Source organism: Harpia harpyja, chromosome 14 (genome assembly GCF_026419915.1).
Source record: "Harpia harpyja isolate bHarHar1 chromosome 14, bHarHar1 primary haplotype, whole genome shotgun sequence".
Classification (NCBI taxonomy): domain Eukaryota; kingdom Metazoa; phylum Chordata; class Aves; order Accipitriformes; family Accipitridae; genus Harpia; species Harpia harpyja.
The window spans coordinates 39,444,205-39,722,878 of NC_068953.1; the positions used below are offsets into that span (position 1 = coordinate 39,444,205).

General features: G+C 49.8%; 13 protein-coding genes and 5 non-coding genes across 37 annotated transcripts; 7 read left to right on the forward strand and 11 right to left on the reverse strand.

Annotated features, from left to right (window-relative positions):
• Positions 1 to 2,129: 2,129 nt before the first annotated feature.
• On the reverse strand, positions 2,130 to 6,750 carry NMB (neuromedin B). 5 transcript variants are annotated; one of them, XM_052808592.1, is made up of 4 exons: positions 6,569 to 6,750; positions 5,863 to 6,065; positions 4,721 to 4,801; positions 2,130 to 2,411 (listed from the first exon to the last, which is right to left on the reverse strand). In XM_052808592.1, exons 1-4 carry the CDS (start codon positions 6,702 to 6,704, stop codon positions 2,364 to 2,366), a joined length of 468 nt encoding a protein of 155 aa, XP_052664552.1. In that variant the 5' UTR covers positions 6,705 to 6,750; the 3' UTR covers positions 2,130 to 2,363. The 5 variants fall into 5 exon arrangements, with proteins under 5 accessions (XP_052664552.1, XP_052664551.1, XP_052664553.1 ...); XM_052808591.1 differs by having other exon boundaries at positions 4,721 to 4,807; XM_052808593.1 differs by having other exon boundaries at positions 2,130 to 4,559; positions 4,721 to 4,807.
• Positions 6,751 to 19,081: 12,331 nt separating this feature from the next.
• On the reverse strand, positions 19,082 to 26,708 carry SEC11A (SEC11 homolog A, signal peptidase complex subunit). 3 transcript variants are annotated; one of them, XM_052808586.1, is made up of 7 exons: positions 26,575 to 26,708; positions 26,321 to 26,430; positions 24,202 to 24,351; positions 20,943 to 21,080; positions 20,317 to 20,436; positions 19,726 to 19,783; positions 19,082 to 19,560 (listed from the first exon to the last, which is right to left on the reverse strand). In XM_052808586.1, exons 1-7 carry the CDS (start codon positions 26,623 to 26,625, stop codon positions 19,510 to 19,512), a joined length of 678 nt encoding a protein of 225 aa, XP_052664546.1. In that variant the 5' UTR covers positions 26,626 to 26,708; the 3' UTR covers positions 19,082 to 19,509. The 3 variants fall into 3 exon arrangements, with proteins under 3 accessions (XP_052664546.1, XP_052664545.1, XP_052664547.1); XM_052808585.1 differs by having other exon boundaries at positions 20,943 to 21,095; XM_052808587.1 differs by lacking the exon at positions 20,943 to 21,080.
• A 965-nt stretch (positions 26,709 to 27,673) lies between these two features.
• Positions 27,674 to 66,336, reverse strand: ZNF592 (zinc finger protein 592). Of its 3 annotated transcripts, none has more exons than XM_052808575.1 (10): positions 66,204 to 66,336; positions 65,004 to 65,115; positions 59,621 to 61,944; positions 43,886 to 44,064; positions 39,295 to 39,471; positions 38,353 to 38,512; positions 35,203 to 35,481; positions 33,673 to 33,785; positions 30,187 to 30,322; positions 27,674 to 28,818 (listed from the first exon to the last, which is right to left on the reverse strand). In XM_052808575.1, the coding sequence occupies exons 3-10, from the start codon at positions 61,934 to 61,936 to the stop codon at positions 28,273 to 28,275; spliced, it is 3,906 nt and encodes a 1,301-aa protein (XP_052664535.1). In that variant the 5' UTR covers positions 61,937 to 61,944; positions 65,004 to 65,115; positions 66,204 to 66,336; the 3' UTR covers positions 27,674 to 28,272. The 3 variants fall into 3 exon arrangements, with proteins under 3 accessions (XP_052664535.1, XP_052664536.1, XP_052664537.1); XM_052808576.1 differs by lacking the exon at positions 66,204 to 66,336 and adding an exon at positions 65,697 to 65,768; XM_052808577.1 differs by lacking the exons at positions 27,674 to 28,818; positions 33,673 to 33,785.
• On the forward strand, positions 65,337 to 67,481 carry LOC128150665 (uncharacterized). The gene is made up of 4 exons (XM_052807026.1): positions 65,337 to 65,556; positions 66,442 to 66,779; positions 67,035 to 67,244; positions 67,366 to 67,481. The coding sequence occupies exons 1-4, from the start codon at positions 65,337 to 65,339 to the stop codon at positions 67,381 to 67,383; spliced, it is 786 nt and encodes a 261-aa protein (XP_052662986.1). The 3' UTR covers positions 67,384 to 67,481.
• Positions 67,482 to 85,609: 18,128 nt separating this feature from the next.
• Positions 85,610 to 115,345, reverse strand: LOC128150873 (mucosa-associated lymphoid tissue lymphoma translocation protein 1-like). 3 transcript variants are annotated; one of them, XM_052807579.1, is made up of 14 exons: positions 114,977 to 115,345; positions 114,556 to 114,674; positions 114,071 to 114,224; positions 113,225 to 113,403; positions 111,634 to 111,730; positions 109,500 to 109,526; positions 108,476 to 108,679; positions 102,715 to 102,892; positions 98,964 to 99,038; positions 98,222 to 98,349; positions 97,836 to 97,967; positions 97,539 to 97,690; positions 89,475 to 89,600; positions 85,610 to 87,953 (listed from the first exon to the last, which is right to left on the reverse strand). In XM_052807579.1, exons 1-14 carry the CDS (start codon positions 114,984 to 114,986, stop codon positions 87,591 to 87,593), a joined length of 1,944 nt encoding a protein of 647 aa, XP_052663539.1. In that variant the 5' UTR covers positions 114,987 to 115,345; the 3' UTR covers positions 85,610 to 87,590. The 3 variants fall into 3 exon arrangements, with proteins under 3 accessions (XP_052663539.1, XP_052663538.1, XP_052663540.1); XM_052807578.1 differs by having other exon boundaries at positions 113,183 to 113,403; XM_052807580.1 differs by lacking the exons at positions 113,225 to 113,403; positions 114,071 to 114,224; positions 114,556 to 114,674; positions 114,977 to 115,345 and adding an exon at positions 112,630 to 113,168.
• Positions 115,346 to 121,107: 5,762 nt separating this feature from the next.
• On the forward strand, positions 121,108 to 156,459 carry ALPK3 (alpha kinase 3). Of its 5 annotated transcripts, none has more exons than XM_052807825.1 (14): positions 121,108 to 121,332; positions 130,519 to 130,557; positions 133,814 to 133,935; positions 141,619 to 141,736; positions 143,053 to 144,085; positions 147,608 to 149,462; positions 150,287 to 150,434; positions 152,476 to 152,603; positions 152,876 to 152,911; positions 153,034 to 153,308; positions 153,659 to 153,747; positions 153,995 to 154,212; positions 154,412 to 154,460; positions 154,632 to 156,459. In XM_052807825.1, exons 1-14 carry the CDS (start codon positions 121,118 to 121,120, stop codon positions 154,951 to 154,953), a joined length of 4,647 nt encoding a protein of 1,548 aa, XP_052663785.1. In that variant the 5' UTR covers positions 121,108 to 121,117; the 3' UTR covers positions 154,954 to 156,459. The 5 variants fall into 5 exon arrangements, with proteins under 5 accessions (XP_052663785.1, XP_052663786.1, XP_052663787.1 ...); XM_052807827.1 differs by lacking the exon at positions 130,519 to 130,557 and adding an exon at positions 130,009 to 130,151 and having other exon boundaries at positions 121,206 to 121,332; XM_052807828.1 differs by lacking the exon at positions 121,108 to 121,332 and adding an exon at positions 130,140 to 130,245.
• A 303-nt stretch (positions 156,460 to 156,762) lies between these two features.
• SLC28A1 (solute carrier family 28 member 1) lies at positions 156,763 to 166,460 on the reverse strand. Its single transcript, XM_052807830.1, has 17 exons — positions 165,480 to 166,460; positions 165,310 to 165,407; positions 164,771 to 164,862; positions 164,135 to 164,324; positions 163,629 to 163,770; positions 162,704 to 162,817; positions 162,231 to 162,308; positions 161,775 to 161,855; positions 161,358 to 161,438; positions 161,093 to 161,218; positions 159,706 to 159,836; positions 159,328 to 159,496; positions 158,934 to 159,131; positions 158,388 to 158,469; positions 157,769 to 157,867; positions 157,197 to 157,308; positions 156,763 to 157,109 (listed from the first exon to the last, which is right to left on the reverse strand). Exons 1-17 carry the CDS (start codon positions 165,546 to 165,548, stop codon positions 156,986 to 156,988), a joined length of 1,986 nt encoding a protein of 661 aa, XP_052663790.1. The 5' UTR covers positions 165,549 to 166,460; the 3' UTR covers positions 156,763 to 156,985.
• Positions 166,461 to 167,959: 1,499 nt separating this feature from the next.
• TRNAH-GUG (transfer RNA histidin (anticodon GUG)) lies at positions 167,960 to 168,031 on the forward strand. Its single transcript has one exon. It is a non-coding gene; the product is annotated as a tRNA-His (tRNA).
• A 361-nt stretch (positions 168,032 to 168,392) lies between these two features.
• Positions 168,393 to 168,464, reverse strand: TRNAH-GUG (transfer RNA histidin (anticodon GUG)). Its single transcript has one exon. It is a non-coding gene; the product is annotated as a tRNA-His (tRNA).
• Positions 168,465 to 180,095: 11,631 nt separating this feature from the next.
• SHF (Src homology 2 domain containing F) lies at positions 180,096 to 201,670 on the forward strand. 2 transcript variants are annotated; one of them, XM_052807949.1, is made up of 7 exons: positions 180,097 to 180,744; positions 188,354 to 188,483; positions 189,557 to 189,775; positions 191,396 to 191,533; positions 194,621 to 194,792; positions 195,172 to 195,291; positions 198,858 to 201,670. In XM_052807949.1, exons 1-7 carry the CDS (start codon positions 180,250 to 180,252, stop codon positions 199,042 to 199,044), a joined length of 1,461 nt encoding a protein of 486 aa, XP_052663909.1. In that variant the 5' UTR covers positions 180,097 to 180,249; the 3' UTR covers positions 199,045 to 201,670. The 2 variants fall into 2 exon arrangements, with proteins under 2 accessions (XP_052663910.1, XP_052663909.1); XM_052807950.1 differs by lacking the exon at positions 191,396 to 191,533 and having other exon boundaries at positions 180,096 to 180,744.
• A 6,250-nt stretch (positions 201,671 to 207,920) lies between these two features.
• Positions 207,921 to 220,973, forward strand: LOC128150887 (mitotic-spindle organizing protein 2B-like). Of its 5 annotated transcripts, none has more exons than XR_008238220.1 (4): positions 207,921 to 208,084; positions 208,158 to 208,303; positions 212,459 to 212,619; positions 220,698 to 220,921. XR_008238220.1 is itself a non-coding variant. In XM_052807608.1 (4 exons), exons 1-4 carry the CDS (start codon positions 207,939 to 207,941, stop codon positions 213,223 to 213,225), a joined length of 510 nt encoding a protein of 169 aa, XP_052663568.1. In that variant the 5' UTR covers positions 207,921 to 207,938; the 3' UTR covers positions 213,226 to 220,973. The 5 variants fall into 5 exon arrangements, 4 of the variants coding, with proteins under 4 accessions (XP_052663568.1, XP_052663570.1, XP_052663569.1 ...); XM_052807608.1 differs by lacking the exon at positions 212,459 to 212,619 and adding an exon at positions 210,480 to 210,514 and having other exon boundaries at positions 213,043 to 220,973; XM_052807610.1 differs by lacking the exon at positions 212,459 to 212,619 and adding an exon at positions 210,480 to 210,514 and having other exon boundaries at positions 220,698 to 220,973.
• Positions 220,974 to 228,863: 7,890 nt separating this feature from the next.
• On the forward strand, positions 228,864 to 228,935 carry TRNAM-CAU (transfer RNA methionine (anticodon CAU)). Its single transcript has one exon. It is a non-coding gene; the product is annotated as a tRNA-Met (tRNA).
• Positions 228,936 to 229,140: 205 nt separating this feature from the next.
• TRNAI-AAU (transfer RNA isoleucine (anticodon AAU)) lies at positions 229,141 to 229,214 on the reverse strand. Its single transcript has one exon. It is a non-coding gene; the product is annotated as a tRNA-Ile (tRNA).
• On the reverse strand, positions 229,205 to 236,101 carry LOC128150666 (olfactory receptor 502-like). Its single transcript, XM_052807027.1, has 3 exons — positions 235,106 to 236,101; positions 234,350 to 234,730; positions 229,205 to 229,294 (listed from the first exon to the last, which is right to left on the reverse strand). The coding sequence occupies exons 1-3, from the start codon at positions 236,099 to 236,101 to the stop codon at positions 229,205 to 229,207; spliced, it is 1,467 nt and encodes a 488-aa protein (XP_052662987.1).
• On the reverse strand, positions 229,335 to 229,406 carry TRNAM-CAU (transfer RNA methionine (anticodon CAU)). Its single transcript has one exon. It is a non-coding gene; the product is annotated as a tRNA-Met (tRNA).
• Positions 236,102 to 239,582: 3,481 nt separating the features above from the next.
• Positions 239,583 to 247,237, forward strand: LOC128151204 (olfactory receptor 151-like). The gene is given in 6 exon segments (XM_052808404.1): positions 239,583 to 239,599; positions 245,167 to 245,596; positions 245,598 to 245,701; positions 245,703 to 245,752; positions 246,854 to 247,073; positions 247,075 to 247,237. Coding segments are annotated over 6 exon segments (984 nt in total).
• A 12,852-nt stretch (positions 247,238 to 260,089) lies between these two features.
• LOC128151116 (olfactory receptor 12D1-like) lies at positions 260,090 to 262,641 on the reverse strand. The gene is made up of 2 exons (XM_052808179.1): positions 262,555 to 262,641; positions 260,090 to 261,036 (listed from the first exon to the last, which is right to left on the reverse strand). The coding sequence occupies exon 2, from the start codon at positions 261,032 to 261,034 to the stop codon at positions 260,090 to 260,092; it is 945 nt and encodes a 314-aa protein (XP_052664139.1). The 5' UTR covers positions 261,035 to 261,036; positions 262,555 to 262,641.
• Positions 262,642 to 268,668: 6,027 nt separating this feature from the next.
• On the reverse strand, positions 268,669 to 269,652 carry LOC128150667 (olfactory receptor 10A7-like). The gene has a single exon (XM_052807028.1). The coding sequence runs from the start codon at positions 269,650 to 269,652 to the stop codon at positions 268,669 to 268,671; it is 984 nt and encodes a 327-aa protein (XP_052662988.1).
• Positions 269,653 to 278,674: the final 9,022 nt, after the last annotated feature.

Consider the following 278,674-nt stretch of genomic DNA (forward strand, 5'->3'; position numbering starts at 1 on the left):
AGAAGGACAGTGGGACACCTCTTGAGCAAAGCTGGTGGGTAGGAGACCGTGAAGGACACAAGAAGGGAATAGAGGTTGCTGTGCCACTACAGGTGGGTGGTTCACCAGCAGATTGGAGAACTTGGGAGGGCTCCAAGCAGTAGCAAGGGGATGCTCTCTCCAGGGGCTGCAGCCATGCAACTGGTCCAGTGAGGCAGGGGAGGCATGGCATGATCTGAACCATCATAACCTGCCTCCTGGAAAAATCCCTCCTAGCTTGGTCCCGCTCTCCTGAAGGATGACAGGCTCTAGCATTGGGGCATTTGATGGGAGCACCAGGTTTTGAAGGCAATGTTTGGGGCAAACTAGTTGTAGGATGTTTGGTTTTTACCCACCAAACCCAACCTTTGAATAGCGGAGAAAACGCCAACTCCGAAGGCTCAAAAGCTGGGCTGTAAGTGGAAAACAAATGCTCATTTATTGGTCTAAGATCTGTAAGCTTTGGAGGCAAGTGCATGGGTTTTGTGTTTGCTGCAAGGGGGATGCTGGGTCTCTATTACTGAAACACATCATTCCCAGCTGGCAACACCTGGGCAATTGCTGCCAGCAAACCCAGGATGGCATACAGGGGACAAGACGGGCGACAGGCGAGCAGTTGGGCAGACAGGCAACTCTGCAAATAACCTGCAGACTCATTTTTTTTGCAAACAGGAGCAGTGTGAAAGCTGGTTGTGCCCACAAACATGACCTGCACCCCAAGGATAAGCTCAGAGAAGGAATGGTGATCACATCACGCATTTCTGCAATACCTATCTCTTTTTCACCTTCCAGAGTTGCCAGCCTGCACCAAGCAGGACCTGGGGATCTCATGATGTCCCCAGCTGTCCCCTACACCGGTGGCTTCAGCTCTCACCTGGCTTGGGACATCCTGTGACATCGGCAGTGGGTTTGCAGCACCGTGCCATCTCCTGAGAAGCAACTCCAGGCCTGGGGCTGGGCAGGAGCCGGCGCTGTGCCATAATGCAAGTGGGCCAGGGCATCTGCATGCATGCCCCACATCTGCCCTGGGATGGAGACCAGATATTCCCTCCTGCAACTCCTCAGAAAAGGGTTTAGGGCTGCCACTGCTTTTCCTTTGCACATGAGTAAGTTCCTGTGGGAGCAGTACATTCATAAATGTCATCTGGGCTTCAAGCCATCCTTGAAGTGATAGGGAGCAAGGTGAGAAGGTCTGCTGCCATGGCTTTCTCCCCTCTACTGGTCATCAGAATGTTCAGATGCTGGATTGTCTCTTGGCTTGGCATGACATGGCTCTTGGCTCCTGTTGCTCTTGGGAGAAGGGCTCTCCTCCCTCCAGGAGCTCAAAGGTTCAGGTTGAATTTAGCATCAGAAGCATGGAGGGGAAAAGCTTATGGTTTCATTTACAGCATCACTCTGGAATCTGCTGCCAGGTTTAGCTCTGCCTAGGGACAGCCCCAGGGGTGGCTGGGGGACATAGGTTCTATCTATGAGCAGCACTTTCAGAAGGTGCAGAACCAGAGCCTGCTCATTGGGCTGTGCTCCATCACCCATTTTGGGCAGCCCCCTTTTGTGCCCTTCTACAGCTGCCCTGCGCAATGGAGGAGCCCAGGGCTGTACCTCTGCCCACGTGAGCGCTTAACTATGTGCACAAGGTGAAGGTACGCCAAGCAATCATCCCAAAGCAGGCACATAAACAGGCTCAGTGTTTAATGGTCAGCATCTGCACATGAGGGACAGCAGAAGAAGGTCCAGCCAAGGCCAATGAGCCTGTAGTAAACCCTGGGGTCCCACAAGGCAGAGACACTGCTTAAACCAGAAATCCCAGCAATGCCACGAGCAAGAGGCTTTTTGTTTTCAGGAGGTTTTGCTGATAATCTCTCCAGCAAAGAGGGTTATAAAGCTGCTCCAGTAGTGAGTGGTGCAATCAGCTCATCCAAGCTTGTAATTTTGTCATGCAGCAGTTTGGGTCTCCTTCAGTGAGCAGAGGCTGCAGGGACTGAATCCAATCCCCTCCCAGCTGCTGAGAGCCAGGAGCTTCCCTCCATCCCCCACCAAGCTGCTCCCACTCCCCATTCTTCCTGCAGAAGCCCTGGGGGTCTGCTTTCCCATCCTCACAGAAAAGTCTGAGCTAGTCCGTGCAAAGAGCCAGTTTTATTCACAGGGGCACATCAGACATCAAGGAAGCAGAAAACATACAGGAAATATACAGGGACGCTCTGCTTTTCATACAAGCAATCACTATTAACAATATTACAGAAAGAATAAATAAAAGTGATGTTGCTACAGTAACCCACAAGGACGATGCTCTCCGTTTGCCATGCATGGCCGAGCCTGCAGACCTCATCCTCCATGGCTGTGCTTCTTCAGTTTGAAAAATACTTCTCCAGCACCTTTGTTAAAAGCCCTGTCTCCTAAAACAAAAGGCACAACAGTGAGACACTGGGTCCCATACGCAGCCTCCACAAACATCACCTGCTGGGTACCACAAGGCAGATCAGACAAATGTCCCATGCTGGACCATGATGGCACTTTCAGGGGTGGTTTGGGATGGCACATGAAAAGGAAAGAGCCAGGAGACTGGCTCCTGCCTCTCATCCTGTGCTCCAACAGCTGGACCACAGATGACAGACATCAGAGGCAAACTTCACCAGCCCACTGAGATGGCAGCCACTCGGTTGGGCTTCAGGAACAAGAGCAGCCTCAGGGCCCAATTCAGCAGAGAGCTACGTGAGAAGGCAAAGAGAGACACAAAACACAGCAGGGAAGAGTTACAGAGGGATTTCGTGGGATTGCATACTGCCTAGAGTTCCCAGAGCTATGCAGGGCAGCATATGCCTTCATGCTCTCCCCACACCCCTGGAGCCATTCCACTCCATGTACATGGTCGCACCCTGTCTGTCTCCTAGAGAAACACTGCCACACACCCAAGAAGATGACAAGGGATAGGGACAATCCTCCTCTGCCAGCTAAACCCTTGTCACACACAGAAACAGGGTGGCACTGTGAAGCCCCAGCGTGCTGAAAGCCAAGCCCTGCCTGCCACATGTGGTTAAAAAGACAAAAGAGAAATCTGTTTGCAAGCCCCTTCTGCTCTGCGCAACTTCAGCCATCGCAAGCATGGAGCAGCACACGGGCTCTTGCTTTGCAAAGGGATGGGAAACATCTTGAGACAAAACCCAACAGCAGCAGGCAGGACTAACCCACGTGAAGGGACAGCAAGCAAAAGGACTAAGCCCTGGGATTTATTTAATGCTTAGAGGGGCCCCACAGAAAGGAAGAACACGTTCGGGAGTGATCAGTGACACCCTCAGAAAAGGAAAAGCCCATTGGGTTTTTCAATAAAAAAGTTCCCTCGATACTTATCCTGCCACAAAGCACAGCACGTGCTGGAGGAGAGCAACACTTACAGAGCATGTTAATTCCTGCCTTGCTGACTGGGGGCTCGCAAGGAAGGGAGAAGCATTCTTTGATTTTCTAAACTGAGTTAAGATGGAAGTGACAGAACCTGCGCAGGGGGAGGATAGAGAGTTTCACGGAGCAGAGCTATTAAACAGCTTGTTAGGCAGGTGACGAACACAGCACACAGATCAGTTCAAGCACAGGCTGAGTCCTGGCCCCAGCTGTCCAACAAGTCACTCCGAGGGAGAAAGCTGCCAGGGTGGCAGAAATTTGCATTGGCACCGTGTCACCCACAAGAGCAAGAAAAAATAAGGTCCCACAGAAAAGTATAACACAGACAGCACTCAAAGGCACCAGGGAGAAGTAGTCCTGTAATATCAACCGGCAGCTCAGAGGCAAGGACAGCCTGGGGGTCGGGTTGCGAAGAAAGGAGCAGGAAGGCAGGAGTTGAGTCTAGTGAGGTGCTCAGAGGTGCCTGAAGGGCAGAACCAGACCTACCACCCAGCAAGGTCTCCGCTGCCAAGGAGAGGATGGCTGGCGCACCAGGGCACTAGCAAAGGAGAGTCAAGAGGCTTTGGGAGGAGAAGGTGAGGGGTAGGAGCCAGCTGCACATCAGGCACCCAAGCTGGGATGCCACACAGCTGCAGGGCATCCCACCTCCCACCAGAGAGGCATCGGGGCAGTGAGGCAGGCAGCTGGCCAGCATCTGCTTGACCATGAGCCAAAACATCCTCCAGCAGCAGAGCTTTGGCACCCAGCACACAGGTGCCAAAGGCCGATGTCCAGTGCTGGGTGCTACCCCTGGCCAGGACCTGCCTTTGAGCACCGGCAATGAGCACCAACGGGGCTGGCAGGGCACCGGCACCCAGCTGGCAGCCTAAGACACAGCACCAGCACTTAGGGCAGCCTCTGCCCAGGCACATCTGCAGCGCGAGCAGTGACCATGCAACTTACTTACACAGAGGAGAGCCACAAGGATCACTTTTATCAAACTCACACCACACGCTCATGAACATCTTAGCGGATGAGGCAGGGCAGCACATCCACCACCTCTCCCATCATCTCAGGCAGTTAATGCAGCAAATACCCTCCTCCTCAAAGGCTCCCCAGGGAGGATGGAGAAGGGTCCAGGACCTTCACAGCCCTCTCCTCCCTTTCAGCTGCATCCAAGAAGCAAAAGCTGCAGCAGTGCAGCGGTCACAGAACACAGCATCTTAAGGGGAGGAGAGTGGTCTGGTGTCCTTAGCCATACCCAGGTGGCTTCACGGTGGAAAGCCCTCTATCCCGATGGGACCAGCTCTCTAGGAAAGCCTCAACTTACCTTAGTCTGCTGAAACTGAGTCAAGGCGGCGCTTGAACAATCAGTGCCACTCAGGCTCACATCCCTGCAACTCTGCTCCACCTGTGCCTTCCCCAAAAAAGCAAATAGGAGCAAGCACTGCCTAAACCTGGATAACAGAAGTAGCTTTACCTGTGTGCAGTGTTACTGGATAGCTCCTCAAGTACAGCAGCTCACTGGGACAGTACATGTAGGACTCACCTAAGAGGATTTCATCCCTTCTAGGCTCTCAGCTACCTCCTGCAGTGACTAGAAAGGGCAAGACACCAGGGAAGCATGCATGAGGCAACAGACAAGCAGAGCCACACGGACCGAGCAATTCCGTCTCCACATCCTGCGTGAGGATGTGTGCGTGTGCCTTGCTCCCAGGGGCAGGTTTTCCACTAGGAGTTGGGTGAGCTCTGAGGCAAAAGCCACACTGAGGACGCTGAGGATCTGCTGATGCACAGCGGGACTACTGGAGCTCCTGCCTGCTCCCCGAGACCCGCTGTGCAGCAGTACGACTAACGCACACCTCCCTTCTGCAAGGCAAGCTAGCAAAGCTATGTGCCCCTCAGTAATGAGGGATCCTGACCACAGAGACACAGACCCAGGATGAGGGCATTAGAAGCCCAAGACCTCTTTGCAGGACAGACTCCTTTCCCTTCACATACAGAGCTGTGTCCCTCCTGGCCTCTCTCTACAGAAATAGAGGGGAGAAAGGATTTCCCTATTCCTGCAGTGGCTGGAAAAGGGGACATTTCTTCACGGCAGCCACAGTGGCCAGCCATCCCCTTCCGCATCTGGCCGAGGAAGACCCAGATGCTTAACAGCCCCTGGACTGGAGATCACCACTGCCACAGTTCCACCACAGCACACCTTGCTCATCCTCACACCCTTCCCAAGCATTTGGGACTATTAGCCACTGCCCAGCTAGACACAAGCTTAGGGAGACTTCTCCTCTGCCCCTTTGTGGCTGGTCTTACGAAGTGGTTTAAGGAGGGTTAACAGGAGCAGAGAGGTGGGGAATACACCTCCAGCAGCTGTGCAGATGCTCCCAACTCCAGCAAGGCTGGCTGTTGCAGATTAACATCTCCACCACCTCCCTGCTCTGAGCATCTCTATCCATCTTAATCAATATTCACCTGGTCAGCGAGGTCATATTTTCCTTGGTTCTCATCCAAAAGTCTCTCTTGCAAGAGGATTTTCAGGAGCTCACGGGTAAGCAGTTCCATCATGTCCTCCAGCAAGGCTCTGAGAGAGGGACCGAAGACCATGGGCACTGCAGGCTCCTCCGGCGACTCCAGGCGTGGGGAGCCCGTGACGCTCTTCTTCCCCATGAAGTGACCTGCAATACAACGCACTTGTGTGTCCGCCCGCACAAGCGCCTGGGGGGAGAGAGAGGCAGGAGCTCTGGCTAAGCTGTCATCTGCTGCTTCACGCCAGCGCGAGTCAACGAGAAGCACCGAGCGAACCTAATGCCTAAATTAGCCAAGTACAGGAAAACAAGGAGAAACCCAGAAATCCCAAGCCCTCGTTCCGCACGGGACTTTGGGGGAACTTCCCCCTCCTGCTGACGGGGTCCCTGGGGTTAAAGCGGTGCCGGACCTGTCACCGGGAGATGTGGGAGGAGGTGGCCTCGTCCCTGCCCGGGTCTTCTCCTGCCCGCCACGGGTCCTGCCGAGCCCAAGCCTCTCAGCATTCCCCTCCGCCCCGCGGGGTACCGAGGGCGGCCCGTGGGGAGCCGAGCCGAGCCGAGCCGTGCCGTGCCCCGCACAGCCCGCCGTCCCACAGCTGCTCCACGACACGCGTGTCCGCGTCCCCCGTCCCGTCCCGTCCCCTCCCCGGTACCTGTGGCCCAGAGGTTGCCGCGGGGGTTGACCTTGATCTTGGCCGCCTGGCTGCGGTGCTCGGCGAAGTCGAGGTGGACGGCGGGCCCCAGCGCGGCGCCGCACAGGAGCAGCAGGAGGCAGCGCAGCGCCGCCATGGCCGCCCCGGCGGGACCCGCTCCCGCCCGCCGCCGCCCCGCCTTATACTCCGCGGGGGGGCGGGGCCGCCGCACGCCCCGCCCCCCGGCAGCCGTTGGGCTTCCCGCCCTGCCTCGGGCGTGCCTCAGCCCGCCCCGCTCCCCCTGAGGGAGAGGGTTTGGCGCCGCCCGCTGCCCGCGGCCGGGGGGTCGCCGCCCTCGGAGCCCCACGGGGTCCTCGCCCCCTCTGTCCCGAACCCTCTCATCCCACTGCCGGGAGGTGCTGCCAGATCTGCCTCTGAGGTGAATGGCGTCGGCGCTCTGCCCTCGCCCGCAAATCCCACGGTCCCGTCGCGGGAGTTGGTCGGGGTGGATCTACCCCTTCTCGGCCCGGGCTGCCTAACCCCACCACCTCCTGCTTCTCTGTCTGCCCGGGAACGTGCGCCGTGATGCTACAAGTGGCCTTGCGAGGACATCGGGCAGAACCCGTGGCCAGCTCTCAGCACCCTCGGACGCAGCCTCTCTGGGCTCCCAGATCTTTATGGGCCAAGCTCTCCAAGCAATAACCACCATGACCCTCATCCACCGCTGGTTATTCTCTTAGAATCCTGCCTCCAGGGACACGGCCTGGGAGACCTTGCTGGCGAAGACCAAGGCAAAGGCGGCCTGGAGTACCTCAGCTTTGTCCATGTCCACGACCATTTGCAGTGGTGCCTCTGTGAACGCCTTCCTTCTTCAGCCTTCTACAACTAAAGGAGTTTGTTGAGATACGTGAGGAACATCAGCTCTTCTATAACTAAAGTAGTACTTCTATAATATAGTTATATACTTCTGTAACTATAGTTATAGAAGAGCTGATGTTCCTCACGCATCGCAACAAACTGAGCTTTGGCTTTCCTAATATTGTTCCTACAAGCCCAGGTAACGCTTCCAGATTTCTCCTTCATGACCTGTCCATGCTTCCACCTCCTTCACACCGGAGCTCAGTCATGAGTTTCATTCCCAGTTTAGCCAAACCCATCTCCCAGTACATCTACTTGTGTACCTGATTATTGGGATGGACTTGGAAGATCTTGTCCTTAAAGACCTGCCAGCTCTGCTGAGCTCCTCTACTCTTCAGAGCTGCCTCCCACAGGACCCCACTTACCAACTGCCTGTAGAGGGTGAAGACCAGAGTCTGCATATCACTGCTCACCTTTTCCTTTCCCTTCACTATCTTGCAGACCACTGTTTCCTGATCACTACCCCCAAACCTGCCACTGGTTATCACATTCACCATCACTTCCTCCTCTTCCATTAATGGGATGGAGCTATGCACGCCCAGCAACAGCATGGATGGACCTGTGCCCAGCCATGCCAGGGACAGAGATAGTGGGGGCCTGAGACATGGACTGTTTATGCGCAGGGCTCAAGTGATGTGAAGTCCATGTAAAATTGGAAGCATTTCATCAGAGGGCCCCAAGACACAGGTTGTGGTCTGTTTCTTCTTGTCACCTGCCTGCAGCCTACAGGGGTGTTCAGGCTCCTCCAGGTTCCACATTTATACAGGGGTGCTCTCAGGGGCTGGACTGCTGCAGGAAATGCATCTGAAATGGTAAAGACAAGATGAGCATGAATGCTCAGAAATCTCACCTAGCATGCTGGGCTTTGCATTGTCTCCATTTTGTGTTGTATACCCAGACCACTATCAGGAAGCAGAAGGTCTGAAGGGTTGGGGGCTGACCAGGATCAGGTGGCCAGCAACACAGCTCTCTCAACAGCCACAGTACCTGAGAGGCAAGCAGAGCAGACTCAGCGATGGTCACCAAGTTCAGAGAGAGTCCAGATCATCAAGCATGTTCATGGTGATGAGACAGGTCCCAGGCCAAGCTGCAGGTCAGGATGAGGTCTGGTGGGGGTAACCAGGGTCAGACACAGTCCAGACAAGTCCATAGCGATGAGGCAGGTCTGAGATCAGGTCAAGTCAGTCCATAGCCAGGCAATGCTGAGCTGAAGACCAATGCTCCTACAACGTAGATCAATGAGAGATTAAAGGCCCAGGGCTGAGCTTAAATGGGTTCCTGGGCCCATGAGGGTGGAGGTCCCAGGTGAGACCCATTAAGGCCTCACCTCCTCAGGGCCCTGACAGCTTCTGCCAAATTTACAGCTCCATAATTTTACAAGGAGGTGCTGGTTGGTGGGGGAGGAGTGCCTGAGACGACCCAGTTCTCCTGGGAACTGTCACAGGGAGGATTTATTAGCAATGCCCTCGTCAGCATTTAATGCTGTTTAAATGAAAAGGACTAGAGGAGATTTGCTTCTCTTCAACAGCAGGGGGTTACAGTCTGAACTGCAAATGCAGTTCTAATGACGGGAGGAAAAAAAGTAAAAAGTACCCCTGCGTTAGACATGCATCCTTCCAAACTGTGTGCGCGTCCCCTTGGGTGGCCAGCTGGCTGGTCAGCATGTGCTCCCTTACCATCTGGGAGTTGTGCCATGATGACGGGCATGGCCGACTGGGAGATATTGCCTTCTAGTTGGTCCACCACCCATCAGGGAGGTGGCTGCCTCCACTAGCCTTGTATCTATGTGTGCTGAAAGGCCTGGGCTGCAACGGGGAACCTCGCTCCACTTTCTCACCACGTTCCTTCCCTGCCTATGTTCAGCAGGAGTATTGCTGAGCAGGGCAGTGCTGGGCCCACGTCTCTGCTCGCCTTTTGAGGAGATGGCCCTTTTGGGTGCTCCCCACGCACTGCGTGGGGTGTATGAATACGATGCCCACCACAGATGGGCATTTGCAGCACCGTGGCCCTGACCCTCATGCTTGCATCGTGGCAGCTTCATCTCCTCCATCGAGTCAGCTGAGAGACGTGGCTGTGACCACCACTTTGGCTCTGATGTCCCCTGTCAGTCGCCACAAGCCTTGGGGGAAGGTTTCACTAGAGTTTGATTGTGCTGCCTGGGATGATGCCCATAATCCCACCCTGATCTGATTTTGAACTAGACACAGAACCAGAACTGACACAGAGCTTTTCTCTTTTTCAGCTGGCAGCTGCAGGCTGCACGCATTACCTTGGTCAGGGTGTGAGAGGGGGAACACCAAGGCTGATCTGCACTGCCCCATCTGCACCACTACCTTCTGGAGAAGGCAGGAGTAATTTGCAGGGCAGCTGGTTCTCCAGCTGCACACATGCACGCGCACACACACATACACACTTTTTAATTTCCTCTTGCAGCCCGTGTCCCTCCTCCAATGTCCTGCACTGTCACTACATACTAATAAAACATGGCTTGAAATGGACTGACATGATCTCAAGCCTTTTTTTCAAAACAGTTTTAAATTCACTCACAGTGGCAAAAGCGCTGGAAATTTGGGGTGCCTGGAGAAGGCTTGGGATGTAGTCAGGGCAGGAGGAGGAGGTTTTGAGGTTCAGAGAGGGCCCAGAGCTGGCACAGATGAGTTGGGTTTCTCCTCACGCTGGGGAAGGGTGTTATCTGGAAAGCTGAGCTGCATTCCTCTGTGGGTGCTTTGGAGCTGCTGGCTCCACTTCACAAGCACACAACTTGTCTGCTGCTTTTCTCCCAGAAATGCCAGGGCTTCACTCAGGCAGCTGCAGCGTGCTGGCGGGGGAACCCCTCCCTGTGTCGGGGTCCAAACTCTCCCTGGAGGCCCAGCAGGACTCGGTCTGTCCTGGTGCTTGCTATAGCTGCTGTGTCCCTGCACACCAGCAGTGAGAGGCGGGGAAGAGCGAGATGAGGAGTTACCTGTAGGATTACAGAGGATGAAGCCAGGGATAAAGTGACACCAATTACAGAGAAGACAGAGAAAAGAGCCCCGGGCAATTACAGCACCTATCAAAGCGTGACGGGGTTAAGTCCTGCTCCTTCAGGGCAGCACAGTGCTCCTTGGAGATGGACTGGAGAGGGGCAGGCAGCCCCCAGGGACAGGGGACCAGCAGCAGGAACCAGTACAGCATTTCAAACAGGGCTAAGACTTTTGTGCTGATCTGATTTTAACTAGATACACAACCAAACTGACACACATCTTTCCTCTTTTTCAGCTGGTGGCTGCAGGCTGCACGAGTTACCTCGGTCAGGGTGGAAGGAGGAATAGAGGAGGAACAGGTATTTCTGATCCCAGTGGTACTGATGAGGGACTGCAAGACAGGCTTGGGAAAGGCTGGGAAAAGGAAATCAGGGAGTTCCTGCCCTCTTGCAGTATCATTATAAATGCTTGGAAACTGAGGGGACACTGGATTAATTGCTGAGTACCGAGGTTTGGCCAGATGGGGCATGTGTGGGAGATCAGAGCCCATAACCCTCATTTCAAGCCTGGGAAGGGCAATGGAATAGCTGCTCAGGGACTTGGTGGAGGCTGGAAGTGGGAGAACGATTCAGGGCAGCCAGTGGGGTTTTTATGGAAAACAACTCGTGAAAGGGACCCAAGCTCACCGCTCACTGAGCAGCAGCGTCGGTGCTAAAGGAAACTGCACAGCTGTAATCCAGGCAGGGCTTTGAGAACACTGATTTCATACTCTGCAGCAGTCTCGTTAAAAACTAGCCCCAGACACCAACAGACAGATCCTGAGCAGGAGGCTCTGCACAGCTCACCCTCTTCAGTGGCATAATTACAGCCATGTGAGTTTTCCGATGAACGTGGCATGGGTGCTGAGCAGCCCCTGGGCAGGCATGGGTGCTTCACAAGCAGGGTCCATCCAGAGGGTGTTTTACTGCACCTGGGAATAAGGGCTGCAACTCGGTCATATGGGGCCAGAGTGGGCTGATCACACTGCTGCCAAATTCCTCCATTCCTGGGAAGGCAAGAGAGCTGCCCCCTCCCTTGTCACCCTGAGCCTGAACAAACGCAGCCTTGAGAGGTGGCTGCAACAGAAGTGGCCTTGGTTACAAATGGAGACCAGGTTTTCTCTGGATTTTTTTATATCTTCTTCACAAAGAGGTGATGTTGTTCCTAATTTGGGAAAACTAACTGGCATCCGGGACCTGCCTGGGAGAGGCACCATAACCTGAACTCCAGTCCCCAGTCACTAGCCTGGCAGGGTTTGTGACAGATTTTCAGCCTCTGCCTTCCTCCAACTTTGGCGCGCAGAGCTGGGCCTCCCAGCACCTGCACACCCATCTGCCAAGCAGCGGGGGAGCCAGCACTCAGTAGCAGAGGAGGCTGGGGCCTGCTGATGTGACAGCTTTGGTCTGGAACCTGCTGAGACCTCCAGCATTCAGGGCAGGAATTGTCACTGCAGCGCTCCTCCACTGCTTGCTCTCTCCAGCTCAGCAGAGGTTCACTTTCACAACTGCTACAGCCACCAAAGGAATCTTCCCAGCTTATATATCAAAAAAGGCATTACAAATTCTATTTTAGAAATTGATTTTGCCGGCAAAGGTCATTGCACCAACTTCCACTGGTGGTGCAGGAGATTGGCCCGTCAGCCACCAGCTTCCTGCAAGGGCCTCGCAATGGAGCCAGGGAAGGACAGAGGTGACTCAGCAAATGCCAGGCTTCTGATAGATGGTTATGTCCTTGAGGCAGAGCATGCATCTGCACAGAGCTAACCCCGTCCCCTCTCCTGGTGGGATTAACCCTCTGGGGCTGGGTGAGAGCAGCCTGCAGCCACGGCTCCACAGCCATGCACAGATCCACGCCCTCCAGGAACGGTCCCTTCTCACCCAAAGCAGCCTCAAAGCTCCAGGGATCCTTAGCTTGCACCATTGGTTTCCCCAAGGCCTCCAGTTGGAGGAAACAGTGATTGTCTGTTTTGCTCTCTGTTTTCCCCTAGTAATTCTTGCACACAATTTATTTTCTCGATGGCTACTGACCACTGAACTGACATTTTCATAGCACAATCTGTTACGACCCCGACGTTCCAGATGGTAACACTTAACTCAGAACCCGTTGTTTTATAAATAGAGTTAAAATTGTTTTTCCCCCCTGTGCACCATTTTATATTTATGTACATTTGAATTTCATCTTTTTTATTGCCCAGTCTCTTTCCACAGTTTGCCTTCATCCACTCAATCCTTTGTATCAGCAGCAAGCTTCAGTACTTGCCTGCTTTTGCTGATCATTTTTGAATACGCTGAAGGCAGTCCCTGCACAGCTCCCTGGTGTTTTCTGCTACAGAGATTGTTGCCTCCTACTTTTTTTCCTTACCTTTTAGCAAATGATTTCTCCCTGTAAGGACCTCACCTCCTATTCCAGGGCTGATTCCTTCCTTTAGGAGCCTTTGCTGAGGGACCTTGCCAAATACCTTTGGGAAATCCAGGTGGATGATCCCAGTGGGCTCACCTTGCCCATACATCTCCTAACTCCTTCAGCAAGCTCCAACTCTACTCTTTAAAGCAGCCCTACTCCTTTCCAGTCCACAGATCTGGTTTATAGCCTACAGATCCCTGCATCTCCACCTCAGCCACCACTCTGTCCCTTGGTGCCATGGTGGGCTTGACAGAACGGGTGCTCACCCCAGCAAAAAGGTCAACGCTTTCAGGTTTGCATCCCTTCAGAGCCTGTGGGCAGCTCCACCCAGGCCTGGGGGTCCATTGCTATCTTCTCGGTCACTGATCTCTTCTGCAGGTTCTTCCGCTGCTGGTGTCCAGGAGCTGATGGCAGCACAGGACGCCTGGGGTGCCCTGTTCCTTATCAAAGAGCAACTCTTATCCGTGTAGGGCTAATAAGAGTAGTAACAGACCTGTGAAACTGGCACTATTAGCAAATCCTCCAAATGTACCTAAAGACGAAGCAAGATTTCACCAGGCAAAGAAAGGAGACCTTTCCATAACTATGCACAATAAATGTATCTAAAAACTGCACAGCTAAGAGGGCCTTGCTAACGCTGAGCTAATAATGAATGAACATAACAGACCAATCTGGAAATACCATGGTTCACAGTGTTTAAAGCAAGGTTAAAACAAGGTCCATTTTTTTTCTTCTCTGTTGAATTATGCTTTGATACCTTGGCATTGACTATTGCATCTCCCAGCGAGGTGGCCAGTCTGGCCTGGGAGAGACTCCAAATTGTAGAGCTCCCGAAACACAGTGCAGGAGCTCCCAGGCCCTGCAAATATCCACCTGGGCAGGCAAATGCATGCCCCAAACCAATGGCTCTAATAAAAACCAAATATAAAGAGCAAAGGCCTCAAATCCCCCTATTTGTCTCTTTCACAGAGCTCCCGCTGCCAATAAAACTTAGTAGTGGTTGTTTCAGCCTCTTCTTCACCATTTCTTCAAAGCCAGGTCAAATTTTAAGTCCTGCCATATGCCTGAGGGTCTATTTTGATGCATTTGTCTCTTGTTTACAAAGATTAAATTCCTCTGTTACATTCATTCGTCCACAGGCAACAACTGTTGTTCATAAAAGATAAAATTTGAAATCTCGCACATCTTGTTTTCAACTCTCTTTCAATTTTCATTTAAGCTGTAAATGAGTTGTGGTTTTCCCTGAGGTTTCCCACTCAATCCACGCCCGCTGGACATAGTACAAATAACTGCTCTGCAAGACGACTTAGAGAACAAAATCTTATTTTCTTGCAGGCAAATCCAGGGCTAGCTCAGAAGTGTCCCAACCAGAATTACATGGCAGAAATTTGACATCCCAGTTTCAGTGAATTGAGGTTCAGAGAAATTAAATTGAAGTTCATTTTCTCCACATTATTTTTACTTCTGTCTCTCTGGAAACTGAAACCCTTGCAAAGTTAGTTTCTACAGGGGAAGGAGAGATTGGAAAAGAAAGGTGGTATTAAGATGCTCGGCAGAGAGAGCTCTGGGAAGTGTTTTTAAATTATTAAACAGAAGGAGCAAAAAATTCAAGAGATGAGGAGCCAGGCAGAGGGAGCAAGAGACAGAGAACATGTCTGCTCTGTCCTGGATCACAGAGGGTGCATTTCTAGCCCATCCCTATTTAGACTGTCCTCTGTGGAGATATCCGATTTCCCCCAAGGTTTAGGGAACTCTGCTAGATCAAGCATTCAAAGGCCCTGCTGGAGTTGAACATGTGTATGAATTGCCCCATGAGCAGGAAAAGGTTTAAACATATGACGTGCTCAACCAGCAGGACCCAGCACCCAGGTGGGCCCTGCTCCACAGGGAAGCAGGACTATGTGTGAAGGAGTTCGTGTTTTTTTTACAGAAATTGATGGATAAGCAGGGATGAGCACACAGCAGCAGAAAAGCTGCTACCATGAAGATGGGCTCCTCATGGCTGGGCAGACTACCAACCAGCAGTGAAGCCACGCAATTATGGCTAAGTAGATCCAATAAAGCAGATTTGCCAGGAAAGCCATTGTGCCCCTTCTGAATCCAACATGCATCAGGCTGGTGGAGCTAGCTCTGCAGAGACCTGTGGCTTCCTGACGGGTGAGCAAGCTGAAGCGCCTGGGTGCAGATGATGAGGGGATGGAAGTATTGCAATGGAGGGGAGAAGGTAAAAGGGGCAGGAAGCTATTCAATTGGCTCAAAACGCAACGTAGGTGCTATTTCTCTTCTCCCAGCAGCCAGCAATGAGATGGTCAGATCAGTCACCTACTATGCATCAACTACCACCAGGAGCTGCTGACACTGACAGGAACTGCGATGGCTGTGCCTTTCTGGCATCACCCAGGCACACCTTGCAGTCTGAGGACTGGAACCAGGACACTCCTCATCCGATTTAGCCACTGAGTCACTGATACCGTGTGGGTCTTCAGCCTGGGATACATAAACATCTGCTTTGCAACCCCCTTGCTCCAGCACAGGAGCCATCCCCAAGTGGCACGCTCTGCCTAAGCCACCTCTCCTCTCCTCTTGGCCAACGAGCTTAGTCCGTTCTGGGAGCTGTGTGCTGGATTTGCATTCATGCATTTCTCCAGCAAGAAGTGGTCTTCTAACCACGCATGGGCAAGACTTCATCTTGCAGATTCTCCTCAGAAAAAATAAGGTGGATCTGTTCTGATTTTAAGGGCAGGAAAACTACCACGAGATGACCCAGTCTCATTAAAGAAAGCATGCAACCTATCATCTTACAAGCCCTAGAAACCCCTGCTAAGCAATATGCAGCGACAGATCTGGATGAAACAGTGTAATGCTTATTACTGTTTAACCGACAACTGTGCATTCAAGCATCATGAACATACAAAGACAGCCTTTGTCTCAAGGAGCTTCAACTTTCAGCACATTACTCCTCACAGCTCACCTCCCATCCATCATGCTTTTGCTTATGCATTTAGCTTTGATATGAAAAAAAGTCACCCAACAAAATTCTAGCAACAATCAGAAATAGCCCAGCATCACTTTGCTCTGTGAAAAAGCTCCTGCCCATGACAGAATCTGTGTCCTGAACTGCGGACGTGATTGAACAGTAATTAAGCAATGAAATTGCCTGCCAGAAAACCTGCTCTGTTTGGCTGTAACCACAACAGAGACAGAAGCAATCTTAGCCCTGGCAGATTTTTTTTCTTTTTTTTTTTTTCCTTTATAAACCAGACCTTTCAACACCCACATACTTTACAAACAAATCCCATTCCTGTTGTGACACAAAGATCTCCATCTTTCCTAAGCCGTAGGTCTCAAAGGCTTTGCTGGAGCTGGCCAGACAGCTTCACCTTTAAAAAAAAGAATAAAACCGGAATAAAAAACAAAGACACATCAAGTTCCAACAGCAAAACCCCTGGCTCTGCAGGAGCCTGGCAGCGCTCGCCAAACATTTCAGCATTAGCACCCAGCTGAACCAGAGATCCTGCACGCTCTGTAGCTTTTCTGCTCAGCAAAGCAGAATAAGTCTGGCGGGGACAGAGCCAGCAACAACTCTTTGTCATCCTACCCCCACATTCTCAGTTTCCAGTTTGCGCAGGCTCATCCCCAGCACCCCCTCTTCCCACTGTGGCAGGAAAAACGTTACAGGGATGTGGGAGGTGATGTGGGAGGCAGTGTGGGAGGTGGTGGGTGTTAGAGCTGTGAGTGGATTAACTGCTTATTTATCCTCACTCTAATTAGAGCCAACACCTCGTTTCACGACTGCAGATAACAAACACAGAACCACTGTTCTCGGCTACACTGAGCTGAAAATAGGCAGAACACAGGCCATAAAGATGAATTCCCAAATCTCACACCGCAGACCCTAATTTAGGGCAATTGTTTCTGTTCTTGACCTGCCTGCAAACCCAGAAGAGAGCAAGCCACTGAAGCTGGCCCGCAGCAGGCTTCATGCCAACCTTTACCCCAATGACCCTGCACTTTTTAGGCGCTTCCTGCTCAATCACTTCACATAGCATCATGCGAGAGCAAGGCTGGGAAAGGCACACCTTCCTGCAAAGTGCCCAAGCGTGGGTTTGCACCCGCACTGGCAACAAGCGGGTGTCCTCAGCTGCACTGACTGCTGACACCTGCTGCCAGTAACCAGTAATCCTGCCACAAGCAGGACGGGGACATTATTTCCTAACATCTCAAAACGACCATTACTTTTCTCTCAGAACTGGGGTTTCAGCAGATGCTCTTTAGGAGCTAATCCTTGCTCTATAATCACAAATACTTTGTATTTTAGCCTTTTTTGTCAAATTAACTCAGTGACAGCAACACAACTGCTTCTGCATGCTCAGATTTTTGCAAAGGGTGTGAAAGTGAGAAGACTCGGAGAACAGTAACAGCAGCACGTTCAGCGAGTTTTCACTGGGAGGTGTTGATTAGCAGATTTCAGAAGAGCTCGACTTTATGTGAGACCAAGTTAAAAACCAATTTATGCACAAAACCAGCTTTAGCTAAAGGCAGAGCAGGGAACAGAGACTCAGCCTCAGCATGACCTGCAAAGGCAGAAATGCTGCTTGAAGTCCTCAGGAAGGTGCTCCACGGTGATGGCAGCTCTCAAAGGTGATTTTGTGTTCCCTCACTGCTGCCTAGGTTTGGCTTTTGACAAAACATCCCATCCATGACTCAAGCACTCTGGAGAAACTCTGTATCCAAATTCTCTTCTCAAGGGCTCCAGCACCACCAGTGGGAGATATGGATTTTATCACCATTTTTATTACTAAGTTATGATTACTCAAAGAGCCACAGGCCCAATGCTCAGTGCTAGGGGCTGGACCCATTCATAGACTCTTTGCAGCGTCCCAAACGTAAGACAATTTTTTGCTTCATCCTACTCAGGGAACAAACCACCCAGTTAAACCAACTCACACTGGGATACCACAGGTCAGCCCAGCTACTGAGCATTAAGCAAAATGGTCCCACAGATGTAACTAACAGCACAATTCACCTCCATAGATGGGACAGGCCTGACAAGCCTAATGAGGTATGTATGTGAGGAACTGAAAATAGACCATAAACACCCCGTTGGGTTTTGTCCTTGCCTTTCCTGACTGCTTTTACCCTACACAAGCTGTGTGCATGGCAGCAGTAATCATCTTTAATGATCACTGTTGCTGCAGAATCTTGGAGCAGTCATGAGGAAGAGGGAAGAGGATGCGGTGAAATGCAACCAAAATAACACACAGTAGCTTTGAAGTGTCTGTAAATTCTGCAAGATTGAGAGGAGAGCTGTTAACCCAGGGGAGGAGACAGGCTCCCTCTGTCAGGGGGAAGCTGTCCTAGCCAGACAACCGGGAAGTAAACTGCAGAAGAGGGGTCAGGCAGCCTCGGACAGAGGTAGCAATGGCACTGTGCTCCCACTGCCTGCTCTTGAGAAGATCTGCCCTAGTGAAGGCAAAGCAGAATGTTTTCATGAGTCAGTATAGACACCATGGAGGCGAGTTATAATGGTCAGTCACTCAGTGCAGGTGGCACAAATTTATACCGAAGCTGATAACTAGAGTCTCTGCCTTGTACCTCTTTCCTCGGGCTCTCCTCTGACACCACATCTTCACAAGCAGGATCACCATCCTGAATGTGAAGCCTAGAAAAACAGCTGATGGCCATGGTGACAACCGGTTTCTTTTTTCAGACCTCAGGGCAGTGGGGGCTCAGCTTTTCCGTAGCTTTCAGGTGAGCTGTAAGACATGGCCAGCTGCAGAGATCATTAGAGACCTAAAACCCCTTTCCAAAACTACGAAAATTTTACTATTGCATCCTACTAAATCATCCCTGCCAAACAGCTATGGGTGTTGCCCATCTCCATTCTTCTGTTACCTAGTGGCGCAATGACAGCTTATGCATGAAGTAATCCTTTGACATCTTCTGCCCAAACCACCTCGCAGTCTTTAAGCAGATTATTTCAGTGTAATTTACAGAAACAGAAATATTGAACAGATCTACAGTTCAGGACTGCTTACTCTCCAAAAAGAAATGAGAGGAGCAGCTGCTATTTCTCTGTAAAGAGAGGACAAGTTAGTTTGCTAGGCCCTAGGAGTCAGTCTGCAACAGCAAAGCCCAGGTACCCCCCCAAGGACACGGGGCAACAAGGCTGCACTCAGCAGGCCAATAACGAAGAACGTGGCAGGGCTCATACTGGGCGAGATGCAAAAATCTTTATTCCAGTTCTCAGTTGGAAAAAACATCACCTCCACAGCTCACCGTTTCACAGACCAGTCAGCACAGGCAGAGGCCACGCTTGCCCAGCGGAGGCACAGACTTAGAGGACACAGTCCTGTAGGCACTTCGAGAGGAAGCTCAGCTTCAAAGTACAAACACTGAACAGTTTGGCTTAAATTTTTAATATAAAAACTCACTAAAAATGCTAAAATGTGACAAACCATTGGAAATACTGTGACAAACATTCGCCCTTACGCAGTAAAAAACAAAACAAACCCAAACTGGCAAGAAGCTTTGAAATGCATGTTTTCATCTTCCTCCCGGCACATCAGACCATCATCTACGTAAAACGTTCATCTAAAAAATCCATGGCACCTTCACCTCGTACTTCAGTGCAAAAGGCTACTCTCGATGGACCAGCACAAATAACCCCAGTAAAAAGAGGACTGCATACTGTAAGAGAAAGAAGAGAAGATGCAAGAGTGCACATTCGCATCTAAAGATGCAGTAACAGCAGCAAACATACAGGGCAAACAGTTCTGCCTGTGTGTATAAAGTTCTCATGAAGTCATTTTAGCTGGGGTGGGAGAAGCAGGCAGAAAATGAAAGAGCTCTTACCTTAAATTTTGGATAATCATTCATTAAGATAGTCACTATTCCAATATAGGGCACAAATCTACAAGAATAAAGGTTTTATTAAAACAAACAGTATTCAAGGGTGCATATGGGAGAAGCGCTGCGTTGGCACTTGTACAAAGGACGAGCCAATGAAGCATGCTGAGGGCTACAGTCAACAGGCTTGGGACTTCTTCCTCCCAAGCAGGGAAGCCACGGCAGTGGGGGCTGAGTGACAACCAGCCCCAGAGTGTGTTTTAGCATCTGCCTTGTTCAGATCTTGCTTGCCTGCAAAGACTGTGCCTTGCAGAATAATTTCGATGAAAATTCTGATCATGCCTGAGTATGCACTGCCTTTGCATCGGTGTCCATCCAGCATCAAAATCTCAGGATGCAGCTCACAGCTTGATACCTTCGCTTAGGCCAAGCTAAGAACTGAACTACCTTTGTTTTTTAACTCTCCACAGTACCTTGTGAAAAGCTTTCACGCAGGTCACAAAAACCCATCAGGGAGAGTTCAAGAAGAGGGGGGATTAACAGATGGGATTGGGGGAGGGCAGTGTAAAAAGCTGCCTCTTTTTCAACTTCACTTACCCTCTCGCTCGTCCTACTACGTCCTTTTTCTCCAACCAGTGCTGCCCTCGTTTGTACAGCCCTCTGTCATCAACAGCATTATTGTCTCCCTTTGTCAAAAATTTGATGTCACCGTTTTGCCTAGCAAAGACAAGACAGCCAGGTAAGTCAGAGAGAAAGAAATTATTAAAAGCTGTTCTAGAACAAGCGTGTAGAGGCTAACACAAAGATATTAGAAGCAATTGTGTCCTACATGTTCGAGCAGGATGAAAAAGGGAAACTCTGTCAAATGCAGTGGAAAGCAGACGGTTTGGAAAAAAACTGCCAATGAAAGAATGAATTCTAGCCCCAGCCAAGCTTTCCAGCAGAGTTTAAGAACAGAACTGGCAGGATGAGCCATTTCTAGCGAAGGTGCAGCTATCACCTCTTTGCTTTTGACCTCTCATGTTCATGCTTCTCTCGCTTGATATACAAATGTTGGGTTCTGGGCTCCGTACTACCACCCAAAATGAGACTTTGGGGTAAAGCATACAGTTCTACTCAGTAGTGGTCAGAAGCAAGCTGAAACTTAGAAATTATTAGGAAAGGGGGACAGAACAAAACAAACAATACCATTATGATACTGCATGAACTCACGATGTGCCTACATCTTGAATGCTCTGTGCAGTTCTGAACCCCCTACATCCTTTTTTGAAATGGAGAGAAGAACTGGCAAAGGTTCAGAAATGGATAACAAGGTCTGGAACCACTTCCATACAAGAAACAACAGACCAGGACTCTTCAGCCTGGAAAAGACAGAACTGATGGGAGATATGACGGTAGTCCAATACAAACGACACAGACAGCAACAAACAAACAGCTTTTCACTGCCTCTTCCAATACAAGACCTAGAGGGCATCAAATGAAACTCAGAGGTAACAGGTTAAAACAAGCCAGAGAAGGTGCTATGCAGAACTAACAACAGTGCAAAACTAAACCACGTTTCTCTGGAAGGATATTTTGGATGCCAAAAAATTATAACAGTTCAAACAGTGACCAGATACTCCATGTAAAAAAGAAAAGGAGGCTATTAATAAAGAACTGTGACTTTATGCTTGCGTAAAGCAGGGACATAACTTGCAGAAAGCAGGGAAATTGTCGCTAACATACTCTCTCTAGTCTTTCATTGGTCCTGAGATGAATTAGCTTGCCAGAAACAGGATCCTGGAGCAGATGAACCTTTGCTTTGACCTGGAAACAGCTGCTGTTATGCTCTAGCTTTATACACCATGTTATGCATCCTTCCCCAGTCATTTCCATTCAGCTTGCTGGCCAGCCAGCAATGCTTGCTTCTAAGCAGGAGTTTGTGCCACTACTCAGGGATCGGCCAGCGACTGTCATCTCCCTGTGGCATCTGAAGGCAGATGCTGAGCTGGAGCATTCTCATTGCTTGATTCTGTCGGCATACTCACAGAAATGACAGATCAAATGCAACACGGGAAAGCATGCAGAAGGTCTTCAGAGCTCATGCTGTTTTCATCATGCCTGAATACCAATGTATGTTACTTGACAGGAGAAGCTTGGAAGGAAAAAAAAAGGGGAAAAAAAGAACAGATCTTTCTTCAAAGCACATTTGGCTCACAGTGTGGGAACAACAAACACTCTAGGAGCTTAAGAGATACAGTCTGCAAAAAGATGAAGATACCCAAAGGTACAGATAATGTAGTTTCAGCTCTGAAGACTGATGGCATAGGAGCGCACCATCTTTTTGAGCAAATTCAATGCTCTATCACAAATCAGCGCGAAAAGCCCACAGTACAGTTGCTCTGCTCTCTGAAAGGTGAATGAAATCTTGTCTGGCTGTCCTGCACCAAAACCACTAAGTAAATTTTGACCGCAGACTCTGTGTTTAGTGATAAAGAATGAACTCGATTTCGCTCTGAACAAAGAAGAAAAGGCTAGCAAGTAAAAAAACATTTTCTCACTGAAACAATACTGATGTGAACTGGAGCCTGAGTTGCCACAAAATCACCAAGAACAGGGTTTCTGTTTTCCTTCATTTTGACACTCTCGTCAGCTTTGACGGAGACTTTTCAGTTTCATATTCAGTCCATAACTACAGGAAGAAATGGGAAACTCCAGCTATTCAGAGGACACTCCTGAATGGCAAACTGGCACCAGAAAAATATTCTTTAAATAGTGAAAGAAGCAACTGATATCTGAGTCCTTCCTTCAGCACCCAGCTTCAGGTCACAGTACAGATTTTTCAGTTTTATCTTTCCTAACATAAAGATCAGGTCTGTGTTTGGTTGTTTTATTTAAATGAAACCTAAAATACTGGACAATGGCTTTACTTCACGGAATCTAGGATTGGCACTATGGTCCTGTTAGATTTAAAACAACAACAACAAAGTGCAGGATACCTTCATACCTAGTGCTGAGATAGAGCCAGACAAAAAAAGAAGGGTAGGTGGTATCTGGAGATGAACTGCTGCACAGAATGCACATTTCTGCTTCTCCTTCCCATACACTGGCTGAGAGTGGAGAAAGAAGACCCTGACCTGTCTTGCCTCTTCAAAAATCAGCCCAAGCAGCAGCACCAGAGCCCAGCTGAGCCTTCAGCATGCAATAGGGGAGGAGGAAAGTAGCGTTTCACTTAGAATTGTTCCCAAGACACCACAAAAAGTGCACGTGCAACATTAGATATCAAATTTACCAAGTATACTGACCTTATTTTTAAATTAGTGGTATCAAAGAACAGTACTTTGAAAACTGACATTGTTAAAAGTTTTGGGTACAGAATAAATCTGAACAGCAAAGAATCTGCTCTGTCTACTGGGAGAAGTGCCACTCCCTCATCCAGCCAGTATTTCAGCTGGACTATTTATGTGCATGAAGCTGGTCGACCTTGATGTTGGGCCAGACAAATGGTCTAGAAGTCCCAACAGCTGTGGCTGCTACGAATGCTTGGGGGAAGGGACCCTCTCTATCCCATCAACCTCACTTGACTAGAGCAATCTTCATATCCCACCTTTACATACAATTCAAGTGATTCACTTAACCTAGGAACAGATCTCTGAGTGCTGGTATAGCTCCAGTTCATTCATATTGCAGCAGGCATTTGCTCAGCGGAAACAGATGCTGGGACCCCATCCAACTGTTGCCCTCTCAGAGATGGCTTGAAGAACCAGGGATCCAGTTCAAGATTTAGTTTTCACTCAAATGCCTCACGGGGCTGGCTCATATCCCCACAGACTGGCCTGCAGCAGTCACAGTTCCATCCAGCAAAATCGGAAGGCTCATGGCTGCAGAGGAAGCCTTGCTTGGAAAACTAAGCCCTGTTCAGCAATCAAACCAGAGTGACTGCGCTTCATTCCTTCAGACATGCAAGCTGCTAAATGTTTAGAGAACGAACAGTACACGGAGAGTGCAGCGCACATAGAGACTCCAAGTACAACGCAAAACTTCCTACAGAGTACACCACACCCTGCCTCTGCATGAGAGCAGGAACCAGGACCATAAAGACACACTTTAAAATAATGCATGCTACACACAAAATACCCTTCTTCCATAAGCTCTACCTCTACAGACAAGAGTCACTTCACACACACAAATGCAGCCATACCTACAGGAGACAACACAGCAACATTACGTAGCAGCTTGGGACGGAAATGATGGCACAGGAGACATGAAGTGGCACAGGGAGTCCAGGATATCGGCACAGACTCCCCAGCTTGTGCATTCTGCTGGATAATCTTTACAAGTAAACCAAGGAGGGCAGATTTTGTCTGTCTGAAATGTCTCTGTTACTTCCTACAGCACCTGGATATGTTACTGACATCCCACCCATTCCTTTACCCAAGGAGATGAGGAAACATACAATTTAGCTAAACGTCTGCAGTACAACCCCCCAGATTCTTGACATACTTCTCATGAATTTTCAGGACGCGATGGACTATAGGAATTTCCCTTCCTTCTATCCTAAAGACCACGATTTCTCCCACTCTGATTGGATCTTCAATTCGGTTCGTGAGGAACAGGAGATCTCCTCTGTGAAAAGCAGGCTCCATGCTTCCACTGAAAAAGAGAAGAGGAGCAATCAAACAATATTTAAACACTCAGAATCAGGTTTTGGCATTTATAGTCCTTTAAGAAACATCTCACAAGAACCTCAATGAAGAGCTCCAAAGAAAAACACTTTGGAGACCAGGTATGTGTCTAACCACTATTACAATCAGATTTTCAATCACCACACTACCAGCAGTTTAGATTTGCTGGGAAAAGAGCACTGCCAGCAGCCGGTGTTAAAAGCACACCAAACAGGAAAAGCCTTCTGCTTTCTTAATAACAACAAAGCTGATGACAAATGGTATCTTCTCGACTTCTGAGCTCTTCATTGGAAGGGCTACACTGGCAGCACTGCAGCGGTGGGAAGCTTTTTTTATTTCATTTATTTTTGGTTTTTGCAGGTAGATAGATCATGCTCATGAACAAAGCACTGAAAACATACGGGCTCTTGTATTCCCATCTGGAACAGACAGACGGGTGTGCTAAAAATTTGTTATTGTGATTCATCACTTTGCTTAACGATGTCATTTCAGGCAATGCTATTCAAGTTATTTTTCTTCTGTCTTGTAAATGGCAAGTGTTAGAAAATACTTAACCTTCTTAATTCCAGATAAATAATGCAGTACAAAACAAAATGATGAACTTTAAGTACCACATATATTCATGTTTTATCTCAAGAGAGTGCAGAAGCTGCTATTCAGAACAGAAGATCACATCGCTGAAGAAGGGACGTGACCTAATGGCCCCTGTCTTATTCACTGGGAGGAACAGCATGAAACATCTTCACAGTCCCATCAGGAGGGAGTTTTGTTAAATGGCATGTGGCAATTAACACCGACGTAGAAACACATAGAAAGGCCACCGTGGACACAGAACAAGCCCTGTGCAACGTCCACGCCAGCATCTGACGGCTGCCCAAGGACTTCAGCCACAGGAATTTGTCCCAGGCAGTAGGAGGGTGGAAGTAACGCTGGGGGTACCTACTGCATGGCACTTCTGTGAGGGCAACACCTGAAACATACCCAGTTACAGAGCGATAACCCCTATATAAAAGAGTACAGCTAAGGCTCCCCTTTTCCTGGCCATGTTACAGCTCACTAGAAGGCCAGGAAAAAAACCCAAGCAGCTGCGAAAGAAGAGTTAGCGGATACTTCTAAGAATGCAACGGAACACACAATAAAGCTCACTAGGCATTTCAGCAAGCCAGTTCCCATTTAAAAAACCCAACGACTCCTTTTCACTATACAAGTTTATTCCCTGGCACCTCAAAGGTTTCAACTCCCTTTTCATTAACCAAGACTTCAACTATTCACGTAGCAACAACAACACATGCGGATGGGCACAGCAGGAGGTACCCGTACACTGCGATGTTCTGCTACCGTAACTTCTACTACGGGAAGTGCCGTTAGCCTTGATGAGAAGAGGAGCTCTGCCACAAACACTGCTTTTATAGAGGGATGATCCCCCGCAAGCAATGGGTTCATAACCCCCTGCTTCGAGGCCTTCCTTCCTCACATCTCCTTCACCCACACCGCCGAGCGTTTCTCCCGCAGGTTTGGTACAACCCAGAACCGCCGGGGTTGCACTCTCGTCGTATTTCTTTAAAGTCCTTCCTCCTCTTTGCCCTTCCTCAGGACCACCTCTCTAACGCAGCATCCAGCCAGCTGACCGAGGTGGAAGGCTGAGATACTATTTTTACGTAAGGCTGCCAGCCTCGCTTACCTACTTCCTCCTCTCTCGCTTTTCCTCTGCGTTACGGGAGAGCACGAATTCTTGGAGAGCCTCTCGCCCGCCGGGGACGGGCCAGGACCCTCCAGCTGCCCCATCCCTCTGGAAAACCTCCTCCGGGATGGGGGGGCGGCTCCAGCACCGCCGGGGCCCGCGGCTCTCCAGCCCTTACCCACGCCCCGCGGGGTTTTACCCCTCACCCCGGAGCGCTACCGCGGAACCATTTCACCCCCCGCGGCGTGGGATGTACCTCAGCACCACCACGATGGGGCTCTCGCTGCCCGTCACCACCATCAGCCCCTTCCAGATCATGAGGGCGGACGAGACGATCATGCCGAAGTTCAGCACCTGGTAGTACAGCTTGGGGGGGGGGGGGAGAGAGGGGGTCGGTCAGGCTCCGCGGCCCGGGGCCGGGCAGGGCAGACCCGGCCCGATCCGACCCCCCGGGACCGGACCCGACCCGATTTCCACCCCACCCCCCCCCCCCCCGCCCCGGTTCGGCACCTGCCGCTTGTTCATGCGCCGCACATCGTCCAGAAAGTCCAGCGACAGCATCGCCGGCACCGACGGCGGCGGCCGCACCGCCCGCCCGGCCCCGCTTCCGCTTCCGTCCCCCCGCTTCCGCCCGCCGCACCGCCACTTCCGGCCCCGCCCCCTCAGGGAGGCGGCAAAGGGGCGGCCGTGGCGGCCCAGGCCAAGGACGACGCGCAGGCAGGCACCCTTGGATGCTTTTATTTGCAATACTTCGAAGTAAACATCATAGCAAGGCACGAACGCCGCTGCGGGTTAAATAGATACGTGATGGCTCGGGAGTGCCCCCTGCTATCCTTAACTCTACGTAGGCTACCTGGTAAAACATCCCCTAGGCTAACGTACACCGTATCAAAAAATACAAAGAGTCCAAACTGTTCGTATCAAAACACGTCGAGACGAGAAGGTGAGTGATCCAAATGCAATAAGATAAATAGTTCTTAAATTATTTAAACATCGTCATAGTAAACAATAACGAGCAGGGTTCTGGCTCAACATAATAAAAAAAATAATGGTATAGAAGATAATTATATTACACGAAGCGCGTGTGTGACGGGGGAGCGAGTGAGGAAAGAGAGAGTCAATATGACTACGCGGAAGGAAACGTCTCCCAGGTGACAGGTGACGCCGAGCTGTAGTGGGAGAAGAGCTACCGGCGGAGCGCCAGCCCCCGTGGCGCTGCAGGACGGTGGTTCCCGCTTCTGCCAACACCTCTGTGGGCCACGCTCCCCTCCGCCGCCGCAGCAGCTCAAAACGAGCCGGTCAGGGAACCCTGGCACAGAGCCGACGCCATCAGGAGTGCCGGGACGGTTTCACTCCGGCTGACGGCACGGACAGGGGCTGGGGATGATGCCAACCTGCCACCCGGCTCTGCCCGAGCTCCCCACCAGGACGAGCCACCGAGCACCGGGCCTGGCTGCACCCACCCCCGGGACAGCTCCCGGCAGCGCAACTCCACTGACACGCAGCCAGCGAGTCCCCGAGGGGCACCAGGCCCTCCTTAACGCGCCACGTGGCTTTGAGCTGTGCTCACTCGAGAGGACAGGGGCTACAAAATTCCCTTTCAGGACAATTCAGGTCCAAGACATTTCATTAAATTGCCTTTTGGAAAACAAGGTTGTTATTCGGGCAATTAAGGAAAAATCAGCACAACTTACAGCTTGAACCCGTCCCGTGTAACGCAGATCCCGGATCAGCCACCACGGTCCTAACAAGTGTGTTTTGCTGAGACAGTGTTATGAGTTAAAATGAGTAAAACAAAGGCAGGATGGGAAGAGAAAAAAAGAAGCCATAAATAGAAGGAGAAAGAAAGCTGGGGCTCCGGGCAGAGGCTGAGGCAGTGCACACTCAAAGGAAGAGAGCTCATCTTAAGGAAACTGCAGCTGCAGAAAGTGCTCCTTGATCCTCAGGAGTTGGACAAGCTCCAGCGAGGATTCTCGCCCTGCTTTCCCTTTTCACCTCTCTGGTCTTGCAGAGAGCTAGTGCTTAGGATGCAATGGCAGGGTTGTTTTCTTTTTTAAATTTCCCTTACAAATAGAAGTTAACGGAAAGCAATGTCCATCCCAAGAAATCAACAGAATATTTCAAAGATGTGCCCCATCCCCACCCTGTATTTTGAGTAAAAACCCCCCAACAAAAAACCCCCGACCAACCAAAAGGGTTATTTTGTTTTTAAGTCTTAAGAGACTTTGAATGATTGTTCTGCGAGGTGCTATTAGGACCCTCCATGCCACACGTCTGACTGTGTTCACAAAGAGCTGAGTCACTTTTGCACTCTTTGCATTTCAGGTTTTCTTCTTCCGCCGTAGTGTTCATCTCGCCATTATACCCCTCATGTCCGTTCTCACTCATCTCCCTTTGTAACTTCTGCCTTTCATCTTCCTCCTCCTCCTCCTCTTCCTCCTCCTCCTCCTCCTCCTCCTCCTCTTCCTCCTCTTCCTCCTCCTCCTCGTCTTTTACTTTATGAACAATGAAGAGGTGTCTGTTCAGAGAGATGTGAGAGGTGTAGCACAAGCCGCAGAACAAGCACTGGTAGGTGGAGCTGTCTGTCTTGTGCCGAGGTATGTGTTCCTGAAACTCAGTACTGATGTCTGTCGCAAATCCGCATTTAGCACATTTCCAATGTGCTTTCAGTTTTTTGGCTGGTGGCACGTCTGAACCCACGTCGGTCTCTGCCGGACCCAGCTCATCCGTTGCCATCCTCTTTGGAGATTTTGCCTTAAAAAAATAAGATTAAAAAGTTACTTTATTGTTCAAGCCCACAGAAGAATAAGTGCTAAATCCCTCACGCTTATCTGAAGACACCTGAGGGTGAATACACATAGGTATTTTGATACAAACTAAATGAAGCTATGCCTAGGGACTCCTGTTGCATTGCCTTTCCTACCAGTACCCAAACACCTCACCCCAACATGCAGGATCTCAACTGCTGTCTTGCAATGTGAGATGGGAGACCTGGGAGGGGTTAGCTGGGCAGAAATGTGATGGGGAAAGAGAATGTGAACTTGGTGTGGGAAGGAGAAGCCCACAGAGCAGGGACAGCTGAGGGACACAGCGATGGTCATTAGCCCAGACAATGCTTCTCAGATTTAACTCTGAACATTTTCCCCTCTACTCAGGCTTTTTCTTCATGGCATCTCTCATTAACTCATCTCCTCTGTCTTATAATCCCACAGCGTGCTTCTCCTCCCATGAGGATGGCTCACTTGCATATGTCCCTTCACGTGATTGTTATCTCCTTATCCAGCAGCACTGAGCAGTCTTTGTTTAGGATACAACTTATAGGCTTGTATTTGCAGACCCAGCTGGAGCCACGTGAAGCCACTGTCTGTCCCCGTTTAGCTGGGTGCCCTGGTACGTCGGCTCTGCTTGGGGGAAGCGGCCACCAGCTCATGGAAATGATTTCCTGAGTTACCCCAGGTTTCCTTACGACATAAATACAGAGGGGAGTCAGTCTTGGCTGCAATCCCTCAATGCTAGGGTGCAGTGATACAGAAAATGTATGTCTATTTTTAAAGTAAATGGAGCAAAGAAGCCCAATCAGTCAACCCTCCACTCCAAACCAACCCGAAATAAAATTGGTTGAACAGTTACATTTGCTGAAAAAAATTTCACAGTCCTACTTAGGAGGAATGCAGTTCTCATAGGTAATGATCTAATAAGTATTTTAAAACAGAAAAGAAATCTTTTCTAACTAGCAGAAAAAACAAGGGAGAAAGAGGAAAAACATACCAGGCTCATGAACAGAGTGGCAGGGGAAAACAAGGGTAATAACAAACCTAAATTACACCTCGTTACCAAGTAGACTGAAAAAAGGCCAGTAAAACACAGGGCCACGTGTTCAAGAATATCTTGAAAAATGCAAGATATGTTGCCCTGGTGCTGTGGCAGTTCAGCTGCACTTTCAGTTCTGGTCATGACAGTGCCAGAGAGAAGCAAACTGGATGGAGTTGAGAGGAGGGGAAGGAAATCTGCCACGTGGACGAGAGGGGTTGACTGCTGCAAGGCTGCAGCTTGACCTAACACCCCAAGTGAACAGCTACTCGCCAGGTACATTTATTTTTCAATGAAAATAATATCAGTTACTTCTGCTGTGTCTCTCTCTGGAGCTTTTGCTTTGGCCATCTGGGATAAGTCTGGGTTTTTGATGCCATGCATGAGGCTGATGTGATTCTCCAGCATGAACGGCTGAGGAAATGTCTGATTTTCATCTGTGCAGTACCTTAGAAATACAAAAGGAAGAAAATTTATTAGAAAAAATGCCCAGCTGTTCGTTTCCATCCAAACTGCTCTTTGTTATATGCCAAACCAATAGGTTTCATTGGAGACAGACACTGGTGAGTAATGTACTATTAGATTACCAAAATATGCAGCAAATCATCATTTTAATAATAAAACATTAGCCCTGAGAGAAATCTAGAGCAGAGGGACCTCATGACTTGTGTAACACCGACAAGGCCTGCAGCAGAACTGGGTTCTGCACCCAGTGTTCCCAAGCACCAGTGCAGCATCACATCCACGAGACTATGTGTATTGTCTTAATACACTTAAAATTCTTACAAAACTGCTGAACTTCCAACTTTAATAACAATAACCTAGGCAGAAGTACTCATGAATGCATCATTTCTATGTAACTATTCATGTTAAAACTTGGTAGGATTCACAAACTGCCAGAGAGCATGGTTGACATTTCAAAAGGAGATGTGAAGCGGATGTGCCATCTGTTAACCTTCACTCCCAGATGACCGAGGTCTACCGGAAATAAGTGCCAGGGCTTCAGACACATAAACCACCCCCCCTGCAGCATGGTGAAGTACACAGAGATCTCTGTTAGCAATTGGGAAACCCAAGATTGACTTTGTACTCTTTTGCTGCCTGCCAGCGTGACACAGGGAAGGTCCATCAGCTATGCATCGACCCTGAGGCAAGAAACGCCGGACTTCTCTGAAATGCACAAATTGCAGTTGAAATGTAGGCAGCAAGGGATGAAAAGCAATAGAGATGAAGTGTCTCTGGGCAACAAAGACGTCTTTTAAAAGCAGAGAAGAAGATTCCTACTGATCTTCCAGTAACTAGATGGAAATGAAACAACAGTCAGTAATGATGTGAAAATGCAGACGTGCTCATTGAATACTCCTGGTTTTTAGCAGGAACCGCTCAGATGATAAATCAATATTTAATAATGATGGAATTTTTCTCCCTCATGGAGGAAAGATGAAAGGTTATTAAGTGGTATTTATCAAAAATAAGCACGTTGAAAATCAAGTGTTCCAGACAGTTTGTACTTAAGGCTTGGAAAATAAGAGCAAGTTCTCATAACAATACCAAGTGAATCATTAAAGAAAATACACAAAACATCAGAATATTTTGCAGTTTGTCCTAATTTAGAATTCTTTTCACGTGAGCAGGGAAAGATGCTTTCCTAACCTGAATTACTCCAGTGACAAGCGTGGCAGGAGGGTGTTCAAGCAAGTCCTCCATCACTGGTTTCTCCCTACAAATTTAACAGAAGGCAGAGACCTAAGCAGGGCAGGGGGAGAAGGGGAAATCGCAGCTTGAAATGTTAGAAGCCAGAGGGAGGTCACCTACAAGACAGCATGCTGGAGTCGCAAAAATACTCAAATGTCGGATCAATGACAAATTTTACTCATGCTTCATGTGGAAATCCAGAAAAGGTTAACACAAAGTTAAGGTGTCAAAACCCCTGAAGAGAGTAACAGATGAGACTGATGCAAACTTCCTGGTGGGAAGAAGGAAAACAGACACCACCAACCAAAGGAAAAGAAAAGGAGCAGCAGAGATGTGATGCCTTACAGAGTGCAGAAAGGAGGTAAGGAGGAATTCAAAGAGATGGGAGGATTTGTGAGCAACAGTCACAGAGGAGATTTTCAGAACAGCGCTCTGGACAAACTAAGAGGGATCAAAGGGGAGACAGAACAGAACACCTTGGATCCAAACAAAAAGCAGCTGCGGGAGATGCTGGGACAAGTATTTCAAGGAAGAGGTTTCATTTGAGGAGTGCTGTGATTTCAGTAAGTCTCCCACTACAATGATTAAAGAGAGCACAACCACTGTCCAATTAAGACTTCATCAACAGATTTTGAGAAGGAGCAACTACAAGCTTGAGAATTAAACACAACCACAATTCACTTGAATTTCTAGCTGTGTCTTCTTTGCTGTAAATGTGGCATGACCATGGAGCCTTGGGTGAAGCTGTGGATCCACAACTGTGTGTCGTTCTGAAAAGTAATAGAAAAACTAGACTCCAGGGCCTGTACAAGCTAATGCATACAGTAGGTTGGCACATCCCAGGTTGTTAGGTGTTTCTGTACAAATAAGGATCCTTCTTCCCAGCTAGCCCTTATGTTCATTTTGATTCTGATACACTCCACTTCGAAAACAACTGATCCAGAGAGAACAGATTTATACAAATCAGGTGCACATAACTCCAAAGACCATCACCCACAAACTTAAAGCAGAATGAAACGTACTGGGAGCCAACATTTCATCTTCTCCAGAGGTTCCAAGTCAGAGCACAGTTACAAGAGATGGAAGTTTAGAAGTCCCAGCCGAAAAATGCATCACAAATGTATTCCTATCAGGCCCCAGTGGTGATGCCAATACTTCATCCATTTACTAAAAGCTATTGTGGCTCACTAGGCAGTCCAAAGAAATAAAGTACATGAGGGATATACTCTTCAAGACAGGCTTTTAGTAACTTAAGTGCAGTAAAGCGACAGCACACTCTTGCATTAAACCCAAATTTTAGTTAAATTAGAAAAATCCCCCAACCTACACTGCAAACTTCCCTTCTGACACAAATGTGCTTGAATTCTGTTTCAGAAGGATGTCTCAAAATGAGACAGGAAGCAAGTCTGCACGGTCGCTCAGTGTACAACTTATTCTGCAACAGTAGATGAGAATGCAGCAGTTGTAGAGGCAGTTTCATAAGCACTGGGCTTTGTCCTGAACTGAGACTGTATTCACAGTTAAAATATGTTCACCAGCAACGATTTTCATTCACTGCTGAATTACATAGCTCGTTTGAAGTCTCCAAATCCATTTTCCAACTTTGAGGTGTGTCTTCCCAAGCAAATCCAGCAGGCTTAAATCTCCATTGCCCTGCAGCTTATGCAGTCAGTTCTGCCCATGTAAAGTGGTGGCGAGATCCGAGTGCCCTGGTTCGTTATGATTTTACACACCTTTTGTACCATTTTTTTCATGGGGAAGGCACAAGAGTGATGCATGACTACACCAACCACGAAGCAGCAAAAGATCGGCCCAATATTTTATTGGCTGTTCCACAAGGGTGTGCAATATAATTCTCATTTTGCATCTGCTGATCTCAAATCAAACCTTACCCTGAGTTTGCAAAGGGCACTGTGCAGTCAAAAGCAAAGACTTATTTTAGCCACCAAGTCTCTCATGTTTAACATATTCTTCTCACTTTCCCTCAGTAACTTATAGCCTGGAGTAGATAGGAGCAGACACGATGTATTACAAAGGGCTTCCTAACTTGAAGGATTAGCCTGTCATTGAAAACAAATTTGAAAAGTGGTGTTCAGTACGTACCAGCAAGTATAAACTTTCTTTGCTGTGTCGTGATTATTGCGGATGTGTCTACGCAGACTGTTGGAGGCATTAAATGAGCGTTCACACTGTCGACAGGGATATCTCTTCATAGACTAGCAGAAGAACAGAAATATCTTTTAATAACAGGGAGATGGAAGGCACTGACTGGATTCTAACATTCCCACACTCTTTCATCTGGACCTTACCTCTCAGGTGCAAAAAAATCCCTCTTCCACTGATAAAGATCACTGAGATTTTGGTTTCCCACTTATACTCAGCCCAACAGTTGCCTAATACCAGCACTGGTCTTATAAAAACCAGGACTAGTTAAAGCACATGCTTTATTTTATTATTATTTTTTAATAGGAATTGCATTAGCTGCTTCTCCTGTGGGCTCATTTCACTACAGGACCCTCTGCAGAATTAGTTCAGTGGAAGGTCCTTTCTGCCCCAGAAGAAGGCAGGACCCCAGTGTGAAGTACAAGTTCACTTACCCTTCCCTCTCCTCATAATTCCACACAATAGAAGGGCAAGATGTTAAAGAGCATCACATAGTCCTGCTTGTTATCCATGTATGATATCCACATCCCCCTATGCAACTCTGCCCCGTAAGTAGCCTCTTCCTTTTTCTACAGTCCTTCGTATAACCTGCATGCATTCCATTTAAAATCTTCTTAGACTTGTTTAATGAATATATATATGTATTGAACTTAAATATTTGGCAGATTTCCTACTTCTGTAGAATTCAAATGGGAAAAATCCAGCATTCTCACCCTGCCCCCATCTTCTTCTCTTGATACTTATGAAGTGTGACAATCCCGCACTCCCCGAGTCAAGCTAGAAGGAATCAGAGGCCATGATCTAGATTTCCACAGCCTCTGCTCATGGGACTCCAGAAGGGTGACTCAGTATATCAAACAAGAAGTCCTGATGCCAAAGTACTAAGAAACCTGGCTGCACACAGCATCTTGGCCTATGTTCTGCCAGCGAGCAAGGATTAGCCTGACAGAAGTAGGTCAAGGCAACACAAGGCTTGAGCTGGATGAAACCAACAATATGGAGAGTTACAGTTCTTATAATGATAGCTCTGTGCACTGCATCAATCTGTTACTCTTCCCAGTTAGATGTAGTGATATCTACCAAACAATACATCATGTAGAGGAACTGTATGTCCTTCTGTAACTTTTGAGTGTAGATAGTTTAGATCAGACTGTTGAACCAGCAACTGGAGAAGACACGACTTTCCATCCACTTACCCAGATGAGTCGAAGAGGAAGCCTGACATTAGATGCAGTGGGAGAAGGAACAGCAAAGAGGATGAGGTATGCAGGTTTTAGAGTATACTTTCAAGGACAGAAAGTGTGCTTACAACAGGCTACATCACTTTTTTTGTTCTGGCCTTGAGTTTACTCCTCAGTGAGCTGGCAAACTGATTCTCAGTTTCTTTTAGCCCCAAATATTAACAATTATCAGACTTTTTTGCTAAAAATATCTTGTTACCTAGTTGAAGTGTTTCATCTGAGTCCTTACCCTTCCATGACTTCTCTTCATGTGGGACACATAGGTTTCCCGATCGGGGATCCACTGTGAACATTCCTTGCAAGTCCAACCAGTTCTTCTGAGTCTGGACTTGGATTCGGGATTGTGTCCTTCCACCCTCATGTCCTTCCTCGGCAGAGGGGAGTGGGAAGTCCCATTGGCTACCGACAGCTCCTTTGGTGAGGTATGAACCTGGTTCCTTGATGCCTTCTCAGATTTCTGTCGAAAGTTTGAGAGCTCCTCAGGATTTTGTGGGACTCCATGAACACCCTGGATAACAATAATAATGGAATCACACATAACATTTATATGTAATTCATATTATACACCTTTATTAATAAATAAATAACAGTTATTATTTAAATAAATAATTTAAGCCCCCCACCCCTGAAAACAATGTGTTGATGTCATGCTCCCGCATATCTTCCCATTTCCCCTTGAAGCTGGCTGCAGTGCTTTCCCCAGCAACAGATTTTCCCAAGAAACATGAAGCTTCTATTTATGTTTCCTGCATGACAACAGCAGTTCCTTGGTTCTGCCTGTTTAACATTTTGGATGAGCTCTGAGAACTCTGATTAAACAGGGAAGATGTAATGGAAGAGAAATGTTAATTGTCATTATTTCAAAAGCCTAAGCTCTAAAAACACAGAGCTCTGAATGAAATGTCTGCTGTTATCTTGGGGGCTCCAAAGCCACGTCATCTTTGCTCAAGGGACAGGAAGAGACAACCTCTCAGTTTCTCCAACCTTACTTTCTTCAATTCCACACCCTCTATTGCTATTTACATTTTCACGGTTCAAAACTTTGCTCGGGACAAATAAAAGCAAGCATAAAGCCAGAAACCAGCCTTATAAGGAATACATCTCCAGGCTCTTTGGTTGTTCAACAGGCCAAAATCCAAAGTCCCCCCAAAAGTTATTTTAACAAAGAAAATTGAACGCAAAGAAAATAATCCAGAAACAAAGAGCTGTGGGAAAGCAAAAGCAAGTAAAATAGCAACATACCAAAGAAACCTCAAGAAACTCCCCTAGGAACAACAACAGTTCATCCACACAAAAGGATAATTTAGAGGTTTAATTGTGCACAGTAATTAATAATGGGTAAAGTTTCAACACATGAAGGCCCCAGGCCTTTGGAAGTCTTTCTGTGGGTTAGACACCAAACAAACTTCAAAACACAAGGTCTCATCTGAGAAGCCTGTGTGCTTTGCACCTGATCCAGCTGATGTCTGCAGAAGCTCTTTCATGCAATGACAGCTGCTCCACAGCATTGCCCAGCTATTTAGGGTAACACCGAAGAGTTCACCTTTCTCCCTATCTGGAAATCTCAAGAGTGTTTTCTGAGCAAAGAGTACATTAGTACCCATTACTCCATTTCTCCTCTTATTACACCACTGGGGGGAAAGAAAAAGCAGTGCAGAAAAATGAACTGACTTCTCTGCAGAATCAATAACAGGAACCAGACCTTCTAACTCCTGCTCTTACGCTTTAACAACAGAAAGCCAGGAAAGATGAGAAGGCACACGGTTTCTTGATTTTGCATGTAGGCACAGATTAGACAGCACCTCCAATAAACTCTAAATTGCACGAAGGAGCAGGATCTGATAGGAGAGGAGATGGGTTGGTGCAATTACTACCCTGCCACAGCCAAAAAGCCTTCTTCAATTACCATCTCAAAGACCTGTTGATGGCCAAATACAGCTTCGCGGTTAAAAGACAAAAGTTTTGTAGTGGAGATGTCAGGGTGCTGGTGCACAAACTGCTGCAGGCAGGTCCCTGGGGGTGGGATTTGCAAATGAGCCACAACAAGTTGTGTACCTCAACTCAAGCCCGTCTTTCAGCACTGGGGCTGAATGCCTCTTTGAAGGTCCCAGCCTTAATCTCAACTCTATTTTCCTAGCTATAATACAGGAAGATTAGCAATCATCAACTTCACAGGAGGGCTTCAAATTTTAATTCATTACTGCATGCAAAGCATTTCCAGATTTGCAAGTTAAAGACATGGGGGAGAGAGCAAAGAAGTAGTTTTGAATGGGTTTTGCTTTTAGGAGTGAGCTAATGAATCTTCTTGCTTTTTAAGTGTAAGTATAAACAAAATAAAGTCACTGATGAAAAAAAGTGTCACTTTTTTCCCTAACCAAAGGGAAATAAGACTTTGCAAGCTCTTTCTTCAGAATGCCACCAAGAAATCTGAGAGGATTTCCACGGCAGTGTTGTTAGACACTGTACATAGAAATACACTAAGACAACAGAAAAATGCAGCGCTCGCATATTTATGGGGTAATCAGATCTGCAAGTCCTCACACGCTTATCCCGCTAGAAACCACCACCAAATGGACAATAACCGGCTTTTCATATGTATAAGAGTGATGAATGATTGTGAGATTATTGCAGTGCTTATTGCAGTATGAGCCATTACTGAGGGAGGGCAGGTTTGAAGCCCTCTCCAGACAACCACTTCCACCAAGTTTTGGGGTTGCACACGACTATCCATTTCAGACCATCTTCTGGAGCAGCCTGAGTGGTGCCAGCATGGAGGCACACAAGGCAGGGGTCCCACCTCCTGAAGGCTGGTACCTCCAGGGCAATTACTTCTGGCAATCACTCCCCTCTTGCAATCTAGTGCGGTTCTGCAGGGAAGTGGAGCAGCCAGGGAAGCCCGGCGTTAAATGCCATGCAGCCTCCCTCTGAGGCAGCAGCAAAGGGGCCAAAGCTCTCTTGGTGAGCACCCAGAAGAGGGAAATTCAGTTTTCATTATATAAATTGAGCAACACTGTGGGCAGAGAATACTTCTCCCTGTCTCCCAACCAAAGACAAAGCTCCCGCTCCGGTTTAATTGCTTCCTTGGGTTTAATATAGAACAGTTAAAAATCAAAAAGATTTACTTGTAGAAAACAAGCCTTTGTCATAAGGTTAAATTACATATAGATGAGAGTAACTGCCTGCCTTATTACCAACTAACACAAAAAGCTCCACTGATATTTCCAGATAATACTGTAAATCATTGTAGTCTATTTTTCCACTAATATATTCCTCAAGAACCTTCCACTTCTTCAACTGATTTTTGTCACACAGGTGATGTAAACTCTCTGTGAACTCAAAAAATAGGACCTTGTATCAGTAAGTGGTGGGAGTTACCTACCTTAACGTGCTGCATTAACTGCTGTTTCTGCATATACACCAGCTGACACTGTGGGCACTTAAACACTCCCACTAACAACTTGTTGGTGTTCTGCTGGAAGTGCTCTTGGAGCAGCTTCTTCTTGTTAAAGACTGTCTCGCAAGAGCATTTGTAGATCACCCTAGAACAATTAAAAAAAGCAAACTGAGTCTCTCTTCATTAGTTATCTTCAGAAGACAGTGGAAAAAGTTATCTCAGCAACTTCAGAAAGGCATGAGCTTCTGAGGAGGGCTGTGCTCTCAATGTATTGTCAACAGACACCCACGTGGACAACTGAACCATTAAGTCAACTGGGAAGAACAATAAAATGCCTCAGGCACATACCACAGCTTTCTAAAAATAAGTTTACTTCTATGCATATGCATAACTACCTACGTGTCTGTGTTGGTAAGTGCAGACAGATGGGAGCAAACTCAAAGTATACTAGCTAGCTACACATTACTTTCAATCCCACCTTTCCATAGTTCCTCCCTTATAGCACACATTTTCAGCACTAGCTCAAGCCTTGAAGGGGAAAGCTACAGAGTGGAAAAAATAGGAGGTTTCTCTGGTGATTTTTGGGGGCAACACTGCATGGAGTAACGTTCCTCTTCCTTTTGAGTGCCAGAGGCCCTGGAGCCATCTACCAAGAGGTGCCACTGGGGGTCCTGCCGGACAAAGAGGCGACAATTAAGTTTCTTTGATGGATGTTCAGCTCTTCCCTGCCCAAACTCCTCTCCTCCTACACAGAAGACCATGTTCCTACCAAGGAGAGCGCGCTGTGGCTAGGAATGGACCCCCTGCCAGCAGACAAAGCGGCAGATCTTCTCATATAGGGACAGAAAGCAAAAAAAGAAAAAAATTGGGAGGGAAAGGGGGAATCCTGGAGCAAAGGAGAAGAAGAGATAAACCCAAAATACTTACTGAGTAGTCTTGTGAGGCTCTGCTGGGTGCTGGCTGGTCATGTGAGCCGTGGTGCTGTCAGCTGACTTGAAGGCCATCGGGCAAAAAGAACACTTGTGGAAGACTTCGCAGTGTTTCTCGTGGATGTGCACTTTCAGCATGGCGAGGGTCATGAAGACAACTCCACAATGGATGCACCTGGGGGATGCACAAAGAAAGAGCCAAGTTACAGCCACAGTCTTGATTCCAACACACACACAAAGCGGTGCAGATGGAGGCAAGCACCAAGCTACGGCAGGTCGTCATTTAGTCTCTTCAACAGCAACATGGAAGAGTAAGGGAGGAACACAATACAGGAATTCACAAGCTGGGCAGGTATCACAACTAGATGTTAGCGACAAGCAAACAAGATCTGTAAAAGAAGCCTTCAGAGACTAAAACAACCCAGAAAGAATAAAGGTAGATGTGGTTCAGCAAAATGCCAGTCCTGTATCTGTGAAAGCCAATTGTGCCACAGATACAAGTGAAGAAAAAAGTAAAAGTGTCTGAGGAGATGTCCGGGTAGCAATAAGCAGCATAAATACCAGTTAGTCTCCAGTACAAAATAAAAATAAAAAGAATATGCAGCTAGGAAATCTTCAGTAACCCTGTACAATTGCTTCTCATACTCCACTAAGCACTAGAAAATAATGACAGCAACAGCAAAGATACTGAAAACAGCAACAGAAACACCTAAGGAACTGATTAAGCTCATTAAAATCATTAAGACACAGGTGTTGCCTGGAAAGTGCTTGTCTGGAAGTTGGGTGGATGCTCCAGGAGGAGAGAGAGGAAGAAGCAGAGGTTGTATGTGGAGCCAGAGGGTTCTTCTCAGCAGCTGAAAACACAGACCTGGGGCCAGGAGGAGAGCCAGGGCCACCCCGCTGCTCCCAGCCTGCCTCTCCTCCCAATGCACACCTGCAACGGGCCTTGCCTGATACTCCCCCAAGACGGCAACGACCAGCAGCCTTACTATATTTAATACTCCCTGTGAGAACCCACCTGCCTGCTGTCCTCCAAGAGAAGCCACACACCAACACTACAAGGGCACATGAGGATGCAGACACCTGCCCTCACCTGCCTCAGCCACACCAGCTGCGGGGATTACCATCCCCATAGGAGCACCTACGCTGATCCGGGACCAGAACAGCATCTCCTAAGAAGATTCAGTCAAAATGACTAATGGCGGATCTCCACTTAAGCCAGCGCTGCACGTACAGATCATTAGAGCGGAGAAGCTCAGCCGGGTGATCCACGGGGCCAGCGCTTGGGCTAGTAGGATGTGAGAGACACACAAAGGATAACTTCCTCCAGCAAGCCTGGAGTTAAGCTGCCTTATAAATATTTTTTTTTCCTTTGTTCTGAGGTCTGCTGTTTGCCTGTGGTGCTATTAGGGTTTGTGCGTTCAGCAGTGTTGCGGCACGGATGCTGCTGTTGCAGATGGACCCCAGCTATCGAGCAACTGGAAGAGCTCCAAGCCCGTATCAAAAACAAACAAGCCGCTAGATTATCCTTCCCTCCAAACGAGCCTCCCAACAGCATTTAGGAAACAAGCCTGCGCTTTGAAGTTACACTTCAAAAGATCATTAGGCAGAAGCCAGCCCGAAGGACCCAAACCCTCTCTCCCCAAAATATACACAGAAATGCTGTTTTCTTAAATTTAGAGAGGGAAGTGGTGACAACAGCTGGTGTCATCTTTGGGGAAGCATGAAAACACTCTGTTTGGGTAGGTCTGCCTTCAAGCCTGATCCTCACTCACATGAAATAGGGAGAGAGACTTTCTGGTATAGTAACACCAGGAACTGCGTTATTACGGAAGAATAAATTCCCCAAGTATAAATGGAAGAACAAACGCTAATCCTCACAGTGAGGTCTGGCTGGTACATCTAGGAATATCCAATGGGCTGCTTCTACAAACACTCCCTGAACTAACAAGATATGGTTCTGCATTACACTCAGTTTCAGCAAGTACTTCATTTAGAATTAGGGATGAAATAAGTACTAACTCAGGGTCAAATGATCACAAGTTAATTTAATTTACAGTAAATGGAAGTTTAAATAACAGCCACTTTGTAATCAAGAATCCTAGTGTCAGAAGGACAAAGTTTGATAAAGTAAACTAATTAGCAGAACAAAGTGGATGGAGGATGTCGGAAGCTTGCCATGTAATTTCTGCAAATTGCAAATTCTGCTATCATCTCCCCAGCACAGGGGAATAATTTGCAAGAGAAGACTCTCAGATAGCCTCAGGGCAAGGAGGGGTGGCGTAAAAGTCTTGGAAAGCATCCTGCAAGAGAAGATAAAGCTACAAGATGTTGTCTTAACCCTCTGAACACTTCCTATGCTGTCACCTTCCAGCCCCTCAACTCTCCCAATGACACCGAGCAGGAAGAGCAGGGAAACAAGTCCCACATCAGTGGGGACATCTGGAAGGTACTTGGAAAAGGTGGGGAGGTGACACTTGGAGCCAAGTGGAAAGGAGCATTTTAGACAGGCTTGTTGATTTCAATTTTTAACTGCAGAAGACCTTTCTCATTTTCAGTGCAATCACTAGCCATGACTAAAACCCAAATAAAACAACCTTACTCCAAACTTAATTGAAGGCATTGGGGTATTAGCAGAAAAGGAGACAGAATAAGGACTGATCACAAAACCAAAACCAAACTTATGCATCAGTAATTCAAGAAAAACAGGGCTATAGTGAGAAGCAGCAAAAGTTGAGCTAATCCTGGGAAGAATTTAAAAGAACTCCTTGGCTTTTCAGGTCTGCAAGTAACAAAAGTGAAAGAAAAAAAGTGAAGTTGCTACGTGACCACAGGGCAGATGCCATGGATTATCTAGATACAATTCTGCAACTAAAATTTATTTCTTCTGTTTTCAACAATGCCAATGACATCAACCCCACAGCAGAGACAGGCAGGACAACAAGGATGGCACAGCCAGAAGTTCACCTGTCTGGTGGACTCAGTTTTCACAGATGAGCTTGATCAGATGCGAATTAGAGGAGAAGTTAAAGAAATTTAGCTTCTAGAGAAGCTGGGTAAAGCTAAAAAATCCATAAGTATCATTCTTGAGCTCTGTCTTAGTTTAGATCTTCATTAATGGCCCTGGCACAGAAAGCAGATATTTGCTAATGAGATCTGTAGACGGATGGAAGCTCTTGTTGCTGACAAGGATTAAGGCATCATAAAGATATTACTGTAATACATCTGGAATTAATAATGTTTTTAAAAAATGCCAGGTCATACACTTAAGAGTCAGGACCAAGCTCTGCTGTACACTGCGAGCCCATCAGTTGGAAATAGAAGAGGAAGGACTTGCACTGGATCACTGCTAAAAGACTGAGCTTCCTATATAATGCAGCTCAGGCCAGCATAACCCTGTGACACATTATTGATCGAGGCATTGATGGGGATGGGGATGCTGCACAAGCAGCTCAGTGCAATGAAGTTGTGCCTGCATTTGGGATTCTCAGGTGCCAGTGAAGTCCAAAGAACTGCACGAAACCCGTGGTTAGTTTTCTGATGTCTACTCCATTCCCATTTTTCCATCTCAGGGAAAACATTTTATTCCAGCTTTCCTCCTCCTCTCAGATTAACTAATTTTCAAACAGCCTGGGTATCACAGCCATTTAATTTGCAATAGAATTAATTCTTTGTTGTGGGCTGTGCCCCCTCAAATCAGATCCCACATAAAAAACCCTTATCTGTATATAATTAAATTCAGAATCAGTTTGTTACGTGTCTCTTGTCTTCACAGTAGAAAGAAAAAGCCCTTGAAAACCTAAGTGTGACTTCAGAACAAACCACATAGTGGAGGCTTCCCAAATTTGCAGACATCTTAAAAGAACAGCTCTAAGAACAGAAATTGCCTTAGCCAATTTAAATTTCAAAGTATTTGATGGCAATTGGAGAAAAACCAGAACTTTAAGGAATCTTAAAAGTCACCAAGTTTCAACTCCCAAGCAAATCATCTGTGTCTCAAGAGCCGTGCTGCAGCTGAGGTGATCTAAACATGCCAAGGAGGAAAGGCTTGTATGGAAAAGTAATGTCTTCTATTAAAGCAATCATTTTGTTTGGAGAAAAGACCACGTACACACATACACACCACTGCATCCAGAACCTTGGGAGCCTTCCTCCATCTGTCTCAGTTCATGAGAAGTGTTTGGAGAGTTGTAGGAGCATACAAGAAAATAATCTATGCCCTTCTTGTGAAGACACACATCCCTCAGTCCATTATAACTGACATAAATGTAAGTTCAAACCTTAGAGATTTAGAGGATTAAGATCTGCAATCTTTTTGCTGTAAACAAACATCCTGCAACTTGAATTCAACACAAGTGTCTTTCAGCTTAAAGCTGCCTCAAAATCATTTCTGCTCTCAGAAACCTCCTCTTAAATCCATTTAGTAATTCCCCATTTCAAATGTGTTTTGTCATGCAGAAAACCACACCAGGCTGGGGCTACATCCTCTTTCGTTTCTGCTGTAAGGAAGACATATTTCCAAAGAACTAAATCCCAGTTTCCCATTCCCTTTTGCCATCTTGGCATGGATCCTCTGGAGCTGCACAAACCTGAATCCGACTTTGCGGGAGTAATGCAGGCAGTTCTCCTTGACGTGAGTCTGGAAATAGGCAGAGCGGCAGACGGCTCCGCACTCCGGGCAGCAGTACGGAGACTTGTGAGCGTGGATCCTCTGGTGAGCGCAGTAACTGCACTGGTTGGGCAGCATCATCTGGCACACTTGACATGTCTGATGAAAGAAAGGTTATATCAGTTAGTTATTTTCTATTTGCTTTTTCCCCCCCCTAATTCACCCTAGAAAACTTTCAGGTTTAGACAAAGCTCCAGCACATTCCTCTAGTATTAGCATTAACTCTACGAAGCTCTTTGGCTAGCCTCCTTATCCTCTTTTTCCACAACAAGCCTAACAACTTCCACAATTAGCCACTCCCGATGACAGTATCCATTCTTAAACCACATCCTCTGTGGTTTATTTCCTTTTCTCCCCCCAAAAAAGGAAAACAAAATCTTTCACCTCTTAGCTCTGAAGATGTTCTGCTTAGCCACTGCTTTCATTTCCGCATTAAGGCACTTGGGAAGGAAAGCATTTTTATCAAGAAGCCCCCGCCCTGCACCAAAATCACACCCGAAAAGCAGGAAAACTCCATTATACCCTGACTTGAAACCCTTACTGCTGAATGCAGTGCAGTCCTGATGTGCAGCAGCCTTCCTCACCAAAACCACAACCGTGTCTCTTGCAAAATTTCTTGGGACCAGATGAAATCTGAACTTTCAAAGACCACAAACCACGTGTGCTATGATACCCTTATAGAAACTTCTTGATAACTAGAAATGATGCAAAGGCTCTTTCTCTCCCCATTTCTGCAACCTTTATGAAATCCATTTTTTTTCCCTACCCTTAGAAGGGCCACACTTAGTATCAATACCACTTTGCAGAAGAAGCATCATTTACTTGACATATAAAGTTTTTTACGTGGACGTTAATGTCCCAGTTTCAACAGCTGTCAAACCTCTGCTCCCTTTCACAGGTGTCTTGACTCTTCTGTATTTCTTCAAAGCCCAGGAGCAGCTACTCGTCCTCTGTAGGATGCACATTACTTGATGCCTAAGCAGGAGTAGAGCTGGAGCAGATACCAGGCCTCCAGCCTAGAGCCCTGTAGGAGCTCAAACTCTCTTCTGTCATTAATAAACCCATGCAAAATTACTCCTCTGCTCCTAACTCTAGCTTACGAATGAACTACAGCAAGCAGCTCATTTTGGATTATCAAATCAGGTAATTTAACTACATCATTTCTTCCGCTACAGTTAAAGAAGGTTACAGAGCTCATTAGATGAAAGATGGTGAGAAGTTGTACCAGAGGCTATGTCTACATGGTCAAAGCTTTTAACGTTGCATGTGCCCACATAGACGGACCAAACCAAATCCTGCAGACTTCGCTGCTGGCAACCAGGGTAGAAACCTGCGACAGAAGCCCCTGAACCTGACAAAAAAATAAAATAAAATTAAGGGCCAACTCCATTTTCTACATCATTTCTATATCATGCAGCATCTCTGTGATGCTCCACTACATAACATCCATCACGGAACTGTCAAAAACACTGCAGGTAGTAGAAAGCATCATTTATAATAAAATGCAAAGCCATGATGAACCTGAAAAGGTTCATGGAGGGGAGAGGAATAAAAAATTAGGCTCTTGAAGGAGGAAACTGCAGAAATTGCCAAACACATCAAAAGTCATGGACACATGATCTGAGAAAAGGTTTCTCCAGGAAAGAGAGAAATGGGTGGAAGAAACCATATTGTAGGACCCCCATGCACACACCCAAATGCAATTCAAATAAACTCAAGAGTATTTCAGCCCTTCCCCAAATGCTGGAGAAGCCCCCTAATTTCAGCAAAGAAAAACAGCACTACTGAGCCATGGGAATGGGAAAATGGGAAATAGAAAAGTCCCCAGGACCTCTCTGCAAGGAGCTGAGCAGGACCTTAAATTCTCCAAAGCTCTCTCAAAATTCCAAATAAGAGCTACAAGAAGAAATTAATGTTCAGAGCAGTTTTATTGTGTTTTACAGCATTTTTTCTAACTGGGTTTCAATTTGCAATGGGAGATTTAACTTCCTGGCGTTGTTAAACCAGGACTCTTCTCACTTTGATCCCACCTAGCATTTAAGGCAGATTTAGCACAGCCACAAGTTGAAAGCACCTTTGCCCTTGCAGCTTAGTGAGAAACATTTTCTCTCCAGATTCTGCCTTGTCAAAGTCAATTTAGTTTCAATTTTAAGTCTGCAAAGGGACAATTTGGGGCACACCTCTTCCTCCCCAGCATGCCATACCCACTGCCTCCAAAGGCACCCTGGCAATCAGCACACGTTAAAAACCTGAATTTTCACTGCTGTGTGTGCTTGTGCTGGATCTAAAATATGCCAAAATCGCCTGATATTTAATAGGCTCCATGCCTGGGCACTGCTGCCTGGGGATGTGCAGGCTACAGCAGAGGAGCAGCAAGCTCCTGTCACCTCCCTCATTATGTGAAAGGCTCAGCAGGGACCAAAAATATGCTAACGTAGGGCAGGAAAGTTTGGGGGACAGCTAGCAAGAGGCATCAAAACTAGTGATTATCTTCTTCAGGCTCTGCAAGAGCAGGAAGCCTGCCAGAGAGTGCGTACACACGATATGGGAATAAAAAGCAAGACTCGGCGAGGATAAGGCTAAACGAATTTATTGCGTCTGCAGATGCCAGGGAAGAAGCTGGAAGGATTCCCACGCTGACACCGCACTCTGCAGGGGGGACAGAAAAACCAGCCCAAGCCTCCGAGTTCAGATCGTCTTGTGGAAGAGTCAAGAAGTTAGGGAGTAAACAGACAAAATGAAAAGCAATGAGTCACAAGGATAAATTAGTAAGAATAAGGAAAACTGTCATCTTTAACCAGCATTACTTCTGTACTTGGGAAAAGTCAATGCAGCTTCTCCCTTCCTGCTTCACAAACCCATCTGAGCTCTCCAGAGGAGTCAACCATGTGGATAAGAAAGATCTGACCTGCAGATGGGTCAGGCTACCTGGATTTCCAAAGTGGTTTTGCAACACCCTTCACTAAAGGATTTTAAGGAAACTAAGCTGCCACAGCATAAGAGAGGAAGGGTTTTGCTTGGATAAGTAAGTGGTTAGAAGAAAGTAATAAACAGTCGGTTCTTTGATGGAGGAAGGTCCCCAGGAAGTTCTGCTGGGATCTGGGCTCTTCAAAATAGTCTTAAAGTATCTGGGAAAGGGAAACAAGCAGTGAAACAGCAAAGATTGATGATCATAACCCAGTAACTCAGCATGTTACAGATAAGGGCTGACCACAAAGAACTGCAAAAGGACCATACAGGACTGAGTGACTGCGTAATAAAATGGCAGGTTGTATTTTTCCACTGAATCAACCAAGGAATATAGTAAAGCTGAAAGAGGTTCAGTGGAGGAAAAAAATTATAACCGGCATCTTTATGCTCATGCTCATCCTTTTCTTAACACCCGCAGAAGATGCGAGGCCAGAAATCTTGCACAGGTTTATTACAGGAGGGTCTGCTCATCCATTTTATGCCAGGAGCTGCTGCATTCGTCAGGAGCAAATGGGCAGCCGCGTTTGGGTTCCCCCACCAAAGGCTTCATCTTGGAGACGGAATGGCTTTTTCTTTTGCAACTCTTCTGCTTTGTATGAGAAATTGTAACTTGGTTCCAGATGTCGCATTTTTATCTCTCTCCTAGTTTTCCATGACTTTTCAAAGAAGTCTGGCAGCAATTTGAGACATTCATTAGTCAGTTATTTCTAAAGCATGTTACCAGGATATGATTTTGAGTTGTGTAATGTCTGTGTTTTTCATATACTCCCATAACCTACACTTTAATCAAGAGTTATTTATTACAAGTGTTCTTTAATTCCGGTTTGCCTGCCACATTTCATTTGGGCTTTTCTTCCAGAAGTCACATTCACACACACACACACACAAAAACGCTCAGAAGCTCAGCCGTTTCAGAATACTTGATTTTATTCCCATTTTTACTTATTAGCTTCTTCAGAAGGGGAAAAAAATTAAAATATTCACTGAAGTAGAGTAAAGGTTGAAAAAACATACTGCTCAAAAAAAGTTTGTCTATTAAACCCAACCCTGTGGCCACAGAGGTGTTTGCAAATCAGGAAATTTATAGTTAACACACAGTTTTGCTCTAGAAAGTGCCTGCGTAGAGGCGGCACTTTCTGTTAACCTTTCTGTTTCATTGAAAGGATTGACTACACAACTCCGTGTCATATTTGATCCATTCATGAGTGTGTTTTCTTCTAACCGCGGGCGGTGCAAAGCACCCCGGATCAGAGAGTCAGAGCAAGCTCCCATCTTCTCACATGCAGGCGTCACCACAAAATTCCTGCGGCCAATTTTCTCACCCAGATAAAGCCTGTGAGCAGCAAGGGCACGATCCCCATCAACGTACCACTGAAAGATGAACTCGAGGCACAAAACTCTTTGCTTTCACTTACTTGCAATGCGCAAGCGGAAAGGGAACCAGCTTCAGCACAAGCAAAGAAACTTTACATTGGTTTTAGAGTCTCTTTGCTATTATAGAGAGTCAAGTGATGTTGATGAAGTTCATGCCTATTTAAGAGATGCCCCCAGACTATAAGGGTCCTCCTTGATATGATCATCATGCAGCTTCAGCTTCAGCTAAAAACACAGGGCTGCACTGACCCTAAGGCATGGGATCAGGGCTACGAAAGAGGAAAAGATTCACAAGCCTAACAATCTCCAAATTAAAATAAATAAATACATAAATTACTAAGACTCAAAGTGAAACAGTTAGAGGGGAACAGAAATTATATTTTCGGAATGTAAATGTTTTAAAGAATGCTTGTCCTTTACATATTCAAACCAAAAATCCCCCATCAGCAGTGCCCAAAGCCCCTGTTCTTCCCAAATCCAGCCTTTTGCGAGCTTTAATTTTTCTACTTCAGGCAGAGCTGCAGGGGCTGCTGATACTTCTGCAGCCAAGGGATCACAGGCAGTTAGAGATTAGCAGGACGATTCTGCTATAAAAAAAACCAATAATGGTGAATTACTACTTAAAGTTAACCTTTAACTTCACATTAGCTTTCACTTGCTGCCTCACTGGGATAAATGCCAGCAACCTGCATTCTTCAGCATAGATGCTCCAGTGTGTAGCAGCACCATGTGCTGGCTCTGGCAGCACAGCTGGTCTCAACACCTTCATCTCTGCAACTCTGTGCTCCCCTTCCCCACCTCTCACTGGTACGACTGTTAGCTGGGCCACGCTACAGTCAAGATCCAGATGCTTGGAGGATTATTTTTGACTTGGTTTGTTTCAACCATCCAAGTTACAATGCTGCTACACAAAATTTTACTAATGTGAGGAGAAGTGGTGAGCAGAAAATGTCTTTTACTGTCATTGTGGTAACTAAACTATACTCCTGCCCAGGCTCTCTTTAAATGAATAGGCATCACTGCATTAGCATGTTCAATTTATAGATGAAAAAAACCCTACAACAGAAACTCAAGATTATTAATTTGAAGAAGAAAAATCTAGAACCCAACTGATACCCTAAAACCAGTGCATTCAAGTTTCAGTGACAGAACACATGTCAAGTCCAGTCCTAATGTAGATGTTTTATCCTAACTAACTCCTATACACTCTTACATTGTCATACCCAAGCACAGCAAAGATATTTTTATTTCCTTGGTTATAGTTGCCTATTTTAAGATGTCAGCCTAAGCAGCCAATGCCACTGAGGGAGTCTGCTTGGCCTTCAGCCTAAAGGACAGGACCACAAGATGCCCTTCAATCCAAAACTTCTCCCATCCATCCTCTCTTCTGCTATGTCCAGCTTATTCCCCCTCTCCCCTCACATCTATTCATCCTCAGCCTCACCACTGCATCCCACCTGCTCCTGTCGACCTTGTTCACTCTCATTTGTATTCCCACACCTCGCTCGCTACCCAACACTCCCAAACCTGAGCATCCTCCTCAGACCTTCACCAAGATGGACTCCTACACACACACCCACCCCTAAATCACCCCAAGATACCAGGGTGCTTAAGCCTCAATAAAATAAAGCATTCAACTAAAACCTTATTCCCTGGAAATAAAGGCTGTTCAATAAATGCAAAATACATTTTTGTGTATGTGGAAAAATCCCTGGTTAAAGTGTCAGTGTAGACCTAGAAACTTGAGTTTTAGGAAACAAAGTGGAATGGAAAAAACCACTAGCATCATGGATCTTAGACAATGTTGCATCAAATAAGCTTAATTCTGAATTTTGTCAGTCTGTAGCTCTTTTCTCTTTATGACCTCAGCTGTAATTTCAAGAATTTCAGTTTCCACATCTTTTCTTCTGACCCACTGTATTGGGTTTACGTGGCAAGGTTTTGGTAGCGGCGGTCTGCAGGGGTGGCCTCTGTGAGAAGACACCAGAAGCTGTCCCCACGTCAGACAGAGCCAGCTCCAGCCAGCTCCAAGACGGACCTGTTGCTGGCCAAAGCCGAGCCCATCAGTGATGAGGGTAGCGCCTCTGTGATAGCATATTTAAGAAAGGGTAAAAAATGCTGTGCAGCAGCTGCAATAGAGGAGTGAGAAGATGCAAGAAAAACAGCCCTGCAGACACCAAGGCTGGTGAAGAAGGAGGAGGTGCTCCAGGCACCAGAGCAGAGATTCCCCTGCAAACCATCATGAATACCATGGTGACGCAGGCTGTCCCCCTCTAACCCATGGAGGTCCACAGTGGATGTCCCCTGAAGGAAGCTGCAGCCCGTGGACATCCTGCACTGGAGCAGGCTCCTGGCAGGACCTGTGATCCCACGGGGGACCCACGCTGCAGCAGTCTGTTCCTGAAGGACTGCACCCCATGGAAAGGACCCACGCTGGAGCAGTTCATGAAGGACTGTCTCCCACAGGAGGGACCCCACGCTGGAGCAGGGGAAGAATGTGAGGAGGAAGGAGCAGCAGAGATGAAGCGTTATAAACTGACCACAACCCCCATTCCCCTGTACCACTCGGTGGGGAGGAGGTAGAAGAGTCGGGAGTGAAGTTGAGCCTGGGAAGAAGGGAGGGGTGGTGGGAAGGTATTTAAGGTGTTAGCTTTCTTTTTATTTCTCACTATCTACTCTGCTACAATTAATTGACAATAAATTAAATTAATTTCCCCAAGTCAAGTCTGTTTTGCCTGTGATGGTAATTGGTAAGTAATCTCCCTGTCCTTATCTCAACCCACAAGCTTTTTGTCGTATTTTCTCCCCTAGGCCTATTGAGAAGGGGGAGTGATAGAGCGGCTAGGTGGGCACCTGGTGGCCAGCCAAGGTCAACCCACCAACCAACCGCTCTGCCTCCTGCATTGTGACTTGAAATCTGAACTCCCATATGCTAAAATGATCACTTATTGGATTACACCGAGTTTTCACATCCCCACTTTCAAGTCACCAGCATAATCCCTAAGACTACACAGCACATGTCCCCTCTCCTTTCTCACGATGGCAACATTAAAGCCCTCTGCTCTTCCCTGCACCACTGATTTCAGGTGATGCCCATCTTGCAGCCTTCCAACTCTGCCTCTTTCTTCTCACCTTGTACTTCTTCGTGACTTGCATCCCATCGAAGACAGTAGCTGTTCAAATGCCATTTTTGCTATGATCTTCACCAATCACTCTGCTTTTTCACTGATTCCCTTCTTACTTGACCAATCATTTATTTGCTAATCCCAACTAAAAGATTTCAGCTCCTGCTCCAGAAGGAAGATACACAGTAAACTCCTCCACTCACCCCTTCCAACAGCCTCTCAGGCCTCACCATGACCAGTGGGTTCTTGCTTCCCAGTTTCATCACTGGTTTATGCCAATCCAATGAGGGGCAGTCACAGAATGGTTGAGCTTGGAAGGGACCTTCAGAGGTCATCTGGCCCAACCCCCCTGCTCAAGCAGGGCCACCTAGAGCCAGTTGCCCAGGAACATGACCAGATGGCTTTTGAACACCTCCAAGGAGGGAGACTCTGCAACCTCCCTGGGCAACCTGTGCCAGCGCTCAGTCAACCTTACAGTGAAAAAGTGTTTCCTTATGTTCAGAGAGAACCTCCTCTGTTTCAGCTTGTGCCCATTGCCTTTGGTCCTGGCACGGGGCACCACTGGAAAGAGGCTGGCTCCATCTGCTTTACTCTACCCATCAAGTGTTGATACACATTGATAAGATCCCCCTGAGCATTCTCTTCTCCAGGATGAACAGTCCCAGCTCTCTCAGCCTTTCCTCATATGTGAGGTGCTCCAGCTCCTTCACCATCTTTGTGGCCCTTTGCTAGACTCTTTTCAGTATGTCCATGTCCCTCTTGTACTGAGGAGCCCAGAACTGGACACGGCTCTCTGGCTGTGGCCTCACCAGTGCTGAGCAGAGGGGAAGGATCACCTCCCTTGACCTGCTGGCAACGCTCCCACTAATGCAGCCTGGACACCATTGGTCTTCCTTGCAGCAAGGGCATATTGCTGGCTTGTGGTCAGCTTGGTGTCTACCAGGACCCCCAGGGCCTTTTCTACAAATCTGCTTTCCAGCAGGGTGGCCCCCAGCATATTTTGGTGCATGGAAGAACTCTGCACTTCTTGTTAAAACTTTGAGGTTCCCATTGGCCCATTTCTCCAGCCTGCCAAGGTCACTCTGGGTGTCAGCATGCCCTGCCCATCACCCCCAGAGCTCTGTAGTCACTTTTGATATTCTCCAGTTTGCCCTTGGCAGCATCATTGGTACCCACATGGAAGAAGAGGGGAGCAAGAGCCGCCTTCTTGGTGCCAGAAGACACCAGCTTCCAGCCTCAGTTTCTGTCCTACCTGAGACAGACTCTGCCTTTGCCTCCAACTGACCCCACCTCCTTGTTCTCAGCCACGTCTTGGCCCCCAGTTTGCACCCGTGCTCATTCTCTTCTTCCCCCAAGCTGGTCTCAGGGGGCTGAAGGACCACAAGGGCCAGGCAAGCAAGCATGGGTGGGGAAGGAGGAGAGGGTGGGATTGTCGCCTTGTGTGGCAGTGGATCACACACTGATTTAAGCAGACCATGGAGCCACACCCTAGCTTTTCTTCCTCCCTAGCCTCTCCTCCTCCTCATCCCAATGCTCTGTTTTGGCCTCAGGGTGCAGGCTCTCACTCCTATCCTGCCACTCATCTCTTTGTCTGCAGTCCCAGCGATCCCTGCCTGGAGCTCCATTCCCGCAACATGCTTTCATCATAACATCCTCCATCCCTTTGCTTCTACAAAATCCAGAAGGAAAATTTCCATATAAAACAAAATCTACCCTCGCTAGTACCTAAGGACTGCATTAATCACCCTTGGTTTGGGAAAGGGAGAAAGCAGTGCTTTACGGGGCCAAGGGAATTTTTGTTGATTTTCAATCCCCTTGTTTTCTAAATTAAAATATGAACATGCAGGGGGGGTGGCAGGGGAGAAGGAAGAGAAAAATAGCAAAGATATGGCTGCTCTCTTTCTTGCTTGCTACTTTGCTGCTGGGAAATTACCAGTGCGACATGTGGTCCTACTAGCTTCTAGCAAGTTTTAGCCAATAAATTATAAAGCATTGATTTAAGAGGGGGAAGGAAGAAGAAAAAAAAAATGGCAGCAATAAAATTGCTTTTAAATAACTCCACTGTAGGTGGTGTGTAAACAGGATATGTCACGACTCATTGAAAAATTCTTATTGGACAAATAAAGGGTGACAGAAGAAGAAAAATAGGGGAGAACAAAAGTAGAAAGGTGCAAGAAAAGTCAGAGGTCCTTAGTTTACATTTTGTACTTTATTCAAGTTCCTAGCTACCTCGGTGGATTTTGGGTGGTCAAGTCAAAAAAGACACACACAGAAAAAAAGTGTGAAACATCTCTGGTTACCAGTAGATGGACAATTATGCCCAAGAGGGTAAGGAAGTACTTTGAATTCTTGCACATGTTATTGCGCACTGGTCTGCCTTTGCCAAAACAACAAACAAGCTCCGTCTCAAAACCAGTTTGTGTCTTTTATTCATTACTTCTGCTGCAAACCTCTTCCAGAATTCACTCCTCTGATGATTACAGACTGTCCTCTAATTTTCTGTATAAATCTATTTCAGTCTGTTCTTGCATCATTGTTGCCCCTAAATTTAAAAAGCTCTTTCCTATAAACATCACACCAGATAGTGTCCTCTGTATCCACTCTCACTCTTTAAGGAAAAGCACATCTAAAATGAAGGCACCAGGAGCTGCATGGGTTGCATTCATCTCCTGTAACTTGAGCCCAGCGCTGAAAAGGCTACAAAAAAACCTGTCTGATGCTGATGAACTACTCAGGGCAATCCCTGCAAGTACAGGAAGCGCTTCTTTTTTGCAGGTTTAGTTTCTGGTGGAAAAAAAAGTGCCACAACCCTCACCTTAATACTGTGTCTACTTCAGTACTGAAGGAGACCCACCCTAATCTACCAGGTCTTTGCCAAGCTAAACTGAAAAAGGTTTTTTAATTTTCCCTCAAGAGATCATCCTTCCATTTCTCTGGTCGTTCTTCCCTCATTTATTCCAGTTTATCCCTGATAAACAAAACAATACACTCTTCTCCAGCTAGGTTACTTCTAGCAGTGACAGGGAGTATTAACGCAACCCTGACTGGTACTGCAGCTTAACATAAACCCCCTGCACAACTGTGTCATCTTGGTCATTCAGTCTTCTCGCAACCAAACACAGGCATCCTGCTTTTCAGTTGCTTCAACCCATTCCTACTTGGTCTTCAAGATCATCTAGGTCCCTCTGTAAAATATTCCCAATTTTCCATGATTTCTTACTCTGTTGGTTCAGCAAATTTTATCTACACATTCATCCTCCAAGGTCCGTAATATAAACATTAACTGCAGAGGTATCCTAAAGCCATCCCTTGGGAGGTCTTACAAGCAACACATCCCCAGTTGCAGTTACCTCCCTTTTACCTGCTTGTCCTCCAACCTCATAATTCAACTTCTTCAGTACAGCCATTCCCCACATGGCACTCTAACAACCATCTCATTGAACATCAAGGGGATCAGGATCTACTCATTTCTCTACCCCAAAAATAAATTATAGATGATGTATATCAGATTAATTTGGCATAAACTCCTCCGATTTAATTATCCTCCCCCCCCAGTCTTGCTTTAGAACGTAACACCGCTGTAGTCAGACCAAACAGACCTGAAGTTACACAAAACATCTGCTACCACCTTTTGAACATCTGGACAAGCATAGTGCCTACATGCAGCACAGCTTCTAATTTGAATAAAGTCCAACCTACCAGATATTCAAATTCACATACTGCTTTCTTCTTGCAGTTCTGTGATCAAAAAGCAGTAAGCAGATTCCATCAAGCGACTCGACTCACAAGCTTGCAAAAACTGCAAAATTAGCCTCACTAGTCTCCAAAAAAAAAGGCAAAGTAACTGTGATCCGTTAAGACGATCCACTCAAAACATACATCCAGTAAATCCAGATCTTTGTATTTCTGAAGTGGATTAGCTCACAATTTGCAAAGCCTGTATCCTCACTGTAAGCCACAGAGATCCCACTGCGGTATTTAGCTGACATGAACTGCCTTCATCTTATGCATATTCTATATAAAAATAAGCCAGGTAGGATTTCCCTGCTGTACTTTGAACAACTGCAATCATGTAGCCACCACAAGTGTAAAATGTAATATTAAGGTCAAGCTCTCAATCATTTTTCTAAAGGTCTTTCCACTCCACTTTCTCAGCCACAGCATTGTCACCCCCCACCCCTTCCTCTCACTTGCTCCAAATCTCCTCCTTTCCCTGCTGTCCAGACCACATCCATATCTTTCTTCCTTCCTCCAAAACAACTATGACCCAGCCATGTCATTCTCATTTTGGCCACACCTTGGAAAGTCATTTACCCATTATCTGTCCTATTAATACGGGCTTTATCCAAGGCCATTCAGAAATATAAGACCAAGTATTTCCCAAGCCACTAACTGGAACAAACAGAAAACCCCACAATCACCTTTTAAACAGCTACGGGAAACAAGAAGATGTCAAAGTAATTCACAAAGTCATGGTAAGAAATTCCCATTAAAGTGAGAAGTCTTAAGGATCAACCCAGGATAAGTTTTCTTGTGGAGCAGAGCCAGCTTAGGCTGTTCCCCCTCTCCAATCCAATCATTCCTGCCTCTTACCGCAGCTTGCTCGCCCTTCAGCTTCTGGATAACTGGAAACATCATACTGAAATATAAGTCTTTTTCCTGCTAATTCTTTTCTTCATCAACCCTGTTGGATCAACCCTTCCTTCTTAACAAGGTGACATACCCATTCCATATCAGGCCTAAAAAGGTTTTTGAGTTAAAAGCACTATAACTGAGCACTTCAAAGTCTGCTCGGTTTCTCAAGTTACGGTCACATTAGATGTGCACATCACGGTTAATAATCCACATTTGGTGTCATTTAACAGAAGAGCTTCTAAGAACATCAATCAAAAATCCACCTAGCTTATTTTCAACAGGTCCGGGGTCTCCATCTTCTAGTACAAATCCAGGTGCTGCAGACACATCACTTTTACCCTTTGTCTTCAGCCAAAGATGCTCCTTCCCTCATACATCCATCTATCCTTCCCAAGAATCCTCTTTTTTGAGACAATCTGGTACCAGGTATCTGAATAGTCACAGCTTTAGCCTTAATACTGTGGGGACCTGCCCTGCTACTTCCTGAAGCTCTTTAAAAGGCATAAGTCAGGCCATAGCCTTACATAGAAAATATCAAGATACTCCATACTTTCTCAAGGAGGCATGGCAAAGAGTTTGTGTCTGAATTCTGGGACTAAGAAATTAAAAAAGTAAAAAAAAAAAAATCCAAAATACTAGAGCACAATTTTTTGTCAGGTTTAAGAAATTATGAAATCTCTCCCCCCAACCCCATACAGTTGTTTCTAAACCAACATTTCAATACAGTGAGAAAAATATCAGGTATGAAGAAAGAAATACACACTGTTTTTTGCTCAAATGCACAAAATTATGATAAATAAGTCTCTTGAGATCTGGGGATGTGGTTCATGTCTCAGCTTGCCCACAACTGTTAACACCACCTCTGCATCCTGGCAGATTTTTCCTGCAACAGCAGCGTGCTCTGGATCAAGCACAGGTACACTACTACCAGTCATGTACCTTTTTTTTTTTTTTAATTAGAAGTACCAGTATAAAAATCAACACTTTCTGCCAAGTGGACATAGTGGTTTTGATCCACTACTGGGGGCACTAAAAGATTTGTTATGTTGAATACAGGTGTTGCACTGCTGCCTTCCTCAGCAATACAATTTCTACTACTGCCCCAAGAAACAAGTGACCTTGCACAACTCTGGAGATGGAAACCAGAGTTTTCAACTGCTTCTACCACCTAAGAAAGTGTTTGTGAAATCAGTCACTTGATCATCTCCAGCTCCTACCAACATTCCTCTTTTTTTCTGACCAAAATAAAAAGAGCAACCCAAGAAATTACCTTCAATAATGCAGAGTCAGGGATATCCACAGCATCTTCTCAGAATGGGTTCGGCCAGTTCATGTTTTCCTATTTCAGGAGCTTATGACGCATACTCCAACAGCCTTACCTACGTCCTTCTCACACCATGTTTAATATCAGACTCGCTTATGTTCATTAACACCCCTGATATGCAAAATCTTCAGCTTCTCATGCCTCATTACTGATGGGCGCTACACAGTGTGCTACCCAAGTGAGACACATGATGTCAAGGCAATCCACACCTCCCCTGGACCACTCAGAGAAGCTGTGCACGGTACCCATCTACTGCAGGGACCCCTATGAGACCACCAAATTTCACCCACCCTTTTACCTCTCAGCACAGTGACACCAAATACCCTGGGTACTGCTAGAAGGCACAGGGATGGTTTTCATTAGCTACTGCTAAATCTGGAGGCACACAATTACAGGCATATGGGCACAAACTCTTATTTCCTTTAGAAATGTAATAGCTTTGCTGAAACAGATGTTCCGGGAACAGCATGGAGCACCACCGGGCAGTCTGGCGGACAGCAGATACAGTGGAAAAGGACTCCCAAAGCAATGCATACATCCCGTTGAGTATAAGCATGGGAAGATCAAACAGGGAGGAGATGGTTTTACAAGCTCTGACGTCACCTCTTTTTCCAGTTTTTCAACACTTCTATTCAGAAAAACACTACAAAAATGATCTCACATCTAGCAGACCTAACTTGAAGCAAGAAGCTTAAACTCTTTTCTTGGTTAAGTTACAGAATAAATTACTTGATTACAAGCTAAAAATACTTACTATCAGACATTCCTTCTCTCTTTAAAGAACTCTTGAATTGATAATCCCACAACAAAAATAGGAAATACATTTTTAATGCCACGGATTAACATTTTAGCTTGCTTTGGAGCACTCACTGTATCCCTTCACCTGAAGGTTTTAATTCCAGACTGCTGACATTTCCTAAAAATGCATGACAGTTGAAAAATAAGTTATGGTGTTGACAAAGCGCAGTGCTCACTGGTCTGCCTCGGGCAAAAAACCTGATTATGTGGCCACGCCAATCCCTTCTGGCCTCACCATTTTTCATGACATAAAAAACACTCAGCCATAATCTCTTTTTTTTTGCTGCTGATGAATTTAAGAGAAAGATAACAAAGCACCTAAACGGGACCACAGCGACCTCAATACTCCTGCAAGCCATTTAACAAGCAAAGGGAGGCTCTGGAACACGCAGGTACTATGACAGCCATGGCAGAGACTGGCGGTCATCTCCCCAAATGTCTCGTGTTGGCATAGAGTCCTTCTTCGTGGAGCTCGTGGAGGAGACTGCGCTGGGAGCCTGCCAACTCTGCTGGCAGCCAGACCGACATGGAAAGCTTTCACCTCATCTAAAGAGATAAGGAGAAAAGATTCCTCCTCCTGCTCAACTTCAGGCTGGTTTATACTGAAACAGGATTGACCGTATCTTCCAAAATAAAAAGCATAAACAAAGCGGATGGTCTTTGTACACAACGAAGAGCATCACCTCCTCTTAATCAATAGAAATCTAAGCTGGAGTTTCAAAGGGGATTCAGACTCCCCCCGTCAGCAGCTACAAGTGAGGTCCGCGAGGGCGGTGAGACCCGAGCAGGGCAGCACTGGAGCAAGGCAGGAAGCCACCAAGAAGGCTCTTGAGCCCTCCTATGGAAACATGGTACGGACTCATCCCTCTCCCACACAAAGGGCAAAAATAGCGAAAAGTAGCCTTCCACCCCACATACCGCACTGCTCACCTCTCAGCCAGTCCTGTCCCAATATACACTTTACCACACTAACAGTAAAAACAGCACCCGATGTTCAGAGTGTTACATGGAAGATTCTGGCACAAGTTCTAGGAAAGTTAAAATTAAATTGTGTCAGATCTCCTCTAGCCACGCTTAGAGCACAAAAACCTGTTTCAGGTAACGCTCCGCTGGTCCTCCCCTACAGCACTCTTGCACGCCTCATCCAAGTGATCTTTGATCCCCAACACCTTCCTTTGATGCTCAAGGATCTCCACAGTCTCCTTACTACCCTCTTTTGGCTGGCAAAGGGTAAGAAGAGGGCAAGCAAGCAACACTAAACATCTCTTCACACGCACACATCCGGGCTCATGCATATCCCAAATCCTCCCCGCAAGCACTTTTTTAGACAAAGCAACTCATTTGCCACTACGATGCCTATTTTTTCCCCCTAGAGGACAATCTCTAAACTCAGAGAGATTTAACTAATAACATTAAAATGATGACTTACCAGTCTCTCATTATCTTCTGAGGTTCTCTGGTAATGAGCCGCTAAAGCAACGTAATCCTGCGCCTGCTTGTTACACTCTAAACACTTAAGTCCATGACGGATTAGTCTCAATGGGTCTGTATAGAGAGGCAAGGCTGGCTGAGTGTTAGCAGAAATTCCTACCCCACCTCCTGAAGCAGCACTGGGCTTACGCGAAGGAGAGGGCGAGTGCAAAGTCTGAGGAGCCAGAGAGGCTGAAGAGCTTGTAGAGGAAGGTGAAAACATTTGGTCTAAGGAAATTGGTTTCATTAGCAGCTGAGAACACTGCATGATAAATCCTTTGCTCTTATGATCTCTTGCATGTTTAAGCAAGCTACACTTATTAAAAAAAAGTAGCATAGTTGAACACTGAGTGCACATGACTTCAATATGAACGCTTCGTCTACTATAGTGTTGAGTCAGGCTTTTCTCTAAGGCAAATGAGTCCCCGCATTCCAGGCAACAATACCCAGAGGCAGGTAAATTAATACTGGTGTCAGGCGGAGGGCTAAGGTTTGGAGTATATATTGGCACTGGATTGGCACTGTGTAGTACTTTATTAAATGCCTCCACAATGACAGGAGCAGCTTTCTTGACTTGGTGCACGAGCGGCACAGACATCTGTGTCACTTGAGGCTGATTTCGCCTCTGTGCAGATGACTTTGCCGTAACAGAAGCAGCAACACTATGCGGGACTAAGTTGAGATTTGCCAAATGCACGGCTTTGGGAAGAAGGCTGGAGGTGGTCACGTTGGATGGCTGCATCACAGTACCCTGCTGCTGCCTCTTAACACCTACTTTTATGGCACCGCCACCGCAGTTTGGCAGTGGAGATAAGGACACAGCACACGTGCTGTTTGCAGCAGTATCTGTTTTCATACCATCTGCGTAAGGACTCGTTACGTTTGACAGCTGGATAGCCACAGCAGTCCCATTTTTGGTTGAATTCTTGCTAGCCTCACTTTCCGTAACTGCACTAGTGTCAGGTGATGGGAAAGATTTGATAAACTCTTCGGCAGATGAGGTTTCCACAGGCGACTCTTCTGAAGATTTGCCCAACTCATCATTTTCTGGCAAAATTCTAGTTACAGTTCTTTTAATTTCACCAGAGGACGTCTTGATAGTCTTTATTCTAACTTTGGGAATAGCTGGCGGAGAGCCAGCTGCCATGGAAGGGGAGCCTTTCCCACTGCTGTCGCTGCACACGCTTCGAGGACTCTCGGGCTGCTTGCTGGCCTTCCTTACCACCTCTAAGGGGCTTCGAGGACTCTTTGGCGACTTAGGCATTTTTGGACTTCCCTTCGTCCCGTCTTTAAAAGGACCAGGTTCCTTGGTAAGATTTGGCTGATCGCCTTTTGGAATACATGCAACCTTTTTGGCCTGAAGAGCTACTAATGCCGCCACGCAGGATGACAACTTTGAATGAGTTGGCTTTAACCTCTGGCGAGGCGGTACCAACGAAGACACGTTCAGCTCAGGCACAGACCCCTTACTTTCTCCTAAATTATTGTGAGGGAGGTCTCCAAACACCAAGCCTTCTCCAAGAAAGCTACTGGTATCTACCAAGTCCTTGCTTGACTCCACAAACCTCTCTGCTGCTTTGTCTTGTTCTCTCCTGCTCATTTCCAGCCTATTCTCCGGCTGGCAGTGGATTTCCATCTTTTGTTCCTTTTTACAGTATTGATCAAACATGCTTAATTCGGGCTCTGGTACCTTCCTAAGATGATCTAGTACTGAAGCTCCTGTTGGTATATACATTGAAGGTGGTGGAAAATACGGAGTTTGGGCATGTTTGGGTTTATCACCAATACTGTTCTCTTTGAATGTGTCCTCTGGTTCAGGGCTGGAAATTGGGCTAAACTGACTAAATGTTGGCAAAGGCTCTGACTTGGACTGGTCCAGTTTATCAGAGTAACTTCTTGAGCTGTCGCCATTAATAAAAGTTGACTCAAACTTGCCATAATTATGCACTAAAGCATGAGCCTCTGATGGCAGATCGGACCCACGAAACCCGTTGTGTAGCAGACCAGTCCCAAGGTGATTGCCCTCCTTTTCTGCTTCAAAGGACTCCTGGCGACTCGTGTTCTTCACTATCACACTCACAACAGGAGCATCAGAGGGAGGCAAAGAATGGGATAAGGACACATTCTCATCTATGCAGATTCCTGACGACTTCAGGTGATTCTCATTCTCCTCCCCAGTTGATGGGATGGTCTCCTTGGCATCAAGGCTAGTCGGATCAGGGATGTCAAAAGCAGCCAAGAGGTCATCAAAGTCTGGGGTTTTCATGTCCCCCATGATGAAAGCTACAATTAAAAGCAAAAAAAATACTTTGTCAGGTACATTTGCCCCAAGGACAAACTTTGTAAGACTCATTTGCATAAACATCTTATGTGACAAAACCCACAACTTGCCAAAATGCTAATGCAGCACGGTACAAAGGCTAGAAACATCTGCGGCAGACACATCAGATTCCATTTTAACTATCCCAAGATTGACTATTTATACACAAAGATATTAGCCCAGCACACAACAGTGCCGTTTTGCAGGGCATCGTGGGGAAGGAACCTCTCCTGTCCTAGCTGCACCTGGAGGGTCAGCAAAAGCTCAGGTCCCACCCTACTCAAGCTGGCAGGGGCAGGTGACAAGTGACAGGAGCTGTTCACTCCTGTCATGCAACACAACTCGCCGTCTCTGGGTTGTGGGCAGAGCTGCTCCTGGTGCTTCAAGCAACGTGGTAGGAGACAGCAACCCCTTCTCCCAGGGTCCCCAAGAACAGAGCTGATTAAAACATGACCTTTTAAATGACACCAAGCTCATGCAGGGGACATCTTTTCAACCTGTCAGATGCATCACTACTCCAAAAACAGCCGTTGTCATGAGCCTCAACAGAAAATATTCAGAAGTACATTAGTACAGGGTTTCTTTTTTTTTTTGGTTGGGGGTTTTTTAGAGCTAATAGGCAACAATCACTGCCGATTTCTCAACAGATTGTCGCGCCTGAAGAATTCAGTCCTCCTTCAAGGAAAAAAGGCAGGAGCAAACAGGTGGCCCAAGAGAAATAGACCTGAAAAGTGAGATGACTCCCTACCCAGAGCAATTTAAATAATAGAAGTCTTCAGTAAATATTTCAAAACAGCAGCGCAAAGCACAGTAAACCAAGCAAGGTTTATCTGAAACAGGGGCAATCCTTAATTAGGTAATGATGCGAGGCAAAACTGCCTAAAGACAGAATAAAGGATTGTATCCAAATCATTACAAGAAATGGTGTTCCCAGACAGCTCTCTCTTTATAAGCCCTCCAGAAGGGAAGCGGGGACTCAGACGCTTGCCACAGAGACCTACGATAGCAACAATCAAGCTCTGATGAGATGCATAATGAAAACCGACAGCACAGAATTACTTGAACATTTGTGTTCACTACTGTCAGGGATACTGGTTTTCCAGTGTTTAATCAAAATATTTTCAAGTTGGTGCAACATATAGACTTCCCGAACATTTAATAAGCCATTCTTTTAATACATGTTCCATTTAAACCCCAAATTTATGTGAACTGATGTATGCTGTATGCAGGGGAGGGAAAAAACCCCAAAGAGCATCAACTGAACTAGCAGAACGCCAGTTCCTACTTGGCAAGGAGCACCCACATGCAAGGTAAGTCCTGCCACGCTCACTTGACTTGGGCTGCATCAGTGCTGCCAAAGCCAGTGGCAAGCGAGGGAGACGGAGGGGGTGGCAAGAGTCCAAGAGAAGCAGGAAAAGCTGGGAGCAGAGGTGCAGGCAGAGAGGAGGACCCTGGGACAAGGCGGAGGGAGAGAAAGAAGCCATCTGATACCTTCCCAAAAGGCCACTGATTTAAGGCTGCTTTCATTATTTACAATTGGGCTTAAAAGTTTGTCAGGCATCACATTAAAACCAAACAAAGCGCAACCCTTCCTGCCAGACTGCTAGTATGGGGAACAATTTACAGAGCTGGGCCAGGAGAAATCACTTCAGCGTGGAACAAGAGGACATACTGGTCTTTACGCTTTAGTTCAGCCGTGCCTACAGACAAGCCCCGGAGGTGTTGCTTTGCTTAAATCTACTGCAAAACACTCTGTGGAGATCTACTTGGCTTCAGAGTGGCTTGCTGTGGTTTAGCTTAAACTTGTTCTCATTCTTAAATTAAACCACAAAATATGAATGTCCACAGAGGGCTGTGCAATAATTTACAATCACATCCCTCAGCAAGGTAGGGCAGCTGTGCATCAAGTCCCTGGAAGCCCAGAAGATTATCCGTACGCTTCACATAACCTGCACTTGATAAGGACTTTTGAAACATCACAGATTACTGCAGTTGGCAAAGAGTGTGGACCCGAAACTTCCCCTTCCTTTGAGTGAGAAAACTTGTGCCAGCTGGGAGAGAGCTAGGCACCACTCAGCTCCCAAAATTTCTGGCACACAAATCCTTCTGCAAGGAAGACATTTCATCCATAAACTGGAACGCTCAAGTTTTATATAGAGAAAAATGAGCTTGCCAGTCACTCTTGACTTTTCCATTCTCACTCTCAAACACCCATCCACATCTTCGGACACGGCAGTGTTTTAAAATACAAGACAAAATAAATCTGAGGTATCTGCAGCGTTACAAAATATGCTTTTCTTGGAAGAAACCTCGCATTTTCAGAAGCTTTCGTGTACATCTTTGAGTCCTATAAAAGACTAGTTTATGCTCTTCGCTATTAGGAGAGCAAGAGTCTCCACAAAACTGCATCTTAAACTTGTTGTATACGAAGCTACAATTTCCCCAAATAAAGCAAAATTGGACCCAGATTCTAAAGAAGACCAAGTAAGTATCTTGCCGACAGAAGTGATTTTTAAATAACACAAATTTAAAATTTTGACTAAACGCCATTTATTTCTGTTCTCAGATAACAAACAGAAAAAGTATATTAAGAGAAATTACGTCAAAGCCTCCTGCAAACTAGCCTGTGAGGAAAGCTGAAAATAAAGACCTCCATCCTTCTTGTGCAAAGGACTTGCCTTAGAACCCAAGCTCGGAATCCAATTTTTTCTCTCTCTGCTTGCCTAGGAAAACACGGACGTTGAGATTTGCAAAGCAATAGAAGAGGTGAATAAAACGAGCGAAGAAGAAGGGCTTACGGAGTAGAACGCATGTATTTCAGTGTGCAAAACCAACCTCACTATAGCACGTTTCTCCAGGAGGCAGGGAACTTAGAAGCCTCCAAGCCATCCAAAAAATCCCTGCGAACTCGCTTGAGGCAGTATGTGAAACCCCAGGGCCTTCTGCTGCGGCCAAGCTTCAAAACTCTGCACTCGGGCAGAGGTGCTGCAGGACCAGCGTCCCACACGCGCACCATACAAACCTTTCGGTAGCGGTGCTATTGCTGGGGACTTCTGGAGATCTGCAGTAGCTCCTCTGCAGCTTTCAAACCAGCGCGTACCATGCTGTTCAAGGAGGAGGTTCAAGATTGCCACCTAATAGGAAAGCGTGAAAACGCAATTACACCAAGGTTAAACAATAAAGGAAAATAATAGTAATAAATATTGATAAATCTGCAAAACAACAGTGAGGTACGAGGGAAAACATCTGCCAAGGGCTGCTCTCAGGGGTCCAGAAGAGGCAGGCGCCTCCCGGGGTGGGGGGGAGGGAGGTAGACAGGGATTGCCTGCCAGGGGAACGCTTTGGGAAGGCAGCGATGTCAGGAGCAGGGGCCGAGGAAGCGCAGGGAGCGCACGCCAACTGGCAGCGGGCGACGCGGCCGAGCCTGCCGAGGGAAGCGCCCGCCCAAGGGACTGTCAGGACGGTGGGGAGGGGACGGGAACGGGGAAACCGCAGCTGGTGGAGGACCGAACCGGAGACTTCGAACGGCAGGCAGGACCCGCTGCTTCAACACCCGTTAAAGTTTCAGGAGCCCCGTACGGGAACGGAGAGCGCCCCGGATTAACGGTGCGAGCGAGGCCGGGGGGGACTAGGGGGTCGCCCGGCCCGTGGCAGCCCCGCCACCCCCTCCTGCCCCCCCCCCCCCCGGTCCACGCCGTCCCCACGCGCGACCCACCCGAGACAAAGGCCCGGGGGCCTCCCCGGCCCGCCGCCCCTCCGCTACCCGGGCCCTGCCGCCCGCCCCCGCGCTGACAGCCCGGCCCGGCCCGGCCCCGCCGCCCCTCGGCCGCACGTGGGCGAGCCCCGCTGAAGTTAGTTTGTCCCGGCGCCGCCGGGCCGGGCCAGGGCCGGGCCGGGCCGGGCCGCCGCGGGGGCCAAGGGTCGGCAGCCGGAGCCGTGCCCGGGGCCGCCGCCGGGGCTGAGGGTTGGTTAGCGGAGCGGGAGGGGGGGGGGGTTGGCGGCGGGCTCCCCGCGGGCCGGAAGAGCCGGTGCGGCGGGCGGGAGCGCAGGGCTCCGTCTGCCGGCGGCGGGGCCGCCCGCCCGCCCTGCCCGCGGGGCGGCAGCACCCGCCCGGCCGGCCGGCGGGAGGACGCGGGGGAGGGCGGAGGGCGAGCGGGAGGGGCGGGCCCCGGCGCGGCCGGGCCCGGCCGGGCGGCACTCGCTCGCTCGCTCGCTCACTCACCCACGCAGGCAGCTCCTCTGAGGGCCCCGCCGCCGCCGGGGCCCCGCGCAGGCCTCACCCCGCACCGGGCACCAACGGCCGCAACATGGCGGCGGCGGCGGCGGGCGGGGCCGGGGGCGGGGCGGGGCCGGGCCGGAGCACGGCGGACCGCCCCCCCCCCCCCCCGCTCCCGCCCTGCGCCGGGCCCGCGGCGGCGCCGGGAGCCTCCGCCTTGGCCGCCGCTTCCCCCGGCCCGCAGGGCCGCGGTCCGCGGCCTGCCGTCCTCCCCGGGCGGCGAGGGAGGCGGCGGAGCGTCGCCAGCGGCCCGGCCGGGCGTGTGTCCCGGTGGCCGGGCCGGCCCCGCGCCCGCCTCACCCCTCAGGGGTGGCTCCCGCCGCCCTGACAGGAGGCGGCCCGCGGGCCTGTCCCGGCCCGCGGCCCCGCGGGCTCCTCACGCCTTCCGGGGGGGGCCGCGCCGCGCCGCGCCGTTTATTCGCGTTTTCTCACCGAGCCCTGTCTGCTAGCGAGGCACCCGCTGCTCATCACTCCTCCTTGTCCTTTAACTCCTTCCTCGTCGTCTCCCGCGTCAACACTGAGGTGGTTTTGCATACGATTAGACTAATTGACCTGGAATTAATCACTTTCTTTTCACAGATGTGCGAACGGCGTTAGATTTTTAGCCCCCCCCCCCAGTCCTACGGAGCTGGCATAGGCTGTTAGTATTTATTGACTGTCGATGCTAATTGCTCTGTGTCTTCCTTAGCTGATAAAATTCCCAGGTACACACTATCAAGTTCTACAGTCAGAAAAAAAAAATTAATTGTAGTGGTTTGTGCTTAACATCTTCCACAGTTAGCGATGGATTTGGAAGCGGTGGTGTGGCCATCCCTGGAGAGCTGCGTCCTGCACTGGGCTCACCCCTACGAGAGAGACTGGAGAGTCCAACGAAGGGCCACCGAGGTGAAGAAGGGACTGGAGCATCTCACCTATAAGGCAAGGCTGTCAGCGCTGGGACTGTTCGTCCTGGGAAAGAGCAGGCTCAGGGGGATCTCATCGATGTCTGTAAATACCTGAAGGGAGGGTGGAAAGAGGACGGAGCCAGGCTCTTTCCAGTGGTGCCCAGAGCCAGCTCTGGAGGTAATGGGCACCAACCGAAACACAAGAGGTTCCCTCTAAACTCCAGGAAACACTGGAGGTGTGATGGAGCGCTGGCACAGGTTGCCCAGGAAGGATGTGGAGTCTCCATCCTTGGAGGTTTTCAAAAGCCGTCTGGTCACGTTCCTGGGCAGCCGGCTCCAGGTGGCCTCTGAAGGTTTCTTCCAACCTCAACCGCTCTGTGATGCTGTGAAGCATTTTGTGTTCAGGTGTGAATATGTCACCCTCACACCATAATAAAAGACCAGTATTTCTTGAGTTTGTCTTTCCTGTGACATGACATTTTTACCATCTACACCTGGTACTGGACGTACAGCATTGTTCATACCACATTTGTTTCTCATCTAGTTAAGTAATTATTTTTTTCCTTGTCATCAGTCCCATGGGCAAAATATTTCTTCTTTTTTTTACTGACACACATAGCTTCGCTTCCTTCATTTCTGAATTGGTGTCATCACCTTTCTCCTTTTGGAGGTGATAGCAGGTCCCTCAAGACCAACAAAAGGGCACAGGAAGTCAAGAAGAGGAAACACTTTCGATATCACAGCTGTTACCTGTATTTTTAGCACGTCTCTATGAAAAGCTGTTCAGGAGCTTCAAGTTGTATCTAGTAAGAGAGCTGACATTTCTTACACAATTTAGAAAGATCTGCCACAGTCCTGAACAAGTTGTGGCTTGCAGGAAAGCCACTACAATTTGAAGGATTGTGCTAATTAAGAAATATAATGCAAATGGGAATTTAGCTCCATCCCAGATGGCCAAGGAGGACAGGCAGCCTTACAGTGGCCAGGTGGGAAGCTACAATACCCTCCTCAAGACAGCAGAGACGTGAAGAGGGCTAAGGAGAATCTATATTCTTCTGTACGATCTAAAAATCACTTTTCTTTTTTTATTTTTAGTCCAATGTGGTAACTTGACAAATCTGGAAATAAATAATCTTCCTCCCTTTTTTTTCTGGGGGAGTGGTGGTGGTGGTTAAATTTGTCCGTTTAGGCTTGTTTCGTGATCTGAGCTAAAGGATTTGATGTGGAAGAGACAAAAGCCACGGATCTAAAGGAGGTGCTGTTACAAAGCAGCCCTCTGCACTTGGGACGTACCAAGGCTGGAGCGGGGAACAGCGTCGGTGGGAACCCCTGGGACCTGGTGGCACCTTGGTGAGGGAAGCCCCTGGATGAAATACTCTCAAGCGATGTCCAGATGCATCTGAGATCTTCACTTTTAATTCTTCCTCCTGCTTGCGTTTGTTGGTGCTTGCTTTTTAGCTGAAGGAAACTGGTTCTTCCCAGGTGCTAGCTATGTCGGAGGGTGTATGTAGGCAGGTGGGCTGGCAAGTACGGTGAGACCCATTTTATTTATACATCACAAACGTAATAAAGTCTTGAGTGCTCATGCCTAGGCAGCTGTCAGTTTTCAAATCAGCGATTAATTTGTTTCTGTCACAGCTCAGTGTTATAGAGAATTACCTTGAGCTGGTTGCAAAACTTGCACGTTACAAAACTATAATTAATGTTTCAGAAACTCCAGGGAAGGTTTATTACTGGCAAGGTGAGAATGAATCTCCAGACACAAACATTCCTCTAAGATAACAGCGTAGCCTTCGGCGTTATCTACACACAAAAAAATCGGTGTAACTTAAATCAGGGTAATTAATTACACAGATGTCATCTGTATACCTTTAAAACCATTTACAACTTTCACTCTGGCTTTTTGGTCTTCTTGACTCCCAGGGCATGCCCTCTGCATTCCCCCAAACAGATTTTTTTTTCCCCCTTTTTGCTTCTTGACACATATGCCGATGAGCTGATACACCTCTTCGACAAAGATCCCTCTGTACAATCACTGATCCACTATGAACACAGAAAAAAAATTGCCTTTACTCCACATCTGTGGTCAAGGCAGCTTGTAGTCAGTGGTCATGGTACTCGCTTGCAATGATGAGACCTGACCTTAAACCCCTGCATCAAATCAGAGAGAACAAAGCCATGTATCCCAGCAAGTTTGGGAACTGGATAAGAACCCTAATTTGGCAAAATCCTGTTAGAGGAGAACTGCTTCATGCCCTGCTGTGCTTCTGATTCCCATTTAGTGGATTGGAGACATGATGAGATAGACTGATTTCTTGTGGGGAGGTTGTAGTCAAAGCCTGCTGAAATGCAAGGATGCACATTTCCCGTATCGGCTTTCACTAGCGCAATAGCAAACCCGTTTTACTACTCGACTAGAAAACTGGGAGAATAACTTCCAGACAGCCAATTTTCTTCACCCACAAGAACTGCAGGCTCCGGTGCAGTACGGACATGCTCCGAGGTCTGGGCAAGCAAGGACCCTTTGCACAATCCTCTGTGCCGACAGCAGAGACGGCGCAAAGCCCTGGGCTTCGTATTGCTTTGCCTAAGTAGTGCTGATGCAAGCACTTGTGGGGCTCTGCACCTGATTGCTGAATGCGAGTGGGGTTCACAGTGACCCCCTTCTCAAGTTGGCTCCCGCTGGGCTCACTCCTGCGCTCCAGGCTATGGCAAGAGGACCTTCTCAAGATGGTTCTCCTGCTGAAGCAATGTTTCATGTAACTGCAGCCCCGGGCCTGGCCTCAGGACTGTGGTGGCTGGGGGACACCGTGGTTTCCCCATACATTTCCCAGGGTGACAAGACTGGCTTGAGCCGTTCTTGCCTTTGTGCCTCCAGTTGCCCCATGCGATGGCAGCAGGACCAGTCTGTGAACTGGAGAGAACTGATCCAGGCTTTATGAACCTCTTTGGGGAAAAAAATTAAACTTCATGACTTCCCTCATCAGCTTACACATAGTCCCACAAGCGGTTGTGTGGGCAAAAATGAAGACTGGGGTAGTTGGCTCCCAGGTGGGAGCCAGCCAGAGGGAGAGATGCTGGAGCAGAAAGGCCAGTGGCATCAAGCCGCAGCCCACTTTGATCCTGGAAACTCTCCTGAACTTTACTAGAAATTTAACCAAAGCTTGAGAAAACTGTGAGAAGAATAATTCTGTGAGGGTTCTCTGTCCTAAACTGCCTGTAGCACCCTCCAAGCAATTTCAGTGGAGTTGTATCTTGAAAAGCCTCACCAAGAAAGCTTGAGAGATTGGTTTGCCTGTTCAGAAAAAGAGAGAGAGTAACGTAGATGCTGGCACAAGGTCGGTCTGTGTTTCAGGCGTAGCTGAGGGGTAAGTGGGATGTTGTAGGCTTGGCGGTAGCCGTTGTGTAGTCGCATAGTTTGGCCAACACACTGAATTGCAACAGGGCGGTCCAGTGTGAGCAGGCTCAGTCCCAGACTGGGCTTTCTGCTTAAAGCCTTTTCTTCAATTAGTTTCTCCAATTAAACTTAATAGTAAAATGTTTCCATCAAACAGAGATACCCCAGAAACCCTAACAGTCTGCCCTTTCGCTCCATCCTTGCTCTCTCAGGATGGATCTGTTGGGGAAGCAGAGCTTGTGTCCATATGTTACAATAGCCTTTGGTTATAATAAACTACTTTTTTTTCCCAACAGAAGGAACGGGCAGTCAATACAACCATGTTTGAAGGTAAGGTAGGAAAGAAGACATGAGGAGATGAAATCGCACTGCATGCAAATTATCTCATATAGCTAGGAGGGGCGTTTAGGAGAATGTCTGAATGTGTTTCCAGGTGTCAAACAAGGATTGCCTGCAATGTAGGCCCAAAACGAGGTGTAGGATTTTTGCTTTCTGTGCAAATGCATTGATAATCCTAAAGTGAATCTGACACTTCTGGCGTCATCCAGTGGCCAGAGAGTTTGCATATTTAAAATGCTAAAACTGAAATCATGTACAGAAGCTAATTTCAGCGCTACGGTAAGAATAAAATAGCTCAGAAATGAGGGCTTCTGGTGCATAGCCCCACTGACCGTGCTATTTCTGCCCTGGCCCATACATACTTGAGCACCCATCTTCGTGCTTCTTGGCGTTGAAATGATCTCAGGCACTTTCCCAGTTGCTCACAGGAGACTTGCTGATCCTCCCCCGGGGCACAGTGGAAAGGTGGCCGGGGACTGTGAGGCATCTGAGCAATTTAACCTGCAGTTGGGCGGCACTCTGGGTGGTTCCAGCCCGAGGCAGTGGCACATGTTGAGGCTTTATCCCACAGCCTTCGCTGAGGAGCATGGCCAGGTTTTAAACTGTACCCGATCTGAGGAGGAGGCTTTTCTTCATAGCTAGGGACAAGAGGATAGCTAGCAACCGAAGGATTTTTCTTCTTGCTTTCCAAACATTTTAAGTTCCTAGGAATCCCACAGATGAGGCAAAAAAATCCTCCGTGTTTGATCTCCACCCTGTCATAGTTTGTTTCTTTTTTTTTCCTGGAAAGTGTTAGCAAAATCTTTTTACTCATTTGAAACTTAAAAACTCGGTGGATTTTTGTTTTCAGAATTGTATGTTAATATTTTCTCTCTCAGCACAATAGCAGGGAAATGCAGCTGAACCTTTACGCTGGAAAAGTTCATCACAGCGTAAGTCTCCAAGTATTTGTTATCACACCATTATTTAAGTTCACATGCCAGAATGGACTGTTTGCTTTGCCAGGATAGTCTCCATCATATCAGGAAATACTAAACTGCTGTGCAACTAGTTCAGCTCACTTCGTGCTTCTCCCAGGAAAACCCACAACTTGACCGCACAGCCACAATGACAGTGGGGTAAGGTGGCCAAAGCTCGGTGCTTGACTCCGCTTTCTGGGAAGCAGGCGAGCTCCACGTCACCTTTGCACAACACCAGAACGGCTGCACAGTGACGCCGCAACACAGAATGCGGTTTGGCTCGTGCATTTGCATTAGAGGATTTCACCTACGGGGTGCCCTGATGTGTCTCCCCTGAGCTCCCTGGAGGTGTGCTTCAGGGCGCTCTGCTGTCTCTCGCTCCCTGGTTAGTCCTTCCACCAAGCTCTCAAAGGAAAGATCAATGTCGCAGAAAAACTGCTAAATTTTCAATCATCTACTTTGGATTTTGGTAACGTAAATGTCTTGCCTTCATCTTTGTGTCTCACATTATTTCACACGTGAGGGCAGAGCCCCCCACATCTGCTCACTTACCCCATGTTTATGCAGCAGGGGGATAAATGTAGACAAGTCACTGCAGCTGCAGCGTATCTTGCTTTCTTCCTCACCCCTCTGCTTGTGCTGCCTGGCACGTGCATGCCTCTGCCTCCTACATCGCCTCTGTCTCTTGCATTTGCTTTGCCTCTTGCCTTACCTCTGCCTTCTGCATCACCTCTGCCTCCTCCATTGCCTCTCCCTCCTGCCTCTCCTCTGCCTCCCTGCACTGTCTCTCATTTCTGCATTGCCTCTAGCTCCTGTATCGCCTTTAGTTTCTGCATCATCTGCCTCACATGAGATGGCAAGGGCAGAGCCATTTCAGCTTGGGTCAGCCCATATTGGTACCACACAGGACACAGTTTGATGCCCCTCTGTAGGCCTTACTGAGAAAAATCTAGAGGAGCGGGCTGGTATTAAGCAGCAGTAATTAGTCCTCTGGAGAGGTCACAGCCTTGAGCAACATCTCTCAGTGCTGCAGCTCCCGAGAAGCAGTTTTAGATGCAAAAATCTATTTCCTAAAAGTTGATCTTTGCTTGCCAATGACTTCCTCTCCCTTCTTCTCCAGGCCTTTAATTTTTAATCCCTAGAGGGAGAAGGACCTTGGGAATTTATACACCGTATGTTTTCTTCCTCTCTCAGCTTGCTTAGTCCTTAAATTCAAACCTGGCTTGAACTGAGACAACTGGTGGGGTATCCCATGTGTCCTGGAGGCTTTTGCTGCATTATAAGATTAAGCAGGTAGAACTGGTCTCCACTCTGCCTTTGATAGTAAGTTGCCTTCACACTCATACGTCCCTGGAAAAAAGAGCTAGCTCCTGAACACAGAGTCAGGCTCTAACTGAGGAATTGCAGCCTGTATACTGACACGGGAACTGCAGTGCTGTCAGCAGGGTGTGCAACTGTCTGGGTCCCAAATCCTGTCTCCTTGGGAAGGGGCTGCAAAGCAGAGGTTTCTTAGGCTAGCGTCCTGTTGGCAAATTTGGGCTACAAGTCAACAAAATACGGGAGGGTTCTGGCACCAAAAGGCATTAACTTTTTTATTGTTTTGTTTAACAGTAGAAGCTATCTTATCCAATTACTTTTCTGTAAAGATGACTGGGGGGTGGAGAAAGGAAAAAAATAACACTGTGCATCAGGACACAGCATCTCATAAGAGGTGCAGGACGATGAATATTTTTGTTCAAGCTTTGGGAGAAAGACGAAGATAGGAAACTATAAGGGGCTGTGACAAACTAGGTTTTCAGAAAACAGTTGTAAGATTTGTTATAGTGAAAATTCTTTTTATACCTTAAAAACACTAGGGACTGTGATGATAAGCAAGCACTGTACTAGCACAGTCAAAAGTCATCTGAAAATGAAGTTTTCCATAGTGGGCCTCCTTTGACCCCATTAACTGTGGACATTAGAGTATTTTCATGTTCTTTTTTATCCTGTTAGACATTCATTGGGCCCTCAGTTACGCTATGCTGTCACTCAGGATGCTAAGCGATGGGCTGTGGTTTCTCTGATGTGTCAGTGAAAGACGTTTAAGTATAGGACAAACAAATGTCTCTGGCCTTCAAGAAACAATTTTCCAAAGGTTGAACTCATATTGACTCATACCAGCGCAGCAGAGAGATGTGCTAAGCGCTCTTATTGCAGCCTACTGGGAAGCAGAAGCGTTTCCTGTGAAAGAAAATAGTGGAGAGGAGCCAGGAATGAATAAGCAGCCTTACTGTGTTGCGGATTAGAACCCTTCTTCCTATGAAAGGGCTGAGTAGGGCTCGTTAAAGCATTGATGAAGACAAAGAGTAAAATTACAATGAGGTAGGCGGGGTAAAATTATAACCTACAGCTTTGAGGTGGGAAGGAAATGAGCAATAAAGGAATTGGCCTGTGTGGGAGGCAGCAGGTTTCTTGTCTTGTCCTGGAGCATCTTGCCATGCCACATTGCTAGAGGTAATGTACTGGGCTGAAGGGGTTTCTGGTGAATGTCCTTTCCATTCCTGTGTCCCCTTTCCCCAGGGCAATGCTGCCCAAGCTGGACAGACTCCTTTCCGAGCATCAGCACGTTGCTCTCTAATGCCACTGCTACTGCCATCACCTACAAACCCCAAACTTTAAGGTGCTTTTCAAAGAGAGGGTTTGATCTTGTAGATCCTATGTTCAGGATCAGCATGAAACATGCTTGCACTCAAAGGACAGTGTCATGGGCCTGGAGTGGATGGTGGTCTCTTTTCAGACCTAGGCTTCTGCATTTCTCCTCAGTGGCCACCAGCCTTCCCCAGCCAGAGAGCAGGAGTGATGCTTGCTCTACAGACAGGCTTAGACCCTGACTTTGGAGCTAGGCCCTGCGGAGTCAGGGCCAGCAGAGAAGGACGCACATCACACAAATACTTCAGGAAGAGCTGCTGCACTTCTGCCAACTGCACAGGGACCTTGTGTGTCTGAGATAGTCTTTTTGATCCAGCCACTTAAATTGCCTGAAGGAAACAGCTGGAGTTTGCTGATGTGCTGAGGGTTTGCGATGCATTTCCTATTTTCCTGCTGGAGGACTTGAGATGGGTTGACTGGGCTGATGTCAAAGGGAAGAGCATTAAATAGGCTCTTGCTTTGTCTCACTGAGTGATAAGCACCCATCACCTGAGGAACTTCAAAGCCTAATAGACACAGCATGCAGACCACTTAGAAGGATCAATCTTATGCTTTCCATAAATCTTCTCTTCCACCCAATATCCTTCCATTTTTCCTCCCAGATTGATTGTACTTTTCAGCATGCTTCTTGGTGTTCTCCACTGCATCCTTAGCAGGACTGTCCCAAATCTGTGCCAAGAGTGGACCCTCCAGATGAGAACTCACCTTTCATGTGAAGCTATTAGCTTTGACATTACCAGTTCACAAGCAGCAGACACTTTATTCTAGGGCTACATGCACAAAAGAGCTGAAGACTCAAGTGTATCCAAAATTCACTGAAATTTGAGCCCAGGCTGGGGCTGCCCTGCCCACAGTGCTGCTCCAGGCAGCTGGCTGGACCTTGGTCCATGGTTACAGCTTCGGGTCATCTTGCTTCTTCTTGTGATTTTAGTCACCACGGTGGGACCATGGTGTCTCCCAGGCTTGCAGGAGAGACAGACTGTGGGCACCTGACCCAGTGCAGCCAGCATCGTGGGGAGCCCCATCAGCAATGCCAACATGATGGGTGAGCACAGGTGGGCACCCACAAGACTGCAGCGGGTCTCAGCAGGCTCGGGAGGGAATCCAGTGGCTCTGTTATGCCAGCAGTGCACTGGGAAATATGATCCCCAAACTGGAAATGTTGTGTTAGTAATTAAATTTCAGATTTTCTCTAATTAACACAGATGCCAGGGAGACTCTTTTGAGAGACATATAGAAAGTGAAAGGATGAGAATAACTCAGCAGCAGTGGGACTTCAGAGAACAGCATTGTGAATGAAGGTATCAATTTAGCAGTAGCAATAGTGGTCTAAGGATATAACTTGGCAAGGGCTGTAGAGAGAGCGCATAAATCTCATTAGACCAGCTGATATTACTGGGGGGAAAAAAGACAAGCTCCCTGTTGAACCTCCACTGTTTGTCCCATAGCACCTTTGACTGGGAGCTCTCCAGAAAAATGTTACACAAATGCTACTTATATAGGAAAAGCAACCATCCTCTGAAGTTTTTTCCCTCTCCACCCTTCAAATGCTACCAAAGTGATCATCCAAAACAAGCTCGCAGGGAGCATGCCAAGCTAGACCACCACATGCGAATCCTGTCCTGCAGACATGGCCGAGATTACTGCCCCTCACAGTATGATTAAACTACGCTGTGTGCATCTCACACTGTGAAATCCTCTGGTCTGGGAGGATTCAAATGGTCTCACTGAAACTAGGTGAGAAAAACCAAACCTACTATATGAATTTGCATAGCCAACGTGCATGAGAAACCCTCCCCATCAGCAATGAGAGTACTGTCCTCCTAAAGCAGCTGCTCTGCGCCGTCTCTGACCTCTCAGGCATGATCCTCCAGGGAGACCTACAAAACAACTTCAAAAAAGAGAATTATAACTTTCAGTAACAGGATTTGTAATTCGTATCTCCACCAAACACCAGGGATGCACCACCTTTCTCTGCCCATGCTCTTTGCTAAATGCTTTTGCATTCAACAGGCAGTGACAACCGCCTTCTCTTTTTCTCTCTCCATTAGCTGTGAAAGATGTAATCCCAGCTAACGTGTCCCTCTGCTCTCCAGGAACCACCTCTTGTTCCTCTCACATTAATCTATTAACACAATCAAGCTATGCTTAGAAGAATCTTTCCCAATATACCATTTCCCTCCCCCAGGTTCATAAAAGAATTTTTTCAGGAAAACCATGAATCCCCATCCTACTACTCCGGGCAGCCCCCAGGGTATTTGCACACACCCCCATCCTCTGCCACCAATGGGGCGAATGACCCAGGAGAATGTGAAGCTTCAGCAAGGAGGAGTGTCCTTGTGTTGGCCATATTTCTGTTTTTATCTTTTCTTCATCAAAAACAAATTTTAGAAGAGCGTGAAAAGGCAGAAGACTGAAGCTAAACAGAATTTCACATCAATTTTTATAGACTCTAAGAAGGGCTTAGGGTGGAAGGACAACCCTGGAAGTCTCCAGACCAGCCTCCTGCTCAAAGCAAGACTGCTCACAGACCTGTAGTGACTAGACAAGGGGCAATGGTTTTAAACTGAAAGAGGGTAGATTGAGATTGGATATAAGGAAGAAATTTTTTACAGTGAGGGTGGTGAGACATGGGAAGAGCTTGCCCAGACAAGTTGTTGATGCCTTCTCCCTGGAAACGTTTCAGGCCAGGTTGGATGGGCCTTTGAGCAACCTGGTCTAGTGAAAGATGTCCCTGCCCATGGCAGGGGAGTTGGACTAGATGATCTTTAAAAGGTCCCTTCCAACCCAAACCATTCCATGATTCTGTGATTCTGATGCCTAGGATGTCTGTGACACCAACGCTCATGACAGTGCCAGTTGAAAAAAAAATGTATTTATCAGTTCACGTGGAGGGAGGGATGTCAGGGGGTTCCCCACTGAGAACCAATTCTTTACTGATGTTTCTGGTGTTAGAAATTATGACAGTCTACCTTGGTGCTCTGCTTTTCTCTGGAAAGTAGAGAGGTTATCAGGCCATCACAAGCCCCCTGCACAACACTGGGGCTGTTTTGGGACACAAGGGAATGGCTTAGTAAAAATCAAAGGCCTGGGCAAAAAAACAATAACCAAAAATTAGAGGAAAACATGCTTTTGGAAGCACCTTCCCAGAAAACAGAGCAAGTGGAGCATCATGGTTATTTCAGTAGCTTTCTCTGGCTCATGAACTACACTTCTTACTCAGCCTGTCACTTCTGCACGGTGCAGTGAAGGTCTGTCTAGACCGGAGGCTGCAAACAGGGACCACGCCACACAACTTGCTCATCACGAGAACGGCGTGTGCTCATGCATGCATCCTGGCACAGGCTCACAGACAGATGCCTCGAAGAAAGGAAACCAGAAGACTGAGCCCCAGCGGTGCACTGGTGCACACCAGTGCAGACACTGCTGTGCAGATGTGCCACAGCAGTATGTTGGACCCATGCGTGCACACTCCCCAACGCTCATACTGCAAAATGCAGAAGGGCACATACCTACAAGTATAAAGACATCCACACCAAATCCTTGCCAGACTCCCAGAGCTCTCCACTACACCAGCTCTCCTCCAGATCTCTATTATGACAGCACAGAGACATTTATATTCCCCAGGAAGTTTCCCCCGAAAAGCAGCCCAAGGACTCCACAAGTGAGCACCTGAGAAGATGCAGAGGCCTCAGATACCTGGAGAAAAAAGCTGTCATTAAAAAGGCATAAACAAAGGGCATCATGATTGTTTTGCCACGTCTCCAGACTTGAGAGGAGGCTGAAATAACCTTTACATAATCCCATTAGCATTTCCAGTGAAAACAACGGCATTTTAGGAGGCAGAACAATGTCTTTTCTTATCATCCAGAAAGGTCAAAGGTATTTATCTGATTTAATATTTTATAATTGATAGTAAACAACACAGAAGAATAAGGCAGGCAGGCAGGAGATGGCTGCAGTGACACAGCAGAAGCTGCCCTCTACTTTTCCAGCAGTGTATCGTCCAGCGGGCTGGGCAGGAGCCAGGTCTGGGAGCAACATCCCTTTTCTATCGACCCTACAGAAAAGAGGACTATCTGCCATGCCCTGCTGTGCTAAGGACCCCAGATGCAAAGGCAGGCTCCTCCACACTGCCCTGGTTTCAGCTGGGATAGAGTTAATTGTCTTCCTAGTAGCTGGTACAGTGTTATGTTTTTGAGTTAGGTATGAGAAGAATGTTGATAACACACTGATGTTTTCAGTTGTTGCTAAGTAGTGTTTAGACTAAGTCAAGGATTTTTCGGCTTCTCGGGCCCAGCCAGCAAGAAAGCTGGAGGGGCACAAGAAGTTGGGAGGGGACACAGCCAGGGCAGCTGACCCAAACTGGCCAACGGTGTATTCCATACCATGTGATGTCATGTCTAGTATATAAACTGGGGGGAGGGGGAGGGGGGGGATCGCCGCTCGGGGACTAACTGGGCGTCGATTGGCGGCTGGTGAGCAATTGCATTGTGCATCACTTGTATATTCCAATCCTTTTATTATTACTATTGTCATTTTATTAGTGTTATCATTATTAGTTTCTTCTTTTCTGTTCTATTAAACTGTTTTTATCTCAACCCATGAGTTTTACTTCTTTTCCCGATTTTCTCCCCCATCCCACTGGGGGGGGGGAGCAAGTGAGCGGCTGCGTGGTGCTTAGTTGCTGGCTGGGGTTAAACCACGACACACGCTCACAACATTGCCACTTAACACTATTTCACCATCACATCTCTGCCGGAGCTGACGTGCTAACCGTGGCAATCCCAGGGGACGAAACATCTTCAGCCTGCCTGTCATCTTCTGTCCTTCCCCTGGTCGGGCAGGGTGCTGGCACAGCCCTGGCCAAACTGCCGCATCCTCCACAGTGGGAAGGGGTGAGACAAAAAGAAAGCTGAGGAGAAAAGAACACTGTGGATGGGGGAAGGAGAGTGAGAAGAGAGGAAGGGTATAGAGGCTGGGGTCTCAAAAATAGGTCATGATGCCCAGCAGGAACGAAGGCAGTCAGCGCACACGTGGACATGCATCAATGCTCTCTATGATGATGACTTTGCATCCAGAGTAGCAGCAGGTCAAGACCAACACCCCTTCTCCAGGTCCACGAACTGCAGGGACAAGCTGTTGGCTCAAGGGACTTGCGATCCAGCATTACAGTGGGTGCCCCACTGGTGCACAGGATCTGTGATCATGCAACACACGGGTAAGTATCTCATATTTTTCATCTCTGGTAAGGAATGGAAATTAGGAGGTTATTCTTTGCTGAAACATTCTGGAAAGTCATAGCTGAAATCTCTCACTTGTCTCTTCCATCTGTTTATTTTTACCACTTAATAACATGTCTGTCTCATCAACTATTCCTGACACCATGACAAGAAAATCCAACTCAGTGAAAACAGTTTTACCAAAGACACATTAGCTCTTCGTTACTGTGTGACACCACGTCAGTTCTTCTTGTGCATATGAAGTCTGGTCTGTAATTTCAAAGAGTGTCTTCCTTCTCTTTGAGGAGGCGATATGACCAATATATTTGAAATTGTTGATTATTATGCAAAAGGTTATCCAAACTGTGAAGATAAGAAGCAACTTCAAGCACTTCAAGGATTCTCATTTGTTTGGTGATAGGCTTTTCTCTTCACTGCCACATGATGTCACAGACCTAATTTCAAGTGATTAGTAACAATGGCAAAACAGTCATTGAAATAATCTTTGATAGAGGAGAGAACTCTGGGACCATATGAAGAGGCTGTGCTATCAATAATTTCTCACCATTAATAAAGTCCTAGTCTGCAGGCTTCATCATGACACCAAACCTGCTTCTGCCTTTGCTTTCCAAAGAGGCATCCCAGCCCTCTGCAGAGGGGTAGCTTGCCTGAATGCAGGTCAGCGGTGTTTATCTCCTTTTTAATGTGAGTAATCTTGGGTTTATTGTCTTCGCAGTGGATGGCTTCACTCACCCCTTTTATTTAAAACTATCCTCCTGGTTTCATTACTGAACAATCCACTTGTTGGAGAGGCCTGGAAGAACTGACTCTGAACCATCTTGCATTTTCAAATGAACTGGTTTACCACCTTTCCCTTATTTTCTAGACCTGCCATAAGTTTTTGTTCTTAAAAGTTTTGGAACCAGCTGATCTGAACCAACGTCCTCATTTGCTTTTTGGACAGGGAGCAGGGATATTTCACTGAAATGGAGTCTTGCATCTCCCAGTTTGCTTGCTGTTCAGAATCACTCAGAACATGTATACTCTTTTGGGCATATATTCTGGTAGCAGAATCACAGAAGCGTTGGTTGGGAGGGACCTAGTCCAACCTCCTGTTCGAAGCAGGATGATTGCCAATGTTAGGAGAGAGGAGAGCACAGCCGTGGGTGTCTCCATGTGCAAAGCATGATGGATAAAGGCCATCTGTGACAAACCGCCTTTGATAGCACCACCTGGATTTAATGATTCAAGACCTCCTTACTAGTCCTGAGCCTGGTATCTTCAATTACTGTCTTGTGTTATGGGCCTGTTATGCTTATAGGAAGTAGACTGGCACTACCTGGTATTACAGAAGTGATCCTCAGCTAATGACCTAATGAGTGCTTTTAGAAAAAAAGCAATTCCTCTATTAGATCAGTTCAAGAGATCATCCTATTCAGTCCTCGTCTACAAGAAAAGTAGCATAACTGTTAAAGAACATGATAACCTGCCCTTTGGGTAGTTCCTTCCTTCCCTGGGACGGAATGGCCACTAAATGCCTTCAGGATCTCTCCTGCCTGTATGAGAAGCTATTTCAAAAAACTAGAGAAAGAGGACCAAAACAGCATTCTTGAGTCTTGCAGTTTCCCTATATGTCCCTCTATATGTTCTACTACACTGCATGCATCCTTTCCATAAGGGGCCATCCAGGCCTGATTAGGTTGCCTGCATATCAGGAGGCTCTTCAGACCCTGCTGTCCTGGGATAAAAGCAAGAAAATTCTCAAGGTTGCAAAGCTTCAAATGCTTCTATGGTTGGAAAGGCCAGAAAACAGCATGAGACTGGCACACGGCATAGAAAATTTCAGCTTGTCAGTTTGACAGCTACAAGCAACAGCAAACAGCATCTATAGTGGGAGGTGTCAAGCAAGTGTATCTAGTACACAGCACCACTAGCTGTGCCCTGAAATGCGAAGTAGGAAATGACCTGGCAGGTTCTGTAGTAGTTATTATGGAAAATCTCTATCAAGTGGAAAATAAAGAGAACCTACCAGTTTCTAAAGAGACAACTCCTTCAGTGAAATTTTGCTTTAGCCAGTGCCCCAGGTGTGCTGCCACACTGCTGCATTGCAGACATTTTGTGACCCCCATCTAGGACTTTCCCTAAGTTAGCTCAAGGAGAGGAGACACCTCTGGGATGTTCCTTCAGCTCCAACAGCAACCAGACCTGCACAGGAGGCAGCGTAACCCTGAGAAAGCAAATGATGAGCTGCTGCTTTGCAAGGAGGAGGCATTTTCGGCTCTGTTGAGGCCTCTTCACTAAAACCACACAGCATCCTTATCCATGTCTTATCCACACAACACTTACCACTCTATAAGCTACGTTCATTACCTTTGCTTTATGCTGACAGCATATGTGCCACCTATTTTTCTGTAACCTACCCAAGTTACAGCACAGCTTGCAAATCATCTTGGTCAGCTGGGCTAATCCAGCTATAAACATGTCACCAACCACCTGAATATCACTGTTTTTTACCAGATAAGCTGCACAACTCAATGGCTGGCTAATATGGTGTCATGGTTTAACCCCAGCCAGCAACTAAGCACCAGCCGCTCACTCACTCACTCACTCCCACCACCCAGTGTGATGGGGGAGAGAGTCGGGAAAAAGTAAAACTCATGGGCTGAGATAAGAATAGTTTAATAGAACAGAAAAGAAGAAACTAGTAATGATAATGGTAACACTAATAAAATGACAATAGTAATAATAAAAGGATTGGAATATACAAGTGATGCACAGTGCAATTGCTCACCAGCCGCCAATCGATGCCCAGTTAGTCCCCAAGCAGCGATCCCTCCACTCCCCCTCCCCCCAGTTCCTATACTAGATGGGACGTCGCATGGTATGGAATACACCGTTGGCCAGTTTGGGTCAGCTGCCCTGGCTGTGTCCCCTCCCAACTTCCTGTGCCCCTCCAGCTTTCTTGCTGGCTGGGCCCAAGAAGCCGAAAAATCCTTGACTTAGTCTAAACACTACTCGGCAATAACTGAAAACATCAGTGTGTTATCAACATTCTTCTCATACTGAACCCAAAACATAACGCTATACCAGCTACTAGGAAGACAATTAACTCTCTCCCAGCTGAAACCAGGACATACGGCTGGGATGAAAGTTGTTGTTTCTGTACTCACTAATACTACTATGGTGAGAGATGACCCAGGAGTTGGTGGAGGCACTTCTGTCCCTCTGTTGCACACTCTAGATGGGCAAGGAAGAAAACACGCCTTTGCACTACAGAGGATGGAAATATTCACAGGTACCCACAAGTAGGCCCCAGTCCTTTTCTATACCAGCACCTTTGTTGAACCTAATAGGAGACAGCTCTTGCCCAGAGCCAGCAGGGATGGCTCAGTGCCCAGCAAGAGGCTGTATGAACCAAGAAACATCCCATGTTCTGCACTGCCTCCATGCAGCTTCGTGGATACGTGGGAACAGCACATGGAAGTAATGCCCCAATGGTGTCTGAAACACCCCAGTGACATGCAGATGCCTCGGCTATCCAAAGGTGCCAGGAAGATCCTCTTGGCATGAGGACATGCTTTGGTGTCATCTGCCTCCATAGCTGTGTCCCTACCTGGCCTGAGACACGAACCCATTGCTTCTGCTGCCTTCTTATCCCTAACTTGCTGGTTTACTTCCGTGACCAATTCTTCAGGTGGAGAAAGACCTGCCTTATGCTTATCTCTCTCTTTTGTTTTTGAGAGTGGCTGATCCGGGACAAATCTACCCTTTCCTTGCTTTGGTCACAAAAAAGCCAACTGAGAACAAACCTTAAGGAATCTGCTGCCAACAGAAGGGTGCCAGACTCGGGTATATATGCCAATGGACATATAACACGCTTCTTGACTGTGTGCTGGGCCAGTGATTTTCCAGTAACTAAATAAAACAGACAGAAATGGCATTTCCCTGATTTTCACTGCCTTGTTTTCTCACTCCTTTTGGGCGCACTTGCCTTGTTTTGTCAGGAACTGCCAAACGTCAACAAACAAGCTGAGAACTGCATCCCAAATGAACTCTGTAGCAGAAGAGCACCTCAGGCTTTTGACCAAGGTCCTCCCCTTCAACACCTCTGCATCAGCAGAGAGGAAAAAAAGGGCATCAATCTAAAAATAAAATTATTGAACATTTAGGTGTTGCTATTTTCATCAGAGATTAATGAATGTTTTAAAGCTTTGGTTCGCTTGGTTCTTCTCAAAGAAAACAAAGCAGACTTGGGCAAAGGGAAAGCAGCTGTATTACCTACATAAGAGCTTCTAAATGCCGAGCAGCTCTTTGTAGCCTCTGGGCACAGACTGGCCCAGAAGCAGTGGGAAGCAGAGGGCAATGGCTGTGGTTATGAATGTGTAAGTGAAGGCGTGGAGGCAGAGGGGGAATGTACGTTGGAGCCGATTTCTTGGTCCCACTTTGCCTGCAGTTGTGCACCAATGAAGGAGTCCCAGCCTTTAATGGGTCTTGTAGTCCTTCTGGGAGAATCAAACTAAGTAATGGACTGGCTTTCTTACTAAAGGTAGTATGAAGACTAGGCACAGGGGAGTCCACCCATACTGCCCAGCTATAGGATCTGTCCAGGCTATGACCCTGCAAAGAAATGCAATGGGATAGCATCAAATTTCCAGGTTTTTAAGTTTGGAGATATCACCCGCTACTTCAGAAAATGTATGAAAAGGCATGGAAATCTACTCAAAATTGATGGGGATGGAGGGATAACCTGAAATGACACAGTGAGATGGATGGGCTACACGTTGTCAGGTGAGAAAGGGAAGTGGTAAGAAGAATGTCTGCTTGCTGCGGGGTCAGCGCCGTGCCAGAGGGCAAGCCAGAGAGATGTGTCAGCAAGAGGTGAGGTCAGGTCACACAGAGGTAGGGGAAAAGCAGCATTGTTCAGGAGCCAGGATGGACAGAAGGAGCAGCAATGAAGAAAGGAATTAAGTGTCAAGTGGGCAGAGGCTGTTGGGACTACTTAGCCATGGACATGCCATGAGCAGAGTATGAAATGTTGGTGCATTGCACAGAGATGGGTGCTCACTCCTTCCTACCCTTCAGGCTGGCCACAGGGAGCTTATGGAGACCAAGGACTATGGCTGCAGATTGGGAAGGATGTGGTCAAGAGAAGCAAGGGAAGCACAGTAATCTTGGATGAGTCATCTGTCCTCGATGCTGGGAGATGGCAACACAGCTTCAAGGGAAAATTCACTGGCACTAAACAGTTACACCACCACAGGAGAGTTTGGATTTCACGTGTAAGGTAGAGGGATGAAGGCAGACACAGCTTCACTCCCTCCTACAATGAACTCAGCTGGTGGCAGGGCAGCAGGCTGTTGTGGCCAGAGGCCCAGGACGCAATCAAATTCCACCGTTGCAATTCAGCTTTGCAAGTGCTTGCGTTCTCAGTTATAATACACCGTTGACTGAGGTGTATGGAAACGTGGTGGTAGCCCTGGGCTTGGCTGCAGGGTCTCCTTGAAGGAGCAGGCGAGCTGGTGCCAGGGACAAGATCTGTGGTTGGCACCGGGACCGGCCGCCTAAGCCTGACGCAGCCACCCGAGAGCCACACTTTACAAAGGAGATGGATAATTCACAACGAATCCTGACATTATTTTATCTACACATTTCACCTGACATTATTTCATCCTATCTAGTGTCATTTGATCCACCTTCTAAATCCAAATGTCAGTATGCAGTTGCCTAAAAAAAGACACAATCCTCACACATAAGACCCTAGAAGCTATAGTTCAAAGCATAAAAACCCAGGAAGTCAATAATAAGTCGCACTCTGGCAATTAGAGGGAAAAATGAACACAGTTAACTCAGAGCCACACGAAGCTTTATGCATTCCAAAAACACCAATAGTGTTTTATTCAGAAAATATAAACAGCCTCGCTTTGAATGACATTAACATTCACATGGGATGAAATCTGCCATGATTATGTGAGCCAGAAACACATTTTGCCCCAACAGTATAGGAGGGTGTGTATAATCCTCATAGAGGCAACGAGACTCCCAGCTCTTCCCAAGCGCCTGTATAGTCATTCCCACTGACCTGTCTTAAGTTTCTGCTGGTGTTGAGTTAAACTTTGGTTCTCCCTTCAATTAGTTTATTATTTTCTGGTTTAGCTTCTCTATCAGTCCACCTTATTTAAACTACATCCTGTAAATTTTTTTTTTTTTTTGAGCTTTACATTTTTTCCCAGGAGACTTTCTAGACTTCAGCCAGATGGGGCCTCTCTTCTTTCCCTTGGCTCTACGCACTGTGAGGAGAATAAAAGCCTCCTCTGTTCCCTTTGGACAGGTTTCCAGCACTTGTAGGATGGTTTATCTGAAAGGAACATTTCACATTTTTCCATGCTGCAACAGACACCATAGACAAGTATCTTCACTGCTGAAGGAGAACCAAAACTTAGAAAATGTTCTCTCCATCCCTTTTTTAGACCAAGACAGAAGACAGAGCTTGGGCACTCTCCCCACCCCACCATCCTTGACCTCTCAAGAAGTCTCTGAACTCCAAGTTCTTTCTTTCACAGGACCACAACAGCCAGAAGGGACCTCTGGCGGTCTCAGGTCCAGCACCCTGCCAGCTTGGATCAGTTCATCAGCACCTTCTCCAGTCCACAGTGAACTGTCCTCTAAGGATGGAGATCCCACAATTCATTGGGGTCATTGGCCCCTGTTAAAACTATTTGATCACCCTCCCAGGCCCTTGCTGAGCAATCACCTGGAGCTATGCTGAAACCTTTATCGAACAAATACTAGAGAAGCAGGCAGGGAGGGGACTGCGCCCACTCAGGTTGTCCTTTGGGCCCTGCTCACCTGTGGCTCTCTCTGGACAGCTGGTTCTCCAGGAAAGGTAGTGCTTGAGGTTGCCCACAGTGAATGCACAGACAGGCACCTAATTAAAAAAAAATTTGCACTAATAATAACTTTTTTGAGGTTCCTCCTCCTCCATCTTGGTCTTTTCCATCTCTCACATGTAGGAAATTCTGCATCTGAGAGGAACTCAAGACTGCACAGGACTTCACACCCTTTAATGCCCCCATGTACCATGCCAGAAGGGGCACATGTAAGTGTACCTGCCCAGTGGCAACTACTGATAGAAAACCAGCCTCCATTGTAAACACACACTTGACGGAACATCTGACCTTCCTTTTCCTGGCAAGCAATAGTCTTGCCCCAGGTATAAATACATTCTTTAGAAATACATAAATGCATAACTTAAAACCTGCTTTGACACAGGCAGGACTGGCAAGGAAAGAAAACCACCAGGGGAGAGCTTATACATTCACAGAGTTTCATTTGACTCCCTTGGTCAAGCCTTGTGTCCCTTGCACAAGTGCAGTGAGAGTCAGCAGCTGTAGTTGGGTTTTGAGGCTGTGTCGCTGCTGTAGCACAGGTCTGTAGTGTTTATGGGTTTCTCATCGCATTTAATGCCGTAACGTTTGCTTTCAGGCAAAGCCTAATTCTCAGAAAACATCAGCCGGTGCCCTTGACTTCAAGCGACTTTGGGTTTTGCCTGGCAATGTTATGACTTGTTGGGTGGCCCTGTCCTCCGCCAGACACAACGACAACTCCTTGCTGATCCCTACCGCTCCCACGGGACAGGGGTTATTTCCAGCGGGCTTCAGACCCCATGCGCCACAGGGTGCAGATGGGAGAAGTCTTTCCAAAAAAGCAGCCTTTGGCCTCATTTGGACAGTGCGATAGCCGAGGCTGGAAAGCAGCTGATGGATTCTGTTGTATTTAGCACTCAAATAACTGTTGCCTCTATTAAAAATAGCAGTTCCCAAGGCTCAGCATGCCAGCCCACGGGCTCAGGGGTAGTCCTGCCCTGGGCCAGCCCGGAGCAGAGCTGAGCACAGCTCGCTCAGGTCGCTCTCATCGTTCTCCTCCGGCTCACTACTGGAGTTGGAGGGGTTGTTGCTGGGCAAGCTGTGGCCAGAACCTGTCCTCAGAGATGCTTGCCCCTTCGGGTCCGTGCTCAGCACCAACGCATCCTGGAGGCACACGCTGCCTGAACAGGCAGGAGTTCTCTGGTAGTTTGGCTGGGAGTAATTCCTCTGGCTGAAAAACTGCCCTAGCAGAGATTTCTGGAGGGTTGTTTGCAGGCTTTCACAAGTCCTCTGCTTTGTGCTCAGCCGGGTGTAATGCAAATCCAACTGCAGGACCACGTCCGTCTGGAAGGGGAGAGCAAAGGATGCAAAGTGAATCGGAGTCAAAGACTTGAAGCAGACCTTTTTTGCTGTTGCCACCGTCAACAAACACGACAGACTTGGCTGGCTGTTCTGCAGGCTCACAGCCCCATGCTGTGGCATGATGGAGCAATGCTGCTGCCAGAGAAAATGAGCTGTTACATACTCTCATGACGTTTGTGGGCTTCAGCCATGGTTTCTGGATTTCAGGACTTCTCCTGAAATCAGACCACCTCACTTGAGATCTCATCAGCCTGCTCAGGGCACTGTGACTGAGAGCATCACCCCCAGGATGCTGGCACAGGGGAGCAGGAGGGGAGAGGAACTGCACTCACGCGAGGAAAGGCATGACATCCATCCTGGCCATGGCATAGGACTGCTGCACACGCAAGAGGAAAGCATGCAAGGGAAGGGATATGAACCACTTAAATAAAACACACATCACACAGTAAAAGCCAATAGTTTTAAACAGCAGCGCTCCACAGGGATCCATTCGCAGCCTAGCACTATTTTAGATTTTTAAAAAGATGGTGAAGAAATCAGAAAATAACCATATTCATGGCAGCCAAATCCCTGAACGTGAACCCCTAGCATGGGGCTGTGCCCGAGATGCCTGGCTGTACAAAGTAGGGAGATGTATAACGGAGCAAGAAGATTTTGGCAGGCAATGCAGGGTCCAGGTCTCATATCTACACTTAAAAGCGATGCTGAATGCTTGGGAAGGGTTCAGAAAAGAGCCCCAGGAACAATCAAGGACTGAAAGAGCTGCCATATGCTGAGACACGTCATGCACTTAGCAAACGGAGCTTCTTGTAGGCAGATCCAGGCAGCAGCTCGAGAGCAACGTTCCGTGTGAACCTGCATGGAGCAGAGCAGATAAGCAGCTGGCAAGATCCACTGGCTGGGTGTTAGAGGGGGAAAAAAAAAAAAATCAAATGAGAAACAAGGTGCACACTGCTATTTGGAGAGGCAGAATCTGCTGGAAGAGACAAGCCAGGGGACAAGCAATTCTGCCTCTCTCGTGGTCTTTGAATAGTTCGAGGGTCTTTTGAAGTGGGCCAAAGAGGCATAGCTTGGATCAGGCTTGGTAGTGTCACCCTGATGGCAGGGGATAAACCCTCCCACTGCTTGAGATCCTGGCCAGCCTGTGAGCCCATCTCTCAGGCAAGCACACAGCCTAGTGAGACATCCTTCATCTGAAATATTTGGGCTAGTCTGACCTCCCCTAGGCTGATACAGGCAAAGAACAGCCTCCCTGGCCAGGCAGCACAGAAAAACAGAGCAAACCAAGAGAAAGACGATAGCTTTTGTGCCTTGAAGATCAACAAGCTCCTCTAACATTGATCTGGATGTTACACTGACACAGGCATGCCAGGCATTGTCCGCATGGAGTCACGAGACACACAGTCAGAAGGGCACATCCAGCTTGAGCCAGTGGGGATGGGGAGTGCCAGTTACATGAGGGTGCAGGAAAACCATGGAGATTTGCACCTGGCAGCTCTCTACCTGAATTTTCTGTAGTCCACAGAGCTGGAATATGCAGTCCAGCTCCTCTCGCTTGTACACAGAGGCAAGCAGAGACTCCACTTGGTCCAGGCGGCTCTCTTTCAGGGTGGCCACATCGTCCATCTCCTGGGTCAGGAAAACAAGAGGAAATGCAAGGAAATTTCAACATCAGCCTGGGCATGGAGGTGCAACTGCCCATCAAACATGCTGCTTCTCTGCACACAGCAGTGCCCAGGGCTGGCCTGTGCCCTTCACACTTTGGCTGGTGGAAATGCTGCATACCCTAAGCGAAGTACTACAGAGTGCAAGCAACAGAAATACAGAGATTTTACATGCTAGCCTTGTGCATATCAATGAGAAGACCTAGCTAAACATCCCCTGAGTGCATCTACCAGGAAGACTGTGGTATAATGGGACTTGCAGCAGAGCAGATAGCAGCAACAGCCGGTATCACAACCACCTGTAGTGTAAGCAGTGTGCCAAGGAGGGAGCAAATTTTCCAAGGGCATAGCTGGAAGAAGCTTTGAGTTGCACCAGGTGCCCAGTTAGCCCCCCCACCATCTACAGAACTGTCAACTCTTGCTGAATCACCCAAATTTATCCAAAACAGCCCTGTCTCTAAGAGATCCTCTTCAGTAATGATTGTATCTTGGAGCCACTAATAGCACAAGAAGGGACAAGGGAATAAGGGCCTTATGAAATAGCATCTCGCTTTGGATTTTGGCCTCTAGGATGGGTGACAGCCCACAGTCCACCAGTCCCTTCCATGAGAAGGCACTTCCCTCTGCCAGCTGGCTCTAGCAACTACCACGGTGTGATCCTGCTGGCCTGGCTTGGCCAACACTAGGATGTCCTGGCCTGGCTTTGGCTGTGGGAGCTGAGCAGCCCGGGCAGGCTTACTGCAGCCACAGATAAAGCCGGTGGTATGTGAGGAGGGTTTGATCCTGGCAAAACTTTCTCACCATTAGCAAGAGAAGTGGCACTGGGCATGCTGATGAAGGAGGCTGTTAAGACACTGCAGGGAGGTAGAGATTAGAGAAGTCCTGGGAGCTCTTGCTAGCCTTTACAGACCTTTCCCAAACTGCTGCCTGCTAACAGCCAAAGCAACTTGTTTCTGGCCAGGAGAATATTGGGAGTAGAAGCTAGAATGTTGGATCCCAAATACTGGCTGGGATCTGCAGGCATCAGGGTCACCCCTGCTTGCAAGGCTGGCAGAACAGGAGTAAACACCATTGCTGATCCAGCAGGTCCACTGGAGGTAGGCTGAAGAAATACCGTTTATCTCCGTACAAAGCAAAGGCAAACCCCATCTCCATACTCGGCAACTCATTACTGGAAGGATAAACTGGAGGGAGCTTAGGGCAGTCAATGGAGCTGGCAGAAAGGGAGATGGGTGTGCCAACAAGGGAAGGACACAGTTCAAATGGGGATGGAGCAGCTCTCCTGCTCAGGGAGCGTTGTCGTGGTTCCTTCCACCAGCCTGAACTGTGCCTGAAACAGGAGACAGGCTGCAACACAGAGCACCTTCTGCAAATGAACACTGCCCTCTCCTGCTCTCTCCTTCCCTGCCTCTTTGCATCAGGTACCCGTCACTCCTACGCTAAGCCCAGCAGCCAGGTTAAACTAAACCTGGAGACCTAAGAGAGAGGCACAACGCAGATCAGCCTGGATGCCTCTAATGCAGGGCTTCAGCAGGAGGACTGCAAAAAGGAGCAGAGTGGCCCTACTGCGTCCAGCCAGGTCCATCCTCCAGCACATGCTTAAGGAGGGACAAGATGTGCGTGCTGCCAGCCCTGCCCAGGGTGAGCCTACCCTGCCAGCCTCCTGCGATAGGAAAATCAGCGACTTTTCGAGTCAAAGGTGGTGTCTGTGCTTTCAATAGCCTTTGTGGACTCTTATGAAGGTGTCAAAGTTATTTTTGAACCCTGCTAGACTTGTAATATCCATGACACCCTAGTCACTAGGAGGAAAATGGTCCATGGCCAGAAGTCCTCCTCATAGTCACCACACCACTAGTCCCCTCTTCCCCATATCTGAGGATGCCAGAGTGCTCTCCTCCAACCTTCTCTGTAGCCGCCTCATTGCTGTTTCTGCACGTGTCTTTTGACTTCTGCAGTCCTGCCTTCCCCTGGTGCATCCCCCCTCCTGTGACCTCTCCAAGACTGGCTCCTCTGGGGATCCATCAGCCTGTCAGAGCTGGGGTTGGGCCACATTCCCTTTTGTCTCCTTGCAGGCATGGATGTGCTCTGGATCGGATGACCTCTAAGTGCCTGCTTTTGCAATTGTGTTAGCAGCCTTTGCAGACACTGTGAATCTTCAGTGATTAACATCACAATTGGGTTTACGTTAGCAGGGCAGGGATGCTCAGATCTGTGCTAATGCGCTGGACTCTTCTCCCAAACTTCTGTTTATTGCTCTGCAATTTCGAGCCCCTTGAGGTTGGGCAGCCCTTTTTTTTCAGCCTAAGAAATACCCAGTGTAGTACAGGCGTGACTAGCACAAATATAACAATATCCCATCCCAAGTTAAATCACAGCTCATGAAAAGCCAAGAAGCATCAGGATGTTTGGATGGGGTGAACCACACAGCCTCCCTGAGTGGGATAAAGCCAGTCCTAAGCATTTAACATCCAAAATAGATGTGCTGTTTCTCTCTGGCACAGACCTGGGGCCATCCTGAAGCAAAGGAGCAAATGCTCAGCACTGTGGGGAAATGCCCAAAGTCCCTTCAGCATCCATGCAGGGACGATCTCCCAGCAGCCCAAGAGATTAACTGATTAAATGACTGCATCATTAAATGATTTGGAATTCGACAACCAGCCATGTACTGCTGACCTTCTGCATGCGAGGTTGAGCCTCCGTCCTATTCCTGAGGCTAGGACCCTCACCACCTGGATATGGACCCTAAAGGAGAAGGGACCAAAGGCATCATGTGGCCCAAACAACACAGATTTGGTCACACACGTCACGCCTGACAGATTCATGTCCACATAGAATCATAGAATCGCTTAGGTTGGAAAAGATCTTTAAGATCATCGAGTCCAACCGTCAATCCAACACCACCATGCCCACTAAACCATGTTCTGAAGTGCCACGTCTACGCGTTTTTTGAACACCTCCAGGGATGGTGACTCCACTACTTCCCTGGGCAGCCTGTTCCAATGCCTGACAACCCTGTCAGTACAGAAATTTTTTCTAATATCCGATCTAAACCTCCCCTGGAGCAACTTGAGGCCATTTCTTCTCGTCCTATCACTAGTTACCCGATAGAAGAGACCAGTACCCACCTCACTACAACCTCCTTTCAGGTAGTTGTAGAGAGCGATACGTGCTCTAAGGGGTCCACATGGGTGGTGATTCTGCAACACCCTTAGGCAAAACCCCTCCCAGACATTCACTCTTTTTACCATTAAAATGTCACGTCCACTGTGGATCTTCCTTACTGCAATTCAAACCATGACTTCCTTCCAAGTTGGCAACAACTTTTTATATATTTGAAGGCCCCCTATCCACCAATTTTTGCTTTTCCTGCCTAAACCACAATTCTCTTGCTCCTTCCTTTTATTACTTCAGATGCACTTTATTTGGCACACTTTTTTCCATGAAGCATGGACCCAAAATTGCACCCAGTGCTCCAGCCTCAGCAACAGCAAGGAGAGCCAGAGAGGATCTCACACAAATCTCAGAGCTCTTGTTTACAACCTTGGCAGTTTTCTGCCTTGCTTTTGTTGCACCAGCTGTTGTGGACTTTGACCAGAACCAGTATCCCACTTGTCTCCCATCCCATGCTTACGCTACTGCTTATTCCTGTCCACATGCAGGAATTTGCATCTGCTGAGTAACAGCCTTGGCCTCAGATTGCATCTCCATTTTATCTAAATCCTTCTAAAATCTAACCCTGCCTTTTACCACCTTGCAGACATGCCCAGTGCTATGGCATCTGTGTATTTAATAAGCACATACTGTGGCACATCACCGAGGTCATTAGTGAAAATAAAAAACAATCCCACAGCCCTGGTTTTCCAAAAGAAACAACATATTCCATCACCCTCAGGGAAGGAAAGTTTTCTCTTAGTTTTAAATGGAATTTCCTGTGTTTCAGTTTGTGCCCATTGCCTCTGCTCCTGGCACTGAGCACCACCGTGCCTGGCTCCATCCTCTTTGCACCCTCCCTACAAGGTACTTAGATACATTGATGAGATCCTCCTGAGCCTTCTCTTCTCCAGGATGAACAGTCCCAGCTCTCTCAGCCTTTCCTCATAGGAGAGATGCTTCAGCCCCTTTGTCATTTTCGTGGCCCTTTGCTGGACTCTCTCCAGTATGTCCATGTCTCTCTTTTACTGAGGAGCCCAGAACTGGACACGGCTCTCAAGATGTGGCCTCACCAGTGCTGAGTAGAGGGGAAGGATCACCTCTCTCAACTTGCTGGCAATGCTCCCCCTAATGCAGCCCAGGATCCCATTTGCCTTCTTTACTGTGCAGACACATCGCTGGCTCGTGGTCAGCTTGGTGTCTACCAGGACCCCGAGGACCTTTTCTGCCAAGTTGATTTCCAGTCTGTTGACTACCAGCTGTGCCTGTACATGGGGTTATTCCTTCTCAGATGCAGGACTTTGCACTTCCCCTTGCTGAACTTCATAAGATTCCTGTTGGCCCATTTCTCCAGCCTGTCCATGTCCCTCTGGACATCAGCACAACCCTCTGGTGCATCAGCCACTCCTCCCAGTTTTGTGTGAGCAGCAAGCTTGCTGAGGGTATGCTCTGCCCCATCATCCAGATCATTAATGAAGATGTAAACCAGTATTGGCCCCAGTACTGATGCCTGGGGCTCCCCATTAGTAGCCTCTAGCTGGACTTCATGCCATTGATCACAACCTTTTGAGCCTGGCAGTTGAGTCAGTTTTCAATCCACTTCACCATCCGCTTATCTAGACTGTTACCTCATCAGCTTGTCTATGAGGATGTTAGAGGAGAGAGTGTCAAAAGCCTTGCTAAATCAAGACAAACAATATTCACTGCTCTCCCCTCATCCACCAGGCTAGTCATTTCAATGCAGAAGGCTATCAGGTTATCAGGCATGGCTTCCCCTTTGTAATCTATGCTGACTGCTCCCAGCCATCTTCTTGTCCTTGCTGTGTTTGGAAATGGCTTCATGAATTATTGGTTCCATCACCTTCCCAGGGATCAAGGTGAGGTTGACCAGCCTGCAGTCCCCCAGATCTTCGCTCTTGCCCTTCTGGAAGGCAGGAGTGACACTGGCTTTGTTCCAGGCCTCAGGAAGACCACCATGAGCTGGTGGAGAGTGGCCTTGCAGTCTCATTGCCAGCTCCCTCAGCAGTCAGGGGTGCAACCTGTCAGGTCCCATCGATTTGTGAATGTCGAGTTTGTTTAAGTGCTCCCTGACCTGGTCCTCCTCACCGGATTTAAGTCTTCCTTGCTCCAGACCTTCCCCCTAGTCTCAGGGGTCTGGGAGTCCTGAAGGCTGGTCTGACCAGTAAAGACCAAGGTGAAGAAGGCATCAAGTACCTCAGCCTTTTCTATGCCCTGTGCCACCAGGCACCCTGCCCCATTAAGCAGTGGGCCCGTATTTCCTCTTGCTTTCCCTTTGCTGCTGATATACTTGTAGAAGCCCTTTCTGTTGCCACCAGATTCAGTTCCAGATGGGCTTTGGCTTTGCTAACCCCACGCCTACGTGCTTGAACCATGTCTCTATAGCCCTCCTATGTCACCTGCCCTTGCTTCCACCTCTTGCAAACCTCCTTTTCATGTATGAGCTCAGTTAGGAGCCCCCTGCATGTTCATGAAGGCCTCCTTCCACCTTTGCTTGACTCCCTGTTCATCAGGATCCTTGAAAATCCACCAGCTCTCCTGGACTGCTCATCTCTCCATGGCCATGCCCACAGGAACACAGCTCTCCAGCCTAGTGACCTTCAAGACATTCACCTGGGCAAGAAGTGATCTAATCTTGAGGGATCAACTGAAGCCCTGACACATGAGATTCAAAGCCCCTCGGCTGACAGCAACTCCTTACCCACAAGTATCTGCACTCTGCTAAATTCCCAGCCTCAATAGCCCCCTGTGCCAATGACTTCCACAATCTAATTACAGTGCATGCAGGCAAGTAGTTCCTTCCATTAGTCTCCTTTATCATTTCTGACCGTGTAGAAGTCAGGAAATGGAGAAAAGCATTTTCTAAATTATTTTTTTTAGCCAATTCATAATTATTTATAAATATTTCCCCAGGGTGGAATGCATTTTTAATGAAGATGATGCCCAGGAATAGGCAAGGCCAAAGTTTTGGCTGGCTCAGAGTTTCAGACATTCTAAATAAACTGGGGAAAGGGTGACTGCAGAGCCCATTAGGTCAAACAGCTCCAGATCCAGTGGCTTGAAAACAAGGAGATCCAACATAAAAGTTTAAAAAAAGTAAGCATTTAAACAGTACAGAGCAAAAAAATGGGAATGTCTTAGCTCTCAGCATCATTCCTTTCTACATACGTCCGAGCGCAGACTCTCTCTCTGAAGACAGTGCTTGTCAAGTAAAAATGCAAGCCTGTCAAGACACAGGATGGAAGAGAACACTACCACTGGACAACTAAAGAAAATGGATCAATGCTAGAAAATCCCATCATAATTATCTCTGGCAAGCCCTACAGCAAGCCCAGGCTCTTTGCTTAAGTCAGTTTGATAAGCAGAATGTGGCAAATGGTGGGAAAACTACCATTTCCTCAACCAAACGGCTCCCTGGGTTCATCCCCCAGGGCTTACAAAATGCACCCAAAATGTTTTTGTTGGATTTCAGCCTCCAGCTCCTGCATCTCAGCAATGCAAGTGTGGCTCAGATGGTCCCCCAGCTCCCCTCAGCATCCCTGAGGAGGGCTGGCACAGTGAGGACACAGCCAGCTTGGCCAGATCCTGAAAGAAGCCAGGTGCCTTCCTGCAGACACCCATGCATCTCTCTGTGGTCCCACAGGCGAGAGTGGGTGGCCTTGCTCTGGATGTCTAACGCGGGGGGGGGGGGGGGCAGATGAATTGCAATATGGTGGACGTGCTGCCACATCAGCAGACACCACTGGAGGTCAGTGTGAGCTAGCACTGCCGTGCAGTAGGATAGGGATGGGGATCCTACTACCCTGTCTATACTGGGGGTCCCTTTTTGGCCTCCCCAATCTCTCTTGAGACAGCTCCAGACACAGGAGCAAGAAGCTGAGTCCCCCTTTCCCCACAATTGCTGATGTTGGGTGGATGCACACAAACACATGCACACACACACACACACACAATTTTCATGCGTGCTTAGGGAGCTCACGAGGGGAAACGATGCTCTGGCTTGGTAATGGGCAGGATCAGACTCCAAACCTCTCGCTGGACGCACTGTGCTGCATCAGTGACCACAACGTACTTAGGGGCAGCGTCCCTCCACGAGCAACAAGGGCCGAAAAATCCGCCACAGGCACGCTATGCTTCAGCAAAAAGACTACAGAAAATGAGGAAGATGGTTAGCAAAAAGGAGCAGCAAATTAAATCCTTAGAGGTGGCATGGAGACCACCAGAAAAGACCACGCTGGGCATGTGGTCTGTTAGGAAAGGTGTGAGAAAGGGTGCAAGGAAGCTGGTACGGCTCAATAGGGAAGAACCATATTGTTGCATTAAGACATATTAGCACAGTGGGCTAAGAAGGCATGATTCAAAAAGCCAGATCTGCTTCCAAACACGGAAAACAGAAAGGCTCTTCACCTCAATCAGATTAGATGCAATAATTTAATCAGGCAGGCCAGAAATCAGTCTGAGGGGCAACTGGTTAAAGGCATTAAAACTGGCTTCAAATCCTTTTTGCAATACATTAGGAGCAAGGCACACAGTCTGCAGGGCACTGATCATGGAAGGAGCACTCAAAGAGGTGTTTGCAGAGAGGATTGCAGAGGAGGGGACCCTTCTGCACGTGGGTTCAGCCTTTCCCAGCCCTCAGGACCCCTTGGGCTCACCCCAACCACCCTCCCAACTCTGCCCTGGGGAAAGGAGCCCAGCAGGAATTCAGGGGAAGGGGACCAGCCAGAAGACTCACGGTGGACTGGCAAAGCAAGAGGCGGGCGTCAGTGATGTGGGCCGGGGGGGGCTGCAGCTTGGCGGACACATACATCACATTGGAGAAGAGCCGGTGGAAGCGGAGCTCCACCTGTGCCCCGCAGGGGAAGGTCACCATTTTGCTCAGAGGCTCTGGAAGGGAAAGCCAAGAGGGGTCAGCTCCTTGGAGGGTCCTGCTGACACCTTCTTGCAGACCAGTGTCCCTGAGGCGTGTGGGGACCCCCAGCCCTCTCCTCCCCCCCAACTGGTAGCCCTCCTCGCGCCCTGCATGGCTTACCATAGCCACGTCCCCAGTGCTCGGCAGCTGCTCCCAAGGGACAGATTGGGTCTGTCAGGGACCGGGCTTCCTTCAGAGTATGTTTGATCTCCATCACCTGCTTCCCAGTGACCAAGGGATCGCGGCCAATGTCTGGGGGAGAGAGTTTGGAGGCACAAGGGTCACTCCAGGTTCCGTATTTATTTCCCTGCCTTTCAGACCCTACAAGAACATCTCCATACTGCTGCCAGGTTACTAAAAGCTCACATGGGGCACAGCCTGTGATTTGGTTTTTAGGGAGGGATGGCTGGCTGGCTGGGATGGGGTAGCATGGAACCACTTGATTTCTGCTGCTATCTCTTCTCACCCCTGCTACTGAAGCAAGTGGTTTCTACCTCATCCCTTACCTTCTAACACATCCTCCAGCATGTGTGTAACCTTCTTCTCTTGCAGAATATGTTTCTTCAGGTACTTCATGAAGATCCCAGAGCTGAACTCCCCATCCTGCAACTCATAGGCTTCTGCATCTTCGCTCCTGCAAGAGTAAGGACTCATCTTTAACTTTCTGCAAAGGGCGTGAAGCCCTAGGGGTGAGTCAGGGCTTGCCGACCCCATCTAGACTCTGTTGGCTGAGTCCGAGTTAGGTCCTCAAGCAATGACACTAAGTGCTTGGTTTTGGCCCAAGAGGGGTTGGGAAGGGCACAGGATGGGAAAAAGCAGTGGAGGGGAATGGGAGAGGAGAGCACAGCCTCTTTTGCCAGCCTAGGTGGGTGACAGCAGTTGAAAAGCCAGCGGAACTGGCACTGGAGCAATAAGCAACATTCATCATCTCAGGAGGCTTCAGGTGACCTGCTCATATCACAGGGACCTTGGGAATCAGGCTCAGGCCTGGAAGGACAGATGACAGGAACTGATGCCACCTTCACGCATAACCTGTAACTGATGCACAGGCTGCCACTAGTGATGTTAGGAGGAAGAAAAGAAGTGCCTGAACAGCAAAGAGTAGAGATGGAGGGTGAGAGCCAGAGGAAACATGAGGAAAGCCCTCTCAAGCCTCCAAAGCCACCATGCATAAAGGGATGCAAGGAGATATGGCTGTGCCAGCATTTGGTCCTGTGTCATGGTGTGGGGACGGCAAAGTGCACTTACGTGGCGTAGCCATAAACGGTATTGCCCCAGGGCTCCAGTGGCTGTATCTGGGAGAGGGCACACTCCGGGTTGTACCTGGAAGAGGAGACGAAGGCACAAGTCAGTGTCAAGGACATCCATCAGCATGTGCCTGGAGGGGACAGAGCCCGTGTGCTCCACCAAGTCCATCTCCTATGGATGGCAATAAGATCAACCCTCACGTCAAATATAACCACCCATATTACTTGGGCAGCAAGAACACAAACCACAGGGAAATTAGTAGATAGGGCCAGCTTTGACCTATCTGCACTGGTGAGCTGCTCCCTGCCCTGCAAGCAAGCCTGGAGCTGTGGGCGCAACCATGCCTCCTCCCTTCTGAGGCTGGTTTTTAACAAATCCTGGCAGCAGCACAGTGCAGAGAGCATACGGGTTCACTGTGGCCCAAGGGACAACTGTCCCTAAAGAAGTTAGAGGTGCGCACATAGCATGGCTACGGCTCAACCGCCTGTCCCGGGGGTCTGAGGTACCCCACAGGTCCCTTCCATTCCATGCACACTCCTTCTGCCCCAGGAAACCAAAGCACACTATGGCTGATACATCTCCAGATCTCACTGAGAGGTGTGATCAGGACACACATCCAGGTCTCGAAGCCCAAGACTGGTCCCAGCACCTTGATCTAGATGCAGCTCAATGAGCACAGACCCTGTTATTTCCAAAATCAGGTAGATCTGCAGTGACAGTCCGAGCTTCCACTGAAAAAGATATCATGGTTGCACTTAATAGCCAAGCCTTGCCCATCTGACTGCAGCCAGACTGAACAGCATGGGGACCAGCAGTCTCCAGTTTACACCAGTGACTTGGAGCTGTTCCCCATTGCACAGGGATAAGAGCTAGGAACAGAGGCAGCGTTATTCCTTGTTAATCAATTCCAGCACAGTTTCCTGAGGCTGAAGTTGGCACGCTAAGAACAGAAGGGATGGTTGTATTGCCAGCAGCCAACATGTTACCTACTGCTGGTGGTGCAGTCTGGAGATGTTTAATGGCAGTATTCATCTGGCCTGTGTAAGTTTTCTAAAGATGATCAGAAGAGAAAATGTGGAGAAAGAGATATGCTTCTAAATACGAACACTGAGCAGAGAGATTTATCTGCTCCTCAGCTGCTCCTAAATGAATGCAGAAATCTGGGATTCCAGGTCCAAGGAGAAATGAGACATGGGATCCCAAAATAAACCATGGTCCTGTTGTCCCCATGCTGGGGACATCTACCCAATGCTGCACAGACACGAGTTGATGCAAACCTTTTGTGATGGCACCAGCAGGCATCCACAGCTCCAGCAAGGCCAGCTAGTGCCTGCAGTGGAAACGCTGGCTGTGATCCCCTGCCCCAGCAGAAGACAAACTTCAGCAGCGGCATTTCCAGACCGTGACCGAACACAGGGAGAAGCCTGACAGCGGAGAAGGTGGCAGCGCTCCCTCCTGCTCCAGACCCAAAAAAAGTCTCAGTTACACAGCACATCTCATGCGATCTGTTTCTGATCTGCATCCCAGATAGGAGATGGTGTCCTCCTTCTGTCCTAAGTGGCACATGCTAGAAACCCTCATAAATCAGGGAATTCCTGGAAGAGGCAATCGCATCCACCCAAAATCAGCACATAAATGTATGAGGCTACACACAGGCTCTGTGTTCCTGGTTCCTCCTCTGCTGAAGCTGAACATCTGCTACCACTTGGCAAAGGGGGATGTGTTTCTCATTGCCTTGGCATTTCTGATGCCAACATATGGGATGAAGAGATACTCTGGGTGAGATCCCTCTTAGCACAGACACAGCTCCTCCCGGTTCATGTACGGCTGAGCAAACTGTCGACAGACTTGCAGCATCAGTCCAACCAAAAGGACATTGGGAAAGGGGGCCCCAGGAGCCTTGTTTTACAGAGCAGTGTAAACACACACAACTATGAAATCCAGACGCTTTGCTGAGCTGAAACGATGACTTCTTAAGAAAAATGAGCTCAGGAGAGAGCTTCTACAGCAATCCCTCACGAGCCCGGGGATAACACCTACTGCACTAAGTGCTGTGGTTGCTGTGGGAAAGAGGAGGAAAGAAGTGTGACGTTTGGGGGAAGAGAGAGAAAAACAGCCGCACAACCATGCTTAAACATCACAGAAGATCTCACACTGCATCCTTTTGCCAAAGCACCGTTAAGACTCCACTGAGCACAGAAACTGCTGGCAACACCAAGAAAGGAGACATCAGCTCAAAAGCTATTTCATAGATTGTCACCATTTGCATTAGCGATCCCTGTGGAGCCTCCATGTTGCCACGCTACCTCCCCATCACACTCTGCCCTTAGATGGGCTACCAGCAGCCCAGAGGCATTCTAGCCCAGCTCCACCAGTGCATCCATGAGAGCCAGGTGCTCCTGCTGAGCTGCAAGCCATCCCCTGCCTGGTATCATGCTGGGGAGAGCAGCAAGGTGCTGCCACGTGTGCTGGGGGAGCATTTGACAGTGCAGGGAAGCAAAACGCTCTGCTCTCAGCAGCAATGGTGAGCAAGAAGGGAGGAAGGGGATGCTTCACTACGGGGCATTCAGGGCAGGTACCAAGGGACATCAAGCTCCAGCAATGCTGGCAACTCAGAGCTCTGGCAGCAGGGTAAGTCCCAGTGCAGCCAGCTTGTAAGCTATTCAAAGTGACTGTTCCCACCTCTGCAGCTAAAAGGCATCAAAGATTTAACATCTTTCCAGGGGCTGGCAGCTCTTTCAGGGCAGTGGTACCAAAATCCCTGTCGTCTTTCTGGTTCTTAGTGCATGAACCACAGAAAGAAGAAGGAGACTTTCCTGCATTTACCCTCCAGGTCTTTTCTGACCTGTAAATCTGCCTCAGGAGACTGAAATAAATGAACTAAGGACAGCTTCTACTGGAATAGTCTACGTACCTCTGCTGAAAATGGGCAAGTAGTAATTTTCTGCAGCCCACGAGCTGCAGGATAGAGATCTGCAGGCCAAGAGAGGATGATGGGCTTTCCACAGACAGAGGGAAAAAACTGATCTCTGACCTCAGCAGCAGCCTGGGTCCCACTTCAAGACATGACCGCTTCAGAAGCATTTAAGGCCAGTAAAAACCAAGCAGCACAGCTTAAAACATTTTCCCCATCGTGTTGCACTCTTCTGACTGAGATGTTAACAAAAACACAGCCAGAAGAGAGGTGAGCTAAACAGTCCCAGCCTGAGCACGTGGGCAACACATACCATGAAAGCCTGAGGTCAGCAAGATGCTGCTACGGCCTGCCAGGTTGGGTGGTTCAGTGCAGCAGGTTGAAACACAAAAAGACAAACCCTATGCTGAGTTTCAGCCAACAATTTATGCCAGGGCAGAGCCATCCCTCCGCAGCCTTTAGGCGACTTGCCTGTATTTGCCAGGCTTCTTCACCCTGAAAAATCAAGGGAGGGTCTCCAGCCCCTTCTCTCCAGCAGATCTCAGGCAGCATCTGATGCTCTCTGCATCAAATACGTGACCGACTGGTCTTCTCAGGACATCCTGCAAGACCTGACAGTCTTGCTGATTTTATGAAACAGGCCGATAAACTTTGACAGAGGCCTGGGCTCAGCAGCACAACAGGGGATGTGGCCCCGGCAATCCATGGAAACACCCCACGTGGTTGTGTAGAAGCTCACTGCTGAAGCAGGGGCTGAGGCTGGCAGCTGTTTCCCCCGACTCCTCGAAACACCACGCTCTGCCCATCCCGGGCAAGGAAGGGGAAAGAGCACCCTACCATTTCCTGCAGGTGTCCAGCAGGATGAGGTTCAGGGCCGTCTGCTGCTGCTGCATCTTCTGGAGGATCCTTTGCACGCTGATGCAGTTCTCAGGGGCGTAGGGTTGTGGAGCATCAACAGGGACCATGTAGTTCCTCCCCGAATGTTCGTACCCATGCCCAGCGTAGTAGAATATAGCTGAGAACCAGGAGAGGAGAGGATGAGTCACGATGCGAACCTGCAGGTCTGTAACCAACTACCATGGCCACGTCCCACCTCCTGTCCTGAAGGGATACTGGTGCAGGGCAGACCTAGACCAGTAGCACCTATGAAACTGGAGCTATGTCGACCTCACAATTTTGACTTTTTTCCAGTCCATTCCCTTCAGCAGAGTTGGAAGCAGCCCTGAACTGTTTGTCAGGAGATCCCAAAGTCACTGGGTTTACACGTTTCTGTAACCATCTGTGCTACAACACCCAAGGTCGGCATCTGCCAGGCTGAATACCACTTTTGCACAAAGTTTTGGTTAATCATCAGCTCTTTGCAAGAATATGACAACAGATAAAGTATTTTACCATGATGAAAAATAAAATAACAGCCTTTTAAATGAGAAGCTCCTCAGCTTCCTAGTTTTGGAGGAGAGACTAGCAATGGATTAGGTGATGGGAAACACTCTCCAGATTTTAAAGGTCTGCCTGTATTTACACATCTATAAGCTGGTGAAAAATGAGATAGAGACAGAGAGAGATGAGTTCTCCAGATGTCCAGAACATGTGGACCACATGCTTCAACAACCTCAGACCAGATACCCGCCCCATAAGGCAGGAGAGGAGTCAGACTCATCCAGGTGTTGGTGGGATGTCCAATACCCAACAAGAATTTTGGTTTTGAGTTTTACTCTTAAGCACATGAAAAAACTTGGTAATGGTTTCTGCTTTCACAAGAGACGGCAACATGGGGATATCCAGCTTGGAAAGCCAGTGCTGAGGAGCTCAGCATGGCCCAAGCCGGTGCTTCCCTCTGACCCCTGTGTTCGACAAAGGGCTTTCCTTCTGCACATGGATCCCCATGTGGGCTGTAGCCTCCTGAAAGGAAACTGTACAGTGGCTGGCTACCCCTTCCCAGCAGTGATGCAACTGCTTGGGGGATGCTGGCAAAAGCCAACTCGGGGAACTGAAATGGGTTAAAAATAGCTCTGCGAGGTGACGCAAACAGTTGCACTACCGCAATTGAGGGACAGTGAAGCACAAGAGGTCAGAAATGGGAACAAGTGGCTAAGAGGCAAAAGCAGGAGAAATTCTTCAGTCAGATTTGCTGCCAAAGCCCACACTTCATCGAATAACCTCTCGTCTATTTTCCCTCTACTGTTTCTGGCCCTGTAGTTCACAGGACGCTCGCTTTGATCTCTGATGCTGCAAGGGATGCAGTGAACAGGGCAGGAGCTGAAGGACTGAAAGCATGATCTCATCGTATGGAGGATGGAAAGCATGATCTCCTAGTAAAAAAAGGCTTCAAGTCACCTTTGGTTTCCATTCTCAGGGGATGACGGAAAGTTACTCAAATGGCTGTTTTCACAGGTGCCCACAAGGTTTGGGTTCCTCTTCTTGTGAACCGCCAGCCAAAGACAGTGGGCTCTGATTTGCAGAAGTTTTAAACTTTCATAACTTGCAAATCAAAGCCACAAAACCCTCCTGAGACTATAAAAGAGTATAAAACAGGAAGCCGCCTGGAAAAATCAGATGCAGACACTTCAGGTTTGGCCCCTCAAGTCATTGAGCACTGATGGCTTTCGTCCCTCTGCCTCTCCTCCTGTACGTGAAAGGGAGGTGATGACATCTGTTACCAGGCAGCATCACTGACACTTGGAAAAAACTGAAATATTACAGAAAAGCCCACAAAGAATGATTCAATCATTAAATCTTCTAAGTTTTGAGGTCTTTTTGTGCACCCTGAATGCATCGCCAAGTGCTCCCCACGCTATATAAATCACAAAGACTCGCGTTCAAATCAAAAAAGACATGAGTTTCACGTCAGCTGAGCAACTTTGCAAACCTCTCCTGGACTTAATCTCTCCTCCTGAACAGGAAAGTCAACAATTTGCCTAGAGAAGCAAAGGGGTTTTTTATTCTGAGCTAACATTTCAATGCTCTTCCCACATCTTGTGAGTCAAAACTGCTAATCAGAGACAAGCTTCCGAGTACCAAATTAAAAAGGGGAAGCTCCAGGCACTGTTTATAATAGAGGAAATGTCAGTATGTGTCTTAATTAAGGCATGACGGCATATTCCTAGTATTTCACTCGCAACTTTTTGCTCTCGTTGCATTTCTGACATTATTTTTTTGACTTGGGACTTTTTAGGACACTTGAAATAACATCCGGGGAGATTCCTCATTCGCCTGAGGGTTGCATAATTAGACCACTCAGGTGATGTTTGGGGCCTTCAAAAATTCTCTGCAGCTTTTCTAAGAGGAGATCTGGAGGAAAAGCAGCCAGATGAGGCACCACCTCCATACGGTGAATTAGAGAAGCCTTTGGATCACCTTGAATGCGCAACCATACAATGTTCCTGTGCCTGAAAACAAAGCCAGTTTTTGCTGTGGGCTTGAGAAATCTCAGAGAAGGTTCAATAATAAGGACAAAGTCCTGCACTGGGGCAGATAAACCCAGGCAGCATTTTGGCTGGGGCTGAGTATTGGTTGAGCAGTAAGCCTGGAGATAAAGGCCTAGGGTCACAGCAGGACACCATGCTGAAGATGAGCCAGAATTGACTGGTGGCAGAGCTACACTAGGAGATGCAGGATCACCAGGAAAGCTGTCACCACTCTCCTTGGACCCGAGGAGACCCCACTTAGATCCTGTGTCCAGTTTTATGGTCCTCAGTTCAGGAGGAAGGTGAAGAAGCTCGAAAAAGGCCAGCAGAGGCTACCAACATGTTGGGGCCCAGGGCCTGGGAGGAGAGGGGGAAGGAGCTGGGCTGGGATGGTCTGGAGACGTGGAGGTGGAGGAAGGTCTAATAACAGCCTACAGTTTCTGGAGGGGCAGTTACAGAGACAACAAAGCCCAACCCTCCTTGTTGGCATGGACCATACAACATGGGGCAACAAACACCAATCCATGGAGGGTCACGTTTGACAGGAGGAAAGACTTCCCTGGAGAGTGGTGCAGCTTGTGACAGACAGGTGGATAAGTCAGTGACTCCATGCCTGGAAGTCTTCAAGACCTGATAAGGAGAGCCACAGCCAACCCTGACCTCATGTTGATGACTCCAAAATCCCTTCCCACCAAACCCTGTAGGAGTGTAAATCACAGACAGGTCAGTAAGGACACGCAAGGGAGGGCCATCCATCCAGAGAGTCCCGCGATAAGAAAGAGGGCTAGGGAGGTCAGGCACATCTTCTTCAGCTCTTATCAGCATCCTGAAGCTAAATAAAACTCTAGAAGCAACAACAAGCACCGTGCTCAAACACTAACCCACATGGCTACGTCCTCTCTTCTGATCTGCACCAGCAGAAAGATGCACGAATGCCCCAGCATCTCTGCTGCTGGAGTTAAACTTCAGAAGACAGCCAGCCTCACTTCTCGGGCTTGCTGACAGGTGTGTCTGTGTTAGACCACAGCCTCTCACTTCAGCCCAGTGACAGTCTTTCACCAGTCAGCCCTCTCCTCCCAGCTCCCTGCTTCGCTCCATATGTCCACACAAAGCTCTCTTGACTTCAGCTGTGGTGGTTGCTACACAGGAGATGGCATCTCCAGGTTCCTCGAGCAAGAAAAACCAGGTAGAAGCACCAGGATGCCTCTGTGCAGGTGCATGTCTGACACACCCACATGGATGTACAGGACTGGCTATCACAAGCACCCCTGGAGTCTTTGTGGTTTTAACAGGCTGCCTACGTTGTTCCTGGAGCTGCTGTCTCACCACTATCTTCCCATGCATATGAGTTAAGTGAATCTTAAACCTCTCAGTCAGTTCTAGATGTTTATCCTGGAGCTAGTGCCTTGAAAAATTGATACATAAGGTTTAGGAGGAGTTGTTAGCTTCTTCTAAATGCGTTTTTATTAACAAGACAAGTTAATTTCAATGATTTGTACTCCACCTGGTTCTTTTAATTCTATGTAAGGAAAACAGTTGAAGAAATGCTGGAAGATAGATCACACCGAGAGGCACCACACTTCAGATGGGGCAATCAGCAGGCAGACTGACCCAACACCCCACCATTAAGTCTGGATGCCACCAATTATGGCAAGAGTCCTGAACTCAATCATGCTGCTGGGACCAGCCTGTGCTGGGGTTCACTGCCTCCAAATAATAGTAAACCACTCAGCTTAGAAAGCTGTAAAGAAAACCACCATCCGGAGCAGGCTATGCCTAGCAAACACTTGAAGCTTATCAAGGTTCAGTAACTCAGCTGTTAATGTTTTCCCTGCCAGTGCACAAAATCAATTTTGCCAGGAAGGATCAGCAGCCATGAATGCAGAAAAGCACTAGAAGTTTAAATAAGGCATGACAGCATTAAAGGTTTGCCATTTCCAAATCTTTTTTCTCTCCGATGCTTACAAAAACAAGGGACGTGCCATGGATAAAATGCCATTTGGTCCTCACGCGCCACAGACAGAGGGTAAAAATGGCAGCACTGTGGGAAAAGCATAGCAGCCCCCAGGGATGACTCTGGCCTGGGAAAGGAGGTAAAGCCTGAGATGCAAGGGGATTTCAGAGAGCAACCACAAAAGGAAGCTGCAAGTGAAGTCATAGGAATATGCTGTCATCATCTGACGCGCTTGGCTGGAGTGGCGACAACCATGTACTGCGCTCCCCTGCCAGCTCAGCCTCCCAGAGTGAGGCAGTGCTTCCTGGAACGAGGTGGCTTTGCAGCATTTCACTTGTGGCCATGTCCCTATCCATTGCACAAACTCCAAACCTCATGCTGAGTGCTGGGCTGGAATTGGCTCACACTGATTTTCACTGTCTGAGTGCCCTGGTATGCCACACAGCTGGGAGGGCAGTGAAGATAAGCCTCGTGCTGAGGTTTGGAAGCAAAAAAAAACATCTGCAAGGTGCTTTCAGGGTATCTGTTGGGCTGAGAGAATCTCAGAAACCCCAAAGAAGCTACTTTCACCAGCAAATCTGAACACCTGCTTTAAGACCCACAAGATCTGCTGGTTGATTTTGTGTTTGAGGAATGCTTCCTGCTGAGAACAGTGTGCGATAAGCTCAAAGCCCAACCTCAAAGCCATCTGCGCGTGGGAATGCTTTCTGCAAAAAGACTGTCAGAGGCCCAAATTAGACCATCAGGAAAGAGAAACAAGGACATCAAGGCCAGCTGTAGCCGTCACAGCTCAGAAGGAGCTCCCCTCCTCACAAAGGAGAGTGGTGGGGGCAATCAACAGTCAATCTCCTCAATTCTGTCATCTAAGGCAAAATCAAAACACCTTCTCCCATTCGCCATCAGAAGTGCTGGCTCCCCAAAACCTCAGCATGAAACCATGTTGTTGGAGTTGGAGTTGAGCCACGTGATGGAGAAACACCTACTTTGCCTGCCTGTAACCTGGCCAAAACTGAACGGCATTTATCTAGGAAATTCTGCCAAGCCTGGCACCACTGCAGACTGTACTGCAAGTCTCCCTTGTCCCCTCCAAAGGAAACTTCAGTTTCTTCTCTTTTAATTCAACAGCTGTTCAGAAAATTGCCAAATGCCTGCTCCTCCCTGGCATCGACCGCTGCTACCTGCACATTGGCTGCTGCCTGCTCAGCACTGGCAGGTAGCTGGGCTGGCTTTGCCTTACCATAGACTCCCTTCCCCAGGAGCTGCAGGAACCGCCTGACCGCTGTCACCATCTCAGCCTTGTTCAGATCCAGAAGGGAGACAACCTGGAAGCCCAGCTGCTCCAGAAGACGACTCAGCTCAAACACGTCCGTGATGGGAGCCATGAGGTTGGGGTGATGCTGGTAGCGGTTGTTGCCCACTAAAAGCGCTATCTTGCCTGTAGCTAAAAGAAACACCAAGTGACAAAGCTGTAAATGCTCAGCAGGAGGCAAGGTCTCACCTCCTTCTGTTGGAGTGAGGATACGGGAAATCTTTTCCTACATCTAGGCAGGAAGGACAGACCCTACACTGCTACAAGCCTGGAGTGCCCTCCAGAAAGCCCTTGGATTTCTGAACGCTTTGACAAAATACACAAACGATCATTTTGAAAGAAAGACTTCAAAAGTTTTCACTTGGCAGCCAAAAGCCCAGGAGTGCAGAAGGATCTGTGCTACTGAGGTTATTCACCACCTGCCCTACCACGACCACAGGTCTTGCATGCCAGCGGTGCCTGGGAGGAGGATGCACTGAGCCAGGCTAAGAGGTCCTTTCCCCCACAGGGCTGAAAGAGAGAAACGCCGGACTCCTGCTTTCATTTTATGCCCACCTTCCACTGTAGGAAAACCAGATTTATGGCACTCAGCAGAGGTGAGTGCAAGGAGCTTTGCCCTGTTCCGAGGAGGTATTTCAAGGAAGGGAAAAGGTGTCATGTGAACAACACTTTTAAACTCATTTGGCGGGCACAGAGGTCAAGAGTGGGTTACTCATTAGGAGTAATCTTACTCCACTTGCTGAGACTGATCAGGGCTTGGCAGGGGATGGGACTCATCCTGTGCCTTGCAGCTCCGATCCCAAAAGCCCAGAGCCTGTGACAATATGGGCATAAAGGCTTGAAGCGGTCTCTGCAGGAAAAGCACTCCTATGCACTGTCCTCCCATCCACCCTGGAGCTTGGCTTTTAATTAAGGAAGTAATTGCTCAAGAAGAAAAGATGACAGTACTCACCAAAATACTTTTCAGAGCAACTTGTACCTGGAAAAGAAAGAGGGAAATGATAAGTCTGTGCCCAGCACCCAGCGCCCCAGTGCCAGCTCCCATCGCAGGTCTGAAACCAGCTCCAACATCCCCCAGCAATGCAAAGCTGGGTCAAACACCGCAGAGCATTGGCACAAGCAACACTCCTCAGGCAAGTTCTTCACAGCCTGATTGCTAACCTTAAAGACACTGGTCTGGTGATTTTAGGAGGATTTATGAAAGCCTGCCTGATTTATGAAATCCTGAGCAGCTGGGAAGCAAAGCTTGGAGAAGGGGCAGGCCAGGGGAAGGAGCACCAGCGCAGAGGAGCTCGTACCCATCAGCAGGTCTGCACTACTCATACCAGCCCTGCCTGGGCTGCCGCGCTTCCCGAGGTGACTTGCCCACTCCCTTGCTGCAGCGGAAGCAAAGAAAACACAACGACTCAAGGTTAACATAAGCTCCAAAACAGAAAGCTTCTCCCCATGAGTTGTCAGTGCAGAGGAAGCCGCTTGTTTGCTTTTGATTGCGGTAATATTCCCACCACCCTGCTTTGCCTTTCCCCACCTTTTAGCACCCCAAATGTGACTCACTTTCGCGAGCTCCCCAAGCTCTCCTTCCCAAGAGCTCCCAGCCTTTTAAAATCATCACTACCCTAATAGCTCCAGCTTTTCCTATTTAAATTAAAAATAAAAAAAAGTCCAGCCCAGGAGAAAGCCCTAAAACCCTACAGGCTCTAAAAAAAGAAATTAAGAGCATATTTTTAATTGCATAAATCTCATGGGTCTGGAATTCCTTGAGCACCTGAACCAGTGTTGCTCATGCACCAGGGATGCCTGGAAAGCCATCAGAACAAGCCCATTCATCCTTTTCTGCCTGTGACAGAGCTGCCTGTTGCATGTTAAAGCTACTCAGCTGTAACATTTTGAACCCAACCCAATCCGGTGCCCCCTTCTCACTGCCTGTCCCCCCTGGATGCTGTTTTGCCAGCTGCAAGGAGGCAGGGAGAGCACTCTCTGGCTATACAGGACCAATCTGCACTCTGGAGCAATTTTAAAGCTAGCCTAAAAGGTGAGATGAGAAGCTTATGGCATAGAAAAATCTCTAGATGGAGTAAAGAGCCAGCAAAGCTAGCCTGTGCTACTCTTCTTCCACAGCAGGGCAAAGGCAGAAAGCCAAAGTGGCTATCACACCGAAGGTGGAGCATGCCCGAGCCTCTAGGGACCCATCTTCTCCCTGGGATCTGTCAGCTCACACAGCATCAGGCCTGGGCTGCCAGCCCGAGGGACCTGAACCTTCCCAAAATAAACACTCTCTCCAGCAATATGCATCTGAGCGCATCACTTCATCTCAGCAAGGCTGTAAACGAGTTTTAGCATGGGAGCTTGCTGCGATTTGGCTGAGGAGCTATTAAACCAGCACTTTGGCAAGGCAAGAAAGCCACAGCAAGCACCTGAGAACACTCAACCTGCCCTAAGGTGGCAGGTTTCTGACAGACTGCAGAACCCAGCAGCATCCCACGCCGCAATATAGTGGATCACTGGGTTTTGGGTTTTTTCTTTTACAGACACTGCTTCCCTCGCTACCTCTGAACCCCGTTATCAAGGAATCCTATTTATCACAGTCTGACAGACGCCTGTGCCCGCCGCTCAGCAGGGCTTGCGCAGCTCTGCTGAGATCATCGTATCCAGTATACCCAGGGTGTGAAATTGCGGTCTGCAGGCTGTTCCCGTGACAGCCGCCGCAGGACTGCCAGGACACTCCAGCTTCCCTGCAGAGCCCCATGCTACTTTTCTACTCTGAAGTCTCTTACCTTTGGCTCCCTGCAGAAGCAGTATTTAAAACTGGTGGCCTTTCTTTTTGTTAATAAAAGTGTGCAAGATCCGTCCAAGCCAGGGGAAGGTGCAAGTATCAGAGCCACACATCCTACTTCTCCTAATCCCAGGCCCCAGAGCCCAGCTTCCCCTGCACCGATTGAGCCGCAGGGTAACACACCAGCACTGGGCTCCTTGTTCACCAGCTCGGTGCTTCCAGGCAACAGCACTAAATTCATTTATGCCCTCTAATTAGTTTTCATGCTAGAAGGTGATTTGCAGCAAAGCAGACGTGGGTTGGCTCTGCTCACCTACGTGAATATCCACGGCGTTGGTCCAGTGCTCTCCATGGCTATTGGAGGCACAGCAGAGGTATGTGCCGGAGTCACTGATCTTTGCATGGGTGATCTAGACAGATCAAAAGTTAAATCACATTATTTATGGTGAAAGTGTGCAATCCCCTGCCAGTATCTGCCAAAGGCACCCGTGTTCCTGGAATAAAAAGTCTTTTTTCTTGCTGTTTGCCGAGTCCTCATTTCTTGCCTCACAAAGCCAAGATTTCCCATGACTTTTGTCTTTCTAAGCAGCTCAGTAAGGCCACGTGCTGAAGTCTGCTGCTGACCCCAGCTTCTAGAGCGCAGGAATCCTCTGCCCAAATGCCTTCCCTTCTTTCTCCAGCAGCCCCAAAACCCTGTGTCATAGTCACACTCTGCCTCAAGAGCCACACTGGGAGAATGCTGCCTGGCCAGCATCAGAAGGTTGCCTGTTTTTCCTCTTAGGTGACATTTTCTAGATTTCTGATCATGCCCGTTGCCCTCTTCTGGCAAGTTTTCTACTCTTATCCATCTCTCTTGATGCGGGACAAGAATTGGAACAGTACTGGCTGGCGAGGACCTTTGTGGTTCTCCAGCCCAGGCTCCTGCTCAGAGAGGAACATAAGCCACCACTGGGTCAGGTTGGCCATAGCTTTGTCTAGTCGAGTACTGAAAACCTCCAAAGACAGAGATCTCGCTGCCTTTCTGGCTCCAGTGCAGCACCACCCATCTCCAAATGAAGAACCCCTTCCAAATCCCCAGCCTGAACTTCCCTGTGAAAAGTGCAGTCTGAGGCCACTGTCTGCTGTAATATCATCTACCACTACCGAGAAGAGATTGGATGTCTTGTCTTCGTTACCCTTCACGCGATGCCCCAGAAGGAAATCTGCTTTTCTTGCTCCAAGAAGACAGCACTGATTTACATTCAGCCAGTGACCCAAAATAAACCCAAACTTTTTGCTGTCCCCCTGACTCTTTTCTGTTGGGACTAACCACTTTTCCTTCTAGCTCTCCTGAAGGCAGACAGCACTCATGCAGCTCCATCACTCCACAGTCCCCTGCACAGACATACAATAGCTGTTCTTGTGCCACTGCTGCAAAAAGGCACGAGAGACGTGCTGAGAGCCCTTGACGCATCTATCAATCAGTTACTTCTTAGAGAAATATCCACAGCTCTGAAAGAAGCCCATAAAACGTATTCCCTCTTCACCTGGAGTCCTTCAGTCAGCTATCAAAGCAACAGGGGTGATACGTGGAGTGCTTTCTCACAACCCTGCAACGTGGCAGGGAAAGATGAGCACGAGGAGGCTTCTCAAGGGCTGGAGAGACGGGGAGGACAGGCAAGGAGAGACTGCTTTCTGCTGGCATTCACCTGCTCACACGGATCAAAGCATACCCAAATCTTGACAGGCAGATACGAGCCGGGCTTAAGGACTGCCCCCTCTCATGTTCAGGATGACAATAACACAATTTTCAGCAGTCTCTGCAAGGCTTCTGAGGCTCTCCCATGCCCACCATCCAGCAATGAGCTTCTCCCATCACCCACCTCAGCAGCCAAAGTTTCTGAACTATCCCAAGGCAACGTTACCCAGAGTTTTTTTTTCTTCTGGTGTTCCAGCAGGTTCCCATTCCGGTACCACTGGTAGCTGGGAGCTGGGACCCCCATGGCAGCACACTGCAGCTGTAGCGGCTTCCCCACCTCCACCCTCTGCTCGGTGGGGTTGAGGACGATGACCGGTTCTCCTCGCCAGAGCTGAGGGGGCAGTCCTGTAAAGCAGTGACACAGAATTGGTCCTCCCTCCGCATGGACAGAAAACAATGGTCATTTTTTTCGCCCTGTAAAAGACCCTGTGCATATTGCCAGAAAAGCGAGCTTTTTCCACCTGCACCAAGAGATGCTGTCCCACAGGATGACTGCGGTTGCAGCATCACTACTGCACCTTTCTGCTTTGGGAGCAGGGAATCCTTGAGAGCAACACCTGCGACAGTAAATGACACACCAAAGCCCTGCCTCTAGCTTCCCAAACCTGATGCTCGCCCTGTCCTGCCAAGCACGCAGTCAATGTGCTGAGGTCAACCACACCCAGAGTTATTTTTGCTCAGCCTTGAAATAGCCAGATTGCCTCTTCCAGCCCCTCTGCCCAGGGCAAACCGGCAAACACCCAGTATAACTCTGGGAAACCTACGGCAAGTGATCAGCAGGAGGAGCAGGTACATACAGCCGGAGTTATTGGGACCATGACAGGGACCTGAACCATCCAGAGGATGGACGCAGAGGTCTGGCTTAGACCTGCAGACTCATGTTGCGGGAGCAATCCTTCTGTATTGCGGTTTTTGAGCTGGAACGACACACTGCCCTGAGAACCGCACAGGATCACTGTTGCAAGGGTAGGCGAAGCGTAAAATATAGAAAAGCTAGAAGACACACTCCTACCTCTGGCGACACACTGATGGACCTCCACCTTCACCCAGTCGGAGAAAACGGCATTTTTGTTGAGGTCATTGATTCTGCAGGTGTAGAGCTGGGTCTGCTGTGCAGTGATGGGCAAGTCTTGCTTGGTGGCACCAGGAATCTGGCGGCAGATAGACTAAGGGGAAAACACGGGTGGTGGGCAGCGAGTCCCCCCTTATCGCTGGTAGAAGGCGGCACCAGCAGGCCCCTTGTAAGAGCAGAAAAAGCAGAAATCCCTGGTTTCCTCCCCTCCTCCAGCTGCAGGGATACAGGAGAAGGAGCTTTTCCACTGCACGCCCCTGACCCCAGCATCTGCCGAAGCCCTCGGCATGCACACGCATCCTATCCCCCTCTCCTTCTATCCTCCTGGTTCCCACCAGCTCTGCCCGCAGAAGGCCAGCTCCACCACCGTGGGCAGGGACCCAGCTTGGTGCCCCACTCAGGGCCACCTCTGCTCCCACCGTTACCTGGTGCTGACAAAACCACTGGTACTGCAGCGACGTGCGTCCCTCGGCTCTGCACCGCAGGGCGAAGGAGTATCCCACAGGGACGGAGACGGAGACCGGCTGCTCGGTGATCGCAATGGCTGTGGAGAAACAGGATGCGGAGGTGGAAGCAACCCAGCAGGCGAAACCCAGGGGTTGGCTCCCAGCTGGTGGCCGGGCACAGCGAGCTGCAAGAGGGGGGGCCCCGGCGCCCATCCCAGGAGGAAGGGAGATTCGGAAACGGGGGGGGATGCTCGGCCTCCCGTGCCCGGGGGATGCCACCGGCCTTTTTTGGGTGGTCCCCTGGGGCCCCAACGCACGGGCGGCAGCGCTTCTTGCGCCGCAGGGCGAGGGGGGATCACCCAGGCCCAGCTGCCCGCTGGCCCCCCCGGCAGCCGCTCACCTTCCTGCATCGCTTCGCCGGCGGCTCCTTCCCGGCCTCAGCGGCCGCCGGCCGGGCCCGCGGCGGCTCCTCTCCCGGGGCAGCAGCGGCAGCAGCAGCGCCTGCGGCGGGGCGGGACAGCAGCGCTCGGAGCTCGGACGGGGGGGGGGGGGGGCGGCTCGGGCCCGTCCAGCGGGGGCCGCTCAGCCGCAACGGCGGCGGGCGAGCACGGCGGCCTCCGGGGCCGGGTAGGCCGGGCTCCAGGCTGTCCGCGTCGCCGGGCCGGGGCCTCGGCGGGCTCCCCCCCGAGCGCAGCGGAGCGGAGCGGGGCCGGGCCGCGGCCCCCGCGCTGCCCTGCCGCCAGCCCCCTGGCCCGGGGAAGGCCCCGCCGGCCCGGACTTCCGCGCCGCCGGGCCCGCCCCGCCGCCACAGCGGAACCGCGCGGGGCGGCACCGAACGCGGCCGGGGCTGCCCCTCGGCACCGCCCGGCCCGTCGAGGCCCGGCACCGCACCGCACCGCACGGCCCGGCCCGGCCCGCTCCGCCGGGGGCGCTGCGGGAGGCGCCCCTGGCTCGGGTACAAGGCTACCCCTACCTCCCCTGCCCACGGGTGTCCTCGCCTCTTCCCCACAGGCGACCTCGCCCCCATGCCCACAGCCGTCTTCACCCACATCCCCAGGGGTGCCCTCCCCCCCAGCCCCACGGGTGTCCTTGCCCCCGTCCCCACGACCACCCTGGCTCTCACCCCCTCCCCACCGCTGCCCTGCCCGCCGCCCTCGCACCCCACGGCGGCCCTCACCTCTCTCCCAGGGGCCGCAGGCCCCAAGGCTCATGGTGGAGCCACAGCTCTGCCGCCCCTGCTCTGCCGGGCGGGCAGAAACCCCACCGGGCCGCTTCCTCCGAGAAATCCCCGCCGGCTGGGGCGGGCATCACGAGGGCCCCGGGGGAAGTGGCGCTGGGCCAGCCCGCCCGGAGGTTGCACAAGCCCATCCGGGATGGGGCAGAACAGGGATGGCCGGGGACGGCCCGCTCCCACAGGGGAAACGACGCGGCGGTGAGCGTCGCGACTTTCGTTTGCAAAGTCAGGGCAAGTAACGTCAGGCTCGTTAAACCAAAACTCTTCGCCTTTCAAGAGACGGGAGGACCACGTGGAAAGGAGCTGGAAGTGGCGAATGGAGAGGACGGAGGGTGAGCAGAGAGTCATTTGTTGTCATTCCCAAAGAACTTTGAAGTGACCGGGCAGGGAGCATGATGCAAAGCCAAGGGGACGAAGCAGGTCTGGGCTTAGGACTGGAGGGGCCCCACTGACGGGTTCCCAGCCCCGGGACAGACAAATTCCCACCAGGCTGGCTTCTCCCCAGGCCAATGGTCCTGGGCAGCAGGTCCCCATGGTGCCGGGAGTGACAGGGACCAGGACTTCAGCACGAGGGGGACCACAGACTATCTGGAGAAGAAGCTGTGAGAGGGACTCTTGCTCCCTTGTTGATATTTCTCTCCCTTGGGGCTGCAGCAGAGGCTATGAAGGGGGCTGACCAAGGAAAAGCAAGGCCATCAGGGATGTCTCTCCCAGGTGCCTTCAGTGGCAGTGCGGAAGGGCGCAGGCAGGTCTCCGGGATGGTGGAGAGAAGCAGTTGTGGCTGAGAGCAGTCATGGATCACCTCCACAGGGTTCCCTAGGGAACCCAGGGCAAAGCTGAGCCATGCCATAGGGTTGGAGGGACTAAGCAAGGCTGAGGGATGCACCTCTACCTGCTGCTTTTCTCTTACAAGGGCTGGGGAAGAAGATGGTAGGAAAAAGCCAAACCCAACACAGTTGGTGTATGGAAGAAGGATTTTCTCCCTCTACGTCCTTTCCTCTGTGCAGGATGGGACAGTCATGCTGCGCTCCTGCAAAGGTAGAAAAACGCGCTACACCCTGTCCATCCAATATGATCCAGAGCAATCCCTGCTCCTACAGGGACTGGTCCTTTGCTTGCCTGGATACAGGGAAGGTGATGCTTAGCATAGACTCATAGACTTTTCTTTGTGCTCATCTCCCCAGATCACACAGACCCTCCTTTTTCTCAATTTCTAGAGGGTCCAGCCAAGCATTTGGAAATACACCCTTGCAGGTTTAAAATAAACATATTAATGGATTGCAAATGAAGGTTCTGGCTGAGTATGTGCCAGTAGCTCCATGTCATGCGTGTGATGCAGAGTTATCATAAATGCAGCGCAGGTAGCTAATACAAATGATCATTAAATTAACCCCAGCACTTTCCCAGAGCTAAAGATGACACTTCTGGTTGATGCAGCATCTCTTCAAACAGCTGGTGGTTGCTGCGTTCCCCACAGACTGCTTCTCTGGACTTCAAAGAGAGCATCCTCCATCAAACACCTAGACAAAAAGTCCATTGTACTTGTCCTCTGTAAGAGCCCTGCCCTGGCACAGTCTGCGTGAATATTTGGTGAAGAACCAGGGGAGAGAGCTTGCTGACGTCACATTGGAGAGCAGGAAGAAGCCTGTGATTTTTAGAAAGGGAGGAACCTACGGGTACGCATGCAGGGTGGGAAAGGGAAGGATATATTGTATGAGAGGAGTAAGAAAACATCTGCGACTCTCGCTGTGAGTCAGTGCTGGATTTGCAGGCAGCGGAGGAAAGCTTTGCTAACAAGGATTGAAGCCTTGTGGCTGACTGGCTTAGGCTTCAAAAACTAAATGGTGAGAGAGTACGTTTCCAAATGGAGATGGGAGCAGAGGGCACTGTCACTCTGTGAACAAGAAGACGGTAGAGCAGATGCTGTAAGAGGAAGCTCTGTCTCAGCAGGGCAACGGGCACAAGGACCATTCACAGCCTGAAAGGGTGGAAAAAAATACATCCACCATGTGCCTGGGGGGAGGATCAAACACCACAGCAGGCTTTGTCTCACCACAGTCGAGCTAAACATGTGCTCACCATCCAGGTTTCCCTCTGTTACCGGGGTAAGGCACAGCACCACGGTATGACTAGGCTGGGAAGGGACCTCTGGAGGTCTCTGGTCCAGCCTCCCGCTCCGAGCAGGAGGTCGATCAGTTGCTCGGCACCTTGTCCCATCCACAGTTGACTGTCTCCCAGGATGGAGATCGCTCACGTCTCTGGGACACTGTTGTGCTGTTTGATCCCACTCACAGGGCAATTTCTTTTCCTAACATGTCATCAGAACTTTCCTCCTTGCCACTTGCATTTGTTGCCTCTCAGTCTATCACTCTGCATCTCTGGGAAGTGTCTGGCTCTGTCTGGTCACACCCTCCCATGAGGTAGTTGAAGAAAGCAAGGAGGTCTCCATTTAGCCCTCCCCTGAAGACTTAAACCCAGTTTCTCTCATCCTCTCCTCCTATGTCATGTTCCTGAGCTCCCTTAACCATCTTGGTGGCCTTCACTGGACTCACTCCAGTGTGTAAGTGTCTTTCCTGTATTTGGGAGTCTGAAACCAGACACAGTTCCAGGTCCGACACAAAGACCTGTCTGTTCTGGACACCCTTCTCAAGATGGTCTGGGCGCTGCTCTATCAGATCAACACCCTGAGAGGTAGGGCTCATGGTGACCAGATGGTAAAATAACGTGTAATTCATATGCTGGAACTTGAATTCAGGTTTCTTGAAGCTGTGGGACCTGAAAGTCCTCCTCCTTTCAGAGAAAGAGATGGGAGCAGGAGAATGCCACCTTGGGTCCTCCCAGCCTAGCATCCTGCCTCCCACATTTGTGCACCAGCCAGGGCACAGCGAAGGGTGTGAGACTGGAGCATACACACAGTGAATATTCTTTTGTAGCTCGGAGACTTCTTGAACCAAAGGTAGTATTTTTGTCCTGAGGAAACCTCAAGAGATTTTCCTTCCACAGATTTGTCCTATGGGGTTTCTTAACGCCTCTTGACATTGAGCAGCCGCAGCGATGTGTGGAAGCAGCTTAATGCCAAGGTGAGGGAGCAAGCATCTCCCTCTTAACTGATTTTACCTCCTGCTAATTTCACGCGATGCCCCTGGTCTTGTTCTCCTTCTCCCTCACAGCTGTGTATACCTCAGTCATATGCACCTCAGTTGTTCCTTCCAGGCTGAAGAGTCCCAGTCTATGTAGTTATTCTTTATGCAGCAGCCAGTCTGGACCTCTGGTCATCCTTGCTGCCCTTCTGCGAGTTTGGGATTTTTTTCAGGTCTACTGTATTCTGTTTGAGACGGATTGTTCCTGAGTGACATTAGCCCACACAGAGCCCACTGCTGCCTATCAAAAATGAGTATCGTTGTTTCCCCTGTGGATCATACTACGTTTGTTTTATGCAATTTCATCTGCTCTTTTACTGCCTGGTGAAGGTGAGATCTTCTGTTAGTCCTCTGGGACCACCTTCTTTCCCCATATTTCCTAGGACCACATCCAAATGTCTTTGAGGTCCATCTCCTTTGCATTTGCCAAGACCAAGTATCCTCTCTGGTATCACAAATCCAGCTATTTACATGCCTGATAATGTAATCACCTGCCATTGTGGCCTGCAAAAAGCAAATAAACTCTAATACCTGCACCTGAGAGGACAGAAGGCTCCTTCCAAAACACTGCTCAAATGCAAGACTATCCTGAGATCGGAGCTGAGAAAAGCATTTCACTGGGCCTTGTGTGAAAGAACTACAAGTCTGATCAGGCCACTGTCATCCAACTGGATAAATCCAGATTTGGAGTGCTTAGGACCACATCATAACTACTGCAACCACAAAACCCAAACTGCTGACCCAGTATACGCTGACTCTGACAGGTCAACAGGATCCAAGAAACTTTATATGAAAGTAAAATTTACTTGGGGGTCCTGGCTTTGGGTCTGGTGCTGTCTGCAAGCACCGCTTTACTAGATTGCATGGCTGGATCCCCCACAGTCACTGCCTCTCCCTGAAAACTTCTCCCCAAACCCCTGGTCCACAGATGTCACTGCCTTCCCATATGCCCAGGCTTGGGCATCTGCTGGGCTTGGCAATTCTCTTGGTGGACATCAGTTTCTCCACACGCAGATTTGGCTCAAGTTGTAACCGCTCCTTCCATTTGGACCGAGGTTTGATATACCAGTGACAAGAACAGCTTAGGTCAAAGCTGGGTTGTATCGACCTGATGCACACACTGTGTGTGTGTGTCTGTGCACACGCCGTGCCCGTGCACAGGTGGTGCACACACTGCCGTGCCTCTGTGCGCGCCCCTGTACCTGTATAGGTGATGCACACACTGTGTATGTCCGTGAATACCCCTGTGCCTGTCCCTATCCAAAGTCACCTTCCAAATCACAGTGTTTGCTGGGGAAGAGGAATCAGGGGTGTCCTGCACCAAGTGATCCACACGGCTATCACCTGCTCCACTGCTTGCTGCCGCACTTGTTACCTCTCCTGCCCAGGGGGGATCAGCTCAAAGCCTGTTGCCTTTCCCGGTCTGGAGCTCTCTACCATCATCTTCCCACTTCTGCAGCAATTGCTGCTGTGCAGTCGTGGGCAGGCGGCCGATCCACAGCAAATCTGCTCCATCCGTCAATCCGGTGCCGGAGAGATGCGGCGCCACCAGTGACATGCCTGCGGCACGCGATACAAGAGCTTGACAGGTAAGATGAAGGCGGAACAAGAATAAATCCCATTTTATTACACGTTATGTTTTCATTTGGTATTAAATCGCTGCTGGTAATAGTTTGTGACAAGTACCCACCTTTTATAGCCCTCTTTTGTGCTGTCCTTTTCATGAAGACCGAATAAATACCGTCACAGACCTCCTCCCGGGCGGCCCAAAATAAAAACCAGGCTGCCAAGGCGTGAGACGCTGCCGAGGCCGATGCGAGGACGTGACTGCCGCGACCGCGCTGAGCGGTGCCGCCGGCCGGGGCGGGAGCCTTGTGCCTGCAAGAAACCGGGGGATGTTTTAGCGGATCCTGAGATATCTTCGAGGCGCGAGAAATCCTCCAAACCGGGGGGGGGGGGGGTGTGGAGGCTATTATAAAACAAAAAACACAACACCCTTTCTCCCAAGGAGATGAACTCGAGCTGGCGGTGATGGAAGGAGGAGGAGGAGGAGGAGGAGGAGGCCGGGCCCCCAGGCCCGCAGAGGCCGGGCCGGGCCGCGGCCGCGGCCGCCACGTCATGTCGCCGCCGCCCCCGACTGACAGCGGCATGTGCGGGGCGGCTATAAATGCCGGCGGTGACTGACAGGGCGGGCAGCGGTGGCGGCGGGGGCAGGGGCAGCCGCAGCCCGGCCGCCGCCATGGGCTCGCCCCGCCGGGCCCTCCCCGGCCTCCCCGGGCGGGGAACGGACGGCGTCGAGGGGGCGGAGGAGGCCGAGAGCGCGGCCTGGGCCTCCCGGCCCGACCGGCGCAGCTACCTGCTGGGCATCCGGCCCCAGAACAGGTGAGGGTGGCCGGAGCCGGCGGGGAAGGGGCCGGGGCCGGGGCCGGGTGGGTGGTCGGTCCCCCTGCCCGGCTCCCGCCGCGGCTGCCTGGGATGGGGACAGGCGTTCCAAAGGCAGGTGGAGGGCCGAAGCGGGGGCGAGCTGCCTGGAGGTGAAGCGGGAGGGGAGCGGGCTGGCGGCGTCCCAAAGCCGTCAGGCAATACCCCGGCCCCGCACCGACCGAGATGGCGGCCGAGCTGGGAGCGGCGTGGCTGCCCGGGCCCTTTCCCTCTTTCTTCTGCAGGGTGGAAAAACCAAGCGACGGCTTGGGCTCTCCAGAAGAGCCCGTTTGCTGCGGGCCTGCCCCTCGCTCCCTGGAGAACAAGGCTCACGGGTTTTTTTGCGGTCGTTGCCGGGGCGGGGGTTGTCGGCGTTGCGCGCAGTTTTATGGCGGGTCAGGTGCGCGAAGTCGGTCGCCTCGCTGTGAAATCCTGACGGGCACGAGCTTCCGCGCCCCTGGAGTTAAGCTCGCGTACGGGGTACCGCGCTGACCTTCCTGCCTTCATTGTAGCGAAGCCGCCTGTGTTATTGACACCAGACGCTGAGCAAGGGGCCCGCTGTGCGTGTGCCTTATCTTATAGCCAAAAAGGCATTTCTACAATGTAGATACGGGCCGAGCAGCGATGAGGACAGCATTCCTGGGTCAGAAATGGCCTTAGGCAGGGGGTCTGTGGTAGGAATAAGGCTTTGTTCACGCGGGAGAAGGTATGATAAACATGTTGTCAACTGAGACTGGCTGAGGCTAGCAAATGCAAAAAAACAAGGCAACGTGCCAGCGAAGGGAAAGGTGTTGGTGATTGTGTTAGGCGTTCAAAATAAACCCTATAAATTACTTTGACTTCACTAGGAATGCTCTTCGGTCTCTAAGCTCTTGAAACGAGTGTGCCTCTTCCCTGTTGTTGATTTATAAATAATCCATTTCCAGCGTGTCAAGCATCGATGCCTCAAAGAATCAGAGGTATGTAAAAACAAATACAGGACCAAAAGAGATAAAAAAGCATTGCCTGGAAGTCAGATGTTAAAACTGGAGTAATGCCAAAGTTAAGTTGCCTTAATTCAGTTCCTTTGTGCTTGTATCGTAGTGTGCGATCTAACGGCAGTATGTCTGCGTACTGTGGCATCTTTGGTACCAACAAATGCCCGTACAGTGTCCACAACCAATCTGCGACCTCAGACCATGCAAAGGAAATCTGTAATTGAGTCCGATGACTCCATTCTGCAGATTACAAGTAGAGAGAGTCTTTAATAAATAAATTTGAGGTGGTTTTTTTTGCTTATAGCTTGACTTTTATTCCCCTCTGAGTATGTTCAAATTGCAGCTTTAATCAGTTTAACCATAAAGGAGTGTTCATCAGTCCCACAAGCAATACCTCCAGCGTTCCCAGCCCGCTTCCCCAAATCCCCAAAGTTCTCCTTAAGGCTGCTGAGGAAGGCACAGAGCGATGTACCGCTCCCGTGCAGCGAGCCTAGTGTCTTCTGGCTGGGTCGACGCTGCGGCTCGGGCATGGTAAATCCACCCTGTGCCTGCAAAGCTCTGAGTCCCGAACGCCTTGAACTTGTCAGGCTAGTGCTGCGGGTGGGTGCACCCCAGTTTCCATCCGTGGGAGCCTAATGCCTTTGCAGGCAAAGGGACACTGTATTGCCATGCTTAAATCAGCAGTGCATTCGATTTCCACAAATTGTCCAATCCTTTTTTCAACCCACTTATGTACTTGGTCGTCAAAGCCTATGGAAAGGTAATTTCATTTTGCCTGTTAACTTCAGTGGCTGCCCCTTCTGTTGTAAGAAGCAGTGAATAAATATTTGCTAAATAGCAAACCTGACCTTTCCCTGTGTTCATGACATCTTCCAGTTTCTCTAATGAGTTAGGGAGGAGTAATATAAAAGTCTCATTCCCTGCACAGCCCTGAGAGTGCCTACAAAACTGTGTTGTTGTCTATGATGCAGGGCAAGGGCTTGAATGAAGTGGGGCTTTTTGTCCTGTAATTAAATAATGTATCATAACAATTCTGGAAAGCAAGTGAGTGGAATGGTGTAGCAAGAAGACTTTCAAAAAGCAATTAGGAGTTTAATTAAATCCAGGAACATCTGGAGAGCTTGCCTGGGAGAACTTGAAAAGCAAGATGAGTGACATGCCTAATGGCAGATAACATTCAGCAATTCTTTTTAATGCAGAACATATTTGAATTTGGTGAGTTTGGAGCTAACAAAAGTATGGGACAAGTGAGGTAGACACAGAATTGTGGTGGGAGGCTGCTGTGGTGGTTAGAAAGCAAAAATCGATATTCTGATCCGAAGAAAATGTGGTTTTTTTCAGGCTTCTCTGTTGCTGTCTCCATATGTATTTGTAGACTGTGTTGAACTGAAATATTTGCCTGCTCTTTTCACCCATTCTTAAAGCAGTAGAAAGTGGAGTGACATGGTAGAGGTACTTACAGACATGGAAATATCTTTATGAAAAGAAACTGAGGTTAGGAATCCCTGCTTCTGGGGTGACTCGTGAGCATGTTTCACCTACATGCTTGCGTTCATGAACCATGTAGAGAGTAGTCTGGATTGTGTTGCTTGGTCTCCCTAATCCTATAGAAGGAAAGGGACGGTAAATTGAAGGATACTAATTTGGAAACCGGTACATGCTTTTTGTGTTTTTTAAGGTGTAGAATTTGTCAGGGGTGGTGCTGCAGGGGCCAAAAGAATAGAGGTGTTGAAAATGGCCGTAGAGAGAACATTATGCCTTTATTAAACAGAGTATTCAGAATATTTACTTTTTGTGCTCTCGGGAACTGGTCCTTGGGAAGAATCTTCCCTGTGAGCAGGTAGCTCAGTGGCAAGAGATTACTGGGTTTCCTTTGCCGATCTTTTAACATGCCTGATAACGGACAATGTGAGGAGCAGCTTGTGGTCATGGTGACTTGCCTTCTGCTCTGGCAGCTGACAGGACTTTTTTATTTTGGGGTAGGTGTTTTTTTTTTTTAAAAAAAAACTCTTATGTCTCAAAGCACTTGACTATAATTACTTCACAAAGTGAGAGGAGAAGCTGTCAGTCCTGTCCAGCGTCTGCCTTAGCTGCATTCACGGGCCACAACTTCAGGACATCTCTTTAGGTGTCCTTTTTGTAAGAACTAGCTGAGTCTGGAGAATGTCTTGTGCGGAGAGATGCAACTTTATGGAAAAACTTCATCTGAGTCCTAGGCAAACTCTTCTGTTGGAAGTGATCTGCACCTCTCATCTAATGCAGATGTCTGCTCCTCAGTCTCATTACAGCATTGCCTCCTTGCTTAAATATCTTTCTACTGTCATAGCTTCATCATATGCAGATATTTATAGAGTATAGTGACATTGCCTCTGATCTCTTCTTGGATGGCTGTCTCTGGTTGTGGTGGTGGTTGAGCTCGGGAGAGTGCCTTGCCACCTGGCTTTTCTGGCTAGAAACCATTCCCAATCTTGTACCTCCTGCTTTGCACGTAATACCAACTGAAGGTGAAAGATCTGTTACTATAATAAAAAGTGAGCTGAAAACTCAGGAGTGCTTAGTTCCTGAAAAGCACGTTTAGCTTTCTTAGTTCAGAGGAGTTCCCTCTTCAGCAGCTGGGCACCTGTAACTTCTTATGGGACCTTGCGTTTGGCAACAAGTGGTGTAAATCCCTGTTAAGAAACCAGCTGTGGCATCTGAGGGAATTCAGTCTATTTGTCTTGTCGGATGGAAGTGTCCCAAACTCTGAAAGGAGGGACGTCCAGTACCCACTGGAAAGGCAAACGTAAAGGCATCGATGGATTCATCTCCAGTCTGTAGGATCTCTAGGATAGAGGTGTCTTTTCCCTATTGGTGTAATTATCTGCACAGTGATGCCTTGTTTGAGTGGGGCTCCTTGGCAGTTGTGCATAGTGAATAGTAATCCCAAACTGCGTTTTTCAGCCCCCTTTCTAAAGCCTCCTGTCCATGTCTCCTAGAAAGTCAAGCAGAGCTGAGTACGTAGGCTGATAAGCCAATAACCTAGGCTGGAAGGTCAAGCTGTGGAGCTGGACAAACAGTGCCCATCAGGACCACAGTTAAAATACAGAATATATCACATGTTTGAACTTTGCTCTTCTCTGGAAACCTCATAAATGGAGACATTCCCCAGGCCTGGGATCCTCCCTGATTGCGCGGAGGGGAGAATGTGATCTCCTCTGAACGAGGTACCTCTTGTGCCACAGCAGAGGCAGTTTCCAGGAAATAGAACTAAAACGTGCTCTGTCCTCACTCTGTTTCAGCAAGGGGAGGAAGGTCTCGGGTGAATGAGGCTGTTGTCTCACACTTTACAGAGTTGCCTGATCCAAGAAGAGGAAGGCAGAAGAGCTGTTACAAACAACATTTTCACCTTGCTGCTTTTCTAACCCACAGCCACAAAAATCTTCTGTGCACAATGTGTTACCAGGAAGATGTCAACTTTCCTGGGCATCTCATTGTCCAATATTGCTTTGCTTTCTTTTGTCCTTTCTCATTCCTTGATGTCTTTCAACTAGCTGCCAGTTTAATTTGGACCATAAAGGCAGTAATAATTCAGAGTTAAAATACACAGATCTGAGCCATCTTCAGAGTGTTATAGAGGCCAATACAGAAACATGTAACTTAATTTATTGTTTTCCAGCTTCTCTGTTAATGAAATCTAGCTCTGAATTGTTACATGCAAGTCCGTGTTCATCTCAGCTCAAAGTAAATTACCTGCAGAAAAAATGCCATATTTCTCCGACATTGATTCGTTTCGTGACCTTGACAAGCAAAGCCTCAATACATCCGTTTTCCAGTCTGTAAAATAGCAATGTGTCTTGTACAGCTCCATAGCACTCACAGCTGCTTTATCACAGGATTGCTGATAATTACTGCCATGGTATATGAAACACAAACACACTCGTTCTGTGTGTGCATGAAGTGCTTGATAAGAAGTGGGACACATGGCAGGAAAGACGCCTTAAGCATGACCATATGTACATGAAAGCTTCATTGTTGGCTTTTAAATGTTGAAAATGGCTTGCTACTGACAGCTGAGAAGACATTCGGAGTGGCTTGTATTTGTCTCAAGTAGTATTAACCTTGGAGGCAGAGAAGTTCATATGAAAACTTATACTTGGAAGTCTGCATGTGTAAAACATGCCCAATAATGTCACGGGTCAGAGTGCCAGCAAGAGAGAGCATCTGTAGGGGATTGCTGGGGCCATCCCTCTGTCCTGCTCCCAGGATGGAAGGGCTGCCCAGTTTTCAGTGGGCTCTTCTGAGGATCTTTTGTGCAATGCTGTTTCTGTCAAAACACAACTCGGAGGTCTCAGCTTTGCTGTTTACTTGCTGCAGGGGACAGCTTGTGTGGCTCAATTTTCGTGCTGTGGAAGAGCACTGAAATACATTGATGACTGCTGCAGCTCAAGCAGATCATGTCCATGTACTTGTACATGTGAGGATGGAGCCACTGTGAAGCCTATTTCAGGGTCTCCTGAGCTCTTGTCAACTTCCATATGAAGACATGAGCTGGAAGGAGAAAGATTTCTTTATCTCGGGGAGAAGAAATACCAAAAGAGGAGAATTTCATGCAGTGATTGCATGAGAGGGTTAGAAAAGGTGCCAGATTTAAAATCTGTGTTTTTCAAGCCGTTAACTTTTCAGTGCCAGTGGGGTGATGTACTAGCCTAGGCCATCAACTTGAGCAATATTTTTAGTGACTAAAAAAAGTGAGTGGTGTTAACAGTTCTGCCTCCTGCCGTTGCAGCAAGACTGAAATTTGGCAAGTGCATGAAAAATGGGGAAGATGGTCTTCACTTCGGAAGAAAATTCTGAGTAGTTGAAGGTCTAAAACCTTTAAGAGGATGATAAATGTCCAAAGGTGTTTGAAAGCATCTGATAAAACAGAATTTAAAGAACTGAGGCTGGTAGAAGGTACATAGTAGAGGGGTATAATTCTACAGTCCAGTACAACAGTGGTTACTAACCAAACCTGTATTTTCAGGGCTAGCTTTTAACAAGCTGCGCTTCACTTCATGGATGCAAGGTGCCCGAGGAGGCTTTCCTCCCACCGATGCTGGACATGACTGGAGCAGACCTCTCTGAGCTCCTCTTCTCGAGTAGAGAGAAACCAGTACATTGAGACCTTGATTTACACACTTTAGATGTGTTCCTCAGGATAAGATAAGCATTTGCCTTCATCCAGTAACTATAATGCCCCCAAGCTTGCTTGGGGGAGACACGTCCGCTGCTGATGCTGCATTTCATTAGCAGAGTCTTGTACTGTGCGCCCTAATAAGTCTCTGGGGAGCTGAGGACACAGACAGCCCAGTCCCAGCGAGTATCAGACTAGGCATGCTGGGGTGTCTGCTGTGCCTTGCTCAAGAGTCCCACGTTTCCAAGTGGGTAGATTTCTGGTAGAGTGGGTAAAGTCTGATGTAGTTATGCTGCATGCGGGTATGCTGTGAATGTAATTAAAATGAAGTGAAACGCCAGCTGCCTGCAGGCAGGCCTGTTCTGGCTGAAGCATTCAGAATTTGATCTTGCTCTCTCTGGGCTTAAATCTCTAGTCTGAAAAGCAAATTTTGCTTGGTTCCTTAGCATATTGAGGTTAAACTTTAGTTAATATGTGGATCTTTGTGGTGATGGCCTTTTTCTTTTGATAATATCAAGGCTCCTCAAGAGACCTTCAATCCGGTATTCAGCACTGTTTCAGGATGTGCAGTGAATAAAGCCCCGGTTGTGTGCTCAACATTGGGGATTAAAAAAAAGTACTGACGATGCTCATTGTTTGATCACATTCATGAGCACAAGGGGTTCGTGGCACAGGCACCCTTCATTCTGACTCTTGCTATTTGAGTGATTTTCTTTACGTTCAAGCCAAGACACCTTCCCATTTGTCTTATGCAAGAAAGCATGATTAAAACCACACTTCTGCCTGCACTAGCATTCTCCAGCAAGCATTTTAGGATCTTCCCTGCTGGCTCCTCAAGCAATGCCTAGGTCCTTAGTATTCCTGGAGGCTAAAAGGACGTTTTTCCCTTGCAGTGGTATGCAGAGTGTTTTGGGGTTCATTTACCGTTGAAAAGCTGGTGGTCGAGACTGTTAAGCCCGTGAGTTGTGTTTCCAGCTAGACAGAGCTGCCCGGGGGCAGCCCACAGCACAGGGACGCAGCGCATCGGTGCTGCTGCCCCTTCGATCCCCTGGGCCGATGTGCTTGGATGGGTTGTGGGGGGGAGGCAGCTCGATCCCCCTGTGAGGTCAGGGCAGGGCAGGAGCAGCTGGAGGTGCAATTTGAGCTCTCTAAGCTGTTAAGGTGGCTGGGAGTGATGAGGACAAGGTGACGGTGCTGGTCAGTAAGGCAGGTAGTGCAAAGGCATGCCTTGCAGTGCTGGAAAGGACATGGGGCTCAAAGGGATGCCCCAGGTGGTGGGGCTCAGCCAGAAGGACAAAGTTCCTCTGTCTCACTTCTCCTGTGGGCCAGCACAGTGCATGCAAGATGGATTGGGTGGTTGATCCTCGGCCTGTTATGGTTACCGTTTGATTTTTCCAGCTGGATAACACCTGATCTGCTCATCCTCTGGCTGCGTGAACAGCAGTTGGCACTGGGGAGGGATCAGGATTGTGCGGCTGGGCGTGGAGAGGGTGAAGCCGCTGCCAAAAGGGCAAGTGCCACCCATGTTTGTTAGGTTAAAGCTACTCCTGAGCGGCTGTCTAAAACTTCTTCTGTCTTTGCTTTCCTGAAGGAGAGGAGTCAGTGAGCTCTTAAGAGTGCTGGGTTTTTTTCCCAATGAAAATGTGCAATTATTTGTGTAAACTGTCAGGCCTTCAAACTGAACTACTTTTTTTACTTATTACTTGCATGGAGGTTCTGCCTCCACAGGTGGAAGTGCTGTATGGTTGGCAGCAGCAGTTTTCAGAGACCCTCTGTGGTCATTTTTAGGGCAAGACTTGAAGTCCTGATGACTTCCATGCGATTGGGACTTGCACAGAGCTCGGGTGTGGTCATTTGGGTAGGAGACCTGAAGAGGTGCACCTTTCTCGGTTCTTCATGCTGTCTTCTGCAGCATCATCGTAAAGCACTGAAGTTTGGTTGTTTAACAGTGGTCTTCAGTGCACAAGGCAGAGAAGGTTTGATCTGCCTGCACATACCGATGTGGGAGTCTGACTTCTAACATCCCGAAGGGGATGTCTACACTGCAGTCACTTCTGAGGCTATATGGTGAGGTTGTTGCATAGGCATAACTAATACGCATCTCAATGTGATTAAATCATTGAACTTACATGCTGTTGACTAGCTGGTACCTAGTTAGTTTTAGGCTTTTGATTGCCACGTGGGTGAGCTCAGGGTCTGAGGAACTGCTCCTGCCTGCTGTGGGTCAATGCCAAGAGGTTGTTTCCTACAGCCTGCAAGGGGCTGCTGCCACAATATGCCAATGTGGCCTTTTGGCTAGGACGTGAGTCCTTGAAGACACTCCTTTGGGAGAGCTGGTGGCCGCTGGTAAGTAGCTCATCTGGGTGTCCCTTGTGTAGGACTTGGGTGTTTGATTTTTTTTTTTTTCCCCTGAATTGGTTAATGTTATAACATGTTCCTGCAAAGAAAACAAAACCTGTAGATTCTTGTAAAGTCTACTTCTTTTATTTTATTTTAATTTTTTGCCAGACCTTAGTGATTTGGTTGGCAAGCTGGAAAATGGTGTATAGTGACCAGAGAGCTTTCAGCTTCTCCAAAGAGCTGTCCTTGGAAGCACAGAGGGTGACCAGCTCAGGCCACCTGCTTGCCAGCAGAGAAGTGGGCTTGCAACGGTCTGTACTCCTGCCTGCCGTTTAATCGAACATCTCCCGGGGTGGAGTTGCCTGCTTTGAGCACAACGCAGCGGATGGTGCATGGAAGGCTCAGGTGCTGCTTCTTGGAAACCTACTTGTATAAATATCCTTACACTTATTCTCTGCAGTTAACAACCATTTCATTTTTACAGCCTTTGATTTCAATTTACAATGCGGCTTGCTCGTCCTGGCAGTCAGCCTGAGTAAGGCAGCTGTACCTTCTTTTAATAGGAACTCTGACCTGTGCAAAACGGCTCATCATTAATACGTCTCTGTAACGGTTTGTTTATTTCAGCTCCTTTCCATGCTTCTCTGTCTAATGTTTTTTATGCTGTTTTTTGCTTAGCTTATCAAGCAGCAGATTCTCTCCCTCCAGTTTAGGAAGGTAAAACTACTTTGCATTAAACTGCTCTGACCCAACACTTTGCTGAATCTGACTGCACATGATTAATTTGTGATGCTTTGGTACTAATTAATTAGTAGAGAGCCCTGAAGTGATCTAACAGCCTTATTCTGCATGATTGGATCCCTAATACTTGCTTGAACTGCAGACAGCAAAGTGAATGTTCATCGTAGTTCCTGTGTTAAGGTGCAAGAAATATTCCTCTTTCTTAGCCAAAGGATGGGTGTTCAGCTACTTCTCGATATTAAAGTGAGACTTCCATACAGAGACATTAAAAATTAGATGTGTCTGCCCTGAGACTTTCAAAGAAGAAATTTTCTTCTCCCCCTGCCATCCTGTGCTTTATTGCGAAGATCCTCATTAATTTGGACTCTGGCCTGAAATGCACTTATTTAGTTGTACTTTGCCTTTGGCAAAATAACACATTTGGAAATCAGCTGGCACTACTGGTTTGCTGCGGGAGCAGGAAGAGGAATGACTGTGGAGGGAAAGGCCTCTCCAAAACACCGCTATAGCTTAGCTGTGGGATTGCTACCCAAAAAGTCCAGAAAAGAAAATCATGACGAACAGGAATACACTTCTCAAATCTCCTTTTCCTGCAGACTGCTTTTGTATGGAAATCCCTCTTTAATGTAAAAAGGCTACTGAATTGCCTGTGTTCTCTTCCTAGGCTCCAGGGCTTTTTCTGCAACAAAGATGCAGCTTCAGGAAGGCCCGGAGGAAGAGCGGCTGCTGCTTTGTATCAGATTTCTTGAATTTTCTGAATTACTGGTTTAGAAAGCAATTTGAATTGGACAAGTCTCCTTGCAGCTGGAGTGAGTCAGCTGAGAGCCCCACAGTGCTGCAGTCTCTAAACCTCCCATGACTGATACAATGGTTTCTTTGAAAGATTAAATAGACCTTCCAGAGCTCCCTGCCAAGTGTACATTGGGCAAGTCTCCTCTGATTCATCCGCTGTGCCTGTGGAGCCCTCAGCTTCTGGTGATGCTGCTTTCCTAAACCATTCAGTAGCCTTTGCTGTATTTCACCTGATTGTGAGATTTGCACTGAATGGACCAGACTTATTCCTGGTGCTGCCTGCTGATACTGGTGGCATGGTACTGGGATTAAACTTGGTCCCAAGTGGCACTATGTGTGTGCGCATCACTTTTTTATAAGATGCTGATCTGGTTGCTCTCCTGCTGGGGTATGAAATGTTTAATGATGCTTGGGAAGTTCCTTATGTGGATCTAAAAGGCATTTACTGGTCTAAGGCTGGGTGTCTGTATTGAAGGGGCCATCAAAACGCCACCAGTAACTGCCTTGGTACTGGATTGTCTGCCTTGCTCTTTGGAAATGGGTTTTTTTTCTCCTGGGGTTGGAGTATGGAAAGGTTTCTCTGGTTTGAAACAGCTGTTGGCTCCCACAGCCCTTTCCTGGCCCTGTAGTTGTGTGAAGAGTTGCTTGCCAGGATCAGTCTCCTGGGGACCATCGATTTCCACAGAAAAGAGTCTGAGCTGTGGCATCTGTTTTTTACCCCATCCCACACATGTGTTAGGATATAGGCAGTGCTTATAACCCTGGTTCAGCAGATGAGTCAAGTTTGCAATAGCCCTAGCTGCCCCTGTCCCGTACACTTACCCAATACAAAGTGCCTGGGAGCTGTGTGAGACTCCTGCTGCATCCCAATTGTTTTTTACTCAGGGACTCATCTCCCTGCGTCTCTTACAAACCCATTCTAGCAGGAAGTCAGAGTGAAAATCATAGCACTGCAGCCTCCAGGTAAGTTTTCTGGGTGGATAAAACAGGCAGTTGCTGTGGCTGGAGCTATCCTGGCACCTTCAGCCATATGTGCAGTTCAGTCCCTGCTGCAGAGCCTGTCAGTGCACCTGACCTTGCTGGGTTCATGCTAAATGTGGGGGTGTTTTTGTTTTTCCTGAACAGGTCTACTCCCTCAGCAGGTAGAGCATGAGTAGCAGCAGCACCAGCATCCTGCCCGCAAGCTGGGGGCTGCTTGTGAGGCCTGGGTCCTCCTTGTGGAGCCCTCACCATGTGCTATGAGCCCTTCTGCTCGTGGTGGAGCTGTATCAGGAATGGTCTGGGGGTTTGTTCCACCTCTTGCATGTCTCTAGAAGCTGATCACTTGTTTAAGGAATGTCTTTCACTGCTGAAAATTATATAAGTAGAGCTGCCAGCTGCCAGTTCTCTTGCAATATTTGCTGTTTCTCCTAAGATCCTTGCACTTGAGACCTTGGGGTCCTCTCTCCTACTGTAAACATGTAGTGTTTTAATTGCAGAGGGAAAAATGAAGGAAGCAGCTCTTCCCCTCCAAGAGCCCCAGAGCACTATCTGAATGAAGACCCAACTTGGAATTAAATAATTTTCCTTTATTTAAGAAAGCCCAGATCTTCTGGGGCCTCTCTTGGTGATGCTTCAAGAGGGTTGGCAGTGCTGTATGAATATGTTGATTTATCTATCATTGAATAGTGCTTAAATGACTGGAGAATCTAAGGTCCATTTCTGAGCTTCATAGATTGCACTATTTGGATAGTTCTGGCTATTTGGGTGTCCCAACCTGAACTTCAAGGTCAGTGCCTGAACTCATGGAGTATGTAGTGTGAGCGCCTACCCGCAGCAGTGAGAGGTTAAACAGGGAAAGGATGTCAGCTTCACATATAATTCCTGAGCTCAGAAAGCTGCAAGCCAGGCTCAAGGTCTCCTTCAGAGAGCTGTCCCTACAGCAGGCAGCTTTTCTTAAGTCAGAGCTTTCAAAGAGGGCTGCTGTGTTCAGGATACGTGTTCAGTTCACACTTGGCTTGAAATTACATATGAAGCCTTCACAAATAAAGTAAAATCCCAGTGAGCAGAACAACACTAGAAACACTGATGGTGCAGTACTGGGAATGTGAAGCTGACTTTGTTAGGGTCTTGCTTTGAGCCTGCTGGCCGATCAGAGAAGTGTTCTGGTGTAATCAAGAACTAAAATGGTTCCTGACATTCATTACCCCAATGGCCATAAGGGCTAAGACAAAGGGAACGTCTCCCAAATGACACTTTAAATTGACAGTCGTCTTAGGAGTGAAAAAAGAGTCAAATACCGTGACGCTGGACTGGACTTGTGAACAACCTCGGGCAGGGATGATGGGAGGGAAGGTGGGAATTTACAACAAGAATGCAGGCTTCTGAGATGAGATAGAAAGTGGACCCTTTGATTTTTCTAGTACTTTGATCTCTAAGAAATGCTTCTTGAATCTTCCAGGAGCACCTTCTGCGCAATCATTTCTCAGCTGACGGAGGAAACCCAGCCACTATTTGAAACCACTATCAAATCCCGTTCTGTGTCCGAGGACTCTGATGCTAAATTCACGTGCATAGTGACAGGTAACAGTGTCTTCAGTGAATAACTTGGTCCTGCCTCACTTGCTGGACTTGCACTAGTTAAACTCTAGAGCAAGTGATAGCAAGGCAACACGTTAACAAGTCCACCCTTGTCAGACTGCCAAGATTCAGCGATTGCATGATGATTTCAGCTTTAAGGGGGGAGGGAAACACCTGAGATAGTAAAGAGGCAAAGGCATAACCTAACATCTCAAACAAGGCAAATTAAAGACCAGAAAATGGAATATGCTGGTTACTGCTTGGGCCAGCTACATTTTATTATCCTAATCTCTGCTTCCTCTCTAATCCTGGACTCCATAACTCAGGAATGTGCAGTTTTGAAGACCAAGGCTATGATACTTGGGCCAACTCTGGCTCTCTTTTCTACCTGTGAATGGTTAAGAGTGCAGCTGCGTTTGCATCAGTCATAAACTTGTATGTCTGTCAACATCTGAAATAAAAGCCAGTTTCTTCCCAGTGAGCTAAAATCTAATGTTGGACTGGAATGGGTTAGGCCAGTAAGAGGAGGAGGGGGAGGCTGAAAAAGAGGGCTTGGTACTAAGGCATTGTGATGACCTAGCATGGCAGCACGTTGGTTATAAAGGCAAGCAGCTTCTTTACTCATGAGCTTTTGTCCTTTAAATATAGGGATTCTAAAACCTCTTTTTTCCATTGTTTGTACTTGTTTACAACTCTGTGATCCTTCCTGATGTTGCCGTGTTAATTATTCCAACAGGTTACTCAGTGAGAGACATTAAACAAGTTTGTAAGTTTTGGAAGGAGGAGGGTATCTCCAGTGAGCCTCTTAGTCTCGAGGACCAAGACTTTGCTAAGATTTAGGAAATCTGGTTTGCCATTAGAAACATGCTGCAAGCAAGCTGTGTGCCAGGAAATGCAGACTGAGCCCTTCTGAGAGCTGCTGGCTTTGAATTGTTAGCTCTTCTCTCATGGATTCACTTGTTTTGCAGGTCTGAGTTTCTGAACTTGCAAGGATACAACTGATACATTGATTTTATTGGTGCTTAATTTCAGCAGACCACTTCCTGCTTCTAGGGCAAAAGTGGGCTGGTAGAGAAATGCCTCCAAGCCATGCCCTTCAGTGATTCATTAGAAGGGCTTTCTCAGTTAAAGTTTTCTAAAAGCAAAAGCTTGGCATATTGTGCGGTAGCATGGAACTCACTATTCTGCAAGCCGTGAGTGTCAGAGGTCAAAAAATGCGTGATGTTTAGATATGTTAGGAAATCCTGAGTAATAGCAGATCCAATTCTGTCTTCCACCCTCCCTTGCCTGAAAGTGTAGAAGTGCTGCAGACCCAGAGCATGACAGCTTATTGCAAGGACATGCAGTAGCACTGCTCTTCCTTTCAGGATTTCTTGCACCTTTTAAAGTGCCTAGTCCTGGCTTCTCTCACTGGCTTAAATCTTCACCAGCTGCACCTTGAGTTCCCTCTAACAAACTTCATCTCTTCCAAAGTCCAGATGATACCATCGGCTCCACGTGGGCTCTGTCAAGGTGAGGTGCATTTGTGCAGCTGAGCTCTAGTTCACCATGAGAATAGATGGATGACAGGGTGGAAAGTGCCCTGCACGTGTGATGCCCAACATGCTCAGTTTCCTCTCAAGAGGAGTGGGGAAGAGATACTTCAGTCAGCCCTACCAGGGAGGCCTTGTAAATGCAATGTCCATGTCCTTTCCAGCATCTCACCTGGAAAAGCTAGAGAAACTCCTCGCTGTATATTGTGCAGAAGACATGCTGCCAAGGAATAACCTCCTCTGCTTGTACCAAAATCAAAGTGTCAACGTCTAGAGACAGATCGGCACTCTGTCCAGTGTGTGGCCCTTCCTGCAGTCCATCCTTGCTCTTGGTAGGCAGGACGCTGCCTTCCAGTTTTGGATGACCTGCTGGTGCTGTGTAGCACAACCTGGTGTATTACTCCAGGTTGAAGACTTGACTTGAAACTGGTCTCATTTTCTGCTCAAGTGAAGGAAAGTGTCAAATGAGCATCTTCAGCATGTAGCCTATTGCAATATTTTTGTACCTGGTAAACTAGATTGGGGGATATCTTTATGCACTTAAATAAATAAATCTACAAAATTAGGAATTTTCATAGAAACATCCTTAAAAGTAGCCTGAACCACCTATGCCATATGGTCATCTCTTGCATGTGGTCCTGTGGACTGCTTTAGGAGCTCAGGATCTCTTTGGGAGAGAGGGGCACGAGGTGGAAAGTGAGCTCTGACTGCAAAGTCTGATCAGTAGTTAGGTATCTCCCCCTGCCATAATGTTTACATTCAACTGGGAGACATTACGTGGAGAAAGGAAGTGGTGGTTGCATCCCTGGCCAGTGACCAGGGTGGAACCAGCTCAGTCCCACTGCCGTGGCTGGAGTCCAGAGACACTTCGGTTCATAAACTTGCAGGAGGCAAAGGGCAGACTGTCACCTGCTCCTGGTTTGACTCTCAAACCACAAATATGGATACATGTCCTACAATAACATCTTATTTTTCTGCTGCTTCTTGACCAATAATGAGAGTTATGGGGTGGTCCCACATCTTGCTGGGCCCAGTGACTTGCTGGGCATGTCCTAGGAAGGCAGCAAGATGCAAGTGTTTGAAGAGCCAGTCTCCAAAATGTGCTGGGTGGTGCAGGCAAGAAAACACCAGGCAGGCAGAGGCAGGCTTCCTGATGCTCTCGGGTGGTTGCACAAACCCTCCTTCCCTCCTGTTGTCTAGTTCTGCCTGCTACCAGTGTCCCTAGCATGTCTGATTTGATTGTTTTGGGTCAAATCCTGCATCAGTTATGACATGTTTTCTTTTTTAGACAAAATTAGTTCATCCTTTGTTCTCTGAGAGATGTGAAAAAGGGAGTGAGAACATTTCCATTTACTGTGCAGTTTCTTACAGAGCAGAGTGCACCCCACTTCTCTGCACCAAGTGTTTTCCTTGGCGGGTCTGTCTGGACTTCAGGATCTCAAGGGTCATTACAGATCCTTCCCAGTGAGTGGATATTGGGCTCTTCTCTTCAGAGAGTGGCCCTTATTGGAGGTGCTCCTACAAGGATTTACAACTTTTCGGTCATTTCTGTATAGCATTGCCTGGGAAGGACAGATGTCGGCTGATGAAATGTGGGGGCTTGGATGAAGGGGCCTGGGTCTGTGACTGCTTGTTAGGGAATGAGGCCAACTGGGAGAGGTCATGACTGGGTCTAGCCAAGACCATCGTATGTCAGTACCCAGGTGTTGCCCACTGTTGTACAGCTGCCTCTTCAGCACCATTTCAGCCCTTCTTAGGCAGGTTCACCCCCTCTGACCTGGCTACCCAAATCATCAGCTCAGGAGCTCGGTCCCATCACTCTCTTCATGGGTCAGTGCTTCTGCTGAAGAAGTGTCCAGCCTGGTACCTCTCCCATGCTATGCAGGTGCTCAATCAACGTCGGCATCTGCACTGTGTTGAGTAGCACGTCTCCGGAGGGGGACGGGAATGAAGCAATGTGCCCAGAAACTGTCTGGTTTTATTGTAGGGCTATGGAGGAGAAAGAGCTCTGCCCATGGCTTGGGGAATAGAGTTGGGGTAAGGTGAGTAGACAGTCATGTGCTTAGTGAATGAGCATTTTCATAAGCATAAAGGAGTTCAACTTATTACATCTGTGGTGGCCCTCTTAGGGAAATGTTTGAAGGACAAGAGTGAAGTGCTTGGATGAAGGATGTCTGGAGAAATGCAGGGCTGTGAGAAGGGTGGATGGGTGGGTTTGGGGATGGGGTAGTGAGTACAAGAGCAGAGAGCAGGCTTGTGGGAGATGAGGATGCCTGGGTTTGGGGCAGCGAGGGCAGGAAAGGGATGGAGAATGAGCACTGCTCGCAGGCCAGTGGCATGGGGAACTACTGCTCTTAGTGAGTATCTGTCCCTCCTGTCAGCTTTACTGGAAGCCTCCTTGTCTTCAGGTGATGGGGAGGTTTAAAGCCAGAAAGCCAGAAAGGATGAGATCTTACCATGACTTTTCCTCCCCAAACTGCCTGAGCCCCTACTCCACATATCTTGTGTAAAGCAGAAACAGAAAACTGTGGAGATTATTGTAATTGTTCTAAACTCTTTCCACCATCCCAAGTTTCAGAAGACTAACTCCGCCCCTGCCCCCCGAAAAAATCAAAACAAGAAAGTTGCTTTAAACAGAGTTTCTCTGGGTGATTTTGGATAGCTGTTGCAAGAACTGTTTTGGATAAGGTCACCAAAGCTTTGAAGACTTCTCAAACTTCAACAGCTTTGGGGAAAAATGTTTGATCTAAACCTGGCAATCTCCATGAAAAAAAATCCTTGCTCAGAAAAGTCTGCTGGGTCTTGCAGTGGCTGGCCATCATGCTGGAGCAATGCTGCTGGAAGACACGCTTACCAATAAACTTTTGCTGTGCTCGAAGATGTGCAGCGGACGCCTGCCCTCCTCCCCAGGAATGCCCGGCACCGCTCTGTCTGCAGTTGCAGGGACTCCCTGGTGGATGCAGGGGACCAGCTGCTGGCAAATCCCTCTCGGCACCAGCTGCACGGGGGGTCTGCGGGAGTGACAGGTTTTGGAAGGGCGAGTGCCTGATTTATGAATGGCTGCTCTGTCTTGCAATGCGCTTATGCTATAAGGGTGGGCATCCGGCACCCTGTGTGTGGCAATGCCCACCGACGGAGCCCTCGGCTCAGGGATCCTGTCCCACCGGCACCCTTGAAACTGGCCTGTCATGGCAGCTGGGCAAGCTGTGGATGTTGTGGTCGCAGGGGATGTGCCAGGAGTGATGCCTGCCCCCCACACTCCCCCCCGCCCCAGACCAGGGGAATTTATTGCTCGGCAGCCTGAAGATGGATGCCTGCAGCGTCAGCAGCAGCTCCCCTCCCCAACGGAGTGCAGGGCGTGCCAGGGAGCCTTATCCCTGCACAGTCTCTTCATCCCCTGCTTGGTTCAGGTTACAGCCCCTGGGGAGGGACAGCTGGTGTTTGAACAGGCAACTGGGGCCACTGTTCCTGCGTGGGAGGTGGGAAGCCTTTCAGCATCCCTCTGCCTGCAGGTTTCCAGCCAGCACTTGCCTGTAGCTCCCTTTCGCTGCAGGCTGGAGCGTGCAGCAGGGGCTAGTCCCTCCTTGCCTGCGTGGGGCTGGCGCAGCGGTTGCCCCTGGTAGGGAGCAGGTAGCCTCAAGGACACAAGTACTACAGGTCAAAGGGAGTTTAGGCTTAACAGGAGGAAAAGCCTTTCGTTGAGGCACTGCACAGCTATAGAAATTGCAGATCTTTCCGGCAGATGTCAGCTGGGAATGGGAATCAGCTGCAGAGGCCACAGAGGGACATCACAGGGCTTCTCGGAAATGATACGCTTGCAGTTCCCGGAATGAAGTGCTGTAATTACTGTTTGCAGTTTATCAGGAAAATCTACCTGCCAGCTCCCTACATTATGAACTGTGGGGGCCTCCTGGAGGTCTTGCCTGCAGAACAGCCCTTGGGAAGGGTAGGATTGCTCTGGGCAAAGTGTGAGCTGTGTATGAATGAAAATTGTTTCATTCCTCATCCCTGGAGCAGAAAGAAACTGCCACAGGCTTATTCAGCCTAGGGTCCTGCTGCCAAGTACAGTCAGTAGCTAATATTTATGGAAAATATAAGTGGCAGCATCCATCCCTGGTGATCCCATCACTGGGAAACTCTCATGGCCACCTCCAGTTAGCAGTTTAGGGCTCCTTTGCTTTAGCCACAAGTATCTGAGGGCTTTGCACTTCTAGAAACTGGTTCGGAGGGCCAGGGCAGCAGCAAAGAGCAGACTGTGGTGAGATGGGGACTGAAGGGGAGGATGGGGAGCCTTGCAAGAAGGGCTTTGGGAGAAAGTCATGACTTGGCTTCCTGCAGAAGAGGAGGAAAGAGGCACTAAGCAACAGAAAGCCAAAGTTGCCGGTGGCAGCAATGGCAGGGGAATGAGGCAGCAAAGGATATGAGAGATGTATAGCAGTGAGGATGGAGAGAGTAGGTGCCAGGGGCAGTGCAGTGTAAGAGACCTCAGTGAGGAAAGGAAGATAATAGAGTAAAATCTGGTCTGCGGAGGCATCTGGGCTATGGGGATGGCTGTTCATGGAGGAGAGCAGGAAAGGAAAACTCTTCCGAGACTATTTCCCCAACCCCGTCTGGTTCCAGTGGGCTAAGTCCCTCAAGGGGCCAGAGGACACTGGAGAGCCCCAACAGGCAAGGGATGGGGACAGGGAATGTATCAGAAGAGCAGATTGGGGTGGGGGGAACCAAGCAATACATGAGGGGGAGATTTGGCGTATGCTGCTTTTCTGGTCAAAGGCATTTTGAATTGGCCAAAACCAGGGTGAATTCCTGGTGATGAGTCTTTGCTCCTGGTCTTTCACTCCCGCTATGGGACCTTCATGGGAGCAGGCATAAGCTGGGCTCAGGCATTGCTACAGGCTGCCAGCATATCTGGCTGGTGCAAGTAGGAGGCTCCTCACCCTGGAGATGAAAAGGGTCCTGGTCAGCCCTGAAATCTGTGGCTTGGCAGCTGGGAGGTATCCAGGATAGGTAGGTAGTGCCCTGTCCCTGCCTTCTCTCTACTTCAGAGCCATTGAGTCTGGATGCTTTGGGTATTCCTAGAGGGCCCTTGCTGGCCCCATGCCAGGGCTGTCCATGAGAGCTGACCCCCTGCTGCATTCAGGGGTGCCAGGGGCTGGTGGGGAGACCCTTGGGGACTGGTGGAGGTGAGCAGCATGCTGGACTCCTTCACTTTCGCAGCACAGAAAGCCAGCAGGGGCATTTGCAGGAGATGAGCTTCGGATGTCTACTTTGGGGCTTCAAACAACTGTTGAGTACATCAACTTAAGTGGAGCCATGACGTGATCATTGAAACTTTTGTCCCATGCCCTTAGGGTCAGCTTGGCTATGCCGGGAGCCCCATGTGGAAGTACGGGAAGCAATGTGGGCCATTGGCTCAGAGCAGTTTTCCCCTGAAAACTGCTCTTATTCTGAGCTAGAGCTGCTGTCGGCAGGAGATGAGCACTGTGGATAGCACTGGTCCGTGTGGGACACTCATGCTGATCTACCACCCCTGTTGGTGGCAGGAAATGTGGCTGCGTGCCCGGCTTGCTAGCCAACCAGTCACACACATCATGATGTCATTCTACTGAAAAGGCAGGTGACATCTGTTGTCAAGTGACATTTGTAGGACACCAAGCTGGCTGTGATGCAATCAAGGTTGTTTCTGTTCAATGGAAACTTTTGGATCAGCTTACAGGCTGTGACACTTAGTGAAATGCTGTGAGCTCCATGGAGGAGCGAATGCCTGTTTTCTAACCTTAGCCTTAGTCTCATCAAAACATGCCTCTTCATATAAAAGTGACAGTATGCTCACCTTCTCCTCCCAGCCAGTGTTACAGGAGATGATCGTGTGATCCACTCCGCTCTATTCAGGAATGAAGTGCTGGGATTTTTTTCTCAAAAATAGCCCTATTCCTAGGAGTGACTAAAGACTTGCATAAGCCCATCAGGTTTGCACTCACAGTAGTTTTTCTACTGTGTGATGTAAAGAATGTGGTGAACCCAGAATAACATGTATCCTATTCTGCCGGAGTGTTTTGTTTTGCTGTTGATACCTTGTCCCTGTGGGAGCAGGCTTGCTGTGCTACTGGTTGCAGTGTTTCACAGCCTGATGTACCATCTGTCTCCTCCCCAGGATACCCGAAGCCAGAGGTGACGTGGTATAAGGATGATAAAGAGATGGACCGCTACTGTGGCTTACCCAAATATGAGATATTCCGTCATGGAAATCGCCACACCCTGCAGCTGTATAAGTGAGTAAAGAAGCTGGAGAGTGGTAGGATTTGGTGATGGGAGCTCTGAGCATGTTTTCAGTATTTGGACAAGCTGGCTGTCAGCAGTGATCTCCCCCCAGCACCTGTGCTGGCCCCTTCTGCTCCCCATTGCGATGTTCCCAGCTGTCCCTTCCCCTTCAGCTCTTTGCTCTGATGACTCCCCGATCACATCAGTATGAGACCCATTACTGCATCCAGGGATAGCTGCCATGCCGGAAGCAAGAGGAAGGTCAGGAGAAATTCCTCTCTCTGGAGCCTTCCAGTGCTGGTAGCAGCGTGTGCTATGGCTGCACCAGGCAGGAACTGAGCATTAGGGCTGGACAAAGGTGAGCAAAGGGAAAGTACTGGCTGCCTCCAGGATGATGGTCTAGGGGATCAGGCAAGACAAGGACAGAAACAGTTCATAGGAGTTTCCTAAGCAAGGGGAAAGGGGAAGGGGCTGCAGCCCTGGCCCAGGAGGGCCTTTCCTAGCTCTCACCATGAGGTCAGGGAAGGAAAGGGCTGCTTTGGCACTTGACTGGTGGAGCCAAGGGCCTCCTTTATTCAGCCCTGACTACCAGCTTCTTTTAAGTTTAAACAAGGACTGTGTTTCTGGAGAGCCAGGCACACTGTCCCCCTAGCAAGCAGAGACCTGTTGCACCTTGAGTCCTGGATTTGGGCTGTCAGACAGGTGTGGCACTGTCTGACAGTACAGAATATCAGTACTGCTGGTAGTCCTGTCATCCTCGTGCTTCTAGCCTGGGCTTTTCTGCCACCCCAGGTGTGCTCCAGGTTTTTGTCAGAGGCTGGCTCACCTCTTGCAGGAGCAGGGATCTCCATGGGCCAGGCATCCCTGAGGGGTGACAAGAGAGTGCTAGTGCTTGTGCTTCTGCCCATGAAGCGGGGTGGGAAGGCTTTGGTAAGGCAGTAGGGTGAAGGAAGAACAGAAACGTCATGTAGGCTGTGAAGAGCTGAGAGGAGAAGATCCTGCAGAGGAGTGTGGCCAAGAACAGTTGGGAAGCCTGGTGCTAGCTGTTCCTCCACCATCACAGCCCTCTCTTATCAGAGTTACAGCACAGGGGGGAGCTGGGCACTGATTTAATGTCCAATTTGCTTATCTGCTAGTGCTGAGAACAGGCAGAGCCTGGGATGGGAGGCCAGCCCCAGGCCTCCAGACCTACTGTGGGCACCTCAAGGGCCACGTCTTTGTTTTTTGGCCCTTCTGGAGCAAGAAGTGGGAGACGTGCATGCCTGTGTGCCCAGCGGTAGTGCCTGGGGAGGACGGGCAAGTCTCATGCAGAGCTTTTGGTTTCCAGGTGCCGAGAAGAAGATGCAGGCATTTACCAGGCCTCAGCTAGAAATAACAAAGGCATCGTGTCCTGCTCTGGAGTGCTGGAAGTGGGAACCATGACAGAGTTCAAAATCCATCAGAAGTGGTTTGAAAAAATTAAGAGAAAAGCTGAAGAAAAGCTGCGAGAAATAGAACAGGGCAAGAAACGAGGGAAAGAAAATGTGGAGGTGGAGAAGTTGCAGGGAATGAGCCCCGATCGGCTCCAGAGGAAGCGGAGGCTGGCCAGGGATCTGAATCTCCGGTCCGGAGCCTCTCCATGGGAGAAGGAGGATGCAGCAAAAGTGCACGTCGCCGATTCTCCGTCCAGATTACATGAGGATATTGCTGAGCCAAAGGAGCAGCCGGTCAATGCAATGACGGGCTTTCCAAACAAACTAATAGCACCTTTAAAAGCAGAGGTGACCACCAATGGAGATGCCTCTTTGGAAAGTGTGGAGGAGAACGGGAATGGCTTTCTTGCGTACATCTGCGAGACAGTGGAGGACCTAGCGACTAAGCCGATGGTGAAAGACTCTGCGGCTAAAAAGAAAAAGAAGGTGGAGGCTCCTCCAGCAGCAAAGCAGGAAGTTTCCAAGCGAGAAGAAAGTGGGCGAGACAGGGCCAACCCCTCTCCAAATCCAAGGTTTGCCCCTCCTATCCCCTTACGCAAAAATGCACGCTTGAGGGTGGCAAATGATCAAGAAATGGAAAACAGTCCAAAAATCAAAGAGCCTGGGAAAGCTGTGAATCAGGACACTAAAATCAACGGTGACGTGCGCTTCTCTTTGAAAGAGATGTATTTTGATAAGCAAGTGAAGCCGACAGCTGGGAAGAAGGAGGCGGGAGCCAAGGAGGAGGCTGCGAGCAAGGCTGCCCTGCAGCCTGTGGCAGTCAGCAGACAGACAGACGAAGCTCTGTTGTCCTCAGAGGTGTTGGAGGCAGGATCTGTGCAGTCCGAGGGACAGAGAGGCCAGCACCAAGCACAGAAGTTGGAGGGAAACAAAGCCGTCAGTCCAGAGGTAACTAGGACAGAAAGCAGCCAACGCAGAGGTTGCAACAAGAAAATATTCGTGCTGCACAGTTGTATTGTGGCACCAGCCCTGGGAGGCTGCATGTACCCCCTGGGATCTGTTGCCAAAGCTTTGTAGGTCTCCACCGGCAAAAGCACCCAAGAAAAAGGGCTTTCTGGACTTTGTGTGCCCAGACAGTAGAGCTTCCACCCCATCTCTGAATAAATGTCAGACGAGGTGGTGAGGAGAGATGTACGTCAGGGCCCTCCAGCTGAGCAGCTGGTCTCCGGGTGGCCTGAGGCGTGCTGTTTAATCGGCAGGCTGACCTCATGCGAAATGTTTCCAAATCAGTTAAGCAGGGAGCACTGAATGGCTATTTATAGTTGGGGGTGGATGACAGGCAGCGAGACTGATGACATCTGTTCAGTTTAGCAATTGAGCCTGAGCTTCAGCCGGCGTTTAATTAGCCCCCCCATGCAAATAAGTGCAGTGTGCCAGGTACACCACGTGAACTGCGCCAGGCAGGGCGTTGAATTTTGTTTACAGTGCAACATGTATACAGTAGATCTGGGCTATTTTTTGGCTCTTCCCTGTTGGAAAAACTCTGTTGCAAGACTCATTGTGGTGGTGATGCAGTGCCATGGCACAGCACCTGCTCCTGACCCTCACTGCATCTTTTAGTCAACTTCTATTTTTGTCACTTAACCTGAAGCATTTTCCATGAAAATACTAGACTGGAAGCTACCAGTCTTTTTTTTTTTTTTCTTTTTTCTTTAATGACCCCTTCTGTGGTAAAAGGTTCTCTGAGTCCGATTTGCAGGTGCTGTCAGGATTTGGCATTTGAGCTATGGTAGGTTCACGCTTTCAGTACAGACCAAGGCTATCAGAGGAGGCACTCCAGGTGCAGCACATCTCCCTTGGTAGGTAAAGCAAATATTTCAGGATGTGGAAACATCCACGATATGGAAAGTGGGACTGCTGGGTGCTCCAGTGAAAAAAAATTCCTTTCTTCCTCTTCTAGATTTCTTTAACCATAGGTAGGAGCACCATTTACTGGTAAGAAACTTGCTGTGTTATGCAGTGAAGCAAGCGTCTGGGTTCTGGCCTCGACACAGTGCAGTGCCCTGAACCCATCTTTAACCCGACCCATCAGCATCACATGTTGCTGCAGAAGTTATTGCTGTGCAGGCGAGCCCATGGCAAAGCCATTCATTTTCTCCCTCTCTGCCCCTTGCTCTTAAGGAGGGTGGAAAGTGTTGGTGTGTAGCAGCCAGGCTTGGGCTGTCATCCCTGAGCCTTTGACATGCATCAAGGTATTTTCCTCTTCAAAAAGCCACTCACAGAGGGAAACCTGTAACTCGTCAGCTGATGTGCCTTTGAGTAGACAAAAGGGAATGCTTTTGATTTGAATTTGAATGCTTCAGCTAGTTGGTGATGCTGGGGAAAGTGCTCAGGCTTTTGTGTGACCAAATAAGCTATTTTAAAGCCCTTTAAAGCTGACTCCTGACGTGTTTGAGGATATTTTCACTCCCCAGGACGCTGGTTGCTTGTCTTTCTCTTTTTCAATCTTTCCCTTAAACAAGACAGGGTCATAGGTGAGTGTTTTCCTGGCCTTGACACCTAGCTGGGCCTCATGCTCAGGACTTCTCTTTTGAGCTGGATTTATCTGTAGCAGAAAGCTTTGCAAAATACCAGACTGTAGCCAGGCTTTGAACATCCTCACATGCAAGAGCAGAGGAGAAACTGGATTTGCGTGATGATCACTGTTGCCTAACTTTGAAACTGATTATTTTATTATATTTCTTTTATATGCCCCTAGTTTGAGTGTTTTACGATTACTTAAGGACAGATGCTTTTCTGAAAAGCTCCCAGAAAGCTTTTCTGAATAAGCTTTAGTTCGTGCACCAATGATAAACAAATTTCCCCCAAACCCCAGGTTCTCTTCAGCTGAAGAGATGTCCCCATTGACCAGCACCATTGCGTAGAGCCACCTCTGTGCATCCATCTGTGAACCACCAGCCCTGGTCCACCTTCAGCCCCCTTGGGCACTGTGCCACTCAGCCCCCCGAGCAGAGGGACCAGGGCTGGCCCTGTGGTTAGATTGGGCTGTGTCCATCCCCATCCCTCTCCATGCCACGGAAGACCAAATACTGTGGTAAAACCCAAGGGGTTTCACTGTGTGAAGCCCTTCTGTCTCTTAAAATAAAACCTTTTAAGCCTGAGCGCTGGGATGCTCTGTGTTGTGACACTCAGCCCAGCGAAGGAGGCTAGGGACACGGCTCTAGGGGAACAGCAGCAGGGATGTGTGGCATTTGGGGGTGCCTGTGCAACCCTGTGAACTGGGGCCCTATTTCTGCCCTCCCTGTGCGTGGAGACAGAAACTGCCTGGCCTTTGGCATCCTTTGGAATCTACCAAGGAAGGAGACTTGAATTTTGTGTGCAGGAATGGTCCCCCTAATGCTGCTGCTCCCACCCCAGTCCTTTGATATTCACATTGTCATAACAGTTGCTTGGGGAGGGGCTTGCTGAGAGACCGGCATTACCTTTCCTGGTTTTTCCAAGCATTCAAACAAAGCCTGAGTGGCACAAAATAGAAGGGCTAAGTGCCACAGCCCTCCTTTCCCCTGGACCTCATTTTGGAGGCTTAAAGCTCAAGTCAGAGACCTCAGGAGAAAATCCTTAGCAGCAGATCCTCTGGGATGAAAGGGGAACCTGTTGTGTGCATGCCCTGTTCCCATGCAATCGTCCTGGTGTTGCTAGCTGGGCATCAGCTGGGCACAGCATCTGTCAGCGGTATCGCTGCCTCCCCTGAGCCTTATCCTACAAAAATAGATAGTGCTCCTTGGCTGGAGTATTTCACTAGATCTCCTCGGGATAAAGCTCAGCCGTCACAGGGGGCAGCTTGCTAAAATGTCTGCTGGCGTGCAACTGCAGTCGGAAACGTTGAGCTTCCCGAATGTCAAAGAAACAGGATGGTCGAATAGCGCAGATAACGTCACGGTGTACAGTTTCACTATAAATCATTTGGGCAGCCTCATCCAGATAGCGTGTGACATGCCAATCACCCCATCTCAGAGTGGAGATTGCAGATATAGTATAGGGGGAGCACTGAGTCTTAAAAAAGAGCAAGGAAATTATACAAGGTCTCAGCAACAGCTGGTGAAAACAGGAAGGTTTTGCTCCTTGGGAAGGAGCTGTGTCAGAGGAGATTGAATTAAAAGCCATTGAATGTTTTAGAGAGGGAGATTGCCTGCCTCTTTGTGTACAACCAAGGCATTGAAAGGCAGAAGAGTTGGAGCTGATTAAAAGAAAAAAACATTCTGTGCAGCATGACAGGGGGCTGTGGGACCCCACTACCGTGGGACAATGGCAAAGCCAGGAGACCCTGGATGAGTATCAGCGATACCAGGTTAATACTTATGATTCAGGCAGAAGTTGGGCAGTGCCATATGGTACAGATGGACCACAAGCACCACTGAGCAGACCCAGGCAGTAAAGTGATGCTAATTTTCTATTTTCTTTTTTGACTAGGTTGTAGCAACAGTGGGACAGTCTGCTAGTGACGTAAAACATTCAGTGTCTAGTCCAACCATAGAGACCAGTCAGCAAGCCAATAAGTTAAAGGAACTCAGGAAAGAGATGCCTGTCTGCCAGGAGACCAGGGGGGCTGGGAAAAGGACAAATCCTCGGCTGAGGCCTCAGGAGCCACCAAAGCCACCAGCACCGTCTCCAGACCACGTGCAGTCCAGCAAGGAGCACCCTCCCTCTAGGAAGCAGGCAGAAGGACATTCCCATGCTATTGAGGGCGGAGAGACCCAACAAGGACGGTTAAATCAAGAGGACAAAAGCCAAGGTGAGAAAGAACCATTGCTAAAGAAATCGAGTCCTCCAGAGCCTGGAGAAAACGCTCCTCTTGAGCAAATCCCACATCAGACAGCAGTTAAGGATGGGAAGAGCAAAGAGGCAGGAGCGGAGCTGTCCAGGAGCCATCCTGGTGCAGAGGCAGGAGGGAGCGGTGCAGCAGAGCCATCTCCTGGGCCTGCGCACAGGGAGGCGGGGAGGACACCTTTGGGACATCAAGAGACTGAAACATCGGCTCCTGCTTCAGTTCAGCTTGCCAAGGAAGAGCCGCTTCCTGCTCCTGCAGCGGGGACATCGGTGGCTCAGGAGGCACGGCTTGCTGCTCACGACGCCCCAGGGATGGAGGCCACAGCAGGAGAGGCTTTGTCTGGAGCCCAGCTGCTGCCTCCTGCGAGCGGAGAAACGGAGATTAAAAAGGCAGGTGGATCTACCCCGCAAGAGAAGTTTTCAGCCAGCATGTTAGGGGAGGAGAGTGCCAAACCAGTGCCTGTGGGACCTCAGGGGAAGCAAGGAGGAGGGCAGACAGCCACAGCAGCTCCGCCCCAGGAACCAGCAGCACCTTCAGGCACTTTTGAAGGAGGTGCTGAGGTTCAGCCACAAGTACCGCTGGTCCTGTCTAGCCCCGAGAGACCTCAGGAGATGTCTTTGGAGGAGAAGATGCAGCACAAAAACCTTGTTTCCTCCTTGAAGAACTATCTGCTGCTGCTTTTAAAAATGTCAGATAGCAGTAAGGATGCTGCAAAAGAAGACACTGACCCCAGTGACAGGGAGCAGCCTGATGCAGAGGAAGTCATGCTCCCAGAGATAGGCATTGCAGGCCTGAGCCCCCGCACTTCAAGGAGAGTTTTGGAAAAGGTACAAAACAATCAGCTCTTCCAGACAGCAGAGAACTTGCCTCTGACCCCCAGGACATCCAGGCGGATCACAGGCATGATTAACGAGGAATTCGTTACCAGCAAGGAGATGCTGGCTTGCAGGCCTGTGCCACCAAAGAGACGTACCCGGGTTGCTCCCGAGGCAGAGGGGCCACCCCAGCTCTCTGTGCCCTCCATCGTGGTGGGCAGCATGCCAGCAGCAGGAGTGGGGCAGCTTCCTAATAATATTTCCGATTTGCCTCCAGTGAGCCCTGAAAAAGAGAGCCCTGGTGACCCTCTGGCAGTGCTACCTTGTGCAACGCCAGAGGAGCTTGCTTCTGGGGCCCGGCGCAAAATATACCTGCCAAAAACCAAGCAGGTGGGGGAGGAAGAGGAGGCAACCCCAGAGAGCCCAGGGCACGTGAGAAGTCCTACCGTTTCGCCACGGCAATCCAGGAAGAACCAGGCCCTGTTGCAGTCGCCTGCCCTGGCTCCAACCCCTCCTGCAGAGCAGCGCTCGCCAACCCTCACAAGGAAGATGGCCACATTGGAGGTTCCTAAGCTGTATGAGGAGCCCACAGGTGACAGCAGTGGTGACCACGAGGCCCCTGAAGATGCTAAGCCAGAAGCACAGCCAGCAGAATCCAAGAAAGCAAATAACCCATTTAAAGGTAAGGGAAGAGGTAGTCCCCATGAAGCATGTTTTCTTGTTGCCTACAAAGGGAGCCTGGCCAACTGAGCTGGTGATAGTCAGCTGGGGCCATGTGGGTTTTGTGCATTTGCAGGGTTTTCAGCATCGCCCTTTGGCCGTCTGAAAGCCAAAAGTCTGCCCGAAGACTTCAACCTTAGCGCAGGGAGGGCGGACGAACACAAGAGACAGCAGTGCTGAGACTGGCTGTCTCCACAGCCTGGACTTCCCTGGCCAAAGGAATCATATAATCCTCTTCTTCTTGATCTCCATGTCCTGGTCCTCAGCATGCCTCATGCTGGTCAGGGGCCCAGTGGGCATCAGTGGGGTGCACGCTCCTTTTCCACCTCCATGGTCAATGCTAATTTGATCCCTCGTGGCATCGAATTAGAAAAGGCATAATCCTGGTGTTGAAGTGCTTGCAGGAGCCAGGTGATACCCTCACAGATATCAGCACTCTTGCAAGAGTAAGGGTAACCTTGATAAACCCCTACTTCAGTAGATAAATGTTTCCTCCAACATTGGATAGTGTTTTTCTACATTGCCTCTGGCCGAGCCCCACTAGGTATTGCAGTGGTGCACTGTTGAACGAATTTGTACCACTTGTATCCCACCATGTTTATCCAAGTGGAGCTCTGAGACCTTCTCTGGGAAGGCGATGTTATACCAGGCTGTGCTGACATATGTGTGATACCCAACACCAAAGTCCTAAGCAGCAGCTCTGGGGTAGGCTGGCCTGTCCCCGTCCCCAGAGCTGCAGCCAGCACTGTGTGTCTCACCGTCGATCTCTTTGCACCCTGTCCTTAGCTCCGCAGGTGATTCGTAAGATCAGGGCAGAACAATTTTCCGATGCGTCAGGAAACCTGAAACTTTGGTGCCAGTTCTTCAATATTTTGAGTGATTCTAAGCTGATGTGGTACAAGGACGAGATCCCTGTAGCAGAAGCCCAAAGGAGGTAACCTGCCAGCTCTGCTTCATTGTAGTCCTTGTGCATAGCCCTGGGTTCGTGTGTTAAATTCAGCTCCTTGCGTTTACTGGGGTGAAGGTGCCCCTTCTATTAAGGCTGCATGAGAAGCTCATTGCATGGCATGGTACGTTGTGAGCTTTATCTTCTCAGTGCCTGGGGAGGGAGGGATCACCCTGATGGGGAATTGCTGCCAAATTTGTCCTATTGATGCTCCACCTGGAGCCTGGCTTAAGGGCTGATGCTTTGAGTAGCAGAGCTCTGGGGAGGGCAGGAGCTGAACCCAAACCTCGTGGAGGGCAGGGAAGGTGCTGTGCCCATCTCGAGAGTTTGAGAGCTGCGTGTGAGCTGCGAAACTGGGACCCCAAGTGATGCATGTGAGGGTGTGTCGTGGTTTAACCCCAGCCAGCAACTAAACACCACGCAGCCGCTCACTCATTTCCCCCCCACCCAGTGGGATGGGGGAGAAAATCGGGAAAAGAAGCAAAACCCGTGGGTTGAGATAAGAACGGTTTAATAGAACAGAAAAGAAGAAAACTAATAATGATAACGATAACACTAATAAAATGACAACAATAATAATGAAAGGATTGGAATGTACAAATGATGCGCAGTGCAATTGCTCACCACCCGCCGACCGACACCCAGCTAGTCCCCGAGCGGCCATTCCCCGCCCCCCCACTTCCCAGTTCCTATACTAGATGTGATGTCACATGGTATGGAATACACCGTTGGCCAGTTTGGGTCAGGTGCCCTGGCTGTGTCCTGTGCCAACTTCTTGTGCCCCTCCAGCTTTCTCGCTGGCTGGGCATGAGAAGCTGAAAAATCCTTGACTTTAGTCTAAACACTACTGAGCAACAACTGAAAACATCAGTGTTATCAACATTCTTCACATACTGAACTCAAAACATAGCACTGTACCAGCTACTAGGAAGACAGTTAACTCTATCCCAGCTGAAACCAGGACAGGGTGGCAGCTGTGCTGGGAGGGTCTGCATGCTGCACCTGAACAGGCATTTCCATGCAGCCACCACTGGCAAGCACCAACAGGGAAAAAGCAGCTCTGGCTGTGCCCTCTCTATCCCTTGGCACTGCCCTTGCACAGGGAGAGCATGTCCAGGCTTCTTGTATCCTGGATGCCCCTTTGGGTAAATTATGGAGAGCAACTTGTTCTCAAGCCCAAGAGATTGTGTGGGAACATCATCCACATTGGATAGCATTTGCTTGATGCCTTTGAGCATCCCTTGAGCTCCCTTTATAATGAGCAGGCAGAAAGAGGTGCTTCTGGGGCAGAAACGATCTTCTACGGCAGATATTTGAGCTGGGGCAGATGGACTAGGAGTGGCCATTGCCTTCTAGCTGACCAGAGCAGAGCCTGCTCAGCCAGCGGGTCTCAGGATGAGGGTCCTACCTCTTCCCTCTGGGGCCCTTGCTGGGTCATGCTGGCTATGCGGGGCAGAAACAGGCCTTTGGTTCTTGTGGAGACCCATCTGCCTGGTGTGTCGCCACCTTGGCTAGAGGAACTGCCAGCCAAAAGCTTGGTGCTGCAGGCTGGAGAAGACCAGCAGCCTGCTCATACAGAGCTTGCGCTTTGCCAGTCCCCTGGAGAGGGGCAGGCTGCAGGATGGGAAGTGGTGTCCACCCTCACTCATGAACAGCTGAAAATGAAGCTGGACACCTCTGTGGCTGTTCCAGCCATCCGATCCAGATGCGAGTCTGTTAGCCCAAGCGCAGCCCTGACCCAGCCACACTCAGAGGCAAGTACCTTTATCAGTCTGTAGCCCAATCCTGGCCAGATTTTGCAGGGCTTGCCTGGAAGAGGAGCATCTCTGTGAGTACAAACTGCAGGGCAGGACTCCTGGTGCCATGAGGTGCCAGGGGAGCGGCTGGGTTGCCCTTGGGCTGTCTTCCTTTGTGGCCCTCTTCCAGCCCTCCAAGGGCGGCATGGTGCCCACCCGCAGTGCCTGTCACGGGGCTCCTGTGTGCCCCCATGTGTCACACGGGGCTGAGGCCATGCTCCGGTTTCTTCCAGCGCTGGTGATGAGGGCCAGGCAGCCTTGGCTGTTGTGCAGGCATCCCAGAAGGACTGCGGGGTCTACCGATGCGTGATCAGCAACGAGTACGGCACTGACTCCACCGATTTCCTGCTCAGCCCAGAAGGTGAGGAGCCCTCAGCAGCCTGGCAGCTCTTCCAGCTGCCCAGGTGTGCTGTGGGGTGGCATGGCAAACTGTGGAGAGGGCTTGGTGCCAGGCTTTGAAGGGGAAGCCTTGCTGACCCCATAACACCACCTCTGCCAGGTGCATCTGCCTCCATGTGCTAATTTACGAGCCATTCACACCATCCTCCTTGCTGTCCCTTGGTGTGGAAGTGCATGGGGCAGGGTGGGATCCTGGCAGGACCTTGACGCCTCTTTGCTTTCTGTCTCCTCTAGTGCTGTCAGGATTTATCTTGCGGGAAGAGACTGAAGGTAAGGGCCACATGCTGATGAGCTGCAACTGCTGCCCCTTGCTGCATGGGGGGCAGGCAGCTCTGTGGCGGGGGCAGGACGTGCCTGCATTGTCCCCCCTCACCAGCTTTTCCCTCTGCCAGTTGGAGAGGAGATCGAGATGACGCCCATGGTGTTCGCGAAGGGTTTGGCTGACGCAGGCTACTGGGGGGATAAGCTCTTCGGGCGCGTGGTGAGCGAGGACGTGGAAGTGGGTGCCGGTTTCCTGCGCAAAGCCTGCCGTGCCAGAGCCATCTATGGCCTGGAGCCCATCTTTGAGTCTGGCCGCACCTGCGTCATCAAAGTGCACAATTTCATTGTCTTTGGGACCAAGAATGAGAACAGCCTCATCGAGAAGAACTACGATATCACCATCCAGGTGGGCATCCTTGTGCGGCATCCTCCACCTGTGTCTCCCACACCTTCCCCATCTGTCTGTGCCATGGTCCCCAGCTCTGTGCCCACTTTATTTCCTTCCACTTTTTGAATGCTTTGGAGGGCTTGAGCCATGTTCCAGCAGGCTGGCAATGTCCTTGTTATTCTTGGCTTCAGCTCTTCTCTCTGAGCAACACAGAGCTGCTCGGAGCTTTTCTGTCACTTGTCCTTTGACCACCAGGACAGGGAAACAACTGGCAGTGGTGCCAGAGGATGCCTGGCCAGGGAGGGGGTCCCAGGGAGGCATTGGTACAAGATGGGACAGGTCCCTGACTCTTCTGTTTGCATCTCCAGGAATGTAAAATCCAGAACTCCAGCCGTGAGTACTGCAAGATCTTTGCTGCTGAGGCACGAGCCATCCCTGATTTTGGAGCGGTGCCCGAGTAAGTAAGGTGCTGTGGCTCTGCTGGCTTGACATCCCAGCAGAGCATCCTAGGGGATGGTGGAAGGGTTCCCCGTAGGTGCTGGGGACATCCTGAAGGGCAGCGTGCTCTTCTCCCACCCTCAAATGGAAGGGATATTGGGGGGCAAGGCAAAAGCCAGGGTTGCAGACCGCGGTGTGAATCTCCACTTGCTGTGGCAGGAGAGCTCGCCAGCTGGTGCTGACCCTGTCTGTGTGCTCCCACGCAGGATAATTCCTCTGTACCTGATTTACCGACCGGCCAACAACATCCCTTACGCCACAATGGAGGAAGACCTGGGCGGGCCCTGCGAGCAGTACTGTATCACCGAGACAGATGGCAGCTTGGTGGCACGAGGCACCTCGGAGATTGTGCTCAAATGCTGCACCTTCCAGCACTGGGTCTACCAGTGGACAAATGGAAATATCCTCGTGACTGACATGGAAGGTAAAGGGATCTCCCATCTGATTCCCGTGGCCCCTCACCACCCTCTGGCCTGTGAAAGGAGGAGGAAAAGCTCCAGCCTTGCCCTCCTGCCTCTTTTGCCATGTGCCATGGAGCCCAGCTCCCAGAGTGATGACCTGCCCTTGGTGCCGGTGCCCATCCTTCTCTAGGCAGAGACTAGTTGTCCTCCCTTTCATTGCAGGAGTGGGCTGGAAGATGACCAACGTGCGGATCGCTACCAACCTGAAAGGGTGAGTGACCCTGAGCTCCTGGTGCAGGGTGGCCCCAGCTGTCCCCAGCTCTGCCGCTCACGTGGCGAAGGGCCATGGTGGTGAGCGTGGCTGGGCTCCATCCTCAACATCCTGCTCCAGCAGGACGTCTCCTGGTGCGAAGCAGGGGCTGAGGATGGCTTGTGTTGGCAGGTACCAGGGGCTGAAGGAAAGCTGCTTCCCCTCCCTGCTGGAGCAATTCACGGCCGCTCACCAGTGTAACCGTTACTGCAGCATCCTGGGCCTGAAGACACTGGAGCCAGCCAAGCCCAAGGGCTCCAAGAGCCCCTCCATGGGTAGGAAATCTGCCCAGTCCAGCCCCCAGCTCCAGAAGAAGGGGCTGGCAAGTCCCCAGGGTACCCGCAAGGCTGCCGTGAGCCCCAAGAGCTCCCGGAGAGCTGCAGAAACAGGGGAGGCCCCAGCAGCCTCCAAACCCGGGTCAGGAGAGAGTGGCAGGTCTGGCCGCCCGCAGTAGCCAGAGCCACCGCAGCTGGGACCCCCTGCTCCAGACCCCAGCTCGAGCAGCCCGGAGGCAGCACGCGACCAGGCTGGGAAGGGGAGACCCCAGCAGTGGCTGCTGCTGCTGCTCTCCTCCCTTTGGCTCCCGCCCCAGCCCATGGCACTTGCATTGTGTGGTGTGTGCTAGTGTGAGCGGCTCGGCTGGGGTCGCGGGGGGGGGGGGGGCTGTGAGCCGTGGGCAGCGCGGACCCCCATGCCAATACCTCTTTATAAGAGCTGCTGCCGGTGGTGGATCCTGTGGGGCCACATGCCCCTCCACGCTTGGGCTCGCTTTCCTCTCTCCGTTTGCCTTCCTTAAGGCAGGGGCCATCAGACCTGCTCCTTCGGGCTTTGCAGCTGCCATGTCCCCTGCCTGGCTCCCCCGAGCAAACTGGGAGTCCGGGCTGCCCTCCTGGCTCCCAGCACCTCGTCTCCCTCTTTGTGTCCTCCATAAAGCGACTGTGCCAAGCCCCGCCAGTGCTCTGTGTCAAGGATGTGAACCCCAACAGAACCCAGGTGGTCTCATGTGCCCTGGCACACCATGATTTAAAAGGTTTTGCTGCAGAGGGGTTTAGCGGTGACCTGCGGGGCTCCTGCTGGTACTGTGTGGGGCTCTGGGGTGCAGGCCAGTCCCGTGGCAGGGCACTGGCATCAGTACCGGCAACTGCACGGGGATGGGATCTTGCACCCCTGCCCTCCCGGCCTCCCCTGCACCCCAGGGTGAGCCTCCCGCGCCCTTGCCGGGTGGATGCTGAGGGTGGCGGTGCTGCTATGGGTGCCGGCCAGTGCCACGGTAAGGATGCTCTACCTCACACGGGACACCCGGGAGCGGAGCGAAGGGGAGACTTCCCCTCCATGCCAGGTGCCGCTTTGGCACATGTGGGTGTCCAGCCCATAGGACTCACCCCTACTTGCCCACCTGCCATACGCAGACCTCGTATGCCCTGCCCAGCCCCATAGCACGACCTGGTTATGCTTGCTTAGCGTTACCCCTGCTTGGCACGTGCCATACCCCGGTGGCAGCTAGCAGCACCGGCTCCAGATCCCGCTGCCCCACATCAGGAGGCGGTGATGGACAGGCAGTGATGCTCGTGCTGGAAAGTAAAGCACCCTGCGCTGCATCAAGCCTCCCTTGTGCCCATCAGCTCACTCAGGCACGCAGCAGCCGGCAGAGCGTGGCAGTGGGCAGCAAGGCCTTACGAAGAGCCCCAGCGCTGCCTGCTTCTGCTTGCTGCAGAGCATCACCTTCCCTAGGGCTTTGGAGGAGGGTGCCGGGTGTCAGCAATGCCACCCCACACAGTGGTGTCCGAAATGGTGGCTCCATGCAGCCTGGCGGAGGAAGGAAGGGACCGTGCTGGGAGTGTGGCATGCTCTGGGGTCCCGGTGCTTTGTTGTTGGGTCATTGTAAAATAACGATGTACATAACGTGGCCACGTTGGTGAATGGGTTCTCTTGAGTGCAATAAAGCGAGGACTGGCCTGTTCCCCGGTGCTGTGGTCCCTGCAGAAAAGATGCACCCAAGCACGGCAGAACGGGGCGGCTTTGTGTTCAGGGGAAGGAAACGTCTTCAAGTAATGGCTTTACCCCCATCCATACCCCATGGGGGAGAGGAGGGTGGCTGGGGCTGGACCCTAAAACTGGCACCTGGCGGAGGCTCGCCTTGCGAGGTCTGCAGCGAACGCTGGCTATGGCAGCTGCGGTTGCAGGGTGCAGCCCGAGCAAAGCACCTCATGCCGTGTGGGACGGCCGTGGTCAGGGGCCAGAGCGGGGGCTGAGGGCAAGCACATGGGGATTTCCACGATTTATTTGGGAGCAGTTCCCTTGTGTCCACGAGGCCAGCACCTAAGGGTGCTGGCTGCAAGGTGCACGCAGCTGTCCATTATCATTGGAGCGGAGAAGACAAAACACACAGGTCTCTGCCGGGGTTTCTTCTACCTTTGGGGCCAGGCCTTGCAGACCCTGGTGCTCCCAGGCCCTCAGCCCCAGAGCGGGCAGCTGCCTGCATGTTCCTAGGTTGTCCCCAGGCAGGACGTGTGGTTGTAGTGCCCGCAGCACTGTGTCAGGCATAGCACACTCTCTGCTAGGCCGGCCCAGGCTCCTGTGAAGGAGACCGTCCCATTCTTGAGCACTGAGCTGGAATAGGAGAAGCATGGTCAGGATGAGCCCCACCACCTGGGTCCCCGGGCAGAGCCCTATGGCTCTGGGGCCCTTTGCACCCACCTGGCAAAGAGCTGCTTGCAGCATGTGTACATGGTGTAGCTGGTGGAGCTGAAGTTGGCGGTGCTGAGGAAGGTCACGCAGTCGCCCACCTCCGTTGGCACATGAAGGAGACCTGGGGGACAAGGTCTCCTGGTTGGGGCTCTTGAGGGACCATGCATGCAAATCCCATACCCCGAGCGTGCTTGCAAGTCCTGTACCCCAACGCTGCTCGCAAATCCCATACCCTGACTACACTTGCTTTCAAATCCTGTACCTGGGACTGTGCTTGCAGGTCCCATGCGCCATCCCACCTCGCCCCCGAGACTCCTCGCAGTGCCCCAAAAGCTGCCCTTGAAATGTCCCCATCCCAGCCCAGAAGAGGGTGAGGGGCCCCAGCACAGCTCTTGGGCTTGGGCAGCCCCTAGCAAAGCCATGAGGGGAGAGCAGAGGGTTTGGAGGCCCTGGCAGAGCCATGCGGAGGACAGGCCAGCTGTCCCCATCCCTGCACCTGCATTTATAGGGGTCTTCAGCCCTTTGCCTGTGTCGTCCCCCCTGGTTCTTTGTGGATCCACTGGCCGTGGGCAGGAACCTACCTGCCAGGCAGGCATTGAGCATGGAGACGCAGCAGCCGGTGAGCAGGGCTCGCAGCACAACAGAGGCTAAGTCGCCCTTGCGCTGGGGCACCATGGAGGCTGTGGGCGCAAAGCAGAGACCAGGGCGAGTTGGATCCTTGCTCCGGCTCTACCCCCGGCCGGGGACAGATAGGGATGTGTCCCAGGTCCCCAGCTGGCTCTGCCTCATAGTGCGTTGCCCACCCCAACCCCTGCTGTCTGGGGGACATGGTGATCCCAGCCAGCAGCCAGCGTGCTCTGTGCCCGTCCTGGCAGCGGTGGGTGCTGGCAGAGCACTGTGCCCACCTTGCACCCACGAGTGATCAGAGCCCTTGGTGCTCTCAGCACCGGAATCTCTGCTCTTTGCCCCATGGCTGGATGGCACCTGGGCTTGTGGGACATGCACATGCTCTTGCCCATGGGTGCAGTGCAAAATCATCCCTATTGCCTCATGCAAATCCTCTTATCTGTGTGCTGGCAGAGACCGAACATGGAGGCTCGAGGGCAGCAAATTCCTCCTGCCCCCCGCTGAGCCCTTGCTCCCTGAGCCCAGGATCCCCCTGCATCGTGCCCAGGCACCCAGGACATGGGTCGCACTCACCCAGGCCTCCCAGCATGATCCCAATGGAGCCAAGGTTGGCAAATCCGCAGAGTGCAAAGGTGGCAATGCGCTCGGCTCGCTCCTGGAGAGCACAGTGGCAGGGGACGGTCACCTCTGCTCAGGAGCAGCCCCAGAGCACCCAGAGGTGAGCACCATGTCGTAGCTCCCAGCCCAGCCGGACATGATGGAGATAAGTCCCCCACTCCAATCCTTTCTCCTTCAGCTATTTTTGGGAGCGAGGATGCAGGGGGTAGGCACCCTGCCCCTGGGAGAGGCTGGACTGGGGGGACAGGGGGCCCTGTAGCACCACGATCTGCTACACCAAGGAGCAGGATAAATGGGAAGGGGCTTCACTGGCTCCTTCAGGATGACCCTGTACCCAGCAGTTAGTGAACATGCAAGTCGACTTGGCCACAGGTGCCCTCCCACCCCCAACACCGTCATCCCCTGCCTGCCCACCACCCGTCTGTCTGGCCAGCTCCCATGCCCCCTTTTGGCTGGCTCCATCCCTGCCCTGTGCCCAGCAGGGTGGCAGGTGCCCCTCACAGATATCCACTGCTTTCGGCTCCCGTCCCACTCCTCCAGGCCTGACAGACGGTTCTTCTTGTACGTGGCCAGGTGCTGGTATGCCACAAACTCGTTCAGGAAGATCTTGATCCCCAAGAGCTCAGCCACCAGCGGTGAGTCTGCCCAGTCAGCCCCCATGAGAAAGGCCACGGGCATGAAGACGTAGGAGCAGATCACCTGGGAAAAGCATCCCAGAAGGGAGCAACCCAGGGCTGACCATCTGCATAGCCCCTGGCTTGGACACCCACTGCCAGCATTTGCCAAACACCCAGCAAGGGTCTCGGCAGCCTACTGAGGTGGTAGACAAAGGTGGGGATGGGTGGGGGATGCAAGGATCTGGCAGTCCAGACCACGGGGCTGCCCTTGGGGATACCTGGAAGGAGAGCCCCTCGATGTCTACCATCTCCCCAAACCAGCGCAGGGCAGAGTTGATGAACTCCAGCACCGCCAAGAAGGCAATGAGGTTGGCCGCAATGTTGGCCACGAGCCCCACAGAGGCAGCAGCCCCGTTGCTCGCAGCTTCCAGGATGTTCTGCTCTTGCCTGTGTGGAAAAAGACCCCAACAGGCTCATGTGGCCGGGCATCCCCTGTGCAAGGTCAGCTCTTGCTCTGTGGATGTCTGCACACCACAGGCTCTCCCAACCTCGGGCCACCCGCAATGCCCACTTGTGCACCCAAATTGCCCCCACGGCTTGCCTGCACTGGCAGGACGCGTGCAGCCCCGCTCCACCATCGCTCTCCTCGCACTCACCCATGGGAGAGGTGGATGCTTGCTTTGCCCTTGAACTTGGACTCTTCCACTTCGGGGTAGACGAGTTTGGACATGGCAAGGGCGCAGGGCGCAGCCATCACGGAGGCTGCAATCAGTGATGCCGCATCTATCTGCAACGTGCAGACCATGGGCTTAGGCACCTCCGTGCAAGGCTGCGCCCCATGATGTGCCACCTCGGGGCACCCTAGCACGTGGCCGGCATCAGCCTGCGATGCTCAGAGCAGTTCGGGGCTCTCCGTTTGCTCAGGGTGGGAAAAATGTTTTTCCTATCTCAACCAGCCATGGCACCTAGGGCAGCTCGCCTGGATGGAGGCATTGCTGGAGCTGCAGCGATCGCAGCCTCTGAGATGTTAATCTCTCCTGCTGTTTGATCTAATTGCGATGATTCTTGGCCCTTCCTTGTCCCTTTTTATCAGTATCAGAGCAATAAGTTGTGCAACATTGCGAACTTCTACCTCCTGACGAAGAGCCAAGCTCCCAGTCTCACTCCTGCCCTGCCCGCCAAGTGGCAACGCCTCATTTCTCTGAGCTTTCACCCCTGACTCCCTGTTTAAGGAGACTAATTAATGTTTAAATAGCAGGAGCTCAACCAGTAGGTTGAGGGGAAGGTTTATTCACCATTACAGAGCACTGATGAGGCCACGTCTGGACACCGTGTCCAAGGCTGAGACACTGATGAACTGGAGAGGGCATCCCCGGGGGGTCGGAGCACAGGGTCACCAAGGGGATGCTGGAAGAGGGGGGCTTGTTCGGCTGGGAAAAAAGAGGGCTGGGGGGGCTTGTAGTTGCTGTTCTCAACTACTTAAAAAGGTGTTGGAGGGAAGACACTGCTCAGAGATGCCCGGTGAAAGGGTGAGAAGAAACAGCACAGTTTCAGTGGGGAAATATTCCTTGGATATAAGGAAAAAAATTCTTCCCTGTGTCTGAGGCACCTGTGGAGTGGACCAGAGAGGTGGAGGGAGATCTCCATCCATGGGGATGTTCACCACCAACCTGGACAAGGCCCTGGGCATCCCCTTGGGCTTTGCCATCACCTCATTTGGGCAGGAGGGTGGATCAGACACCCCCAGAGGGTCCTCTCAGGCTAAATTATCCCATGATTGAGTCAGGTTTGCCCCACTCAATGTGCAAGGACATGCAGTGAGGGTCCCATGGCAGTGCCTTCTATCTCGCAAGGCTCCGGGGTTCTGGCCAGGCCAGCAAAGGTGAGGCTGGATGTGGAGGCACCCTGCCCTCATCCTGCTTATGGAAGGGGACCACAGGCCACCTGCTGGGGGTCTTCTCCCACCCACAAGTCCAGGGCAGTTCTTGTGTGTCAGGATCCCATAGCGGGGAGCATGTGGCGTACATCTGCTCACGCACTCACCCCAAAGGATATGTAGGCACCCATCACGCTGCCTGCAATGGTGGAAAAGCCACCAGTCATCACAGTGTGGATTTCTGAAAGGGTCATGTCGGCGAGGTACGGGCGGATGAGCAGCGGGGCTTCAGTCTGCAAGAGAGAAAACCCTGTTGTCCTTGAGACAGGGCCACGCAAGGCCACAGGTCCCCTGGGAAGGGAGAAGACCCTTCCTCCAGGGCAGGCTCAGCTGCAAGGGCTGAGGAGCTGGATCTCCTGCCCAGGACCTTACCTGTCCCACGAAAATGTTCCCTGCCACACTCAGAGTCTCAGTGGGAGTGGTGCCCATCGAGACCTGAAGCAGCCAGGAGATCTGGGGAAAGACAAGGCCACCATGTTCACAAAGGCTCCTGGCACCCTGCCACCCACCCCATGAAGCAGGGCACTGTTTGGCCCTCGAGCTGTACAGAGGTGATCTTGGGAAGTGCCCACAGACCAGGCAGCAACATCAGCTCCAGGGTTGGGCTTTCTCAGGAGGACATGCAAGAAAGAGGGGTTTTGTGTCTATTTTTTTAAGCAGGAACAATCACCCCAAATTAGTACCGTGCTGATTTTCCTGGGACATCCCTCGGCTGATCAGAGTAGTCAGAGAACCCACCAGGTTCCTCTCCTTTCCACCACCATCCCAGAGCCAGGTGTGAGGCCCTACCTTGACAATGAGCCACTGCATGATGCCGAGGTAGTAGAGGATGGACATCACACAACTGAAGAAAACAACGATGGGCAGAGCCTGCAGACAAGGCACCAGGCCACAGTGTTGAAGGAGAGCTGAGCAACACATCTAAGCACACTTGGGGACCAAGCTACTCTGTCCCATGAGCTGGGCATGGCGTGGTATTGCATAGCCAGCCCATGCTATTGGGGTGCCACAACACTGGGTCAGGCTGGCAGGAGGGACAGGGACCAGTGCAAATCCCCCATGGCACTGAGGAGGTCCATGGGTGGGTACAAAGCTAAGGGAGACCCAGCCTTTAGCTGGTTGAGCTCTGCTGCAGCAAACCTGGCTGCGTTTAGCTCCCTGCTCTCCAGGACCCAGCGAGGCAGCCAGACCAGAAGAAAACCAGGCTCTGCCTCTCCCTCCCCATACCCCATTGCCCAAGCTGACCTGAAAGGCAAAGACTTCTTCAGTGAGCGTATTCCCAAAGACAAAGCTGGAGCCAGCTGTGGTGTAGCCCAGAAAGAACTGCAAGTGGAGAAGTTACATGGTAGGATGGAGATCTCCATTAGCTCTTTCCCTGACATCTCACTTCTACCTAGCAGAGGTCTGTCCCCCCAGCCCCACAGCTCACTTTACCCCACCAGAGAATGACCCTCTGAAACCTAAGCTGAGGACACTGGTGGGCTGTCTCCAAGCCACAGGGCACTCCTCCATCCTGCAAGGGAGACCACACTGAAGGGTCTGGGCTGCTGCAGAAAACCAGGAAAGAGCTCGCTTTTCTCCAGTCCCAGACAAAAACGTTTGTGAGTGTGCAGTCCCTGCAGTTTCTCCGCCCTGTGCCACCCTCTGCTCTTCTTGCTGATCCCAGGGAGGGCTACAAGGAGGGTGCAAGCGCGGGATGGGGTGAGCAGGTGCGATACCTGGATCTGGTCACCCAGCCACTGGAAAGCTTGGATGCCAGGGGTTGTTCGGAGGATGAGGAGTCCAAATAAGAACTCTATGCCAAGGCCCCAGAAAACGGCTCTCCAGGACACCTGTGGACCAAGAGCAGAATGGGGACTGAGACGTTAGCAAAGCCTACAGACTTCCCTTTCTGGCTTCCTGCCCCTTCGACAGCTGCACATGGCAAACACCATTCCACTGTACCCTGGGTGAGGGTCATGGGGATACTAATAAAAAAGTGTCACAGAAACGCACAAACATAGGTTGGTTAAAGAAGAAGAAGATGAGTTGGTAGGACTCAGGAACTGGCTGGTGGAACATTACGTGTCAGGCTTACCCAGAAGGACATGAGCACAGAGCTCTTCTGATGGCTTGACTGGTAGTAAAGACCTGCTAGATCAAAATTTCCTGTTCATTAACCGTTTGGATGGAGGTATTGCCCAAAATATTGAAGCAGGTTGGGTTGCAAGGCAGTGGAACTTCAATCACTTCTGCCCAAGTCACCCAGGGTACCCGAAACTCAGGCCCACCCTCCACCCACAGGCACCTGAAGCTCAGGCATGGGTCTGGTGCTGGGTCTCTCTTGGTCTGACCCATTATGAGGGACATGGTGGAAAACAGGGTGGAGGCACCGTGGGGGAACCCTGGGGTTGAGCAGTGGGAAGGAGAGCAGTGGGAAGGAGAACAGTGAGGTGGCTTTGGGGCTCCAACCACCCAACCAGCTCGGTTTCCCAGGCTCTGCCCAGCTCTGCCCAGGAGCCCTGCTGGGCTTCTGCTTCCTCCAGGGAGCTCCGGAGATGGGCCGTCGGGGGATGCCAGCGGGAAGGAAGCACTTGTTTCCCAGCGCTGGGTGGCCTCATCCTGCGAGGGGACTGATGGCTAAGCCACACCTGAAACACATACTGCGCCATGGTGCTTGGAGCAGGCAAACAGGAACAGCACCAAAAAGCAGAAGCCAGCTAATGAGATGAGCTGCTCTGGATTTCTGGAGGTGTCCAAAGCCAGCCATGTGATCAGGCCTCCCAGGAGGGCCACCCACAGCAGCCTGCAAAGGAAATCCCAGACTGTCACGGAGAGGATGTCCACAGGGGGAGAGCAGCTCACAAAGGGCAGGAGCTAACTGTGTGGGAGATGCCACCGTAAGGTCCATGCATCTGAAGAATCCTGGGGCTTGGACACAAAAGAGGGGTGTGAATAGCCATCACGCTACTGAAGTAGAGTGGCAAGCCGTTTCTGCCATGCCTTCTAAGTGGTCCCCGGGCTGGGCCATGCCTCATCATCATGAGGTGCCTGCACGGCACGAGGGCACGTGCCCAATGCCACCAGCTGTTGGTTGCGCTGGCAGAGCAGCCATGGGAGAGGGGACCCGGGCACTGGGAGGGATCTGGCCCTGCCTTTTCCTGACTCACCATTTCAGCCACGGCCAGGACTTTTGGAAGCATTTCCAAACGGGGCTGAGGAGCAGCATTACTTTTGCCCCACAGTGCTTCTTGAAGAGGCTCCAGCAGATGAAGAAGACAACCACAGCAGTCATGACAACCAAGGCAAGGGCTCGCTGGAAGTTGAGCCAACAGGCCGCAATAAAGTAGCACAGGTAGGCTGGAGAAGGCACATTGGGGGTCAGAAACATCAGGGCTGTAGGATCATGGACTCGTAACACTAACCGGGGCCAACAATGAGGTTCATTTCTTCCAAATGTCCTTCCCTGGCCACCCTTGAGGCTCCCATCTGTGCGCAAAGATTTAGGGAGCACCACCCCAGCAGCCAGGCTCACTGGTGACAGCACTTCAGCTGTCTGCGGGCACATGGAGCGAGCAGAAGAGGCACAGCAAACCCTTTGGGTAGGTGGAGAAAGGGGAGGAGGACAGTGAGGTGCTGGTAGCTCTCATGGACAGGCGTGGTGGGGCGAGGAGTGGGCAGGCAGTGGGGTTGGTGAGAGCGGATACAACCTTCACACGGGTGGCCATGCCCAGTGCTTGGAGGCTGGGGGCACGGCCAGCCAAAGGGATGTGGAGATGGGAGTCTCAGTGCCAGCAAGTCCTCACCTACTCCAAGAAGCCCCAGGACAACCATTCTCAACACCTTAGCATGAGCCTTGCAGAAGCGCTTTGCCTTGGATGCTGGCTGCAGGGCCTTCCTGGGGAGAGTCACATGCCAGAGACATGAGAGGTGCAGAAGGTGGATCCTGAAGATCAACCCAACTCAATGGAGCCAGGTCATGACCACGCCTCCCAGAGGCGGCGTGGTATAGGTGTGCCGTGGCCTCTAGCAGCTCTGCTGCCCGCTCCCAGGAGGAGTGAGCTGGCCTGTTATGGCAGGGGAGATCCCACCACATACCCCAACACTCCCGGCACCATGAGTGGAGGCTTGGTCTCGGTGGCTGCTATGGGGACAGAGACCTGCCGCTGCCACCCTACAAAGCCATACAGAGCCATCAGGCACTGTCCCCCCTACGTGGTCAATACGACCCTTCTCTGCTCCCAGATCAGGTTTGGCTCCAGGAGAATCGCTGGCCCAAGGATTGCAGACTTGCTATGACCACTGGAAATACCCTACATACACGCATCTCCAGGGGTTATCCTACCTGCAGTAGGAGGAGAATCTCCCTTTCCCTTCTCTTCTCCTCTCCTCTTTGCTCTCACCACATGGACCATCACATTCGTCATAGAGTCTCTCCTCCCCCTGGAAAACATCATTAGCTGGAGCACCCTGAGCAGCTCCTGTACCCCGGCGGGAGGGGAAGGGGGGACTTACCATGGAGCTGAAACCTGGGTTATCTGTGCCTTTCTCAAGGCTGTCCAGGGTTATCTTGTTTTCTTCCATGTCCAGAAGTGCTGCAGCTTCAATGCATCAGAGAAGCAGCACTGTGAGGGACCAACGCTGGCTGGGGAGAGAACAACAGGATCACCTCTGGGAAGGAGGAATGTCCAGCCCCCATTTTCAATTTTGGGTCTTCAAGAGGAGAATGCCCTTTGCAGTAGGTATGTAGAGCAGTTCCTGCACCAGCACATCCAGGGACCATTCCATGGGGTCCTCAAGCCATGGGGCTGGTGTGCTGACTTCCTTATTCTTCTGTAACTCTTGGAAGGTTTTTGCTCTTCCGTGTTTCCGAGGAATTACAGGCGAGGATTAGATGCAGCAGGGAGAGCTGGTACTTCTCCTCCAAGTTGGTGGCAGTGGCCACCAGCCTCCATTAGCCCCTTTGCAAGCGGTATTTTGCAAAAAATAAAGGTAGCTGCATCCCTCATCGAGGGCTCTTGGTGCAACTGAGTAAGATAAGGAAGAAGGTCCTTTCATGTTGATAACTAGTACAGTGCAGGAGCGATGGGTAGGAATAAATGGTAGTTTGCATGGGGACTGGTCCTAACAGAGGATCATACTGGGAGAACTGGTCCAGCAAAGCCAGAACAACCAGTGTTATGCCAGGGCAGGAACCCTTGGAGCATCCCATTTGGACACCCTCCCGCTTCCTCTACCTGGAGAAGGATGAGGGAAGAGCAGAGACGTTGCAGAGAAGGCACCTATTGACTGTAGGAGCACTTCTGTGTGAGGACAGAGAGAGTAAGGAGATGTCCTTGCTTTGGATGAGAGTCGTAGAGGTCTGCGTGGAGAAGGTGGGGATAGCAGGGTCACAGCCTGCTCCCTGCAGTGTGAGAATTAGGATCCACTGAAGGGAGCAACCCGGCCCCAAACGAAACGAGTGGAGGTGAGGAGTTTTGGAGAACACCCCCTCAACGTGGGACCTCACAGCAGCTGAAGGTAGCGGTGGGCTCCACGGGCCAGTGGAGCCACCAGCGGGGGACCACTGAGCTGTGCTGGCCCCCAGCACGTCCCTGGGCTCGTGGCTCTTCGTCAACAGGGCGGGACCCAGGGCCACAGTAGGAACCCAGGTCCCCAGACATCCTCCAGGGCCTCCAGCACCCCCAGTGCTCCCCGGGGCTCAGGGACCCCTCACCAGGACCCTGGCAGGTATCAGGAGGCCCACCAGGCCCACCGCTGTGTCAGGGACACAGCCCCGGGACCCCTCTGTGCTCACGGACCCCTCCAGGACCTCCCAGGTCTCCAGGACCCCCCCCAGGCCTCCTGTCTCTCTCCATCCCTCCCAGGCTCAGTGCCCTCCAGGATCCCTGGGCTGATGCCACCTCCATGGCCCCCCCCCCCCCAGTGCCACCCCTTGCCACGTGGCTCATCTGCCTTTTGTTTTGGCGAAGCCTCACTGGCTGCCCTCCCCTTTGGGGGATGTGACCACACGGACAGGCAGCCAGTCAGTGGGGCTGGATGCCCCCCACGTCCCCCCCCCACCCCGTCGCACCCCACGTCCTCAGGCCGTGCCCGCGCCCTCACCGTCCCCCGTGGACCCCCGCAGCCTCGTGGTGCAGCGCGGCCCGCGCACCCCTCTGCCCTCCCCACTGTGTCCCCGCACCCCGTGCCGTCACCCCCCCCCCCCCCGCCCTCACGCCCCCCGTGGCCTCGTGCCCCACGGCTCCCCCCCCCTTGGCCCCGGTGCCCGCTGGCCCCTCATGCTCACCCACCAGCCCCGCCGGCCGCGCAGCTCCCGGCCCTGCGCCCCAGTTACCCATTAACAGCTCGGTCCAAAGAGCTGGGCTGGGCGCTGCGGGGTCAGGCCGCCCCCGCTCCTCCCGGGGCTCACGCCCGGGCGCCCGGCCGCCCACGAGGGCGTGCACGGGCGGCCACGCAGGGCACCGTGTCGCCCCGAAAAAGGTTGCCCGAGGTACTTTCACACCCCGCCCCAGGCGAAACGAGCCTTGAGGGAAGATACTAAAAGCAGAAATCCAACCTTTACCCCACCCCAGGAAATGCTTCCCGGGAAAAAGGCCGGGCAGACGCGGCCTCCAAAGCTGCCGCGGTGCAAAGTCACGTCACCCGGTACCTGAGCAGTGTGGGGCGGACGGGGCTGCAGCCAGCAAACATGCAGCCTGCCAGCGGCTGTTGGAAACCGTTTTTTCCACGCAGGGCAGTGGGAGTTGCATCCCCACGTGCACGCGCTCAGCTGGTATCCCCCTGCTTTTTTTTTTTTTTTTTTTTTCCCACGGGGAGCGGTGAAGCGATGTGGCTCCAAGCGTGCCAACACCGGGGATTAGCAGGAATCGCTTCAGAGATGCGAGGCGTGCGTGGGAGGGCCGCCCCCCTCCTCCCCCCCCCCCCCCCCACGCCCTCGCCGTCACCGCTAAGGGCCGCTGCGCCGCCCAGCGCGACCAGAGCCCCGGTAGCGCGCCGTGATCGTATAGTGGTTAGTACTCTGCGTTGTGGCCGCAGCAACCTCGGTTCGAATCCGAGTCACGGCATCGCCCCGGCGGTACCACGGCATACGGGCTCCGACACCTTTTAGGCCTTTTTCCTCTCGCCGGCGGCCTCGTTAAATCCTGATTCTTGTGTCACGTCGCGCCGATGTTTCACTTTTTTTTTTTTTTTTTTTTTCTTCCCGGGTCCTGGCGGGGCGCGCTGCTGCGGCGCCGGGCAGTGCCCTCCCAGCCCGGGGGACTCCGCAGGGCAGCGGGGGGATGAGTGACGGCGCAACGGAAATTTAAAACAAAATTTAAAAAAAAAAGGTTAAAAAAACGACGGCGTCGGAGAAGGAAGTTTCAAAGAAAAAAAAACAAAAAAAAAAGGTGTCGGAGCCCGTATGCCGTGGTACCGCCGGGGCGATGCCGTGACTCGGATTCGAACCGAGGTTGCTGCGGCCACAACGCAGAGTACTAACCACTATACGATCACGGCGCGCTACCGGGGCTCTGGTCGCGCCGAGCGGCGCAGCGGCCCTTAGCGGTGACGGCGCCGAGCTGGCGGGGCGGGGCGTGGGGCGGTGTGGGGCGGGGCCGGCAGGTTGGCGCTCCGCCCCCGCTGCGCAGTGTCTCCACGGCGACGTGGGGGGAGCGGCGGGCTCTTTCTCTGTCTCCCGCCGCGGGGCTGGGCCGTCTGCGCCTGCGCGGAGCTGGCGGCGGCGGTGGGGGGGCCCCGCGGGGCTCGGCCGCTCCGCGCCCGTCACGGCGGCCTGAGACCCTGACCCTGACCGTAATCCCCGCTCCTCACCTCACCTCTAACGCCATCTCACCCCCGGCCCCGAATCTAACCCTGTGGCTCATCCTAGCCCTCACCCTGGCCGTGGTTTTAACCCTCTGTAACCCCACTCTGGCCTTGGCCCAACTCCAGGCTGTGATCCTGACTCTCTCCCTGCTTCCAGCTGTAACCCCGACCCCGACACTTCCCTCCTCCGGTCCCTCACTGTGTCCCTAACCCCAACCCCCCCAGCTGTAATCCTGTCTCTCCCCCCCCGCTGGGTGTTTGGCAGGGAATAAAGTTTCTCTGTACCCCAGCGTTAACAACAACTCGTCACACCAGGGTGGTGCCTGCGGGGACAGAGAGGAAGATGAGGGACTAAGGATGAAATTGTCTTTGCGGCTCGAAACAGTGGCAGGTATCAGCCTGTGCTGCCCTTCCTGTTTCTTCCTGGTGAAACACACATTAATAGTTAATGACTGTTTGCTGCCACCGCTGCCGCTGATATTTACAGTGCTCCAAGTATTAAAGGCTCTTTTTTTTCACAGATATGCAAAGAATGCAAAACGCCTGGCCTCAAAAGGATTTCTTTGTCTAAAATATTTTTAGAGCAATCATGGCACTTCAAGGCACTCGGATGGCCCAGATGACTCATACCTCTGTGCTGCGTCACAGGGAAGAGCTGGTCACAGAAACCTCTGCTCCTGCCTGCACAACAAGCTCATCCCTTGGCATCAGGTATATGCACCTCTACGGGTTTCGCTTGCGTGCGAGGGGGTGCTGGAAGAGGCAGAGGTCTCCTGCAACCATGCTGCCCGTGTCGGGCAGGGGTATGTCCCAGCACCGCATCCATCCTTGTAGATCTGCGGCAGCTGGTGAATCCTAAGTCTAAAAGAGTCTTCCCGAGGCTTTGACAAACCAGAGGAAGGCCCCGTGCACCTTGATTACTCCGTGAAGCAATTACTCCTGCCACCCTGAGCTCATCTTGCTCATATCCAACCAAAAAGAACTTGGAGTGGTGGAGGAAGACTGAACGGCCTTTTGGGTCCTCCCTTTGTCTATGCCCACCTCTTTCTTCCCCCATCCTCTTTGCTGTTGACTTGCCCTGCCTGGGCACTGGTGTGCACGCTGGTCCCTCGGCAATGGCCGGAACCTTTGCAATGGGAGACGCTCTCCGCAACATCAAACCTGGCTGATCAGGAGATGGTGGAGGAGGGGCTCTTTGGTGGTATCTCTTAACGAGCTGGATGTCCACGTGGTTTTTGGTACTGCCCTCCTGCCCCCGTGCTGCCCTTCTCCGCCCTCCAAGGATCCCAGTCTGTCCCTCCCATAGGGCTGCAGGGACACTGCGCTTGCGCATCTGTGGCCAACCCTGTCACCATCTGTGTCCTCATGCTGGACCTAAAGCGGGTGCAGCATCATGGGTGGGAGACACGTGTGTCTCCTCCCATGTCCAGGGAGTTTAACATGGTCATCAGCCCCTTGGCTGCAGCGTGGAGAGACATCTGACCACCCAGACATATGCAGGACAGGGGAGCCATAGAGGTGGGGGTCATCGCAACCTCTGAATCTCAAGGCCATAAGCTTGTGGAGGGGAGAGGTCCTTGTGCTGCCCTGTGCCTGGCCTCTTGTGCCTTCCTCCACTCTGAGCTGGTGGTGTCGCAATGCCACTGAGCTGGGCTGTATCACCCGTGAAAGGACAAGCCCAGCTCCACGCTGGCCTGCTCTCACGTACAGCCCTGGGCAATTGCTGTGTTGGGTCAGCGCAGCTGTGGTGGGGAAGAAGCACCCAAGGGACAAGGTGGGACGGCGTGGAGATGTGGAGCACCTCTGGCAGGACATGCTGCCCATGCCTGGTGGGGACAGAGAACCTACAGCAATTTCACGCAGCGACCACGGCATTCCTCCTCAGGCACTTGCATGGGCAGGCCAGAGCAGGACCCCTCAGGGTGGTGTCCACCATGGTCTTGATCCTGATTCTTGGCCTGGCATGGTGCAGGGCTCACATTTGCATGCGTGCGTGCCAGGCACTGCTCACACGCTGTGCATGGCACAGGCTCCTCAGTGGGCAGGGAGGAGGCAGGGGGGCTCATGCTTTGGATGCTCAGCAGATGTTTCTGGAAGGGGGAGGCCAGCAGAATAACAGTGATCTCAACTGCCAGAACAGGCATCACCGAGATAAACGCTGCAGCGATAAGGAGGAGTCGGCCAAACATCGAAGTGAGCAGGGAGGTAGCAAGTGGACACGGAGATAAGTGGCAGGGGCCTGGTGGGTGCGGAAAAGGAGGCGTAAAGCTGCTGCCACCCATCACTGGCGGCGGTGGCCCCGTCCCAGCACAGCTTCCTACCCATGGGCTGCCCTCCCCAGCAGGATTCGGATATGACCACTCCTAATGAAATCACGCCAGGTTGTCAGGGCCCCAGCAGCCCTTGGCTGCGTGGTTTTTGTCCACAGGATGCTGCTGGTCTGCCCCGGATGGTTTGGACCTGCCAGGACATGTTCACACAGCATGGAGGAAAAGGGATGAGCTTGCGGGGGCATTGGGGGACCGTCTGTCTGCTGGGTGACCTGATCCCTTCGGGCTCTGCTCAGCACCTGGGCAGGACAGCTGCTCCAGGCAGGCTCCTCTGCTCTTCCCACCCTGCTCTGCCCCTCGGTGGCTTTTCTCCAAGCCCTCTGATGCCTGTGGGTTGCGTTCAATGGGATTTTAAAGGTGCCTGCAATGTTGAAACACCGGTGCAGCCAGGCAGAGAGTGCTGCTGGGCCCAGACATTGCCACTCCGTGGCACAAACATAAATCTTCTGGCTGGCACAGGGACAAGAGCAATTCATCACTGCATGGCTGTCTCAGCTGTTCTGCCCCTTGAGCGGCCTCTCCAGCTGTTCCCTCGCTGGGGCAGCCCCTGGCCTCCTTTCCCCATCTCAAGGAGGCAGATGGGAGGCAGAGTGAACCCCACCACCTCCAAAAGAGGCCTCAGATCCCTGAAACAGCCCCAGGAGCAGCGCTGGTGCCCGGGAAGGTGGGACGGATGCCAGTGCTGTAAGGAGGTGTTCTGGGTTTTACCGGTGATAGAAAACTGTGCACTGATGCAGGCCAGCACTGTCATCTCTGGGTATTCAGAGGCCATAAATTCAGCTTGCAATTTTCTCTCCTGCTGAAAGCCCACCTTCCTTCCTAAGGAAGTCAGAGCGACTCCACTGAGTTATACCATCTAGCCTGATATCCCGTATTCCCATACCCGCAGGCACTGCTGGGCCAGTGCAGGATGCTGGAGCAAGAGCAGGCCAGGGAAGTGTCGTGGGGCTGGGATAATTCTGGAGGTGAAGGTTTAGGTGGGATTTGGGAGCGAAGGACAGCACATCTGAGCTGGGAGACAGTTGCAAGCAACCTGACACAGCTCTGTCCCCACCATCCACCTCCCCATCCTCTTCTAGCTCATGAGACATGTGCACCAAGGACTGAAGGAGAAGGACTCAAGCGTTTCTTGACATGAATGTTCAGCTGCGATGCTCTCGAGAGACTTTATGAGCCCACAACAATGCATGAGATGGTCTTGGTTCTTCTAAAGCCCAAGCTTCAAAGGATGTTTTCCAGTCTGCCAGCGCTATATAGGGCAGGCAAACAGGCTACAACAGACTGATTTTCTGCTTGGTTATGTTTTGGGATCCCCTTGCCTGGCTCCAACATTCAGAGATCAAGGAAAATGGTCCTCAAAACACATGGAGCAGGGATTCACCAAAGCTGTCCTGTCTGACTTCCAGGGAGCACAAAGCCTGGAGCAGCCTCTTGAGCCCTTTCCTTGTGGGTCCAGCATCCAGCTGAAGATGGGATGTGATAAAAGCATCCCAGGGGAGAGTCAGCCACCCCGCAGCCCTATATAAATACTGCCACATGTTTATGTGTGCCCTGCCTCATTCCAGCTGCCAGCCCGAGCTCTCACTCTGCCTTTGTCTGTGCCACGAGCAGGAGCCTCCTCCCGCAACAGAGATTTATAGCCTGCACACAGCCACCTCTTAACCCCTCTTCGTGATGCTGAGCGGGCAGAAAACAGGCAGCCACACACTGCCAGGCAGTCTGCCTGGCCCTCACCTCTCCACATCTTGCACTCCCCTCTGAATTCACCTTCATTTTCTGCATCCCAGCCCTTTTGGAGACACAGGGCTGGCTTGGTGGCAAAAGCAATTGTTCCCCTCTGTGTGGAGGGAATGGCCCCTGTTTTGCTCTTGCCTGCCGTGCCCATCTTCCTGATGGATGATGACAGCCCTATTAAGAGATATGAGGGGGATGCCAGAGGTGTTTCACACGCCCTAGGCAACGTTAGGCTAGTGAGAATCTGTCTGGAGAAGGACTCAGCTGTGTGAGCATGGCCATTGCAGCTAGATTAATCAAACCCACCATTAAGACTTTCCTGGGGCACACAGGTCCCCTGCCAGCCCCACAGCACAGGCGTCCAACCGGCACGTTGCTCTGATTGAGCTGCAAACGCTCCAGCTCCTTAGTTTGCTCTGCCTCAGATCGATGAGTGCAGGCGGCTCCAATCAATTCCACTTTACCATTTGCTATCAAGTTCAGATCAGCGCTCTCCCAGCTGGTCCCACTTCCTTTGTTCGTTCAGAGGAGGAATTCAGGCATCTTATCCCACCTGGACACTGCTGTGCCCTTGCAGGGTCAAGCCCCCTGGTAGGGGCAAATAATACTCCACGGATGCAGATGTTCCTCCCTGCCCTCCCCACTGAAGGGCCAGCAATGAAGGGGTTGAATTTGTGCTGCGGCTGGAGCCCTGAAAGTGTCAACCTGGTTGGGCAGAGAGTGAAAGCAGGTGGCTGGATGAGGCCATGAGATTTGCAGGATATAATACAGCTGTTGCCACCAAGCCGGCATCTGTCATGAGGTTTCCCTGCCACGAGCCTGGTTTTGCTGGGGAAATACTGAAGGCAGCTGCAGAGAGCTCCTGTGGCTTGGCTCCCCTGTCCCCACGGGCACTGAGTGCGGCTTCAGCTCTCCAGGGCTTGAGCCCACGTGAAATGATTTTACAGAAAAAAACCGCTGAAGATTTTACATAGCGGCTGTTCGGAAATTTCCCTCAAACCCATACCTGGCATTTGTTGGTGAAAGAAGCGTTTCTCACCCTCTGGGTGTCAGTCCTGAAGTAATTTTTTTCTCGTATCTGTCACCCAGCTCTCTCGCTGGCCTGTTTCCAGGGTGCGGCGCCTGGATTTGTGGAAAGGAAGTTCCCCACAGTTCTCCACACCTCGTCAAGTGTTAATGAAATAACGGATCACACCAGAGAGCAGTCATGACGCTCGGGGTCATGGATGTGGAGAGGGCTGTCAGCACTGGGAGCAGAGGCAGAAAAGGCACTCGGCGTGGCTAAGGCAATGACCGATGTATCTGGCTCTTGGCTGGCAGATGTCTGTCAGTGAGTTGTCGTCTCTTCTTTTGGTCAATTAGCATGGTTTCAATTATATTATCAACTGCATAATGATTTCTTTTGACAGAAAGGTTGGGAAGCTGCAAAAAGTGTCTGCAAGAATTTGCTCCATTTGGTAAACACACATGCTTTGGGCATATCCCGCATGTCTGGGCAGACAGCGTCCGAGTGGCCTGAACACACTTAACAAAGTCTGGGTCTGCATCACGTGTGCAAGTGTTGATGCAGAAACGTCCTAGTATGTGATGCTTGGGAGGAGCAATGTGTCATATCATACATGGGACTTGGTGCGGGTCCGTGTTCTCCATGTTCCTCCTTGCCTTCCCCCAACTTATCGCATGTCTTTGGCCCTTGCCACCTCTGTGCAACTCATTGCAGCAGGCTGGGGTGAGAGGGGGCTGCAGAGCATCTGGTGCAGAGCATCCCTTCCATGCCACCCTGCTCCCTGCCTTCCCCAGGGCACCTGGCAGTGGGCTGGGATGGGTGTGCATAGCTGCTCCGTGCCATTTCCTTCCAGCCTGATGGGAGCTGGGATATCTGGAAGGGATGAATGAAACTTGCAGGCTCCTAAGTGCTATGGAGCAACTGGTGGGGGATGTGCTTGGTGTGCGGATGAGGGGCTGCTGGAAGAGGGATGCTTCCAGCCTGGGAATGGCTTGCCAAATGAAAGCATGCTGCCTGCGTGATATGTCTGGGAGCAGGAGCCCCCTGCACATGGGCAGCTGCTGTGGCGAGAGCAGCCCAACTCACCCACTGCCCAGTCTTTGACGGTCTCCTGGTGCAAATGTGCAGCTACATTTCCCCTGGACACGATCCCTGCCTCCAAATATTTGCAAGGCTCCTTGTGCCAGTCTTTGTATCTTGTGGTGCTTGATAGATTTCTTTCTGTGGATTTGTCCAGTCTTGTTCCTAAACCACGTAGCACCTGTAATGGCCGGTGGCAGGGAGGGCTGCTGTGCGTTGAGTCACCTCCTTGTGTTTATCCCTGATCTACCAGTCTCTCCCCACCCTCCCCCAGCTGCACAGATCTCTGCCCTGTGACCCCAGTTGTCTCTTTTCCATGCCAAAGAGCCCTGGTCCATCACGCACCCCCATGTGCAGAAACCTTTGATCATCCCGTCGCCTTTCTCTGTGCATTTTCCAGCTCTGCTGTATCATCGGGATGGGGGGGGCCAGGAACGCACACAGGCTGGGACTGACCAGGGAATAGTGGCACCTCTGATATCATCTCTACCTTTTCCTAACTCTTCCTATCAGTTTTGATGGAAAGGTTTTGCAGTTTTGACCTCTGCTGGGTGCTGAGGGTACGTTTTCATGGACCGTCAGAGCTCTCGGTCTCAGAGCCCACCACTTTAGATGTGAGGCTGGGCTTGGTTTCCCTATGTGTGTCACTTCCCTGATGCTGGCTTTTGTCTCGTTTTATTGCCAAGTTGCTCAGCCTCTGAAAGTCCTCCTGCAATTCTTAGCATTCATCTGCAGTATCCAGAGTAATTCAATATTATTAGCAGATTTTGTCACTAATCTACTGATCTCATCTCATCAAAGGATGTGCTTGTAGAAATACAGGTGACCTCTCTCAGCTGGATCACCCTCGGGTACCTGCTGGCTCTTTCCAAGAAAGCCACTAGCTTTGGAAAAAAGACATTCACTTTAACAGAGCTGTGTCAACTCTTTCCCAATTTGTCATATTTATCCATCTGTCCCCTAACGATGCCAGTTTCCTACTCCTTATGCCAATTTTTGTTCATTTGCAGAGAACAGATGTGTCATTTATCAGTCTGGGGCTCCCTGGCTGCCTCCTGGGAAGCATTTTTGGTGTCACGGTTGCCACCTTCCAGTCCTTACGTCCCCTGCTGTACCCAGACCTCAGGGAAGGTTGGGGTGTCACCCAGCAGATGTGTCATCTTCCTGGTCCCTGCTGCGCTGCACAACAGGGCTTTTGTAGGGTGCTCCTGAGGAGGGAAGGGGCTGGAGTCACCACAGACATTTCTAAACTCCTGGGGATGGCTTTTATTTGAAGTTGTGCAAGAAGTACTTGGAGATTCAAGGGGCTGCAGGCTTCCCTGCAAGCCAGGAGAGATGCTGGCATCACGGGTAGCAGCCGACCCAGTGCCTGACTCGAGTGACACGTTGGCAAGTGTGAAATGCTAAATTCAGCCCCCACATCACCTGTGGGTGAATCATCTTCCAGCACCTCCTCCAGAGCGTGCAGCAGCAGAGACCTCCTCCTCTGAGTCACCGAAAGCTGCTGCCTGGGGGACGCTGGGCTGTGTCCACACCACCCAGGGTTAAACTGGAGGGGAAGGTTTACTGGGAAGATGTGGCCTGAGCCCTCCGAGCCCCAGGGCAGGTCCCGCGTCCTGTTCTTGGCCCGGCTGCCAAACAGGGCTCCTGTCCCCAGCTGTGGGAGAGCACAAGAAGCACTCAGGGCAGCTGAAGCAGCTCCTCACACCCAGGACATACACGCACACAGCTCTCCGCAGGGCTGGCAGAAGCCCAGAAGATGTTGCCTGGCTTTTTCTTCCTGGTGCGTGCTCTGACCTGCCTGGGAAGTGTTTACCCAGGTGAGCAGCTATTGCTGCCTTTGGTGAGAGGAAGGGCTGTGCTGTGAGCTCCAGCCCAGAGACGACAAAGAGCTCCTGGACGCTCCAGAGATGGAGAAGAGGGTGGGAGCAGAGCTCCCGGTGCAGAGGTCCAGCCCCGGGTCCTTGCAGGCCACTGCAGAAGGCCTCCTGTCTCCCCTATTCCCACGGTCCGTACGAGTGAGCCAAAAATCACTTCTCTGCAGCCATGGGTTGTTCTCCTCCCGACGGACGACTGTGTGTGCAGCGGCTCCGCCGCCATCCTTCCCTCCTTCTTGGGGGCTCTGTGGGCTGCGGGCAGCACGAGCAGCCGGCAGTCCTCAGGGCTGTGCATCCCGCCGGGGGGGGGGGCTTCCCACCACGGCTGCATGAGAGAACAGCCGAAATGTGGAGTCTGGCACACAAGTGGCGCAGCGTGTGCTCCCTGATCCTCTCCCATCTGCCACTCCCACCCCATGTCCCCCCCCCCCAGTCCCTACACGAGTGATGCTAGGTGACAGCCATCTGCCACGGCGATCCGCCGGGCCGCGGCAACTCGCAGGCAGAGTGGCATCGCGGCCACAGTTGGGGTATCGGGGCCAGCCTCTACGGTGCGGGCATCACCCGGGTCCCAATGTGCATCAGATACGAGGGACGTAAACAGTTGGGGATTGGAGCAACACCAGCTGCAGTGTGAGACGCAGATGGAGCTTGGCTTTGGCGGTGCGAATGCAGAAATCTGTCGCTGCTTCTTCAAACCTGAAACGAACTGCTGTGAATGGAGGGATGTCGCTAGTGTCTCATCACGACTGCCCAAAAAATATGAGCAGCCCATGCCTGTGTTGAGCCACGCGGGGTGTACAGAGCTCATTTGGTCTCCGTCTGGAACCCCCTTCAGAGCTCCCCAAGCACAAAGAAGTCTCATGAGGTAGGCTCCCTCCCCAGCTATGTTCTACTCACCCTGCTGCCCCGTGTTGCTCTCTGGGTGGTTTGGCCCAGGGGAAGCTCAAATCTGAGGGCTCAGGTGGGTCCAGGGATGATTTTCTTGATGCCCCTCCAGGCTCTGCTGAAGCCTCAGGTGAGAAGGGAATGCCCCACAGGGCACAGATGAGAGAATGGGGCTACACTGGGCCAGGTGCCCACCTGCCAAAAGGCCACAGAGGAATTTGGAAGAGAAACAGGCCCAGCAAATGGTGAGGAGGTGCTGGGGTCCTAGGTGGGCTCAGACCACAGACCCTCTTTTGATCCCCAGCATGGCCCTGGTGCAGCTGCCCCTCCAATGAGGGAGCGATGGGAGGAATGTGACAGGAAGGACCTCTGCAATTCCTCTGCTATGGTAGTATTTTTAAATAAAAACCACCACCATAAGCTAGATCCCTCCTCGGTCACCTCTCAGGAGATGCCAAGCATGTGTTTTCCAGGCCTGAGGATTTAACAAGAGCCATCTCCAGCAGATGTTACTGAACATCCTCCTTGGTTACAGAGGGTGGAAGTACTCTCAATCTCATGTGCCATCAGCCCTGCATCCTGCTTCCTTCCAAACGCCAGACAGACAGATTTATTGAGAACCTCTGTCTTTTCTGCATTTTAATAACAATCTCATCATCCCCATCTGCTGGGATTGAGGTCTGCTGCTAGACCTCAAACACTGCCTTGTATTCACACTATTCCTGGCAGACACTTTTTCTTCTCCTGATGCCTTTTCTGTCTTCATTCCCTACGCTCTGCAATTTCCAGTCTTGGTCTTCTCCCTAGGGAGGAAGCTCCCTTGATGTCCGGTTGGACCTGGGGGATCTGGCTGGGTTTCTTGGGCAGGAGCATGCAGTGTGCACATACTCAAAAAATCAACAAATCTGGGACTCGGTGGGCTCACTGGGCACACATGCTGCATGTGCCGTGCCAGGCTGGCACAGGAGGCTCAGCTTTTTGGCAGCCCCATCCCAGCTCTCCTCCTGCACAGGGGCTGGAAGGAAGGGGGGTCACCAGGAGAAGCTTCTCTCTCCAGGCATCCTCTCCTCCCGGCAGCAGGCACCCCGACAGCCACATCCCAACGTCTGTTCCCACGGTGGGGCAAGGAGCCCGGCTCACGGTGTGAGGACGGACAGGACCAAGCCGTGGCATCTCTCCCCCTTCACTGCATGCCTCTGCGCGGCTTCACCTCTGCAGCGGTCCCGCTTTTGGAGCATCCTGCCCCTGGCCCCCTTCCCTTTCAGGCACGGTTGACCTCAGCCTTTGGGGGATTCAGTCTACAAGCAGGGCCGGGAGCAGGTTTGAGTGAATGGTGTGCGCTTAGGAAGGGGTGTAGAGGATTCAGGGGTGTAGATCTGGAGACAGGGCTGTGCACAACGGCTGCCGCGGGTTAGGAGGGCACAGGGAAACAGTCGGTCCTGGATGGTGGGTGAGCAGGGGGGCTGGTGGCTGGTGACGGGCGCGTGCGCAGGAGTCACCGTCAGAACACGTTGTAAGCGTGCTCTTTGCCGCTGCGGCGGCCTCAGCCTCTGCTGCCATGCTCTAACCCACTGCTCCCAATGCCGCTTCCCCGCTCTGCATGCTTGTCCCCACTGGCCCCTTCCCGGCAAATCCAGCCCTGCCTGGGCTGCACCCCAGGGGATGTCCTCCAGCCCGGGTCCTGGCTCTGTGTCTCCTGGGGCTCAGCCCCGATGTCCCTGCACGCCTAGCCTCGGCTCAGCCTTCTTCCCAAGCACCTTCCCCTGGCTCATCCCTGCTCGCCCCGGTCCCACCACGTTTCTTGTGGGGGTCCGCGGTGCTGGCCTGGTGTTTCGGTGACCCTCCCTGGCGCGATCTGCTCCGCGGGTCCCGCACGGGGCCGGTTTCACGAACGCCTCCCAGGCAGCGGATTTGCCATCGAGGGACCCCTTACTGCACCTACCTCGTTAGCAGCCTGCCGGTGGCCCTTCTCCAGGTGCCACCGCAGGCACCTTTCCTCCCCTCCCGGAGCCGGGCGACGCTCCGGGAGAGCGGGCGGCGGCGGCGGCGGCAGCAGCCAGGGCCGGATCAGGCCCGCGGTCTCCAGGCTCCGCGGCAAAAGGGACGGGGCAGCGGGCGCCCGTGGGGGGGGCGGGGGGGCGATTCTCCCCCCCCCCCCCCGGGGCCGGGGCGGGACGCGGGGCCACGGGGAGGGAGCCGAGAGCCAGCCGGGGGCGGACGGTCGGCCCGGAGCGCCGGGGAAGGCCGGGCCGGGCGCGGCGGAAGGCGGGCCGGGCGGCGGGGGAGCGGGGCGGGCCCCGGGGGAGGCGGGCCGGGCCGGGCCGGGCCGGGCCGGGCGGCGGGGAGGCCGTGCCGGGCCGCGCCGCGCCGTGCCGGGGGGGAGCGGGTCCGGGGAATCGGGGCGGGCGGAGCACGGGGGAGGGGGGGGGGGGAAGCCCCGCTCGGAGCAGCCGGCGCGGCGGCTCCGGCAGGTGGCACTGGCCGCCTCCCCCGGCCGCCTCCCCCGCTCCCCCCCCGGCCCGGGCTCCGCCGCCGCCGCCGCCGCGCTCAGTCCGCCAGCGCCGATGCTGCTGAGCGGAGCGGCGGCCGGCTCGGAGCGCGGCGGCGGCGGCGGCGGGGCGGGGGCCGGGGCGGGGGCCGCCGGGGCTCCGCAGTGTGTGGGCACCATGGCCCGCTGGCTCCGCGAGCACCTGGGCTTCCGCAGCGCCAAGCCCGCTCCCCCCGCGCCGCCCAAGCCCGACTACCGCGCCGGGCCGCCGCCGCAGCCGCCCCCGCCGCTCGGGGGCGCCGCCGAGCCGCTGGCCGCCGCCCAGCCCGACATCGTGGCGGCCTACCGGCTGCAAAAGGAGCGCGACTTCGAGGACCCCTACAGCGGGGCGCCGCTGCCCGCCGCCCCCGACGGGCCCCGGTACGTCTCGCCCAAGCACCGGCTCATCAAGGTGGAGGCCGTCGAGAAGGTGCCCGCCAGCCCACCGCCGCCGCCGCCGCCGCTGCTGACCCCCGCCGCCCCCAGCTCGCCCCTGGCCGGCCCGGAGCCACCGGACGAGCCGCCGCAGGAGGTGAGCGTCCTGGCGCGGGCACCCCGCCGCCCTCCACCGGGGTGCCCCCGGCCCCACGGCCGGGGTGTGTGTGGGTGTGTGTGTGGGGGGATGCTCTGGGTCGCCCCGCCGGACTCTCGGCACCCGCTGCGAGGAGCAGGGCCGGGACCCCCGGGGCAGGTGGGGGCCCGAGCGCCGAGGGCTCACCACGGCGGGAGCCACGGCCAGGCTTCCGCGAGGGGTCCCGCTTCGCGTGTCCCCCCCCCCGCACCCCAGCAGCACCGACATGCCGGTCACACGTCAGCAGCAGCAGCAGCGGTGGCGGCGCTGCGGGGGCGGCCCCGGCTTCTCCTCCAGCTCCCGCGGGAGGCAGGTATGATCCCCAGCAGGAAGCGTCGCTCGCCGAGGTGCGAGAGCGCAGGGCCTGCCGGCTACCTTCCCCCCCTCCCTTCTTGCCATTTCTTTGCAGCCGAGTGCTCGGTGCTCTGCAGAGGTGAAGACCTTCCAGCCTGGGAAGGTCCCGCGCGGCACAGGACCGTCTCCGGTGGCCTCCGATGCCGGGGCCGGCGGCCCTCGGCCTCCTTCTGCTCTGTGCCCAGCGGCACAGATCTCCCTCTGCCCGCTTGCCAGGGCCTGCCCGTGCCAGCAGCGGCGGACGGGCCCCCCCGAGCTGCCGTGCTGCTTTGTCAGGGAGCCTCAGCGCCTCTTTGTCTGCCGCCTCCTGGCCGGCTTCTCGGGGGCGAGAGCGGAGCCTGGCGCTGCCGGTGCCAGAAAGGAGGCGAGAAGCGTCCCCGGTGAGAGGCAGGAGCTGGGGAGAGGCTCCCCGCGGGGAGACGGGATCCGAGCGGCACAAGGACCCGGTAGAGGAGTAAACCCACCGGGGCTGCGGCCGTCGGCGCCGGGCCTCTTGGCAGAGAGGTTGATGCGGGGACTGTGCAAATAAAGGCAGGAGGGGTAATTAGTGCCCGCCAGCGCTGCCGCCTGCAAGACGGGGCTTGTCGAGCGAACTCGACGGGATTGCAGATCTGGCTGGTGGAGGGAATGGTGGATACAATCATCCCATCTGTGGTCCTGGCATCACCGGGCGGCACGAAGAAACGAGCGCCGGGCAAAATCTGCTTGGGAATATTTTAAGAAGACAGAAAAACTTGTCGCTGGTGGATCTTGGAACGTTGCTCGTACTGACTAATCGCTTTTGGGAGGTTTCCGGAGGGGCGCAGCAGAAACCCCCTTTTTAGCCGGGATCCTGTAAACTGGCCACTGCAGACAGCAGAGGAGGAGGAGGAGGAGGATGCTGGCAGCGGGGACTGGAGGTGCCATTGTGGTGATGTGGTTTGCTGAGGCAGGCTGGATGGTTTTTCCTCCGGAACGCGCAGTGTGGGATCAGAGGGCCCAGGAGCAGGTGGCGGTCGTAGGAAGGACTTGGGCTGTGATGTGCAAAGGGCTGGGCAGGAGCTGCGGGAAATGGGGACTGCCAACAGGTACAGCCAGGGCTGCGCGGGCATCTGAGGGCTGAGGAGAACCTGGGAAGTTTAGAGAAGAGCCAAGAGCTGGGATACGTTTGGGGAAACCCTGCTAACAGCACTAGGCCGAAGAAGACCCTTCATCTTATCCGAGATGGACGGTAATTAGATTATCTCCTGATCTCCTGCGTGCCTCTGTGGGGAGAACATTTCTAAATCTTCAGGGCTCCAGTACGTGATGGACACAGGCAGAGCTCTGGAGGCTGGGTGAAGCCAGAGATAAAGTGGCAATATTTGATAGTGCATGCAACTGTCCATTAAAACCGTTTCCCTGGAGGAGCCGGGGAGCGTCCACAGCGTGGAGCATCTCTGTTGGGCTTGAGTGCCCTTTGAAGCTCCCATCTGCTGGCCTTGACGTTGGGCTGAGCGGTGGGAGGGTTCCCCGGTTGCTGCAAGGTCATGGTGGTTCTTTCTGGTGGTGGTCCAGGAGGATGGAGGTGCCTGCTGGGGGCCTGCTGGTATGCTTGCGGCCCTTGCTCTTGGTGACAACGTCAAGGTATCCTGCAGCAGGGAAGGCATGCCAGGGCCGGGCTGGAGCCTCTGCTGAGCTCTTCAAGCCGATACGATGGTTGTGGCACGGGGCTCAGTGTTCCCATGCTTAGGAACAGGCGATGGGCACTGTTCCCTACCTGCTGTGGGGGCTGGGACTCCAGAAAGCCCGCGGGTGTGGGCCTTGAGTTGTGGCGATGCTGAAGATGAAGGGAGAAGTACAATTCTAGGTACAGGCAAGGCTGCTGGAGCAGAGAGGTTTTTTGCTAATGATTGACAGTGAAAAACACGCTCCAATAAAATGCGCAGCCCTTCCGAGCGGGGAGGACGAGGATGGACGGAAGTGGATGGAGCAGCCATCAGTTCCTGGTTGTGTGGTTTGGCCAAGGCCGTGTGGTTTGCGGTATGGGTGCTGTGTTGAGGCTGGGGGACCGACCACGTTCCCTGGGAGCCCTGTGCCCACTGTAGCTGTCCTGCCCGTTCTGGAGAGTTGAAGACGGGGGCAGGGACATCTTGGCAACGGCATCCTTCCTGCCTGGGCCGTGTGATGCTTTGCTATCGTAGCATGAGTCGTCACATCTTTCTGCCTCGTGTGGGATCCGCAACATCTTGTGGGGACGCGCTTAGAGTGAGCTCTGCAGTGGCTCCTGCTCCATTACAAATCCTTGCTGGACGTGGTGGGAACCAGCACAGGTCCTTCTCCGTCTGCTTGGTCTGGGCAGCCCTTTCCCTATAGCGGTGGACAGCGAACTGGCCCTGTGTGGCTCGCCTGAGTGAGGCGGATACCCTGGAGATGTTTTCTCTGCTGGGTTTGGATCAGGTGTGAGGAGCAATGCCACCAGGATGCTGTGGGGAGAGATGTGGTGAGGGCCCTGCCTGCGTGGGGACACCTGCAGCCAGGGCACAGCGTGCTTGGGGACGGGGTTGGGGATCTGCCTGGGGACGTCTTTGTCTCGTGCCCGCCGGGACCGGTCACTGGCTTTTTTTCTGGGAGCGCAGGGTCAGTGCCGCGGGGTGTGGGAACGGCCGGCCAGGAAGCTCTTGGGCGTGTGTCTTTCCTGCAAGAGCCTCCCCGAACTGAGTCATCCTGCGCGATGCTGTGCTGTCCGCCCCAAACTCCCTCCTCCCGTGCCACGGGTGCAGCCGTGGGCTCCCCGCCTGGCCCAGCCGTCCCCCACGGTTTGCGGACTGGACCTTTCTTGGAAGGCCAGTGCTCGGTTTGCTTTTGGGTTTGGCTTCAGCATCCACCAAAAGCCAAGCTGCAAGATGTGTAAAACTGGGGAAATTTTGCACCTGACAGAAAGAACAAAAACTGAGTTTGGTTATAACTCAGAGTGGCTCTAGCATTAAAACCAGCAATCTCCCTGGGGGGACCCCAAACATGCTTTATCTCCAGTGCAAGAAACTTGTTTATAAAGTGAGGGATCTCCCCAGGTGTCCTCCAGGGATCTCTCTATAGAGTGGAGCATCTTGTTGTGGCAAAAGTTGGTGGCAGGTAGGACGTTTGTAGGCAAGATGAGGTGAAGAGCCCCGGCTCTGCCCTGGGATCTCGGTGTCTGAGCTGTGAATGCTCTTGGAGAGCTGCTGTCGCCTTCCCTGGTGGGCAGCGTAAAAACTGTTTTACTGCGAGAACCCAGCGATGATCTGGTCCTTCGCCTTACTTTTTTTATTTTCTTTTTTTCTTACAGTTGGCATAAATAATAAAGCAAGACCAGCCTCAGTACTGCAGCGGGCATCTGGGTGTGCATTGCCACGGCAGATAAAGGCGTGAAAAACACTCGCGTGCATAAAGAGGATCTGTGCCCAAGTGCCAGCGGTGCCTGGCTGCTCTCTGAAGGAGTAGTCTGCACCAAGGGCTGCCCTGGGATGGTGGCTTTGTGTGTCAGGCTTTTGCTTTGCACCTGCATTATTTCAAATCTAGCAAAGCTTGTGCTGTGTATAAGCAGGTGATGCCTCGTTATCCGGCCACCCAAGCGGCACGCTGGGATCAGCCGGGCAGTGAGCAGCTCCCTCCACGACACGGGAGGCGAGCGAAGCATGGAAATGCCTGGCCTTTGACCGAAGTGGGGGGTGTCTGGGGCAACCCTGGGAGCTGCCCTGCCAGTGGCTGTGGCCCCCACCTGCACTGGGGGAGCAGCTGTGTGCACCGCGGCTGCTGCAGAGAGCCCTGCGCGGCTCGTAAAGTCCAGCGTTCTGATTAGGAAATGTCAGAGATGCAGTTTCCTGGGCAACCTTAATTCGGCCCCTCGTGCAAGGGCATTAGGATGCACTCGGTAATTGTGTGATCCCCGCTGTCTGCCCTCTAAGAGCCCTGCCCCATTCCCGGCGCTGGCCGGAGCCTCCAGCCCCTCCAGCCTCGGGGCTCGGGGTACCGTTCTTGCTTGCTTGATTGTGCATCCTGAGGTTGCAATGCCCCTGGAGACAGGAGTTGCCTTCCCAGCTTTTCTGTGGCTCTCTGCTGTAATATCTGGCTATTTAAAAAATGAATGGGTTTACATTCTCAGCACCCTATGGTGGGGAGACTTCGCTCCTACAGAGAGGCATCCTTGAGATAAGTGGAGGAGTAAAGCCAGTGTGGCAAAACCCCACCAAACCTAGGGAGCTCGGAGACTCAAGCCCCTGCCTGATCTGAGCCATTTGCTCTGCGTCCAAGCTAAGCCCAGCAAACCAGTCTTGCCTGCGCAGAGCCCGTCTAATTGCTGGAATGCCTCTGCACCCCCCTGTAAGCAAAATGCCCAGTTTTAAGGGTCTCGGCAGAGACGTGTTAGGATTCTCCACCATCCTCTGCTTTCTAGACCTGGAGCTGGAGGCATCTGAGCGGGGGCCGCTCTGTGAGCTTGCCGGAGCTCGTGTGTCCCTCCCTGGGAAGACAGACCCAAGCACTGAGGAAATATGGAGGGGGCTTTCCTCCGGTTGGGAAGCGCGACCGCCACGTGCAGAGGAGCCTCTCGGCTGCTGAGCTGCTGTGCTGGTGCCCTGTCTTGTCTGAAGCTGCTCTGTGTTTGCGGGGTGAGAGAGGGAGGGTCCAGGACTGGTGCCAGCAGCAAGCCAAGTCTATGTCTGCCTAGCAAAATGCATCTAGGAAACGGGGTTCGTGGCAGGTTTGTATGTGGGCAGGTTGGGCTTGGGGTGGGAGGAACGAGCAGGCAACCCCTTTCTGAGCCCAGGAGAGTCAGCAGACTGTGTTTCGCAGTCCCGCAGCGTGCTTGGAGCCACGAGAGCTCTTGCAAAGGGTGACCATCGGGCACGGCGCTGCCCGTCTGCCCGCCTCACGGGTGCTCGCGTGTCGAGCCCGTGCATTTGTGCGTGTTGGGACGCCTGCCTGCGTGCTCGTGCCTCCCTTGGCGCTTGCGCATGTGCGAACGAGCTGTCGCCGGCATGGGGCTGTGCTCTGTGGATGTCCTTGCAGCGGCGTGGAAGCTTCTTTGCAGCTTTTTGAGGCGTGGGTGCAGCCCACGGGATCTCATGGCTGTTTGGAGCGGCAGGCGCTGATTTGCCCTTGGGATCTTGCAGGCAGCGGGTGGGAAGCACCCGCCTGCTGCAGGCTGAACCCCTCTTTGCCTTGGAGAGGAAAAGGGTGTTGAGAAAACAGGGGCTTCCCGCAGTGAATTTGCAGTTGCTGTCGCCCATCTCCCCACCCTGCGGGCATTAGGTCGGGTCCTAGCGACCCAGCAGCTGCAAAAGTCACCGGTGACGTAGATTTCCCTGGGGGGTTTTGACCCAGCGGTGGCAAGCAAAGGGCTGCGGCCCTCTGGGCTCAGTGTTGTCCCTCGGTGTCCCCGGCAGGGCCTGAGCGATGCCACGTCTCCCTTGGATGATGGAGGCGAGGGCAAGGTTTCCTGTCTCCCGCTGCAAAGCCAGGGGCTGGCTGCTCCTGCAGCCCCATCCCAGCTCGCTGGCACCGGGCCCTGCCTGCAGAGCCAGCGGGAGGTTTTGCTCTTTCCCTCTCGTCTGGCGGAGGCCGATACCCCGAGCAGCCATCTGTCTTGCTGCTGCCTTGCCGAGGGGTGAGAGCGTCTGGTCGCTCCCACGTTTGAACCCCCCCTGCGCTTGCGAGCCCTGTGGCTGGCGGGGTTTGCTCCGAGGACTATGCTCTGCTGCTCGCTCGCGCCCTGGCACGGAGGGGCCAGGCTTGGAGACCCGGCCCGGCTCCCCACTGCATCAGCCACGCAGGGAGCCCGGAGCTGGGACTTTTACAGAGGAGGTGGTGAGCCGGAGCGGAGGAAGCCGCATTCCTCCTGCAGCTCAGAGGGATGCGAAGGCTCAGGGCTGCGCAGAGGTGTTTACAGCTCCGGTTCCTGTTCCCTTTTCCTGCTGGGTTTTGCTGCTCGAGGCTATTGTCGGGCCATTTTGCACAGGAAGGAGGAAGAAATGTTTTGTTTTAAGCCGATTACAGGAGCCGGAGAGGAATGCGTGGAGCAGCCCTGGTCTCCAAGGCTGGCCAGGAGCAGGGACAGCATGGCGGTGAGGACAGAGCCTGGCACTGGGTGGGATTAGGCAGCCACCACACCGTGCTCTGGCCATTTGGTCCTTGCTGTGGGAGCTCTGAGTAGCTGGCGTTGTGGTGGCAAAACCCATCTCGCCGGGTGGTCCAGCCTGGGGTTTGCAGCCTGGTGGGTGAGCGAGACCCTGGCAAAGCTGCTTGGGTGCACTCAGACCCTGCTGGAAATACTGTGTGGCCCCGGTTTTGGGACCGGGCTTTGGGGCTGGAGGGGGGATGTACAGCTCCAGGCTTGCTGGAGATTGTGGCATCGTGCAATGGTGTGCTCCAGCTGGGAAGCTGCTGAGGTGCTGGTGCAGGCATGTGGCTCCAGCGCTAGAGGGGATCAAGCTCTGGGACGTGCCCCATATCCTACTGCAGGATCATCTCCTTTTCGCTAGTGAAGGCAAACCTCGGGCTTTTTGTGCCGTCCCTGTGACATGGCACTTGAGAGGCTCCTGGTCCTGCTTCCCGGTGACTCCTGATCGCGTGGAGGAGCCCTGTCTTGTGTTACTTGGGACATGTGTGGGGATGCTGCGGGGGCCTGGGAGGGAGCGGACAGGAAGCCGTAGGCTGTTCTTAGCCCTTTTGTTGAGAAACATCTTCAAATGAGCCTGCAGGAGCACTGGAAAATAACCAGTGAGTTCCCAGTTGTGCCAGTGCCAGCTGACACGCCTGTACTGGGATCTGTGCCCCTTCCCCACATCGGGTGAGGAAATGTGGCTGCATGCAGGGAGAGCATCTGTGTGCCGTGGGGGGGGAATGGCATCACCGGTAGGCCTGTGTCGCAGTGGGGGCCTTGCCGGGGTGCCTGCGTGGGTGTTGGCGGTGCTGAGCCGATGGTAAGGGAGGAGGCCGGGCCGCCTTCTGCTCTGCTTGGCTCTGTCCCAGCTTTCGGGACAAAGGCTGGAGCATTTCCACGGCCGAGCGCCGGTGCCTGGAAAGCCGCCGGCTGCCAGCACCTGCTCTGCGGGGATGCCATGATGCAGGCTTGGGGTCCCAGCTGCTGCTCTGGCTTGTTGCTAGCAGAGCTCGTGGTGTGGTTTCAAGGGGCTTCAACTGGTCCCTGATCTGCCCCCCGCCCCTGTAAAAAGGCAGGGAGTATCCTAATCCTTCTCCTAACCTTCCCTTCTTCCAGCTGGCTGTCCTGGAGGACTACGCAGATCCCTTCGATGCGGCGCAGGTGGCTGGTAGCCAGGCAGGGCTGGAGAAGGTGACAGAGAACGATGGATACATGGAGCCATATGAAGCCCAGAAGATGATGGCTGGTAAGGTGGAAGGCTCCATGCAAAGGCCACTTTGTGCCTCTCTTCCCTGCTGTGTGAATTTGGTGGCCGCTGTACTTTGTTTCTTGCAGCCCATGACAGCACCCGGTCCCCCAGACAAGGCAAACCTGGCTGATTGCTGTGGTGACACACAGCCACTTTGCAGGCAAATTTTCACAGCTTTAGCTCTGTGTGATGGGCTCGCCATAGCCAGAGCACTCACAAAGGCTACCCGAGCAATAAAGGCACCTCAATATTTCCCCCTGCGATGCTGCCCCCCGGGACCACAGTGCCTGCTTGCCAGGCTAAGCCAGGAGAGGTGTGACATTTGATGCATCTGGCATAAAAGATGGATGTGGGAGCTATTTAATTCGGTTATGACCAGGCCAGAGCGTGCCATTGTCTGCTGCAGCAGCGGGATCCCCAGTGGGCTTGTTTATGGCTGGAAAGCGGGTGAGGTGAGAGCGCGCACTCCCAAAGGCATTGCTCTTACTGCTGCAGCGCATGCAGGGTTACTGTGCCAGCTTGCACGCGCCAGGCTCTGTCTCTGCTTTGCAGTTCCGTGATTTTCCTGGAGTGAGTGGTTTCTGGAAAGCTCATGCGGCTCTTTGGACTAGTCCATTGCAATTCTTGGAAAAATCTGCAAGCGGCGAGGAGGCTGCTTGTGTCTGTGGGACAGACTTCTGTTTCGCTCGAGGGAAGGGCATTTTATTAAACTAGCCACACTGGGTGTCCACGGAAGAAACCTGGCCTTGCTGCTTGCAGGGTATCAGGCTTTGGGATGCTCTGTCCCCATGGACCCCGCTTTGCAGGGCTGCCCGAGAGTGGGGATATTGTACTGTGGGGAGAGAAGGCATCTTGGTGCCGTGGAGTGCTCAGGACCCAGCTGCCCAGCAGCTCCCCGGCTTCTGGCAGGCGCTTGCTGGAGGTTTGGGGGCTCTCCTCCATCGCTGATGCTCCCTATCCCATGTCACCCTTGGGTGAAATTGAGCCCTGTCATCTAGCAGGGCTTTGGGGACCATGGCCAGGCTGTGTTGGACAAAGAGCTCATGGTCTTTTCCCTCTTCTCCTGCTAGAGATCCGCCAGAAGGGCTTACGGGAGGCTCCTGCCCGGCCGCTGCACCTCTACGACACTCCCTACGAGCCTGTGCTTGGAGGGCTGGACATGGACGGTGAACGCCTGGCTTGCCACAGGCCCAGGGAGTCCCGGCTGCCTGAGGATGACGAGCGGCCGCCGGAGGAGTATGACCAGCCCTGGGAGTGGAAGAAGGAGCGGATCTCCAAAGCCTTTGCAGGTGAGCGATGGGAGCAGCCATAAAGGATGGATTCCAACCATAAAGCAACTGATGCTGCGTTGCGTTTTTCAGGGGGAAAGCTGGCTCCTTGGGGTTCCTTCATCTTTTGGGGGTCAGTAGTGTTGGCCTCTGCATTTCTGTGGCCTGGGGAGTGCTCATGCACTTCAGAAGGGAGCCAGGCTGCGTGGAGTGGTGGACGGAGCTGCCTTGGCAGCCTGTCCAGTGCTCATCTCTCATTGCCTCTTCCCCCTGGGTGATCACAGCCTCTGGTGCAACCCCCCCTAACCTCAAATTGCAGGGGAGAGGCTCGACCCTGGGCTCAAGCAGATCCATCCTTCCTCGGGGCAGGAGGAGAGCTGGGCACTCCCCCAGGAGCCTTTGGCCAGGCAATTGTCCAGCCCCCTGACCTATTTATCTGTGCTGTGGGATCGATTGTGTTTGTGTTTGTTAATGAGGAAATCCATGCTGTGCATTAGCGCTGGCTCCTCCGCCAGTGCTGGCTAATTGCCACGCTCTTATCTAGGATGCATTTTAATTGCAGCATTGTGCGTCTGCGCTGCAGCCGGTGCGCACAAGGTTCTTGAGCTGGCAGTTGTCGACGCTGCATGGGGATGCTGGCCTGGAGATTCGGGCTTGGGAGTGGTTCACATTTTGGGTTTGGGCTCTGCAAGCTGGAGATGTATCTGCTGGGCTCGACGCCACAGCATCTACTCATGCCTGGGGTTGCACTCATGCCGTGGGGACTCAGCTGGGTGCAGAGCCAGTGCCCATGGCACACTGTGCCAAGGATTCAGCTTGTCGGGCTCCGTCATGAAACGCGTTGCGTTGCCGGGCTGGGTCTGTGCTGAGGTGTCTGTGCTCCGGATCTGGGCGGATGAGCCGCCTTGCTTGACGTCCCTGGGTGGAGGTGGTGTGTTCACAGGTCTGGCTTGCGCGTGGATGCACGTGGGCATGAGCCAGGGCACTTCAAGCTTGCTCCGAGTCCCGAGGGAGTCAGGTTGCTGTGCCCTGGGCCACGTTAGGACCTGCTGCCTGTTTTTTTCTGGAGCCAGAGCAGGTCCTGCTGTGGCTTGCAAGGTGTTTCTCCTCTCCTGCAATGCCGGAATCTCTCTGCTGGCCCATTCTCCCTTTGGGGGGCCTGCGAGACCCCTGCTGATGGGCAGCCAGTACTGGCACGAGGCAGCAACCCGCTGGTGCCTGGCAGGGGAACGTGGACCCCGTGGGGTGGCTGGGAAGCAACTGGGGCAAGATGGATGCACAGGCAGGACAGATGGCAATGGGACGCTCGGCCAAGGTCCTCCGGACGGACGTGCACATGGGACGGGGGGTGATCACAGGCTCCCTCCCGCCCCAGAGAGGGTCGGCTGGGAAAGCTGATGGAGGAGCAGGGTCTCTCCATTGGGAATGTGCCCCACATCAGGCCTGTTCCTGCTTGGTGTTGGGGAGGGGACTAGATGGCCAAGCTGGCTTAGGGCTCCCGGGAATTTAGTCCTCAGGTCTTTCCACCCACAGCTGCTCTCCTTCTCCGTGGGCCTGGTGTTGCTGGTTGTTTCTAAGCCCTTTCTTTCTCTCTTTCTCTTTCTCTTTCTCTCTCTCTGCGCACCCCCCCCCCCCCTCCAGTTGAAATCAAGGTCATTAAAGACCTGCCATGGCCACCGCCGGTGGGACAGCTCGACAGTGGTGAAAGCCCCCCGGACAGTGAGGCTGGTGCCTCCGTCCCTCTGCAGCACGGCCAGCCCAGCTATGAAGACGCCAACGGTGGGTCTTGCATGACAGCGGGGTGTCCAGGGGGGGCTGCGGCCAGTGCTTGCCGTGACCCTGCCTCGCTGCCCCACCAGCACCGAGATGCTGCGACGCCTCGGAGCTTGCCCGGACCTGGCAGGGCTCTCCCCACTGCCTGCAGGCGCCGCCAGACATCCACCCTCCTCCTCCGCCTTCCCCCAGCTCCTCCTGGCCTGTTCAGGTGTCCTGTGCCAGACGCCAGACATTTGTCCTCGCCTCTTCTGCATCTTCTCTAGCTCCACGATGCCTCTTTGCACGCAGCAGTCGAACTGCGCCAGGGGATTATTCAGTGGCAGAGTTATTACCTTCTCTTTTGTTCTCTCCTCTTTGCCTCCAGATTCCCAGTGTTTGATGGCTGCTTTTACGGTCTTCTCAACAACTGCTCTAAGCATTTAGCTGATGTTTTCTTGCAACTTAATACCCAGGTCCCTTACAGGTGTGGTAGCAGCTAATTCAGATCCCACCACTGAAGTTGGGGTTGTTTTCTCCCCGTGTGCCTCACTTCGTCATTTAGCACTGCTCCGTTTCCTCCACTATTTTATTACCTTGCTGCTCAGTGGCAGGAGGTCCCTCTGGATTCTTCACTCTCATTTTTGCTGTCCTGAACAGCTAAATCTCCCAGGTACACTTTGTCATCTCAGGTTTGCCTTGTTGTGAAGCCTTTTTTGTGTGTGCCGAGCAGCAGAGCCCCCATGTAAATCCCCCTTGGACTCTGCTGGCAGTCTCGCTTATGAAAGCCAAATATTGCTGCTTCTCTTTTAACCCATTGTTAATACTGTAAGGACCTTGCTCTTGTGCTGTGGTGGATTAGGATTTTGCCAAGAGCATTAGGTGGGGGGGGGGTGTCAAAAGCCACCCAGGCTTTCGGGGTTGGGCTGTCGCTCTTGCAGAGAACTGGGACGGATCTGCGAGACGTGACTTTTTCTCTGCAAAGCGGAGGCTGCGTCCTGGTGTGCCGTGTCTGCCTGTGCGTCACTAACGCTGCTCCTGGTAGACACTGTGACGTGCCAGGTGCAGATGTCTGATTTCCTTATCTGCAGTTACCCAGATCCCTGCAGAGCTTCGTAAAGAAAAAACAGTATGGCTTTTGCTGCCTCCCAGGTGGGTTTGAGCACGAGGTTGCACGTGACAGCTGATTTTGCTGCCGATTGTAGGGGCACTCCAGAGCGATGTGGCTGCTTTGCCAGGCCCACGCTGGGGTACTGTCCCAAACCCATAGGGATGCTACAGGCTGAGAGCAGTCCCGAAAAAGAAAGGTCTTGGCAGGAGGATTCCTACAATGAATGCAGGTGTCAAGAAAAATTAATTTCATTGCTATGCAGCCTCTTCTCTTCCCCCAACATTTATTATCCCTGCAGTCATTCTGACATGCATCCTGCTCCTGATGAACACATCAGTTTGTCATTTTTCCTGGTTTTAGCAACACAGAGTCCCTTTTTTTCCAGGCTTGCTTTGTTGTGTTAAGTTTATCTTGCCAGAGTTTTGTCTCATTTTCTACTTCCCCTGTCTGGGAGTGACTTGAGCTTCTTGAAGGCTGTCGTCTTACTCTTAGGGGCTTGTTTTTAATATCCTGTTTAATCATGCACATGCCTCTGCCTTTCTCTGACAGGTGCAATGCATTTCTTCTGAGCCTCTAACACGATGACTTTGTGCTGCCAGCAAACAGTTTGGTGTTTTGATTGTCTGGCTTTTTAATGATCACCCCAATTTTTTAAGGTGATGAGTTGAAATTGAAGCCTGGATGTTATGTACAAGGGTGAGCCTGGCCAGTGAAAAGCCAGACCGCTGCAGAGGCAGGGCTTGTCAAGCCTTAATGCCAGGCACCTCCTCCCTGAGCTCCTTCTCAGGGGGTTTTAAGCTGTGCTAAGCTGCAGAGGATTTTGGCTGGGTTTCCTTTCAGCTGCCTTCCTCTCTTCTCAGTGCTGGGGGGGCCGGAGACCTGCTCGCCTGTGTAGGGCCCAGACAAGGTGTCCCTCAAATAGCTGCCGTAGAGGATGCCCTGCTAGAGAGAAGAATATCCCTCCCTGGGTATTTTTTGCCTCTGCCCCGCAGCAGCGTGGCCTCAGCATCGCCCTGCTTTTGCTTCCCCCTCCAGCAGCCAGGGAGCATGGGGAAGGGGGGAAGCTGCCCAGTCCCAGACATTCCCCTTGTCCTGGGAGCTGCAGTGCCCGGGCTCGGACAGCTCCGGGGCGACTGTGCCTCCGTGGCATCAGCCACCAGCAGCCTCGTGTCAAAGCAGCTCTGCCCGATCGATAAGTAATTTGTGCGAGGGGGCTTGCGTTGCAGGGGAGCAATAATAAACTCTCTGGAGGAGGGAGAAACAATATTGTTAATGCTGAAATCATCCTGCACAGAAATAACAGTCAGCGGGAGGCTGGGTCCCTGGGGCACGTCTCGGTTAATCCCCCGCTGCTCGCCGGGTGGCACACACTGGGCCACCGTGCTTTGTCGGTGCGCGGGGGGGCCGGTGGCTGGGCTGGTGCCGGGCAGGTGGCTGCGTTGGGGAGGCACCTTGCAGTCAAAATGTCTCCTTCCCACCTTGGGGAATTATTTTTTTCACCTCAGGAGGTTTACTTGTGCCAGCAGAAATGTGTCCATCGTTTTCAAACTGACTGCTCCCTTTAGCTCCATCTACCCCCTCTTTTTTTTAATTTAATTTAATTCCCCGCCCGCCCCCCCAAGATTGGAGAGCCTCTCCTTACCGCTTCTCACTTAACTCTATGCCGCAACCGCTGAATCGCTGGTTGCATTAGCGAAACCTCTCTGAGCTTTTGAAATCTCCCTGGAAAATATTCCCAGGGACTCGGGTGCTATGAGGACCCCACTCCTGGCATGGTGGGGATGCAACCTTGTCTGTCCTGGGGCACTGCAGTGAGCAGCAGTCCAAGAGCTGCCCTGCCCTGCCCTTGCTTGAAGCAGGGGGACGGGGCAGCATGAGGGGACCCAGCACGACGTGACGTGGCTCTGTCTCTTTCTGTGGGTTCCCTCCACGGCAGGGAAAGCTGGGAGCCCAGCCCGTCCGCCTGTCCCCACTGCCAGCTGTGACGTGTGTCTGTCTTGCAGGTCCGTCGGAGGGGCTGGGGTACGGCCGCACCTCGCCCTGCAGGGAGGAGAAGGCCAGGGCTGCCCTCAGGCATGGCTCCAGCAGCCTCAAGAGCACCAAGACGCTGATTGCTGAGCCTGGCCCCTTCGTTGGGGAGAGGATTGACCCTGCCCTGCCCCTGGAGAGCCAGTGGTGAGTCCTGCCTGCCCCGAGCGGCTGCCCGACCCCTCTGCCTGCTCCGGCATCCCTGTTGCCACACCACGAGGAGCCCTGGGGCAGACCCGCTTCTTTCTTTCTTCCCTGGCCCCGCGTTTCTGCCTGCTTGTCCCTGCTGCCCAACTTGCAGTCGTGGTGTCCCTGCGTGCCGCCTGCACCCCCCTGAGCTGCCCGGTGGAAGCCCTGCCCCTTGTCCCCCAGCCCCAGTGGTGCCACCCCACATCCCTCTCCCCGAATACGGCCGCTGTCCCCGGGGAAGCGCCAGGGGTGCCGGCATTGCTGCTTCCCCAGGGCATAGTCCTTCCCGGGGTGTCTGCTCTTTGCCTGGCACAGCTCTTCCCTCTCCCGTCTCCAGCTGGTACCATGGGGCCATCAGCCGGACGGACGCAGAGACGCTGCTGAGGCTGTGCAAGGAGGCCAGCTACTTGGTGCGCAACAGCGAGACCAGCAAGAACGACTTCTCCCTCTCCTTGAAGTGAGTGGGCCTGGACGGGGCTGGGGGGGGGTGGACCCACAACGGAAGGGACCCGGTGCCATGGGTGATCCCCTCGCGGATGGATGCCCCACGCGAACTTGTGCCCGTGCTGATGGGGTAACTCTGAGAAGACCACGGGGTGGACAGAAATGGCTGGAAGAAGAAGTCTGCACTTCACTGCGGTGTAGCACAGGCTTCTTTCTGGTTTGGTGTCTGGCAAAAGTATGTCTCGGGAAGGCTTGTAGATCTGGAGGCACACTGCTCTTCCCTTGGCAGTGCTAGTAGTCCCTCAGACGGATAAAACGATGTGCCTCGCTGCTCACTTGAATGCGTCTGGTTACAGCTTCCAGCTCTGGCTTCTTGTTACCCCGGGTTTTTGTAGCTTAGTTTCATGGGAAAAGAAAGTTTGTGCGATCCTGTTGTTGACGGAAACGCGGGTACACATCCCTGCCGCCCCAGCTCACGTAATCATTGAAGCCGTTGCTCAACTGCGCTGTAGAGAGGGCATTACCCTGCTTTGGTTTCCAGCAGGGAAACCTTACCCCCACAGCACGGCTTGGTTTCTGCTTGAGTTTTTTGGGGGGATCTTTGCACCCTCCCCAAGTTTTCAGATTCCCTGAGTGCCAAAACTGCATGAAGCATCGCTGCACATGTCCCGCCAGGGACGAGCTGCCCATAGCTCCTCATCCAGCTCTTTCATGACCCTTGGGGCAGCCCGAACCCATGAAATCAAAGCTGTTACTGTCCTGAAGATGATGATGGATTAGCAAATACCTTCTTGCCCTTCTGCTGGACAACTATATTAGCTCTGTTCCTGATAGCTGTGAAAAAAGTATTTATTGAGTATTTCAGTCGTCTCTGCCCAACAACGGGCCATTGTATTTCTCAATATACTTTAAGTTTCCCCAGTGGTCTCTGTACCTGCATTGCTCCCTGGTGGTTTCAGCCTCCCCTGTTTATTTCCCAGTGACAAAATTGTGAATTGGATTGCTCCGTCTCTCTCTCTGGGTTGTTTTTTTTTTTTTCACTTTTTTGCTGCCTTCAGCACCAAACGAGGGCAGAAGTTTAGCTGAAAATATTCTTTCTTCCTTCTGCACTTGTAGCTTTCAGATCAGACAACAAGCCTTTCTGGAAAAGCTCCCTCCTTTCCTTTTTTTTGCCAAGAATTTTTACTGATGTTTTAATTTTCTCAGTATTTTTTCCTTGCCCTGGCTTGTGAGCAATTTTGAAGCAACAGCTTCTGCTGGTTGATGAGTCTTATTCGAGGCTGTGAGAGGTCCTCTCAGCCATTGCCTTGCAGGTAGCATTAGCCAGCATGTGTACTGGAGAGCCTGGGAGGTAGCATTGGGGTTGTTGATGGGGCTTCCTCTCTCGCCAGCATGGGTGCCCCTTTCCATCACCTCTCTACAAGCCAGTCAGTCACTTCTTTGTTTTTTGGGGTTTTTTTTTCCTTACTTCTTACTGCCCATCCTTAGCCTTGTGGCAAAAATGGCCAAATCCTCTTCTCAAACGGCATGTGTGGCTAGGACGTGGCCTTGCAGTGGTGTGCCACCTCCCCAGAGGAGAATGCAGCCCATCCAGGAGCTGCTCAGGCATTGCCTGTCCACCGGCTGCACTTGCAGAGAGCCTGCAGCCTCAGGAGCATGATTTTTACTCCATTGCATTTCTCTGTAGAGCCTTTTCAAGGAGAATCCCCTGGGACACTTTTTATATAGCTGTAAGCTGTCTGTCTGTGTCTCTCTATTTCTTTTTTTTTAACTCTTTTTTTTTTTTTTTTTTTTTCCTTGAGGAAGGAGGTACAGCCAAGGAGGTGGTCTGAAAGAGAGCTCTGGTGCTGACCTAAAGCCCTTTTGTGCTGCTTTAAAGGGAAATATGCACAAAAGAGAGCAGCAGGAGCAGCTGTACACATAGCCGTAGCTATGTCAGGTAGCTGGGTAGTCGGAAGAATTTAACCCTGCCGTGACAGTTCTGGCTGGTCCAGGCTAGGCAGCCCTACGCTGCCTGTCGTGGACAGGGTTGTAGTGTCATTGCCTCAAACGCTCGGAGAATGAGTCTCTCCTGGCTCACACCTCTGTGAGAGTGACTGAGGCCACACTGCAAAGGTTTGGGTCCTTCCTCGCGTCTGTAAGGTGCTCGGCAGGAGCAGCACCTGCCCCTTGTCCTCGTTCCGCCCCTGCTGCTGGCTGCGAGGCTGTCGAGTTTGCAGTGTGCTCCCTCAGGCATCTCTCCGGGGATCTGATCTTGGTCAGGTCCCTGAGCTTGCGACAAAGACCCATGAAATGATTTTGGCAAAACACAACCAGTATCGCCTCTCTGTGGACCCGTGTGGCAGCACTCCAGCTCTGGACCAGCACTGATCCTGCATCGGGCTCCTGTGCATCTTCGCCCTGCCAGCACCAGGCAAGGGCTGGGTCCGTCTACAGACAGGGTGCAGCGGCGAGGGCAGCACCCGTGGGCAGCTCTGCGTGTTAGCGGTGCAACCACGTGTGTGTGCATGCCGGAAAAACCCATGCACCTTCACGGGGTGCCATGCGCGGTGCAGCCCCCGCAGCTCTTCCCTGTGCCCTGCTGCTGGGACACAGGATGTGGCCAGCTATCGCTTTTCCTTGGCCCCTGGCGGGGGGCTGCAGCTCTCCCCCCTGCCCTCCCCTGGGACGGCTGGCTCCTTGCCTCTCAACGCTAAATGGATTGCAAACCCATTCTGCTAATGCAGCTGGGCTGTCCATTACGGGCACTGTCTCCAGCCAGGGGGGTGGAACCGGCCTGCACAGCGCTGGAAGCGGCTCAGCATTGCTGATGAGGTCCTGTCTGCTTTTAAGTCATCAATATTTTGCCATAATGTGCATTCCAGACGCTGCAGACAGGCTGTGGCTCTCCTCGGAGACGCAAATTAATAGCAACAGGGCCATTAGCCCGTCACTTGGAATCAGCGCTCGTGGCAGGATCTCCCTGCGCAGCCTTGCGTGGCTCGGTGCCCGTGCTGTGCCGGGAAATGGCCTCGCTACGCTGAGCGGGTTTTATGGAGCCCGCAGTATGGGGGGGGGGGGGGGGGGGGCAATGCATTGCAGGCCGAAGGAGCAAATCCTGCTTTGCCACAGTGAGGCTGGAGATACGTGAGCTGAAGTCCCCCCGTGTGAGCTGGGGTGGTTGCAAAAGGGGCTTTACCACACGTGAGGGGCGAAAGCTGCTGCCCCTACATCACCCTGCAGCAAGAGCCCCCGCTGCTCCTGCTCGGGCTATGCCCTCGCTTCCCTGCCCGCACACACCTACCCCAGCCTCGGCACCGTCCTTGTCCCCAGATGGTCCCCTCGCACCCCACTGCATAGCCGTGCTCCCCACCGGGGGACACAGTGCAGCGTGGCTGGCCGTCTCCTTCCCTTGCGCAGTGGGCTTTGTCTGGAGCTGGCCAAGAGTGGGATGGTGCGGGCAGGGCCGTGGCTGGGGACAGGAGCCAGCAGTGTCCCCCCCAGCTGCAGGGGCAGGCTGCCTGTCTCAGGGGGGCCAGGAGCTGACGGGAGACTGGGGCCAGCTGTACCCCCTAACCCTGCCTCGATCTCTTCTTGCAGGAGCAGCCAGGGCTTCATGCACATGAAACTGTCCCGGACCCAAGAGAACAAGTACGTGCTGGGTCAGCACAGCCCACCCTTCGACAGCGTGCCGGAGATCATTCATCACTACGCCAGCCGCAAGCTGCCCATCAAGGGGGCTGAGCACATGTCCTTGCTTTACCCAGTGGCTATCCGTACCCTATAGTACTCGCCCCCCGTGAGCCAGGCTCGAGGCCGGGTGCACCCAAAACTGGCGCATCCGCAGGGCCAGGCGCCGCTGTGCTGAGGATGGGCTCCGGACCAGCAGCCCACGAGCACCTCGCTGGGCACGGCCGGCACTGTTGGGGATTGCTGCAGCCGGACCCCCTGTCCCACTCGCTCGGGGGGGCTCCCGTGCGCTGGTTTGCCCGCTGGGACGGCGCCAGGGGACCCCCTGCACGAGGAGCTGAGTGGGGCTCGCCGGCTGCCCGCTGCCCTCACCTGCCTCCTGGCAGAGCTTGGGATGCAAGGACTGGAGCTGGGGCCTTGGAGAGGCCGGGGAGGGGGGTGACGTGCAGGAAAAGGGGGAGAGATCATCCGGTAGCAGGCCTGAGGTGCCTCTGTGAGGGTGCCTGGCTCTGCCCACGGGAGACAAAATGGCTGTGCCCGCAGGCAAGGAGGCTGGCAGGGGGCGAGCAGGGGCCCGCTCGCGGCTAGTGAGGCACGGGGGGCCAGGCAGGTCGGTGGTGGCCCCCACCCACACAGGTGCTCGGTACTTGCCACCATCCTTTGCCAAATGTAAATAGTGACCGGTCTCGGCTGCGTGTGCAGCACCACTGCCTAATAAAGTGGTGCGTGGTCACCTCGTGCTCCATGGGGACCGCGCGCCCACATCCCACCACCTTGAGTGGGGGATTGGTGTGGCAAAATGGTGGGGAGGGGGATTTTATTACACAAAGGCTGTAAGCAAATTGATCTTTCCTTCACTCTTGTGTACACTGAGACCTGTGTGCCCGAGCGGTCCAGCCAGCTCACTCATTTGAGACACGGGGGACGAGGGATCCCGGTGGTCACGTCCTTGCTATGTCTTTGGGACCTTTTGCGGGCAGCGATGAGCTGATTTTGGACTTGCTTGTTATTCCCTGTAGAAGGGGGTGCTCTTTGGGATCTTTTGCCTCATTGTTTTCCTTCACCCCTTCTAAGTCTTAGGCAAAAATCCCTGAATTTCACAGACCTCCTGTTCTCCTCCTCTGGGTATTTACTGGCTCCAGTCCTGTTCTTTGTCTTCCTGACACCTTGTCTTCGGGCCAGCTTGCTCCTTCTCTTCATTTGGCTGAAGCTACATCTGGTGCTCTGTAGCACTTAACGCACACCTTGCCATTTAACCTTGTTCCTGGTGTTGCTTGCTACTGTACCCACGCATGTGCATTTCCTCCATCCATGCTTCAGACTAAGCTGTCTCGCTGTTACTCCCCTGCAGCACGTTCCCTTTCCCCTTCGCTCCCTGGGTGGTCCCGCAGTGGTCAGCAGAGGGGATGGCAGTAGCAAATTCGCTGCTGGACCAGCACAACCTTTTGCATCAGCGGAGGAAAGCGCTTGGGGCGTTGGTGAGATGTGTTAGCAGTGGCTTGATGAAGGCTTTGTGAAAAAGCATCATCCTCCCCACCGCCTCCTCCCAGGAAGGAGCCGGTCCTGCTGGTTTGCTGGGGGGGACGGAGGCGATCGCTGGGACCGCAGGGACCTTGCGTGGGTGAGCGCCGCAGCCGCAGCAGGAACTCTGCTCTCCCATCCAGGGCTCTGGGGTTTTCCAGACTCAATCTGTAGCTGGGGGATCGCTGTCCTGGCTGCTCATCATGGCTTTGAGCTGCCGTGGGGACCGTCGGGCACGGCCAGCATGGTCCCCCAGTGCATGCCGTGGTTGGGAGCCTGCAGAAACTCTGGTGGTTTGTTCCAGGATGCCTCAGGCTCTGCTGCTCCTTAAAAGGCAGTGGTTTGAGCTCCTCGGGCGCCGGGTGTCTCCTTACAGCCCTGCTTGGCTGCTGGCAGCTCCCTGGCTGCCTCTCTCCATCCCGGGGAGGCATCTTGTCCGGCAGCGACGGAGGCGACTCCAGCTGGAGGGTTTTTCTCCTGGCAGTGCCACACCAGCGCCTGCAGAAAGGGCTGGAGATGCAGAAATCTGCAGAGATGCTCTTGGATGCCCTTGCTGCATTTAAAAGGTTTCAGGGGCCCTTAGTGGCCCTGCTGTGCCCTGACAGCTCCAGTGCAGAGCTCATCCCAGGGGATACTCTGCCTTCTCTGTGGCCGTGGCTGGGAAAGCAGAGGCTTCGCCGGTCCGTGCAGCTGGGGAATGAAGGCACAGGAGAGCCTCCCCACGTATTGTGGGTTTTTTTTCTCAAGAAACTGTGGCAGGGAGCAAACTGCCTGGCAGACAGTGCTGGCTGTATCAGCAAGCTCGCAGCCTTAGGGTGAAATCGTGCCCAAGCAGCCTGGATCCATCTCGGGGTCATCCCTGCCGAGGGCTAAGAGGTGTGAGACGTGTGTGTCGCACCAGCTCCCCAGAAACAGTCACAGACCAGCAGGACTGCTCTGGAGCTGGGCTTTGTGTCCAAGTGCTTCAGCTAAGCAGCTCTCAATCCTCCCTGTGGCAATTACATCCCTCCTCAGCCCTCTCTTCTCCAGGCTAAAGAAGCCCAACTCCTCAAGCATCTCCTTGTACAACATGTTCTCCAGCCCTGGCCATCCTAGTGATCCTCTGCAGGACTCTCTCCTTGTACTTGGGGTCCAGAAATGGACACGGTATCCAGATGTGGCCTCACCAGTGCCAAATAAAGGGAAATAACTACTTCCTTTGACCTGGCTACACTCATATAATAACTTGCATTGGAAGGGACCTCAGGAGGTCTCTAGTTCACCCTCCTGCTCCAAGCAGTGTCAGCGTTGACCAGAGTCCAAGAAGGGCTTTTTTTGGAGAGAAGCAGAACTGCCGTAAGCCCAGCTAGGTTTTTTTTTTTTCCCCTCTTCATAGCATTACCAGGAGGAACTGGACACCAGGGACAGATGGCTGCAAGTTCACTGCAACCTGAGGGTAACGCCTCCAGCGCAATGGAGCCTCCAGCTCCATTTGGGCCCTCATGTGGTGGAGGAGGTCCAACAAGAAAGATGTAGGAGCAGGCTGCAGGATGCAGAGCACAAAAAGAGCCAGGACACAGGAGGACAAAGAGCCAGCCCACAGCTTGACACTGGGTCGGGGGATGGACCTGATCTTCTCAAACGGGGCAGATCCAAGCAGGTCCTGGGTCCTGTTTGGACCCAGGGGGTCTCATTTTGGGATTCGCACAGAAAGGATGTGACGCTGGGGCTGGCTGGTGTATTGCAGCCTCTGTTTATGATGGGAGCTGATCAGGACCTTCCCAGAAAATTTGAACTGGATCTCTCTTACAAGGGTATTTTAGTGCTATCTGTGCCGTCCCATGACTGAAGTGAGTGTTGTCTGGGAATGGGGTGGGTGGGGGCAGCCATGCAACAGGGCTAGAGAGGTGACAGGGAATCCCCATTCATGAGGATGCTAATCCCCAGGACACAGACAAGGGCCTGAGCAACCTGATGTGGCTTTAAGGTTAACCCTGTTGGGAGCATGAAGGTTGACCAGAGACCTTTGTCTGTAGCAATTCCCAATCCACTTGTACCAGCAATCCCCTGTGTCCTCCTGGCTGCCTCTGTTCTCTGTCTCTCCTCCGCAGAAGTGAAACAGCTCTGTCATTCATCGCCTGATCTCTAGTCCCTTGCTAAGCCCTCCATAATCGCTGAGCTGTTTTAGCATGCTGCAGACCCTGATAATGAGGGAAGGAAGTTTGTTTCATAATTGGATTAGCACGGCTGGGAACATTGCTCTTGCACGGCGGTCAGGGCTGAGCTGGCATGGCCCCCAAGCCTCGTGCCACTCTGCCTGGTTGTGGGCCAGCTTGGGGCCGTGCTTACTCCTGCACAGGACTTCACTGGCCAGAAGATGTAGTCTTGCAGGAGGAAGGCAACCAAGAGGGGTGAAAGGCTGATTCAGGGCAGAATTTGAGCTTGCCCTCCTTGGAAGCTGGGGTATGTTTGCTGAAACTGTCACAGTCCCTAATGTCTCCCACCTGCTGAAAATGAAGCACTTGGGTTAGTGTCAAGCCTGACATCAGCCTCATCACCCGCCCTGGCACAAAGTCATCAAGGCTTCTGAACACCTCAGAGGCTGGAGAGCATTACCAGTAACTCTGATCCTTGCGGGACTGGGCAAAACCCTCAGATGTGTGTAGGGTGTGGTCCATCATCAATGCCCCCTTCCTGCTCCTCTGGCCCGGAGAAGTTTCCTTAAACCCAAGCCTAGTGATTAGTTTAAAACCCCAGCCCTAGCAGTGATGCCTAAGTTGCTTGAATATCACTGAAAACATAGTGCCCTGTATTCTGTCTTGAACCACAGCAATCTGCAGAAGGATCAAATAACCCAACAGCTCAGCTGCCAAAGTTTGTAGCGAAGGAGAGAAATTTGTTCCTGATCCCTGCAGGCTACCAGCAAAACGTGCAGTGTAGCACATACATAGCACACACATGTGGTACACACATGGCCCAGCTAAAATGCCTCCTTTCAAATCTTCTCATAAAGACCAACATATTTGACACAAGGGGCAAGTTTCAGCTCCTAACTCAGAGACCACCCTTGCTCAGTCCCTTCGGTACGCTTCCCCAGCATCGTCTCAAACCAGTTACTTGCTCCTGGTACCCTGTTTGAAAATTGTCCCAAAACATCCATGCTTGGATGCCTCCACCATTTTTCAGTCTACACTCGTGAGCAGTTCTCTCCTTTTCCTTGCACAATTTTGGAGGCCTGTCTCCAAAATGGCATGCTCGGGCAGATCTTCTGGGTGAGATCTTCCCAGTCAGTGCCTTGCTAGTGATGTGGCTGTATCCCTTGTGAAAAGACGTCCCAGGCTTGATGACTCCACACTCCCAGCCCTGCACTGCTTGCTATTAACATTGGTCAGGTCATCCCAAGACTGGGGTGGAGGAACAGTGCTAGAAGCATCGCCTTGCTCAGAGACACCCCTTTTAATACATCTTTTACTTGATTAGCTGGTTCCTCCTCTGCTATATCCATACCCATGACTTCCAGCATTGGAAACTGGTTCATACTGGGTGCAAATCAAACTCCTTCCTTAAATCTAACCAGCCTAAATGTGCTGCATCACCTTGTCCAAGTTAATGATCAAAGAAAAATCATTATGTTACACTGAGACAATGTATCTGTGATAAATTCTGTTTCCATTTGCTTTCCTATCTTGAAGCTGGGTTTCCTTCCAAAAAAAAAAAAAAACCCAGAAAGGTGTGAAAGTCTAGATATGTTTTAACCCCTCTTTTTCCTTTTCTGGATGTAGGGGGCACACTTGCTGCATTTGTTTGCTATTTGAGCCATACCCAGGTTATCCTAAATCTGGTCCTTCCTTCACAGTGAGGTGACCTTCCTTCCTCCTTTCCTCCCTGATCTCATGCAGCTCCTCCTGGTTGACCCTCATCTCATGGATTCAGTGTGTCCTCATCTGGTGGCTGTGCTTCAGGCATTCTCTGTCCTTCACATCCTGCTCAGCTGGATGACCTGCACAGCTACAAGTCTTTCTCTTAATTTCCAGGATAAATATATGCATGCTGAATTTTTCTCCATTAAGTGGCAGCTCACAGCAAGTCCTGATCTGTGCCTGCATGGGACCGGCGGGCTCTCTGCACATGTGTGTCCTCTCTCACTGTTCCTGTATGGGGTAGCCTTGCTGCACATGTACAGTGCACTGTGATTTACTGCCCATATGCAGCATTACAGCCTCTCTGCGCATGCACAGCGTGTCCTGATTTACTGCCTGCATTAAGGTTTACCTCTCTGCAAATTCACAGCACGTCTGGTTTTAGTGTGCTCTCTCTGACCGGGCACAGCGTGTCCTGATTTACAGGGAAGGCTCTTGCATCTCTTTGCCTCCATGCTCACACATGCCACTGCCCCTCTCCAAGGGGATTTGCCTCTTGTGCATGCAGTGGTCTTGGATTTACTGTGTGCGCAATGGGTGGGCACTCCATGCGGTGTAGTGCGGCCCCCATGTGCTTGTGACATCCTAATTAATTGCACATGCATTAGCTGCTTTCCCATGCAGGTGCCTTGCAGCCCCTGGACAGGCACATCGTAGCAGTGCTTTCTGCTATGTGTGCAAGTCTCTAGCATAGTGTCCTGGCATCTAAGCAACCCCCAACTCTAGCTGGTAATTTATGGTAAAGATTGCAGGTTCAGTGCTGTGCTTAATTCCATTTTCCTTCCACACACGCAGGCTGTCTGAGCCTCCTCTGCCCCCATCTGCTCAGCCCTTCTTGTAACTGTGTCTTACGAGGGCTGAGATGCAGCCTGGCACCACCATCCTGGGCTGCCCTGGTTCATGTCTTGGTCTGGAATCCGTGGGCTGTGTGGTGACTAGGTGTTAAAAGTCCTGCCAGAGGTAATGGAGGGTGCCTCTGGTGGGCAGCAAGACCCAGTGTCCTGCCAAATGTCATTTAAGCCAGAGTCCCAGGTGCTACCCAGACTGCAGCTCCAGAAACTAAGGTCTTCTCAGGGCATGTTTATGGAATCCCAATGACTTCCTCTACTGACCTGTTGGCTTGGGAGAGCAAAAGGGGAAAACTGGGTTATCGGAGACCCCAGAAATGCTTCAGAGGGCAGAAGGGACCATGCAGTCCAGAGGAGAGTGTTGTCACTCAAAGTTGCAGAATGTGCCCATCCAGGCCTACACCAAGAAAGGTGAGGAAGGTGTGACCCACAGCCATGGCCTATGGTGGCCCATGAAGGAAGCACGGGAGAGGCAGGGTCTCCCATCCCTTATGCTGAGAAGGTCTCCAGCCCTGTTTGTGATGCTGGTGACCAGAGCATGCAGGGAAAGCTGCCGGCTGGAGCCGGCTGGGGCTGGGAAGGAGGAGGTCCAAGCTGAGGCTTCTCCAGTTTGTTGTAGGGAAAGTGGTCCCTGGTTTTCTTCTTTTTTTCCAGAGAGTGGCTGAGCTAAAAAGCATCCTGCCCTCTTCTGCTGTGACTTGTCACCGAGCTCCCAGATGCCATGGGCTGGGGGAAATGGTCTAAATGGGACCAGGAAGGGCTGGAGAGAGTGCATCACCCACATGGTGAGGGCTCTTGCCCTTGCATTTGACTTCCCACCAGTCCCAAAGGAAGAAGCACATCATACACCAGAGCAGGCAAGAGAGCAAGCACAGGGATGTTGCCCAGTGCCCTCTGCATTGCAGACCCCGCACTGCCCCACTTAGGTGAGGGTCCCTCTGAAAGTCCATCATCCAGGCTGACCTCAGGCTCTGCGGCTCTGGCATTGTCGGTCCCGCAGACAGCAAGGTAATTCATGCTGGCAGCAGCTGCTCCCGCTATCAGCACCGCGATAATTGTACCTGCTGGGCTGGTCCTGCTCAGGGCTGTTAGCAGCAAGATCCTTCTTTTATCATCGTACATCTCATTCCCGTCTTGGCAGCTGCAGTAAATGTCTGTCTGTTAGCGAGGCCGAACGCCCGTCAGGATGCAAGGTCAGGTCGCCCTGTGGTGGCTGATGATTTTGACATGCTTGCAGGTTGCTCAGGGTGTGGAGTGGGAGCATGTCTCTCCTGCGGCTTGATGCAGGGATGGGACGGGATCTCTCATGGTGGCACCAGCGGGGGACATCCCTGCATCGTGCCCCCCCGCCCCCATCCATTCAGCAGCGCAGCTGGTCTGTCTGTGGACTCTGTGTCTGCTGGGATGCGGGAAGCGGGGACAGGCGATCCCTCCCTGATGGCAGAGGCACTGCTCATTTCCATTTAGATAGAAGAATTTCAATCTCGGCTTGATGTCTTCTCACCACAGTGCGACTCAAGACCCACATTTCCAATTTTCTTCCTCACGCAACACCAGATGCTCTCTGCTGGCTTGGGAACTGAAGCACATTAGAGATGCTGCAGCCCAGCAGAGGTGGACAGTTGGGTGCGTGAACACGGATGATTATCTGTGCGTAGCTCCACAAGGCAGCTGGCACATATAGTTTCTCTGCACCCAAAAACGCTGCACTGCCTGCGGCCCAAAGCGCTCCCATTGCTTCTCACTAGCTCCCTTCCCTACCCCTGTCCAGGGACAGGAGGTTAAAACCAGCATCCAGAGTTGACCCCCGTGATACAGGACCCAGATCACTTGGGGGGCAGAGCATGGTCACACAAGAAGTCACCCAGATGACCACGGCAATGAGGACAACCAGCTATTTCTGTCTTCCAGTGGGAAAAGTGGAAGAAGAAAGAAGAAATCCAGCATGGGGGTGAGGGTGTCCTTGTTTGCTGCCTACACCAAGTACGTGTTCACCTGCCCACAGATGGGTGGATACGGGGAAGCTGGTGATCCTCGACGTGGTCTCCTCCACCGTGTACTTCGCGTGCCCGTTCCTGCTGGAATAAAGAAACACCATGGTTCTGCTCCGCTAAAAAGGCGACAGCTTGCGGAAGAGAAGCTGGAGAGGGTTGGTGGAGGGAGCCACAACCTCTTGGGTGATGACCGAAGACTCCAGGACGGGCGTCGATACTTTGAGAAAGGAGGTTGGCTGGCTTAACTAAACCGAGAGGGCACGGAGGCCGCGGAGAGGCTCCTTCCAGCCGGCCGAGGGCACGTCCCGGAGCAGAAGGCACGCAAGCTCAGAGGAGGAGGTACGCGCAGGCGTGCGGGAAGGCAGCCCGCAGTAAATTTGAAGGGCAACCTGGGGAAGACACCCAGAAAACACCACGGCTGCTGCTTCACGGGCCTGGGAAGCAGGAAGCCTGCCGGGGGGGGGGGGGGGGGGCAGCAGAGGAGCCCTCGGGGGAGCGGGAGGGTGGAAGAGGGCCGGCGGCCCCGGCGAGCACCCTCCCCGCACCGCCGGGCAGGCCTCGGCTGCGGCTGAAGCGCGGCTGCCACCTGCCGGGCCCGGGCGGGAGGAGCCGGGCCTGGCCGGGGCCGAGCCCGCCGTCGCCGGGACCAGGCCTTGCGGCGGGCGGGGGCCGGGGCGCCGCCGGTGAGGCGGGGCGGGGCCGTGAGGGGGCGTGGCGTCAGGCGCCGCCATGTTGGAGGCGGTGGCGGGGATGGCGGCGGCGGCGGCGATGGCGGAGGCGCGGCTGCGGCGGAAGCAGCTGCTGAGCGCGGAGGAGGCGGAGCTGTTCGAGCTGGCGCAGGCGGCGGGCAGCGGGCTGGACCCGGAGGTGTTCCGGTGAGCGGCGGCTGCCGGTACCGCCGGTGCCCCCGGTTGCCGCCGGTGCCGCCGCTGACGGCTGTCCCCGCAGGGTGCTGCTGGACCTGCTGCGCATGAACGTGGCGCCGCTCGCCGTCTTCCAGGTGCTCAAGTCCATGTGCGCCGGGCAGCGGCTGCCGCCGGGACCCGAGGCCGGACCCCCCGCCGCGCCGGCGCCGCTCCCCGCCGACACCCGAGGTAGGCGGCGGGCAGGGGCGGGCAGCGGGCGGGCGGCGGCGGCGGCGGCGGCGAGCCCTAATCCCCGTGTCTCCCTGCGCAGAGCCCCCCGAGGACGGCCGGGCCCCCGCCCCGCTCCTCCCCGCCTCCGGCCTGCGGCCGCCGCGGCTGGGGGGCCGCCCGCCGCTCTCCCGAGGCCCCCCCGCGGCCTGCCCGCTGCCCCGCGGCCTCCCCGCGCCTCCCGCCGGCCGCGCCCCTCGCCCCGCCGCGGGGAGGGGGCCGCGGGCCGGGCGGCTGGGCCCGAGGGGGGGCTCGGCCGGTCCCCGGGGGGCCCGCTCGGTATGAGCCCCCGGCGAGGGGCCGGGGGCGGGCTTGCGGGGTCCTGCGGAGGGGGAGCCCCAGGCCCGCCCCGCTGCGCCTCCTGCCCGCACCCTTTTTTCTCAATTTTTGCTCGTTTTAGGCAGCGTCGGGGGGTGGGCGTGGAGGAGCGGTGCGGCGTGTCCGGGGGGAGGCTGCTGCAGTCACTTGTGCTGGGTTTTGTAGCCTCCCGGCTCTGCCCTCCAAGCCCGTAACAAAAAAAGCCCCTCAATACGCAATACTACACGGTGCTGCTTCGCTTGTATTTACCTCGACGGAAAGTGCAAGTTTTTGGTACGTTAGGAATCCCTGGAAAAGGAGGGGAGCTGCGATGCTTCCTCTGCTCCGTCCCCACGTAGCAGCTCGGTGGCTTCTGCCGCTCGGCCAGCGGTTTCCGTTGCCCGGCAGATGGTATTTAGGTGGGAATGTGAAATGGGAGGCTGCGTGGGATTGTCAGCTAAAATAGCAACCGCTTTTAAATGTAATTATCTTCTGTTATTGCTCTAATCTCGGCGGACAGTAACAAATGTAGCCCTGAAGCTGTGCCGTATATATATTTTATTTTATTCCAAACTAGTTCTAATAAAAGCTTTACTTACTCCCTGAACTTCCGGAAGTGACTTTTGGCTGGTAGCTTGCAACCTCTGCGGATTACTTCCAAAAGTTTTAAAAAGAGGTAACTAAAATAAGTCTGCTGTCGCTAAGCTTGAATTCACTGTGAAAAGGCTCTCATTTCTCTTGTGCTCAAAAATATAGTAGAAAGGGGCAATGGCCAAAACAGCAGGGTTTTGTGATCATTGTCTGCGGTTGCCAAGAACGAAACTGCACACCGAAAGCTCGGCTTGCTGCACGCCTCAGCGCTGCCGTACCAGTAACGTGGGTGTGCTTGATGACCCAGCAGGACCCTAGAAATGGATGAGGTCAAGTCGAATTGTATTGTCATGTTCCGTTCTCCCTTCCTCTCTCTGTTTCAGGGTGAAAAATCTGTTGCAGCTGATGGGTCTCTGTTGACCCATGATGAATTTTGAGGCAAAACTTTTAAAAAGTAATTGTCAGCAAGGACTGTGCTGGGAACACAGGGAATGGGGCAAGAAAGAAAAGGTTTGTCGGCACAGGTAACCGGAGCAAGGTGGGAGGGAAAGTAAGGTTTCCCTGTCATGATAGCATACTACTGCTTAGTCTAGCCTCACTACTGAGGCTGCCTTGATGGTAGGAGGTGTTTATTCTCATGGCTGTGCTTGCAAGTCTGGTGCTAAGTCCTATACAAAGTGGAGTTGAAAGGCAAGATTTATTTGACCAGCTATAAGCAGTCAGTTTTAGGGTAAGGGTAATTATGCCACAGTCTGAGGCACCTTCGCAATAGCAGAGCCTGCTGCTTCTGGTGTGGATTCCCACATGGTAAGTGGGTGAGAATCACCTCATTGAGCAGCTGAGGGTGGCTGTACAGAGACTCTGAGGAAGTTTGCTAATGCCCAAATGGGAATTGGAGTGTGTCGATAAAGTGTCTGGGACTCCATGGACTTCACTGTGAACAGGTTCCCCTTTCTCAAGAGATGCTATTGATTAAGAATTTCCTGCAGAGAAGTTGGTTGCGGTAAAGAGAACAGCCTCACGTGTGACTGAGAAATGACTCTAAATATGCACAGGGGAGAAAGATGACACCTGGCTGACTACTTTTTCCCCGAGCAAAATGAGAAAGGTACAGTATTTGGATATTTTAAGTAAAAAGCACCGTGCTATTCCGGTACCATGTTGGGAGGAAACATCTCAAAAGAGCAGCAATTTTGAACAAAAGATGCTGTTAAATTTTGCTCTCTCTTCTCCTTTGTTGGCGCTTCAGGTGCGATGGGCCACTCAAACTGTGAAGGAACTTTGGTAAGGTTTTTGTTCCTGTCTGCCTGTTAATCTGGAGTAGCTTTTGTTCTCTCATGTATGCTGTTTGTGTGGTACTTCCTGTAAAAATGAGATTTTTTTTTTTCTAGGACTGGGCCACTGCCATGAACTAGTTTTTGCTAGTAGTACGCCAGCTCAGGTTTGAAAGAGTCAGATGGCAACTTGTTCGCTAATCAGTATTAAATTTCTCAAGAGGAAAAGCCAGAAACCCTAAGGTGGTAGAGTTGAAATGCCCTTAACCGTTGCCTCCTACCAGCTTGAGGTGCTGCAAGCACCTTAGAGAGGCTGTGAGTTTGCAGGAATTAGTATCTGTCTTGGGAGCTTAATTCGGTTGTGCCTGTGTTAATCCAGGATGCTCATTCTGCATCTTTAGCAGAGCATCTCCTGGTCCAAGATGGTGCCCAAGTCAGATTGCAGTCGTAGTGTGTCCAGCCAGACTTTCCTCTCCATAGTTTCGCTTTAAAATGGACATGTTGATATCCTCGAGTGCACTGGGACAAGCCCTTGGACCCAAGGGTGAAGCGCAGTGGAGTTCAGAGAAAGATGACCTTAGCTCTGCACTGCTCGTGGTAAATATTCGCAGTATTAGTTTGGCCTTCAGTGTCTCCTGTTGCTGTTTTATTTCACAAGGCTAACATATGTCTTCAGGGCTAGTTGGTGCACTGAGATCACGAATCACACACAGCTTACTGAGACAGGAGGATTGTGCCCATCAAGCCACGGTTTCGCTGCAGATGTGGTAAAACATTAAATGCTGAACTTGGGTTTGCTCTCTTTGCAAGTTGGTTCTCTGTAATAGTGATAAAGGGGCCTTTTCTCTCATCACGCTCAGTCCTGACCAAATTCTGATGGGCAGCACTTGCATGCCTTGCCAGAAGTTTTGGTCTTGCCAACTATGTCGGGGTTTTTTTGTTTTCTGGAAGCTTGTGTGTTATTAGAGCCATAACTCACTTAGAATGAAAACTTCTCTTTTTAGTTTCTGTCAGCCTAAATGACTTTGCTGTCGCCCAGCACCTATTGACATCGGCTAATTCCTTTGCAAATCAAATCACCATTGAAAAGCCAACTTTCTCAGAAAATTCTTTGAGCAGAACTTAAGCTCAGTGGTGGCTTATCACAACCTTAGTCCTGTGTCCTCATTTCTGTGAGCGTAAGAAGTGCTGGTAAGATCTCATAAATATCAAGAAGAGGACATGTTTTGTCCAGCTCTTCTTGTGAGGATACGTTTCTGTAGCCTCTCGGATGGAAGGCAGATGTCTGCGCTTGCTGTGATTTAGTTGAAGGAGGGGCTATGTTAGCTCAGTGCCCAGCCTGACCTAAGATGGGCATCAAGTGCAAGTGAACAAGCTTTTGCAGCTTGAATTGCAGCTTTGTGCAAATTTTGGCTAGATTATGTGTGACTCTGCAGAGCCATGTAACACTTGGAGTGATGTGCCTGGCGTGTCTGAGGAAGATGTATAGGACTCCTGGTTGAAAGTCATGAAAACAAGCAGGTGTCCAGAGAGATCTCTCAATTGATGGAAATTGGTAATGATCTAAAGCAGAACTGGGCCATCACTGCCAGCCTTGTTTGTGTTTTACTGGACCACCTTAGGCTGAATTAGGATTTGAACTATCTAGCTCAAGACAGGAGGTTGTTTTACTGTAGCCCTTGGAGGAAAGTGCGTTGCTGAAACAAAGATCCCACTAAAATCAGTGTATCTTCAGCAGAGTAATTTTCTCTCCTTAAATTGAAGAAACAACCAGCTAGCTCAGATTGAAGAGGAGGAGGAATCGCTCCTTGTTCACTGAGCTTTCTTGTTCTGGGCACAGTCTAAGTCCATCGTTCAGGAGTTGGGTAAGTGTTAATAGGGTGACTGGGCGTGTCCTCTGGGCTGGATCTGTTCTGCAGGAGCGTTTGGCTTGCCTTGCCTCCTTTCCCTTTAGGAGCTGCTGCGGGGAAGGGGAACCAAAGCTGTATCTGCTGTTGGCCCTGCCATCTCTTGTTGGAAGATGCTGCTTCTGTTTAAGAAGAGGATGGTGCAGCTTCCATGCAGGACCAGGCATTTGGAGATGGGAGATTCCTCCTCTGCATAGCTTGGACTTGTGTCGGTTGACAAAGCCAGAGCTCTTTGCATTAATTCAAAGAACAGTGATTGTCCTATATAAGCTTGCCAAGCTGCTTCGCACAGTGTCCTTCAACTCTGCTTATCTGCTCTTTCTCCTGTGCTTCCTCCTTTGTCAGAAGACAGACAAATGGCTGAAGTAATCCAGGTCTCACTAAAGATTAGCCAAGACTGCTCTGCTTGAGTTTTATCAGTAACAATGAGATATCGGCTTAGTCTTCTCAGCCCATCATGGTGCAGGAAGGTTTTTTAAAGCAGCTGGAAAAGGACTTGTTACAGCATTTCTGAACAACACTGTTGGTGGGGTGTGTGGGGAGGTGCCCCCTGGTAGTTATTTCAGCATTTTTTACAGCTAAAGCAACAAGGAGTCTAATATGAATGACTTTATTTTGCATATTCCCATAGCATATAGCCATGGTGTTCTGCATGGAGCTGTGTTTACTGGTAACTGAATTCTTGATAGCTGGCTCCAAATTCTGGTTGTTTGAGTGTTGGAGCATCCATCTGGCATATTTAGCTAGATACAACTTCATGCAAGCTGCATTGGAAGTGGTTCCTCAACTGTTGATTTGGGAGGTAAAGAGCTGATTTTTAAAGAGAAAGGATATCCTGGGCAATTTCTTTCTGTGAACGCGAGGAGGAGGTGTGCATACGCATTAGGACAGTGGTGTTGGTTTTGGCCTAGACTAGGTATGTGTATAGTTTACCTTTGTGTAGTTAAATATACCATTTTCTTACATATTATTTCCATGCTTTCCGTTCCCATCAGCCAACCTTCAAGCTCCTGGTGGTTTCCCTGCAGTTTTCTACCTCTCTATTGACATGCATATGTCAATGCCTTGCTCTTTTTTCTAGGCTGATGAATATTCTTTGATGCTTCTCTCACTCTTTGCACTCCAACTGGCTTTTCCACATTCCCCACTTCCCCAGCCCAAGTGTCTTCCATAAAGTTACTTCCCAAAGCTTTGCCCCAGCTTATTTCTTGTACTAAATGTCGTGTTAACGTGAGCTTGCTTTTCAAAATCCTGTCTCCATTGTGGGCCTCTCACCTGGTCTATGGATTTTGAGGCTGCAAGGAACTGTTGCAGCCTCCTGTTCTGCATAGCAGGGGTCAGAATGCTTTCCTACTCTGTGAAACTCCGTGTTGCACTTAGGTGCCTGTTGGAAAAGCCACTGAGCCCACCACCGGCCATGGGCAGGGTTCATGGGGTGTGTTTTCTTGCCTGTGTGGAAAAATAAGCTTTTGAGAATTGTAAGTCCTTTTCTGCTCCTGCATTTGTAACTACTTTCTTCCTGTGTAAATACTTAGATATGGTCAAGGTCTCTTCCAAGTGTTGTTGTTCGATTATTTCCTAAATATTCCTCCGCCTACTGTGCAGCTTGTTGCCAACTTTGTCCTCCCTATGCGTTCCTCTTGCCAGCCTTGTGTTTTGTAGCTTTCCCTGTTCATCCCTTTTTCTCACTTCTTATTTCTTGCACTTTCTCTGTGTTGTCTGTCTCCAGCTGTGGTCAGCCTTTTGGTATGACAGCTATTGCTGCAAGGGCCCATGGTGACTGCCATCACTCTTGGGTACTGCTGGCTGGCCACGCCAGCTGCTTTGCATTCCTCTTACACTCACCCTGGACTTACTCAGCCTCATGTTGTCTCAGGGTTCATCTTGATGTGGTATTTGTAATGCAGACTTCTGTATGAAGGAGATAAGGTAGCTAACAAGGATAATGCTCTGTGGAGCAGTGGAAGGAATCTCCCCAGAGATGCTAAGGATTTCTCTTAAATGTGTTTAATCCAGTTTTTGTACATCATACAGTGAATTTTCCTGTTGGTTATACTTGCTATTATGCTTTAATTGTAGATGAAATATATCCATGGGACTGGACTAATAGCAATGCATTCTTAATTGTGCCGTGCACCTGTAAATGTTGTACCGGGACACTGCATGGTCTGTATGTCTTCCCTGAAAAAAAATCTGTAGAATAATCTGTAGGTGACTTATAGGACTAATCAAAGGACTAATAGAGTCCTGATCATGGTTTTCTTACTTAGTTGCTTCACTCATACTCAGGTTTTTTCAGTACTTCATCAATACCGCTCCAATAAGTGGATTTCCTAAATTCACTAAAGAGCAGTTAGATTGCCTTCCAGATCTTCATCCTGCTAACTCTTACTCCCTCTAACTCTTTCTACCATAAGCAGCAGAGTTCAAGCCTTTTGAATTAGAGGCCTTTATTCTTGTTTTGTGAAATGATGGTCATGATAATTATACAGGGCAAGAAGTTTTGTGTTTAGAGCATTCCCGATGTGGAGTTGTTGCTTCCCCTCCCCTTTCCCCTCAGGCTCCTGTTCCGGAATGCACTTTTTTTTTTAATTTTAACTTTTCTGTATCGGTAGGCATTTCTTTAGTCCATCAGCAACTGAGTAGCTTCAATTTATAGACCTTGTTCATCTTGTGGTACAGAAATTATGGTGAAGTATTTTCTGGATTGCAGGTGATGTCTTCATTTATTTTACAACCGATTAAAAAATTTCTAGCTGTACTGTGCCTTCTTGGATGGTTGAAAGTCCCTTGGTTAAAGTTCCAGCTCCTTTCCCCTCCTGGGAGGTTATAGTAAATTTCAGTACTCTCAAGATACAGGTGATGGGTAGTGTAGTAGTCTTTTCTATTCAGCAGAAACAGCAGTCAAACAGCTTTTATTTCTTTTTCCTTATCCCAGGAATAACTTGCAAAAAGTCTAGGCTGGAATGCTCAAAACCTGACGTGGACCTAGTCCCAAAAGAATAGGTGGCTTCATTGTTCCTGTGAAAATATATTTTTCTCTGGGCAATGTACTTTGAAAACTGAAGTCTAGACAAACTTGTCATTTTATGGAATGTTTACCTTTTGAATGAGGAAAAGGCTGTATTGGATGCTGTGATGCAACCTGCACTACTGTGTTTTGGGAAGGAATCTGTTAAAGACTTCCATCTGAGTAACCTTTTCAAGGGGGAAAAAAAAAAAAAAGCATTATCTGAGAGGTACAGACTTCTTCTATTCTCTTTTTCTTTTAAGCGTGCTATGTTCTTTGCAGTGCTCTACGTACAGTGGGAGCGTGTTGCAGACTTGCCAAATCATTTAGCTATGAGTACGTGGCTGTGTCCATTGGAGAAGCTGGTGGCTTTTGGACAGGCTGCAGTTCAAGAGGAAACACTGTGTGCTGATGTATTCCCTGAAGGTACTGGGATCCCTTCAGTAGCCTGGGTGGTTCTGTGTAATGTTTTTATATGTGCCCTAGGTGTGAGGGACATGGATGGGCAAGTTAATGCGGATGGATAGCTAAAACCAGGACTTGGATGGCATTGGCAGCGCTGTCAACATGAGCAAGTAAGTAGTAGAGAGGACTGGGGATCTCTGGCCAGTGTAGGTCTCTCTCTGGTCATTCTTCCTCCACAGAAGGTTTGCAGGTTTACCTGAGGCTGTAAGGCTTCTTTGCTGGGTATTTGAGCTAAACACTGCACTAGGATTTTTTTAGTATGTCTTTTCAGGCTCATTTTCAAGCTTTTTTTTTTTTTTTTTTTTTTTTCTTTTTCACGCTCTGTGAGGCAAGTACTGACAGAAAGAAAAGGGATTTAGAGGGGTACTGTAATTGCCAGACTCATCATGTGTGGCTTTGTGGCAAAGTAATGAGATTTGAGTTCATGAGTGACAACTCATTCTTCCGCCCCCCCCCCCCCCCCCAACCAAAGAAACACTCAGAAAAATCTTACAGACTGAATAGACCTCTCTGAGAAAAATGAGGGACCTTTTCTCCATCTACTCTTTCTGTAATCTATGTGCAAGAGAAGGGGAGGAAATGAGACTGTCCCAAGTGTGGTGATGAAAATTAGTAAAATGAGGAGCAACCAGGAGCATGTGAGAATTTGTAGGGAAAAGGCTGGTGTGTTTCATGTTGGTCCGTGGATGGGAGAGGAGCTCCTGTGACTCTGCTGAGCAGCCTTGAAGGGAGCCATCTTTCAAAAGAGTGGGAGAGGTGAATGAAAACCTCGTCTTTGGTAAACCAGACGCTTCATGGGTCGTCAAGTTGGCAGCCTCCCAAGGTAACATAGATAGTAGAGTAAGGGAGACTCCATCCATTGTGTAGATGAGAATGAAGTATTATTTCAGACAGTTGCTTTGGAAAAGGACTGTCAGATTGATCAGACTAATGCAGACCTCTGCTCTGGGAGGGGGGAATTGCTCTGTACCTTAACCTACCTTCAGACATCTCATTTAGATGCTTCTTACCTGATGTGTTAAACTGAGATGTTTGAGCACCTAAGGAGAGTTGTCAGTATGTTGAATAGGATCTGGGACTTTGTTAATGTAAGCTTGCTTTTGCAGTGGTATCTAGTAATGCAGTTGAATACCTAACCTGTTAGGAAGAAACAAGCTTGGAGAAGAGAGGAAGCTGTTAAGTTCTGTGCAGGTGATTTGTAGGCCTGTGTAGGTGTCCACTTATTTTGTGTTCTCTTCTTTCTCCAAATCCTTCTCTTCAGATAAGGGTTCGCAAGAGAAAATGTGCTTAATGATCCTCTGCTCAATGCATACTTAAGGTCTTAGTTAAGTATTTTGGAAAAGTGCATTTGAAAACCATCTTCTTACTTTTTCCTCTTCCTGTGTTTCAAAACAATTCAGCTGGATTTGTTGAGATGTATTTTGCCAGTCTTACCTGTCTGCTTTACTCTGTCTTCTCAGGGAGACTGCTTTAGCAGGGGTGATATTTTGGCTCTGAAGAGAACCCAGTGTGTGTATTAGCTGTTAAGATATGGCAGCAGCTTTGAAGACCTGAGAACCTGCCACTTTGTGTTGCAGAAGAGGACTACTTGTGATACTTATGTAGGGATGTGAGCAAGACTCTGCAGGGCAAACCTGGCAGTCTGGCAAAGGATTGGGTATAATGAGCCAGTCACATACTGGGACTGCTTTGGGGAGTGAAGTCTAGCCATGTCTGAGATTCTTCCATGGTCAGGAGGTGATAGGATTTGAAGTGAGTCCCATCACTGTGCACACTTCTGGTGATTGGGCAAAAGGTGTCTCTTTAGTCCTCTAGGTAACGCATAGCAATTGCAAAAAGGAGGGACTTCTGGCCTTACAAGTTTGTTTTGTTCACACCTAAAACTGAGTCTTTGGTTGTCTAGAAAGGCCAGCTGATTTACTGTGCCCAGTGTAAGCTCTACTGTGAGACAGAAACAGGAGCAGGATTTTGGAGAATTTAAAAGTACTCTCATGATTGCTCTAGCCCATAGTCACTGCCAATATGCAATACAAGAAATATTTTGAGATTGCTGCAGCCCTGATATCCCTAACTGTGTTACAAGTAAATGTACCTATATATATATTTATTTATTTATTTTACCAGTGGGAGGAAAATCTGTAGTCCTTGCTACTGCTCAGAGGCAGGAAAGGATCCCCTGGGGAAAGCAGTAGGTTGAGTGGAGAGGAGACTGAATGAAAGAGCTTTGGATTTCCACTTCTGAAAGTGTATTTGGGGTTGGCGTTCCTTTCCTAAATCTGATGGGTCTTCACTTGCCTCCTGCTTGACGCAAGAAGGTGCTTCTTCCTCCCTCTGCTTCTTAAGGGTTTCTCTTCTTGCCCTGTTCCACCCTGAAGACTCCTGCCTCAGCCTCTCCTAGAGGTGGGTGTAGCCTTTTGGCCTCAGGTTTTGTCAGAGATGATCAGCATTAATGTGTCCAAGTGAGCAGCTTGATCACAGTGGGCACTGCTGTTTTTAAATGGGGGAAGCTAGCAGTCAGAGGTAGGTAGGGCACACTTCTGCCACTGCTTGTGTGCATATACCATTCTTCTTAAACTATGGCTGGCTCTTGAGATAAACATGTAGCTGCCTCTTTTGGAGTCATCTTTGGGAAGGGAGGTATTTGATTAGGCTGTCTTTTGGCTTGTCTCTGGCATCTGTATCTATTTGGGCTGCAGGTGTTCTATGACAGCCAGACACGTCCAAGATTAGGACATCTTGTGTCACCAAGGAAAATATCAGTGGAATCCTTTTGTTCATCTGTAGTACTTGAATTATAGAGTTTGTGGTTGTTCAACTTCTGTGCTTTGCATTAATTGAATCTGTTATCTCTGATAGTGTTTTAACTGGTAGAAGTGCACAAACCATGCCTGTCCTTGCACACTTCCTGAGCTATTCTTGACTGGTTCATGAGTCAAGATAGGATGCTTCCAAAAATGTAGTTGGTTTTTATGCTGTTTAAGTAACTGGTTTGTTTTACTGTGATTTTGAGGCAAAGAGGGTGGAGGGCATGTGCTTTGTCTGAGCACGGCTTCTCTTCAATAAAGTGATTCTTTCTACCCAAGTTGTTTCAGCTAGGTCAGAAGATCAAGGGCCTGACTCCCAATAGTGCTTAATGGTACAGTTGTTTTGTATGTGCACATGGTTAGAGTTGTCGTACACAGGTTGAGGACTTGCACTCTTACCGGATGGATGCATGGGAGAAGGGGGAGGGCATTCACCTATAGAGATGTTCTGGATTGCTAAAAGCATCATGGTGAGCTATAATGCTTTTTGTTCCTGCCAGTTTTTCTCTCAAATACTGTGAGATCATGTATTGCCTTTGTGCAATTTGTTTGTTTTCATGGACAATACTTGCATTAGTGAAACTGCTTAAAGTGCTTGAGCTACAAAGAAAGACTGCAAGGCTGATTGGCTGGCTTGGGATGATAACTGCTGGCAGATCACTAGTGTGGTTTACAATAATAGACTTTTTTAAGAGCACCTGACTTGGCTGGGATAAGTGAATATATTTCTTTTGCCACTCCAGTCTGTCAAATTTTACAGATATGCAGGGGCCACATACTCTTATTTGGAAGTTCTCAGGCTGTCTTTCTGGTGCTGCAAGGTGTTAACCTGTGGTGTTGATGTGAGTCCTATTCTCAGACAGCTGCTCCAAGGAGACAGGATGGTTTGGTAAGTAAACCAGACATATCTCCAGTCTGTGTGCTGTCCATAGCACAAATGATCCAAGATGATGATTTCCAATCCACGCCCATGGAGACTCCAGTGTGTGGAGTAGCTGTTCGTATTCTGAAAGTTGCTCTGATTAACGATTGCTAAAAGTGTCACTCTCCATTTTAAGTTGCATGCATGTAACTACAGTAACTGCAGCTCACTGTATTCCTGTGTTTTGTTTCCTCCTTGATAATTTTTTTATGAAGCTTCTTGGAGCTTGCTATCTTTAGTAAAAGCTGTGACCCTTTTGCCTCATGTTTCTTTTATTTTTGTAAGGATTCCTAATGCAAGTCCTACTTCTTATATGAAGTAGTTCTCTCCAGTGCCAAGAAAAGTCAGTCTCCTTCACTTATCCCCTCCTGTCATTTGTTTGCAGTACACCTTAGCCTGTCACTCTCTCCTCTGGCTGAATCCAGCAGGGTGGGCTGCGTGCCCCTTGCCTCCCTCAACTTCTACCTTTCTACCCATGGCTTCTCTCTGCTGTGTCACTGCATTTTGGAGATGGTCAGTTGTGCCTACAGAAGGATAACTCTTATCTTCTGAACACAGTAAGAAAATCTGTGAGTAGGTCCTGTGTAGGAGTCTGAGCTCCTGGAAACTCCAGAAAATGAATCCAAACTTGCTTATCAAGTCACAGAAGTGACATGAAGAGAAGGGTTTCTGATCTGAGAATGTGGCTGCAGGCTTCAGAAACTGAGGGACACTGGCACATTGGTTCACTTATCCCAGCCTTGAGGTGTTAGATGCTCTTCATTTTCTCCTTGAAGTGCTGTTGCAATGCTGGTGTTCCTGTGCCAAATAAAAGCAAGTGTTTAAAGAACGAAGTGGCTGGTTACTTCATAGATTAAACCTGATGAAAATTAAGAATGCTCCTACTGCAGCTTGTTTTGGTTTTGTGGCCCTGATACCTCTTGAGCTGAATTCACAAATTAGCTTTCTGTGCTGGATGCATTTGCGACATCTAACAGAGTTTTGCCTTTTGCATGATTTCTTAAGGAACGCTTGCAGCTTAGATGCTGTGTGGGTGATGCGTAGGGTTGGGACTTGAAAATTAATGTATGCGTTTGTTTATTCAGGGAGAAATAAAACTAGTTCTGCTGTCAGCGGGACCCAGGTTCTAGCAGAAAGGAGCAGCCGGGAAGGATCTGCCCAGAGGATGCCTCGGCAACCAAGTGCGAGCCGGCTGCAGAAAGCAGGAGCTTCTGGAAAGAACAGTGGAGGAGGCAATAGTACCTAAATAAGGCCTTGGAACTGATGTATTTTGATGCTTGAAACTGTATATAAACTATGCTTGTTAAAACTGCTTGTGTTGTGTGTATTAACTTGACAAACGTGATTTGTAATATATGGAACAGAGCTGTTGTTTCTTATTTCCAAAACTCACTTTGGCAATGCAAACTACTGGGGCTTACCTGAAGGCACCTGGGACAAAGAAAGAGACATAAAGGCTAGAAAAGCCTGGAATAGTGCTGTCGTGGTTTAATCCCAGCCAGTAACTAAGTGCCACACAGCTGCTTGCTCACTCCCCACCTGTAGAATGGGGGAGAGAACCAGAAGGGTAAAAGTGAGAAAACTTGTGGGTTGAGATGAGGACAGTTTAATAGGGAAAGCAAAAGCTGTACATGTAAGTGTCATGTCCTGATTTCTCAGGATGACGACTCAGGTTTGCTGATTCCCAGGCCAGGATTAAGGTGCAACAACACTAGGGATCCTTAAACTCACAAAACTCAACTTTTATTCACTCACAACAAGAATTGGCATGCTCACCACCAAAATTGGTGTGCTCACAACAAAAATTGACATGAAACTATGTCAGTAAACTGTGTAATGTGCTAACCATGCATCACCAAACATCTACTATAGGCCTTGCTTGTCTGGGGATCGGTTCAGGGAAGACAATAAGGAGAGTCGTCCCGTTGAGTCACGAGGCTCAGAGCAGACCCCCTTTGCTTTCTGGACTCCTTCTCAGAGAGGAGCCCAGGGGCAGCTGGATCCGCTCTTAGTCCCAGACTTGGTCAATGGTTTATGTCTAAAGGAATGAGGTGTGGGGATTATGGAGAAGGAAAAGAGGGAGAAGAGAAAAATTTCACCAGTCCTGGGTCCAGCATTGGTTCAGTCAGCCAAGGGGTCCAGTTCCAGTGGGCTTGTGCACCTGAGGCTTCAGTTTGTGTTCTTTTATCATCCCTGCCCGTCCTTCGGGTGGGCATTAGGCTAATTAGGTGTCATGAGCAGTTTGTGAGCCTTTGGGCTTGGGGGTCGCTTGGGGAGTAACTTCCCTGCAGGGTGAGCTGTCCTGCTCAGGACATCAGCACAGCAGGAGCTGTGCACCCTCGGGCATGCCCTCCCCCTCCTGTTGCTGATGGGTGCTGATCTGCTGCTTTTCACCTGGGGTTCCTTGCTAGGCAGAGTTCCTTGTTATGCAGAGTTACTTGTTAAGCAGAACTTGCCCCACCACAATATTTGAGACATTAACTCTTTCAGTCCCTCACAGCAAGCAAAGCAAGGAATTCATTCCCCACTTCCCATCGGCAGTCAGGTGTTCAGCCATCTCCAGGAAAGCGGGGCTCCATCGCGTGTGGCAGTGACTGGGGAGTACAAATGCCATCACTCCGAACGTACACCACTTCCTTCTTCTTCCCCCAGCTTTATATACTGAGCTTGACGTCCTATGGTCTGGGATATCCCTTGGGTCAGTCGGGGTCAGCTGTCCCGGCTGTGTCCCCTCACAACTTCTTGTGCCCCCCCCAGCCTCCTTGCTGGTGGGGTGGGGTGAGAAGCAGAAAAGGCCTTGACTCTGTGTAAGCACTGCTCAGCAGTAACTAAAACATCTCCGAATTATAAATGCTGTTTCCAGCACAAATTCAAAACATAGCCCCATACTAGCTACTAAGAAGAAAATTAACTCTATCCGAGCCAAAACCAGCACAAGTGCTCAAGTTGCTCCAGAGAAGTCATGACTCATCTTACAAGCCAATGCTTCTTGCTGCCTCTTTCCCTAAAATCCATTTTGTTACGTTCATGCTGGTTGTAGCAGCAGATGATACTGAAATTCACGGCCTGTAAAGAAGTACTCTCTGAGACTCATTTTGGAGTTTTAGAAAGCAGGCATTCTTTATTGCAGCGCTGGATGCACAGGGGATAATTCCACCTAGTGTGCATGCCACAGATTCAGCACAAACAGGTTATATAGAATAACTAATTACATATTAATCAGATTAGCATACTTATACATAAAAATGATTATAACTGATTATCATAGTACTGCCTACATCCGATCGTGCGCAATGAAGAATTCATTTGAGTTGAAGGGCTGCTTTTATGACCACTGACCCATTTGAGATTCTGTTGGTTGACCTTGAAGTCCTTGTTTTTTGATCTTGAAGCTTAACATGGTTTCAATCACATGTAGTCAGTTTCAACATTGTTCTCATCTAGCGTACAGGAACATCTAGTCATAAGAACAAAGAACTACAAAACTTGTGAGTAATTAATTACTAGTTAATCACTTGACTACACTTTTGTAATTACCTCTACTAGCTAATCCCCTGGATACACTTTTGTCTATTGTTTCAATCATAATGTTAGTATATGATTTCTTATAATCATTTATCAAATCTCACTTTTATAGTTATCTAGCAGCAAACCACTTTCCACAGCTGGTAAAAAATATTAAAACCATAAAAATATTTAAGCAAACCATACAGAATGTGTGGGCATATGCTATCACAAGAAAGTCTGGTTGGCTGAATTAAGAGGTGAATAGTGCTGAGGTGGGTCATACATTGGCATCACTGAGCCCTGCAGTGACAGTAGCTTGCACTGGAAACGTGACTATCTGGTGGCCGTATGTTCTTGTACTTTAACTGGTGGTTGCCCTGTGCCCTCCATGTGCATGCTTACGTGGGTTTTAGGACCTTAATCTGAAAACCAGTTTGACCTATCTCATAGCATAATCACACAACATTTAGTCCTTCCGATGATGCTAATGTGATTATTCGTGTATAGAGTGTTACAGAACCCTTTGCCTAATGGGCCAGGTTAAATGAGATTATGCCAGATAAGGGAGAGAATAGCTTCATCACTTAGTGTAAGATACATGCAAGTAGCTAAAAGAGGTAAGTGGATTCATTAGAGCTGAAGTGTTGCCGTTCATCATTCCAGAGTGAGCCTTGGTAGCTCAGGAGCTGTTGGTGAAATCCATTTCCCTAATTAGGAGAAAGTGCCTCCATTCTTGGGGAGGGATAGATGGTGTTTCTCATGAACCTGGTTCAACAGGTGCTGAAATCTCTTCCTGACCAAGAGGAAAAAATGCTGGCGAGCACAACATTCTTTTGCACAAGTTTTTGTGCAGAATACTAATTGATGCTCGGATAATCCTACCTTACAGATTCCTCTTGAACAATATTGCAGCTTAGCCTACTTCCCCCTGCCCTGGCCAGGCCTAAGGCTGTTGTTACTTAAGGAAGATGGTGTGTTCGCAGCACATGGTATTCAGGAGATACTACTCCAGTGTGGGCTCTCCGTGGACTGCAGTTCCTTCAGTGAATACACACTTGCTCTGGCAGGGGTCCCTGTGGATATCTGCTACAGTGTGGTCCTCCACAGGCTGCAGGGGGACAACCTGCTCTGTCACGGTGTCCTCCATGGGCTGCAGGGGAATCTCCTCCAGTGCCAGGAGTATCTCCTGCCACTCTTTCTGCTCTGCCCTTGGTGTTAGTGGGATTGTTTCTTGCATATTCCTTTTCCTCACTCTGGGCAGTGTTTTGTCCTTTCTTAAATATGTTTTTACAGAGGTGCCACCAGCTTTGCTGGTTGCTCAGCTGAAGCCACCCCTGCAGCACCATCCCCCCCAACCTTGCCATGTAAACCAAATCCACTCAGCTATGGAGGTCAGAGTTTTTCAAGGGTGGGAGTTAGTGATGGAAGTAAAGTAGCTCACAAATTTTATTAACACAGCTTGAAGCTGTAGGAAAGGTGTTCAAATGAAATAGCTTACAAATTTGTTGTTGTTGTTGTTGGGTTTTTGTTTTTTGTTTGCTTTTTTTTTAATTTGCATTTGCAAGGTCTGGGTGTCTCCTGCTCTGATTTGTAAGAAAGTGCAACTATGCCCCCCTTCTCCCCCCACCCCCCCAAAAAAACTCCAAAGCCTGAACTGTACTACACCAACTGGGAAGCTGTAAGTTGAATTTGCTGGTGAAAAAGAGCAGCTGAAGGGCTGCTTTTTCTCTTAGAAGAATCATTGTTGGTGCTCTTTGTCCCTAGAACAGGGGTGAGCAGACTTGAGATGCGACTGAAACCTCCTCTGTGCAGTATATTGAGCTTTCTTGAGAATAAAAGTACCTAACAAGCATAGTTTTTGCCTGCTTCCATACCTGCCTTTCTTTCTTTATCCCTCTGCAGCTTGGGGTACCTCCTATGTTGTACCTACCCACCCGTCTCCAAGCCCCCAGCACATCTGCTGCAGGGTACGTCTTGACTTGTCTAGAGAAGTGTGCTGCTTGCTGCGGGCCCAGGTCGGGGGTGTTGTGGAGAGACTGCCAAAGCTTGTCTGACTCTCGCCCCCTGCTCTTCTTCCTTGTGGGTACCAGTGATACTCCCAAAGGCAACCTGGAGAGTGTCAGACACGACTGCAGAGCTCAGGGGGGCATAGTCAGGGGTATGGGAGTGGTGAAGAGGGCTGACAAGCAAAGGGTCTGGGGTGACGTGAATGAAAGCAAACACAAAATCAGCAAAACGGCGCTTAAGTGGGGTCACCTTCAGCACTTGCATGCAAGCAAGAAAGCGCCTACAAGGCACCATTATGGAGAAATACCCCAAACCCTTTCTGGGCAACCGGCATGCTGGGCTGCCGCTCTGACATGCCTGTGTGCTAATGCACACAGCATGGGGAATAAAGGTGAGGCACTGGAGATCTGTGTGCAGTCACACGACTGTGGGCTTGTTGGGATGATGGAGATGTGGTGGGACAGCTTACATGACTGGAGCCTTGCAATGGAGGGACACAGACTCTTCAGGAAGGACAGGCCAGGAGGATGAGGAAGCGGAGTTGTCCTTTATGTGAGGCAGCAGCTGGAGTACCTGGAGCTCTGCCTGGGGATGGGTGAGAAGCCAACTGAGAGCTTATGGGTCAGGATTAAAGAGGTGACCAGTATGGGTGACATTGTAGCGGGTATCTGCTATAGGCCACCTGACCAGCAAGAGCAAGTGGACGAGGCTGCCTACAGACAGCTGGAAGTAGCCTCACATTCAGAGACCCTGGTGCTCATGGGGGACTTCAACCACCCTGATATATTGCTGGTAGGACAACACAGCATGGCATAAGCAATCCAGGCGGTTCATGGAGTGCACCAATGACAACTTCCTGACCCAAGTGATAGGACAGTCAATGCGGAGGGGTGCTCTGCTGGACCTCATACTCACCATCAAGAGCAGGCTTGTAGGGATGTGAAGGTCAAATGCAGCCTTGGGTGCAGTGACCATGCGATGGTGGAGTTCAGTGTCCTAAGGAGAGGTAGCTGGGCAAAAATCAAGATCACAATGCTGGACTTCAGGAGAGCAGACTTTGGCCTCTTTAGGGATCTGCTTGAATACAGTCCCATGGGATAAGGCCCTGGAGGAAAGAGGAGCCCAAGAAAGGGGGTTGATATTCAAGGATCACCTCCACGCTCAAGAGTGGTCCATCCTGACAACCCAGAGCTGCATCCCATGCCTGAGCTCCAACTGCATCCCTGACACCCACTCTTAGAGCCACATCCCCATGTCTGACCCCCAAGCCCATGTCCGACCCCTCTCACAACCTCATCCTCATTTCCTCCAGGCTCTGCAGAGCTGAAGATGCTCCTGTGGGGTTGCAGTGAGGCGCAGCAGCTGGGGCCTGGCTGGGGTGCACCTTGGGGCAGGGGCAGTCTACCATGGCACCTCAGCCTCATGGTTCTGGGGTACCAGGGGCTGAGGTGGTGCCAGCCCTGGCACCCTGTGGGGGTGTGGGTCCCCTGAGGCTGGTGCAAGGGGCACTCTGGAGGGGACAGGATGGGTTGTGGGGTGGGATGGGATGGGAGGTGTCAGGGTCAGCCAGGGCTGGCAGGGAGAGGAGCAAGAGAGGCCAGGGCTGGTAGGGAGAGGGGCTAACACTGCTCTTTCCTGCCTGATTCCCTCCCAAAATTGCTGCAGTGGGGTGAGAGGGAGGGATCAGACCTGGCTTTGATGCAGAAAGAAGTGGTGTGCTGGGGAAGGCACACTCTTCCTGTTGGAAGGTCTCTGTGGGGTGGCTCTTGCAGGGCATCCTCCATGGGTGCATCCCTCAGGGCTGGTGGATGCAGACAGGCTTCCTCCCCCCAGGAGCATCCCCTAGGGCTGGGGTGCAGGCAGCCCCCCCACCCCATGAGACAACATGAGGCTATGTGATTAAAGGCTCATCTCCATGAATGAAGAGAAGCAGAGGAACAACGAGAGGTGGAGGAACCCTGGGAACCTCTACAGTGCCAGGGATCCCCTGACCTGGCTGTTCCCAGGGCCACCCATGGGCCAGGAGGTGGCACCCATCAGGATAGTCAACTGGGGCAGCTGTCCAGATCACCTCTTGGACTGAGGGTGTGACTGCCTAGGGGCGAGGGACACAGTATGGGATGCAGGGGAAGAGCATTTTGGCATTGTATGAGACTTATTATGGGATGTTCAGGGGGAGGAACCAAAGGTGGTGAAAAGAAGGGATCAAGGTGGTTTAGGGAGCCACAAATGTGGGAAAATAGAGGGATGAGGGTATGAAAGGGGCTGTGTATCATCTATCTAACTACCCATCTACTAGTTTGGGGTGTATGTGCCTCCTGGGGATACACGCTCAGCCTTGCTGCTGCCTGAAGCTGGGGAGGTGGAGCCATGGCAGCCCTGGCCATGTTGGGCTGCTGGATTTGGCAGCACCTAACAGAGCATCCCACAGGCGTTACACGAAGGGTGCTGGTACAGGCTCGCAGGCACAAAGAACTACTAGCAGTGTGTGTAGCTGGTGGCATACATTGGCTCTAATGATACATGTTTATTGTGGCAAAAATAAAAAAAGGGAGAGAGAGAGACAAAGTGGGGGGGGGAGGGAAACCTGTCCCCAGAGACCAGCTGGTGTGAGAAGCACTGAGCTCCCAGATGAGCAGCAACCTTGGTCTTGTTACAATACAAAAATCAGTTTTGCACTTACAAGTTAAAATTGTAACTACAGGGAATTGTGTTCGGTACAATGAATCATGATGGTTATAACCATAGAAACCTCAGATATTTTCTGTCAAATTTTGTGTTTAAGAACTAACATTATGATTGAAACAATAGACAAAAGTGTAGCCAGGGGACTAGCAAATAGAGGTAATTACAAGAGTGTAGTTAAGTGATTAACTAGTATTTACTCATAAGTTTTGCAGTTCTTTGCTCTTATGACTAGATGTTCCTGTACACTAGATGAGAACAATGTTGAAATTGACAACATGTGACTGAAATTGTGCTAAGCTTCAAGATCAAAGAACAAGGACAAGAACAGAGACTTCAAGGACAGCCAACAAGAACTTCAAATGGGTCGGTGGTCACAAAAGCAGCCCCTTGACTCAAATGGATCCTTCATTGCGCATGATCGGATGTAGGCAGTACTAAGATAATCAGTTGCAATCATTTTTATGTATATGTATACTAATCTGATTAATATGCAATTAGTTATTCTATATAACCTGTTAGTGCTAAAGCTGTGGTATGCACGCTAGGTGGAACTATCCCCCGTGCATCCAGCGCTGCAATAAACAAAGTGCCTGCTTCTTAACTTCTCATTGCTGTTAAGGAGTTTTATTCCGGATTTCGGCAACAGTCTCCCCTCCAGTGCAGCAAGTTATGGTGGTGGTGATGATGCGTTTTGTGTATTTTGCTTGATCCCATTTGTGACACTATTAGGGTGCTTAATCCGGTGCATGTGTTGCACACTGACTGGTCACTGACTTTCCGTGCAAAGCTGGTTTTCGACAATTCTTCACTGTAGAAATGGATGCCGTTGGCTGTAGCATGTAGTGAAGTTTGTCCTCCAAAACAAACGAAAACCTGCAAAAGAAGTAGGGAAAGCGTGGGGTGAGACTAGAGGGCGAGGCTTTCCCCGGGGACCATCGCCCAGGGCTGAGGGGTGCAGGCAGGACTCCCGTGGGAACACCTCCACGTCCAGGCAGGGAGCGCGCGTCAGAGCGCCGCTAAGGAGGCAGCGCGGAAACACGATAGCAGGGAGCAGAGTGGCGCAGCGGAAGCGTGCTGGGCCCATAACCCAGAGGTCGATGGATCGAAACCATCCTCTGCTAAGCATCTTTTCCCCACCCCCCCCCCCCCCCCGCGGGTTGTTTTTTTTAATTTATTTTGGCTTCCCTCCCCGGACGCCTCGCGTTGCGCGGCCCCGGGGAGAGCCCTGCGGGTCCCTGCACCACCACTGCCCGGCGCTGGGCGGGACGAAAGGGAGGGCCGGAAAGGGAAAAAAAAAAGAAAACAAAACCCCACGAAAATCCTAGTTGGCCCGTACGGGGATCGAACCCGCGACCTTGGCGTTATTAGCACCACGCTCTAACCGACTGAGCTAACCGGCCGTGCTGCTGAGCGCTCCCCGCGCCGCCCCCAACTCCCCCGCCGGCTCCGGCGGTAGCGGTGCGCGGGGGGGCGGTCTCCGCTGCCTCGGGGAAAAAAGCGTGAGGGGAGCAATAAACGAGTAGCAGAGGATGGTTTCGATCCATCGACCTCTGGGTTATGGGCCCAGCACGCTTCCGCTGCGCCACTCTGCTGCCGCGACTGAGTGCTCTCAGCTACACGTTCTCGTCCATCCTCCCCGCCCCAGCCCTGGGGGATGCTCCCACGGGGGTCTCTGCCCGCACCCCAGGTCTGGGGGATGCTGCAACGGGGGAGTGCCGCGGGGCTGGGCGAGCAGTGGTGGTACCCTCATCCCAGCAGCACGCACAGCCCGTGCGAGGTGACGTTAACAGCCCCACACTGGGTGACTATGAATGAACGCGCTGTGACTGTCCCATCTGCTGTAAGAGCTTTGACCTTCTCCTGGGGACTGGCGACGAAGTCCCCCACCGTGTTGCTGAAAGCTGAACAGAGGAAAAGCCCATCTCGGATCTTCTATTTTTTGGCCAGCCTGGTAGGAGCTGCCATTCACCTGTTGGATACAACTGCCCATGCACAAGAATTTGGGAAAACAGGCAGGTATCCTGTGGGGAAAATAAAAGAATGAAGGTGGGTGTATTTTTTGCACAAGTTTCTCACAAATTTGGAGGCCTGGCTTGCAAAACTGCTAGCAGCTGGGAGATTTTAATATTTTGGGGAAAAAAACAAAAGAGAACATAAAGCCTGGGACCTGGGCTACTCAGCACATCAGACTCCCTGTATCCACCTCAAACAGCATCAGTGTATTCACATCAGCTCCGTGGGAGCAAGACTCAGGCGCAAAAGGAGGACACCCTATCAGCACTCCTCATTTTGGAGGAGAAGCTGAGCCTGTTACCCATGTGCTTACCCAGCACAGAGCCTGTTTGGCCTTGTGGCGGGTTTCTGGCAATGACTGCCTGACTTCCTCCCTCTTCACTCCCACAGCCCATTTCCAATGGGTGCAAGGAAGTGTAGTTGACCTCCTAGGTGTTGGTTTTATGCCATATCAGTGGTACACAGATGTTTTGGCTAAGCCCTTTCCTCTTCTTGTGTCCTGGGATGACAGTCCCCAAGAGGTGCCGACCCTATCAATATGTTCCTGCCTTGTAGCACGTCTCTGCTTCAGGCATCTTGTTGGATTTTATTGACGGACTTGACTGCTAGCATCCAGTCAGTGGGGTAACAGCCAGATCTTGTGCTGGTGCCAAAGTCAGGCCTGTCACAAGCCACAGCTCTGTCCCCTGGTCCTGCCTGCTTAAGCCACCTGGGTGTGCAGGACCTCCCAGGGCACTGGGACAAGCAATAGCAATGCGTCATCTCACAAATGCGTTGCCTTGATCTCCCAAGGAGGTCAGCCAAGCACCCAACAAGGGCTTGATAGAGGTACTAGCTAGCCTAGCTCATAGGGCACTTGCTGCCTGTGTGGTGAGTTTTTACCTTGCCCCATGGGGGTACTGAGGTGTGTACTGGAGCCATGCTCAGAGAAAGGGACGTCTCACTTTTAAGCCATGTCTGAGTCCAAGAACTGGGCTGCTGCAGGAGGTGCAGATGCCATATAAGGGCATACTTTTTGACCTTGAAGACAGTCAAGCAGTAGAGCAGGTCATGCAGGGAGCTTGTGCAGCCTCTGTCCTTGGAAGTTTTCAAGACCCAGCTGTATGAAGCCCAGAATAATGTAGGCTGACCCCAATAGCTGAGCATGCTTTGAGGATGAGGTGGGACTAGAGATCTCCTGGGGTCCTTCCACTCATCTCAGGGTTGTTCTGTCTCAAGAGCTGTGTCCATATGCTCTGCTAACCTGTGGCATCTGGGAGAACCTGCCTGCTCCTGCAGCCCTTGCCATACAATTCCCTTGGAGCTGCAGCACTTGCCCTGCCTCTTCCCCATGGGAAACTCCCTGCATTCCCCATTCCTTCACACTTCTCCCACTTGTTTGAGTGGCAGCCCACAGCTTAGATTTGAGTCACCATACAGCAGATAATTGCAATTTTTGCTTTTCAAGACTGACAGGAGATGGACACAAAACATGGAATAGCATTTGGTGAAATGAAAGGATCTGTATTTCCTGTTTAGAATGTAGGAAATTTCCCATATTTCCACATTTTTCATGTAAATCCTCCCTTCTCCAACCCAACCCCTCCATACCTAAAACTCACTTCTCCCCAAATGTCCCTGCTCAATGCTCTGGCCACTCAGCACATCCTGACACCTACTTACCTATGCAGCCACCTCAAAAGATGATTTCTGTTCTCCTGAGCTTTCTTTTTTTGCCAGGTTGTGGTTTAAGCCCAGCCCGTAACAAAGCACCATGAAGCCGCTTGCTCACTCCTCCTCCCTGTCCCTGGTGGGATGACAAGAAAATATAAAGAAAAGCTCGTGGGTCGAGACAAGGACAGGGAGGGATCACTACCCACTTACGGTCACGGGCAAAAGACAGGCTCAACTTGGGGTAAAAACAAAATCAATCTAATTTACTACCAGTCAAATCAAAACAAGGATAATGGAAAGTAAAACCAAACCTTAGAACACCTTTCCCCCCACCCCTCCTGCCTTCCTGGCTCAACTCCACTCGCGTTTCTCTCTCCCTCCTCCCCCCGGCAGCACAGGGGGATGGGGCATGGGGGTTGGGGTCAGTTCATCACATGTTGTCCCTGCTGCTCCTTCCTCCTCAGAGGGAGGACTCCTCACTCTTCCCCTGCTTCCGTGTGGGGTTCCTCCCACAGGAGACAGTCCTCCATGAACCTCTCCAACATGAGTCCTTCCTATGGGCTGCAGTCCTTCACAAACTTCCCTGGCGTGGGTCCTTTCCACAGGCCGACCTTTAGTCACAGGCTGCTCCAGCGTGGGCTTTCCCATGGAGTTACAGCCATCTTCTGGGCACCTCCCTGCTCCGGCATGGGGTCCTCCACGGGCTGCAGGTGGGCATCTGCTCCCCCGTTCACCTCCATGGGCTGTAGGGGGACAGCCTGCCGTCTCACCACGGGCTGCAGGGGCATCCCCTCCTCCGGCACACCTCCTCCCCCTCCTTCACTGACCTCGGTGTCTGCACAGTGGTTTCTCTCACATTCCACTCTCGTCCTCGTTGCAGGCTTCCCCTCTTAAATATGTTATCCCAGAGGTGCTACCACCGTCACTGATAGGCTCAGCTTTAGTCAGAGACTGGTCCATCTTGGAGCCAGGGAAGCTTTTAGCAGCTTCTCACAGGAGCCACCCCTGCAGCCCCTCCCCCGCTACCAAAAACCCCACCACACAAACCCAAAACACCAATCTTGGGCTTTTCCTAGCACTCCCTTCTCTCCTTTCCCTCACACTGTTGAAGCCAGGCTCATTAGAAAGAGCCCAGGCAACACAGAGACAATGATGCAGAAATTGGGTATGTACTCACATTTCCAGCCCAAGTGTCCACCGACCAGCAGTCCTTCACTCCACTGCAGTGCCTTCCCACTGGTAGTGGGTGGGTTTTTCCCATGGCACAGCCTGATGGCCCAGGGAAATCCTCCTTCTCAAGGAGCCCTTTTTAAGGCAAGTCTTTCTGGAGGTGCCTCATGTTTTATCACTCCACTGCTGCGTCCTGAAATACTGTTTTCTTTCATACCCATGTTCCCATACTGCATGAATAGGTCTGGAGTTATACCTCTAAGATACGGTTTTGAGCTGTCCTTGAGTAATTCTTCCTGGTACTGGCTCGCAAAGAGTTGCAAATAGCAACACTCACTTCTGACAGCCTGTCAATCACCTTGGAGATATTTGAAAGCCATCTGTACATGATCCTGGACAACTGGCTTTAGGTGGCCCTGCTTGAGCAGAGGGTTTGGACGAGATGACTTCCAGAGGTCCCTTCCAACCTCAACCATTCTGCGATTCCGTGACATCATGCAGTGGGATCCCTAACCACCCACACACAGCTGGAGATGTTCTTGTGCCCCTCCAGCTTTCTTGCTGGCTGGGCATGAGAAGCTGAAAAATCCTTGACTGACTTAGTCTAAACACTACTTAGCAACAACTGAAAACATCAGCGTATTATCAACATTCTTCTCATACTGAACCCAAAACATAGCATTATACCAGCTAGTAGGAAGAAAATTAACTCTATCCCAGCCGAAACCAGGACAACCCTGGATTCAGTTTCCTGACACTCTTGTGGTATGGCAGCTGGAGGTCTTCTGGGTACACCACTGTGCACATCCCTTGACTAAGATGCAATATAGGTGTGACTTGAAACATCTTTGGCTGCCTGCAGTCCCCAGGGTTATCTGTTACATTTGGGCTGGCAGATATAACACAGGCTTATGGGAAACTCAAACCTTTTTGCACTGGAACCAAAATAAGATGATGTAGGACATTTCCAGCAACGCTAGTTACCTGTGTTCAAGCAGCCAAAGCAAGCTCCTCTCAGTTGTTCGCTCCTTAAATGCTGCTGATTGTATTGACTAGATTGTCATTGACTTTGATGGGCATGTAGGTGCTGACTTATGTATAGATACCTACAGTAGGGTGTCATAATCTTGAACTGAATCCCATTCCCATATCCAGTCAACTGAATCTCTCTCCTTACTCTTTACTTTCTGGTGGGAGGAACTGATTACCATGGGATGAACTATACCAATATGCCAGCAATCCATTTGTGTATTTGTCCTGAAAATATGCACAATTTTTTTTCTGACTTTGCTGGCATTTTGCTACAAATTAGGTTTATTTATGCTGGAGTCATGTGTTCTTATGACAGTAATTTATTTTAGACAGGCTTGAAAGCTAACCATTATGTAGAAGAAGGGAAAAAGGCTTAAACATTTTGTAGTTAATGTACAGATTTTATGGCTTATTTCTGTAGTCTCTGTAATATTTTGGACAGTGACATTAAATGTATTAATTTATTCATTATACAGATTATGTACATTTCTCAGTATTTTCCAACAAAAGCTAAAATGTCCAAACCCTTTACAGACTTTGAGGAATGCATTAATTTTTAACCTTTCAAGTGTGAACAATTTTCAGAAAATCAGTGAGACTATCTAGGCAGAGGCACCTTGCTGAAGAATTGTCTTCTCCCAAATATCTTTCTCAGAGCATGCTTTACTTTGTTTCGTAAGCTGTATATGATTGGGTTCAGCATAGGAGTTACTACTATGTAAGAAAGAGCCACCATTTTGCTGCTGTTTGGCAAGAGACTGGACTTTGGCTTTAAATGTATCAAGCCAGTTGTGCAGTAGAACAGTGTCACCACCACCAGGTGAGCAATGCAGGTGAAAAAAGCTTTGCGTCTTCCTTCGGCAGATGGCATTTGGAGGATGGTATGGATTATCTGAATGTAAGAGGCTGCTATCAGGATAAATGGGATCAAAACAATTACCAAAACCAGATGTCTGAAATAGACCAGATGAACCACATTCAAGCAATGTTTCTCACACTCTTCATTTGCAATCAATGGAGTCCAGATGACTGACTTGGATGTAGACATCTACACCATAGGTGTAAAAACTAAGAGTAATCCAGAACATAACATTAATAAAGAAATGGTCTGTCCACTATAAATTGAGTTTCAACTTATTCTGACCTGAATTTCAGCTGTAGTGAGGAAAAAGAAAGCAAGGGGGCAGGCAAGGAGATATCACGTGGAATAATACATATACAACGACATTCATGGATTTATTTTGCTTACTTTACAGTGTTCACTACATATTCTTGTTCTTTCTCCATACCACCCCCCCAACTGATAGCAAGATTATTTACCTCTTTTGTTTCTCTGCTTATTTATTTTTAAGATGTACAGCTATGTATTTCCAAGCTTTATTCAAATTAACTGTATTCACATGCCATATAATTGTGTCCGAACCTGTAACTCATTGAGGATTATTACCCCCCTTTTTTTAACAGAAAGCAGCCCTCTGAAGGCCAGCAATTTACTTGTCTGTTTTCGCAGAGCTTCCTTTACTTCTTTGTTTCTCAGACTGTAGATGAGAGGATTGACCAAGGGAGTGAGAATGGTGTAAAAAACAGAGAAGACTTTGTTTGGAGATATTTGGGTGTCATGATGAGGAAGTACATAAACAGTTAATATTGACCAGTAAAAAAGAATCACCACAATAAGATGTGAGGAGCAAGTGGAAAAGGCCTTTTTTCTCCCACTGGCAGAAGGAATTCTCATGACCGTGATAATAATGTAGAGATAGGATGAGAAGGTCAACAGAAATGGAGGCAGTGAGCACACACCCGCCACAACAGAAGTGACAAGTCCCACCACATGAGTGTCACTACAGGAGAGTTTTATTATTGGGAATGAGTCACGGAAAAAATGTTCAATTTCATTAGGCCCACAGAAATCTAAATCTGAGATCAGGAATGTTAGTATAGAATTAGACAGAAAGCCACTTATCCAAGATGCAGCACCCAGCTGGAGACAGAGCTTGCCGTTCATACCGGATGGGTAGTGCAGAGGTTTGCAGACTGCTAGGTACTGATCATAGGACATCACTGAGAGGAGATAGCACTCTGCAGCTGCCAAGCAACCAAAGAAATAGTATTGTGTAAAACATCCATTGACTGAAATACTTCTGTCTCCACCCAGATAACTAAGCAACATTTTTGGCAAGATATTTGAGCTGTAGCAGATTTCCAAGCAGGCCAAGTTGCCCAGGAAGAAGTACATTGGGGTGTGAAGGTGCCGATTAGCCACCATCAGCACAATGATGCAGGTGTTTCCAGTTATGGTTACAATGTAGATTGACAGAACCATCAGGAAGAGAAGAGAATCCAGTTCAGGGGCATTCCCAAATCCCAGGAGGATGAACCCTGTAACAACCGTTTTGTTTTTCCACTCTTGATTTATCATAACTTTTGTACTAGAGATAAAACAGGAAATGTTAGCACCAATGAAGACCTTGACAGTTAAGACTCAAATAATGAAAGTTTCTTCACAGAACAGAGAAACAAAAAGTCTTTGGATTATCAGACCTGTTATCTGATTTCCATAAAGATTTCTCACATACCAAGAGTCACATTACTTATTACTCCACATACTGAAAAGAGCACTTAAAACCGAGGTAATACCTGTGCTGCTTCTCTGGCACAAGTGTACTTTCTAACATGTTTCCAGTCTGTGCAAGCAAATTAAAAATCAACTTCTTTCATTAGGTGCCATCAGAAGTTTTGCCGTATTCCTTTCTGTGGTGAAAAAAAGAAGTATTCGGTCTGATTGCTCCAGTAGTAACATAGCCATATTTCCATTGCTAATATGTATTGATGCATAATATATATTCACTATATATACATATGTAGCATGACCGTTAATGCAGACATTTTTTCTTATTTGAAGGAGGCTGAAAAAGAATCCAGCTTCCACCAATGAAAATATGTGTGAAGAACACCTATAGCATTGTCAGCATACATTCGCGCTGCCAAAAAACCCCCAAACACACACAAAAGCACCTTCCAGTTGTCTCACCCTTCAGTCTTATCAATGGGTAGAATGAAGGATTCCAGATTTAAGGAGTTTAATTCACCCTAAAACAGAGTGAGTCATCTTGTGAAAATACCTATTTCTTGTCACTAAGAAGTCAGAGAGAATTTAGTTGCTAGACCCTTAATCAGAAGAATACAGTTTAGATAAATCCTACTGCTTGTCATAATGCTCTTTTTTATTTTCCTCTCATGTGTACTGAATCACCTCATTCTCTAGATTTCCTTACAAATCCCATTTTCCAAAACTCCTGAGGCTTTGGCTGATCTTTCTGGATTTGTTTAGTACAAAAATACCTACACCCCGCCCCCCCCCCCCCCCAATTCAGTGGCCAAAACTAGACACAATACTGTGGTTAAGACTATGCTGGCAAAGGAAGTGAACACAAAATCTACTTCTTTTTCCTTCTGTATAGAGTCTTCTTGTCAGCTCTAGTTTTATCCAGATGCACATGGAGTTGGGGGAGGTACTGGCAATTCATTAATGGGGTGCATTTTTCAAGCCCATGCACCTGGCAACACAAGTTCCAACCATGACTCTTCACAGACTGGGAGGGACAATCTTCAGCCCTGTGGTTCCCTAAACACATCCTCTTGTGTAAAACATCCTCTATTACAAATCATCTACTACAAATCCTCTATTACAATCCTCTATTACAAATACAACCTTGGTGGATTTGTTTTTCAGCCCATTGTCTTCCTAAATCTAGCACTCCAATTTAGCAGCATCTATTTGAACCACCTTCAGCGGTATTAATGTCACCTAACTTGGAACATCTGCATCTAAGGCACTCACCTCAGATTCCTCTTATAGTCTACAGAGAGAAGTGCGTGCTTTGGACTGTAATCCATCCAACATGTTTTATATATCTACTCTGTATGAGCTAAATCATCTAAGGAAATTATTTATTTCTTTCCACTGACAATAGCAGGAGTTTAGATACTAACTCAGAAGTCAGCTTCTGACATGCAGACTGCACTTACTTTTTGAAGTTGCTCACAACATTTAGGCACTATAGAGCGGTGACCAGCCACTGTACCAGTGAAGGCCATATAAGGACACCTATCTAATAACTTACATCTGGGTCACTTATGATAGCATATCTTGGTAAGACATTTCTTTCCACAGATCTAATTTGAAATTTTCTTTTAAGCTTTTATTCATTCAAACCCCCAATTTTTAGCTGAATTGCCAACATCAGACAATGGAAAATGTTGGAAGTGTGTCCCGTTTCTGTGTCAATCAACAAACATTTCAGACCAACACTGTTTTTTACCTGAAGCCACAGGAACATTGAAATCGAATTAAAAAAATCTTTCACTTCTCAAGGTTTTGTATCCTTCTTTAGTTTCTTTAAGATCTTGATCTTCTCATAAAAAAAAAAAAGAAGAATTAGAGCCCCTTGTTTGGCAATGACACCCCCCCCCCCCATAATTTCCATCTTTTCCTTTTTTTTTAGCCAACTGAATATACCAACTCTTCCATTCTGTCAGGTAGAGAGTGTTCCTCCTTTCGTCTCACTCCTTAAAAACCTTTTCAGAACTGAGACCAGTGAAACACCCCAGGGAATAATCAAGCAAACAAAAGCCTTGGAGAGCTTGTTGTCACTAACCTCATATGCACATAAATAACCATTCTTTTCCTGTACACTGTTTGGAATTAGCGCTTTCTTAGCCTACATTTTGATTACTTTTGGGCCTGGATGGAATTCTATTGATAGATAGGATGGATGACAACTAAGTGGAAGATTACTATGATGATCATCATTGCTATCAGGTCAACACTGGGTTCTACAGATGTGTTGAGGTCTAAAACTGACCTGGATTCAATGCCAGGCAGCTACCTGAGTGTCAGCTATTTCAGTCATCCTCTGGAGATGCTGCTTGATCTTCTTTTTCTGCAGAGTGACTGTGTTCCTAGCTGTGGTATCGCAAATAAGTGAGATGATTGTTCCAGGTCTTGGTTTTTCATCTCAGATTTCTAGCTCACATTTGAGAAGGCCAGGTGGACTGTAATTTGTTAGTCAACATTCAGACTGCTTAGTCTCCAAGGCCAGACAGAAACAGCTTGATGAATAAATATCTCTTGGCAAAGCAAAACTTTGCATCAGCTTGGTGAGCCTCAAAAAGAAAAAAAAAAATCATAAGAACATGGGGAATTTCAAAGATCACATGAAAAAAGTGAAGTCCCCAAAAAGTAGAAGGGGAAGTTGTATTATGCAAATACCACTAGATGGGAGTGTAGTCAAAACAATCTGAAATACCAATTTCTATCACAGTGACTTTGGCCTGCACAGGTGCAGAGCTGGTCCTAGCTGAACTGCAGAGACTGAATGTCATCCATTTTGATTGCTAACATGAGATGGAATAAATCTGGCTCAAAAATACAAAATCTCCCTGTTGACTTTCACTTGGGATACCCTTAGCTTCCCACCAAGTGGTCAGTCTGTCAGTTCCATGATAGAAATAAAATGTTCAACCAGGCAGCCTCAGCTACATCATTGCCATGGTCTCTGTGTCTAAGTGTCATCTAGAGGTTTTAGTTTGGAGGACAAGACACACCAGAAGACAGATCTCTGTTCTTGGCGCCAGAATGCCTTCATATAATTAATTCACACACTATTAATTTGTACCTAGCCTCAGGTAGTTATTTACAAACTCCATCTGGAAAGTGAAGAAAGAATGGGCAATGTGAGTCTTTCAGTATCAAAATTGTCACCTGAAGAGGCTATTGAAACTCACAAAAGTATCTGTGTCTCTCCACTGAGAAAGCTACACTGAGTATCTAGTTGATTCTAGATATCCAGGTATCTCGTTAAAATAGTCAGATGTTCGAGAGGCTAAATTTGGGTGAGATGACTTCAGCTTCTAAGTATCTAAGGACATTTCTGTCTTCCTTTTTTAAACCTGAGAATGATTACAATACTTGCTCTGTAAGTAAAATACTTGAGTCCTAGCTGCCATGTAGCTCAAAGAGTCATTACCCCCAGCTCCCTTACTACCAGATGGTGCCCTAGTTCTGCCATGGGGTGGAAAGTAATGCAACGGTCATAAGTGCTGAGAGGGACTCAGCAGTGATGGTCTGTGCATATTGTGTTCAATGTAAAATGCATTATCTGCTGCTGGGGAAAAAAAAGTAGGCCACCAGGAGGAGATTTTGCATATCTCAGGTGAGTACCTACATTTGGGTACACGGAAGGCTTACATGCAGTGCTCTTGTGAATTAAGGAAGAGAGAACAAAATGAAGATTTTATGAATTATAATTCTTCAGAAGCATTCGAACTGCAACCATATAACACCAACTTTGAATTGCTTTTGGATTTTTTTTTAACCAGGTGTCCCACCAGCATTAGGCCAAGGAGCATCTTGCCAATACAGATAACATCTTCCTGACGGATTTATTAAAATTTCAATTTGCTTTTGGGCTATGAGATTACTTGAAATACAAGGCAGCCAACCATACTGAGCATTAACAGTAAGTAGGCCCCAGAGACAGGTAATAAAATGAGTGCTTTTAGGCTGTACAGAAAAGGAATTTCAGAGAGATGTGTACAAGCTTCTCACTTTACCTGTTGGACATGGGTGGAAATCTTTGCGAAGGTAAACACAAAGAAGAACACATAACAACAAAATGAGATTTCTGCTCACCTGAACCTGAAGGCTAAGACTTCATCTGGCCAAATTTGACACTGAATAAACTCAAGTTAATTTCGCTTCACATGGAGCTTTTTCTCTTCCATGAAATTCAAGCTATATTATGCGTGTTGAAAATTGGATTAATTTACTTAAACCTATATGTCCAGTGTCATTTTAGGTTCATTTTGATTTCTTTTCTTGCCTGCATTTTGCTCAAGAAGAATGCAGGTCTATTGCAGGTATTGTGTCACACTTGCCATCAGACTGCAGAAACCTCAGACAGAATAAGATCTACATTAAGTAGCTGAACCCTGCACTCAGACCCAGAATCAAACACTTAACATTGCAGTTTCTACCATGTAGGCCTGTACACATGATTGTGATGTCTAAGCTCCCATTTATAGTCTATGGAGATTTGGTCAATATGGCCTGAAGAGCTATTCAGCTGATCAACCTACAGTGGGATTCAGGTGCCAAATAAAGGAGCCAAATACCATTTCATACACAGTAGGGTACCACAGACATCTTCACAACAATGGTATGGCATAGAATCATAGAATCATAGAATTATTTCGGTTGGAAAAGACCTTCAAGATCATCAGGTCCAACCATTAACCATGCCCCCTAAACCATGCCCTGGAGTACCCTGTCCACTCACTTTTTGAATACCTCCAGGGATGGTGACTCAACCACTTCCCTGGGCAGCCCATTCCAATGTTTGACAACCCTCTCAGTAAAAAAACTTTTCCTAATATCTAACCTAAATCTCCCTTGCCTCAACTTGAGGCCGTTTCCTCTTGTCCTATCTCCAGACACCTGAGAGGAGACCAACACCCACCTCACTACAACCCCCTTTCAGGTAGTTCTAGAGAGCTATAAGGTCTCCCCTCAACCTCCTCTTTTCTAGACTGAACAACCCCAGATCCCTCAGCCGCTCCTCATAAGACTTGTGCTCAAGGCCCCTCACCAACTTGGTTGCCCTTCTCCGGACACGCTCAAGCAGCTCTATGTCTTTCCTGTAGTGAGGGGCCCAAAACTGAACACAGTACTCGGGGTGCAGCCTCACCAGTGCCGAGTACAGGGGAACAACCACCTCCCTGTTCCTGCTGGCCACACTGTTCCTGATACAGGCTAGGATGTGATTGGCCTTCTTGGCCACCTGGGCACACTGCTGGCTCATATTCAGCCGGCTGTCAACCAGCACCCCCAGGTCCTTTTCTGCCGGGCAGCTTTCCAGCCACTCTTCCCCAAGCCTGTAGCGCTGCATGGGGTTGCCGTGACCGAAGTGCAGGACCCGGCACTTGGCCTTGTTAAACTTCATACAATTGGCCTCAGCCCATCGATCCAGCCTGTCCAGATCCCTCTGCAGAGCCTCCCTACCCTCAAGCAGATCGACCCTGCCTCCCAACTTGGTGTCGTCTGCAAACTTGCTGAGGGTGCACTCAATCCCCTCATCCAAATCATCGAAAAAGATATTAAACAGAACAGGACCCCACACCGAGCCCTGGGGAACACCACTTGTGACCCGCCGCCAACTGGATTTCACCCCATTCACCACTACCCTCTGGGCTCGGCCATCCAGCCAGTATTTCACCCAGTGAATAGTGCACTTATCCAGGTCACAAGACGCCAGCTTCTCAGGGAGTATGCCATGAGAGACAGTGTCAAAGGCCTTGCTGAAGTCTAGGAAAATAACATCGACAGCCTTTCCCTCATCCACTAGGCGGGTCACCCAGTCATAGAAGGAGATCAGGTTGGTCAAGCAGGACCTGCCTTTTGTAAACCCATGCTGACTGGGCCTGATCCCCCTCTTAACCTGGAGCTGCCGTGTGAGTGCTCTCAAGACAAACCGTTCCATAATCTTTCCCTGTACCGAGGTCAGGCTGACAGGCCTGTAGTTCCCCGGGTCCTCCCTCTGACCCTTCTTATAAATGGGAGTCACATTGGCAAGCCTCCAGTCCTCTGGGACCTCCCCTGTTGACCAGGAACGCTGATAGATGATAGAGAGTGGCTTGGCAAGGACCTCTGCCAGTTCCCTCAGTACTCTTGGATGGATCCCATCAGGTCCCATAGATTTGTGAGTGTCCAGATGGCGTAGCAGGTCCCTAACTAATTCCTCCTGGATTAAGGGGGGTATGTTATGCTCTTCATCCTTACCTTCCAGCTCATGAGGTGGAGTACCCTGAGGATGACTGGAGTCACTATTAAAGACTGAGGCAAAGGAGGCATTAAGTACCTTGGCCTTTTCCTCATCACTGGTTGCTACGTTCCCTTCTGTATCCATTAAAGGATAGATATTCTCCTTGGGATTCTTTTTACTGTTAACATATTTGTAAAAACATTTTTTCTTGTCCCTTACAATAGTGGCCAGATTTAGTTCTAGCTGAGTTCTAGCTAGGACCTATGGGAGATCCTTCCAGAGTGACTGCTGGAGTTCTGATATTTTTAGGCATCTGAAATAGTCCTAGATGCCTATGTTTAGGCAGTTTAATTAAGTTCCTTGCTCAGGAGACACCTGAATTGGAGACTTCTAAAATTATATGCTTGTTTGGATGTCAGTTACTCATGAGGACTCAGTTCATTATTTGCAAAGTTGTTTATTATGGATAAAAAAGGTGTGTTCAGTGTTTGGGCAGTTAACAGTTATTCACACTGGGAAAGAAGTGTCCATTGACTCTTAGCAGGAACAACAAATAGGTGTTTTTTTCCCTTTAATTTAGGAAGGCAACATCAATAACAGCAGGTCAGTCAGACAAGTGCACTGACCCTAGTGCATCTGACATGACACTGGATGCTCATGTTAGGCACTGTCTTTTCTTACTCCTAGATCACCAATGCTAGGTGCAGAAAACACAAACATTGCTAAAAAGATGCATGCTGCATGTGAACAACTTAATTATTGGAATAATTTCAGTTCGTTGTCAGACAAAATATTGAAGACCAAATTAGGAAAAAATATGACACTTCAATTTTTTTGAATTTCTGCCCTGTTTTTTTTATTTGCCATGTGTTTGACGCTGAAGCCAAGTGGCAAAAGCACTCAAGACATGTGGGGTCTAGCCCAGACCATGCTGAACTCTTCCTCCAGTGTAGACTGAGAAGAAAGCACTTCAGGGTTTGGTATTTGCCAGAGCATCCATGCTAATAGCCTGTTTGTACCATTGACTTGGCATCCATGTTAATAGCCAGTCTGTTTGCACCACTGACTTGGCCTACTCTGTCTTTCACTCCAGGGTGCTGGTCTATCCTGTAATCCCCACAGCACACCTATTTCCATGTTTCTCTTCTTCTTTCTGGAGCTTTGCTTCAGGTCCTCCTGTGAAGGAACTCAAGCAATAGTAACACTAGTTCTCCTCATCATCTGCTTCAGATCAGAAATCCAGCTGTGGTTTGGCCCAGCAGAGGTTGTTCTCTGAAATGCTACTGCATGTTCTCATGCCATACATGAATGCCTCCATCAAAGGTATGTTGTAAAGACACCATTCAAGTTGGTTGTGATACAGTCCCCTCTCACTGGGTATAATAGATACCCAGCTCACAGTACATTTGTTAGATATCTAGATGCCTTTGGAAAATCAAATATAATTGGAAATAATATGTGTGGGGGATGGAGAAAGCAAAAATTATTAGTAAATTTCAGTGCAGTATTAACATATTATAAACTTTAATCAAGAATGTTACTGGGATCCTTTATTGATAATAATCAATAAATTATTTAAAATTTCCATTAGGAAAACTATCAAAGGAGATTTTATGTTCATAGTCCAGGGCATCTAATGAGCCACAAGGGACTTCTGAGTTCATCTTGGTTCCAGTCTGTATGGAGATTTATTAAAGAGAAAGCAAACACTTGAGAAGATCAAACTCTTGGCTTTCATATGAAGATGATGAAAAGAGAAGACAACCTGCAGAATCTATGCTGCATCCCACAACGTGATGTGGGCAGGTGTCTGAGAGACCCCAGTCCATAACTGGCTACCATGGAGGTAAGCCTGACAAAGGACAGTGTGCAGACTTGGGATGGAAGTGAATGAACTGATGAGAAGATTAATTTCTGACTTTCTGTGTTTTTCTATCAGTGGAAATAATTGCCTGTGTGCTGAACTGTAAGGCTCATCATTTACTGACATGATTTTATTATGTCAGTCACAGCTTTATCCAAATATCCCAATATTTTTTAAGTGAGGAGACTTTGAACAACTGAACAAACTGCATAGACAGTCCTCCCCATGCCTAAAATTTCCTTCCCTTGTAAATCCACTGGGTCACCCAAGATGCAGAATATAGGAAAACTTGTGTGGAGATTGTCTGGTTGCAGAAACTGATCTGATGTGACTGCAAGGTAATGCCATAGTTTAGGTGTAGGTAGTTTTGAATACCTTTCCCCATGTTGGCATAGCTGGGTGATCTGCAAAGGAGCATAAGTATATAAATGTATATCTAGAGCACAAAAATTAAGAATTAGGGTATGCCTCTACAAGCCAGCAAAACAAGCCAGGACACTGAGCCAAAAAGTGGTGTGTAATCATCCATACTTCTTAGAAAAGAAGAAAACTGTCTTGTCCCTGAGGCATACCAACAGTGATTGAAACTGAGATAAGACAATCTGTTTTTTTCATGGAAAATGTTGCTGAAATGCTTTAAGAGTTGGAATTTTAAATAAGTTATCAGGACATAGATATTGGATCCAAGAACTAAGTTGAATAGTGTATCTTTACAGCCATGCATGGAAAAGTTTTTTAATTTTTATATTACATTTTAGTATTTGCTTTCCCCAAGATTCAGCATGACATCAGCTACAGAAAGCAAAACCAAACCTACATTACAGAATTCATCCTCCTGGGATTTGGCAATTTACCTGACCTTCAGGTAACCTGTTCAGCAGGTTCAGAAAACCTCTTCCTGCTCTTTCTGGTGATCTACATGGTGGCAATGATGGGGAACATTCTCATCCTCATGTTGGTGGTGGCTAATCAGCATCTCCACACCCCAGCGTACTTCTTCCTCAGTAACTTGTCCTGCTTGGAGACCTGCTACAGCTCCACCATCCTGCCCAAGCTGCTGGTCAGCTTCCTGACAGGTGACAGAAGTATTTCCTACAGCAGCTGCATGACACAGTTTTTCATATTTGCTTTTCTAGTTGGGGTAGAGTGTTAACTCCTGGAAGTGATGTCATACGATCTATACTTAGCAGTATGCAAACCTTTGCATTACATCACCCTAATGAATCATTACGTTTTGCATAACACTAGCTGCAGGGGCCTGACTTACTGGGTTTATGATCAGCTTTGTTATCACACTGTTGATGTCACAAATGGTGTACTGTGATCACAGTGAGATTCTGTGATTTCACATCTATGATAAAATGCTCCTGCAATGACACACTCTGTATTGGGTTTGTGTGGCAAGGTTTTGGTAGTGGGGGGTTACAGGGGTGGCTTCTGTGAGAAGCTGCTAGAAGCTTCCCCTGTGTTCGACAGAGCCAATACCAGCCGGCTCTAAGATGGACCCACTGCCGGCCAAGGCCGAGCCAATTAACGATAGTGGTAGCGACTATGTGATAACCTATTTAAGAAGGGAAAAAAGTTGCAGCGGGCACAGAAACGGCAGCTGGAGAGAGGAGTGAGAGAAACAACCTTGCAGACACCAAGGTTAGTGAAGAAGGAGGAGGAGCTCCAGGCACCAGAGCAGAGATTCCCCTGCAGCCCGTGGTGAAGACCATGGTGAGGCAGGCTGTCCCCCTGCAGCCCATGGAGGTCCACGGTGGAGCAGATCTCCACCTGCAGCCCATGGGGGACCCCATGCTGGAGCAGGTGGGTGCCCGAAGGAGGCTGTAATTCCATGGGAAGCCCACGCTGGAGCAGGCTCCTGCCAGGACCTGTGGATCTGTGGAGAGAGGAGCCCACTCTGGAGCAGGTTTTCTGGCGGGACTTGCAACCCCGCGGGGGACCCACGCTGGAGCAGTGTGCTCCTGAAGGACTACACACTGGAAGGGACCTATGCTGGAGCAGTTTGTGAAGAACTGCAGCCCATGGGAAGGACGCACATTAGAGAAGTTCGTGGAGGACTGTCTCCCACGGGAGGGACCCCATGCTGGAGCAGAGGAAGAGTGTGATGGGTCCTGCCCCTGAAGAGGATGAAGCGGCAGAGACAACATGTGATGAACTGACCGTAACCCCCATTCCCCGTCCCCCTGTGCTGCTGGTGGGGGTAGGTAGAGAATCCCAGAGTGAAGTTGTGCCCGGGAAGAAGGGAGGGGTGGAGGGAAGGTGTTTTGAGATTTGGTTTTATTTCTCATTACCCTACTCTGGTTGATTGGCAATAAATTAATTTTCCCCAAGTTGTGTCTGTTTTGCCCGTGACGGTAATTGGTTGAGTGATTTCTCCCTGTCCTTATCTTGACCCATGAACCCTTTGTTATATTTTCTCTCCCCTGTCCAGCTGAGGGGGGGAGTGGTAGAACAGCTTCAGTGGGCACCTGGCATATAGCCAGGGTCAACCTACCACAACTTCTAATAGAAGTTATAACATCTTTGATGTCTGCTACATGTACTATGCTGCCCTTTCTTTTCTCTGTAGCATCCTGTATTTTAAACATGATCACCATCCTGAGAATCCCTTCAGCTACAGAAAGGCAAAAGGCATCTTCCACATGCTCTTCTCACCTCATTGTGGTCACTATTTTCTATTCAACTCTCATCCTTGTCTATGTTACCAAAAACTTACAACTTCACAGCTTTCAACAAGTTGTTCTCTGTCTTCTACACTGTGGTGACACCCATGGTGAATCCACTTATCTACCCCTTAAGAATCAAAGAAGTCAGAGGAGCCCTGGGGAAAGAAGTCCAGGCATTTATGGGTTTATATAAATGATATATCAAAAGCTATGCTTTGTGGAGCTTTTGGGGGAGGGGGCAGACTATAAAAATATAAAGCATTGGAGGTAATTTCCACAGCAAGTATATGGTCATTGATGTAGCAATTTGCCTAGTCACAAGTGGAGTTGGGTGGTTGTTTGGGGGGAAAAAAAAAAAACGGTTTTTTTTGGCTTCCTCAAAAAACCCATGTAAACCCAAAGTGTAAGCACACCCCAAAATAATCTTGATTAAGCTCAAAACAGCTTTGTAATGTTTTCATATTATTTCAGTCACTTAGAAATCAAAAGCCACAAGAAGAAAAAAAATGTGTCTTATGACTACAGACACACGGGGCACAGAGTGGCCCCGTGTGTCAATATGGGTATGGCTATATGGGGCACAGAAAAGGATCTTGGCCAAGTGTCATGTGGTGTGGCAGGATTCAGCTTCCCGAATGTAGAGATACAGTGTCCTTTAGGTGCTGTGGGGATGCTTCCCTGGACTGTGCCTACTACTGCTCTGAAAGCATGTAGGTCTCTCCTAGGGCACAGGCCATTTCTGGCTACGTTGTGAAGACCTCATGGATGTGCTAGAGCTTCTCCTGTGTCATGGGATGCTTGCGCTCTGCCTGCCCATGCCAGAGGGAGCTTGTGGCAGTGTAGGTGAGAGCCAGGCTGCACTACAAGTCCAGAGGTTGAGTTCCACTTCCTTAGGAGCAACCTTTAGTAGTGTGGATGCTGGCAATGCTTCCCTTGGGATTGTTACAGAGGCACGCACAAGCAAATCCAACAGGTGTTAAAGCTCAGATTTATTCTTCAGTAAAAAGTTAGTTAGAACTCCGATAACGTTTGTAAACCACGGGCTCAATGATGTAAGGGGAATTAGTACTACACAGCTGACTTAAGAGTTCTTAAAATTTAAAATGATGACTCAAAATACTCACATCATGGACCTAAAAGATGAGGGCTCTCAACCTCAAGGAGTTACCTAGGGCGGCGTCCCGATCCAAGGGGGAGTCCCTGACTGCAGACCCACTGCTCCGAGGAGGACTGATTCCAAAATGTCCTCCAGCGGGGCCCCATTTATAACCTTGTCGAATCTGATCTGTGGTCATTTTAATCCCTATTGGCCAAGAAGATCACCTCTGTGTACCTGGCACTTCTTGACTGGCCAGTTTGAATTTCAACCTGTGGCTTCTAGGGTTCAGGTTTTTTTCCTCTTCTTCTTGCCTGGAGAAGTTTCGTTTCCTGCTGGGGGGAGTGTGCTGCCACACAATCCGCCCTGTGACCACAGTCATGACTCAACTGGTTTCCTTGGAGTGGTGGTACAGTCACCTCTTGCCTCCAAAGTTAAAAGGGAGTGCAGTCTGATGAATTTGACGCTCATTGTGGGTCATCATTCCTCCAGGAGTAAACTGAACTTCTTTCAGTAGACAAACTGATAGTATAGCTATATATATAGTCCAAGAATTATTGAACTCTGTGGGTATTGTACAACCACTAGATGGAAGTGATGAAAGCGTTTCACAAGTAGAATTGCTGATGGCTTCCTGCGCATTTCTCTCAAAAACTGCTGGATGAGACTCTCCACTTTTTCTAGAAAGCCACTGATTTGTGGAACCCCTGGACAGTCCCTTCCCCACGACAAGGACCCCCCAGCCACCGCTGCTGCAGCAGCTGCCCAGCAGGCCAGCACCCCACGCCCTGCGCATGGGGGGGGGAGCATGGGGGGAGCCCCCAGGCGCTGCAGGGTGGCGGGGAGGATAAAGACATCTGTACCACTATAGTGACTCTAGAGACAAATCTGAAAAATAAAGGTTGGTGTCTGTTTACATGACAGTAGATAGGGCTACCTTTGAAGCTCATGGAAAGAAAAGGGCTTTGCCAAGAAGAGAACATTCATCTAATCTGAAGATTGATGGTGTGAATTAGACTTTCAGGCATCACTTACACGTCTAAAGTGACATGAATCTTTGCTCACTAAGATAGTACAACATGGGTCAAACCTCACCTAAATTTGACAGCTAAAACTTTGTAATGCAATCTGTGGCAGGTGTTTTGGCTCCCTTGTGGACAGAGAAAGGGAGCTTCTCATTCTAACCCTATTGGTAGTGCCACTGTCCCTTCACCAATTATTTGGGGATCAGAAGGAACCTGAGCACTATAGGTGCCGGGGGTGGCCACCTTTTCTGCTAAGTTTAGCCACCTGAGAAAGCAAAGCAGTGCCAATGCTGGGAATGTGGGTTTTCTCAGAAGTCAGTGGAAAGCCACAAACACCTCTTTCATGTGTGTTTTATCTCGTTCCCAGATATGTGACTCAGTCAGGATGGGCAAGTCACTCTTTGGAGGTGCTTATTTCTTTCCAACGGCTGTAGAAACATCCTAGGTATGAGTCATAAACTTAGAAAGCTGACCTGTGATCTTCTTAGGTATGGGAAAATTAGCATGAGAAATATTAATTTAAACTTAATTCACTTCTATATTCCCTTTAGACCACTGTTCTTTCTAACAGTATTGGGTATATACGTCCAGGTTTTGGTAGCAGGGGTTGCAGGGTGACCTCTGTGAGGAGAGGTCAGGGCCTGCCCTGTGCTCCAAAATGTATCCACCACAGGACACAGTTGAGCCCATCAGCCAAGCTGGTGGCATCTCTGTGAAAACGTGTTCCAGAAAGGGCGGAAAATGCCAGACAGAGAGAAAAAGCATGAACAAAAAGACTGAGAAAGAACAGAGGGAACACCAAGATCAGAGATGGAGGAGGAGGTGCTCCATGGTGCCCAAGCAGATTTTCCCTGCAGCCCATGGAGGACCCACATCAGAGCAGATGGCTATTCCTGAAGGAACTGCAGCTCATGGAGGACCCATGCCAGAGAAGAGGAAAAATGAGAGGGAAGGAGCAGCAGAGAGAAGCTGCTGTGTACTGAGCCTAGCCCCCCCAGGTCCCCAGCACTGCTTGAGGGCAGGGGTAGAGGAGCCTGCAGTGAAGAAGTGAAGTTGAGCCTGGGCAAGTGGGGACGAAATGTAATGTTTTAATGCTTATCTTTGTTTCTCACTACCTGAATCTCTTTTAATTGGCAATAAATTAAATTAATTTTCCTCAGCTTGAGCCTGTTTTGCCCACAGTGTTAACTATAAGCCAGGTCCCTGTGTTTATCTTGACCCACAAGCTTTTTCATCCTATTTTCTCCCCCTCCCATCCCACTGGGGGGGTGGAGAAGTGAGTGAGCAGCTGGGTAGGAGTTTGGCCCCTTACCCTACCACACTAATATTCCTCACCACTTACTGTGCCACCTAATAATCTTAATAATCCAAGCCTAGCATGCGGTTGTTTTCTAATAACCACTGCACAGAAAAGGTGCCCATTCTGCCCTCCTTAGCTGCTGCTACCCTATATTGCCAGTTGTGTACTACAATCACACTTCTCCCAGTCCTCACTGCCCTCCTTCATTTCACATTTTACACTGTAAAAGTTCTTCCTCCTTCTTCCTTCCTAACAGTTTCCATTATACACTTAAAGTGGCGTGAGATACTCAAGCCACTGCATTGTTTTCCCATGTCAACAGAAAGGTGACTGAAACCAGGGTTGACAAGACCTAGATTTATATCTAAAAGGTCAGCCTCTGAGCTATGCTGGTTCCCTAGGCTCCCTTTATGACTATTGGTGAGAAACAGTCTTCTCTGGTCTGTTCTGGTGGTCCACACACCACATAGATCAGAGCTGCTCTTTATATCCACTGACTCTAAAGGGAGAGAAGACGACTAGCTCAAAGCTTTCATATCCAGTGCTTATATCTAAGAATACAATCCAATATCCATGAGCAGCTTACACTTCAGCCCTTAAGTTTTAGCCACGCCTTATGAAATTCTTACCATCTAGACTGTAGGCATCTCTACTGAAAGGCAGAAATAACTGCCTAACATAGGTGTGTGGTGCTAGTTCAGACAGATACATAAAGGGATCCTGCAGATGTCTTGTAGGGTCTGTGTCATGTTTATCAACCCTGTACTGATGTCAGTGGTGCCCTAGGTCACCCTAAATGGCACAAGATGCCTCTGCTTGGGCACCTGAATCAATGCTTGAATATCATTATCTAAAGTACCCGCCTTCTTTTAGAGTGAATGGAGAGGCATTTCTAATGAATTTCTCTTCTCCCTGTATTACAATGAAATGGGTCAAGGCAGAAATAGTATGCTTGGTTTAGACTAGTAAAGGATTTATTTGGGCTGGTTTTAGCTAGATGAAAATTAGCACTGGAACTGATATCAATAAACTTTAAACATTGGCTGTGTAGATGTTTACATCTAAGTTAGTATCTCTTAATATCCAACTGTCAGAAAAAATACTTTTAAAGTGGAATTAGATGATCAAATCATGTCTTCTCTAGGAGGAGATGGATCTTATTCCAGGTTGTGCTCACTGTACTGACTTTATCTAGTCCAACAAAAATGGGGGTTGAGGGTCAGACACACACTTATGCCATAGATAGCCCTACTGAATGAAATAAACTTTCCTGAATTAGTAAACTAGACTTCCCTCTCGTCCCCTTGGTAAGCAATAGGCATGTCTCAAGAAAGATTGATCCCATTGTAACTTTCAGGTAGCTTAAAAGAGTTGACAAGCAACTGCAGACAGAGTCATGGGTGCAAAAATATCTTAAAGCCCTGATTTTCACATTGATTTTAAGCCTACATCTGGAATTGAGTGTAATGAATTCTCCAAAGTAGTTTCCTATTTTGTTGTTGCTGCTTATTGGCTTTAGAGATACACTACACAACTGTCTAGATTAAACACCAAAGTTTTTGGTGAAAATACAGGATGCACTTTGTCAATGTTCTTTACAACTAGCTCCCTCTGTAACAGACAAGCCATGTCCTTACTGCAACCCAGGGTTGTATTTATCCCACAGTTTCTTGCATTGTCTATTAGCTTTTTTTGAATACTAACTACAACACAGTGTTTTCCAAGTTTGCATGTTGGTTCCCATCATTTACTGAAACACAGCTCACTGTTGGATCTTCTTTATTTATTTAGATGGCTTTGTTTCAAGTGTGTCTGAATCCCTCAGGACAAAGTCAACCTGCCTTAACATTGAGACCTACCTTAACCTGTCTTCAGGCCTGAGACATTTAAAGGTTCTTTAATAATGAATATGTCTCTATAATTTCCACTTAATATTTAGAGTTCCTTTTGGTTTGCCAGGTTTGTGCTAGGATGGTGTGGTAGGAAAGGGGCATTCTACATGCAGAAAAACATTGCATGTAGGCATTGAGGATGCAAAGTCTTCTCAAATACTCTGTAAATTTACTTGTATTATGTTTGTGGGCTGCAGCACAGAGAGCTTTAACTCCGAAGCAAGCTGGTGCAGATAGCTTCTTATTCATGCTGCAAGGGTAGATGGTGGATGTTGAAATTCAGAACCTGGCATCACCTGTAGTAGCAGTTTCTGTATGCAGACTCTGTTACTCTGAATTTTTCAGTTTTTTCAAATAACTGTGCCAAGATCTTGGTCCGTAGCATGTTAGCTGCTCCTACTAGGATCAAACCCAGTAAGTGTGCAGGGATATTCAGGACTGCTGTTATACACTCCACAGAAGACAAAAGGCAAAGTTGATCTCACGTATCAGGCATAGGAGCCACCGCAGCTTGATGTGAAGAGGCAACCTTATACAAATGTCAGCAAACAGCTTGCATGGAAGGGCAGAGCTAACTATGGCATTCTACAGTGTAGATATGCCTAGATATGAAGACTCCCTTTATAGCCAATACAAAGACAGTGTCACCTCTTGGGTGTGAGTCATCTCATCCTTAATAGATATCTGAAGCCATCTTCTCTAACAGTGTCCTTATTGTATTTGCTAGAATTTCTTTCAAGTACTCCAATATATGCTGTACACTGCTGTAGAGTCCCATTCCTTCCCCTTACCTCTCCCTTTGTGCATATGTGCTTTGGGAATAATTATAGATGTCAGAGGGTTACTATTTTTCTAATGAAGCTTTAACCTGGGGGGATACAATTTGGGTTTTGGACAGGAGAGAACCTAATATCCTATAAACTTGACATATATCCTTTCTGAAATGCTTTTCTCTGACAACAGAGATTAAACAAGGTAATGAGTCAGGGTATAAATAGGCAGAAAAATCAGAGATTCTTTAACTGAAATGTTTATTGTAGAACTTAGCTCTCCTACAATCTGAATTGGTACTCCTATTTAAGAAAAAAATTATAGACACAATGAAATAAAAAGCTGTAATTTGACTATATCTGATGGATATTTGAAATCTACAGCTGAAGAACATTTTTTTTAATTGGGAGGGGGAAAGTAGCTGTTTCCTGCTGAAATGTAAACATTGTGAAACTTCCTAAATAAGGAAATTAAAAAATATAGAAGAAAAAAGGAAGGTAACAGGTGTGACTGAAATGTTTTAGAAAATGCAGAATGCTGTGTGCTAGGGGGGCTGGTGAGGATTTAGGAGCAACCCAAGCCTTGACAACCAGGATGAGGATATCCGTTAGAGACCAGTTTGTCCTGTTTCCCAAATAATCTGGTCCCAAGGGAGTTATAAAGAGTGTATGAGTCAGATGGTTCAAGAAAACAATGTCCTATCTGATGGGCCTTACATGTTTGCTAACAAGGCAAGCATAGAGTCCTCAGGGCAAGCTGGCTGATAGGAAGCCAAGGGAGGGGTGTCCCTGGAGGATATTCAGGTATCAGGTGCCTGCTATTTTCTGGTGGATCACGGGTAGATAAATCGCTGCAGATGACCACAGCTCTCTTCTGTGGATTCGCAGGATACAAATCCAGGATTAGCACTGATCATATTTTGTGAACTCTGGATTGATTTATTTTTTTTCGGTGTGTCTGGCTACTTTTTCAACAATTGAAAACAATAATGATGCATCGCTCTTTATGAGGACTTAATCCAATAAAAATAGCTATAACCCAAGAATAGCTGTATAGGCTGGCACTTGACACATACCCCAGAACACCAGAGATTTCAAAGTGGGTTGAGATGTCTTCACTGAACTGTCTGCACCTTCTGAGTTCTCTTAGTTCAGATGTCTTCAGCATCTGCAAAAGATGAGATAATGATTTAGTCTAACTTGAAATAACTCCCTCCCCCTTTCTGTTTATGCATTTCAAGACACCTCTTCATTTTTTGTGAAATAGACAAGATTTCAATTGGTTCTGTTGCAGAGGTAGTGATTTTATGTGTGCATCCCTAAGGTTTGTGAAATCAGGCCCAAAGAAACTGTGGACAGACATTGCTCTCTGCTTTTACACAGTGGCAGAGGAACTGCAGTTTTTGAGCACCCATATCATGAGTATTTGTGCATTTTACTGTTAAAACTGTTTTCAGTAGAGAGGAACTCATAGCTTGATCTCAGACACACAAATCCTTTACGATGACCCTTTGGCAGAACCATTTCCATTGAACATCCCACTGGGGATACTTGTAGAAGAGTGATGGCAGTTCAATGAGGGGCAATGGGTGAGCTGGATGAGTATTGCAGAGGTGGGGGAGGCCAGAGGGGGCAGTAGTTCAGGGAATTGCTCAAGGCTTTGGGATGGGGAAGAGGGTATGAGAGTGGGAATTTGGGCACCCACTGAACAGAGCTGGAGGGCAGGCCTGGGACAACTGGGACCTGTAAGCTGTCACCACCAGAGAGAAGATGCTCTTCATGCTGAAGAGCACCCATCCATATCTGGAAAGCTAGGGGAATGGTCTGCAGAGAGTGGAAGTTCAGGGATGCAGGGGCAGTCTACGAGGCACCACTGAAGCAGTGGGGTCTGGTGGGGATCTGGTCTGGGGCAGGGCGGACTCTGGGTGGAGAAGCTGGGTACCATCTCTATGCAGCTGGACTGCTAGGAGCCTGTAGGCTTGGCCAGAGGGGTATCAGGAAAAGTGAGGCGGTGAGGGCTGTGTTTCAGGACTGAGCAGCAGCGCTTGGACCTGGGGTGCACAGGGGAGGAGGGCAGCCCCAAGGCTGGGAGAGCAGTGATGTGTGGGCCAGACTGATACACCTTTGCTCAGGCACCTTTGCTGTGCGGCCTCTGCAGCCTCCCAGGAGCTTGGGTGTCTCCTCTGCACACTCCACACTGATCAGAAAGAAGCCTGAGGCAGGCAAGGCCTGAAAAGGCCCTGCTGTGGATCAGCACCCGGCCCCTTTTTTTGGCAGGACGCATCAAAGGGGCTGCTTGGTGAAAGCATTTGTTCCCTCCTTTATTTTCCTGTAACCATGCTCTGATTTTCTGCTCTGATCAGCCCCCCAGGAGGGCCACTTAGACTTTCTGCAACAGCTCCATCTCTAATAGCCTCAGCAGGCCCCATTAAAACTCCAGGAAACTTTACTCCTGTGACCGTCCTTCACACTGTGTAATTTCTACCCAAGGGCTCCATAGACGGAGCAAACTGTAACAAGCTTTTTCTTGCTGCTGATTCTCTGTATGGTCATCAGGTGGCTAACAGGAGAAATAGTCTTTGAGAAAGACTTTTGCTAGACTTCAAGCTTTTAATGAGCATATGATGCAACAGGGGATTTCTTGTTTCTTATTCAAGCCTGCTGATGTAAATCAATATACTCCAAATGAACTTCATAAACAACATTTTCCAATAGGGGCTGATGCTGTCAAAGAAAACCAAACAAAGTTATCTTTGTGGTCGAGCATCTTGTGCACTGTGTGTCTTTGGCTGCTTCTCTCACAAAGGGCAAAGCTGGCCGTGATAAAATCGGCCCTCTCACCATCTTCAGAAGCAACACTGCATTGCAAATCCAGTGATAGCTCCAATTCCCTCTGGTGCTGTTCTTGTAAAATTACCTGCACACTGAGTTAGGATCATAGGACCATAGAATCATAGAATGGTTTGGGTTGGAAGGGACCTTAAAGATCACCCAGTTCCCACCTCCTTGCGTGGGCAGGGACACCTTCCACCAGACCAGGTTGCTCAAAGCCCCATCCAACCTGGCCTTGAACCCTTCCAGGGGTGGGGCATCCACAACCTCTCTGGATGACCTGTTCCAGTGCCTCACCACCCTCACAGTGAAGAACTTCTTCCTTACATCTAATCTAAATCTACCCTCTTTCAGTTTAAAGGATGAAAAATACATTTATGTACCAAAAATCATGACATATATAAAATTATTCAAAAGACAACTAACATTTTATAACAACTTGAAGATGGTTTTCAAACGCTTTCATTTGACTATAAGATACACCAACACAACCAACCCTGGCCGCGTTGCTAGAGACAGCCATGTGATCAGAAGACACACAAACCAATACATAGATGCGAGCACCGTAAGATGAGAGAAGATCAAAGGTGGGGATGAGTGATGGTACCTGTCCAAGAATTAAACAGGCAAATATTAGGTAGGACAAATGTCAGGCTGATGGAAAAAATATTTGATAGGTAGACAGGCAGGCAAATAAGCATTTATATAAGTGGAGAAAAAGGCGGATGAAAATTTAGTGGAAAGTGAGCTAGCTGAAGTGTTAAGAACACAAATAAGTATCATGCACACACAGACTTTTTTTCTTTCAACAAATGAAAAATGTAGTTCTAGAAGCATGGGGAATATTTGCCAGAGTTCAGTCAATTTTAGAAAAACATTCTGGGCAACTAAATTAATGGATTAAAATTCAGAGAAAATGTTGACGTTTACCAGGTTTGTCTATTTTCAATTTCCAAACAACTTTTCTTTGAGACATAGGTCAGTAGGCATTTTTAAAGTAAAACGTTAATTTTAAGACATGAAGTGGATATGAACAAGCTCAAACATTTTGCTTCAAGATGAGTGACAGCAACTAACCATAGCTCAGAATTAAAATGGGGAATGATCTGACTTGTCAAGAAACACAAAGAGGAGCAGGTGGATAGACTAGATAACCACTTAGGGTCGTTGTCATGCTGCTTCCTCTAGCCCGTAGGAGGGAACTTTTGTGAGCTTGCAGTGTAGCTAGGTGAAAAAGGAGATTTTTCCATGCTATTTCCAGGAGGGCTGAATTATTTTTTTCCTTCCTATGTTCTTCCTCCGAGCTGAGGAAGAATATAAAACTTAAAGGACTTGCCTGAAGTGGGAGGAGAATTCAATGGGATGAGTTTAGTTTCTTTGTTTTCTTTTGTTTTGAGGGGAAGGCTGTATCAACAAGCACCAGCAACCAGTAGTTTTACTGTTTTCTGAAACTCCCAGCATGTTACTTCAGAGGTGTTTGTGCCTCAGAGGAAAAGCCTCCGTGCTCTCCTAAGGAGTAAGCTGCACTAAGCGTGTCTGTAGGAAACCAACTGCCAGCTCAGATCACAGCTATAGTTTGTGAAGTTACAGAAATTATCCTTGAATATTCCCTAGAAGAGGACTTCTCTTTTAACTTTTAGCTGCTTACAAGGTAGAAGCTTGGTCTCAGCTCAACACTCAGGATCCCTCTGTAGTTGGTGGAGAAGGATAGGCATACCTGCAGTTTACTTCCTCTCCTCCTCAGAGAGGTGTCAAGCACAACAGGATGAACCCTCCTCAAAGAGAATTTAAAAAAATTTTTAAAAATTTTTAAAAAATTCTCAGACCTTCATGTAACACATATAGGGAGAAGTAAAATGAGATTTTTGCAGCTGAAATCAGTCACCAGAACTCCACTTCTAATCAGCAGAAACCAGAGCTTCTGGAAGACAACTCAGCTGATTGCTCTTTGTCTGCTGCATCAGGATGAAATCAGACATGATCTAGAAGTAAGTGCCTGCCTCCCTCCATACAGAGATTTACACTGGGTGCCCTGATGATTAAATTTGATGCAGAAGTTAATAGTTCCTACAAAGATAAATGCCTCTGCCTTAGGGCGTGATCCCTAGCTTTCAGGACTACAGAGTCACACACATTTCCTGGTGGTGGTGGCTAGCATCCTAATGGGGACTTGTGCTGACACTGCATAGCTCTCGGCCCAAGTCTCCTCTTGGCCCTGTGTGACGTTCCTGTGTGTCTCAGACATAATACTTCTTTTTTCTGGGTGTTGCTTTTCCATTCGAAGCGGCCAAAATAGAATGAACGGTGTAATGCAGCTTTTCAGAGTAATGATTTTGTACATACTGTGATGCTGAGGGTAAGTGTTTCATTCCCAAGGCTATAGGAAGGGGCTGAGTGCAGGTGTTAGAAAACAAAGGAGAGATTAAATACTTCTGGAAGGCCATTTTGGTGAAAGAAGCCAAACCTTGCCTTCACCCAAAGTCCAAGCCTGCTACCTAGATCCCTTTTATAGACAGCACCTCTGGAAAGTGGTTACTCCACCTTTGGACACTGATCTGTTTCGGTATGCAGACCACTGAGTGGGCCCTCCCTTGCTTGAGGCTCAGCTAACTGAACAGGATGTGGAAAACTACTAGACAAGACATGAGACACCGCTGGTCATGGTGGATACCAAAAGCTAGAGAGCTCTGTGAAGGGTGGCTGGGGTACACGAGTGGTTAGGGAGGAGTGTGTCACGACCCGGACTGGACAGACCAGGGAGTCGTGTTGAATTCGAAATTCCCTCGGGCTAAATTAAGGTGAAATGACACCAAACGATCAGTTAAAGATTTTATTCCTGACAGAAGCAAACTGAACTGGGGAGGCATGGTAGTAAGTGGCAGGGTTTCTCACAACAGGAATTGGCATAGGACTACTTCTGTAAACTGTGTAACCCAGGGCAACCATGTACATCAATTCAGGGAATAAGGAGATCCCTCCCGTTGAGTCACGAGGTTCAGAGCAGACCCCCTTGCTTTCCAGACTCCTCCTCAGAGAAGGGCCTAGGGGCGGCTGGATCCACTCGTAGTCTCAGACTTGGTCAACGGTTTATGTCTTGAAACGGATGAGGTGTAGGGATTGTGGAAAAGGAAAGAGAGAAGAAGACAGAGAGAGAAAAAGGAAGAGAGAAAGACTTCACCGGTCCTGGGTCCAGCGTTGGTTCAGTCAGCCGAGGAGTGCAGTCAGCCGACGGGTCCAGTTCCAGTGGGCTTGTGCGCCCGGGGCTTCAGTTTGTGTCCTTCTATCATCCTTGCCCCTCCTTTGGGCGGGCACCTGAACTCGTCAGGCTAATGAGCAGTTTGTGAGCCTTTGGGCTTGGGGGTCGTTTGTGGGGTAACTTCTCCTTCCCTGCAGACGTGACCATTGTTTGATCTTTGTATCAGAACAGCGTATCAGAACAGGGAGCTGCGCACCCTCCAGCGCGCCCTCCCCCTCCTCTTGCTGCTGTCTGAGCTGACGGGCTTTTCACCTTGGTTCCTTGCTGTACAGTGTTTGCCTTTAAGCAGAACTTGCCCCACCACAATGTTTGAGACATTAACTCTTTCAGTCTCTCACAGAGTGATGTGAGAAATGGCCAAACTTAGTGGAAAGAAACAGATCCTTCCGGAGGGTTGACTCGAGTCAAATGTTGACAATATCATTCTCGGGCTTTGTGAACCCAGAATGTAACACGTGCTAGCTCTCTTCAGCTATACAGAAGGTCGGAATGACAGGAGAGTCATTCAGCTGCCTAAACATAGCCATCAATTAATCATTTAATACCTTAGATTATCCAGGAGAACTGCACAGGGCTGTCAGCTGTGCCTCAAGTCCCACAGGAGACACACATGCTTCTGTACTGGAAGCCGGAGACCAGATGGGGTACCACAAGACATCTAAAAATGATGGAAGAAGCATCAAGTCCTTGAACATCTCCCCTGACTTAGATCTACGCAATTAACTTCTAAATGTGTTAAACTACACGAGATAATCAGTAGTTTTTCAGTCGATAATCAGTAGTTTTTCAGTCTCTTGCAGTACGGTGTCCTTTTGACCTCTTTCCTTATAAGTGTGAGAGGTGGAGTAACCACATTCTGAGCCTTCTCCTTGATTTAGTCACTTTCCTCCAGGGAAGATTTTTCTCCCTAACGTTTTTTTCAGGGCAGATCTCACCTCCTGGTTCCTAAGAGTGTAGACCAAGGGGTTCAGAGCTGGGGTGACAGCACTATACATGAGAGACACTTGCACATCCCTTTTAGAGGAGCTTCCTGAGGAGGGTGGTGTATAATTGAAGAGCACTGGTATGTACAACAGTGCCACAATGGTGAGGTGGGAGGCACAGGTGGAGAAGGGCTTCCATCTTCCTTCCTGGGACCGGACTTTCCGGAAGGCGAAGGAGATGATGTAGAGGTAGGAGAGGACTATGAGAGTGAAGGGGCCTAGAACAATAGCTGTGGTGACAACATTGAGGAGGGTCATGTTGAGGCTGGCACTACTGCAAGCCAAATTCAACAGTGGCTTGATGTCACAGAAGACGTGATGAATGTGGTTGTGGCCACAGAAACTCAATTGAGAGGTCATGACTGAGTGCATCATGGCATGTACAAAACCAGTGGACCAGCTGGCCACAGCCAGCAGCAGACAAGCCCGTGGGCTCATGACAAGGGCATAGCGCAAAGGGTTGCAAATGGCCACATAGCGATCATAGGCCATGGTGGCCAGGAGCACAGCCTCAGTACTGCCCAGGAAGTGGAAGAAGTGGAGCTGGGCCAAGCACCCACCAAAAGAGATGGGCTGATGCCCAAAGAGAAAGCCAGCCAACATCTTGGGAACAGTGACTGTGGAATAGAAAATGTCCAGGCAGGACAGGTTCCCCAGGAAGAAGTACATCGGTGTGTGGAGCCGGGGCTCAGTTATCACCATGGTCACAATGGCACCGTTTCCCAGAAGACTGGTCAAGTAGAGCAAGAGAAAGGAGATGAAGAAAAAGTGCTGCAGGCCCTGGATATCGGTGAGGCCCAAAAGGATGAACTCACTGATGACCTGTGTCTCGTTCAGCATTGCTAGAACAATAAGAAGCAAAGGCAAAATGTCAAGGTTCCACAGCTGCCAGGAGTAACAGTATTACAAAACTCGTTTGTTTCTGTGCTATTTTAATACAAACAAATGCAGAAAAGAGCAAAATGTAACACATGTAATCAAACATAAAAGCTGCATAGAAGCTCAAGGAATTAACACGGACAAAAAGAACTTTAATGTAGTCTTGTGCTTTCTGTCTACAACAGAGTAAAATACTACAGAGCGGAAAATATTAAAATTAAAACTTCCATCTATGCATAACAGCAGAATATGTAAGATTGCTGCTTCTTCACCTTCAGCCACGTTCATATTTCAGTTCTGCTCATCTGTAACTTCCTGCTACAACCTTTAATCTTATCAATAAAGCTTCTAGCTCATGATGTGGGTCGCTCCTGATGCTTTCTTTCTACTATTACGCCTACAATTCATTAAGCCAATTTCAACTCTCACATTTCTAATGGTTACCATCTCTTCTGGACAGTTCTTTGATCTTAAAAATTGCACAATTTCCATTTTTTTATCAACAGCCACCAGAAGGCGTTCCAAGGTACCATACAATCATCAGCATTTCTTTTGTATGTTGCTGAGACTAAAGGAAGAGGATGCCTTAGCATGTGATCACAAACTGTTTTTGTTATTGGACTGTATACTTTGCCCAAAGAATGTCTTTTTGTTGAGCAGCAGCAGATGAATGGGACAAAAGCCAGCATCTCATCTCCTACAACACTGTGATTTGCATGAGTGCATGATTCCATGACTGAATTTGCAGGAGCCAAGTTAGCTGGTGCAAGTTCCAGACAAATTGGCTCATACCACTAAAAGCTGACTGTACTGCCCCACTGAGACAATATGATCAGTTCTGTCAGTATCGCTAGTCTTCTAAAATGCAGATGAGTAAGCACATGCTTTCACTTTTTCTCTGTTCCGGGTAAGTTTGTTTATCGCTACGGGTAAGTCCCAACCACATACAATAAAGAACAAAGTCCCGAGATTATTTTACTAGGACAGGTAGGCACAGGTATTTCTAGCTGACAATATAGACTGCAAATTCTGCAAGATGAGTAGTTTTCTCTGTACATTCAATGCAGTGGTGATTAATACTGATGAATACAACTAATGAAAAAATAACTACTTCCAAAATATTTCTTGTAAAGAGGTTAAAACACACATAGACACATTTCATAGTCTTTCTTGTCCGTTCCATTGTACTACATACTTTTATTGAAAATAGGTGATTTTTGAAAGTCATTATGATATATCTCCAGCCCAGTCACTCTTTTTCTCATACTTCTTTGGCTTATTATTTCAGCATGAAAACAGTAAACAAACAGAAAACTGATTTCATGATAAAAGAACATGAGCATGTAGCCTAAAGGTAATCTATGCACATATGAGTCCACTCTAAAAACCTGATCATATTTCTCTGAAAATACTTCTAGTCTGATCCTTGAACAAGCTCTGTTGGAAACATTAGGTTTGATAATATAGCCTTACAGACTTACCAAAATTTTAGTCCGTCACCTGCATTTGAAGAGGTATAGGTGCAATTCCAGTTTTAAGACTCTCGCTTAAACGCAAATGCAAAGAAAAGACTTTGCATGCTGAAGCTTGCCTATTTTTTCAACTATGTAAATTACATAATAAAAAAAAGATAATTCTGCACAAACCTCACCTCACTAGCAAGCAGCATTTTTCTCATTGTAGTAGGGCCCTCTGATAGTGAGCCAGAAAGCAAAGCTGAGGACAAACCAATTTATTTTGTGGGGTTAAAAGACTGAGAATTTCTGTTCTCCTTTTTTCTTCCATATCTACTTGGCATTCTTCTAGCTGAGAGATTAATACTGCAGGTGTGATGAAAAGGACTACTGCAAGTTCCCAAGGGGTTGTAGTTATTCAGGTAGGTAGGATGCAAGGAGGAAGCTTTGCAAACTGTACCAGAAATCTCTGATGACCTAGTTAGAGAGTGAAAAAAGTCTTTTTATCATGTCCAGAACGTGCAAAATCACAAACCAACACCACCACACGGGAAGTAAATTTCCTATTGCTTTGATCCGTCTCCCGAGATGAGATTTGTGAATCAATGGTGAATTGCAGAGCAACGAACAAAGTGTTCCCTAAACATAATGCATAATGAGCCACCTGCAAAACAGAAGACAAAAAATGAAAAACAACCCCAAACAAACAAACCAACCCCTCTGCTGTGCCCCGTCCCCACCCCCCCCCCACCCCCCCACCCCCCCCCCCAAAAAAAAGAAAAAAATCCAACACAGGTATCGCCACCTCGGTGCACAGAGTTTATGGCTGAAGCTTCTACTGGCAATAGAGGCATGAGTTGTGCAAACTCAGCTGAACTGGAGGAGTGTTTAGGCAACATTTCCTAAATCTCTTTCAAATACTAGAATTTGTGAAACCTAGTACGTGTTCTATCCATTCTGATGTGTTAGGATTCCTGATGTTTTATTTTTGTTGGCATTTCACAGACAAGGAGGAGTTTCTGGCCTCTTTGTAGTCCCAAACATCCCAAATTTGCATCTTAAGCTTCATTTTCAATCCTGTGGAAAAATTTCCACAACCATTTACAGAAGTAACACGTTTCATTCTAGTCCAAGTAGTTCAGATGTCGGTGTGTAAATCCCGCAGGAAATTTTGAATCACACAGATGCCTCTTTCTAGGCAGGTGGCTTTAACATTTCCTCTATAAAGCTCCTGGCAGCTCAGCTCCAGCCTGATTGTGGGTTTGAAAACCCAGTATGTTCAGGAGTTCTGTAGACACACAAAATAATGTAGGTTGGAAGAAACCTCTGCGGTCTCTGGTCCTTCCCCCACTCAAAGCAGGCCAACTGGATAGGGGCCTGTCCAGTAAAGTTTTCAACAACTTCAAGGATATTTAGGCAAACTCTCTGGGCAGCCTGTTCCAAGTCTGAGTACCCTAAAGGTGAAAAAGTATTCCCTGGTATCTAATCCAAATTTCCCATGTTCCGACTTGCGCCCATCACCTCTCATCTTATCACCGTGCTCCTCTGAGAAATATTTGCCCCCATTTTCTCTAAGAGAATCCGCCCCCACACTAAGTAGCTGCAGACAGCAATATGATCTCCTTCCCCTAGGACGGGACAAGGATGAAGAAATTCAGTCTCCCAGCCCCTCCTTGTCCTTGAGGTGTGTCAGACCACTAATCACCCTGGTGTCCCTGTGTCCCTCCACTGGACTCGCTCCACTAGGCAACGTCTTCCAGTACTGGGCAGTCCAACATTAGACACATTCTTCCAGATGTGATCTCAGAAGTGCCAAAGAGAGGGGAAGGATCGCTCCACTCCACCGGGTGCCTGTGCTCTTGCCAATGCAGCCCAAGCTGCATTCCTTGCAGCAAGTACTTCCTTGCAGCAAGGGCACACTGCTGGCACACATTTGACTTCTTGTCCACCTAACCCCCCCAAAGTTGCTTTTTCTGCAAAGCTGCTTTCTACCTAGTCATCCCCTGGCCTGCCCTGTGGCCTGAGAGCATTCCTTTCTTCCCAGATGTACAAGTTTTCATTTGCTTTTGTTGAACTTCATGAAGTTGCAGCCTGACCATTTTTCTGGCCTGTCAATGTCCCCCCCGAAGACAGGCTCTTCCCTCCAGTGCATCACCACTTCTTCCAGTTTGGAAGCACCAGCAAACATGCTGAGAGTGTGCTATTCACTCACATTCAGGCTGTTAATAAAGAAATTAAACTGCAGTAGTCACAGTACTGATCCCTGAGAAAGACCACTAGTAACTGGCTGCTAGCAGGGCTTCCTACCACATAGGCATTTGAGCCTGGCAATCCTGACCATTGACATTATTGGCCGCTTGCCCAGTGCATATCTTCCAAATTTAGATCTAAGGAGTCTGTAGGAGATCGTACCGAAGGCCTTGCTCGAGTTAAGGTATACAACATCCGCTGCCCTCCCATGTCTATCCAGACAGTCATCTTATCGTAGAAGTCAGTCAGATTGATTGGGCCTGATGTGCCTTTGTTGTAATCATGGTGGCTGTTCCCAACCACCTTCCTGTCCTGTGTGTACCTCAAAATGACTACCAGAAGGATTTATTCCATCACCTTCCCAGGTACTGAGGTGAGACTGTAGTTCCTCAGCTCCTCCTTCTTGCCTTTCTTGAAGAGGGGTGTGACGTTTGCCTTTTTCCAGGCATCAGGACCTCCTGTGGTCACCACGACCTTTCAAAGACAAAAGAGAGTGAACTTGCAGGGGCATCAACCAGTGCCTTCAACACCCTTGGGTTCTTGCCATCCAGTCTCCTGAACTTTTATATGTACAGTTGACCTAAGTGCTCTAACTGTGTCTTCTTATCCTGCTCATGCTGCTTTGCTCCCACATGCTCTGCTAATAGGCTTAAGGAACTGGGAACCCTGAAGGCAGACGTTATCAGTGAAACATAAGGCAAAAAAGGTATTGCATACCCCAGCCTTTTCAATGTCCTGGGTCACGAGGTCTGCTGCCCATTGACCAGTGGACTTACTTACATTTTCCTTAGCCTTCCTTTTACTGTCAGTGTACTTCTAGAAACTCTTCTTCTTGCCCTTCCAATACCTTATTAGTTCCAACTCCAGCTGAGTGTTGGCCTTCCTAACTCCACCCCTGCATGGTCTATATTCCTTCTGATTTGCCTGTCCCTGTTTCCACCTTCTGTGCACTTCCTTTCTTGTTTGAGCCAGGGGAGTCAGTCATCACCCCAAGGGTTCCTGGTATTTTTTCTGAAGAAAAACAGCCGCCCACACAAGATGTGGGCGCAATACAGAGACTTGGCTGTCCTACATACCACTCTAACAGTAAGACAGTTTTGGTTATGCTCCTTCTATGACCCGCCTCGGTCCAGTAGCTGACAGCACAGGCTGCAGGGCATCCACACCCCCGCTCTGACTCCAGTAGCTGGTACCAATTTTCACTCACAGACACACAGGTCCCACCAGTAGCTGAGAAAAGATTTAATAAGAAGATATAAGTTGATGGGCCAAACTGCGGAGATGGGGCGCAGGGCTCAGCCAGACAAGTGCACTGACAGGCCCTGTTTTACATGTGACCAGCCCACTTTATACCCTTTTCTGTCTACCTTCCCTTTGTTCCTCCCTGTTTCCCCTTCATTGGGTCATTGATTGACCAGATTTGGTTCTCCTCACTGCCTCCCTTATCATTTGTTGGTCAGATTTGTGTCCCTGTAAGTTCTCATTCATCGCCTCGTCCCTTTCTTATCATGCCTTGTTGCGTTGAAGAAAGTCCTTGACCAGGTACCCCTAAAGGAGCAGGCACTGCCCTTCCACATATCCTTACAACAGTGTTTAATTTTTTCACTGTACAGGCTACATCTACACTGCTTTTGCTAGCTTTGTTTAATGGCCCATGACTACTCACTATGTTCGAGGGAGAAATTCACACTGTCCAAATGAGAACCAAAGTGCCGGGGGGTGCGGTGCCTTCAGGCTCCACGCCAGCATAACACCACAAACAGGAGCTTCGGGAGTATACGTTTCAACTGAAGACATGTTTATACAAGCACAAGGTATTTACTTAACCCAGAAGAAGAAGTGGAAAACTGTTTGTATGAGGGAGTGGGTTAACTGCAAAATGCCAAGTGACTCAGTGTATTCCTAAGTTTTCTGCAACTGTTTAAGCATCCTACCTCTTACCCACTCCCCTCTCCTGTGGAGAGAAAATCAAAGGGAAGTGAAAAGACTCGTGGATGAAGGTAATGACAGTTTAATATGGAGAGCAAAAGCTGTACACACAAGCAAAGAAGGAATTAATTCACTACTTCCCATTGTCAGGCAGATGATCAGCCACTTCCTAGGAAGCAGGGGCTCAGCATGCCTAACTGTTGCTTGTGAAGACAAACACCTTAACCATGAACATGCCCCCTTCCTCCTCCATTCCCTGAGCTTTTATTGCTGAGAAAAACATCATATGGTGTGGAATATCCCCTTGGGCAGTTTGAGTCAGCTGTCCTGGCTGTGTCCCCGCCCAGCCTCTTCCCTACCCCCAGCCTACCAGTCTTTGTGGGGGGTGGGACTGGAGGGGAAGACTTGACTCTGTACAAGCACTGTCCAGCAATAGCCAAAATATTGGTGTTTGAGCCACAAATGCAAAGCACACACCATACGGGCTGCTATGAAGAAAGTTGACTCCATCCCAGACAGACACAGTACAATCTCCACCCTTTATTCCATACCATCTGCGTCATGCTCAGGTCCAACGTTATCTGATACACCTGACCATCCCATTCACACATTGTTTCACTTCTATAGCCTACTCAAACCTTTCCACTTATCTAACCCACACTGCATTAAAATGTTTCATTCTTCTACCTCATATGTTTCTTTTTATTTCCCATTTTTTCTGTTTCTTATTCCCCAAATCCAACCAATCTTCCCAGGCTCAACTTCACTCCTTCATTCCCAAATCTTCTACCTCCTCCCAGCCCCAACCTGCGCAGGGGATATGAGGAATGGGGCGCTGTGGTCAGTTCACAACAGTTTGCCTCTGCTGCTCCTTCCTCCTCACGCTTTTCCCCTGCTCCGGTGTGGGTCCTCTCTGGGTCTGCAGTCCTTCAGGAGAAACCTGCTGCAGTGTGGACCTTCCATGAGCTGCTGCTCCCTACTACCAAAACCTTGCCACATACACCAGGAATTGTGTAGTTGTCCTTCTGTATTTGTACTAGAGTGTCTTTGTTACTTCTGGTCTAAGAGACAGTGATGTAAATTAGGTAGTAATCACAGAAATTGGAAGAGAAAATGCTTCTTGGATATAAGAAAGACCAAAATTGGGGTTGAAGTTAGATCGAAATAAGCAGAGAGAAAATAAAAGCTCCAGTCACTTTTTGCTTTAATGAACACTCCATGTGTCAAGCCAGAAAAAGAATGAGACAGAAAGTATCAGGTTCAATGAGTTAAGAAACAATCCCCACCCATAGCTTGCTTTCAGCCTACATAAGAAGGGAATTACTTAAAACAAAGCTATGGCTGCTAGCTGGCAATATTTTAGTTTACCCTTTCTGTTTTGAACTGAGCAAGTTACTAGCTAGTTTGAGAAGACATCTTTGTTCTGAGAGGAAAAAAAACCAGAGCAAGTCTAGACTTGAACACAGTCTCTCCCATGAGTAGGAAGTACACTTCCAGGAGACACAGCTCGTCCCCTCCAATCACTACTAACTTGTTTCTTAACTTGTTTTTGAGGAGGGTTGGGGTTTGGTTGGGGTTGGTTTGGGGGGGGGGGGGGGGAGTTCTAAGCTATTACTTTTGCTTTGATGGAGAGGAAAACAAACTTCTTTTTTCCCCAAGCCAGAGACTTTATGTACTTATGGACATAGAGGTAGAATGATGGGGGAGGATAAGAATTTTGTAATCCACTTTTGTAATATTCCTACACTGAGTCAGGTTTACTCATTTGTTTGCAAGGCCAGAGGTACGACAACTATAATTTATTCTAATATGCCAAGTAAAAAAGGCCAGGTATTTCATGGATTTAACAGCAAAGGATTGCTAAAATAGCACAGGTGTTTTTGAAAGGCATTTCACTTCATTCATAAATTCCATTTTTTTACTAGGGAAACACTTATGTTCTGTGCAGCTACAAGGAATCCATCACCTGGATGGAGAAAAAAAAGCCATCTGCTTCCTAAGTAAGCACCTGTCAATGCATCTCCTCAGGCTTTGCTTGAGTTCCTGATTCCTCAAGCTGTAGATGATGGGGTTGAGCATGGGGGTGACAACTGTGTAAGACAGGGAAACCATTTTCTTCATGTTGGATGAGATGCTGGACTTGGGTTGCAGGTGAATGATGCCAGTTGTGCTGTAGAAAAGGGTCACTACCACCAAGTGAGCTGCACAGGTGGAAAAGGCTCGCCTCTGGCCCACAGCCGAGGATATCTGAAGAACAGCATGGATAATGCGAAGGTAAGAGATGACTGTCAGAGAAAAGGGAATCATGACTATTACGACAATAGCAATAAAAATCAGTAGTTCAAACAAGGCTGTGTCTGCACACACCAGCTTCAACACAGGAGAAACATCACAAAAGAAATGATTGACTGTGTTTCTCCCACAGAAGGGCAGGGTAAATAACCGTGTGGTGAAGCCCAGAGCTACAGGGACACCAGACAGCCAAGACCCAATAGCCATCTTGAAGCAGCGATCCCTGTTCACCATGGTGGCATAATGCAATGGATGGCATATTGCCGCTTGCCAATCATAAGCCACTGTACCTAAGAGGAAACACTCACAGGTGACAAAAAGAATAATGCAGTTGAGCTGCAAGGCACAAGCTGTGAAGGAAATAGTTTTTCTCTCTACCAGAAGAACTGCGAGCATCTTGGGGACAAGGCTCAGGCTGTAGCAGATCTTTGTCAAGGCAAGATTCTTTAGGAAGTAGTACATGGGCGTGTGTAGGACAGGGTCAATGGTTGTGATCACAACAATTAGAGAGTTCCCTATCAAGATGGCCAGGAACATGATGGAAATCAGTGTGAAAAATAGGAGCTGCATCTTGCCATGGAAGGCAAACCCCAAAAGTAAGAAGTGAGTAGTGACGGTTTGGTTTCCTGGTTTCATTTCCTCAACAGGTCTCATCCTAAAAGACAACCCCCCCACACACACACTATGAAAGGATTAGTAGCTTGGGACACACTTGTGGTCTCAGAAATAGCTACAGTTGCAAGTAAAATGGGGTTTAAAACGAGGTGAAACTTGGATTGCATATGACAGTGGCCCCAGTGTAAAAAATCTCAGCTGGGGAACCTGTACAAGATCATCTTTAACAGTCGCAGGCTGGGATTCATGTTCTCTAAATTAGGTTAACAGAAGATAGACATACAAACTTCAAATAACCATTCTGTGTTTATTTTACATGGAAAGAAATGGATACCTCCAAAGGGCAGGTCACCTTAGCATAACAGTGGCATCTGTGATGAGACAGGACAATTTCACTTAGGATGGGCTGGATGTCTCTCAGTTAACTTCAGCATCTTAATGTCTATAGACATCTAAATGTCAGCCAGTCATCTCAGAATCACTTTATTTAATGATGAGAAATTTAGCGCAAGACAGAAGCACAATTTCTTTCTTTCTAAGATGGATATCCAAGGATGCCAGGACTGGCGATATCATTAATTATGAAGTGAGTATACAATGACCAAATTTTTGGATAGCTGGAATTAACTGGAATTCATTTAATTATTGGTGTTCTAAGCTAGGCGATATCGAGATCCTGTGGCTTTCCACCTACTGGTTTGACTCAAGCAGAAGTGATCTACCTACATTATTTTCATTGTCAACCCTGCAAAAGTACAATCCAAACCTAAACAAGTTTAAATTAATAAAAGTGTTCATGCACTTGCATTTGTTTCATCAAATCATATAAAATCCATATTCTGAGTTTTCATTTAAGATAAGCTCTGGGGAGTAAAAAGATGATCAGCATACAAACAGCTGCCCACATAAAAGTGGCTGCCAGCATCTACACCTTGCTGCTTTTTTCCAGGAATTTATTATCTCATCAGATATGCTAACACAACTATTTGTCTGGGAAACTTCCTGGACTGTTTCAGCCAAAATATACTTGACTCATTTTTGAAAGACACATAAAGAGAATAATAGAATTGTGTTGGGGTTTTTTTCTGTATTTACACCATTGGGATTGAGATAATGTGACCCACAAGATCTGGAGTTTAGTTTTACTCTGAGAACTAAGGGTTAACATTTTCTCTTCAGGATTCATGTGCATGAGATGAGAATATATATATATGTGTATAACAAAAAATTCCAAACCAATAATGAGAAATAAATTGCTTAGACTTCGATGAAGGTATCTGTGTGTCCAGTGGGATTTTGGCTTCCTTCCACAGATGAGGAAGGACTCTTGCTACCTACACAGCAGTCAAACTGTATCGTTAATAACGATAAAGTAGCTTAAGGTTTTCAAGTCTCTGGGTTTTCAGGATTTCTGAAAATGCCGCCTTCTTTTCCTTAGCAATGATGAAAGAGAAAATGAGATGAGAAAGTATAGAGACTGTGATTCATTTGTTCAACATATTTATCAGCAAAATAGGCAGCTACAGTTGCCAAAGTTTTCTATAGACAATAGAAATAAGCAAGTATACTGTCAGTATAATTTATGTTTCTCCACCATAGACATCTAAAATAATACGAATCGCTGATGCCATGGAGGTTCCTATTTCTCTCGGATGAGTGAGTAATTCAGATGCAAAAATCTGCATTGCCAGTGCCTAAAGGTAGGTGGGAGAGATTCCTCTTGTATAGGCGTAACAGCAGCTCCAGATGCCAAGCAGAAAAACAAACCATAGAAACACACTTATATTTTGGGTTTGCTGTAGGAACCGATGAAGAATGAGGAATAGAAATTGAAATATTACCTTATGTTACTAAAACTGGTAGAGTTTTCTCTCTCTTCAGTAGGGGCAATAATTCCAAAGGCAGAGAGGAAGAGAAATTATGAATAAAGACAAAAAAAGTAAAAAACCCCCACCCTTTGTTTTCCTCTGTAAGAGGCAGCATCTCCTCTGATTCCAAAGGCTCCTACAGCTAATGGGTGGAGGTATTTGAAATTTCATGTGCTCCCACTAGGATGAGGTCTCCAGACAGCAACTTTCTGGTATGATGAAATCATATGTTAAATGATGTTTTTTTTATCCATGGCCTATATAAACATGCAGTATATTTTAGGGCATACTAGCAGTCTAAGTATAGTGTAAGCAAAGTTTTCTTCCACATGTTCAGAGTTGTATAAGTAAGTGATAAAAGTGTTAACAGTAATAATAGGATATTCTTTTATTCTTTTTCTTATCTAATTTACTAATATTAGGGGGAAAAAATGGAATTTGACATATGTTGGTGTGATGGGTTAACCCTGGCTGGACGCCAGGTGCCCACCAGAGCCGTTCTATCACTCCCCCTCCTTCTCAGCTGGACAGGGGAGAGAAAATATAACAAAGAGCTTGTGGGTCGAGATAAGGATAGGAGAGATCACTCACCAATTACCGTCACGGGCAAACCAGACTCAGTTTGGGGAAAATTAACTTGATTTATTACAAATCAACCGGAGTGGGGTAATGAGAAATAAAACCAAATCTCAGAACACCTTCCCTCCACCCCTCCCTTCTTCCCGGGCACAACTTCACTCCTGGATTCTCTACCAATCCCCCAGCGGCACAGGGGGACGGGGATGGGGTTTACAGTCAGTTCATCACACGTTATTTTCTGCCGCTTCATTCTCCTCAGGGGGAGGGCTCATCACACTCTTCCCCTGCTCCAGCGTGGGGTCCCACCCACTGGAGACAGTCCTCCACGAACTTCTCCAACGTGGGTCCTTCCCACAGGCTGCAGTTCTTCACAAACTGCTCCAGCATGGGTCCTTTCCACGGGGTGCAGTCTTTCAGGCACAGACTGCTCCAGCGTGGGTCCCCCATGGGGTCACAAGTCCTGCCAGAAAACCTGCTCCGTGGGCTCCTCTCTCCACAGATCCGCAGGTCCTGCCAGGAGCCTGCTCCAGCGCGGGCTTCCCACGGGGTCACAGCCCCCTTCGGGAACCCACCTGCTCCGGCGTGGGGTCCTCCACGGGCTGCAGGTGGATATCTGCTCCACCGTGGACCTCCCTGGACTGCAGGGGGACAGCCTGCCTCACCATGGTCTTCACCACGGGCTGCAGGGGAATCTGTGCTCCAGCGCCTGGAGCATCTCCTCCCCCTCCTTCTTCACTGACCTTGGTGTCTGCAGGGTTGTTTCTCTTACATGTTCTCACTCCTCTCTCCGGCTGCCAAATACCGCCGTCCCAACTTTTTTTTCCTTCTTAAAAATGTTATCACAGAGGCATTACCACTATCGCTGATTGGCTCGGCCTTGGCCGGCGGCGGGTCCGTCTTAGAGCCGGCTGGTATGGGCTCTCTCGAACACAGGGGAAGCTTCCAGCAGCTTCTTACAGAAGCCACCCCTGTAACCCGCCCCGCTACCAAAACCTTGCCACACAAAACCAATACAGTTGGTTTCCCAGTAGCTTAAGAGACTTTCAAGAGATCATAAAAAATACTTGCGTAGCCATGGTGTTATGAATATAGAGCACTGCAATATGATACCAATGTATTACATAGCCCTAAATATGGCAAGCAATAGTACAATAACAGGTTATCTTATAGACACACACAGACACCCTTTTTTTTTTTAACTGCTTTTGTCCACTTTATTCTGGAAATGGTAGATTCGGTAGTTGTCTGCTGGTCATCTGAAGCGCTCTCCATGATGGTGTGGTAACTCAGTGTAAGACACAGGTGAAAAATTAGGTGATGTAAATTCAAGACTGAAGTATTTAACACTTAATCAACTCCAGCATAGTCTAGGTTCGTATCCTGAGAAATCTAGAAAGACAAGTCAAATGAGTGGAACCAGAAGAAAGCTGTTGTACCAGTGCATCACAGTTGAGAAACGTCACAGAGGAGCCATTAATATTCTCCTATTGCAAAAGGTTTGACTTGAGCCCCAGCTCCCTGACTGTATGCCATGCAAATCTTATCCTGCTTCTGGTCTGCCATGAGTTACGTGTTTTTTCTCATTTGTGTGAATTCTCTCATTCTCTCCTTCGTATGAATGCAAATGTCTTAGGCATGGGTGGTGGCCTGTCTTTGGCCATCTGCCAGGCTCCCACCCAGCAGCTCTCTCACTCCCCCTCCTCAGCAGGACAGGACAGGTGCAAAAATGACATGAAAAAGCTCATGGGTCAAGGTAAAGACAGGGAGATCATGTACCAATTACTGTCACGGGCAAAACAGACTGGACTTGGGGGAAATTAATTTAATTTATTGCCAATTAAAATAGTTTGGATGGTGTGAAGCAAACACAAAACCAAAACACCTAACCCCCACCTTCCCCCTTTTCCCCTGCTCAACTTCATTTCTTCATTCCCAAATCTTCTACATCTTCCCCCTTGGAGCAGTGCAGGAGGATGAGGAATGGAGGGTTATGGTCAGCTGATAACAGTTGGCCTCTGCTGCTCCTTCCTCCTCACACTTTTCCTGTGCTCCTGCGTGGGTCCTCTCTGGGGGCTGCAGTCCTTCAGGATAAACCTGCTCCAGCGTGGGCTTTCTGTGAGCTGCTGCTCCCCACTTCTAAAACCTGGCCACGTACACCCAATACACCAAGAATTGTATAATTGTCCTTTTGTATTTATAGTAGAGTGCCTTTTTCTTTTTAATCTTCTTTTTATCTTTTTAAGTATCACCTTTGGCATTTAAAGGGTAAAAATATCCTGCCACTTTCAGTTACTTTGGCAGATGTCCTGCAGCATGTGCATATACTACAGGTAATACACATCTTTGTCCCTCTGTATCGTGGAGTTGTCTACCAACCTGACCTACCTTCCTAAGACCTAAATGCTGTAGTAACCTCTTTCTTTTCTCAGAAGCATAACCCGTAGTAAAGCCTGGATGTATATTCTCTCCACTGACTATAAAAGCAGACTCAGATTTAGATTCCTACCTTTAGGATGATGTATTTAGGACTAATGGAACCCCATAGCTGAGTTCTCTTCACCAACAGGCACCAATCTCTTTCTTACCTGTGTGGAGTGGCACAGTTCAGCCTGATATGAATGCCTAAGATGCTTTAGATGAAATTGCCAGTGAAGACACATCTTTCTTTTGACTGTAGATGAAGCCTTCTTACATAACCAGCTAAAGCAAATAGCTTAACCTGAGACTAGATGTGATGCAATATAAAGCTGAAACTCTTTCATTGCTTGGTGAATTACAGTAGTGAAAAAGCATTGCTAGAGAAAAAACAGAATCACCCCAGCAGCAACAGCTTCAGACTCTATACCCCAAGGCCAGGAATTTTCTAAGACAGCACGAACGGTTTGTCAGGGAGAGGGTCTTCACCTCTTTAAACAGGATCAGCAGAGCAAGTGGTGCAAGGAGTCCACCCTATTGCTTTTCTCTCAGGCAATTTTCTTGTTTGAAGCTTCAATAACTCACTGGCCTTTCACAGCTAACCTAAGAAGCTGATGCTGTTTGGAGCCTGTTGGAAGGGACAAGACCCTTGTACTAGAACTGACCGGCAACCAATGACTGAGTTTTAATTTTTGGCATTGTTACCCTTTAACTATTGTTATATGTTTCTTACTGAGCTAGTATAATCATTCCACCTTTGGAGGTATTCATGTGTTCAGATTAAAATGCTTAACAAGTAGCCATTTATATTTTAATTAATTGTTGTCTGTTTGTAGTCATTACAGAGAGAAACAGGAATTCCAAAGGAATGATTATCTTATCCATGAGATAAATGCCAAGAAAGTATATATTTCTCTCCACTAGTTACAGATTAATCCTTACTAGGTAAGAGGTGGATTTCTGCATTCTAGATTTCAAAGTCAGACATGAAATGTTTATTTTAATATTAAATTAGAAGTTTGCATTATTTATTTCTGTCTGAATGCCTCCTTCTTGGAGGAGGGGCTGAGATATTTTTTTTTTTTATGAGTAGCAAAATCACCAAGACAGTATGGAGTTGTAAAGAGGGACATGAATATATGAGCATAAATAAATTAGCAAAACGTGAGCAAATGAGGCAACTAAATGCCTAAATGATGTTAGAAAACCTAAGTATTTTATCCTAGCTTTTTTTTCCAGATAAATATTTATGTCATTCATTGATACTAAACTAGAAGGAGCTGTGGACTCCCTCGAGGGTAGAGAGGCCTTACAGAGAGATCTGGATAGACTAGAGAGCTGGGCAATCACCAGCCATATGAAATTTAACAAGAGCAAGTTCAAGATTCTCCACCTGGGACAAGGTAATCCTGGTTATACATACAAACTGGGGGACGAGAGGCTGGAGAGCACCGCATGGAAAGAGATCTGGGGGTTGTGTTGATGACAAGTTTGAGTACGAGTCAACAGTGTGCCCTGGCAGCCCAAAGGGCCAGCCGTGGCCTGGGGTGCATCAAGCACAGCATAGCTAGCTGGCTGAGGGAGGTGATTGTCCCACTCAGCACTGCACTGGTGGGGCCCCACCTCAAGTACTGTGTGCAGTTCTGGGTGCCTCAATATAAGAAGGACATCATACTGTTAAATTGTGTCCAGAGGAGGGCAACCAAGATGATGAAAGGCCTCAAAGGCAAGACTTACCAGGAGCAGCTGAGGTCACTTAGTTTGTTCAGCCTGGAGTAGAGAAGGCTGAGGGGTGACCTCATTGCAGCCTGCAACTTCCTTAAGGGGCGCAGCAGAGGGGGAGGTGCTGATCTCCTCTCTCTGGTGACCAGCCATAGGACAGAGGAAATGGAATGAAGCTGCATCAGGGGAAGTTCAGACTGGACGTTAGGAAAAGGTTCTTCACTGAGAGGGTGGTCAGTCACTGGAACAGGCTCCCCAGGGAGGTGGTCACAGCACCAAGCCTGTCAGAGTTCAAGGAGTGTCTAGACAACGGTCTTAGTCATATGGCTTAGTTTTAGGTGGTCCTGCAAGGAGCAGGATTAGGATATGTTCCTTATGGCCATGTTCCTATTAGCCATGTTCCTTATGGCTCCTTTCTGACTTGAGACATTCTGTAATTCTATGATTCATTTTCAAAATGAACCTACCTCTGCTTCTTGAAAGGTCTTTTTTTATTATTTTGAAGATTACTTTCCTTAAAGGGAAAAAATACACAGAAAATATCGTAATAATGCTAAAAATATAAAAATAAAATTAAAACATTAATACTGAGTTCAAAAAATGTTTTGATTTTACCAAATATCCTTTCTCCACTAATTTGTTATTATTGTACTGGTTGTTTAAATCTGTTCTAGCTGGATCAGAACTTCCCACTACTCCTTGCTGGGGCATTTTATTCACTAGGCAAACCCCCCCCCCCATAGTCATCTGCACATAGACAGTTAAAAGTGTATTTCTCTGGAAACCTCACAATATGTATTTAGGGGCAATCACAAATGGCTCTATAAAAATAATAAATAAAAAGATGTAAATCATGAGCAAATACATTGGTGTCAGCACGCGTAGCTTGGTGTGCAACTGGAACAAAGAAGAAGAGGAACAGACTCCTTGGACTGAGTTAAGATATTATTCATGGACCTACAGCAGCATAAATGGCAGCACAGTCATCATTCACAAAGAAGGAGCAACATGTGGGAGATGATGCATTCTAGGTCCTCCTTGCTGTGTTATGCTCATGTTATTTTTCAATCTACAAGTGATTCCATTTGACGCTTTTGCATTATCTAGGAATGATAAGTTAAAATTGTGTAAATGACTTCATCAAGTATATGTGGAGCTGGGGAGAAAATTCTAACATTGTCACGTTAGGGGAGATGAAACTGAACATTATAAAATTACCTTCTCAACAGGCTAGTACACAAGAGACTGAGAGCAGAGATTTGCTAGACTGAAAGACTGAGAGCAGAGATTGTCTAGACCGAGATCACTATTTAACCAGCACTCCTACTCTGGATGGCCTACACTGAATTACCTTTCTCAAGCATGCATGACCAGACACTACACACAGTCATCCCAGCAACTTCTAACCAGTGACTTGTACAGTGGTATCTCTACACTCCTCACCTTACAGGAAATTCCTTGCCTGGTATATGACTGTGGTACACCTGCCTGTTTTTCTGAAGTTTTATCTCTTGATTTCACAAATTTACAATTATTTTTTTTTCAGTCTCCTTGCTGCTGATAAAATGTTAATGCAAAATCAAACTGTGGTGACTGAGTTTCTTCTACTGGGACTTTCCAATGATCCCAGATTCCAGATTGCACCATTTCTGGTGGCTTTATTTATTTATCTAATGACACTGACTGGGAACGCATTTATTGTACTGGTAATAAAAGTGGATCCTCAGCTTCAGTCTTCCATGTATTTCTGGGTCATCTAGCTTTTGCTGATGTCTGTTACTCCATGGTGACTGCCCCAAAGATGCTGAAGAACTTCCTGGAAAAGGAGAAAAACATTTCTCTCAATGGCATTGTACAATTTTATAATTTTTTTTCTATCAGCTTGTGCAGAAGTATTTATGCTCTCAGCAGTGGATTATGACCAATATGCATATGACCATATGACCAATATGCTTATGACCATATGCTTCCCTTTTCATTACACAAAGCTGTATCCAACTAATATCTGGGGCATGGGTGATGAGATTTTTATATGCTCTTCTAAACTGTATTCCTCTTTTCAGCTTAAGCTTCTGCGAACCCAATAAAATCAGTCATTACAGCTGGAGTAAAGGGAGGGATCAAGGTGGATGAGGAAGGAAAAGCATGGGAAAATGAAGAGAGGGAAGACAGACCACATATAAGTGGGCTACTGGAGAGACTGAGGATCATCAGGGAGCCAGCAACTGAAGGGACAAAGAGCCTAGGGGACAGCTACTAAGTAGATGAAGGGTATGAGAGCCAGAGAGTAGATAGACCCTGGAAAGGGTAGAGGAATAGGCATGGGATGATAAGAGACGAGGTATAGGCTTGACACATGAGACGTGACAGCAATAAACTACTCACCAATGGTCAGATAAAGAAATGCAGACCTAGAGCTGGACAAAACTGGTTTCGGGGGTAATGAAGAGAACAAAGAACAAGTACCTAAGATATAT

Bases quoted from the DNA above. Each gene is read 5' to 3' on its own strand.
- LOC128150873 (XM_052807578.1), bottom strand. The intron at 111,731-113,182 runs GTGGGTGATGGG...TGATCTGTCTAG, and splicing joins CAGAAACTTTGGCTGCTGAG to ATCACCCATGCAAAGATCAG. The intron at 97,691-97,835 runs GTAAGCCATGCA...TTTCCCTTCCAG, and splicing joins GCACTGGGGACGTGGCTATG to AGCCTCTGAGCAAAATGGTG.
- LOC128150665 (XM_052807026.1), top strand. From the start codon at position 65,337: ATGTCAGGAGCAGGGGCCGAGGAAGCGCAGGGAGCGCACGCCAACTGG. The intron at 65,557-66,441 runs GTACGGGAACGG...CCCGGCCCGCAG, and splicing joins GTTAAAGTTTCAGGAGCCCC to GGCCGCGGTCCGCGGCCTGC. The intron at 66,780-67,034 runs GTGGTTTTGCAT...CATCTTCCACAG, and splicing joins TCTCCCGCGTCAACACTGAG to TTAGCGATGGATTTGGAAGC.
- SHF (XM_052807949.1), top strand. From the start codon at position 180,250: ATGCTGCTGAGCGGAGCGGCGGCCGGCTCGGAGCGCGGCGGCGGCGGC. The intron at 188,484-189,556 runs GTAAGGTGGAAG...TTCTCCTGCTAG, and splicing joins AGCCCAGAAGATGATGGCTG to AGATCCGCCAGAAGGGCTTA. The intron at 189,776-191,395 runs GTGAGCGATGGG...CCCCCCCTCCAG, and splicing joins GATCTCCAAAGCCTTTGCAG to TTGAAATCAAGGTCATTAAA.
- SEC11A (XM_052808585.1), bottom strand. From the start codon at position 26,625: ATGCTGTCGCTGGACTTTCTGGACGATGTGCGGCGCATGAACAAGCGG. The intron at 20,437-20,942 runs GTAGGCACATCG...TGTCTTTGCTAG, and splicing joins CTGCACAGAGCATTCAAGAT to GCAAAACGGTGACATCAAAT. The intron at 19,784-20,316 runs GTAAGTGAAGTT...TTATTCTTGTAG, and splicing joins GTAGTAGGACGAGCGAGAGG to ATTTGTGCCCTATATTGGAA.
- SLC28A1 (XM_052807830.1), bottom strand. From the start codon at position 165,548: ATGGAAGAAAACAAGATAACCCTGGACAGCCTTGAGAAAGGCACAGAT. The intron at 162,818-163,628 runs GTATGTGTTTCA...CTTGGTCCACAG, and splicing joins GCTCCAAGCACCATGGCGCA to GTGTCCTGGAGAGCCGTTTT. The intron at 158,470-158,933 runs GTGAGGGGCACC...TGTGCTCTCCAG, and splicing joins GCCGAAAGCAGTGGATATCT to GAGCGAGCCGAGCGCATTGC.
- LOC128150666 (XM_052807027.1), bottom strand. From the start codon at position 236,101: ATGATAAATCAAGAGTGGAAAAACAAAACGGTTGTTACAGGGTTCATC. The intron at 234,731-235,105 runs GTTCGGACACAA...CCTATGGTGTAG, and splicing joins TAATCCTCAATGAGTTACAG to ATGTCTACATCCAAGTCAGT. The intron at 229,295-234,349 runs GTAAAGCATGCT...TCCCCGAGGCAG, and splicing joins TATACAGCTTACGAAACAAA to CGGAGACCGCCCCCCCGCGC.
- ALPK3 (XM_052807825.1), top strand. From the start codon at position 121,118: ATGCCGGCGGTGACTGACAGGGCGGGCAGCGGTGGCGGCGGGGGCAGG. The intron at 150,435-152,475 runs GTAACCTGCCAG...GGTTTCTTCCAG, and splicing joins GTAGCAGAAGCCCAAAGGAG to CGCTGGTGATGAGGGCCAGG. The intron at 154,213-154,411 runs GTAAAGGGATCT...CTTTCATTGCAG, and splicing joins CCTCGTGACTGACATGGAAG to GAGTGGGCTGGAAGATGACC.
- ZNF592 (XM_052808575.1), bottom strand. From the start codon at position 61,936: ATGGGGGACATGAAAACCCCAGACTTTGATGACCTCTTGGCTGCTTTT. The intron at 39,472-43,885 runs GTTTGTGCAGCT...TGCATCCCCCAG, and splicing joins TCCCGCAAAGTCGGATTCAG to GTGCATCCATTGTGGAGTTG. The intron at 33,786-35,202 runs GTAAGGACTCAG...TTCTTCTGCTAG, and splicing joins TGAAGAGAAGTCATGGAAGG to TCTATGAAGAGATATCCCTG.
- LOC128151116 (XM_052808179.1), bottom strand. From the start codon at position 261,034: ATGCTGAACGAGACACAGGTCATCAGTGAGTTCATCCTTTTGGGCCTC.
- NMB (XM_052808591.1), bottom strand. From the start codon at position 6,704: ATGGCGGCGCTGCGCTGCCTCCTGCTGCTCCTGTGCGGCGCCGCGCTG. The intron at 6,066-6,568 runs GTACCGGGGAGG...GTTGTATTGCAG, and splicing joins CGGCAACCTCTGGGCCACAG to GTCACTTCATGGGGAAGAAG. The intron at 4,808-5,862 runs GTGAATATTGAT...TTTTTGGGGAAG, and splicing joins AATATGACCTCGCTGACCAG to GCACAGGTGGAGCAGAGTTG.
- LOC128150667 (XM_052807028.1), bottom strand. From the start codon at position 269,652: ATGAGACCTGTTGAGGAAATGAAACCAGGAAACCAAACCGTCACTACT.
- LOC128150887 (XM_052807607.1), top strand. From the start codon at position 207,939: ATGTTGGAGGCGGTGGCGGGGATGGCGGCGGCGGCGGCGATGGCGGAG. The intron at 208,085-208,157 runs GTGAGCGGCGGC...CTGTCCCCGCAG, and splicing joins CTGGACCCGGAGGTGTTCCG to GGTGCTGCTGGACCTGCTGC. The intron at 208,304-208,385 runs GTAGGCGGCGGG...CTCCCTGCGCAG, and splicing joins GCTCCCCGCCGACACCCGAG to AGCCCCCCGAGGACGGCCGG.